The 231,984-nt window shown below is 40.7% G+C and overlaps 3 protein-coding genes across 4 annotated transcripts; 1 reads left to right on the forward strand and 2 right to left on the reverse strand.

The window, feature by feature from the left end:
* Window positions 1–16,352: 16,352 nt before the first annotated feature.
* Window positions 16,353–157,975, reverse strand: cpne9 (copine family member IX). Of its 2 annotated transcripts, XM_074681400.1 has the most exons (21): window positions 157,619–157,975; window positions 154,857–154,897; window positions 111,488–111,534; window positions 103,176–103,279; window positions 99,681–99,720; window positions 99,175–99,177; window positions 93,836–93,912; window positions 64,577–64,640; window positions 61,213–61,316; window positions 56,814–56,918; window positions 53,036–53,077; window positions 52,693–52,768; window positions 50,158–50,211; window positions 49,839–49,900; window positions 49,356–49,402; window positions 45,331–45,512; window positions 41,263–41,390; window positions 35,523–35,625; window positions 34,749–34,806; window positions 29,258–29,331; window positions 16,353–18,354 (listed from the first exon to the last, which is right to left on the reverse strand). In XM_074681400.1, the coding sequence occupies exons 1-21, from the start codon at window positions 157,696–157,698 to the stop codon at window positions 18,172–18,174; spliced, it is 1,674 nt and encodes a 557-aa protein (XP_074537501.1). In that variant the 5' UTR covers window positions 157,699–157,975; the 3' UTR covers window positions 16,353–18,171. The 2 variants fall into 2 exon arrangements, with proteins under 2 accessions (XP_074537501.1, XP_074537500.1); XM_074681399.1 differs by lacking the exons at window positions 99,175–99,177; window positions 99,681–99,720; window positions 103,176–103,279; ... (1 more) ...; window positions 154,857–154,897; window positions 157,619–157,975 and adding an exon at window positions 98,895–98,983.
* Window positions 157,976–172,125: 14,150 nt separating this feature from the next.
* LOC141799722 (LHFPL tetraspan subfamily member 4 protein-like) lies at window positions 172,126–205,847 on the forward strand. The gene is made up of 4 exons (XM_074682047.1): window positions 172,126–173,428; window positions 197,719–197,955; window positions 202,228–202,244; window positions 205,757–205,847. The coding sequence occupies exons 1-4, from the start codon at window positions 173,020–173,022 to the stop codon at window positions 205,808–205,810; spliced, it is 717 nt and encodes a 238-aa protein (XP_074538148.1). The 5' UTR covers window positions 172,126–173,019; the 3' UTR covers window positions 205,811–205,847.
* Window positions 205,848–219,062: 13,215 nt separating this feature from the next.
* On the reverse strand, window positions 219,063–228,279 carry LOC141799908 (SRSF protein kinase 3). The gene is given in 12 exon segments (XM_074682324.1): window positions 219,063–219,549; window positions 219,647–219,739; window positions 219,857–219,926; window positions 221,563–221,670; window positions 222,000–222,071; window positions 222,289–222,456; window positions 223,542–223,648; window positions 223,826–223,913; window positions 224,038–224,125; window positions 224,548–224,656; window positions 227,374–227,472; window positions 228,225–228,279. Coding segments are annotated over 12 exon segments (1,242 nt in total). The 3' UTR covers window positions 219,063–219,364.
* Between the last annotated feature and the right edge of the window lie 3,705 nt (window positions 228,280–231,984).

Below are 231,984 nucleotides of genomic sequence, written 5' to 3' on the forward strand. Positions count from 1 at the left end.
AGCTGAGCTTTTATCGACAAAAACACAGGTAAGGCAAGTTTCTGACATGGTCCTGATAACGGCGTTTTTAAAAATCTATTTAAGGAAAATTATCTTGAAAAAAAAAATTATCTTGGTCGCGAGCTCAAAGCAGAGACACTTCAGGGGAGACAATTTTTAACTTTGAATTTTTAAGAAAAATTCTGCGCAAATCACTGATTAAACCTGCTCCTGCTTGTGATCTTAATTTACTCTGTAGGTCATAATGAGGCAAAGAGACTAAAAACTTTGCACTGCCCCTTTAAAATTGGCACACGTATCGTCCACTTTGGGGCCAGACACTCAGTGAAACTTTGTTGGCAGAATTAAAACAGCTCAAAGAAAAGTTCTCTGTTAAAAACCACGGATCAAAACAGAGTGAATCTCAGCTTTATGGATTATTAAATGGCGCGACCTTTTGCAGATGGATCCACTTTGATGTAAAAAGTAATAATAAAGTCAGCGATCATCACCATTGTTTCCAAAACTCCTCAGGTCCCAGATACGGCTGTTTTTCCAGGACAGAGGCTGCAGTGTTTAGTGCCGCTGTCATGGCTACTGCCATGCTCCACAGAGAATATAATGCCTCCAAGTCCTGGATCTGTAGTCCTAATCCAAACCGTTTACAGACACAGAGAACAAAGCTTCGCCTTCATTCAAACTCCAAAACAGGGGTATTATATATCCCCTTCCTCCTCCATCTGCTCTGATCTAAAAATGGTTTAGAGACATGATGGTGGCCAGCTTATTTAATGGCTTTAAATTCTGTCTGCCTATTCACTGACTCAGAGACGGGAAGCAGGGTTTATGTGATGGGGAAGATACATGTAGTCAAAACCTTCTGTACTGGGCAGCCTGAGATCATAAATCCTCAGTATGTAACTTTAAAATGTGAGTGAGTGAATTTACTGGAATGAGAAAGCAGAATATTTAAGATGAACACGTCCTCCAAGTATTTTGTTAGCAAGATAGTCGCTGCACTGGAGGCACGATGCCCAGCCTGAAGCCAAACTATCACTTCACATTGTGGTAGGAGGATAACCTTTCCATAAGAAGAGCAGAGGGAGCTGAATGTCTGTTATCATATTTATCTCATCCATCTGTGTTGGTGTAAACACACTTTAGGAAATGCACTCGCTGCATGTTTGCCAAGAGCTCAATAAGAAGATTGATATCACTTCAATTCTCTGTTGAAGCTTAACACGAGGAGAAGAGTACATGTGAAAAAAAAATGTTTTTTTTGTGTACATTATGTTCAAAGTAAAGTGGAGACAACTTCTCAAGCTCTGCATTTGAACACAAAGCCACTGTTAAGAAGTTATAATAATAATAATAATAATAATAATAATAATAATAATAATAATAATAACCTTTATTCAACCAGGTAAAAAACTCATTGAGATTTAAAACCTCTTTTTCAAGAGTGACCTGGCCAAGACGGCAGCACAAAACAGAAAATAAAACAAATTGCAGTCACAAATACATAAACGACATAAAAACAACAATAGGAATGTATAATTACACAGTGCAGTCACAAGAACCAATTGAGCTAATTTCTCTGTCTTTTATAATTGTTTTAAATTCCCCTAGAGTCATTCCAGGCAGACGGGGCAGAAAATGTAAAATCTGTTTTGTCCAATTCAGTTCTTTCGCTTGGGACATGCAGCTGTATGATGTCCTGAGAGCGCAGGCCATATTGACTGATGTTTCTACTCATGTGTGAACACAGGTACAGTGGGGAAAATAAGTATAGAATGAGTCAACTTTTTTCTCATTACATTTATTTCTAAAGCTGCAATTCAAACAAAGTTTATACCAGACATTGGTATTAACTCAAATAATCCACACATGAAAAGAAATCACAAAGTTCAGGTCCATAAATAATGATTATGTGGAATTAAGTGCGATAACACAGGAAAAAACTATTTAACACACCATGGAAAGGTTGTATACTTTGGCAAGGAAATGCACCATACCACCTGAAATCTGTCAGTAATTATTACTTTAACTTCTACCTACTTAACTACCAATTAGTGCAAACCAACCTCAGCTGGGCTAGAGCAAATTGATGGTCCTATAAAAAAGGTTGTTTTTTTCACCAAGCAGTTAAATACGACACACCTCATGATGCGTTAAGGCAAAGAGCTCTCTGAAGACATTCACAACCTGATTGTTGCTCAGCATCAGAATGGAACTGGTTCCACACTTATATCAAAGCACCTGAATATTCCAGTCAGCACAGTTGGGGCAGTTATTCGCAAGTGGAAGAAGCACCACCTTACCATCAACAGGCCACGCACAGGAGCTCCTTGCAAGATTTCTGACCAGGGAGTCAGAAAGATAGTCAGAAGAGTACTCAACGAGCCAAGGACCACCCTGAAAGTGCTCCAGAAAGACTTGGAGGCAGCAGGTACAATTGTTACAGAGAAAAAAACAGGCAGTGCACTCCACCACCATGGCCTCTATAGATGCTCAGCCCACAAGACTCCATTCCTCAAGAAAAAGCATGATGAAGCTGGTTTAAAGTTTGCTAAACAGCATCTTGACAAGCCTGTAGAATACTGGGAGAATGTTGTCTGGTCAGATGAGACCAAAGTGGAACTTTTCGGCTGTCACACTACAGACCATGTTTGGAGGAGAAAAGGCACTGCACATCACCCAAAAAACACTACACCAACAGTGAAGTTTGGAGGTGGAAGCATCATGGCATGGGGTTGTTTCTCATCTCATGGTATTGACAAACTTCATATAATTGACGGAGCAATGAATGGAACCATGTATCAGGAAAGTCTTGATATGAATCTGCTGCCATCCACCAGGATGATGAAGATGAGACGTGGCTGGATCTTCCAGCAGGACAACGATCCAAAGCACATGGCAAAGTTGACTCTCAAATGGTTTCAAAAAAGAAAATCAATATGTTCAATGGCCCAGTCAATCACCTGACTTAAATCCAATTGAACATTTGTGGAAAGAACTAAAGAAAAGGGTTCACCAGAGGGCACCAAAGAATATTCCAGATTTAAAGACAATCTGTGCAGAGGAATGGGCCAAAATCACTCCTGAGCAGTGTGGGCGATTAGTTAAAACATACTAGAAGCGTCTGGAAGCTGTCATTGCAAACAAAGGCTTCTCCACATTAGATGGGTTTTAGATGAGTCTCAGTTAGCGTGTTCAATACTTTTTTCCTGTGTTATCGCACTTAATTCAATATAATCATTATTTATGGACCTGAATGTTGTGATTTATTTTCATGTGTGGATTATTTGAGTTAATACCATACCAGATAACTGGTAATACCTGAAAACTGATTGATCACTGGTTGATCTGATGATTCACACATTTCCATTTGTTGGAGAAAGTCAGGATTGACCAAGGAGCAATTTACCAATCCAGATTTAGAAAAAAAAATCTGATGGAATTGTGTGGAAAGATGTTTGACACATTATGATAACTTGTCCAACCTTTTTGCATGTAAAGACTTATGGGATGAACTAATGACTAAATGTTGTGGGGAGTGAGACTATTCAACAGAGATCCATGATAGTCTATTTTGAACAACATGACAAAAGCGGGTGATAATGTAGGAAACAGCAGAGAATTGTTCATAATCATTTGTATGAATGTCCAAAAAGATTTGCATCTTGTTCAAAGAAATGAGGAACTGCTTTTTCGATCAGCCCAAGTGACACAATGATATGAAGATTGAACAAGTAGTTTTGAGAATTTTAATTCTGACCTGAGAAATGAACCAAAGCAACTGAGAAAAACTGTAATGGGTCTGATCCTTTACACTGATTAAAGTGTACACTGAGAAGCATCGAGTCACTAAAGGCAGCATCAAAATGAACTCAGACACAGTTTCTTGCAGGAGGTGGAGAGATCAAGCAAACTGTTTGTGCCCCTGGATGATGTCAGCAGCACTTACAGGATGGCATTTGGTTTGGTCACGACCCAAGATGTGAGTATTTGCCACTTAATGCTAATAAACACATTTGATGCTCTTGGCAAACTCATGTGAGAAGCAGAGGGCAAAAGTTTGCTCTAGGCTGCCGGTCTGAATGCAGGAAAGTTAATGAAACTCATCACTCTTACTGGACGCTGGTGGTAGCTTCATATTTAACTTTATTTTAAATTAAAAAAAAAAAAAAACCTTTATTTTAAAAGTGGTAAACACATTATTGTTTCAATGATACCAAAAAACTAATCCATTCAGCCTCTCTAGAGAGACAGTACATGGATTAACAGCGTGTGATTGTGCTGACTTGGCCATGCCTCTGTTTGGTTTGTAACTCCGTCCGCAGCACCTCTCAGCTGTGACAGCACAACAACAACAGAAAGCTGTTTTATAAAAGCAGTCGGCGGTGAGGTAAGTGGAAAAACAGAAAAGCCACATTGTTGTTATTGGTAATACTACTGCTTCTTTTATTGAGTCTTTAAAAAAGCTGACGTGATTACATCTTTGATTATTTACTCAGCACTAAATTGCAAACGTGCGCAGCGGAAAACGTCACTGTTAATTTAGCACAGTCATTCTGTGCTCTCATAAATCATCTTATAACATTGCTAAGCTTTGTTCAAAGCTGGTTCCAGTTCATGTTTGAGGAAACCACACTGGATCCTGCACAAAACCATCACTGGACTTTGTATAAACCACTAGTTAAAGCAATTTACCCGAACACTGTGAGGAAGAATCCAACAGTAGCCCGTCCAGCTCCGGTAGCTTGTAAGTAGTCTGCTTAAAACTTCAAGTGTGCCTCGCTTTTCTTTTTTCTGTCAAGCTTGAAGGCTTCATTTATATTTGCCCAAAGTTTCCCTGAGCTAAGCCTCTCTGACCTATTACCCAAAGTCCCACAAAACCTGGTTTGTTCAAGTCCCTTTAAAAAACACACGTTTCTGCCAGATGTTGTTCCTCGTTTCTTTCCACACACTCATAAAAAATTATGTTTCGGAAGAAAAAAAAGGAACATAATGATCTCAGGATCTGCTTGTTGTTGAGCAGAGCTGCAGGAGATGGATGAGGATGTGTGAAGTGAACATGAAGTGATCTTTCTGTCATGATGAAACTCTCCACAGTGCAGCCCTCAGTTTCTCTGAATGTATGAATGAATGAATGAATGAATGAACCCTCTTCCTGCCTCTGCCTGCTTCAAACAGCTCCTTCAGCAGCATGTTTACATCGCAGCAGAGCTTCTCCTCTCCCTCTTTAAGTCATTACCTTTAATAGGCTGTCACAGCACGTCCGGAACCGACTGTTCCCCCCGTACAAATGCAACGTTCTGTTGAGTCACTTTTTCTCCCCCCTCGCTAACCTCTACATTACAGCAACCTTAAACAACAAACAGCTTGTTTGTCAATTCCCTGAGGAGAGGCTTGTTCTCTTTTTTAATTACATGCACATGTTACAGCCACAGACTGTTTTAAACATGGATGTACTCCCTGTGACGTCGAGCATCAGTGTCTGAAGCCTGTCGATGATGCATGCTATCGTGGAAATGCTGACTTCAACTAACTTTCAGTCAACCTAGAGACAAAGAGGGTGGAGCTGGGACAAACATCTGTAAAAAAATACTCAGCAGAAACCTGTGTTAAGGAAAGGATGGTTCGGTTTAAATTAAACCTTATGTTGGTTAAAACTCTTATGTGCTGCCTTGTGTATGACTCGGTGGTGGGAAGGAAGAAAAGGACGTCAAAGAGGTGAAGATAAGTGCTTTCGAAAGGGGATGCTCAATAGTTTCAGCACAATATCCATATTTGCTGATAAAACCCTAAAAATTTTACACTTAAATCTGTTGATTAGAAGTTTCAGCCAAAACTTTGGCTGGTGATGCAGGAATAAAGCACAAGTGATAACAGCTTGCATGCACCACCAGAAAACATCACTGTCATTTCTTTGAAGGAGCTATGAGGAACCCATTTTCTGGAAATGCTTGCATAAGTCCTAACAATAAAGACTCTGCTTCCCATGAGCACTTGCTCCCCAATGTCGCCAAGGCCTTATTTTTAATGGATGGGGATCAGATTTTCTTTGTAACACTACTTTTCTTTGATCAAGACAAAAGGTCTGTTGTTTGAAACATGACAATGAGCAAACTTTGTAAACTCAGTGTGTATGTTACAGGTCCCAGGCTGGGGTCCCATAAACAGATAAGATTCCTGTGTAAACAGGAGGAAAGATGAGGCAGGCAACGGTGCTTCTGTTCAGTACAGATTCACTAGACTTTTTTTTTTTTTTTACAAACAAAATTCATAAACGTTTCCTTTTTCTCTGTTTCAGTTTTAGCTCTATCCTAAAGGTACTTCAGCTGAGAAAAATCCACAAAATAACATCATAATCCAAACAAAACTACTTGGACATAGAGTCACAATGCTTAAGACTTCTGAAATGAAACAACAGTTTTCTCTGCTTCTGTTTAAGCCTAGATTAAATTGACAATCTTAATGAGTGTATTCATACTTAAAACAAATGCTACTAGCATGCTGCTATTAAGATGCTAAAGTGTCAGAGCTGAAGACTGAAAACTTACATCTATTAAGACTCATAACACTCAAAACACGCTCTTATCACTTTGATAGTGAAAACATCAGTCTTTAAGAACAAAACATCACATTCTATTTAGTACATATAGACCAAAGGGAATATCCTGGAGCCAAACTAAACACTTAAATTTGTGACGGTCATGAAGACCAGAGTTGGCTATATAACTACAAGTAATGAACGTTACAAGTAGTTAAATTACTTTTGTTGATAGGAACAAGTAGTGTAACGGCACTACTCCTCCTAGATTAGTAGTTAAACTAGAGTTACAAATGAAACGCCACGGTCGTTACTTTTACATTGACTGCAAATAGAGCAACCAAAATATTACTATTTAAGCGGAGTTCTTTTTATTACCACCAGTAGATGGAACAGTGGCCATACGAGCAACTACTCGCTATCTCTTCCGGGTAAGGGCTGATGGAACTGTCACAGTAAAATTGGTTGCCTTATATAAATCTGTGCCCCAGTGACAACACTGCACTCCCTCCCACTGTAAATCCCCTTTTAAAGGATAATTTCGGTTTATACAGCTTTTACATTGTTTATAGAATGAAGTAGAACAACCGCATGCACAGTACTTTCTGGAGAGCTGACTCCTTTCTTTGAGGGGCAAGCGTAAGCAAAGTCTTTGTCAGTTCGGAGGTCAGTACAGCCACACAGCGCTGTCTGGAGTGACACAGACTGCAGCAGAGGACTAACCCAGAGTGGACCATGATGGAATATTTGTGAAAAACACGAGTTTTTGGACGATTAATGCAGTTTTAGGAGCGGCGCTGTCTACGCCCCGATGGATCCCATTATACAGACGTCCGCTGCACGATTTTGGATCTAAATATCTCCTGAAGCACTGCTTGGATCGGGAAAGCCTTCTGGGTGAGTATTTTGTTCTACTCCATTCTATAAACAATGTAAAAGCTGTACAAACCAAACTTATCCTTTAACTGTTTTTGTATTTTGTACGTGCTTTGACAATTTAAACGGACGTTTTCTCGTGTCAATAAAGCTCATTAGAATTGAATTGAAAGAAATGCACACAGACCACGCTACCACAATTAGACACCAATTGGCATGTAACATACACTTCCGGGGCATTTCTGTAGTCAAGTCAAAACAGTAAACAGTCTGGAGGAGGAAGGAGTCGAAGCGGCTAACGCCGAACCCTCTGCTTGAAAGAAAACAAAGTTTGAGGGATGGCGATATGTACATTACTTGGACTTTGTAGAGCAAAAGGAGAAGAGCGTGACCGTAAAATGCAAGTTATGTCCAGGAAATAAGAGGCTGAATACTGCATGGAACACAACCGCGAATCTCTTGAAGCATATAAAGATGTATCAGGGGGATAAAGTAATGTAACGAGTAGTGTAACTTCTTTACTATTTCCATGGAGTAATCAAGTAGTGTAAGGCACTACTTTTTTCAACAGTAACGAGTAACGGGTAACTCTTCACTTTTTTGAGTAATGGACCCCGACTCTGAGGAAGACATTTTACTCGTTTGCGCCACTTTAGCCTCATGGCGGTACATATGGAGAGTAGCCTCTCGTCATTCATTAACTTGTACACTTGAACTGCTACTCATCATGGTGATAACTCACATTTAGTGTTAACATTGTGTTTTATACATAAACACATCTTTGCACAACTTACAAACCTGTGTAAACAGGAGGAAAGATGGGGCAGGCAACGATGCTTCTGTTCAGTACAGCTTCGCTCCATAGACTGAGCTGAGAAAGCGAGTCCGCTATCAAAGATAGTCCCAGAGGAGAAGCACACCGTCACACTGCCTCCTGCTGGCGTGGTGCACAAAACCTATAACAATGGACTTTGAAGTCCTTGTTAAAGGGATAGTTCAGTTTTTTTGAAGTGGGGTTGTATGAGCTCTATGTGACCACTAAGGACATTAGATACAGTAGAAAGTTGTCTCCTCTCCCTCAGTAAGACACAAACTTTAATCGATGGTGACGAGGAAATAGACGCTAACAGGGCGAGACGGTACCAAATTCAAAGGCTATTTTCTCTGCCTACGAGAACTAAAATCAAAAAGTAATACCACAGTTTAAGAGTACGATACATACAATATTTTTTAAGTGCATTAAGTCTTCGGAAATATAAACATTTATCTGGACCTAACTAACTCATGTGTCCTTACGCGCAGCGCTAGTGTGCTCCGTCCCCCCTCCTCCTTTCAGCTGTAGGGAATGTAAACAAGCTATGCTTCGAGCGCTGGTTTTAGCCTTGTGTAAGTTTGATCAAGTATCGTGATTCTTTTGTCTGTACTCTAAGGATTGTGAGGCAGCGTAGGAAATTCAAAATGAGTGACTATGACAGCGACGATGAAGTTTCATTCACTTTGGAACCAAAAGGATACCTGTATGAACCGGAGCACACAGAAGAGGAGCTGCTACAGAAGTCGACTGAAAGGAATACAGAGGAAACATCCGCGGTCACTGGACATCGAGATGCTGAGTGGGAAATACTCAGTGGTGTAAATGTCTGAGCTGTGACTCAATGCCCACGGATGCTGAGTGTTACTGCTGTCACGAGTGGAACTTGGTTACAGACACTCTTCAGGATTTGTCTGAGTTAGAGGACACTGCTGACTCTCAAATGAAAATATATTCAATCATTTATAACTCATCACACAGATTTCCCTGCTCTTCTGAATTCTGGAGTGTCCTGTAACAGCAACAACAACAACAACAACAACAGTCGTGGCAGCAGTAACACTCAGCATCTCGATGTCCAGTGTCCGCGGATGTTTCCTCTGTATTCCTTTCAGTCTCCATCTGTAGCAGCTCTGTGTAGCTAGGTTCATGCAGGTATCCTTTTGGTTCCAAAGTGAATTAAACTTCATCGTCGCTGTCATAGTCACTAATTTTGAATTTCCTATGCTGCCTCACAATCCTTAGAGTACAGACAAAAGAATCACGATACTTGATCAAACTTACATGAGGCTAAAACCAGCGCTCGAAGAATAGCTTGTTTACATTCCCTACAGCTGAAAGGAGGAGGGGGGACGGAGCACACTAGCGCTGCGCGTAAGGACACATGAGTTAGTTAGGTCCAGATAAATGTTTATATTTCCGAAGACTTAATGCACTTAAAAAATATTGTATGTATCGTACTCTTAAACTGTGGTATTACTTTTTGATTTTAGTTCTCGTAGGCAGAGAAAATAGCCTTTGAATTTGGTACCGTCTGTCCCTGATAGCGTCTATTTCCTCGTCACCATCGATTACAGTTTGTGTCTTACTGAGGGAGAGGAGACAACTTTCTACTGTATCTAATGTCCTTAGTGGTCACATAGAGCTCATACAACCCCACTTCAAAAAAACTGAACTATCCCTTTAACAAGGGCATACATCTGCCATTATGGCTTCCATTCAACTGTTTTAATTACAGACATATTTGATCAGAATAAAACATACACAAATGCCACAAAATGTGACAATACATTTTCTGTGTGTCACATTTACAGTAGTTTGGTAACAGGCAATATTTCAAACTACTCAAAGCCTGGTGCTCTAGGACATGTCTGTAACTTGTAATGTTAGCAAATCTTGTCCAGTCAGTCATCATCCACCAAGCAGAGCAAACGTAACCTCACTCTTTATTTGATTCACTAACTGCTGCATGAGGGCTGTAATGAACTTCATCACAAACAGCTTAGCTCCTATTTTTGCCTTTAGCCTGTGTTTTTGCCTTTAGCTTGTGTTTTAGCACTTGCTCTATCACCCATTTGGCTGTCTTCTGCCTTTTTTCTCTCAGACAGTCCAGCTCCAGTGTTGACCCCTATAACAATCCACCATCATTGTTTTAAGATCTCTCTCCATATATAAACTGCTCTGCTCATCTTACTTGTTAAACTCATACATTAAACTTACACTTAAGTTATGGCATTCTCTAACTGCTCAGCCTCTTTACTGCTATTGCACATTTACCACTGTCACATCTGTTCAATGAAAACTCACATCTCTTTCCTCCAGCAATTATTTTTTACATTAAGTAAGGATGCCTGATATGATTTTGTACCTTTTTTTGTTTTTCTTTTAATTTTCAAAACCAGTAAAAAAATAAATAAATAAATAAATAAATTCTTGATACATAGCTATATTTGTCCTGTTCTTATATTGGAAGAACTTTAGACTTATTGTTTAACTTGCTCTGACAGTTGCTATCATAACACCACAATTTCAATTTGGGATTAATAAAATAATTTCATTCTATTCTATTCTATTCTATTCTATTCTATTCTATTCTATTCTATTCTACAAAATAAATCACAAAGAACACAGACCTCTTTTCTCACGGCTAAACTTTGTCAGCTGATGTGATGCTGTCATGGGGACTTCGACGCGCCATAAATTAATCCTGCCCAACCCAAGAAGGAAGCTGAGGAAAAGAATTGGCACTGCATACATCTAGAAGTAAGACTTTTTCGAGATCACTAAGGAAGTCCTCACAGGGACTTTAGTCTCATAAAGAGTTTAAAAAGTCAATGTTTACAATCCTTGTAAAACACAGGTGGTAGGAGGGCGCACCACAACACTCCTTTAAACCAACAATTTAATTGCATCTTAGGAATCACTGTGAACTAAAGATATATTTCCTTCTTTAATATTCAATTTCTCACCGTTAGTTTTAATATTTCATCTCAAACTTCTCTATATAAAAAAACACATTAGTCTATGTTTTCTTCTCCCTGCTGCACTCCTTATTGACTCTTATATTACACCTGATACCAACAACACCTTACAGTGCACCTTATGTATGAGTTTATCTTAAACCTCACAGTACAGACAATATCACCCATGAGTAAATCTTGCAGCGTTCAATCAGAAAAAGTCCTTTAACCCTGCAACAGAGGGCGTTTATACTTTTAAATACAAGCTTTAGGAACTTTTCTTATTGTTTATCTGCTCAAATTTCATTTGATTTTCTTACTTGTTGCTTTTGTGTTGCTGAATTTCCCTTCTGGGCATCATTAAAGTCATATTGGATTGTCTCAACCTATCTTACCTTATTTGAAGTAGCAGTGTACGTGTAATGAATATGTATTGCCCTGGTGAAATACAAGCTTAGGATACAGACAAGAGACAGGGATGAGGCAAAATTATGCATATGTTGAAAATCCATTTGTTCAGTCACACTATTGTGGAAAATGTTTCCTTATTCCTCATAATCCTTAGAATTTTATTTTGTTGTTGCAGTGCAAAAGTGCTCTATCGTAATCATTCCCAAAATCTGGGTCTCGTCCCACAGGTGGGTCGCCAGAGATTTTTAATGGGTCACCAAATTAGTTTTCAAAATGTTAACACAAAATTCATGCTTTCCATTACCAGAAGAAGTCTCTCCTTGCCAATTTGTTCACTGATGATTGGCTCCTCACACTGTCATACCTGGTTATATTTTCATTGTGTAGGGTCATCACCACAATATTTACTGTAACTGCAAACATGTAACTGCTTTTCAAAAGTCTGGAGCCATGAGCTGGCACAACTCAAACAACCAAAGTCACACCAGCGTATGTTTTACAGCACTCAGAGGAAAACACTGTCACTGTGTCACCATCACACATATGAAAGAGCTGACCCATTGATTACTTTGATTGCTAGTTTCCAAAAGAAAGATTTGAAGTCAAATTCAAAACCTCTTTGAGTTTGAAAGTCCAAAGTCACTGCTGGATCTTGGACAGGCACCAGCTGCAGAAATGGGGGTGTTACAGCTTGTTACAGCTGTACAGTGACGTCAGGCTGAAAAAGAGGAATGGCTGGATGCTGTTACATCTATTCTGGATGAACATCACACCTTAATATCTTGTCCTGAATATCACATGACTGGAATATAATTCTGAAAAGCAAGCAGACTAACCCGTCACCGTAAAAAAAATGCCAGCATTTTCTGAACTGTAATGCATTTGTCAAATATGTAAGGCCTGTTGGCTGGTACAAAAGATGTACGGTGATGTTGAAACATGATTAAAGAACCCCTTTTTTATCCTGTCAATTGATTCACAAATGACATATTCTGGATTGGGTCACCATGCTTTGTTTCCCCAAAAATGTGGGTCACCTGAAAAAAACTTTGGGAAACACTGCTCTATTGTGTTAAATTTTGATCTTGTCGTCCCCCTGGATCTCTGCTGTTTCTGTCAGAGCCCTGTAACATTTGTTTTAAAGGTGCTACATATGCTGCATAGAAACATTGTCATTGGTGTCCTTCTGTTTTTTGTTTTTGTTTCTTTTGTTGTTGTTGTTTTTTGTTTTTATGTGTGTAGGTTTAAAGCAGTGGTTCCCAACCTTTTTTGGGCTGTGACCCCATTTTTACATCACAAGTTTCGTTTGTTTTTGTTTTTTTTTGCAAAAAAAAAAAAAAAAATTTTGTTCATTTAATAGTACACACATATATATATATATATATATATATATATATATATATATATATATATATATATATATATATATATATATATATATATATATATATATACTGCATTTCTTAAAACTTGTTTTTTTAAATTATTATTATTATTATAAGGGAAAATGTGTGGTGTTTCGATTTAAATGAAAATATATTCAATCATTTAAAAATATATTAGTATTTTTAATTTTTTTTAAAAAAAATTGTTTTAATCAATTGCTGGAAATTCCAGGCAACCCCATGTGGGGTCGTGACCCCAAGGTTGAAAAAGACTGGTTTAGAGCCAATCAAGGCAAGGTATATGCTGAATAGGTCACCACCTCAATTCAGGGTAAACCATCAACCTGATAGGTATGGTTTAGGACTGTGGGAGGACTTTGGAGACATACACAGGTAGGACACGCAAACTCCACATAGGAAGGCTCCTTCTTAGACAGGGGATCAAACCAGGAACCTTTTTGCTGTGAAGTGCAGCTAACCACTGCACCACCATGCAGCCCCTGTCACACATTTGTCAAATTAAATAAGCCAGTGTTTAATAATTTGGAAGCTTGACACAAGTCTCCTTTCTGCAGATTTTCTTTAAGAATGATCTCTTCATCATCCTGCTCCTCTGTCCATACAAACTTTGTGCTACATTAATAGATTGACTGGGGTCATAACAGCCTCTCAGTAGGACTTTATTTCTTCATCCCATCTTCTTTTATTGGCTTTGCATCTTTTAGGTCCTGGTTATGTCACATACTCTAAATCTGCACAGATTGAGAACATATTCAATAGTTTGTATGTACAATGACTTCTAAACCATTATCCTTTATTTAACACTATGACACACATTTGCACAACAAAGAGACAAACAGGAGAAGACAAAAAGCTTGTGTACAAAAATCTACTACATTCTTTGAGTGTCTTCAGAAGCTTTTTTTTTTGTTTTAAATCACTGATGTCACGTTCCTTTAATTTTGCGAGGCTGGAAACAGGCCTTATCATTGCAGAATATCAAAAATACAAGTCTCTTGGTTGATAAGTTCACAAGTTTTCCCTTATTATTAAATATAACTACGTCTTCAACACGGAGCAAACACAACAGGAAACCTACAAACGACAGGTTCTGTGACATGAGAAGAATGCATATTACTTCAAGATATAATCAGCATCAGAGTGAGTATCAGCTTCTTTTAACAGTTACAGCGACAACAACAACCAGCTGAACAATGCAACACATTATTCCTCAACATGCAAAAACAAGTTTATAAAAAACAACAGGAGCACTTACACAGCACAGGAAACAGCATCAACACCCCTGTGATTAACTACCATTACACTGACTTCAACAAAACATCTTTAAAAAGTCAAACACCACATTAGGACACAGCTGAGTAGCAGATTTTCTTCATAATCAACACATAACTTGACTTCTCTGATGCTTGAGTCCAGTATGGACAGCTGCATCACGTCATGCATCTGTGTTCAGTGAGCTATAGTCTGAATGTACAGTTTTCATGCATAATAAAAGATACCCTGCTGTACACATGATGAACACTAGGTGGCAGAGTTTGCCCACTTTATACACAGCTCTAGTCTGCCTGGGACTGAAATGTCAAGTCATGGCAGGGGACTAGGACAGAGGGAGGAGGGGGGCATGCATAGGGGAGACGTTTCACAGGGACTCAGGTATATTGCTTCAGAAGAATGTGCATGTAGCCTTCTTTGTTTTGCAAGATTAAAACATACATACAAAGACGTATCAGGCATAGAAACTTAAGACAGAGCCGTCGTCTTCCTCTGTGCTGATGTCTCAAACCCTCATCTGCAGCTGTCACTCATCTCTCCTTCCTCCTGACAGTCCTCATCTTCACTGTGTCCTTGTCCGTCTCAGTCACTTGCCTTCACTCTCTTCTGGCCTTGCCTTTGATTGTTTTGTATCCGCCCCTCCCTCTTTTCACCACCTTCACCCCTCTTCCATTTTCTCTGCCCTCTTCCATCCCTCCCCATCTCTTCCTCCCCTCCTTCCTTCCTCCTCCTCCTCCTCCTCCTCTCTGCAGGGCAGCCGGAGAGAGACTGGCATTTCTCTGACAGCAGGAGGGGAATCGGCACCAGGCATCAGCTCACGCTGAGAAAAGAGAAGGTGGGTGTGTCACGGCAGAGAGAGGTGTGTTTCAAGAAGTGTGTATGTGTGTGGGTGTGAATGGTAGTGATGAACGGAAACCCCACACGAGACCTGCAAACACTTGTCTGCTGCTCTCTGTGTGACGTCCACATCAGAAACTCCTAAAGTCTCCCTGAAATTCACCCTCGTTACTAATTCATCTGGTTGCTCAGTTGATTAATGAGACAATCTATATTCATTTATGGTGATGGGAATAATAATGCTCTGAGACACTCAAATCTAAATAATATGTGTTTGTCTTCTGTGTCATGTTGAGATTTGACTGAGTTGTGACTCATAATAGCTGTGATTTTTCAATTCAAGCTGCAGCAGTTGGACATAAGTCTTTGTCCTACTTTAACCTTTCATGCATGAATCATTTAACCACCATGGGATAGCTGTTATGTAGAAACTGTCATTGTCAAGTAATTCAAATCAGGTGAATAATTTGAACTTTACATATTGTGTTTTGAGAATGTTTTGAATCATGCAATGGACGCCATGTTTCAGCAACTTCATGATATGTGTGTTATGCAACATGTTTTGGTGTAACCAAACAATGACTTCTGGCTGAGTCTTCCTTCTTTCATTCTGACTCACTTTGACTCAAAATAACTTGAGCTTTTTTTCAAAAGACCAGGGAGTTAGGTCATAGACTGCATAAAACATGGACGTAATCTCCCCGATGTCACCTGTCTGTTACCAAAACAGTAAATGAAGCACGTCGGCTATCGCGGCCATATTGGTAGGGGCAAGGGGTTCGCGTACAGCAATAGGGCGCCCGATGGTCATGAGACCCTAAGCTGTGCCTCTTATTGGGCGAAAAAAAATTCACCCCCTGTATAGTGTGCTCCAAAAGTAAAATTAGCGACTCATACAGGAGACGTTTTTTGAACCAAGCTGTGAATAGGACTTCCGATACTTCTGGAGCCAGCCTCAAGCGGACACTCGAGAAACAGCAGATTTTAGCACTTCAGCATTGTCTCTTATTCTTAAACCGGAGGTTGCTGCTTGGATTAGTTGGTAGTTGGCCTGGTTGTGAGTCCAACCTGTGAACTCTTTTCCATATGTCACTCCCCACTCTCACCCCTTTTCCTGCTCTATCCACTACTCTGTCCTAACTTGATAAAAGGCATAGAAATCCCAAAATATACCCCACCCCCCAAAGTAAATAAATAAATAAATAAATAAATAAATAAATAAATAAAAAAATAAAATAAAATAAATAAAATAAAATAAAATAAAATAAATAAATAAATAAAAAACAACAAAATAATCCTTGATCATCTTGTAACTGACCAACAACTTACATGTTTAAAGTTTGTTTCAATTTCATCATCTTGATGCAGGTCTGTCAAAAGTAAAACTGCAAATTTTGTCAATTCTGCCCTCAAAAAAGAGGAGATAAAGGAGAATCTGAAATGATTTAAAAAAGCTGTTCCTCATGACAGAGAGTGGAGCAAGACTGCTGCCTGAATTAAGATATTTAAAGAAGAGTCCGTGGGGTACATTTAAATGTGGATATCTGTGAAGTGGATTACTCAATCATTCTCAGTTTAGCACAGATGAAATCTGGGATGCTTTTAAGGCAAACTGTTTTATGCCTGCTTTTGCTCTCCATACAGATGTTGTGGACACATGATTAGTCAATACCGACTGGGTGAGTATTCAGATCTCAGCTCACAGATTCCACTTTTTTGAACTCACGTTATTTTGCATCAAAAGTAGCAACAAGGTTAGTGAGACCCAGAGTTTCTTTTGGATCTTAACCACACGTTTATCAAGAGTAGCAGCTTTAATTAAAATGTATTAGATTATTTGTGGACTTAAAAAAAAAAAAAGTAAACCCCGCTGACTATTATAAATGAAATCAATAAATAAAATATAAAAGATGGAATTGAATCTTAATAAAAACCCAGCTGGGAGAACATCCAGTGATGCAGAACATTCGCTGAACTTGTCAGTCACAGAAAATACAGAATGTATGAATCTGGAATACAGTATTTCCCATGGTGATATGAAAAGTAAATTGCATTCTGGATTTGAATTTTTGAAGGGCCTGGTTATCCATCATCCAGCCTTTTTTTCTGCAAATGTTTTGATTTTGGATGACAAAAAGGTGTAAAAGTAAGACTTGCAGGTCTAGAGGGTTAGTGACCAGGTCTGGACATGGCAAACGATGCATGAAAGAGTTAAAGTACAACTTTTCATCTACCTAATCTGTCTGCATGAGCTCTCACAGTCACTGCTGCAGCTCCAGCTGTTTACTGCATTTAAATCAACGACAAACCACTAACTTTCACTGCTTTAAAATCCCAGAATGCACCTGTCCCTCTCACCTCGGGCATTTCCTCTCCCTCCAATCCTCTAAATCCTCTGGGAGAGACGCTCCTCTCAGTTTGAGAAGGATGGAGCTGAATTTTTGGCAGCTTCTATTTCAGTTCCAGGAGATTTGGCACAGCCTGAGGATAATGACGGTCGTGGAGAATAAATCACAAACACCTGTCCACACAGTGACCAATTACTCTTAAATAGTCAGAACTCGGCCAAAACCAGTCCCAAAGCAGCCGATACAAGCTGCTGTATTCAGCTTATCCCAGGTTTATGGGGACTAAGCTCAGTTTAACCTAATGACTGACACTTTCTGGGGCTCCTGCCAAATGTGACTGGTGTCAACAGAGTGAGGACAAAAAGTACAGAAGGTGTGAGGTGAGAGGGATTCAGAAAGTCTGTGAAAGGTTTCAGAGGGCAGGAGAGGGACAGTCATGGTTCAGTCTGACTCTTCTTCCACACAGTAGATCTGAAGTGTAACAGGGGGAGTTCAAGAGGAAGAGCAGCGGGTGAGTCAGGGACGAGCCCCCACTGTGTCGGTGTGATGCGCCTGTTTAGCTTTTACGACGATAAGAGAGTAGGAGGGCGAGTCACGGGTCGATCCTGCTGCTCCTTTTAAGTGACAAATAACTGTAGGAGAGCTGAGCACGGCTGAGCAGAGAAGGCGAAAGAGACAAGCAGAGATGAGCGGCTGTGAATCGGCGGGTCGGGGGTCAGATATGTCGGTGCAGCTCCGGGAGCGGTGAGGAAGAAAGGGCTGGTCGCGGTTCAATTCCTCTGCTCTTCATAAAAGACAGCAGCTGGTCGGGGATCTCCGCGAGGACATCTTTAGCCAGCCGGGCCATGCTGAGAACCTGGTTTCCAGATCTGTCGATGTAGTCTCTGAATGGAACAAACTAGAGACGAGGGAAAAATGAGGTTAGATTCCAACACGCACTGTTTAACATTCTGTGCACATGTTGCAGAGATCAACCTCTCAGTGAAGCTGATAAAATCTCTCATAAAGCAAATAATAAAAATCTTTGGTACATATGTCAAAGAAAAATTAAACAATTTTAATGTCTGTTTTTCATAAATTAAGCTTGACATTAATAGGTAAACAAAGCTTTGAAATTGCTCCTGTTTAGTCCTCTGTTGCAGCTCCAAAGCTGGTAGTTCTGGTTGAGGCATGTCCATTAGGATAAATGTCCTGATGAAAGAATATCCACATAAAAAGCATGTTTTTCTCTAATAGCAGGTACAAGTCTTGAGTCAGTTAGTGTCTGATATTTCAGAAGTGATCCCGACTGACAATGACCTTTTGGGTGGAAGATTCTTTTGTGCAAAGATAAAAAGAGTACAGAAATATTTTACTCAAATGCAAGTACTTTGATGAAATTTTACATGAGGAAAAGTTAAAGTGCTTTCTGCAAAACCTACTTAGAACACCTCAGGGGTTTGGAGTGAAAATATGTTGGTAAGATACGAGCTCATATGCTAAAAGTTCAAGTCAGGATGTCCCTATCAGATCACAGACCATGTGTATATAAATACATATGTAATTTTTTTTGGATGCATTGGTGTAGATCGGATCAGGACTCGGTATTGGCAGATACTCAAAATCAAATGAATCTGACTCAGGGACAGAAACACCTGATCTGGACATCCCTAAGTTGAAGTCTTGCCAATAGGAGAGCATTCTTGTGAGAACATCAGGTATTTAGGTTGAAGTTCCTCTTTGTTTTTAATTTGCACTTTGAAGACAGCCCCTAAATCAAGGGTTCACTATAGCCGCGTTTCCACCAAGCAGACCGGTTCGGTTTGTCTTGGTATGGCATGCATTTTGTGGCGTTTTCACTGACTTATCCCGCGACAGATCCCCAAGTAACCGAGACGAGCCATCTCACTTTTTGGGACCCTTTCTTATGGGTGCCAGACTGAACTGATCCGCTCTGGAAAGGTGGAGCTACCACACTGCAGACCATTGATTGGTCAAAAGAGTTATCATGTAACAGTGGCTGCATTTCTCCTGGTGGCACGCAGACTTCTCTGAAACAAAGACTGATTGCACTTTGTAGCAAAGAGCTACATGTCAATCACAGAGAGGACAAAATGCTGCATGTCTCCCATCGTTGCTCTTTGTTTACTACTTTACTACTTTCTCTTGCTTTGTTTACTTTGTTTACTATGTCGCGATTTTCTTCTTTATTGGATTTATTAGCTAGCGGGGTAAATTGTGTCGCACTGCACCATTATTTAACAGCTGCTGCTTTCGGCATCTGGCTTAAACTCGGCCTATCACAAGAGGGCACAGTTTTCTGTGGAAGTGCAAACGAAGTCAGGCTTAACTGTACCAGACTGCTTGGTGGAAACACAGCTTATGAAGTGTCAAGATTGCAGGATGGCTTGAAAAATAAAAAATAAAAAAATAAAATAAAATAAAATAAAATAAAAAAACAGGTTATAGCTCACATATGACCCTGACTGTGGTTAGAAAGAGGTATTAGGTCTATCAAATCTCTGTTTCTCTGAGTTACTGATCTGAAGGACCAACCCGTGAAAGTATTTCTGGTGATTTGAGCAGTGTTTTTTTCCAACTCTATGTCATGGACAACTGATGTCAGTAAATCAGCAACAGGCACAGTGTTGATGGAAAGCTCGGATCTTTCCTGGTTTTATTTTGAAATTCTAGATCACTCCATTCCATCAGCTTTGGGAAACCATATTACAAATCATCTTTGGGCAAAAAGTCTGCATTCCTGCATGTCTGAAAGCTTGCTGATTTCAGCGAAACTCTGCAGGCCATTATTTCTTGGACATTTTAGGTTTGTGCTTTTTTTTTAGTTTGATTAAATTTGCAAATTATCTATAAAAAGGTCCTCTTGTTTTGCATTTGTTTCCTTCTTCCTGACAGTCAGGGAGTATGGCTAAAAGTAATGATGTTTGAAAAGTGGAGCTACTAATCTTCAGGCTTCATCTGTAGTGGATTTAAAAACCATTAATCTTTACAAAACTGTCATAGCTCTCCCATCTCCTAACATCGAACCTCTGCATACATCTCTTTTTACCATTTATCCTCATTTCCTGTAGCAGCCTTTATAATCAGTGAGTGCACCAACAGAACAACAGGACTCTGTTGACACTCTCCTCACTTCATGTGCTCACACTTTGTGAAGTGTTCATCCAAACAGAGCTGCTCCAAGGTCTATGCCTCAGTTTGATCTGCTTTGTGTTACAGAGACCATCGACTCAGTGATTTCCTGAATACAGTACTTTTTAAATGGTCTGCTCTTAGATCACTTAAATGAGTCTTTATCATTTCCTGAACACTCACACTGTTTTATACTCTCCATCGTTAACACACACACACACACACACACACACACACACACACTCAGAGTTTGAGGTCCAGTAAGGACAGGTAGACACTGAGAAAATAAACCGGTGACGTTCACATCATTAGTCAAGCAGCAAGACCACACTTAACCTTCTTAAGAAAGCAGAACAAGACCTGAATCTAATATCTGTCTGCTCGTCTTTGACCTTGTCCTTTAGCCTGATGTTAGACTGATGACCGTCTAAATTGGCCATGCTGGATGTGTTGTTAGAATATTAACACGTCTGACCTGATAAAACTGATGTCACGACTCAGAATTGGAATGAAAATCAAGTTTATTTGGCTGAAACATATTTTAAATGAGGGGTTTATGAAACCTCATGCATATATCACATTTGATAACACTGTGATTGCATTGTAAGTCAGAAATGAGGGTTTAATGACAAATTATGTAATTAAATTTAAAGTTAACAGGAAAACAGATATAAATAAAACAGATATATAATGGACCCAGTTAATTATCTAGCTTTGATTGGGCAACAGATAACATAATCCTTGGTTCCTCTAACCTAAAGGTGGGAACTCATCTAAGGCAATTTTTTGCTTAAAAGTTCACTAAAGATGGCAATGAAGTGATGCTGTATACCCTACAGTCAATGGTTGTGTCTGGATTTGTTGTGTCTATAAATTACCTCTTTTTTCAACCCATACACTGCCAAAGGGGGAACATCTGGTTCAGAAAAACTACTGGTACACATTACAGGATTCTCCAAAACGTCACACATTTAGAGAGCACACACTTAATGATAACAAAAGACAGATCGCACAAGATTTCTCTCTCTTGATCTTACAGTGTGTGGTCTGCACTCTGAGGGCACCACACACTAACAGATTCTTCAGCAGAGCTTCAGCTTCTTCACGTTCAATATTCCAAATCTCATGTAGAAAAACGTGACTTCGATGTAAACAAACACGACGGACGTATGGGAAAAAGCAAAGATGTTTGTTTCTGGACTCTAGAATTAAAAAAAAATATTATTAAAAAAAAACACACAAAAGAAAAGGGCTTATGGAAAAGGATGTGGAGACAGTGGGGATATGGGCTGTATGAATAACAATGCGAGTTGGAGGTGAGTAAAGTCGTTTTAAGTATTACAGATAGATTTCTTACTTCCTCTTTAGTCAGTCAGCTGAGTCAGCTCGCGTCTTGATTGGCTTTATACGCTGTAGCTGCTCGGCTCCTCTCAGAGGGCCCCACACACTACAGGAATTTTAGTAGCAAATATGAAACATGCTCATTATCTACGAACTCTAAATTGAAGGCCTTCCAAGTGGCTCCGACCAGAAGACATCACTCTAACACACCCCACACCACAGGAAAATCTCAAATGATGTCATCAGACAATCAGGCCTTTGCTGCTTTGATCATAAAGGGGAGATCAGGACAAAAATCAGCCCGTTTATCCTGTAGTGTGTACCCGCCTTAAGTCTATGCCGGAGTGGTAAAACTTGCTATTCATTGATAATTCTAACCGCTCATGTGACTGACAGGCGCTCTATAGCTGTTAGAAAAGAAGCTCAAAGCCTGCGTCGTATCCAATGTGGCCCCTGTCAACAATTAGCTTCATCAGGGGCGGCGTCATGGGTGGGCCCAATAGTTCCAGGCACACCCACTTTCTGACAGGCCCACCTCTAACTTTTCTTTTTTCTTTATTTTCTTTCTTTTTTAAATTGGTTTGAAAGAGATATATAAAAGTTGTCACTTTGAGCTCACATTGTTTTTGCTGGATGTCCTGTCTTTATAAAATGGGCTGAGTTTGGCAGTCTCTTACCTGGTTGGTAAATGAGTTGACTTGTTCAGCCTCGTGTTATATTGATAGGACTAGAGAATGATTTTGGGAAAGACTGTAGATTTATGTTTTTTATTCAACTGTGATCATTGTTGCTGCTCTTAAAGCCTATAATACATGGGAAGTTGAGACAGCGCAGCCCATTGGTGCGTTAGAGCACTACTCTTTGGCTGATACCATTGAGAGCCATTGCTGTCTGATGCGCTCAAATTTTAACAAATATTTCAGGATCAATAAGAAACCAAATCTGCTCTAAAACATACATAATAACAGTACGATATGTATCTGTATAGGAATATTCATTTACTTACTTTTATAATTTAAGGCCCACCTAAAAAATTCTGGCCCTGTCCTTGGGCTTCATTACTCTGCATGTGGAACAGACGGAGACTACGTCCATATTTTATAGTCTATGCAAAGAACACATCCTGTCTAATGCAGAGGGTGGGCCACTGCGCACATGTTAAAGCAGATGTGACATTTCTGTCAGTCCGTCTTTGAGTCTAATAAGAGCCATATTAGCTGAACTGTAGAGAATCAATCATGCTGCAGAAGGAAGCCATCATATTAAATCAATAACTAAGAATGCATCAAAATGTAAACAGATCGAACTCCTGCATCCCCTGTAAACAACCCGACTCAATCGTTGTCCTAAAGGTAATTAAAGGATTCCTGTGAGCATACACAAGTGATTACTGCTGTCAGTGAAACAGACAGCTGTGCACACATGACTGCAATATTTACACAGCCTCAGAAAGAAAGGCGCCAATTATCCGGTTATTAACCCCTGTAGGAGGTCATCCTGCAGATGTTAACACCTGTTCAAAAACAGAAATTAAACAAACCTTAAGCTATTTAATTCTAATGAATATTATCTTGTAATAAAAAGCCACAGACTTTCTGCTGGAGCTACAGTTTTGCTATCTTCTCCCAACTTCAAGCTCTTTAAATTTATCGTTGTAAACACTCGTTTATCATTGTACCTTCTGCTGACTGGCCCATCCTCGACACTGTACAAACATTGTTATCAGACTCTTTGCTATTTGCTTCCCATTTGTGTTCTCATATCTCTATAAGAGTTCCTAAAATTGCTGTTCGCTGCTGCCAGATCTGTTCTGATCAGTCCCTGACGGGGTTACAGCTCGCTCTGAATAAAACTCGCAGCTAAACTTTTAGAAAGAGCTGCACTCTCGAAAAATGGTAATGAAGAAAATGTCTCTGAGGGTGGAAGAGGTAAATGTGTGTCTGCTTTGTTCAGACAGTTTTACAGTTGCCATTAAAATCTTGCCAGGCAGTAAACCTTATCTTGAAGAGAGGGTGGGTATAAATCTTGACATGAAATATGAGAGCTTGATTTCAGCCTCGACAAAAATACTAACAAGGCGGACCAATAGAGTCGTGAATGAGGCCTCCCATTTCTGATGTTCAAAACTTTTGTATTGGATCAATCTAACTTTCACCCCCAGGATCAGGAAGATCTTGGTTCCAGCAGAGAACTGGATTTGGGCTGGATTTCAGGGAAAACTGTAACATAGTGAATGAAATGACTCCATAAATTAATTCAGCTGATTGCTTGAGAAGTAAATGTACATTTTTTATTAGCTTGTAGAACCACTTTCAGTTAGGGTGGATTTTGTCTGTCCACACATTTTGTGGACAGACAAGACGTGGTATCAGGTCTCCATCTGGTTGATCCAGATCACGGCAAAAAGCGCTGGATTACTCAACTCTAACCAAACAACAAGAACAATAAAAATACTTTCTGTTTAAATCTGCACAACAATACAGAGTTCAGCCTCTGATTAACCACGCCCCAGTGTGAGAAGTAAAGGAAATAAAGTGCCTTTCACCTGCATTGTACCTGTCTGATGAAGAGACAGAGGGTGCTCCACTCATTCCGCTCCAAACAGGAAATGAGATTAATGTAAAAAGTCAGAGAATTACATTTCTTTTTTGTATCAATTGTTTGTGCTTCTATATCTCAGGTTAAGTTTTCCAGTGTGTTTTAAGTTCAATAATAACAATGCATCCTGCTCATTTTCTAACTCATAATCCCCTTTAGAGTTAAATTTGGTCAAAACATCTTGTTTTGGGTGTTTTTCAGTACCCAAAATAAGAGCCTCAGAAGTTATACAAACTGTGATCGGATGGTTGTGTCACTTGATTACTTTTGGCTTCCAAACCCCTTCTTACTTTCCAGGTTTGCTCTTGTCCACATTTTAATTCAGTCTCCAAAACAAAACAAACTTGAGCCAATGGCCACGTTTACATGGGCCCAAATATTTCTTTGCATTCGGTTTATTTGCTCTAACGGAAATAATTTTTCCTTTGTATTCACCTCATTCCGAAAGAAACGTGCCAATCCAAATGGACATTTAATCAGTTTCACAGGGGTGGATTATTCCTTTCCCCAAACCGATTGAGGTATCATGTATCCACTAAAATGTAAAGTCTTTCAGCGCATGTTTAGATATGACGCAACTTTGATAAATCATGTAATGTTTACGTTTTTCTGCACAACCCCCATTGACTATTCTGTTTGATTATAGCGGCGCATGTAGACCAGAGATTGGAATATTCCTTTCCATGTATACTATTGTTTTAAGAAAAGTCATTCAGAAAAATTCCATTCGGAAAGACGAAAAACTACTCATGTAACCGTGGCTGATGAAACTGCAGTCAATCAAGAGTCCACTTGGCTTCGTAAGTACCAGAAACCATAAACACACCATACCAAAAAAAGCTGTTTTCATGGCAGAAATAAACATGTTTACAGCCTGGTATAAAAACATCTCCCATATAAATCACTCATTTTTTAATGGCACAGACTGTATGGGGTGAATTTTTGGGAAACTGCAGTTTAGCAGATCGTCCAATCAGATGCACAGCTCAGCGGGTTGGCAGGTGGATGCCCTATAGCTGTTGGTGTGGGAGCTCAAAGTCTGCCTCAATTCCATGTTGAAGATTTACTTCAAAGCTCCTTTTTAGAAAAAACGGCTGATGTCATAGAGACTGTCCATTTATTATTCAGTCTATAGTCAACTCACAGCAGATCTGCTCTGTTGTGGTCCAGCTGGTCGGGCAACCCTTACGAAAGAAAAATATATTGCAGCATACTGGAAAATATTATGTTATATATTAGGTAATATATTCCTATATATGAGAATAAGTATTTATATTTTGCAATATATTCCCATATATGGAAAGCGGCAATTATTTGTATATTTTGCAATATATTGCAATATATTTCATGAATATATAATATATTGTATATGTGCCCTCAATTTATTATTCCATGTATATCATAATATATCAATAATATATTACAATACATTTTTAAAAAATAGATAGGTAAATATATTTTTCTTCCGTAAGGGAAGTCAAAGCCAGATGCACTGGATACATACGCTCCTAATTTTGCCAAATGCCGAAGCTGTGATGTGTCAATTCACAAAAAGTAGATTGTGTGGGACAGGAAGCCACTCACAGAAACTACCTAATAATGCCCTGTGATCTTCGTTTTTAGCTTAACTGTAATAAAAAAAGAAAGAAAAAAGCTGACAAAGAGCGCAGTCAGGCCAGGAGTCAACAGGTTTGAGATTTTACAGCTCAACACGAATGAGGAGAGGATCATCATTGGGTGAGAAGTCTAGCAACTCCCTGGTCTCTCAACTCCAGCTGTCTGGAGGTCCTGCAAAGTGCTGGACTGAACACACAGCTGGTGTGAGTTGATGGATAAGCGAGCACGCCATCAACACACAACAGAGCAGAGCTGGACCAGCAATGCATCTGGTGAATTCTCGGTGTCATTCAAGAACCCTGAGTTAGGGATGCTAACATGGTAATGGAAGAAGTTCTTCAACCTACCTTAAAGAACTAACCCCTTAATTCATAAACAATGCAATGAAGGTGTTAAGACAAACTTTTGAGCCCTCGGCTAAAGACTCCTTCAACCAGCAAGCAAACTAAACCACCACCGCAGAGCTGCTGAACAGACGACAAACTCTCAGGGAGACTGTGGAGAGACTGTTTTATGGCTCATGGCTTAAAGGCTTGGGTGATTGTAAGCTGAGCTAGAAGCAACCACACCCTTAGAGAAACTGCTTCAGATCTCTGAGAGAAGCTAAACTTCTGATTTCTAGAGACACACAGTGAAACCACAAGATGACACAGAAAGAAGCTCTCACTATGTCTGAAGGTGAAAAGATGAGTCAGCACCAGGCTCTGGACTCCAAGAGTAGATATAAGAGCAACCAGTCACACACCTGACCCTGCTCACAGAACTGAGAGGGAGCTGGAGGTGAGTTCCCTTCATACCTGGGGTTTAACAATTTCATTCTCCACTTACAGACAGAAAGACTGAAGCAGTAAGATGAGTTAACAAAGAGAAACAGAAGTTAAAACATCATGAAAGATTTTTTTTCTCTCTCAGTAGTTTAAGGTGAAGAGTTTAGAGGGCATAGAGGAGTGTTTAATGCTTTTAACTGAGGACATCTGCAGCAGCAGATGGTAGAAAGTGAAAGTGAAGCTGTAAAGGTAGAAAACAATCAGACAGGAAGGATTCTGCTCGCTTTTATATCTGCTGTAAAGATGCTGCAGAGTTTCTTTTTTATGCAGGTTATATAGCTGCAGACATTAACCATCTTACTTCTCTATTCAGCTCTGATGGACTGGAATAAGCTGATAAAAAGACACTGAGGGCATTCTCAATTACAGTCAGATAACAAGCTGGTGACTTTGGGAGATTTAAAAGCTTAATGCAGTTTATTTTACCTCCAAACCCATCGCGTTACCGCTCATCCAAGGTGAGTTTGTGCAAGTCATTCCCTCTTAGAGTTTTATGGAATTTTAACAGGAAAGAGTCAAGAGTGAGTAGTTTTCATTCTGAGAAGATTTCCACCCTAAATGGTCAATTTCCTCTAAAACTAATTTAGATCAAGTATCATTTTCCTGGACATCTGAGGTTTTAATAAATCAGACATTTCAATGTTTACTCCAGATGTTATGAAGACATTCTGTTCATGAGGATAGGATGGGTGTTGGGCAGACATTTCTTGAATTTAGGTACACTGTAAAAAAAAAAAAAAACTGCCGCGGGGCACAGACAGCCAGTCAGCCCCCTGAAGCACAAACAGCTGGTCTGCTCCGTGGAGCACAGATAGCTGGTTCGCACCGTGGAGCACAAACATGCTGTGCCCCCTGTATAGCAGGGTCTCATATCCACAGTGTGTCCTTCTCACTCATGGTTACAAGCACTGTCACAATAAAAACAACGTTGCTGTAAAATAAAAGGAAAATAGTAAAATTTAGGACAAAAACTGATGGAGGACAATATGACCAGTGATGCATGAGAGGAAAGTGTTTTTAGGAAAAGGGCAGAGTGTTCTATTTGGAGTTATTTTTGTTGTTGTTTTGTTTTGTCTTTTTAATTTGTCTCTGATCAAAAAACAATTATATCCTGTATTTTAACAGTTTTTTTTTTTTTTTATGTAGTTCTATGTTACAGCATTTGACTGTAATTTTGTGGTATTTGTCAGGAAACTTTGCTGCCAGTTCTTAAAGCTTTGTTTTTTTTTTTTGTTTGTTTGTTTGTTTTTTTTGTTTTACAGATTTTTACTTTTACTGTTAAGTCCTGTATTTTTACAGTTATTTCATGTAGTTCTATGTTTTTACAGTGTTTAACTGTAATTTTACGGTTTTTGTCTGGAAACTTTGCTGCCAGTGCTTTTGCAGTTTTTTTTACAGTTCTTCATGTTTTCTACTGTGTGGTCCTTTATTTTTACAGTTATTTCATGTAGCTCTATGTTTTTACAGTGTTTGACTGTAATTTTATGGTATGTGTCTAAAAAATTTGCTGCCAGTGCTTTTACCGTTTTTTTTTTTTTTTTTTTTTTCCTTTTTTTTCCCCTTTTTTTTAATCAGTGAATTGCAACCATGAGTGAGGAGGGTACAGGGTTCAGCTGTCATAATACCTAAAAAAAAGTGTTCAGGATGTCATTTTACAGATGAATTCTGTAATTTTACAGTTTTGTACAATGTTTTTGAAGAACAGAAAAAATGCTTTAAAAATAAAGGGTTAATAACCATGAATTCTGATTTTCCTGACTGTGTACAATTACTGAAAATATCTGTAAATCTACTAGCATTTTGATGTTTTATAAGAAAACAGGAAACATCTGTTAAAAATTACAATTTCCTGTAAAATTACATTTTTTTTTAACAATGTAGACTTTGGTTTCTAATCCAAGAATTTTTCCATGATGCAGTCCTGAGATACTGTATTTGCACTCTGGCTTTGACATTAACCATAGATTTAAAATTTTCAGATTATCATTATTATTCTTTGCTTCATTTAAGGATATCCTGAATTGTTTCTGACGCTTTGAATTTATAAGAGTCAGACAGCAACAGACTTCCAGAAACATAACTTTTGTCAGTGCATTTGTGTTTGAAATTTTCTCTTTGACCTCCCTCGGTCTACAGAAGAGTGAGACATCTGAAGTAAAAATAAAATCCTGGTATTGTAGTGTTGGAAACCGTCCTCTTGTGGGAATAACTCCTCAGTTCTGCCTCTCTTCGCAGACACATATAGTCGAGTTTAACCTGAGAGTTGAATAGAATGAAGATGAATACCTGAACAATGTCTCTCTCTGCAAAACGCCCTCTGGAGGACACCCGCACCTCATCTCCATCCAGCTCCTCCATCGCTGAAAAGATGAAGAGACAGCATGAACAAATCAATACCAGGAGTGCAACATTGGAGGGGTGGGTCTCAAACACCAAGGTCTGCCCGTAGTTTAGCTCTCCAGAGAGTTGACCAATCAGAGGGGAGGGGTTTTGTGGAGCGATTCGACCTACAGAGACAGCGTCTTTCAGACAGACTAAATTAAGTTTTCTGAGACACTCTGGTTAGAAAATTATTTCTGTCTTAAAACCTTTAATCATGTGAAGCTACTAAAGAGAGGACAGAATAAAGACTTGAAACACCCTTTCTTTATGTGTTTCTAATGAAAAAGCTCACTCTACCCTCTCCTTGTAATCAAACCTTGTATCTCTCATTCTTCATCTTTCCATTGAAAACATAAACAAAGGCCATTAGGCAGAGAGCTATTACTCACCCTGCTTGACACCTACCTTATGGCAGAGTTTACAAGCATCAAAAATTGCTTTATTGGGATAATCCATCTTATCACTGAGGGTCTAAATTGTTTTCTCACATACAGAGGCATCAGGATCAAACTCTGCCTGTTTCACCTCCAGCTAAAAGTTCCTCACAGGAGCCTAAATATCCAGGGCCCGTATGCCTGTTCAGTTGTTATCAAAGAGGACCATTAGTCCTAACGTTCTGTTAAGGAACGGCCTGTTTGGCTGCAGCGTTAGCTGCATGCATAACTGCAAATAATCGGCAAGTTAACTAATTGCTCCATGAAAGAGATGCAGGTGCAGTTTAAGTCACAATTAAGAGGAATCTCCTGGAAAACCCCATCAAACAAATTTGAACTGCGTATGTCTACCACTCATAAACTGTGATAAACCTGGTAAGAGGTAATGGTGTGACCGAGAGAAGATAAAAAAAATAAGATTTGATTAAAAGAATACACAAACAGCTGTTATCAGTGAGTCAGGCAGGTAAACAAAGAGGAAGAGAAAGTTTGGTGATCTTGAACAGAGTAAATGCATGTGGTGGTTCGAGCACAGAGAAAACCTCAACAATAAAATCAGTAACATGAAAGCTGTTTTGCGAAACAAGCCCCACAGTATTCTTCCAGAACCTTGATGAATAACTCTTAAAGCAGTTTATAAACTCCAACATCTCACAAAACACTTCCTAGAAGGACCCAGACGTAGAAAAGCAAAGAGCGAATCAAACTTGTAAAATTGATGGCAGTGAGCCTCGCTGGTTTTAAGACTTTGTATGTCTCCCTTATCTCATCTGTTCACTGAGAAAATGTTGTGTCTCCTAAATCTGAATTTTCTGTATGGCTACACATCACCACCTTTTCAAAAGATTGTCCACTGTCTTTGTACATTTGCGCGATGTTTGTCTTTAAACAGCTAATCCTGTTGTTAGCGCCTGTGATGGTGGGGTATACCTCCATTAAATGTAGTGCTCTTTTGGCCCATTAACCTGGCTCATGCAAGTCACCTATCATTTTTTTCCCTCTGTCCGTTTTCCTCACTAGTGGCTGGATAGATAATACAAATAAGAAATGTTCAGAGAAAGCGATGCACAATTAGCACTAGCTTTATCCACTCCAAAACTTGTGCATCTTTAAAATGAAGCTATGACTAAACACAGAATTCAACAACATTCACACTCAACTGATGGACTCATTGAGTCACTCTGAACAGCAGCGTGCATCTGCAGTCTCTCTGGCAGAGACACAAAGAGCCTGGGCGTGCAGAGCTGCCATGGAAAGTTGACCGAGCTCGACATGAGACCAAACCATCGACAGGCAAACACAAAACGAGAAAATACTGCAGGACAAACTCCAGAGCTGACAGGAAACAAACTGACGCAGTGACATGTTGGGAACTGGGAACACACAGAAACATGTTCACAGACCCACTCAGACTTAGGATGGAGAAAATAGCAACTGAGGCAATTACAGCCGGCAATAATGTGTCGACACACTCAAAGGAACAGACACACACTGAGGCCAGTTTGACCTTAAGACTTCTACACATGGTTGAGTGCTCTAACGACCAATCCAAAAACTGGATTTCCTGAAAAAGCTCAAATGATGGACCATCCAAGACCATGATGAGTCTTTAAGTCGTCACACCCTGCTGAGCACACTTACAAAAAAACAGTCGCTGCTGACGAGTCATTGATCCGTTGCCTGCAGGACGCCTGCAGATTGTATTTCACTGACTGACTGCAGGAGGACTGTAAAGTGCTCGACTGTTTTCTGTCTTCTCACAAGAGTTGCATCAAGTCGTGCAAACTTAGCTAACATTGAACACCACTTTTCACAAAACGTATTTTCTCTCTTTGAGTGTGAAGGTTGTTGAATAAAATGTTTCAACGTTTCCACAAAGAGCACAAATAAGCCAAACCCTCACAGGAAATAACTCTTCGCTCTTTGTTCACTTTATACCATTCAAAGATGCCTCCTTCATTCCTCCTTGCTCTTGAAGACACTGATCCTTTTAAGGAAGGTAAAGTGAATACAAACAACAAGATGAGAAGAATTAGCAAGGACTGAAGGGGAAACTGAGACACCCTGACTTTCAGGAGCTGAGTCAGAGACAGACCATAAAGTTCAAAATAAACTGAGCCAAACCTCATTTATCGTGTTCATCGTTCAGTTAAAGGGTTATATTATCCAGATGTTTGTTACAAGCAAAACCTGCAGCCATTCACTGTGAGGAGGCAAACAAGGTCAGGAGAAGACATTTGTAAAAAAAAAAAAGCCTTCTCTTCTCACAGCACAAATAAAAGTATAAAAAAAGGAAATCATATTGATAATACACTTTATTTATACTGCACATTTTTATTTCTAGACATCTCAAAGTGCTACAAGAAGATTTTTTTTTTTTTTTTGTAAAGAACTAGTGCAAGTTAAACCATCCATGGTCTGTGGGGCCCTGAGGTAACTGGGCAGGAGGTTCGACAGATGTGGTGCAGCAGCAGGGAAGGCCTGGTCCCCCATAGTCTGGAGTTCTTTTGGCTAAGGCGGGGCATTTCCATAGATGCATTGGTGAGTGATGACAGCAACCTTGTAGTTAATTTGAGCAGAGGTGGGAAGCCAGTGAAGTGGGTGGAGTACTGGGGTGATGTGTTTCACGTTTTCTGACTCAGAGTAGGATCCTGGCGGTGGTGTTCTGAATTAGGTGGAGTTTATGAAGACTTATACCCAAGGTCCCAATAAGGAGGGAATTGCAGTAGTCTAGCTCGGTGGGGATGAAGGCACGGACAAGCTTCTTGGCATCAAGTACAGTTAGGGAGGGGCGAAGTCTGGCAATGTTCTCTAAGTGGTACAAACATAGACTGTATAAAATATGGATGTAGTCACCTGACGTCACCCATATGTTTCTGAAACGCAAAATGAAGCAGATAGGCCATGGCGTCCATATTGGTAGTGGCAAGGGCTTCACGTACAGGTATAGGGCGCCTGTTGGTCACGTGACCCTGAGCTGTGCCTCTGATTGGGCAAGCTTGCAATCTTAATATCCTCTGAAGGGCCAAGTTAGAAAAAAAAGTTGACCCTCCCTACAGTGTGTGAAGACGGTGAAATTACCCAGGAGACGTTTTTTGAACCATGCTGTAAATATGTAATTTCTGCTTTGAAAACTGCTTTTTTTCTTGGTATTTATGTGATTTCCGGTACTTCCGAAGTCAGCCTCAAGCGGACACTAGAGAAACAGCAGATTTTGGCACTTCAGCATTGTCTCATATTCTTAGACCAGAGGCTGCCGCTTGGGTACAAACAGGATTTAGGCCCTGTTTCATTCGCAAATGCTAAAACGCTGTGAAAAAAATCTGCGTTTGCATGGATCTTTGGGGGACTAAAGACGCTGTAGTAAACATACCAGGCCTGTAGTTGGTGCTACAACTGTCTTGTCCAAAGGTGGTTTTTGGTAGATCTCCACTGAGGAAGAGTTGTGCTGATCTTCCAGTGTATTGGGGAATACTAAGTGCAGAAATGGAGCAACAGATGCACATTTTGTTGAAAGACAGTCAGCAGATTCAGCAGATTGAGCAGCACAAGCTCAAGATGGTTGACCGCGACAATCGTAACAACAGTATTTTAACCTGTTGTATGACCTTGTGTGAAGCGGAGTGTGACGTCAGCGTTTCCACAGAAAACGCCGCCTTACTATTTACACAGCAACGGTGGTGGCAGCGTTTCAGAAAAATTCCACTCTGGTGGCCGTTTTCAAAAGTTTGTGTTTTGGATCGGCTAAAACGCTGTTCCCAAGTAAACGCAAGTCTGAAACGAAAACAATATTTTTGCGTTTCACCCTTAAACTGTTGCCGTGTAAATGGCCCCTTGGACAGACGCGGTTTTCAAAGATTGGGTCAGGGTCCAGTCTCACACCAAGGTTGGTGACAGCAGTTGAGATCAGGATAGGTTGTCCAGAGGGTGATGGTGGTTATTGGAGATGATTGGACCTGGTCAGGGGTGCCAATGAGTATGGCTTTAAAAAAAAACTTGTTACAATAATAATATAAACCAGAGGCTCAACCTGCTTTTACCAACATGTGTAAATGTGGTGGAGTCTCGTGCCAGAGTCGGACGTCCACTTGTGTGTTGCGTGGAGCGTGTATCAAGTGTTATATGTGTTGTCTTTTGTGTGTTCAGGTTTCTTTTTTATTAGTGGTTTCACAAAGATTAAAGAAAAAGAGCTGTATTTGTCAACACAAACAAAAGGCAGCAAGTGTTGGCAACTGGAGCCCTGGGATAACCAAAGAGCTGTAATGTTGTTGTTTTTTTTTAGTAATCTTTGGTTTGCAGTTAGTTTTTATGTCTGTTTCACAGTGTTTTATCATGTGCCTTATTTCCCAGAAGTCTAACAAGGAACGAGAAGGGATAAAAATCCTGTATACCCAGCATCAGTTGACTTTAATTAAACATAAAAGAGTCTTCATGTTTTGTCCCTGTCAAATAAACTCACACAGGTTTTACAGCTCAAAAATAAAAACCCATATTTGTCTCTCACTGGTGTTTAGAAAACCTTATTTCAGTCTCTGTCTGAAACACTTTGTTTTGGCTGCTGTCTCTTTAAGGCTCCTTGTTCTCTCTGATTGGCCAGCTTTTTGAGGTTCTCCAGGGGCAAAGTTATGGGTAGACCTTGGTGTTTGAGGTCCGCCAATATGTCATGAACCAGTTAGGAGAACCCTATGTGATGACCTCATTATTTCAGCAAGTCTCTTGGAGATCTTGTAAAAATATCTTGCACTTCAAAGGGCTGGATAAAATCTAACATGCTCTTGATGAAACAGCCTCTGCCACCAGCGTGCAAACAGCTGAATGTGTCAAGAAATGTAAAAATGCCTTGAGGAGCGAGAGCACTAGAGAAAGTGTTCTATGAACCCAGTCCATTTATCAACCATCATATTTGCTCAAGTTGACATAAAGAATACATTAAAGACATATTATCAAAGACTAAAACTCACCATCAAACTCAGCTGGACCAACACCCACAATAATGATGGACAAAGGGAGTGATGCTGCCTGTAACAAAGAGGGAAAAGGAGAGTGTTAGTTTGGGCTTCACTGGTTTCTCATCAGTGTTTTATTGCATCCATTTCTATATGAAACACTTTAAAAATAAATTATCCATTTTTTAAATTAGTCAGTTTTCACTTTTGGGGTGAACAGTTAGTTTGGATCCCCACCCCTTGCCTCATATCTTCAAGGACTGGCTCTGCCCCCTCATGACAGACTAGGACTAAATTTCTCAGGAGGTAAAAGTAATAAATGGCAAGCTTTTATTAGCCCAGACTGCCTGCAATCACTAAAACACGACATAATTGGATCAGAAACCCGTTAAACACTAAGCTGACAGGTTATTAAAACTTCTATTGACCTCTCTTCAAATATGAACTCAGAGTGAAGGAAATGTTTTCCTCTCCTTGTCGTGTTCTTAAAAAGGAAACCCCGAGCTTCCACTTTGTTTCTGATGTATTACTCATCACAGGCTGCTGATTGCTGAGACAATCAAGCTGTTTTCATCCAAACATCAGAGAAATATAATAGAGCTGTGGCCACCCACACAGCAAGAAAACAAGGTGCCGAGGTGAACATCAGCACCTGCAGAAACAGAGGGAAAAGCAGTGTGTGTGTGTGTGTGTGTGTGTGTGTGTGTGTGTGTGTGTGTGTGTGTGTGTGTGTGTGTGTGTGTGTGTGTGTGTGTGTGTGTGTGTGTGTGTGTGTGTGTGTTTACTCACGTTGACCACAGCCTCTTTGGTCTGGACCATGTCAGATATCACTCCATCTGTGATCATCAACAGGACGAAGTACTGAGAGCCGTCTGTAATCTCTGCTGCACAGCTGGGGAACACACACACACACACACACACACACACACACACACACACACACACACACACACACACACACACACACACACACACACACACACACACACACACACACACACACACACACACAGACAAACAAACACAAAAATGAATGCTGGTCAGAGCTACCATTTTCCCTGTGAACCTCTGTGATGGACTACAAAGGAAAACATGACACACACCTGTCAGCTGGAGTTTCCTATCCCGTGGTCAGATTCTTGAGGTGTAACAGTTTTTTTCTATTTGACACTTTGACCTGGAAAGTTTTCTACAACCATGACCTTGTGAAGGCTCATTCCCCCTCACGACTTGCTGAAACATGAAAAACTCTGTGGATGAATGCTAATTAAATAAGCAAATTTGTGTGAACACTCACTAAAATTGATGCATTTATTCACTCTTGGATTATTTATTGCATCATTAATCCCTGGCTCTTTTTTATAAACTGGGTGAAATTGAAAATTTAGAGACCCAAGGTTAATCAAGCAGCTAAACAAGTTAAAAAATCAGCAAATTAAACTCAGTGTGATACAAGCTAACACTGACATTCATGACTTTATCACAGTTTTTCTCCATTGGCTTGGCTCATTTCTTGAGAAATTACATTCCCAAAACTCTAAGATCATTTGGCAAAACAGTCTTACATTTCAGCACAACCCCATGGATCACCTGCAAAAAGTTCATATCTCTACTGAAACTCTTTGCTCATGCGTCAAAGCTAAATTCCTTTCCCATACAAGAAGTCAGAGCCACGAAAAAATGCAAAGATCCTTATCAATTGCTTTGGCTCATTTTTGGAAATGGACCATATGTTCTCAACACTCTTGATGCTTTTGCTCAAAATAACTTGGATTGATCAGGATAATACCATGGATCACCTGCAAGAAGCTCATATCTCTCCCAAAATAGTTCAGTTATGAGTCAAAAACAAATTTCTGTCTTATACAAATAATCAGTGCCTTCAAAGCGCATCGTCCCTTTGGCTTTTTGTGAGCACTGCAAGTCAAAATGTTTGGATGTTTTGTCACTATGGCAGAGGACCATTGAAATATCCCTCATGTCCACCTCTCAGTCTGAGCTCAGTCCTTCATTGACAAATGTTACTGTACAAATACATATAAAGCTGGATAGAAAAAAAGGAAAACAAAAAGATTTTACAGAGGTCTGACATCACACATTGTACTCCAACTGCGAAGGACATTGTAACCTTTATTGTCCATACACATAAAGTAACTTCCCTGTATCACAGTAAAAGAAAATCTATAACACCCAAAATACTGAAATACAAACACATTGACAAAAAAAAAAAAAAAAAAAAAAAAAAAAAAACAGCACAAAGAAAACTATATGTAGCCATCAGTGATGTAAATAAAGCTGGAGTTTCACGACACACACTTCTTCACTGGTCACTGTCCACACCCTCTCTCTCCTGGCCACTTGTCCAATCACACGCTGCCATCTGTCTGGCCACAGATTCTTATTCACAGCCTGATTCTTATGGGTGTCACTCAGTGTAATTTCATAACCATAGACAGAACCTGTCATCTGAACTTCAGAGATGTGTGAAACTCCTCCTCCGAGTTCTAGTTTCACCTGACTTTTGCTTTATCGATTTATCAAATGCTCCTGGGGATTTATACATGGTATTCATGTTTTTATGGTCAATGGTCAGTTCGATGTTAATTATTTCACAATTATCATTATTGAATTACACAACAACGATGGTAGGAAGTAGTCCATTGTGACCAGTGCCGTTATTTGGAACATGTCTCCCGGGCACCTTATGTAGTTGTTGCAGTTGCCCAGGTGCCCACGGGCACTGTGTTGGTGACCCCTGGTTTTGTGCAATGAGATGTATTCACTTGAAAATTGTGCTAAATCTTGGCTAACTGTGCTAACTGTGGGCAACCTGTACTTTGTATTTTGCAAAACAGAACAAAAGCATTTACAATTTGATGAAATTAATGAGAAATTCAATTATGTTGTGAACAATGGCCAAGTAGTTTTGAGGTTTGTCCATGCTATTCTGAGAATGTAATTTCTGTTTCAAGAAATGAGCCAAACCAATGAAGAAAAACTGTAATACTGACTACTAACTGGTGCTGAGCTACATGCTTCTGTACAGATGTACAACCTCCGCGGTACAGATGAGCTCCTTTGCAGAAACTCACCTGGCAGGGACCACGGAGGAAACTTTAAACTCATTTGGCACAAATGCCGCTGAGTTTTAATAAAACACAAACACCTGAAATTGAACTCCTTCCACAAACGTTGCCAACCCTCTTTGTTCTGCCGTGCTGTTTCCATGCCAAAGAGTTGTTTGTTTGTACCTGAAAATACAACCTTGAGCAGCAGAGAGACCATTAAAAAAAGAATTAAGAAGCTCAGAAAAACATCTCATGAAATAAGAGATGTGACCCTGCTTCTTGTTTTTCTCTCCGCTCCTCACATTCCCAGCATTGTTTCCAGCGTGGGTCTGATGAGGAAAACAAATGAAAAAGAAAAAAGTCCACACTGATAAATACCTGCTCTGGTTGATTTAGATGGAGTGTTTCAGTCTGTAGGTGTGTGTTTGTGTGTTTGCTTTACATGCTGGCCGTGGATTTAATGCAAGGACAAAGAACTGAGCTCCAGGGGTTTACATGTTCCACCTGAAACAAATCTCTATGTGTGTGCTGCGTGTTTAAGAGTCATGGTCAGATGCTTGTATGGGTAATCTACATCCCCATAACTGCCTCTTTCAGTGTCTTTCACTCTGAGATAATGAAACAAGTAGTGAGATGTTTTTGCTTGCGCATTGAGGTTGGTTCATTCCTAATGAATTTAGCAGAGATCACACAACCTTGTGCTTGTTTGTCAAGTTTTCTGAATCAAATCAGAAACATTTTCTGCTTAGAATATGACCATAGATACTGTCTGAGTGGCATATCATCTTGGACAGTGTGTCCCACCAGCTCTGTGATGTGCTGGTCAGATGCAGTATGAAACTGATTCGACCTAAATGCACCACTGAGGGGAAATCGCTCTTGTCATTGGCCACCAGACTCTACAACTCCTCACTCTGAGTGTCATTAGGTTTACTCTGGACTCATTGGTTCAAGCAAAAATTTGCAACAATTACTTCAGTGCAATACCTAAAATTAGTGTAAGTGTTTGAGCAGTAACCCATAACTTATGTCATTATTTCTAAAACATATACTCTTAGTGAATGGGCATAATTATATTCAGTTTTCTGAGACACTTTTGCTTATATTTTGTTTTGTTTCATTTCAATTTCCACTGGTTATCCAGGTCCGGGTTGCAGCAGTACCATCAGCAAAGACCAATGCCCCTGTCCCCACCCACTTCCACCAGCTCCTCTGAGGGGATACCAAGGCGTTCTCAAGCCAGTCAAGAGATATAATCTCTCCACCATGTCCTGGGTCTACCCCGGGGTCTCATCCCAGTTGGACGTGCCCGACACACCTCCCAAGGGAGACGTCCATGAGGCATCCTCACCAGATGCCCAAACTACCTCATGTGGCTCCTCTCGATGCAGAGGAACAGCGGCTCTACTCCGAGTCTCTCCGGGATGTCCAAGCTTCTCACCCTATCTGTGGAGGAGGCTCATTTCAGCCGCTTGTATCTGCAATCTTGTTCTTTCGGTCATTACCCACAGCTCTTGGCCATAGGTGAGGGTTGGAGCGTAGATTGACCGGTAAATTGAGAGCCTTTTTCTGGCTCAGCTCTCTCTTCACCACAACAGACCGGTAAAGCGTCCACATCACTGCCGGAACTGCCCCGATCCATCCGTCAATCTCTCCCTCCATTTTCCCCTCACTCGTGAACAAGACCCCAAGATACTTGAACTCCTCCACTTGGGGCAAAGACTCTTTCCCGACCTGGAGTGGGCAGTCCACCCTTTTCTGACTGAGAACCATAGCCTCAGACTTAGAGGGGGGTGATCTTCATCCCGGCTGCTTCACACTCAGTGCGAGCTGGAGCTCAGTGTTTGATGAGGCCAACAGGACCACATCATCCGCATAAAGCAGAGATGGAACCTGACTCCCTCTGCTGCTTGACTGCGCCCAGAAATCTTGTCCATAAAGGTAATGAACAGAATCAGTGACAAAGGGCAGCCCTGGTAGAGTCCAACCCTGACTGGGAACGAGTCTGACTTACTGTTGGCATTACGGACCAAGCTCTTGCTCCAGAAATGCACTGAACTGAACTGGACAGCCCGTAACAGCGGACCATCGACTCCATATTCACAGAGAACACCCCACAAGATACCTCGGGGGACATGGTTCAAAAGCCTTTTCCAAGTCCACAAAGCACATGCGGACTGATTGGGCAAACTCCCATGCCCCCTCTAGCACCCTTGCAATGGTATAGAGCGGGTCCAGCATTCCACCGCCAGGACGAGCTTATGTGTTGTACTTTCTATATTTTAAACACTTAACAAAAGTTTATCCCAAGGGGTCAATAAAGTATTTCTGATTCTGATAAATAATACAAAATCTTTTCCTCATGGGTTTGTGTGGTTTAGATCCAAACATATTTTATTAAAAAATATAGATATGGATAGAATATAAATAAAACTTAAACAAGGAGAAAAAGTTGGGAGAAAATGGTTAAAGATGAAAAAAAAATCATAACTGGTTAAACATTAAATAAGAAAAAATTTGAGAAAAAACCCCAGATAAAACTATTTATTCTGCTCATACAAGCTTGTAAATTCATGTTTTTCCACAACAGCTGTGATTCTTCTTCACCTTGAGTGAAGTGTTTGGAGTTTCCAGTAAGATTATCTGTTTTTGTTCACAGACCTCAGCCGGTAGCTCTTCCAAAAACCCTGCAGACCAAACACTGTCTGCTCATAACAGCAGAGGTTCCTGAAGACCCCATCCCTGAGGCTGACCATGACCCAGTCTGATCGCCTCATGTTCGTATTAACGCCAAGATGTCTCAGTCAGCTGTACTGTTTGCCATCTCTGTTGAAGAAAGTTGAGAAGTGAACTTAAATTACCTGGCTCTGGCTCACCTCAGCAGTATGATGTAAGACTCAGATTGTTTGTTGAGATGCTGTTATAACTTCAAAAATGGCCTAGATTTGCAAAAAGTCAAACTTCCTCTTTTGTCAGCATGTCAGAAAGCACACAACTCTCAGAAAGCTTGTTTCTCTTAATGGAGTGTCATCCTAGCACAGCAATTTAAATGTCAATACATCATCGTCAGGGGTATCTGAATTCTGAGCAAATTAAGTTTTGCAAACGTTGGAGGTTTTGCTTAGAAATAAAAGTCTGTGGAGCTTATCTGGTTTAAGAAGTTAGTAAATAATCTTGCAGAATTCTTAAAAATTTGGTGCCACACCTTCAGGCATAAACAGAAAGGTTATTAGCCATCTGGATGCTGTAACCTCTCTAATCCTGAACACATTTTCTCACCCCCTGCTGTTAAAGTCTCATAAATTAAACAGAATCTGTAATCGGGTTAAGTAAGGGGGCTTCTTAGGAGTCGCACCACCAGTAAGCTTTGGTTCGGGGTTAAAAAATGGAAGGAAAAAAACAAGTTGAGTTTGGTTTAAAGACAGTGTGTTGGGGCTCCTGGTCATAGAGGTCAGACTCACTTTGCCACTTTGTTGATAACAGGAGCGAAGTTGGTTGGTCCATACAGCTGCACCGTTCTCAGACTCTGGAAATAAGCCTCCAGGACTCCTTCGATACCCACACAGTTTGCATTCTCATCATCACTACCCTGCAGCAGACAGAGAGAAACAACCAATCAGATTTACAACAGGTATCAGAAAACAGCATCTCTTTGACACAGAAAGTGATCAGCACCAATATCTGAACTCTGAACTCTTTGGTCTCTTGTGCAGAACTTGATTTACATCATCCAGGAACCATTAAGTGAGTCTACATCTCTGCAGAGACTAAAACCGCTCCCTACAGCATGCATCTGGTAAGTTTATGCAACTACAACAACTCAATAGCTGTTTGGTTTGTGCAGTAGGTGTTAACAGCTGTGGCAGGGATGAAACGCTTTAGAGAGGCTTTAAATTGATACTGAAGTGCTCGGGGATCTCTCTGTGAGAAATAAACAGGCCAAGGTTATCATCTAATTGTCTTTAATGCAAAAGAAATTCAGCAAAAATCCCACAGAGTCATCGCCACTGTAAGAGGGTCAGCCGGGACACAGCACGCACACAGTCTGAACAGCCTCCTACAGAGTGAGCTTTATATTTAGGCCGGAATGTTCCCTGCAGACGGATGCTTCACTTCACCCTAACTGTTCCCTTTACTCACTTTCCTCTCTGATTGTTTTGGGAGCTTCAGGTGCAGATGAACAGAAGCATATTGCATTTACATGAGGGGAAAATAACTGTTTTGTTTTTTTCTGAAGTACTGAGATAATTTTCTCCAAATCACATGAAAAGATCTGCTCAGCTAATCCTGGAGAAATGCTGCTCAGATGTCCAAAAGATCAAAACAGACTGTACAGTCCTTTGGTGTCTGTACAAAATTGACAAACTCACAATACCATATGTATGACTTAAAGACACTTATACCTCCTGATGTCTTAAACTGAAAGCAAGAAGGGCATGTTTGCTATCTTGTGTTGCTTTGAGGTGATGTTGGGATTTTACGATATAGCGGTATTTTGTTCATTTAGAAGATGAGTTATAAAGTCAAATTAACTTTTCTTTTCATTCTGGTAATTGTAGAAAATCACAGTATTTTCTTCATACAAGTTGGCACACACAACACATCATGATGATAATATTTCCCACCACACACAGCATTGTGTAGTATATCTTTGTATCATGAAATTACCACTGCAGTTTGTTTTCCTGCTCCAAGAGACAGAGTCTGTAATGAATTATAGGGTTAAATCTGCAGAAGGCAACATGGACGTCTAATGATAATACACTGTAAACCCCAAAGTTCAAATTACTCAATTGGATTGAGCTGAAAACTCAAAATTTGTTAGTAAGTTCAGTTTACTCAAGTGTCTGAGTTTTCAGTGTTGAAAATGATGATTTCTGAGTAGATTTAACTTTTGTTACTGTTTAAGTAAGCATAACTTAAAATCATTAGTTTGTGACTGCGTTTTGTAACCGTGAGTGAGAAGAAGCAGGCAAGATGAGACCCTGATGAACTTCTAGATGTGCAGTAGTGGCACAGGTTGTCTGTGCTCCACATGACACAGACTGTCTATGCGTCACAGTATGAACCAGCTGTCTTTGCTACTTGTGTCATTGATCAGAAATTTATACTTAAATTCAAAGTGAGCCTAAACAGCATGACATTTGATTTATAGATAAATTAACCATAAGGCACACACTGCAAAGGTCAGTAGGTACAAGACCCCGTGCCACGGAGCACAGACCACCAGTCAGTGCCGTGGGGCTCAGACAACCTGTGCCCCCTGAAGAACAATATTTCAATGTACAGCAGGGTCTAATATCTACTTCCTTCCCTCCTCACTCATGGTTGCCAAAGTTATGAATTTTGAGCTGATTTTTGTTGTGACAGTGTTTGTAACCATGAGTGGGGAGGAAACGCTGTGGATATGAGACCCAGCTGATCTTTAAAATGTTATTCAATTCAGTTGTTCAGATCTGCTTAATTTTTTTTATAATTACCTTTACTTAATTCATAAGGCAAATGTATTGATATCACATTTATCAGTTTTGACTAAGGTCAACTTATTATGTTTTACAGTGATATGCAACATTTTTTTTAACATTACTTAATATTTTAATTTGTAACAAATAAGCATCAGGTTTATTCGATTAAATACATTTAGTAGAATGTTTTCCATAATAATCGTAACTACTTAAGATGTCGAGTTAAATCAACTTATTTCATTACTTAGATTTTTTAAGGTAACAGGTTTACAAGCATTTTTCAAGTAAACTCAACTTACTCGGGTTTACAGTGTAAAAATAAAAAAAGAAAACGTCCGTGCTCCCGTTGTCAAACTAACAAAAAGGGGAAAAAAAAAAAAGAATGTCAAGCAAGGTTTCTGTTTCACTGCAGAGGTCACATCAGATTCAGAGGACATTAGACGTCCCAAACATGTTAATAAGAAGACACTTGTGTCCCCACAGCTGCTGTGCTGTCAGCATCACAAAGAACAGAAGAGAGACCAGGGATGAGAAAGAGAAAGGAAAGGAAGCTGCAGGTACAAATCGTGTAGATGATATACACTGCAGAAAATGAAGTCTAAGAAAGTGTTTATGTCTTATTTTATGCCACATTCATCCAACAAGTCCAGGAAATGTCTTATCAAACGATTAGAATGACAGGTGAATGCTTTGCAGTAAGTAACAAAAAATCTGCCAATGGTAAAGAAAAAAAAATCATTTGTTTAGTTTAGTTAGGAGCAACTGGTTCGATGACCTAAGCGCCCAGGTAGACCATTCAAGCCCTTAAAAACAACCAATGAAACTTTAAAATGAACTCTAAAATAGTCAGGCAGCCAGTGCAAAGATGCAAGGACAGGTGTAATGTGGTCATACTGTTTTTTGCCAGTCAGCAGGCAGATAGTGGCATTTTGGACAACCCGCAGAAGGTGTAAAGCTGACTGGTTGCGATAGTCCTGGTGTGACATAACAAAGCAGTGAATAGTCCTCTCTCAAGTAATCGCCGGTAATCGTGACTAGAAGAAACTTTTTTTAACAGTGGAACGAATCTGTCTGTCGAGTTTAAGTTCGCTATCCAGACTAACACCAAGGTTTTTTGCAAAGCCATGGCAATAGGAATTAAGAGTGCTGATGGCGCTGTCATACCCATCAAGAAGGTTTTGTTGACCAAATTGAATCATCTCAGTTTTATTTTTGTTCATGGACAGAAAATTAATTTCCATCCAGGAATGAATATCACTGAGACAATTTAAGAGAGCCTGTACAGAGGCTTGCTGATCTTTTTTCACTGGCAGAAAAATCTGACTATCATCTGTAAAGCAATGAAATGGAATATTATGCTTTTGAAATATGGATCCCAAGGGCAACATGTAGATTGAAAAAAGGAGAGGGCCTAAAATGGAACCCTGAGACACCCCACAGCTCAGAGGTGAAGTGGCCGAGGAAAACTGGCCAAGCTGGACAGAGAAGCTCCTGACTGTGAGGAAGGACTCAAACCACTCAAGAGCAGCACCCTCCATGCCTATACATGTTTCTTATATTAAGACATTTTTCTTATTCCAAGAAAACTGACAAAGATTAAAAAAAATCTCACGTCATCTTTTCAATAATTGCCATTTTTGTCTTAACATTTTGAAACAAGCTAATTTTTCTTGCATTAAGTCTAAGAAGGTATCTATCTATCTATCTATCTATCTATCTATCTATCTATCTATCTATCTATCTATCTATCTATCTATCTATCTATCTATCTTCGAGCAGAACAGATTTATTTGGATGACCCAAGCAGAGAGCTGGCTTGATTTGAGCTCAGCATCCAGCGGTTTCTGAGTGGCTGCCCTCATCCCTCAGGAGGATGAGAGGCAGGAGAGAAGGATGCTGGGAGCTTCCCGCAGGCAGGCAGATGAGCCAGCTTCTCGACTTTTGGGACCAGCTGTTGTCGCAGCAACTACTCCTGGTCCAAACCACGCCATGCTGCAGGTAGACCATATGTGCGTGTGTGAGTGTGTGTGTGGATTAACATGTTTGTGTGTTTATGCATCTTACCAGTGGGAAGGCATGGGAGATTTTGCCATCAGGGGGCAGCTTAGCTCCGAAACCATAGGCAGGGAAGAGCTTGTCACTGTCATAGTCCTGGATAATCTCTCCCACTGCTTTCAGGGCCATGGCATACGCGTTCATCTGGTAGGGACTCATATAGTGGAGGGAGGTGGGCTGGGAGGGGTTACCTTGGAGGTAGACAAACAGAACAGTGATGAAAATAATTATTCATCTCCCTTATTCTCTCTGTGAGGGTTTCACCTGTTGGGAAAGATGAGGCTCTCTCTTCAAAGTGCGGTGCTTTAAAGAAAATGACAGGAGGGGGCTGATTTGATTAGAGACAGGAGATGCAGGCTCCTCACACACCTCATGATAATTTATTCCCCCTAATCCCATCAGGGTTTCTTTGCACTGTGGGTGTACACTCCTCTGACTGTAAAACATTATAACCATAATATTATAAAGATACAAAACACTCCCTGTGCATCACCTTAAATGGTTGACTACACTCTTTAGCTTTTCAAATTAAAAGCCTGCTGTAACCTTCAGTCTAAAAAAGCTGAGTGTCAGCCATCACAGGCACGAGTTACTGCTAGCAAAGGTCACTGCTTACATGATTTCATTTATTTGGTGAAATTTTAAAGGACATATCTAAGTGCATGTACTCAGGAGAAAAACAGAACGAACCCTGTGTCATTTAATTATTTCAGAGCAATTTATTCCTCTACTGTGAGAAGAATATAGATTTTATACAACTGGGGAAGTTAGAATTAATCATTTTCTGTCTGGCCATCATGTTCAAAGTCTTCATTTCTTCAGCAACAATGGCTGACTCAGAACTTGATGTATGACTTAATTTACTGTTATAATGCTCTAATGCTACTGTCAATCACTTAAAGAGGGGGTAGTGTGCTATTTTATTCTGTCCCTGTGGTACCTTTGTAGGAGCCTAAAATGATTTATTGCTATAAAAAAACAAAACCCTAATCCTCTCACCCTGGTGTTTTAGGGAAACTCTTATTCCAATTTCTGTCTGAAACACTTTGTTCTAACGGCTGTCTCTTTAAGGCTCCCCACTCTTTGAACCCCCTTTCCTCTGATTGGCCAGCTCTGGAGATCTGTCAGAGGTGGAGCCATGGGCAGACCTTGGTGTTTCAGGCCCGCCCCTCCATGGTATCATGAACCAGTTAGGAGACCCTTACGAGATGACCTCATCATTTGAGCAAGTCTCTTGAAGATCTCATCAAGATCTCTTGAGGATCTTTCTATTTTAAGTCTTTTTTCAGGAGATTACAAAGATTCAGGGATTTCGAAAAACAGATAAATATGTGGAGTTGTGAAAATCTGCATGTTTAGTTAGAACATCCAGCATCGTTAGTTTACAGCCAAGTTTCAAATGTGTGGAAGCACAACAACCCCTCTACAAGAAATGTGGTAAGGTTTAATTCACATTATTTTTTCATAAGCTTTAATCTGTAAAACTAGTGAAAACAGGATTAATACAGAAAACAGGATCCTCAGTCACAGAGCAATAACATAATCATGTCAGACATTCATTTTCAGAATAATGAAAACAAGATGTTGTTTGTGATGATAAATGTCTGTTGACATTGAAGGGATGCTCTCAGTCTTCATTAGTGTGAGCCTGTGGAAAGAATCTGATTTTTTATTTCATTTGTTTATTTATTTTTGTCTCATTACCAAAAACTGGAATGAAGCTCCTCTGGCATCACCTACAGCTCAGACTTAAACCCACAAACACATCTAAAGCTTACTAATTAGGATGTTTTATCTTGTTTGTTTAATCCCTCCACAAACTGAAAAAAGAAAAAAAAATGAAGCTCTTTCTTGAATATTGATTAAGTGTTATTCCCAATCCATCCCTGATTCATTGTTTTTTTTTAAAAACCTATTCATCCTCAGTTCTGAATGTTTGATTTGAGTTTGAGTTTTTTGAGAGATCCTATTCAGTATTTCTGTATTTAATGGAGTGAAAGTGAGTCACAGAAATGCATGAATTAAGAAGGAGGAGGAGGTATTCTGCTTTCCCATATCGTACACATGGATATGAAGTGGCAATTCTGGATGTTCGTGCTAAATGTGTGCAGACCTTTACATTTTTTTCTCAGTTGCTTTGGTTTATTTCTCAGATCAGAATTGAAATTCTCGAAGGTGCCTATTCAATTTTCTCATCATTGTGTCACTTGTGCTCATCAGAAAAGCAGTTTCTCATTTCTTTGAACAAGTTGCAAATGCTTTGGGAAATCCATGCGAATGATTATGAACAATTCTCTGCTGTTTCCTACATTATCAGCTGCTTATGTCATGTTGTTTAAAACAGATTATCATGGGTCTCTGTTGAATAGTCTCACCCCCGACAACATTAAGTCATTAATTGATCTCATAAGTCTTTAAATACAAATGTCAAACATCTTTCCACACAAGTCCATGAGACTTTTTTTCTAAATCTGTCTGGATTGGTAATTTCTCCCTGGTCAATCTTGACTTTCTCTAACAAATGGAAATGTGTGAATCATCAGATCAACCAATAGCCAACCAGTTTTCTGAAACAGCTCAAAGGTGCATCTCATGAACCACCAACAACACATTTCCTGTAAAAGGACAACAAAGATCTATCACACCTGTGGACGGTGGTCTCAACCATCAGCTTACAATGGCCCAGGTTGGTTGAAGGATGCAGCCAAAAGTTGGGAGAACAACTGTGTCCTCACATCCGACCGATCAAAACGCTCGCTATTGACAAGTCACGTACCAAAACATTCAATATTGATTGTGATTATGTCCCGGCACCCGGTTCTTTAAGACAAAAGACCTAAAAAACTACAAAGATGAGGATTACAAAGACATCGTTTGGAGGAGAATATCTGTGGAGATTGAAAATTCATTCATTCATTCATTTTCTAAACCACTTGTCCTGTTCAGGGTCGCCGGTGGCTGGAGCTTATCCCAACTGTTATTGCGCAAGAGGCAGGGTACACCCTGGACTGGTCGCCAGCCAATCACAGGGTTGACACATAGACACTAGACAACCTTTCACACACACACATATGGGCAATTTAGAGTGTTCAATTAACCTGATGAGCATGTTTTTGGATTGTGGGAGGAAGCTGGAGGACCTGGAGAGAACCCAAGCATGCATGGGGAGAACATGCAAACTCCACACAGGATTCGAAGCTGGGATTCGAACCAGTGACCTTCTTGTTGTGAGGCTGTAGCACCAACTGTTGCACCACCGTGCAGCCCCTGAGACTCGAAAATGACACCTCCAAAATTTTTGCACGTTAGTGCAGTTTATTCGCGTCACCGTTGGTGTGCAAAGGCTTTTAGTGTGGAAGTTAGAGAAAGATCGCATGAGAGGCCGAGGCTGCGAAAAGGACAGTACAGCGCCATGCTGACCTCTGGGATGTGTCAAGCATAAACCAAGCTTTAAAGAGACAGCAGTTTAAATGGAGAGTTTGGGACAGAGGCTGAAATACCAAGGGTTTTTGAAAACACAATAGAGACAAAAAAAGCACAAAAAGCTCTTTAAACAAGTGAGCCTGGCTTGTGAACCTGACCAAATTGCAACTGTTTCTTAACATCAATCAGAAGATAAATCAAACCTGCTGTTTTTGATACTCGACGATGGAAACTTGACAATAACCACAAGAGACAACCTGAGAGATGCTTTTTAAATCAATCAAATTCTAAATTCAACAGTTTGAGTCAACATTTTATGCCTTTAGTTGGTAACCATGTATACAAGGAATGCCCCATTTCATCATGGTCCTGCTCACCCTGTAGGGACACTAACTTGCAAAACCACCTGATTACTATATATTGTCTCTTACATAAGAGAGACCATCTTCTCCAGCATGCAGCTTTTCATCAGCCAAAACACTGTGCAGGATTTAGAAGTTGTGGTCACAACAAATTAAAAGAGGAGTGAAAATTCACATATGCACACCACCGTACAAAAAGAAATAGTCACAAAACAAGGAGACGCCCTGAAAACAACAGAAGAGTCTTACCGTTGGATGCTGTGAAGTCGATGGCCACGGTGAAGTTCAGCTGTGTTCTGTTGGAAAGAAAAAGCACAGATCACACACTTCAACGCACTGTATCTTAACCCACACACAGTCAGCTTCAGTGGAGTCTGTTAACTGGTTGGATGGTTAATTAGTATGGTGGAATGCCACTTTTTCTACCATCCTCAAAGTCTAATTAGACAAACAAACAAATGTAAGCAGTAATGAAACGTGAACACACTGAATAAATGAGGTGTTTACTAAGATGTGTAAGCAGAGCTAACTTCCTGAAAACTTTACCTCCTCAGAGCTCATATGAATTCTGTTTGGTGCTAAAAAAAAAAAAAAAGCTTTTGGGAGATTCAATCTTGTATCTTACGACTCACAAACACAAACACCCACACACACACACCTTGTGAGACAAACAACCAAAATGGAGGCGACTGACATCGACTCTGAGGGCAGGCTAATTATCATTCCACTCACCCGCCTCGGATGAAATCCACAAAGGTATACTCGGACTCCACTTTGAAGGACAGCAGAGTTACCTGGTGAACACACACGCACCAACACACACACACACACACACAGCCACAGTGACACACAAACAGAGGGATAAACAGAGAGGGAGACAGGAAGGAGAGGAAGGAAAGAGACAAGCAGGTGGCCAGACAGCAAAGGAGTCAGAGAGAAGCAGATGTAAGAGGTGGTGTTACCTCTCCAAGAATAATAGATAAATAAATAAATGAAACAGCAGAAAATACAACAACATGAGAAATGACACAGCAGAGGAAGGTGTACTCACAGTCCCAGAGTTGACATATTTCTTCTTTTTCCCTTTCTTCTTGGGATTTAAAACCTGCCAGTGATTGGGGGAAATAAGTTAGGGACTGAGAGGGCACTTGTAAAACCACTTCATACTCTGAAATGATGTTTAATAATGAACATGAATAATTCAGCGTATTCCTGATGGCACTGGCAGCCCGCGAATTGAGACTGATATTATGTTTAACTGTGTGAATAAAGATGAAGAGAGGATAAAAATGGAATCTGAGAGGTTAAAAGATTAAACGTTTCTTCCATCCATCCATGAATCAACCATCCATCAAACTGATAATTAAACATTCCCCTCTCTTTGAGAAAAGATTGTTGCTAGAGACTTTGGTGTTTTTACAGGAGGTTCATTAATTGGTTTTCCTGCTGCTTCTTATTAACTGTATTCTCAGTGACATTGTGAATGAGACAATTTAACTCAGAATTTGATCTAAGCCCAAAGCACACCAAAGCTGCAAGGGGAAATGGGACCACCCCTTACACTATATAAGGTATGGACAGAACTTTAGTTATCAGGTGTGAAGCTTAAGGCCTTTTTACCACCCACGTCATCTTAAGGTGTGCACATGGAAACTGCATTTTGCTTTTTCTCATTCAGGTTTTATTGTCAGAATTGATTCTTCACCATGAACAGAAGTACCAAGCTCTGACAGGATGATGACTGACACAATGCAAACTGTCTCTGAGTTCAAAATGACTAAGCTAGCTTGTAGTCTTCAACTGAATGTGTCAGTGACTGTCCAGTACTTAGAAATGCATTCCAATGCATTTTTTATGATGATGTAAAATAAACCCATCAGAAATGGGATTACAGTTTTTCTCAGATGCTTTGGTACATTTCTCGAATCATCCTCGCCATTTGCAAAACAGTCACTGCATTTCTCAGAACAGTTTGTACAAACACCATGGATTACCTGCAAAATCCAGTCTCTTTCTCTACATCCTTAGTTCATCTCTCACAAGTAAATTTCTGTGTCAGTGAACGTGTCAGTGCATCAGAATGACGAGTCCTGGTGTCAGTGTGTATGGATAGGACAGTCAAAGTGCTGAGTCATGTTGTCAGTATAACAGTTTACTATAGAGAGAAGTTCTGATGTAAACTATTCCTGAAGTTTTGATCACACTTATTGTAAATTGTAAGTTACATCTTAGTGTGTGAGAGAGATTGATTACAACTACAAGAGACTGGACAAAATTCATATTTTCACTTTCACTGTTTGTGCTGTAATTTGTTGACCTTCCCCATCATTGTGATGGACATAGATCAGTCTCTTTAGGGAAAACTGTTCATACAGTGCTGTGAGAATTACAGGTCAGTGCAGTTTTCCTACACCTCCTTATGTTCCTGTATGCTGGGCCACAAATTCTCATCCACATCACAACAAAGATCTTCTCTGTCCACAAAAAGTCTGAATGATTGAGGACACAGTTGTTCTCCCAGCTTTTGGCTCCATCCTTCAACCAACCTGGGCCATTGTAAGCTGATGGGTGAGAAAATGGTCTATAAGTCTGACAGATCTTTATTGTCCCTTAAAGGAAATTTGTTGCCACTGTCTGTACAGAGGAAAGTACACAGACAGACTTGCCAGTTGATGGGAGAAAAAGTCAAGATAAACCAGGGAGCAATTGACCAATCCAGATGGATATAGAAAAAAAAAAGTCTAGTGGAATTGTGTGAAAAGATGTTTGACATATTGTGATAACTTGTTCAACCTTTTTGCATGTAAATACTTAAGGGATGAACTCATGACTAAATGTTGTGGGGGATGAGACTATTCAACAGAGACCCATGATAATCCATTTTGATCAACATGGTATAAGTAATTGATAACGTAGAGAACAGCAGAGAACTGTAGAAAATCATTTGCACAGATGTCCCAAAGCATCTGCAACTTGTACAAAGAAATGAAAAAACTGCTTTTTGATGAGCACAAGTGACACAATTATGTCAAGATTTAACAAATAGTTTTGATAATTTCAATTCTGATCTGAGAAATGAACCAAAACAACTGAGAAAAACTGTTAAGCCTGGCTTCAACACAATATGAAAACATTTTCACCAAACTTCTTTCTGCTATTACAGTTAGTCCTAATCGTGTCTGAGAAGTTGCATTTGATTAGTTATCCCACGTTAAACAGATGATTGACTCACACTCCATTTTCTACTACATGCTTTAAATCACCTCACCTGACACTTTCACAATTGTAGCCTTTTAAGGACTTTAAATAGCTCTGAAGAAAAAAATCAAACTTCTTGCTGATAGTTTCTTTTATGGTCAGACGTATCGAGATATCAATACTTGTTTTATTTTGATTCATAACCAGCCAAATGTGCCCACCAGGAGTTTCAGGAATCTACTTTAAAATATGAGAGGGTTTTGTCCGCCTCCAGAGAAACACCGAGCTGATGCTAAAATAACCAGAATCACCAAAAACAGTGTTACACAAGCTCCTCGTATGTCAAAAGCAGTGAGAAACAACAAACCACCCCCATGTCATGTCTCACCTCATACACGTTGAACTGGTTCTGCCCCCGAGACAGCTCTCTGTAGCTGGTGGTGAACTCACCAATGAAGTCATGGCTGCAGACAAACAGCACCCACACAGAGGGGAAGATACGAAGACAGGTTTTATAATCCCAGATAAAAAGTCATGTCTCTTTTTTGTTTCTTTCCACATCATTTAGTCTGTCTTTGTCTCCCTGTCAGGCATCAAGTATCTGTCTGATTTCTCTTGTTACGGCTTATTAAGAAGCTTTTTTTTTCAGATTTTCACCCACAAAAGTCCCATTTAGTATTCTTTTTATATTGTGGTGGGTTGAAAAACTCAACTAAAGTGGGAGATTTTACCTTCCATCTCGATCCCAGTCGTAGACGTCCACCTTCACAGTCCTGAAAGAGACAAGGACAGATTTTTTTCGTTTGATTTGCTTTCTACCGGAACGTCTCCTGCCAATATAACGAGACCCTCAAGTAGAAAAAAAAAACCTCCTTTGACTCCATCACTCGGGGAACAAAGCAATTACACATCCAGTGATACAATAGCACACCTCTGAAGAGGATTATATGCTCAGCAGGTACAGGTTGTTATTATGAACTCTGAATTACACGCTCCATCTATGCTCAGACGACTTTCCAGACACTGAATATCATTAACTTCACGAGGAGGAGAGAAATATGAACAAGAGCTTAGTTTCCGATGCAGTCCCATCCATTTCAGTCTGATAAAGTGTACTGTATTTGTTGTTGGGCTGTATGGAATGAATCTTCATTTGCTTTAAATGTCACAGGTTGGCTCATGAGAAGTCATTAGCATAGATAGTGGGGGGATTTGCAAGACCCAAGAGAGTTGCTGGTATTATTTCCTGTCTTTAACAGAAGTTTCCTCTTTTCTGTCTGCAGTGTGCAGAAGTTTGCCTCAACACCAGCAGTTATTTTTCACAAAATCTGGAGGTTTATTTTTTATTCTAGTGAATACTGATACCTGTTGGAGTAAGAGAGGATTGATAGTATCATTTTCTTTCTGTATGACCTTTGTCTGTAAGTGCAGCTTGCTCAAATGGAATTGCCATTTAAACAAACTACCAGCTAGCATGCCCACTTATTAATGCATATACAGACCTGATCAAAATCTCAAGACCAGTTGAAAAATTGCTAGAATTTACCTTTGGCACATTTGGATCTTAATAAAGCTTTAATTAGAGCTACAATAAACAAAAGCATGAAGGGGGAGTGTGACAAAAAGCACTTTGAAAAAGTAATTTATTGAAAAGAACAAGTAAACTGAAATAGGCTGTTTATCAGCTGATCAAAAGTTTAAGACCATTGCTCAAAAATGACAAAAAACTCTCCAAACCAGAACAAGAGTTTTTCTCAGTAGGACTCGGTAATGAGTAGCTCCACCGTTTCTGTTAATCACTTCAAAAATTTGTTTGGGCATGCTTGATGTGAGTGTTTCCAGGAAGCTTTTGGGAACATTGCTCCAGATGGTTTCATGAAGGACATCAACTGTCTGGAACTGACGGACATTTTTATAAACTTCCCTTGGCATTCATCCCCAAATGTTTTCTAATGGATTTAAACATGGGAACATGTGCGATGGTCCAAAGAGAGATGTTATTCTCCCTGAAGAAGTCCTTCATCAAGCCAGCATTGTGACCTGCAGCGTTGTCCTGTTGAAAAACCAGCTGTTACCACACAGACCAGGGCCCTCAGTCATGAAGGAGGCCCGCTGCAACATCTGCACGTAACCAGCCGCTGTTTGACCACCCTGCTCCACCTGAAGCTCCAGAGTTCACTGAATGAAAAAGCCCCAGATCATGATGGACCCCCTCCACTGTGCCGGGTAGAAAACATCTCAGGTGGGATCTCCTCGTCATGCCAGTAACGTTGAACCCATCTAGACGGTCAATGTGACATTTTTCTCATCTGAGAATCAAACTTTTTTCCACTTTTCAATGTCCCATGATGCTCTCTGGCAAAGTCAGGCAGTTTTGTGGCGTTGAAGGAGACAAAGTCTTTGAATTTGTTTTTTGTTTTCAAAACCCTTTTCCTGCAGATGCCGTCTGATGGTTATTGTGCTGCAGTCAGCACCAGTAAGGGCCTTAATTTGGGGCGTGGACCTCCCTGTGCCTCGACCGACAGCCAATCGGGTCCTCCGGCTCAGCGCAGGTGTAATTTTTTGGGTCTACCACTTGACTTTTTTGCACCATAATGCTCAGGATTTTTCAAAAAATGTAGAATGACTGTCTTAGTGCGCCCAACCTCGGCAGCAATGTCACGCTGTGAGAGGCCTTGCTTATGCAGCTCGACAGTCCGACCACGTTCAAGAAGAGACAGCCTCTTAGCTTTAGCCATCAGGAGAGCATGACTGTGTGAATGCCAGAAAATGAACATTTTGAGCAGATTTTGGCTTTAATAGCCTGTGGTCTTAAACGTTTGATCAGGTGATAAACAGCCTATTTATTTATTTATTCATTCATTTATTTATTTATTTATTTATTTTTAATTACAAGTTCCAAATGTTTTTTGTCGTAATCCCCCTTCTTGCTTTTGCACATTGTAGCTCTACTTAAAACCTCATTAATGTCCAAATGTGCAAAATGCATATTCTAGCAATTTTTCAACTGGTCTTAAGATTTTGATCAGGTCTGTATGATTAAACAGAAAGGAGGAAATGAGGTACATGACTCAAGTTCACAAACAAACAAAATATGTTTTTTTGATTTTCTCAAACCATTAAATTCCCAGTTTCATGCTAAAAATACCATTCATTCTAGGGAGTCTACAGGTTCAAGGTCAGGAAAAAAAAAGTAGTCACGTGCACAGATGTACGTGTGCACTGCTTGCAAATTTGTGTCCACACATTGTTATCTATATTCAAGGTCTGGTAAACTGCCTGTGCGTGCGCAGATTTGTATTTGGCTCCCCTTTTCTTGACCTTGCACCCAGGAAGCTCTTTATAACTCCCCAAGGCTCAGTAATCCATGTTGCATAGCTTTAATTTGCAGATTCAATGTATGTGATGATACAAGTCCTGCACTATGAATAACAAAGAGCTGTCCTGGCATTCTTTACTTTATGACCATCACCTTTGATTTAAATCTGTTTAATATTTTCAGTGGCAGTGTTCATACACACATTATATGTTTTTATGCATTTGTAAACGCAGAGAGAGGTTTTTCACTTCGACTTTACCAACACTGTTATCCCGTCTGATGCTGAGTAAAATTTCTGCAAGAACAGATTGATACTTAACTGGGAGTGATTATGCAGATGTGATGATGTTATCATTTATGCATTAAAAACAACTGCTCTATAATCTTATATGCTCACCAGTTTGTCTTTTTACACTCAGTATTGTAAATATATCCAGTTACAAGCATGCAAAAAACACAACCACAGCATCCTTTTATCGACACGTCCTGCTGCCTGAGGCTGCCTCCTCCTCCCTTTTCCCAGTGTGACTGAGGAATTTCACGCTGTGAGGCTGTATTTTCAGTATTAAATGCCTGGAAATGACTGCATTTTCAAACACATTGATTCTTTTATCTATGAAACATACATGTTATCTAGCAGAGAGATTGATGGTTCATGCACTGAATCCTCAAAAGTGCAGAAATGAATCTGTTGCTAAATTTTGTCCCAGAAAAATGCATCACATACTTTTTCTGGCTTTAAGCGCTTTCTAAAGAAAATCATAAAATATTACAAAGGTATTAAAAAGATTAATGGTTCCTATTAGTGCAGAAGCATCACTGTAAGCTGTTTACAAAGTAAATATGCTATAAGCCTCTTGGCTTAAATCCACCCGTGGTAAAAATGTCTCTAAGAGCCGTTTTACACTGAGTCAGTCTCAATAACACCAGTGCTGGTCCCTGGGACACCATGACCGACTGCTGGCATTATTCTGACCGCCCCAGCAACAGGTGATGTCATCCACAGGTCTGCGCTCTAACTGCTCCCCTGCCTCCGTTAATGAGACATTAGACCGTATAAAAGCAGCAGTGTGACTCCGCATAATCCACATCTGTGCACTTTCATACATCGTCCTGTAAATGTCATAATAAGGCTTTATGTGCTCCAGATTCACACAGATCAAAGGGAAGTGCTAAATGTTCTGTCTGACCTGTCATAGTCCCCGTTGCAGAGAGCTCTAACAGGGATGGTGAAGGGCTGCCACACCGGGTTCAGCGTGTTCTTGATCACCTCTGTTTTGTGGCAGATGGTGAACCTGGCGGCAAAAGAAGAACAGACGTGTGGCTAATAGAAGGACAGCACATTTTTATAGCTCACATTGTACCTGTGAATATTATCCCATATCACTTAGCAGCAGCTTCCTCTGCAATGCTACGAAATGCTTCACAGGTTCCGTGTCTTTCATTACATCTAAATGCCTTCATATAACTTGGAGGCACCCCAGAGCAGTACATCAAGTTTTATAGCTGCAAAAATCTCTTCTTGAGGTGGAGCGGTAAACAAGGTAATCATTTTAAAAGTCGAGGCAAGCCTCAGAGGGTGGTTCACACGGTTTGCAAACAAAAGAGTTCATTCTTCTTTACATTAAACATGCTGAAGAAATGAACACAATCCTTCAAACACATCCAGGCAGGCTGTAAAGCAACAATGTCTGCAATCTGTTTGTGATTTTCAGCAGCATCCCACTTCACACTCACAGGACGCCTGGTGAGAGCACAGCTGCTGCAGATATCCACTGAGCAGAGCTGAGGTGTCGACCATGGCTGCAGAACAGGCATATTTTACACTGTCTGAAATGTCTCCTAGCATCAGTTATCCACTGCAATCTGCTCCTTTTATAGTTTACAAAGAGTTAAATCTTGTGTAATCCCAATTCAGTCAGAAATTTTAAATCTTAGTGGTTTGAAACGTTAATTTTGGCAACAGATCACCTGACCCCGTCATTCCTAGGTTTGTGTTATGTGCAGAAATTAATGAGTGATGGGATCACTTTTTGCAGCCATTGTTTGCATGTGGCTGGAAGCTGGGAAAAGTGGTTGGAATGAAAGTTTAGATGCAGAACTTCTGAAAGGCAGCAGACTGGGAGGGTAAATTTGTCATGTGATCGTTAAAACAATGTATTCCATGTTTGAAATCTGTTGTGCCCAAGTTTTCTGCTGATGTTAATCCATTCAAATATCATGCAGAAAAAAACTGTTCCTCTGGCACTTGCGTAGCCATAGTGCCTCTACGGTTGCTTGCTTGCACCCCTGTTTGGTGTGACAGCATTTGCACTTTTCAGAGGTTCTAGTTTGGTGGTCCAGGAGGTTGGAATCATCCATCAGTCAGGGTCCAGGAGGCAGACACTTTCTCCACTTTTTGGGGCAGGCTTCAAACTTTCCTCTTTGATAAAGCTTATAGTTAAAGCTGGATCAGGTCTGGACCAGCTCTTGGCTCTGCTGCTTCAGGCTGAAACTGACAAACTGAACTCCTGTTTCCCTCTCTCCTCTGTCTGTCTGTCACCAACTTTAAATCTTAATGTCCCATTAAAGTTACTGATCACAGACCTGTCTAGGAGTCCCTGAGCTCTCGTCTTGTCTTGTCACCATCACTGCTACAATGTCCAAACTCTCTCTCTCTGTCTCTTTCTGCATCTCCCTCTATCTCCCTGTCTCTAACCCCATCAGGGTCTCAACAGACATCTGTCCAACATGAGTCTGGTTCTGCCCGAGGTTTGTGCATTTAAGTGTTCGATGAACTTTTTAAAATGCTTACATGACAAGCTTAAGATGTTTCTCCACACAGGAACGGGTAATATACAATTAACAATTGACTCTGGCAACACACTTTTTCCTCAATCAATCAATTAATTAATTAGTAGAAAGAAATAGATAAGCAACCAAACATAAAAGCAAACTCAGAAGAGCAGGATTCATAATAATTTCAGCTAATACATACATGTAAAGTATATGTATACATGCTCACTTGTAAAGTACTCATACCGTCATACATGCATACCTGCACACACGCACACATACCTAACCTGCTTCTACATACATCATATAAACATGTTCCTGAGGTATACAGTATTGACAAGAAGAGACAACAAGACAATTAAACCAGAATCCTGGTGGGGGTCATTATCTACCATTACGTAATCCTAAAACCTGTCCCAAGGGACCCCCTCCCCTTTGTCATGACTTAGGCCCTGTTTACACAACAAGATTTCATCATCTGGTGTATTGGTGAATGCTAAGCGCAGAAGTGGAACAACAGACGAACATTTTGTTGAAAGACAGTCAGCAGATTCAGCAGATTGAGCAACACAAGCACAACATGGTAGTCCACGATGATCGTAACAATGTTACTGTTGTACCGTTGAATGCGTTCTGTGAAACCAGTGTTTCCACTGAAAACATTGGCTTACTGTTTACATAACAAAAATGGCGGCAGCATTTCAGAAAAATTACACTCTGGAGGCTGTTATCAGAAGTTTGTGTTTTAGGTTGGCTAAAACACCATTTCTGTGTAAACGCTAGGCCAATAATACTTTTGTGTCTCACCCTAAAACTGTTGTCGTGCAAACAGCCCCTTAAAGTGATACTCCGGTATGGAACAAGTTGGGTCCTATCACAAGGTTTAGGGCAGAAATTACCCCTACAGCGGTGTTTTTGTGCAGCAGAAGCCCAGGGCGCACACACCAAACACCCCCTCCCTGCTCCTCTGCCGGTTTCCTCTGCACTCAGACAGGGCCACATTTTACTTGACCAAAAACACAAATAAACTGCCTCCCACCAAAAAAAATCTGCTATCGGTCTGCATTCACACTTTATTTCGAGAATTTTCAGCGCGTTATTTTCACACAAAAACACCGCTAAATAAGGCTCAAGTTCTCATCGTTTCGTAAAACAGCGCTACCTCCGCTGCAGAGCCACAGCTGGCTACGAAGCGCTCGCCGCTTAGTGTATCAGTCCGTGTTTGCGGCGTGCCAGATATAAACAAACACAGGTAGTCTGCCAGGATGAAGAGACACGATGAGAACTAGAGCCTTATTTAGTGGTGTTTTTGTATGAAAGTAACGCGCTGAAAAGTCTCTAAATAAAGCGTGAATGCAGACTGATATCAGAGTTTTTGGTGGGAGTCCGTTTATTTGTGTTTTGGGTCAAGTAAAAAATGGCCCCGTCTGAGTGCAGAGGAAACCAGCAGACGAGCAGGGAGGGGGTGTTTGGTGCGAGCGCTCTGGGCTTCTGCTGCACAAAATCACTGCTGTAGGGGTAATTTCTGCCCTAAACCTTGTGATAGGACCCAACTTGTTCCATCCCAGAGTATCACTTTAATCTACTTAGTATACATTTATATGATGTAGTTTCAGTCACTGTACGGACCCATTCTTTCACCCCCAGGGTTCTGCCTGAGGTTTCTGTCTGCTCAAGGATGTTTTTTTTTTGAGCACCTTAACTTATCCAGTGCTGCATTGGTACACTCAAGGTAGGTTAAGGTGAGATTAGACTCCTCAACTTGTCCTGATGTTGGGTCACTGTTAATAACACAACATTTGAAGGTCAGGATCTCCTTATAAATTGTTCTTATATAACATTTGTAGTGATTTGGTGCTATATAAATGACAATAAACTAATTTGGTGTCAACCTGAGAAAGTCCACCCAGTTCATATTCTAACAGATACTTCTGCTCCCACACAGAGCTCCAGCATCCTTTTTGTGATGCAGCTGTCTGATATGCTGCACCTGTATGCTTAGCTCATAGGTGGTTTCTCAAACCCAGAGTATTTCATTGATGATTTAACTCCAGATACCAAGCCAGCAAACCACAACTAATTACTGCAACAGTATACGTCAATCTTCAACAACATTCAGTCGTAGTCCTGAGAAATAGGGCTGAATCTTAGACCTACTGACTCATTCTACCCCTGAGGACAAAGAGGAGAAGAGTCAGATTAAAGGCTTAAGTGTTCCCTGAACAGATGAGTTTTCAGACATCTCTTAAAGTAGAAAGGGACTCTGTGGATCTTATAGAGTTAGGTAATTTCTTCCACCATTTGGGAACAACAGAGGAGAAGAGTCTGGCTAGTGATTTGGAGCCACGCTGGGCTGGGAGCTCCAGCCGTCTTCCACAAGCAGAGGGTAGTAGGCCAGAAGGAGTGTAGACCTGGATGAGGGGCCCCAGGTAGGCAGGAGCTGTTCTTATCAATGTTTTGTAAGCCAGATGAAGAGCTTTGAATTTGATTGGATCTGCTACTGGAAGCCAGTGAAGAGAGATCAACAGCTGGGTGACGTGCGAAATTGGGCTGGTTAAAGACCAGACGTGCATCTGAAAGTTATCTAAGGTGAAATGTGACATTGAAAAAGGCAGCACTGTCATCACTGTCCATCACACACACAGAAGTCAGACACTGCAGAAGCTTAAAACTAACATTTGTTGTGATTTGGTGCTAACTGGTGCTGATTTACCTAATACTGATATTCTCTGGTTTGTTTATATTCTGGGTGAACCAGTCAAACTGTCAAACATTAAAGATACATGTGAACATTGAAGTCCAGCTCTGACTCACGTTCCATCTTCATTACTCCGATAGAAAACCAGGAAGGGATCCGATTTGCCGAAAAAGTCCTTCTTGTCCAGCTTGTTGGCACACAGCTGCATGGTGGCAATATCCTGAGAGACAGGATGGAAAGTTTGAGCTGCACATCAACACAAACATCCTGATGCAACCTCATGTCTGTGTCAGTAACTTGTTTTGAGGACTGGAGGCCCATGTTTCTGCAGAGCAGCAATCTTTTCACTGGGACTCCTTTCAACAGTAATTGCTGGAAAATTCTGATGCAAATGTGGATCAGAAACTCCAGTTTGGAATGACTTAATGAGAGATGCATTCATTGATTACACTGATTGCAATCCTGCATTTCATTTGAATTACATACTTTACAAGTGGGGAAAAGTGATCTCATTATGTGTGGGGAGGAAGAGGGAAAGGCCTCATACATATGAATGAACTGTTGCTGCATTTAATGATGTGATTCCTGCTCCTGTGTTGACATGCCTGGATGGATTAATGGACGGATGGATAGATAGACAAATTGCCAGTAATGAGGCGTTTTAGTCATCACCTTTAGGAGGAAGGAATCATGGGAATCCTAATCCCCTTATTGATGGATGGAGGCTGTCAGCCCACACACACACCCACACCCACACACACGTATCAAAATATCTGAAGAGCATTTTGTCGGGAGCAAAACCTCCCAGAGTAACGATGGTAAACACAGCAGCGATAAGCCTGCTCACTTTTTGGTCTCTGGAGCCGACACACTCACACTACACACACGCGTAGGAAGTTCTGTTGTAACCTGACTGCTTTGGTGGTGTTAATATAGCACTGTGGCAGGGGAACGACAATAGTGGAGGGGAAAATAATCTAGATCATGGCAGGAAAACACGTCTTGACAGTTAATTTTAAACACATTTAAAGATCCACCGAGAGGTCTAGGAAATGTCACTCCAAGAGAGGAAGCACAAACTTTCTTTAAATGTTAATCAATATCTAAAAACATCTGAGACAGCTGTTCACACGGTTAGAAGTTTCAGTTTAAATGAAAAAGACACAAAGATAATTTCTTTGACCGTTTTTATCCCAAGTATTGTCGCCGTTGTAGGCAAACTGTGATCTGCAGGGGGACCCACTTCCGCAGCATTAAGTGTTTCATAGATTAAGGCATTAATCAGGAAATTTACAGGCTGCTTCAGACCTGAGTGCAGCCTTTGACACCACAGACCACAGACCATTCTCTTTTAGACAGATTGAGGCACAAGGAAGTAGGTTCATGGTACAGCTCACAGTGGTACAGTTTTCTAATGTGAAGTGTGGTGTACCTCAGGGATTGGTTTAGGGTACACTTTTATTACTGGTAACCCTGCCGCCCATCATAAAGCTACATTTCATTTCTATACAGATGATACACATTTGTATATGCATATATATGTATATATTTGGGACCATGGATGGGTACCTTTCATATTTAAAACAATACAGTACAGATGACCGGTACCTGGCATAGGGATGGGTACTGAATGAAGTACTTTTATAGGTATTGTCCGAATTCAGTGAAAACTACCAGTTACCGATTCACGTAAAATTGAAAGGTACCTGAATGCATCCTTGTGACTGCGAGGAAGTGGAAAAGTAGGTGATTTCCCATGCGAGACATGAACACAGCATTACAAGGTTACATATTAAATACATATGTTGAATTAAAAACCTTTAAGATATATTCTGAAAAAAAGGACTTTTTTAACCACGTCAACACAAAAAAGTATCAAAAGTTGGTACCATTGAGTACCAGTACCGATTGCCAAGTACCGAGCATAGGTACTGTATCGTTTCTAATGTAAAAGGTACCCATCCCTAAGCTGGCAATTTGTATCGGTACTTAACAGTACCAATTTAAGGTACTTTTTTGTGTTTATGTGGTAAAAAAAAAAAAAAAAAAATAGTTTAATTATAAAATCTCATATTTTTTCAATTCAACAGATTTGTTCTTCAGTATATAACCTTGCAATGCTGTGTTCATGTCAAGCATGTAAAATTGCCTACTCTTCTTCTCCCTCACAGTCACAAGGATGTGTTTAGGTGCCTAAACATGGTACCATTTGATTTTACGTGAATTTGTACCAGGTACTTTTGACAGAACTGGGTTGCTACCCATAAAAGTACCTCATTTGGTACCCATCCTTATTGAGGACTGGTTTTAGGGTTTAAAGCTGGTCATAGCCTTTCTCCTAACAACATAACAGACCTGTTTGTGCCGCATGAGCCAACAAGCACTTTGAGATCCTCTGGCTGTTCTGTTCATTAAAATTACTGGAGTAAAATCAAAAGGAAAAACAATGTTTGCAATGAGGGGATCCAAAAATCTGCTCTGCTCGAACAATCCAGGTCCACTGAGTCAGCACTTGGCTTATAAGTCTTATCTCAAGACATACTTTAATTCACAAGCCTTACCTGATTTAAATCAAATTTTAATTTTTAATTAAGTTTAATTTAATTTCCTCTGTTGTGAGGACTTTAGTTTCTTTGAGGGTTCTCTAACAAGTGGGGAAAAAAAGGGAGCTGCAAATTTTAAGACACAGCAAACAAAGTGGCAAAAATCCTGCATGCCATTCAACTTGCATACATTTGCATATAATTAAAAAAACTTTTGCAAGTTGGACAGTTTGCAGGGTTTTGCAAACATTTTACATTGTCTCTCAAAGTGTTTGTTATTTATTCATGACTTAGCTTTTACTTTATAATTTGCATGTTTTATTTTGATTTCCTTATAAGCCCTGCAAACTGCTTACATGTAAAGTTAATCTTTATGTTATTATTTTCAGCAGCAGCTCACAAGGCAACAACAAAACACAACATCTGCACTAAAGCCCCGAAAAATCTAGCAAAATGTGCTAAAAGATGTAATTCTCATGAAGCTAATGTGACTCTGAAAGTTCAGAGTGTCATTAGACATTCACTATAATCAAGTAAATGAAATGTGTGAGTGAAGAAAAGTGAGGCTCATTTCCTGGGGGCAGAATTTCATGAGACCAAAATAATCTCAAAATCAAATGAATAATACTTTTCTTATCTTGTTTCTGAAACTTTGCTCCAAAACTTTGGCTTTTGGGGCATTTTTGTGTTTGGATGTAATTCTTTTCTTTTCTTTTCTTTTTTCTTGTATGAGAATAGTAAATGACTGCAATTTATTACAATATGGTATCAGCAGTGAAATCTGACAAAATAACAATATTCCAGCAAAACTATATATTTGTGCATGTCAGACAGTGTGTGTGTGTGTGTGTGTGTGTGTGTGTGTGTGTGTGTGTGTGTGTGTGTGTGTGTGTGTGTGTGTGTGTGTGTGTGTGTGTGTGTGTGTGTGTGTACTGACCCTGCAGTTGCTGAGCTCCTCTGCAGTAAAGATAATGACTCCACACTTCTTTCCTGGAATCCCACTGAGAGAGAGAGAGAGAGAAAGAGGGACATTGAGAAAATGGATTATATAAATAACACAATTCTGAGGGAGATGTCATTTAAAGCTATACGCTGGTTTCTGTGGGAGCTGACAGCTCATGCTGTATAGAAACTGTCATGTTCAGAGGAATTTTCAGTCCTCCACAAAGTTGAGTAACTCTTTTAATGATTTTGCAGCAAACGCAGTGAGAGTTGGGCCCAGTTTTCATTAGAGAGCTCTTAAAGAGAGGACCAGACAGGACGAGCTCAAACTTTAGCAGATGTCTGCCCAGGATGTATCCAGGAAAGTAGGAGATGCTCAAGTTAGCCACGTGGATTGTTGATAATGTAATTGTTTGCTAACTGCTAGCTAACACAGGTGGTCTGAGGAGTCTGATTAACTTAAACTCTGATTAATATCAGTGGGGTTTCAGGTATTTATGAGTTGATCAGACACCTGCAGTGATCATCCACAGCAGAAACAATGTGCATCGTGATTAATTCTCACATCCTGGGGAAAACTCTTGTGACAGATTCTGGATTTTATGTTCAAATGAAAATGTAAAAAAAAACAGGACACAAAAAGAGACACTCCTACAGCAACTTATCAAAGTTATTTCTAACACACCTGTGATTTTATTATTTAGACCAGTGGTCTGCAATCTTTACTTTCATTGGCTACTCTGTCTCAGCTTGAATTCAAGTCATCCAGGAGCCACAAAATCTGTTTTATTGTCACAGTAACGACTAAAAAGTGTATAAAATTCTATACATAGTAAAAGTCTAGTGAATAATTATCTAAATAAGAAGTTTTTTTTGTGTGAGACTGTCATGTGATGTCTATTTTTTTTTTTCATTTTTAATAAATTTGCAAATATTTTTAAAAAATTAAAAAAAATGGTTATGTCATGAATTTTATGAATTTGCATTATTGATTAGATTTCAATTAGATGCAAAGTTTTTCAAAAAACTTGAAAATTCAAAAATGTGTAAAATTGCGAAAAAAGAAACCAAAAAATGTGCAAAATTCCAAATCTTATGAAATTTGGAGAAAAAAAAATCAAAAATTTGCTCAATGTTCAAAAAATGTAAAATTTTACTATTCTTTTTTAATGGAATTTGAATAATTTGAAAAAAATGCAGAATTGTTAAGAACTCAAAATTTGCAAAATTTTTTGTCTCAATTTAAAAAAAAAAAAAAAAGAAAATTTTCAAAAATCTGAAATTTGAAAGCTTTAATACAAGTTATGATCGGGATCACTCAAAAAATTATTAATAATAATAATAATAATAATAATAATAATAATAATAACACATTATTTTGTTTAGTTTACATGTCTTTAATCATTAATACCCTCTGTAAGAAAAACAAAAATTCTTTATTTCAATTATATTTTTCTGAAGCTACTGGAGCCACTGCAAAGGAGTCAAAGAGCCGCATGAGGCTCCAGAGCCACAGGTTGAGGACCCTTGATTTAGACAAAGTTGGATTTGTGCTGCAAATACTTCTGCAGTACTGTGTCCCCTACATCCCAAAGAGAAGTACAAAGGACGTCCTTTCAGCATTACTTTTTGACATCTAACTTTGGTCTCCTGAAGGTGCAGACTGTTCCTACAGATGACATCTTTTCACAATGTCTAATGAACATCCATTGATGATGTCCACAGTGGCTTGGTATAAGAGCTACCCACTGTGCTGTGCAAAGAGACATCCAAAGGGTGTCCTTTTCATGTCAAATTTAATCTCACTTAGCAGATGCTTTTTGTCCCAAAAAAATCTTTGTCCAGGGCCAGGACTTGAACTGGCATTACTTCAGTGACACAGCCAAGCTCCCATGGACTGAGCTTCTGTCACAACCATTTTAGACATTGCTATTTTTCGATAGTATTTTCTAGTTACTCTTCTAGTTCATTTTCCTATAGCTTCATCTGATTTTCTCAGCAGCAGATGGTAACTGTAGACACAAACAAAGGCGTTAAACATTTCCACTTCAAACTTGCTGCTGAGCCAAACAAAGCTACAGGAAAATGAACTGGTACAAGTTAACAAATCACGGTTTTCAAACAAAATATTGCTCTTATTCAAAACCAGTGTTTAAAATAAGACATCTAAAACTGAAACTGAAAGCATGCCCTTTTAACATCTCTTTAGGCAGTGTGGAGGTACTCTGGATGTCATGAATGGGCTTTGGAAAAAGACGTTGTCTTGAGTAGCAGTCTGCATCTTGAGGAGACTAAAATTAGAAATCCAAAAATTACGCTGAAAAGACATCCTTTGAACGTCTCTTTTGTGTCTTGGACTCACTCACTCCTGCATAGGTGTCCACTTGACATCCAAAAGCCCACGTTCAAAAATTTAACTACTTACTGACGTCCAAGTAGAGAGAGAGGTTACACATCCAAACAGCTGACCTAATTTGAACAATGTGAAGATGTCCAGAATTGGTTTTTGACTGACATACGTGTTATAAATTTGATCTGCATGGCCGTTAGTCATCTAATGTTTAGTGGGATGTTTATGAAAGTGGTCCAGCTCATAAAATCCATACAGTAACCAGTGGCGTGGCGTGGAGATTTTTTTTGAGGAAGCCAAGTGAGACAAAGCCTGTTATCTGTATATTTTTTTATGGAGTGTGGTACATAAAAGGCTATGTTGCAGTTTGTATAGCTATTTCATGTAACGGACCTGTTAGAGTGCCCAGAGAGCGCTCGTTTTACTTACTTTGAACACTGACACACACCCTTTAGCTCTCCCACCCTCACTCACTCAGTCACAGACGTACATTGTCCTCTTGACTTAGCTTAAATATCTCATTAATTTACTCAACCGCCCACTTAAACACACAACCGGCCGCTTCATGCACACTGCTAATGTGCTAACCTCCCTGATTTCATTCAGTGGCTTGATGATGACAATACTGTGATCTGATTGGTTTGAGGCCAAAGACGGGGTGGCTTCCCTTGGCACAGTCTTGGTCAATCACAGATGAGCAGTGTCATGACCACGGCCTCATGTGATTGGTTAATCAGTCTTGTTTTTTTTCACCAAGGGATGCCAACTCTGCTTGGCTTCCTCGCGGACAACAGCGTGCAGTATCGTATTTTCACCACGCATTCGCCACAGAACATTTACGAGGGCGCTGTTTTACACATTGTAAAATGCTCAATAACTAGAGGAGAGGAATAAGGAAGAGATGACAGTGACAAAACACAGAAGAAGTATCAAAACTGTTAAAAAGGAGTATTTTCATTAAATCACAGCTACAGTCTAAAAAAAGAGAGGAAGCATGGCTTCCCTTGGCCTCCGTGAGAAAACGCCACTGATAGTAACAATCATGTACTCCCTAGGACTCTTATAATGGCATTTAACAAGAGGTGAATGACACAATCAAGCATTTAAATCTACTGATTTGCTTTATGGAGTTTGAGTTGCTTGTTTAAAAAGGAAAAAAACCTGTTTTAACAAAATGTGTGAACAGATAAAAGATGATGGTCGTCAAAAGAATCTCAGAGGAAGTACTTGATTCAAACTTTTTAATACTCTGACTTCTTAATGTGGTTGTAAATTCAGTGAACGAGTCCTTCCAACAGACCATCAGTCTTCTTTGTTAAAAATGTTTTCAAGACTGAAGTCTGTACAGGTGCTTTTTTTCCTCCCTGTTTCGTTACTCATTTAAATTTTAATTAAATCCCAAGTTGTGTGGACTAAGCTGACTGTGGTGAATGAAAAGCTCACTGAGCCATCCCAAGAGAAGACACAACTGAACAAAAGCATGTTTTACTTCTAGAGATGAATTCGAGAAAGAGAAAAGAAGAGGAAGCTGGGATTGAGAGGAGGAAAATGAGGTGTAACTTTGTGACTTACAGGGCGACAAAGGGGCGAAGCTTGGCTTTGTAATACTTGACTGAATCAGAGGATGAGGTTAGAAGAGAGGGAGGAAGAGGACGAGGAAGAAATGACTCATGAGAACTGAAAAGGAGTGAGGAAGCATATGTGTGAGGGGAGACAGAAAAATAAGATTCATACAGAAGGTGCTGGGACTTTATAAGTTTCATCTTCTAGGTTCCTATCCAAAAATAAATCCCTTTGCAATGCCTCAATAACTGTAAAACTCTGCAGTCAGTAAAACTATCCTTTCTGTTATTCCCACATCAGTTTAAACTCTATACACAGCCTTAAAACCCCTGAAAGTATCACATTCAAAGCTCTGCATTGTTGAGAAAGTGACCAAACCTTTTGAGCCCTGACTCCAGTAACATGAAAATGACAGCTCCGGTTACCTCAGTGACTCACCGGTTTTGTTACCAGGCATGTTGAAGCACTTGTACCAGCACTGAAGCACAGATCAAAAGCAGTTTAGAGTAACAACACTCCTTTTCATTTTTTAAGAGACACTTTTATATCATCTGCTAATTGTTTGTGCCACTGAACTCGCTGCACATCATCAGCATGAAACATTTCTCTTTGGTGGATCCGCCTGTCATCAGTCTGAAACTAAAGAACAGAGAAAGAAGTGAAACGATTTGTCCTTTTGAAAAGTATATTAAGAAACATTCATTGTTTTCTCGGCTGACAGCTCCACTGACAGCTGAGTCAAATTGTTTGGCACTGTCACAATGAGTCTGGCTCTTGATCTGCAGACTCTTTCTGATTCCTCTTCATAACTCGCAGCACACAAAATGAAATTATTAATCTCAGAGGTACTAAATACAACCATCAATTTATATTAAAAGTTTAGGAGCTCAGTTAAAAAAAATCTTTTGCACCAAAACGGTGGAACCATCTACTCAAGGCAATAAGAAACACTGAGTGATTTCCAGCCTGTCACAGTAGACCTTTGACACATCATAAAGACAGGGCTGTTCCTGTCACAGCTCCTCAAACTTTAGTCCGTCTCAGAGCTCCATAACTCAGCACAAACTCCTCCATACTTCTCTTCAACATTTTGTTTGTCAGGACTTGTGTCTAGTCAGTCTCTCTGACAGAACAAAAGATTAAACAAGCAGGGCTTTTTTTCCACAAGGTTGTGAGGCGATAGTGAAATTATACATACTGAACAGGTACTTTCATAGGTACTGGCCAAACCTCATCTATACCAATTCTCGTTGGATCAAATTGTACTGTGTCTAGGTACCTAAACACATCCTTGTGACTCTGAGGAAGTGGAAGAGTAGGTGATTTTCTATTAACATGAACACAGCATTGAAAGTTTATATATTGAGAATTAAATAAGTTATATTGAAAAACTTTAATATTCTATTGTTATTTGCAGCATCATCAACAATGTTAAGAGCACAGAAATTATGGGATACTATTAAAATTGGGTGATGTTGTTGCTATACCTCAACAGTCATTACGTTTATATGCAACAGATTGTTAACTCATGATTTTGTTTCGTTTCAATCTTCTTAGTCATCAAAACCCTCTGTAAGAAAAATATAAAATAATTCATTTCAATAATATTTTTTCTAAAGCTACAAGGAGCCACTGCAAAGGAGTCAAAGGGCCACATGAGGCTCCAGAGCCACAGGTTGAAGACCCTTGATTTAGACAAAGGATTTGTGCTGTATATAGTCCCACTGTTTGCAGTAATGCGCCACCTACATCCCAAAGAGAACTACAAAGGACGTCCTTTCAGCGTCACCTATAGACGTCTAACTTTGGTCCCCTGAAGGTGCTGACTGTTCCTCCGGAGGACGTCTTTTAACAATGTCTAATGAACATCCATTGATGATGTCCACAGCTGTACAGAGACACATTTAAAGGGCGTCCTTTCTATGTCAAATTAATCTAATTAATCTAATTAAACAATTTCACTTAGCAGATGATTTTTGTCCAAAATAATCTTTGTCTATACCAGGACTTGAACTGGCATCTCTTCAGTTACACAGCCAAGCTCCCATGGACTGAGCTTCTGCCACAACCATTTCAGGCATTACTTTTCGTTCATATTTCTAGTAGATAATAGATAGTTATTACCACATAAACACACCCAAAAGTAGCAAAAACTGGTACTGCTGAGTATGGATAATTTTTACCTGGTACTGGGTATCTGTACCCTTGGTATGTTTGTGGTTTTCAGGTGTTTCTACCTCCTCCCTTCTGCTTGGGCTTCAGATCTTTTAGTGGAGGGTCCTGCTTTGTGTTTGAACTTTTGTATTTGCTCTTGACCTTCCATGTAAGTTTCAAGATGCACCATTTTAACTTTGACTGCTGTTTCCCCTGAAAAAAAAATGGTTTGGGCTGCTGCTTTTCAGCCACCATATGACACCTTATTTCTGTCAGAAAATGCTAGAAGCATTGTAAAAGCATGTACCTGCCTGACCTTAGCATCAGTTTACCCAGAGTAAAGGCTTTTGCACACTGACTCTGTTATTTTTAGATGCATTTGGATGTGTTATTTAAAAAAAAAAGGCACACAAAGACACTTTACACACTGAATCCAATGCACTCATTTTTCCGCCGTGCGCTGCCAATTTTGACAATTTGGTAGACCGTCTGCGCAGAGATGGGTGTGACTGCACACCAGGGGGAGGTGTCGGCAGATTCATGTTGGCGCAGTGACAATTTTGTGACAAAAAAGTGCGCTGAAAGCTCGCCAGCTCCAACCTGGTCTATCCTCGGCGCAAGGCAACATCTGATACTGAGTAAATATCTGGTTCTTTCATTTAATTTAATCCAAAGAAAAGAGGGAGAGAAAAGACGAAGAAAAAATAGACAAAATAAATGTATGTCACTCAGGATTTACCTGTGATTTCCCATATTTCTCTGTTTTAGTCTTTATTTTTAACGTGATCTAAAAAGATGGAGTACATTATTGTAAGGAGGATGAGGTGGAGACACTGGGAGAGTATACAGTAAATCACCAAAGGCTCTGCTATTTGGCGCTGACAAACCAGGAGTGCAGGTGGATCAAAAGTATTCTGAATGGATAAGCCAGCTGTGTAACTGCCTCTCAATTTTTTTACTCCGAACAAAGACAAAGGAACAGATTAAATCTGTCCCGGGAGCTGGCCCACAAGATGACGCGCGTCGTGTCCTCCGATGCGCCCCGCTGTCGATTGACCTGCTGCAGGGACAGCGGCTCTGACCGTCTCCGCTACCAGCACTGTTTCCGCGGTGCTGGAGATCAGTCAGACCAATCAGATGCTGCGCCTCGGCCGCAGGGCATTTAAAGGCGAGGAGAGGCGCTCATTTGATTGGTGAAAACAGCGCTCAGCTGTGTTAAACCCACTCACAGCTTTTCTCCTCCCTCTCTGCCATTTGCGCGGAGGGAGGCGTGGACGCGCAGCTTTGCGCTCATCTGCGCCTGGACTGCGCCTCTCTTGGCAATGCAGGAAACTTGCAAAGTGCTCCGGTCACGCCCTATGCGCACGGCGAAGGCCGGCGCAGGGCAGGTGCGCCTGCGCCTGCGCCTGCACCTGCGCCTGGTCTACAAAATTAGAGCCCTCAGTGTGCAAAGACCTTTAAACTTATTTACTATTTCCAATATAGCCACCTCCAACATTGCGCTTGAAAACATTTGTCCAGAAATCAAAAGTTCATGTCCCATGTTTCAAACACCATCACGTTAGCTACTGTTTTGAAAAAATATTCAGCATAATTAGAGACACACTTCAAAGATAAAGGCTGAGCCGTGCAACCTAAATTCAGGGTTAACAGTCTATTTTGATTGCAACCTGCAGCTTCTCTTTCATGTCATGTCAAATCAAATCAAATCAAGTTTATTTATAAAGCACTTTTCATACAATAAAAGAAATGCAGCACAAAGTGCTATACATGTTAAAAACAGTCCCCGCCACCCATTCAAACTCCAACCCAAAGCACTTGCTGTTCTTTTTCCAGTGAATCCATCACAACCATTTTTCCGTCTTTTCTTGGAGTCATTTTCACCTGCCACCTTGAGCCAGACTTGTGTCCACATCCAGGTTTTAGGAAACAGAAAGCCTGAGGCGAAGCCAGCAGGCAGAGCTGATGTTCACTGACCCTGAATATTTCTGTGTCCCGGTTCAGTGACACAACAAAAGCAGACTGCATAATAACAAGCCTCTCGAAGCACCACTGACTTATTTAGCTTTGATAGTGAAATAAGAGAGAAAGAGTGTGACATCTGACAGAGGGAGAGAGGGAAGAGAAGAAGGAGTGAGCGTGTCAGGAATATTGATTTCACTGCAAAGAGGGAATAAAAATGATGAAAACAAAGTACAATCTAAAGATAGAGTCTGTTAGGCACTCTCGCCTCGTCTCAGAGTTTCACAGCCCTCTTCCATGACGTATTTTCAGAGCCGATGGATTCTCGCTCATGCTGCCCACCAGCTGTAGCCAGCAGCTACAATGAGAGAATTATTTATGACTTTATCCACACACAGCGTCCAGCCCGCCAGAGCAGGAGACCAGGAATCTGGAGAATCTGTCCGAGCCTTTCCCGCTTACTGACTACAGGATGGTAATGAAATACTGCTCCTCAACTTGAAGTATTTAGCCCCCGATGCATTCCACACCACAGGGACTTGTTAGCGCTCGCTTTTCAAAATGTGCTGGCATCTTATAATTGAAGCTTAAAGCAATTTAAAGAAAACTTGCCTGTGTGTATTGACTTTTGAGTTTTTGCAACCACAATACCCTCTCGAAAACACCAACCGAGCCAGGCAGCTGTGAGCTATTTCGTAAGCTGTAAACAGCTCGTGGGAAACACAACAAGGCTAAGCCGCCATCTGCTATAATGAAGTGACGTGACGAGCAGCCTCTCCACAGAACTCTGGTAAACCTCGGGATCATAGCTGTCATTTGGAAAGTTCACGGAGAGCCAGACAAGAGCATTTCTCTGGAAATCTGCCCAATAGTTACTCTGACTCACACGCTATCAAAGACTGGAGCCTAAGCAGGCAGCTTTTAGATTCTGATCAAACAATGGAGGATGTGATCTCACTAATTGGCTCTGTTCTGTCAGGACTGTTTGGACCCTTACCTGAACAAGAGGGACCCAAACAATCATAGACAGGTGCTCTTAATCCTATTGGTTTGGAGTTATGCCATGCTGTCCCTTGAGTCTAAAACTCAGAAACTATAATTTTTATGATGACTTCATATACTTTCCTCTGAGACTTCTGACTTTCATTCAACTGCATTTCTCTGAATGCTCTCCTAACTCCTGATGATCAATTTTCTTTTCCTCTCCAAAGTCCCTAAGAATAGACTGTGTTTCTGTAGTTCTATGTGAGGTTTACTGAACACGCCACGCCTTTTTTTAACAGAACCCACCTCAAGAACACGTCAATCTGAAAAGGAGGGTCGACCTGGACAGGAAGTCAGGTGCACAAACAGTTCAACACAATTTCAAATAAAACACAATACGCAAACTAACCACCATTTGTTAGATCATAAAGATAAGAAATACCAAATGACTGCAGACATGATTGTTAAGGGCTAAAAAAACAACACAAATCCATGATCCATGTTGACCATAGAAAGACAAACAGCTGAGAACTTTGTCAGAAGGTAACAGCACAGAATGGAAGAAGAGATCTGTAAGATTTGAAACACTTTTAAAGAATTTTGCAGCATCATCAACAATGGTTAGGAGCACAGAAATCATGGGATACTGTTAAAGTTGGGTGATGTTGTTGCTCTAACTCAACAGTCAGTATGTTTACATGCAACTTCAGACTGTAAGCTTAGTCAGTTCAAGATCGGACTATTGAAATGCATAGCTGCGTTTCCACCAAGCAGACCGGTTAGGTTCGTCTCAATACGGCGTGCTTTTTGTGGCATTTCCACTGACTTATCCCGGGACAGATCCCCAAATAACCGAGACGAGCCGTCCCACTTTTTGGGACCCTTTCATATGGGTGCCAGACTGAACCGATCCTCTCTCGGAAGGTGGAACTACAACACTGCAGACCGTTGATTGGTAGTAGAATCGTCACCATGTGACAGTGGCTGCATTTCTCCTGGTGGCACACAGTTTTCTGTGAAACAAAGCTTGATTGCACTTTGTATCAAAGAGCTACATGCCAATCACCAAGAGGAGAAAATGCTGCATGTCTTCCATCTATGTTCTTTGTTTACTGTGTCGCGTTTTTCTTCTTTGTTGGATTTTTTAACGGGGTAAACTGTGTCGCGCTGCTATGGCGTCACGCTATTATTTAACACCTGCTGCATCCGACTTACACGCCGCCTACCACGAGAGGGCACAGTTTTGCTGTGGAAACGCAAACGGGATCAGGCTTAACTGTGCCAAACCGTGCCAAACCGTACTGAACCAAATCAGACTGCTTGGTGGAAACATGGCTCATGTGAACAGCTTAGTCAGACCCAGATCAGACTAAGCATAGCTTGATTAATATCAGACTATGGTTGGATTCAGAGGACTTGGAATGCCGTAGGGTTGCTGTGCTCATGCAGTCTATGGCTCCAACACACAAAACAACACCATGGCAAATACATAAAAACATGAAGAGCTACAGCCTCATCCATCGGATTTAGAGTGTTACTTTCTCTTTGTCTGAACCAAAACAAGTTACCAAACTTGATACACACGCAGCTCACTTATCAAAAAGAGACACAGTGCTGCCTGTTGAGGTAAGTGAGACATTCTCAGCCAGAAGTCCAGTTCTTTTTTCTGCACTAATACACAGAAAAGACTAGATCCCTTGCGGTGACTTTACAGTCAAACTATGACCTTAGTCTGACCACTGTGTGCTTTGTTTACACAAATTTAAAGATACCTACAAAAGTTTGTTATTCAATCTGAAAAAGTCATATTAACAAATAACAAAAATAGTGTTTATTATCATTACAAATGATGATTTTAAACCAAGCTATCCATATTTATAATGAAGCACAGCTGGAGAAATCAACCATCTCCTGTGATGGCTGCAGTACTTAAATGTTAGCAAAAAATCTGACAATATATGACCAGGAGGAGCGATCCTTTGACTCTAGTCGTGACAAAGCAAACTTTGCTGTTAACAGAACAAACTTTGTTAAGGGAGTTTTTAACCGTTAAAAGTTGATTACAGGTGGATGATCTCAAAGTAACCACCAGAAACCAGGAGCATCATCTCACCTTGGAGTTTTAATTCCTCTTCTGAGACAGTTACTCCTCATCCTCCCTGTGTGTGTCCCCAAACCACTAAACTCATTTATTCCGCATTTCAGCCAGCCGCAGCAATTCCTTCTATCTCTGTAATTACTCCTAAACCAGTTATCCTTATCGGCTGCTTGTTCCTTTTTTTCAAGGCCACACTTAAACCAATTATAATCTCTGTGTTAGGGAGTATAAATGTGTTATCCTCCTCGCAGCATCACTGTCCTTAAATGTTCTGTAATAATCCCTCTCCAACACACACACACATCAGAGTACACAACCCCCAACTCTCCTTTGGTGCGTTCAAGTGCCTGAGCATGTTTTCCAATCAGCGTTTCTCTGCAACACTCACACTGTTCATTCAACATGGTTCAAGGATCCTTTTGGAAATATTAACCCCCGCAATTTTGGGGTTTGTCCATTCTGACAGTTTTAACTTGATGCTGGATGGACGAAAATTCGTTCTTTCATTTCAAGAAACATCACATCTGATTAAACAAACTAAACAACTTTGAACTAAAAAAGAGGAAACAGTAATTCAGGTCTCTCATGTTTGTCTCTATCACTCCTCTGTTTCGTAAGCCTTGACTTAATATCTTTAAATTGTCTAAGGCTTATTTATCTGTTTTTGGAGTTTGCTCTGCTGGGTTTAAACTGTAATCTGCTGTTTATGGGGGAGGATTGCAAACCAGTATAGGACTGGCCTGAAAGCTGACCTTTAGCTAAGGTAGTGCCATAAATAGACATAAAAGAAGTGGAGACTTGTGGGGGCCTGGGGTTTCCACCAGGCTTCAAAACAGAGAGAGGAGGACTTGGCTTTAAAGAAACAACAGAGCCTCAAATATTGCTATCATTATGATATAAAAAGTGAAAATTGTGTGATAAAAGTTGAAACTATGGGCAATACTAAGTCCCAGTAATAAACATTGGCTGTCAGTATAATGGAAGAAGACTCAGTGCTGTTACCCATTAGTTTTTGAAGTGACACTTTCAAGCTAATTCAACTCAGTGTAACTATCAGTCAACATAGCACAATTATAGAATGTAAAAAACAAAAATGGACATCATCTTGCTCAGCTCAAAGTGAGGTTGCCACAAAAACTGCTCCCCCTGGTGGCTGGCGCTATAGGCAAAGAAAAAAAAAAATCAGCTCCCCAGTCATTCCAGCTGGGCTGTGGTCATACTTTTAAAAAAATAATATACCTCATAGAAAAGTTTCTCATGTCCGATTGTTGTGGTGTTTTGAAGATATTTGCCTCCTTGTATTCAAGTTCTCTTCTTTCTGTAAAGTTTCATTTTCATTAGTTATATGAGGGTAAAAACAAGGTTTTTTGTCACGTTTGACAATGATTGACAGCTGATATTATGATATTAAAAAAAATATGTTTATATTTTTATGCAGCTCCACTCAGATCCTCTCTAAATTCCTCATAGTCTCTACTGCGCAGACTCTGGCTGCACAACAGCTGCCAATAACTGCGCCTGTGACGGAGGTATTTTGGCTTTAAAACTATACAATGATAAATGATGGAGCCACACTGTTAACTCTATATACAGTCAATGAACATGACATAAAGAAGCAGAGTCGAGGTGAACTTTAAGCATCCTTGCAAAGGGTTTTTAATGAGTGTATGTGATTTCTAGTAGTCCTGCATCCATCCTCAAGTGAACACTTCAGGAACAGCAGTTTTTAGCATCATGGCATTGTCCTCCTGTCTTACGACCAAGAGCTGCTGCTTGTTTTTAAACAATTTATCTTTTGAACCAGTCTGCGTTCTTATGTTTTATAGAAATTTCTATAATCTTTGCTTTTGTAGCCATTGTCATTGTTTTGTCACACTGTGAAGGTTCCAAAATGTGCTTCAGAAATGTGTCCATCACAGATTTGGTTGTATTTTCCTGCCTTAAATCCTTTTCCAACAAGTTGTTTTGCTAAACAGATTAGATCGATTTAGTTTCAGATTTGCATTCTCACACTTTTTACAAAGATGCTACAAGCTTACAAGCTCAGAACAAACTGTGAGCTAATCCTAATCACACAAAGCCAACTGCAAACAGGGCTTTGGTGTAAAAGTGAAGTAACGGATATTTGCTGATTGTCTGATCAGTTTTTTTGCTGTGATTTGTGTGGTGCAGATCCAAACCCAAATGTTTTGCTTGTTTCTTTCAATTATCATGTTCACTCAAAGCACTTTGCTGATCCATGAGAAGAGCTCGATGATGTTTGCTTACTCATGTTTCATGTGTTAAAACAGACTCCACAGCAAACACATGTGCAGATGCCTCCTGAACAAGCAGCAGCTCAGAAACAATAACAAACACTCTCAGTGTCTGCAGTCTGACACTGTTTGTTACCTCTCAGAGATAAAATCTGTGATTTTGTGTGGCTGACAAATTATTTGTTCGCTAAAATGTGTCAGCACTATGCGTGCGTGCGTGCGTGTGTGTGTGTGTGTGTGTGTGTGTGTGTGTGTGTGTGTGTGTGTGTGTGTGTGTGTGTGTGTGTGTGTGTGTGTGTGCGTGTGTGTGTGTGTGTGCTGCTCTCTGCCTCTGTGACATCAGCCACAGAGCAGGAGGCCTCCAACCAACTGCCCCCAATTACACCGCCTGCCCTCTGACACGCTGCTCCCACAGACTGACCGATGCCCGGCAGCTGAATTCAGACAGGTATAATTTAATGACCCAGGCCGCTGTGCCGTCATACACCCGGCAAACATAGGCATCCATGCGGATGGCTTGTTTAGTCTGCTCTCCACCTCATCAATCCTCATCAGGGCGACTGGCAGGGTGTAGGATTGTTCACAGATCAGCCTCATTCCTTTACATTAACTGACAAATGAGTGATCCGTCTGCTTTCTGCTGGGCTGCCAACTACAAGTAGTGATGTGGGGAAGTTAAAAAGTTTCAGTTAATGCTCAGAGTCCTGTTGATTTCATTCAGACTAAACACCCATCACTTTGGTAGGTACACCTGCCCAGCTGCTCATAACACAAATATCCAATCAGCCAATCACATGGGCGACACAGTGTTTGTGTAGACATAGTCTAGACAAGCTGCTGAAGTTCAAACTGAGCATCAGAATAGTGAAGAAAGGTTATCTAAGTGACTTTTAATGAGGCATGGTTGTTGGTCTGAGTATTTCAGAAACTGCTGGTCTACTGGGATTTTAACCCACAACCACCTCTAAGGTTTATGGATAATGGTCCCAAAAAGAGAGAATGACAAATGCCTTGTTGATGCCAGAGGTCAGAGGAGAATGGACAGGTTTGAGATGATTAAACAAAGTTTAAGTCATGGCTAAAAATAGTTCTGTTTAGCTTAGCATACAACACCTGAAAGTATTTCATCTTCACTCCTCTCTTTCAATTCAATCAATAACTTTTAATGTTTTGTGGTGTGATTTTATGCAATGATTTTATTTTGCCTATTGTGATTTTTTCCTATTTTTGCTATACAGCACTTTGAATTGCCTTGTGTATTAATTGTGCTCCACAAACAAACTTGCCTTGCCTTGATGTAAAGACAACAGTAACTCAGATAACCACTCGTTACAACCAATGTCTCCAGAAGAGCATTTCTGAACGCACAACACGTCCAACCTTGGAGAAGACATGCTACAGCAGCAGAAGACCACACCAGGTGACCCTCCTAAAGCCACAATTCACACAGGCTCACCCAAACTGGACCACAGAAGATTGAAAAACGTCTCCTGGTCTGATGAGTCTGGATTTCTGCTCCACATTCAGATGGTTGGTTCAGGATTTGGAGTAAACAACATAGAAGCAAGGATCCATCCTGCCTTGGATCAATGCTTCTGGCTGCTGCTGTTGCTGGTGTAGTGGGGTGGGGGAGTTTATCTTGGCTTACTTTGGATCAGTGGCGATTGCTCTAAGGACGCGGTCACACTGGCCAATCGTGCCGTGCCTAAGCACGCTTCAGCCCTAAAGCGCGTTTGGAATGGCCAGTGTGACCGCAACTGTGCCGTGCTCAAGCACGATTCACTTCCCTGCTTTGGCACGCTTCGGAGAGGTGGGCTTCGGCATGGTTTAGACTTCATGCACGAGCACAAGCACGCGAACAGCACGTGTGATCCATTATACATGATTTAAACAAAGCGGGGGTGTTAGAGGGCTGTGTCTGGCGAAAACCACTCACCATAAGTCCAAAAGTCACTGAAGTTGTAGCAGTGCTCTCTCTGTGTCATTGTGCTGACTCTGATGAGATCGCACTTCATGTAAACAGACGCTTCACGATGACGTAGGCGGGCTGTGCGCGTGTGTGATACCTGCTAAAGTCTGGTTCATATTGGGGTAGTGTGACCGCTAGCCATACTCTCCAGCTGGGGAACAGCGCTGCAGGGGTGCATCCTGCTTAAGCACGGCACAGTTTGGATGGCAGGTGTGACCGCGCTCTAAGACTGCAAGGGAAACTCAGCTTCCCTGAAAGTGTTCCCAATAAAAGTGGTGATATGTACTGCTGTGTTTACATTTCATTGACAAAGTATGAGCTAGAATTCCTTCTTTTTTTGTTCAGAATCTAAAACCTATCACAGGTAACTGGCTCCACCTCCTTCTCATTCATCCCAGCAGCGTCTCAGCGCTTCAATTCAGTCAGACGCTGAGCGTCTTCTGACTTCAGCGGAGAAGCGTAGAGTGGGTTGTTCCACTGTGGAAATTGGACAGTCATTGGATAAACGCTGGGCTTTGTCCCGCCCATCGGATGCTCAGCATCTCTGGGGGTCTATGAGGCAGTGGGCTGGCCCTGGGCTTCTGCATGATGATTGGATGATCTGTCTGAGGCCGAATCCCTTTTTGATTGACAGTCAAATGAGCCAGTCAGCGATCTTGAAGTATAACCCTCTACCGGAGCATCTTCTGACTTGTACATTCAGGCTTTATCAATCCCCAGTGAGTTTACCTCTCTTAAAAACAACGAGCATTGTGTTTAAAGATTCTCTCTCTTTTCACCAATAAGCAGCTACAGCTGCAGCTGCGGAGCCTCTCCCCCTGTCACTCACACTTACAGCCTCTCGTAGTCTCACGTAGCAGCTCCAGCTGCTAACAAGCTGACACGGAGGGTAGAATTTACGTTTAAATAAATAAACAAATTTATGATGTCGGAAAAAAATGTGCTTCCCCTCCTTGACTGACCAGCAGCCGCCACTGCTTTGGATCCCTTAGTACCAACTGATGGTGGATCCGTATGTACTCAAAAGTCGGAACAAGTTGCGAGTGGGAAATTTCAACTAGAACACCCCCTGAGGTCAGATTTCGTACTGGGAAGTCAAAAGATCCACTCCACCCCTGAGTTTACAATCATAGATGGCTTCCCTGGTGTGACCAGTAAATAATATTTTAGAATTCCTGACTAGTGTTTGTCGCAATAGATCAGCTGTAGACGAAGTATTATGATGTTTATGAATAGAAATTTTGTATCTATGGCACGTTTTTCTGACTTGGCAACTGGAACATTCTTCCCACTCCCCACTTCCCAGTTCAGATGAAAACGGAAGGTACAGTAAGCCTGGTTTAAAGTCCACAGCTTACCTGGGTATGGTTGCTAACCATGCCCATCCCTTTATGACTGAAGTGTACGCATCTTCTGATGGAGACTTCCACCAGGATAAAACTCAATGTCACAAAGCTCAGATCATCTCAAACTGCTTTCTTCAGCATGACGATGAGTTCACTGGACTTCAGTGGCCTCCTCAGTCACTAGATCTTAATTCAGTAAAGCTCTTTTGGGATTCTATCATGTTATTCTGGAGAAAAAATCTCTGAGGACTGTTTTTTTTAGCACTTTGTTGAATGAAACTTTATATCTGAATAAATGCACCCCAGGTTCCCTGAAAAATCTCCCTCTTCGTTCCTTTAGTGCTGTATAAGCATCCATTAAAGGCACCCAATCGAGCCTCCCATTTATATTTTTCAAAAGGGGAAAATTTTTGGATCATTGTTATACCTTAACTGCCTCGACTAATAGCCCCCCTGGGTAACCATAGCAACACACAGGTAAGTAGAAAGGATTGCTTGGTTTGCCACGCAGCATGAAACCTGTTTCTTAAAGTGTTGACCTATAAAAACATACACCCACCAACATGTGGAGGCTACTAGAGCCATGTATATGTTCTGTTCTGTTCGTGTGTGAGTGTGTATGAGTGCGAGTGCGTTAGAGTGTGACAAAGTGTGTGTGTGTGTGTGTGTGTGTGTGTGTGTGTGTGTGTGTGTGTGTGTGTGTGTGTGTGTGTGTGTGTGATTGTTGGAGTGTGTTATTGATGGCAGGGAACGAAGAAAAAAAATCAATAAAACAAGTTTTATATATATATATATATATTTACAGGGTCTGTGATGTCTCTGTCCAAGCTGTATGCGTTTGTCAGTGTATGTTTGTGTTCAAAAAACTGAACATGAAAAGAAAGTGTGTGTAAGTAAACACAGATCCATCTCTCTCTGGAAACTCATCCTTGTCATTACATCCGTCTTCCTCCTTCTTCTGCACCATCTCCTTCACCCCAGCTCCATCACCCTCTCCTCTTCTCTCTTCCTCTCTGTCACATATTTTCTCTGCCCGGGTGATTTGCTTTCTTTCCCCTCATCTCAATCCCTTTTTTTCTCCTTCTCTTCTTGTTGTCACTCATCACATACCCCCCTTTCACTCTCCATCTCTCCTTTAGCTCTCTTCCTGTCCTATTGTTTCCCCCCTGGGCTCTGCTGTGTCTGATCTAACAGAGGCTCCAGACAGCTGTCTATTCCCTGCAGGCAGCCATCAGAGACACTGACCATATGGGAGGAATAGTGATTGCGCTCTGCTGGTCTTTTATTGTGTAGTTTCTCTTCTCATTTTAGCCTCCTGCCACCACTTTCTGTGTTGCTGTTCTCTTTGCTCTCTGTTATTTTTGTCTTTGAAAGACTGACTGCTCCGAAAGGGGAGGGGAGGGGGGGAATGTGGTATTTTTGTGACAAAGCTGCGGACACGAGGTGTATGGATGGATGGTTGGGGGATAATGTGACAGTTGTGTGTTTCTGTTGTGATGTTTGGCTGTGTTTTAAATTCAAAACGTGTATTTAAAGGGAATTGAGGCCACCAGGTATTTTTGTCTCAGGTATTTTAGGACTTTTTAGGCATGGCAGAGAACAGACCAGATACAAAGAATAAAAAGAGCATTCTGCTGGGATTAGGGGAAATAAAATGTCAACTCCAGTTTGATGTAGTACAACTCCAGCACAGGTTGCTTCCTGGTGTAAACAAGTTTTTTTTCTCTTTGTAGGAAACAGTTTTTAAATTTTCAGAGCTGAAAAAGTTGAATTTTCATTTAATTGTTGTTTTACCAAAGGACCAAAATGCCACCTATGAAATTAAAGAGGTGGCGTTGAGCTTTTTCGTGTTTCCAACCAATTATCATAATAAAATGTTGGATGTCAAAACTTGACTTAAAGAAGTAATCCCAGGATGAGACCACAAGCTACTTTGAACAACCTGTGCAAAAAGTCTGATGAGAACAATGCAGGATGCAAAATGTGCTCAAATTGGGACGTTATGGATTATTTGACCTCCCTAAAGAGGAAAATAAATATAAAGTCTACCAAACAGAAATGCCTTGCTCTGATCTTTCTTGCTATAGTCAGCAAAACTTTAGAGGACAGACTCAGGGTCCATGTCATATATCAAAATATGTCATTTCAAATAGAGAAACACCACTTTGTAGTACTGCAACAGTGGAAGAAGCTTCTTGAGTGCTGGATTTCAGAAAGTTTAGGGCTTAGTTAGGGGTCTGTCAGAGACAGTTGCTGAAATGTGAGATTTTAAAGACACCATTCTGAGTCAAGAGATGCTATCATGTTAAGCTGCAACAACTAGCTTTCAGATCAACAATATAGAGCCTGAAAATAAAAGTGGTTTCAAGGTTTTCCTATCTGTCAGCTCACACGTTTGGTTTTATGTCCATTGATTCAATACACACTTAAGTGCTCTAAAGAGGCCAAAATCTGTGCTACAGGATCCCCCTGGTTTGCAAACACACTCGGCTGGCTAAAACATATAAGCTGCCCTTTCGGGTGGGAAAAAAAATGTTCTTTTTTTTGTCATTGTTTTTAATTTTGGCCCTTTCCCATCAAAAAGTCAGTGCACACCACTGGTGATGTTGACCATTTTTATTTAACCTTAAAATTCCCAAGTCCTTCTGATAGAGTGACAGTGGCAGAATTGTCCTCTGAATCCTTTTTATTGTTGGAAAATTGACAGTCTGGACTATCAATTATGTTGTCCCGTGTCTCCAAAATATTTCCTCTGCAACACCATCACATTTCAAAATTTGTGGTAAAGCTTCTTCAGATGGAAACATACCTGAGCTAATATTTGATGAATATGTCAGAGATGACGTGAGAACAGTGATAAGGACAAGGAAGAGAAAGTTCCTCCTCTACAAACACCTGGGTCACTGGGTCTGAATTTCTATTCATAGGCAGTCAAAATATAAATAACTAGGCCATCAAAATAAAGGACATCAAAGACACATGTTTATTTTGGATCTGAACAGCTAACTTACCTATATCAAAGGTTCCGGGTCAAAATGACCCGCAACATCATCTTTGTATACAAACTGTGCACAGACATTTTACGACACACTGAAGAGTCCAGATTTTACAACAAAGGTCATGACCCTAAATGAGGAATAGTCACAAAATTTCATGAAGAAAAAGGAGGATAATTGGTCATTTAGTCCACATGAAAACGGAAACAGGTCAAATCGACCCTTAATGTAATACAAGGTTAATGTTAGCAAATCCTGGTTTCGTCCTCCCAGTCATCTACCAATCAGAGCTAACGTAACCTCACTCTTCATTTTATTGATAGACTCTCAAGTTTGAACAGACCACTGCAGAATAACTGCTGACTGTAGGCTGGAATGAACATTATCAATAACAGTTTAGCCTCAGTGTTAGCCTTAAGCTCATGCAGTATCACTCTCCTGTTTATCTTTCTTTTGCTCTTCTTCCTTTTTCTGTCCGGCAGTTAGGCTCCAGTGTCCACCATCACTACAAAATCAATCATAGAAATCATTTTTAGCAGAGAAAAACAGATCTCTCTTCTCACTACCAAACTTCATCACGGTGTCTGAAATCAATCACTCATTCCTGACTCACTACTCACTATGTAGTGAATCAGATGTAGTGTACTATATAGTCTAATCAATCAGCTAAATTAAAACAACATTTCGGATACTACTCACTCACTCGCCAGCTGCTGACAGTGACGTATTTACTCTCATGTCGCTCACGGACGGCTAGGGATTTATAGTTGCAACTTTTCTCAAACACTGCAAAACTGTATTTTTTTTAGTGATAATTATGCTTAACGTATTTCCCACAACAGCCAAATATAATAGAAACATTAATTACATGTTATTTAAAAAAATAAATAAACCGTGCATTTGTGCGGCAACTTATGTTGTGTTTAAGAATTACAAGGTCCATTGAACGCATCACCATGAACATTCCGGCTGCTAACGTCCCTGTTGTTGCTGCTCGAAGTTGTGAGACGGGCTCATCCGAAAGTTAAAAAGAGATAAGTGTTATTCTCTGACAGTTTTTAATGTTGTTTCATGTTATCAGTAATCATTAATCATTTAATCAGCCCTTTTTCTGTCTGAACCGTAATGCATGACGGTATATATTGCTCATATGGTGAGCATCGCTAATAAACTCCTTTTCAAAATGCATTGTGGGATACAATGAGTGGAATATATGGTGAATGACCATGCTCACTCAGATTTCGGAGAACACTGCAAAATATTCACTATATAGTGAATAGGGGGTGATTTCGGACACAGCCTGTTTCAACATGACTTAAAAACTCCTCACGGGCTCTTTAAATACTGTCCCGTTAGACTGTTTTAGCACCGCAGCCAGATGTTTTCAGTGTAACAGCTTCGATGCTCGGGGCACCAAGAGGCATCGAGTCTGTGATTAGCTGATGGTCACTGTGGAGCATTCAGCGTGTAATAAGCCATATTTCAAAACCCCTGGGAGGAGTTTTCAGCTGGTTGTGATACAGAGTGATATTGATGCTGGTGTCTTTTTGTGAAAAGTTAATGACAGCATCAGCAATGAAACTGCCAGTTTTGATATTAAAATTATATGGCCTGAAACTGCGGTGAGGGGTACGAGCAGCGCACTAAAAGTTGATGCAGAAACAGCCTTTGTTGTAAAACTTATTTGGCGGTTTAAAGAAAGTAGATGAGACATTTGTCTAAAAACTACCTCGGCTTGACAGCAACAGGATGCAATGTACATCTTTGCCCACTGATCAAAACTGGAAGTTCCCCACAGCCCCTTTAAAAACAGAGTCACTTGAAGACCCTCAAAAGATGCTACACACACTCTGCATGTGGCTCTAAACATTAACCAGGACACTCATGTCACCATCAAACAGCTACATGAAGAGTTTCCACAGGACAAACAGTAACTAGGAGACACTGGGAGCTACCAGCCAGTGAACGGGTGCTGTTAGAGCCAAACACACGGACACTGACCACAAGGACGTCCTGCATTAACATATGTGGATGTCAATGAGAGAGATGCTGGCGTAGGAAGCACAAGCAAGCTGACCAGCCAGAGGGTCGGAAAAACTTTCAAAATCTCTTTTTCTAAAACGAATGAAAAAAATAACTTCAAATTTAGATAAAATTCTACTTCCTAGAAAGTGATGTGGATCTAAAGAGTCCTTTAGGCTTGATTTGGTACAAAGCCTTCAAAATGTATTTTGTAAAATCAGTAAATTATGAAAAAACTTGTGTAAGTTCAGGAACATTTAAAGCCTGAATACAAAAGCCCTGAGGAAGGAGGGTGCTTTTAAAGGTTGGACAAAAACTATTAACTTTATATAGCCTAAAGGTAGTTCTTATACTTAAACAAACTAACTTAATGGTTAAAGTTTAGGCAACAAAATTGGAATGTTTTGGTATAAGGAGGCTTAAATTCTTATTTTATGAGAAATATTTATTTATTTATCAATTAATTAGTTAAATTCATTTTTTTTATTTTATATTAATTGATTTATTTGAAATATACAATACAGAACTTCTCAGTTCCAACTATTTGTTTACACAATGTGATATATATATATATATATATATATATATATATATATATATATATATATATATATATATATATATATATATATATATATATATAATAGGGCTGGGCAACAATTAAAACTTTAATTTGTAATTAATCGCATAATTTCCCTGATTAATCATAATTAATCGCATTGTGAAAGTGCCATAACATCTGTCATGCAAACACTAAATCAGTACTTGTTATACAGTAATCGTTAAATCACCTATTTAGTGCATATCAAATTTACAAAATGTAAATACAAAATTAAAGCTTATTGCCACTGTCAGGGCATTAAAGTGATACTCCGGGATGGAACAAGTTGGGTCCTATCACAAGGTTTAGGGCAGAAATTACCCCTACAGCAGAGTTTTTGTGCAGCAGAAGCCCAGGGCGCACACACACCCTCCCTGCTCCTCTGCCGGTTTCCTCTACACTCAGACGAGGCCATATTTTACTTGACCAAAAACACAAATAAACGGACTCCCACCGAAAAACTCTGAAATCGGTCTGCATTCACACTTTATTTAGAGAATTTTCAGTGCATTGCTTTCACACAAAACACAGCTAAATAAGGCTCTAGTTCTCATCGTGTCTCTTCTTCCTGGCAGACTACCTGCATTTGTTTATATCTGGCACGCCGTGCGCGTGGACTGATACACTAAGCGGCGAGCGCCTTTAAAGGGCAACTCCGTTTTTTTGACACCTGGACCTTATTTATAGGTGTGTGCATGCTCAAATACTCACTCAGACAAACATCGTGCAGCTCGGAGTCCTTCAGAAGTTATTTAGATCCAGCTGATTTTAGCCGCACTTAGCCACGGCAAGGGAGCTACAGCGCGGGACATAATCTCTGCAAAATCGCTCATTTCGGCTATATTTTTTCATCCATCGCTATCCATCGTTATCACAAACACAGTCCTCTTCTGTTGCCATAAGCGAACACTGTCCACAAGGGCACCACCAGTTTGCATTGAGTCGTGGACGCGCTCCTGTTTGTTGTTCTCGAGCCAGCTCTTCGTCTCTCTCCCTCTGCATCCTTCTTTCATGAAGCTCCTCGTCCGTGTACTCAGGCTCAAACCGGTAAGGACAACCATCAAACTGGAAGTCGTAGTCTGAAGACGGCAGACGAGCTGACTTTATGAGAACACTGGCAATGGATGAAAAAATATAGCCGAAATGCCCCTCTTCTCCATGCTTGTTTTGGTTACTCATCGTGTTTTTCCGCCAATTTCACTTCCGGTCAGCGACAGACATTTACAAAATAAAAGCATGTGAGCAACATACACTAATGTGCGATAAAATATTTAACAGCGTTAATAGATTGACGGGTTAACGCGAAAATAATGCGTTAACTTGCCCAGCACTAATATATATATATATATATATATATATATATATATATATATATATATATATATATATATATACAAACACATGCACCTAAATACACCCACATATACACATACCCACATTCAAATTGGCTTCTCTGTCTCTCATCCCCATGCGATATCATTTAACTATTGATAACAGCCATGGATGGTCCTTAGCCAGTGCACCCTCCAAGTAACATATTTATGTACATTATTTTAAACTGGTAAATATTTGGACTTTGCTTGAGTTCCTCCCCCAGATTGTTCAAGAGCTTGATGCCAGCAGTAGGTATACAGAAGGCTTTTAGGGGTTGTTCGTATGTTTTCAATTATCAAGTTATTTTCCCTTCTTAATTGATAGCCTCCCTCCTCATTACTAAACAAATTTAGGATATTTTCAGGTTGTTGCTTTTTATCATTATTATTTTTTGGCCTCATAAATGATGACTGTAGTTTGATATGATACAATGTCAGTAAATTTTTATAACTTTGGTCGTATGAAAAGTGGATTGGTACGTTCCTAGTAGATGACTGTGTGAATAGTCCTTATTGCTCTTTTCTGTAAGATGCTGAGTGCCTGTAATGACGTTTTATAGGTCTTTCCTCGAATCTCAGCACAGTAATGTGAATATGGCAAGTATAAGAGAACAAGCGATTAAGTAGAAAGTATTGGAGAATGATGGGAAACGTTGCTATTATGATGAACTTCTTGCTTTGATCAGGCTTTGATCTGGATCAGATCAAAGCCTGAACTTAGGAGATACAGCATCTTCTTTAGAGACCCAACAGAGCGGAGATGGACGTGAAATAAATCTGGTGGGACTTAGCCAATACTGCCTCCATGTAAAGTTGTTGATTGATATGAATTCATTGACTCAAACTGAACCAAACTGTTTTCAACTCAATGAATACAACCATGTCTTTATTACTATCTTATGAGTTACCATAAGACACAAAACATCTGTAGCTAAGTCTCACAACCCAGACCTCTTTCCTGTCTCCTCGAGACATTTTTATGCATCAGAAACTTATCTCTGCAATCAAACACCAGCTTTGAAAGCAGCAGAGTCTTTATGTCTTTTACATTAGATGTCGAAGTCTTAAAGCTTCAATGTCACACATTAATCACAGTGTAAATCATTAAAGCCTTTCCTCCGACAGAGGTCTTATTGTATGTGACCTTTCACTCATGTTACTCCTCTCATCCCTCTCCTCAAGGTGATTTCCATTTATGGATACAGTGAAGACATGATTAATCACATGCTGCTTATGGCAAGTTTCAGATGAGTGTGAATAATCGTCCCTGTCCTAAAAAGTCTGTCTAATTAAAAAACGGGGCATGAATCGATGAATCCTGTCTGGTTTGCCAACATGTGAGGGTGTCTGCACCATGTTGGTGTCTGCAGGCCAGAAAGAAGACATGCTAAAGATCTGAAAGGGAACATTAGCTTGTTTATAGCCGGGATGTCCCCATATATAACATCTGATTATTAAAACGTCAGATTTAATGACTGTTTTTATGAGTCGACAATCACAGCCCTCACGATGCCACAATGCTGGACATATTTCCACTCTTCCTCTCTGCCTTTCACTCCTCCCTCCCTCTTCCTCTCTGGTTCGTCCAGCCTGGTGGTATTTTAGCTGACAGTGAACCATAACTGGGTGAATGTTTGGTCTGTGTGTGCATGATAAGCTTTCAGAAACATGTCAATAATGTCACAGTGGCAGAGAGCAGCTGCCAAGGGCCCTATACTGGCCCCCAGCCGACTGGACTCGCTTGCAAGACTGGCTGAAGTCAGAGGAAGAGATTTATGCACGACTGCATAAAGCCAGGCAGACTCTTCTGTTGACAGACTGGTTCAGGTTTAGAGGGGTTACTTGTTAAAAGAGGTCTGCACAGACTTTTGCAAGCAAAAAAAAAGAAAAAAAGAGGCACTAACAGCACGTTCCTGCCACTGATGAGGGCACTAAATTCTGCCTTTACCAGGGCACTTTAGCATGCATTTTGGCCCCTAGGAAGACACTTTCATACACATACTGGTCCCCCAAAGAGGGTAATCTAGCATGATTTTTTGCTTCCAAGAGGACACGTGGGCATGTTTTGCCCTCAAGAGTGGGTCTTTGGCTTTCCTCCCAGCCCACAAAATGTGATATTTAATGACAAAACCTGTATGTAGTAGTTCTTGTGAATTTAAAATCCTGACCTAAAATGAGCTGTTTGGATTTTGGGGATTTGCAGATGTCAGCGATTCCCTTTTTTGACCAATCAGGAGCAAGTCTGACCTGACTGGTCCACCGGAGCAGATACCCCCACTTCGCTCCCCTCTGCTGGAGAGAAATCTCTTCAGCAGAGGAGAGGAGAATGCCAAAGTTGAAGAGCCATCACTGCTTTGTTTTTGGCTGTAAACAGCCACATAGTTCCATGCACAAGCTTCCCATTTCGGAAGGAGACAAGACTGAGTGGCTAGAGTTCATTTATCAAGAAAATAGCTACACTCAGTAAAACTGTGCATGTGTGTGCTAGTCACTTCACGGCCGACTACTTTTCCAACTTTGGTCAGTACAACAGAGGGCTAGCGAATAGACTGGTCCAGAATTCAGGTGCATTACCAACCATCCGCCAACAAATCTTGGACCCTGGAAATGTGAGTATTTTAAATGCTGTATGCTGTGGAGCAGATGTAAGAGCTTTTCCTCAATGTCCCTCCTGTCTCTGTGTTAGCTTCAGGATGCTAACTTTAGCTGTGGTTAGCCTGTTGTTTAAGCCTATAATGTTACGGTAAACAAGCTTCGCTGTTTTCTAAACATTGTTCACTCGCAGCTCGTGGTGCCGCTCTCAGTGATGCAGAAGAGTGGGGCGGTATCAGCGGTGGCTCATTTACATATGAAGGCCACGCCCACTAAATCAGAGCGTTCTGAACAGAGAGGCTATGAGAGCCTGGAAACAATGCTGCTGTGCTTGATTTATCGGCTTTTTGGACCAAAACATGTTACTACCATTTCATGAAGACAACAATTATCCATTTTAAACTGCAGAAAAGGAGCATAATATGACACCTTTAAAATCTAGATTTAGATTTTGGTAAGTTTTATGATTTATCAGAGTGTTTTTGTTTGTTTCTTTATTCTTTTGCTGTCACTCTGAGTTAACTCTGGTAAATTAAAATTACTGCAAGAAAAACAATTAAATTTTGGTTTAATTACAGACTGCAAACTTGATTCCGGTTTTCTTTTTCTGTGTTGAGTTGTTCTGGTGGTGAGACAGGAGAGGTCAACTTTATGTTATCCCCAGTGTCCCTAGACTGGGTCATAACAAGCATGCATTTTGGCTCCTAAAAGGGCACTTACAAGCACGTATTGACCCCCAGTGCAGGCAATCTGACATAAGTTTTGGCTTCTAAGAGGGCACTTGAGCTTGCTTTATGGCCCCCCAGGGGGGCGCTTATGTGGGTGTTTTGACTAAAGAGTGAACTCAAGTTTTGGCTTCTAAGAGGACACTTTAACATGTCTTTTTCAACAATTGGGGAGTGTGCACATCAATGTTCATTAAGCATGGACGTTTTTAAGCTTTACATTTAAGACTTAATGCCCTCAGTGAGAGCTAAATCCAACTAAATCACTCGTATAGTAACCTGAAACCAGCTCAAACTGCTCTGTTCTTAAAAAGCACAAGATATTCCTGAGATCTCCTGTTCAGTTCATCACACGTCAGAGAGATGGGACTTCAAGCATGAAGGTCTGCCTATTGCTTCAACTCAGACAGACCTCCAGAGGGCTGACCAATCAGAGGAAAGGGGTTTGTGAAGTGAGGAGCCTTAAAGAGACAGCAGCTTAAACAAAGCATTTTAGACAAATTCTTAAATATTTTCTAAAACAGCAAAAAGAAGGGATTTTTTTGAGCTCTAATTCATGTAAAGCTGTTACGGAGGTACCAGAAGGACAGAATAAAGACTAAAGAAGACACAATATCCCCTCTTTGAAATCTGCCCTTATGCTGTGTCCTGTTCAGTTGTCTGTTGCTGTTTTTTAACTATTTATCATTTTTTACAAGGAGGTAAAATACAACTTGCAAAAAATGATTCAAGAAGCTACTGGGCTGTGTTAACTCATAAACTTCCTGAAAAAAAAAACGTTAAAACTTCTGCTTCTCTGAGGTCTCCAACCTGAGAGTTGCACTTTGAGGCAGATGTTCACACAGCTCGCACTAGAGCTCAATTTACCACAAGAGTTCAGGTCCAGGAGGATGAAATTAACTTAATCCTTTAGATTTTTTGCAAAAGAGAAGGATGAACCAGAGGTCAGCCTCTCAAGTCTTCATATTTTAAAGCACATTATGAGTAGCTTTTCCTCTTCAAGCATAAGAAGCAAGTAACTGAGTAATCCTTTCACAGAGGTCAGTCTTACACCTGTTGGCTGCATCAAGTGAAAACAGCCTCCTGGTTTAACTGCTGTTATTTCTTCAACCAGAAAGTCAGCATATGTCTGGGAAACCTTTCTGTCTGTCCACTTCTTCACAGTCTGATCATCAAGTGTCTTCCTCTTTTGTTGTAATCTTTGAGCCAGGTCGGGAGGAAGCCCATGATAATAGAAGCACCAGGTTGTGTCCTAAAAAAGCAACACATGGCAGGATGGTGCTGAGGTTTGCTGCCTGATTAGAAACACGGTGGGAAGGGAACACTTTGGAGCATGCTGTGCAGTCAGTGATGGAGCTGCTGTGGATGATGCTTGTCGTCTATTTATGTCTCCACGTGGACTGATTTCATGTAGCTGCTGCCTGCTGGAACATGACTCAAATGTCATACTTTGCACTTTTCACGAGTCCTCAAGTTTTGTCATAACTCCTGCTCCTCTTGAGGGTCTCCTCGAAAAAATGTTGTTTTCATTGTTAATTTCACTCAGGTTTGTACTTTTATCTGATTAATTTATTTGTTTTAACCTTGTTCAGCACTTTGACTTTTTACGGCATTCTAGTCTCCACAAAACTGCCCACCATGCAAAAAAGAAAAAGGGAAAAAAAAGGGATTAAATCCATTTCATTACATTTCATAGCACTCTTTTTGTTCCTGTGTGTTATTAAATGCTGCAAAGAGGAACAGGCGATGGGTTTATGGGTTCATTGAATTCACTATATTTCCTTTTTGAGAGAAAAACGTCCAGCATCCATAAAACCAAGCAAACAAATCTGTCAATATCCAAAGATATATTTACTCCTGCAGAAACAAATGAATGTCTGCAGGCTTCAGCTCCTTTAGTATCATCACAAAACTCTTCAGCACACTACTTCAACAAGGAGAGCTCAGTGTGCAGTGATGCAGCCAGCTCATCTGGCCTCTCACTCTCTGATCTAACAGTATAACAGATGAGGCTATTTAAACTTGGTGAGTCTATACACATTACATTAGCGTGATGGATCAGAAAATGATGTTTCCCACAGCAGCCATCAATACATGTGGAACAAGAGACAGAAAGGGATTCATCTCTTTCTCACTTTGCCCGTCTTAAGAATTATTTATGTGCAAAATAAAAAAATAAAAAAAACGACTCAACGTCTCAACAAAAGGAGGGAATCACGTTTTTGTGATTTAATAAAAAGGAAGGTAGGATGCGGGGAACTCACGACAGGGTCTTCTCCAGCCGTCCTCCTGTGGAGCCAATGATTTCTCCCAGGGTGCAGAAGGTCTGGCCCAGAAAGTCCTGAGAGAGGGGAGATAAAAGAGGGAGAATTAATTACATAAAAGGCTGAGAGATAGTCCGGGTTTTAAAGAAGACACTGAAGTAAAGTGAGTACAGCTTGCAGACGGGGAAAATGTCAACATTGACACAGTTGAGGATTTTTGTAATCATTTCCCCCTGTTCATAAAGGACTTTAGGGATCTCTTTTTAATGCTCTGTAATCTCAGGGATGGAGGGCAACTGTGCCGAGTCATACCTAAATGGAAAAATGTAATCCCAGTGTTGATTTGAAGCCAATACTTCACAAAGTTTCAGCAGTCTCTGAGAAGTAAATAACAACGCTCAATCATTTAAGAACCCAGATGACCTTTGTGGAAGATTTTGAAGTTGCAGATGACATTTTTTGACACATGGGGAGACCTGGGGGGGGGGGGGGTTACACCGGTTTCATCACTATCACCGGTATTATGGTGCCATAAAATGATTTTTTTAATACCGTCATTACCGCAGTAAAGCATTGTTACACATAACTTAGTCCAAGTAGTGGTTAATCTATGGGGCGATTCATTACTCCTGACGTGAGAAAACACGTTTCTGCCACAGCCATTCTGAAAATACAGTCAGTGACGTGACGAAGTAAACATATACCGCGTTCAGAAAGCGAAACAGCTGGTGTGCATGATGACCACTACCATGTTTTGGACACAGGTTTTACATCGCGACAGGTTAGTGTCTATGGTCAAACCTCAAAACCTAAAATGTGATACAACCATTTTTCGAGGCAAACTGAAACCGTAGTTTGCGGACTACGAGCAGCTACAATTTTCACAAACTTTGAACCCTGAGGGTTAAACAGTGTGGCTAAATTACAGATTTTTACGGTCTAACAAGCTTCAAAGCCTCGTAGCACTAAAACCAAGAAATTTCTTGATTATTTTCGTTATCAATAAAATACATGCCAACGAGTAATATGAAATTTGCCGAGCTTTGATGGAGTTCAGGCATAAATAGCCACCCTGCTCCGGTGCGTCCAGACAAGTGTCTGTTGTCATGTCAGCAGGTGTTTCTGCTGATGGGAAAGGGAAAACAAGCGTTGTGCTAGTTTGCTATAAGTTTGTTTTGATTTTTTGTGTCCAATAATCATGTATCTACAAAATGCCTTTGATAGACTCTTGTTCTGAGGATGAAGCCTGAGCGCTGTCCAGCATGACTTTACGCTATTCTGTCGCGACAGGTTGTTGTTTTTACTCTTTGTGAGTGGTGATGATAAATATCTTAAAACAGTATTAAAAAATTTAGGAATCCTACCTTGGATTGATAAAGCTGTAGACCGAGCAACTGCCACATAAGGTTTTGGTTTTTTGGTTGTGGTTCAGGCTCTAAGTCTGAACTCTTGCCCTCGGCTCGTCAGTCAAAATCACTGATCTGTCTGTATCTCTGTGTCTGTCTGTCTGTTGTCCGAAAAAAAACACGATAGCGACGGAAAATACACGTCAACGAAACTTCATGTCTCATGCCACAGCCATCTGTTTTACAGTAGCAGTGGAATAAAAGCACAGAAACCTTAAATGCTTCAATAGACAACCTTACAGGCTTCGGAAAACATCAGAACATACATTTAGGAAAACTCATGGAACAAGAAACTAGTAATGTTAATTTTAACAAATTTATTGGCATCCAAAATGTTAGTAGTTAATTGCTCACCATTTTAAATAGAATGCAAAAAAAAGAATAAAAAATCTGTAAGTATTCTTCATTCCTCAGACCCAGTTCAATCACCAGTAGAGTGCGCTTCAAGCTTGAAATTGGATAAATTTCTCTTTCAAAAGCACTTTCAAAAGGCCTTTTTCTAACCCAGTATTAGACATTTTACACCTGCTGGGTAGAATGTGTACACTTTTAACACAGAACAGAGTCAGAATCATGTTTGAAAAGACTCCCCTTTTTTACATGTTGGAAAACTGTGATATACTACCTTTATAGCTATATGAAGGAAAAATACGGTGATATAAATTTTAGGCCATATCGTCCACCCCTCAGGAGATCTTATTTTTCTTTTTAGAAAGAGAGACCTTAACTTTAAAAGATGCTTACTTTGTTTGATCTAGCCATACCTGAAACACTGTTACTCTTTGTACTGGCCCTAGTTGATGAAACTGAACCTCTTTTTATCTTTGGTGATTTTTCATGTACGTGTAAAATGAGAGTTCCCTGATGAAAAATGCCTTCCTGCTCTCTTCAAGCGATCAAACATATCATTCAACCTGAAAATCTGATGTAGAAAGTGTATAAAAAGAAATAAATAAAAGATAGTTCTGGCAGCGTGCTATAAATCGCTTTGTCTGACACAAACCTGTTGGCAGCAGCGGCGGACATTAATAAAAATCTAATATAGAAGTCGTCAATCTTCTCCAGATGGTCTTGTTTGCTCGTTTGCTGGGTCACTCAGAGACATCAGTCTGTTTTATAACCATCAAAAACTCAACAGCAGCTTTAAGCCTGAGATATTTCACAAAAAAACACAGTTTCTTGCTGGTTAAATATCGACTCCAACAGGATTCCTGCTGGGCTTAATCAACATCAGGTTCTTATGAGACTTACTAAAATATATATAAAAGCAAATCAAATAAAGGAGAACAGGCAGAAGCAGCGTTGACCGTGGCTTTCCTGCTGTTTGCAGTAGTTTGCATCATCTGTAGTCATTAAGTCCATTAAGTTAGCAGGATTAGCAGGGTTAGCAGCATGCCACCGAGGCACTTTCTTTATTGCTGCTTTCTGCAAACCTGCAAGCTCATGTTAAAAATACTGCTTCCCACCACAAATTAGCATTTAACTATCACACTGCATTCAGGGGTCTGTTTCACAAAGAGACAATAAGACACAAACGGCACAGTCTCACTGGCCGTACCATGGTTAAGTACGTTTAAACCCCAAAGTTCAGATAGTTTGGCCAGTGTGACTGCAAGCATGAAGTGCTCCAGGAGTGTTCACTTCTTCGCTCTGGCATGCTTTGGAGAGGTGGGCTTCGGCATGGATCACTTCATGCACAAGCACAAGCACATGGATATGAGGTATGACCATGGACTGTATAAAACATAGATGTGGCATCTGTGACGTCACTCGTCTGTTCCTGAAACCGTGTAATGAAGTCATTCCGTGGCCTGAGCTGTGCCTCTGATTAGAAAAATCAAATTATCTTAACTTCTACACCTAGAGAGATAGAAAAAAACTTCACTCTCTGTACAGAGTGTGTCAATAGTGAAATCAGCGTTTTAGACCCAAGCTGTTTTTTGAACCTTGCCATAAAAGTCTGTTTTTATGGCCGGATGTGTACGTGACTTCGGGTCTTTCTGGAGCCAGCCTCAAGCGGATTCTCTACAAACAGCGACTTTTAGCACTTCTGCACAAGCTTCCTTGTTACTAACCGGATGTTGCCCCTTGGGTATGATCCATGACGTATGATTGCTGCAACCGCTCCTCTTGACAATCATTTTAAACAGTAGTGGGACTGTTGGAGGGCTGTGTACGACCAAAATGACCTAACATGAGTTAAAAAGTCTCTAAAGTTGTAGCAGCGCTCTCTGTGTCTCATTGTGCTGACTCTGATGAGATCGCACTTTATGTAAACAGATGCCTCACAATGACGTAGGCCAGCCATGTGGGTACCTAAAGTCTGGTTCATACCATAGACTGTATAAAACATGGACGTAGTCTCCCCAACGTCACCTGTCTGTTTCTAAAACGGTAAATGAAGCATTTTGGCTATAGCAGTAGTGGCAAGGGCTTTGTGTACAGCTATAGAGCGCCTGTCACTCACGTGAGTTTTGTTCAAGTACGGTATGGTTCAGATGGCGAGTGTGACCTCACACAAAGACACCACCTTATCCACCAAGCACACACAGACTGTTAAATGTTCTTTGTGTGAACAGACCTGTATCACGTGTTCATCTACGTTTATGTAAAGGTGGCGGTGTGATATTTACATTGTAGAAAGATCTGCTCTCTAATCATCTCAATCACTTCAGAGCAAATTCACACCGTGGCAAGAGTCATTACAACAAAGGGTGAAGGTGCTCATGGGAAACAGAAACTTTGTACTTGAAAAACACTACCGATTCCGACCACAGGTGTCACTGCAGTCAACACCAAAGACATAGACTTCACATATTTTCAGTCCCTGCTCGCTGCTAAGAGCTATTTATAAGCTTGAATAAAAATGAGACTGACTCTTGGTTAGTCCCAGTGTAAAGCAGAAATGACACACTCTTAATGACAGATACTTTACAGACACCACAGTGATGCTTAGTGGTGACAGATTTTCATTCATTCAACTTTGTCCTAAACTTTTTTTTTTAGAGCTATGAGCACTTGGGATCCTGTCCATTAAATATATGAACACTGTCTAATCACTCCACAGATTTCAGGAGCTCCTGAGCTTTAATAAACAGGGTTAACACTCAGACTCAATGGCAATTACAAAGGACTATAAAACCAATAGGGATAGTAGAAGAGATATTAAGGTTATTAAAATTCTATTAAAGTTCAAACTCTTATTACTGATGTGTCACTTTATATTAAAGTTTTAATTTAGGGTGTAATCCCATGTTTTACCTGAGCATGCATGATTCAACTGGGTTACGCCTCAAAGGATGCTCTATGGGGGACATTATTTATCCCTTTTCAAAGGAACACATTTGCGTAGGACAAGTTTTCCCCTTAAATCAGCGCTTTCATCCAACAAGAGATGAAATTTCCAAGGAGCACACGCTCTGCAGAGAAACATATGGTAACATAAAAAGCCGGGAGATGAAATGACACAATGAGCCTCCTGCACAACAACAAGGGCAGAGCGGTGTGTGTGTTTGTATTTGCGGTGGGTGAATGAGAGCAGGTGTAGGTGTGTGTCCCCATGAACTGAGACTGTGTTAAAAGTCCTGTCATGTTGTAGTACACTGTCTCAGACAACAGCTGCCTGCACTTTGAAGTTCTAAAAATGTCTTTACCTGAGCCAGAGATAAAATGCAGACAGATAAAATGAGCAGCAACATAATGGAGGAAGCTTTCCGGGAGGGAGCTGGTGATGTTTGTCCTTGATGAAATGAGATGAGAGAAGAACGGGAGAAAAAATATGATAAAAATTAAAGTGGGCGAAAAAACACAAAATAATCACAAGTCTCTCCAGGAGGGCCCAGAATATATTGAGGAATAAAACGTAGAATTAATGGAGGACATTACAAAAGCAGGGCTCATGAAGATAATACAATCTGCATACACAGCGCTCACCTTCTGCTCCCCGCATGAGTCGATTGTGTTAAAGAAAGACAGAGAGAAAGAACAGACTTTGTTATAAAATGGTATTTACACAACTCTATTAGACTTAACCAAATTATGTCCTGAATCATGATGAGCTCCATCACTCATTCACTGTAAATGAGTTTCATCAGAGTGAGGAATGCTAGATTTAATGTGCTATTGAAAAATACATTAATTTGCACATTCAATCTCAGTATGAATTGTTTATTCTTGTACTTATTTAGTTCTAGTGTACAGAAAGTAGTTTTCCTATGTTTCTACGTTTTGGTTCTTCCTATCATTTCCAATTCATTATTGCATTTTGCACTTCGTTTCTTGTACCACTGGTATTACACAAAATTCTTTGAATTTCTAGTAAAAAATGTTCTATTCTATTCTATTCTATTCTATTCTATTCTATTCTATTCTATTCTATTCTATTCTATTTGTCAGGACTGAGTCCAACCCATCGTTTTCATTTGCCATACTGTACTTACATGTTTGGAAATGTTGCAGCTTCTGGAGTCCACATTGTACCTGTGAGAAACAAACGTGAACAGATCAGAGGAACTGATGGCATCACTTGACAAGATTTAGGCCCTGTTTACACGACAACGACAGTGAAAAGAATCTGCGTTAACATGGAAACGCTGAGGGCCTAAGAACGCTGTAGTACACATGACAGCCCTGTGGGTGGTGCTATAACTCTTGTCTAGAAGCTGCTATTGGTAGATCTCCACAGAAGTAGAGTTGAGCCGATCATCTGGTGTATTGGCAAACTTTAAGAGCAGAAGTGGAGCAACAGATGCTAATTTTATTGAAAGACCGCCAGCAGCTTCAGCAGATTGAGCAGTGCACGCACATCACAGTAGTTTGCGAGGATCGTAACAACAACTTCAGCATTTCCACTGCAAACGCCGGCTTACTGTTTACACATCAACGATAAATGGTAAAACGCCATCACAGCAGTGTTTTAGAAAAATCCCAGGTCGGCTGAAATACTGTTTCCGTGTAAACACAAGGCTGAAATGCAACTAAACTTTTGCATTTCACCCATTGTCTTGTAAACAGCCCCTTAAGCTAAAGGAACCATAAAGATACAGATCTGATGACTTCCAGAAGCAGCTGCTTTCCTGTTTTATAAACAACCAGCAGTTGGCAGTAACACATCTTGTAACATGTTAGCGTGACATTTTCTAATCAGCCGGCACTGTGAGGCATTCAAATTTTACAATTATTCTGCAGAAATAATAACACAAGAAGGTTGATGCTTTGTTTGCCTGGGGTCACATTCCAAAGCAAATTTTCTCTAAATGCAAACAGATCTTTCACAGCTTTTAACTTCTCAGTGATAACTTTCCAATCAGAAACCCCCTTTGGGCTGATAAATGAAGCCACTGGGAAAGTGGGGGGAAAAAATTGCAGTTACTTAAGTGGCCACTTGAGGCCTGCCCCAAAGTGACTCAATCCTCATTTGCTGCAATATTAAAATGCTCAGATGAATGACATAAATACCCACCATGCCAACACTTTGGGAGCTGTATCTTCATCAAATATCACTCGACCTCAATTGCAAAGAGCACCGAGAATAGATTTGGGAAATCACCGACTTGAATTATTTCAATAAGTGAAAGAAGAATAAAACACAAACTCAAGTTTCTGCATCACAAAGACACCTTGCAGGGACCAGAGGGGGGAGGGAAGCTTTGTAACTTGAATCCAACAAAAATGTACTTGATGTATTTGTGAACAGGATTTGTTTAAGTCCATATAAAAGCAAACAGTGTTGTGTGTTTCGACCATGAGTGTGACTTAATGTTTTCTATAGCAGTAGCGGAAGATGTAACATGTACCTCAAATATGTTGAAGTAAGTTTCTAAACACATATGCTCCCTCCCTTGTGGTGTCAGCATATTTTTGAAATATTTCACATTTTGGTCCGCTATGATCTTTTCTCCTACTTTTACTGACATGTTGCACCATGTGAGTCATAATATGATGCTGACACAGCATCATATTATGACACACATGTATAAAAAATGGGCACCATCTTGCTTTGCTCAAAGTGAGGTTACAACAAAAACTGCTTCCCCTGGTGGCTGGCTGGAGTGTAGGTCAAAAAATCCATCTCCCTAGCCATTCCAGATGGGCTATGGTCAAACTTGAAAAAAGTAATACACCTCATAGAAATGTTTCTCACATCTGATTGTTGTAGTGATTTGGAGATATTTTTGGGCTTCATTGGTTCCAGGTCCCCTTTTCTCTGAAAAAAATGTTTTCATCAGTTATAAGAAGAGGTTAAAAACAAGGCTTTACGTCACGTTTGATGATGATTGACAGCTGCCGTTTTGTATTTTTTTCAGTAATTGCAAAATATGTTGGGAGGGAGAGCTAAAGAGAGATCAGACTCTTGAAAGAAAAAGAAAAATCTTATTTATGTCACTCGGCTCCACTCAGATTCTCTCTGAGTCCCTCATAGCCTCTACTGCACAGACTCTGGCTGCTCCTGTGACGGGGGTACTTTTGCTTCAAAACTGTACAATGGTAAATGACAGAACCACGCCGTCCACTCTGTAAACAGTCAATGATTCTAATAGAATAAACAAACAAATAAATAAATACACAAATAAAAACAAACAAACAAAAAAATCTTTCTGTGAACTGCAGAATTTTTACAGAGGTTAACTCCTGAACATTTTTTTGTCCCTTTTAAGAAGCGACAAGCAGAACTGAAATGCCCGTACCTTATTGACTCCCCTAATCTTTGAAATTCGGAACCAGTTCAAGAATAGAAGCAGTAAACAATACCCAGGCCTGGTTAATTGGCCGCCATTTTTAGACAAGTTAATAAAACCTCTTCTTGTGCAGAGTGCAGCCACACACACATCTTGAATCATGTTATGGATTGCAAGGTTGAAGGGGACGGAGGCGTTTGGGATTGTGGATTGAGAATGTGTATCATGAATCATAGACAAAAATATAAACCATATGTATGTGTGTATATTGAGTTTTGATAAAAAGGTTTAAGGTGGTGAAAATCCCTCGGGTTTCCTGAAAGAAACGATCCTCATCCTCGCCATGCACGGCTTGTTACATCGATTTATGTAGGTTACCCATCTGTGTTACTTAGGATCTTTGTTTTCTTCCCCTACAGAGAAAAAAAGCACCATTACTTATGTCACCAGGTCTTTTTTATTTACCAGCTTGTTATCCCAAGAAATAGATGAGCAAGAGTGTCTGATATTCAACAAACTCACCTTCCTCTCAAGATGGCATCAACAGATTTTGACACCATCCTGAGAAGAACAGAGAACATTTGCCATTGTGAGTTAGAGGACTGTACCTTTAAAACCCACAACACAGGACCTAAGTGTTGCATCTGTGTTACCTACTCCAAAGCTTACACCCAGTGTGTATGTCTGTAGTGAGTTGCTTCACAATGGGCTCACTAACTCAGGGACTGCACGTTGCAAATGACCTTGTAGAGTTGAAGGGACGCTTTGAGGTGAAATTATGCATAACGCCAACATAATTGCATCATCACAAACAATCTTTGTGTTCCATTTCATGTTCACGTTGTGAACAAGCCGCTGTCCTACACACTCCATTGAGTAATAAAAGCACATTTCTGTGCCTTGATTAAAGCCACTGAGGCATGTGAGGGATCTTCCTCTGCATTGATCGAGGATAGCAGCTAGGTGAGCTGAGCTGAATAGCCAAGTGGGTAAACAGACACTAATTCAATCAGCGGGGCTCTCAAGAGGGCTTGGAGAGGGTCCATTTTTAAAATCCCCCTCCGTGATTGGACATTCAATTCTGCTTGTGATTGACCTGTTCATTAATCCTAATCAGGTGAAATAATCTTTTTACCCACAGAGAAAGCAATCTGATAGATTCTATCTTACTCTAAATCTGCACAATGGTGTTGGCTGAGCTTAATATACCCATGTTCTGAAATCAAATTGTTTCAGATTTATACTTCAGATACTTACACGTCAAACCTCAGATTCTGTTTCTCTTCGAAGAAGAAATCCAGGACGAATTTCCGGACAAAGTCTGGGTTCCGAGTGTTGTCGATGACCTCAGTTCTGCCAAACTGCAAACATGAAGGGAGAGAGATGATTTGTGAATGAACACGTCTCAGTAGGCAAGACAAATACATGCAAATGAAATGTGTTTCAGAAGCAGTAGATATAAAGATATTAAGATTTGACAGCAGCATTCAATCCCCTGTATACTCATCGTCTTAGTCTTACTACGACACTACATCACGCTGAGCCCCACTGTGCCACAGCTGTGTCCCCAGAGAAATCACACCGCCACATTAGAGCCAGCCCTTAGCCCTGCAAGCCTGCAGAGTCCTGGTCCCAGCCTCCCACCTGGGCCAGTCGGTCTCTCCATCTCCCTGACAATCACTCCAGTAATCCCCAGACTGGACTGCCAGCCTCGCCTGAGAGCCCGGCCCAACAGCACCGTGTAATGAGCTATTGATCTTGGCACTGCCTAACCTCAGCCTCAATACCTCTACTCGTGTCTTTAGTGCCCAGTGCACATAATCCGTGCTATCAACTGAATCCCCGGCCTATCCATTACCAGGGCCTCACAGGACTGACTGTTGGTCCTCAGAACCTACCTGTCGTATCGATCTGGAGGAAAATCCCAGGATATTTCCAGGTAGTGTTTCTATTTAAAGGATGGGGAGGCTTTGGTTGAAAACCCAAGTTAGGTGTGATTAGTTAATATGTGCTGGAGCATTGTGGGTAAAGGTTGTGGAATTGTTGTTGTTTTTGTTGTCCTAGAGTTGGTTTCATCTTGGAAGGTCTTTGTTAAAGTCTGTCAAAAAGCCACCTCTTACTTTCAACCTTGACCAACTGTTGATTCAAGATGATTGATGAGTCTTAGTGCTGTTTTCCAGAAGTCATGCAAACGATTTTCCATTGTGTTGAGGGAAATAAAACATTTAAATACAGATACCAGCTGGGTTAGGTCAGCCACACACTACACGCCTCAGAGATCTCAACAGTTGTTAAAATCTTGAGAAACCATATAATCAAAGATGGTTCAATCCTCTGAACACACACTAAACTCTTTCATGTGACTGCTACACCACACGCTTCACATTGTGCAGCGATTCCACGGACATGAGAGCTCACAGAATCTTGCATGGTCAAACGTGACTTCAGAAGATAAACAAACGCAGATGGCGATCAATGTCGCCAGCTGGCCGTGACCCTGCAGCTGTCAGTGAGGAGGCTAAATGAAACTTTTGTTGGATAGCGTGTCGCCCACCCCTGGAAAAAATGCTTTTTTGAGTTTTTCTTTTTACCCAATCATTATTTATTGTTCATTTTGTGTTTCATTTTATACATGTGTTTTAAGTAAATAAAGATATATCTTAAAAAAAAAAAAAAAAAAAAAAAAAAAACTCCCAGATAATGTTAGAGGATCCCTGACTTTGACCACCTCTAAATCCAGACTAAACCAGTCCTTTTTTAACTTCTTTTAGCCCACTGATGGATTTAAGCTTATTTCTAAACTTAAGTTTGTTGCCTCTTTGAGACAATTCTAAGGATTTAAATGAAGAGATTTCAGTCACACTCACATTTAATTAAATATTTCAACTGATTTTTCTTTATCTTTCTTTCTGTCATACATTATTCGGTCAATAAACAAACACAGGAACAATAGGAAGTTGAGAAAGATTATAGGCTATGACCAAGCAAATTTTTGAATTTAGGTCTTTGGTATTGGCTGTGTCGATATTGATCCAATCTGTCACCACTTTTAATTTAACATTCTCAGTTTTTTAATATTTGTTGGCAAATCAAGCCTAAGAGCCACCAAACAGCTGAGGATAGTTGCTGCAGTTATCTTCCTTTATGCTATTTTAGCTCCGCTGAACAATGCACCAACCTCTGACTAATGTGTTTGTTGTAAACACAGAAGATCGTACAACTGAGATGAACAGATCTGTCTTGTTACAGAATTATTTAGACTATAAGTTACACTTTTTTTTCATAGTTTGGCTGGTCCTGTGGCTTAGATATCAAATAAATAAGGCACTGTGTTATTGTGTAATTGGATACTTTTATGGAGAAAGAGCATCAAGTTCATGCGTGGGGAATATTGGTTGGAAAATATCTCCATGCCCCCAACGGCACCGCCCGCTGACGGAGGCTGTGCATCTCCAGTTTGAACAGCCTGACAGCTCCCGGTGTTTAGCGCCTGATAATGTGATTCAGAGAAATTCTTCTTCACTCCCAGTTGTTGACAGTTCTCAATATTTGAGTCATAAACTTATGTCAAAACTTGTGTAAATTTTTATTAGTGAGGATGATTATCCGATGGAGCCCATCTAGGCTCACAATCTACCAGTCGAACCAGCAACACACAGTAGAACAGGGCACATGAGCAAAGTTAGTAAGAGGAGCTCAAGCATAGAACAGAAACTGAAACTTAACTATGGTCACAGGTAAGAGGCTCTCATAGAAAAATATTCAAACCTATTTTAAAAACACTTACTTGTCAAAGTTAAATCTAAATAGTTCTCTCTGGAATTATTGTAAACTTGCGTAATGTATACCCCAGAGAGACCTTTTGTCAGGAAATCAGGGTAATTGACTCTTTGTAACCATTATCTAATCTAACTTTATGAGTCTGTAACAAACTAATACTCGATCCCAGGACTGGATTTGTGCTTCCTGAGATATGACAATGAAAAAAGCTTTTTAGATGAGGCAAAGAGGAGACAGAGGGGAAAAGGAATGTAAAGAGAGAGAAACATGACCTCTAATGTTTTAAAGAATCTTGAAACAGCTGCTGAGGGGAGAGAAAAGTTCACAGAGGAGCTAAAGAGAGACTAAAAAACTAACAGTACCCATTAGGATAAAACACTGAGAGCACACCACCACAACTCTGGTAATGGTTGTAAAAAAAAATTTAGTTGTTGTAATTGGAGATGGATTATGAAAGAGGTTGTGTATGGGAATGACAAGAACACCATACAACATGCCTCAAAACTCTGCCATTTAAACAGATGGGTGATGTCATGGAAACTACATCTATGTATCTATGTATGCTAGCAGGGCCAAAATGAACAGATACCCCAATCAGCTGTCCCCTCAGGAGCTGGGCTTTAAACAAACTTCAGGAGTTGTTGCTTTTGCAGAAACAGTAAAGACTACAGAACATGTTATTTTAGTTATCATTATGACATCCATGGGAGTTGTTTGTTTCCATGCTTATATGCCTGCATGTTTTGGTTGTTGCTTGGCCAGCCAAATTGCCCCCTTAAGGACAATAAAGATTCTCTATTCCAGTCCAATCAGAGTTAAACAACATGTGATTTTCTGTATCAAGCTGTGATTGGTCATTTCCACCCACGCTTTTATCCAGAGATCTATTTTAAGTAAAAGGAATAAATTAAGTTCAAAATAAGCTCACAGGAACGACTAAAAAAAGAAACACTTCACAAAGAAAGCAGGTAGAGAGGCGACTCAGAAACATGACGCAAGGTCTTCAGCAGTAGGATGACAAAAAGCATCCTCTACTTGTACTGAATGTAAATGAGCTATTTGTCTTTCAGCGGACAACCTTTGACTTTTTAATGTCACGGTTAAAATGCAAACATGTAGTCACAAGATTGAGAGGATTCCCGGGTTTACAATCAAGCCCCATGTCTGGCCCAGGTGTGGATCTATGTTTGGCTGACAGCAAGATGTTTACTCGGCTGATTGCGGTTGCAGTTCATGCAGCGTTTTTGATTAAGCCCTGCCACATGGAACGAGAAGGTGTGAGGTGTCTCGGAGTGAGGGGATCAGGAATAGCAAAGCCCTCACTGTCACATTAATGTTGACTCTGCATTTGTAAATGAGTAAATACACGGACCAGCGACAGAATGTCATCGGCAAATTAGACGAGGTAAAACGGGCTGCAGAGACACACTGAGAAGTAAAGTGAAGGAGGGGGAGGAATTTAAAGTGACAGTAATGAATGGAGGGTCACATGACCCCACCTTAAAAAAGAGTGACGGGGGCGAGACAGCCGGGAGACGAGGGGAGCAGACTGTGCATATTTGATGAGACCAAAAAAGTCATCTCTCTTCTCTCCCTCTTTGTTTGCAATGATGTGAATTCTGTCTTCTGTCCAGAAACGTAACGTATGGATTCATTTTACCTTTTTTTTTCTATAACCTGTAATATTAAACAATGTCTTTGCAAAAACTTTACCCAAGATTTTATCTTAACTTATTCTGTTTTTAGCTCTGACTGAAAGTTAGCGGAGAGGAACCACTCTGAAGATAACAGACATAACATTAAAGGCTGGTACACATTACAGGATTCTACAAACTTTCACACATTTAGAGATCACAGACTTCATGATGACAAAAAAACGGATCGAACATAATCTCTCTCTTATGATCTTATAGTGTTTTATTCCAGTTTGTCATCATTCAAAAAGGCACGCCAAAAAAGTAAAAACCTATCCTAAAATCACTGAAATTGCACCATCCCGAAAGAGTGAATTTGATTGTAGATGGATAAGATGTATAAATTTGATACCATTCCAACACCCTGTTGGTTTGTACGTTATCCATCACACCTGTACATGACACAAATCACTCCATACTTCAGCAAGGACATAACAGATGTATATAGCTTATGTCCGTGGCAGAGACTCAGGAAGGGGATGAACTATATGAAGCTTTTGACTTTAATGGCATTTTCCCCCCTTAAAGTTACTTTTACTTTTATACTTTAAGTAGTTTTGAAACCAGTGCTTTAACACTTTTACTAAAGTTAAAAGCTGGAGTTGATACTTTAACTTCTTCAAGGCTTCTGTGTAAACAAACTTGACGGATGAACACGAAAAAGCAATGATGGCAATGATGGTTCTAAAATTTCGGGAAAATACACAATTACAATACACAAATACACAAGTAAGAAAAATTATTATGGAAAAAGCTGTGCAGATGGCGGGGATATGGGCTCAATGGGATAAAATTGCTGGCTGTAAATAGGTTAATTTCTGCTTTGAAAACAGCTTTTTTTGGCTTGGTGTCTATGTAACTTTGGGTACTTCTGGGGCCAGCCTCAAGCGAACACTCGAGAAACAGCAGATTTTAGCACTTCAGCATTGTCTCATATTCTTAGATTAGGGGTTGCCGCTTGCTCTTATCACACCCCACACCACAGGAAAATCACACATGAGGTCATTTGAAAACATCAGATAATCCATCCTTTGCTGGTTTTGATCGCAAGGTGAACAAAAATAGGCTCCATTATCCCACTCTAAGAAAGAAATATCTTTACCCTCACTTAAATTTTAAATAACAGACTGTGTTGCTTCCCCCTTTAGCATGAATTCTAGTATGCACATGAACTGTTTTTAATTTTCAATCATAAATATGGAACTTAACTAAAAGTGAAAATTAATTGATTATCTGTGTTCACTTTTTCCTCTCTGAGCAGTAGGGGACTTGAGTCTGTCCCAGCCATCGTCAGGTACAATGCAAGGGAACGCCCGGACAAATCTCCAGCCTAACACGCAGAGATGAAAGACATTGTGTCAGGTGTTATCAGTTGTGTTAATTTTCTACTTTTTAACTTCAGTCTTGTTTTCATGTTTGTCATGTTTGGTTTTATCTTATAGTCCCTTCTCTCCACTTGTTTCAGGTCGCTTCACATCCTGCCTCAGCGTTTCCCTGCCCTTTGTGATTATGATCCCTGTCCCTTGATGTTACCACTTGTACCTGTGCCTTTCTTGTCAACCTTATATACATTTCAAGACTTGTACAGAGTTTATTTTTGCTGGTTTGATTTTGGAGTTCCAGTCAAAAACTGTGATTCTAACTTGTTACTTTTCTAATTTGATTTTTTCTAGCGTAGCTGTGAGAGTTTTTTGTTGTAACTTATTTTTATTTATTTAATTCTTTTTTTTTTCAGGTGTCCAGGCTGTGATTTTATGTTGACACTTTGATTAAATACTCTTGAAAATAAACAATTTATTTTTGGTATACACCCTGAACGTCATAAGTTTGTCTCTTTCTTGATGAACTCTGTTACATTTATGCACACTCACACTTACAGGGAATTTAGAGAGACCATGCATGCATGAACTTGCCATCTCCACACAGAAAGGCACCTGTCCAGCTGGGGATATATCCAGGAACCCAGGAACTGACCACTGCACAGCTGCACAGCCTTACTAAGTAGGCAGGAACTTTAAAAATACAACTTGCAATAAAGTTTTGAAGGTGACTCATCATTACAACATGGTTAGTAGACACAACCTGCATCTCAGCAAACATCAAATCCTGCTTAGGGGGAAAACAAACCACTCGCCACAATGCTGAATACCTTCTGGGTGACCTCCTGCACAACAAATACACTCAAAAATCCAAATCTGAAGCTTTATTTACCAACCACAGCACAGAGCTGAGTATAGAAACACAGCTGCAGGTCATCCAGCAGGAGGACAGGCTTTGGAATCCAAACATGTTTGTGTGGAGTCAGCATTTCAGCAGCTTTAACCTGATATTCACCTCATGCAAACTGTGTAAGAGTTTTTCAGGGGAACCATGGATGTTGGATTAACGCTGGAAAAGAAAGTAAACTTTGTTCCGAGTCTTGCAAACTGCTTGCAAAGGTTTTTTGGGAGGAGCTGAAAGTAAATCCCTGAGTGACAGCACAACTTTAATAATTATAATACTAACCTGCATGCAATTCACTGAAACATGCTCTCGTGAACTTTAAGCCATCATATAACATATCTTTCTTTGACAGTTGTTGGCCTGACAGTCAGGGTCCTGGGCCAGGATGCATGACAGGCCATTAGCGGGGAAAACGGACTGCTTTGTGCTAACAGCGAAAGAAAAATTGATTTGTGGTATGCATGAGCCAGGTTAATAGCCCAAAAGAGCATTAGATTTAAAGAAGGCAGACCCCACCATTACAGGTGCTAACGGCAGGATTACAGCACCTGTTTGGCTGTTTGAAGACATCGCGTGATTGTTTAAGAAGAAATATACAAAGACAGTGGACAATCCGTTGGTAGGGTGGCAATCATAGACTGTATAAAATATGGACGAATCATCCGCAACGTCACCCGTCTGTTCCTGAAACCGTGAAATGAAGCCAATCAGCAGCCACATTCGTTATGACGCCAGCTGTGAGATTTTTCAAGCAGCTACAGGGCGCCCAGCGGTCATGTGACCTGAGCAGTGCCCCGATTGGAAATTTGAACAATCCTAATAACTTCTAAACCGCAGAGATAGAAAAATATTCACTCACCATACAGTGTGTGCTGATAGTAAAATCAGCACTTTAGACCTAAGCCGTCTTTGAACCAGGCTGTATATATGCTTCTTAATGCTGTGAAAGTCTGTTTTTTTGGCTGGGTGTGTACGTGACTTCCGGTCTTTCTGCAGCCAGCCTCAAGAGGATTCTTGACGAACAGCGACTTTTAGCACTTCTGCATAGGCTTCATTTTTACTAACCGGATGTTGCCCTTTGGTGGCAATGTGTAGCCATACAGCAACTTTAGATTTAGGAGACACTTTCTTTCAGTGAACAGATAAGGGAGACAAACCGGCGAGGCTCGCTGCCGTCAGTTTTCAAAGTTTGATCTCTTTTTGATTTAATGCATCTGGGTCCTTTCAAGATAAGTGTAATAACATGTTGGAGTTCATAAACTGCTTTCATAGTTATTCATCGAGGCACTGGGGCATTGCTGCAGCACTTGCAGCTTGCATGTTAATGATTTTATTATTGAGGTTTTCAACTGAGTGCTCAGACACACCACACACATTTAATTTGTTAATGATCGCCAAACTTTCTTTTTCTCTTTGTTTACCTGATTGACTCACGGATAACAGCTGTTCGTCCTTGTGTATTCTTGAAATACAAACTCCATTTCACCGGCTAAAAATGTTTTTTTTTGATCTTCTCTCAGTCGCACTGTTACCGCTTGCCAGGTTTACTGCTGTTAGTGAGTGGAAGGCATGCGCAGTTTGAATGTTTTGATGTGGTTTTCCAGGAGGTTTCCTCGAGTTATGACGTAATCTGCACCTGCGTCTCATTCATGGTGTAATTAGTTAACTGGCCGATTATTTGCAGTCATGCATGCGGCTGAATGCTATAGCCAAACAGGTTGTTCCATAACAAAATGTTAGGACTAATGGTCCTGTTTGTTTAATGACTGAACGTGTATGCAGGCCCTGGACCCCAGTTCTTAAACTGGTTTCTAGATACAGAATTATTTGAGTTTGGGAAATACTAAAAAAAAAAAAAAAAAATCAACTTACCTCTCTCCATTCTTTGGTCCCCACACCCTGCAAATACAACACCACCACTGGATGGACAAGAGGAGAAGAAGACGCCAGGGGAAGCATGAGGAGAGAAGATAAAACAGGATGAGAGGTTATTCAGCTCTGTTGATGAATCTGCAGGTGTTCACTCATTGACACCTGCAGCACAGGTACTAAAACTCTCAGGTTAGAAAATCAATGAGACCTCCATTTATTTCATTAGATCTGGTGAGGCCAGAGGAGAAGTCAATAAATAAAAGCCATTACACCTTATTTAGGCTGATATACTCGGGACGTTTAAACGATTCATGTGTGTTTAATCCATAAAGACGATAATCCTGCTAAACGGAGCAATACAGAGTATCATGGTGCACAAAGGCTGCGCACATCATGAGCAAATGAGATCAATGTCTGCATTTTCTCCTCTTCTTCCTGCAGATAGCGTGTGATCTCAGTCAGGTCTCGCTTTGACAATTAATATCCGTATCAACAAAAGAGAAATTCTGCATAAGAAGACTTATTTTAAGACCCAAATGAAGATTGAATGCAAAAGAGCTCAAACCATAATCATGCAACAAGCAAAGTCACTTTTCCTGAAGTTATAACTGAGTTTCAGGGAAAAGTTTAGTGCACTTCTTTGTTCAGAGAAAAACTTGGACATTCAGCTCTGCTCCTCGTCTTCTGTTTGGTTCAGTTATTTCAGTCTCTCAGAGATAAGAGGAAAGAAAGAGTTACAGGAAGAACACATTGAAACGAATGCAACTTTATTAAGACCCAAGGCTGCATCGTCATCACTTGTCCTCTGATGTTTTGTTGAACGTGCTCGAGCACAGCTCCTTAAAGAGCTCTTAGGAGCTGCTGGCTGTGTGCAGAGACTAAAACCAAACTTGTACCAACACTCAGAGTCTAAACATCCCCAGGGCAGCAGGTGAAGTCTGCAGAAGCATAATGAAAGAATACATTTTCTTATGTAACGCATTATTAAAAAGGTGTTCTGCTCACATAGCAGGTTAATACTCAAGCAAAACCACACTCCAACCTTACGCCCTTTTAAAATGTCAGGCTGGCTTTACTAAAGTGTTTTGTCCATGGTCCAATCACAGAGGGTCAGAGAGTCTCACCTGAAGTCTCAGAATCAAGTTTACAGCAGCTGCTTCTGAGTATAAGGATTATTTTTAGAGTCTGACAGAATTTTTATTTTGTTTTATCTGAGAGCAGATAAATCATCTCCAGAGATGAATCACAGACTGAGATAAAATTTAAGTGTACTTATCCACCTGTAAAGAAGTTAAACAGCCAAACAACAGAGATACCAATGAGACCATAAAGTGTTTAATAAGAGAACAGTGTAAAAGCTATATATGAAGTGTACAGTGCTTAAAAATAAAGAATTACTGTGTGTAAGAACAACAGAGATAATCCGAGTCAACTAAAGTCTTCAACAAAACAGGATTACTTTTTAACGATAAACAACTTCCCGAGTTTATCTATTTGTGACCACTCTTTACTCAAAGTCAGTTTCAGCTTTTAAATCTCTCCTTAAAACCCACTTTTATCATATTGCTTTGTATTGACCCTTTACTTCTCCTATATTATTTTTATAGATTGTTGTATTGTTGTATTTATGTATTCTTAACTGTATTGGGTTTTATTATCAAGCACCTTGTAACTTTGTTTTGAAAGGTGCTATACAAATAAAGCTGGATTGGGTTTTTTTTTTCAAATTCAAAAGATCTGCGTTAAAATAAAATATTTATTACTCAGCTGTCATATTTTGTTTGAAATACTGAAAAAAAGGTTATATTAATTTGACTTCAGAGTTTTTAGGCTGGGAAAACAAAAAAAAAATCAAAAACAAACAAACAAAAAAAAACGAAATAACTGGTAACAGGCAAATATAAGAGAGGCTAAAAAACATTAAAATAAGATAAACTTTAGAAAATTACTGCTGAAATACACCAGATGCGTCACAGCAAACGGATCAAATAGTTTCTATTCAAGTCAACGTGTCAAGTTACACAGGATCTGTTCTGTTGCTGACTGTCTGCATGACTGCAACAGAGTCGCACTGTAGACCTATCTGGTATATTTGAGGAGTTACAGATTAAAACACCAAACATATACTGGTTTAAAGACTCTACCATGACAAAGCAAAAAAAAAAGCAAAAAAAAAAAAACAAGCTGTGCTTTCTCATACAGTCCTGCCCAGGTTCCATTTTTATCGTATCACCAAGGAAATGTTAAGGCCATAAACTGTACAAAACATGGACATAGCCTCCGCAACGACACCCGTCTGCTCCTGAAACCGTGAAATGAAGTCAATCCGTGGACGCAGCCACATTTGCTATGACGCTGGCTTTTAGTTTTTCTTCGAGCAGCTACATCTGGATAATCGAACAATCCTAATAACTTCTAAACCGCAGAGATAGAAAAAAATGTACTGATCACACAGTGTGTGCTGATAGTGAAATCAGCGTTTTGGACCCAAGCTGTTTTCTGAACCAGGCTGTAAATATGCATTTTAATGACATAAAAGTGTTTTGTTTTTTTATGGCTGGGTGTGTATGTAATTTTCGGTCTTTCTGCAGCCAGCCTCAAGGGGATTCTGGATGAACAACTTCTGCATAGACTTTATTTTTCCAAACCAGATGTTGCCCTTTGGTTCAGGCTTATATGAGTGATACCTGATAAACCCAGCACATAGTGATAAGGTTACTAAGTTAACCATTATAGTTCTGTCTGTCAGTCTGTCTGACTGACTGACTGTCTAGCTCAGGGATGTCAACCTCGTGCCATGGAGGGCCAAGAGGCTGCAGGTTTTCTTTCCAACCAAGAACTCCACCAGCAGGTTTCACTGATCCCGACTCCAACACACCTGATTCAAATGGATGGCTCGTCATCAAGCTCTGCTCGAGCCTGATAACAAGCCATTTATTTGAATCAGGTGTGCTGGATTGGGGTAACATCTAAAACGTGCAGGGCAGGGGGTCCTCCAGGACCAGGATTGGGAAACACTGCTTTAAATAACCTCCACTCTGAAAATTATATGTGATGATGACTTAGGATGGTATTTTAGACATGTTAGATCCAGAATCACAGGAACGAGCAAAGGAATGCTTTGAGCTGAATGAATCAAGTGAAGTTACTTGGGGCCTTCATGTCTTTTTGAGAGAGGACAGTTAGAATTTAGACAGCGAGGATGGGGATGACTATCTGAACCAAAGCTGGTTTGCTCTCTTCAGGAGCTATACACCCTCTGCACACAACACAAGGTTTAACCCCTCAGCAGTTCTGGTTTTCTAGGATGATAAATTGGGAAAACTAAAGGAAGCAAAGTTTTGCAGGTACAAAGTTTTTGTTTCTTCACAATGAATTTTGCTGGCGTAACGAGGATTGTAATACTAAAGAACCATCGCTGAGTTTAATCTTGGAGAAAGTTTGTGTCCTCTTGCTACTCTCAGCACTGTTTCCAGACTCATCCTGTGGTTTGTTCTCAAATCTCTGCAGGTTTCATTTGGAGAGGAAGTTTTCTCTGAGTCCTACCACAAAAACATGCACACAGGCAGAAGCAGCCCAATCACAGGACACACATTTATCATACTGTTTAATCTGGTTAGACTGAGTGCATCTCAATGCAGAGGAAAACTAACGCCAGTGCTTTAAGGCTATTATTGGATGTATTCATAATGGGCCAAGCGGTGCTGTTTGTGTCTAGACAAACACAAACAGTCTCTGTGAAGTTTGGACATTAGCTGTAATGAACTTCAGGCTGTCTCGACTGGCAGACAATTAAAACCACATTTTCCTCCTAATGAGCAATTAACAGAGGGCAGATAAGAGGGAGAGGGCAGGCTGCAAACTTATGGGGCATGGCATCTCTGGAATACAACAACGTCCTCTTTGTCAGGTTGTTAAGCAAACAGGGATCATAACTGCTGCTCATTTTCTTTTGTTTGTTTTTATTATGAGTGTGACTTGTTTATAATTTTGTGAATTAGACGTTGGGTTTTAATTAAATAACAAAGAAGAGAGCAAAGACATCAAACTCGCTCCAGGGCTTACATTCTTTTGTATCAAGGTCATATCTCAACGCTCAGTCTGCCCCAAAAACTAAAATAATGATGTTCAAGAAGCACAGAGTACGCCTGCCTCTGTGTCTGAAATACAAGTCATAGGTTTTAATGCCTCCCCACGGTTGCACAGAATCAGCAGCACAGCCCAGACTCGTCTGTGTGGAGGATACATCGGTGTCCGGAGACCCTGGCTGATTGCCTGCTTTATAGAAAGTGACTGAAAAGGGAAGGAGCCCATCTGGGAAGCTGCAGAGCAAATATATCATGAAGCAAGGAGCAATTCTTTTACACTGTGAACCCTGCTCTGGATACAACTCCTGACAGGAGTCTGTCTGCAGGACGGATACCTGAGGTGAGAGTGAGCCTGAATGAATCAGAGCATGAATGTTCTCATTGGGTCCACAGCTTAACAGTGGGAGATAAAGAGAGCGCTGCAGGGGCACAGCAAAGAAGAGACATTACACTGAGCAAACAGGGATGTGCAAAGAATTGCATTGGGGTACTGATCTAAAATTGTTAGTCTAGCAAAGACCCCCTCATGTGAACTGTTTTATTTGTCTTCCCTCATGATGTTAAATATGCATCTGTAATTTGACCTTTTAACGACTTAAAGATAAATATTGGAGCCTGCGTCTGCTGCCTCCAACAGCTGGCTCTGCCTTACACTGCAGCGTGTCCTCACATCAGGCAATGGTCCTGTCCATCATAAAGAAAAAAAAGATTGGATTTTTCTGCCCTTTCCTGTTTGTGTCTGTAATTTTTTTTTTTTTTTTTTTTTTTTGTTAGAGGGGGTGTTTTTTTTCTTTGTTTTTATTGATGTTTCATTAAAAAAAAAAATACACTTACTTATGGTCATGGGTGACCACAATTTAAGAAAAAGTAGTTTAAGCTGCTGTCCCTTTAAGGTCCCACTAAGCCCTTCCCCTTTGATTGGCCAGCTCTCAAGACTTGTCAAAGGTGGAGTTTTTAAAATCTGATTTGTAGCCTCCATTGTTTTTTTAACCTCTCCTGTCATCAGTCTTTTTGTCTCCTTCAATGACTTTCTAACTGTAAAAAAAAAAAGCATCAGATCTACCGGACCTGTGTCCTCCACAGTCTGTGTTCAGAGTGTCTGCCTGTCACTCCGTGGCCCAACTGGCAGAATCAGGCAACCAAATGTGCAGCAGCAGCAGCTCTGTTTTCTAGCAGATGTTCCCCTGGCATCTTCTGGTGGAAAGCACTTGCAAGCCACCAGTTGTATCACAACAAGCTGCTGCTAACAAAATCGAGCCAGCACATACCAAAAACAAAAACAAAAAACAAAAAAAAACCCTCTCCTTTTTTGTTCCTGTCTTCTAGTTATTACCTTTCATTATTTTTAAGTTAAACCGTACTTGAATTTTTACCCATGCATTTTTAACCATAAAAATCAAAACAATTTGAATTTTGATTTTCAATTTTCAATTTTTATAAGAAATAAAATTTATTAGTCAACTTCCAATTTTTTTTAACTTATTTCGGTGTCATGAATCCAGTGACTGAAAGATGAGCTCTGATCCACATCATGGGCAGCAGTCTGCTGTCAAGCAATCTTAGTATATAACCCTTGCTTGAGAGTTTTAATACTAATTATCATATGTTGTCAAAATCAAAATAGCCTCAAATCAGGCCAGTGTAAGATAAAAGAAATACGTTACCTTTGTTGTAGATGTTTCAGAAAGGGAAGCGTTGGAATATTTTCAGAGGCATTGGTTTTTCCACTCAAACTTTGGTTGAAGTGATCATCTTAGATCAGGATCAGGTGTGTGTGTGTGTGTCTGTGTGTGTCTGATTACCTGTGATTTGGAGCAGGTGTGTGAAGCTTATATATGCTCTTGAGCTCCAGTTCTTTGTGCTGGCTCATTATCTCAAAACCAGAGGCTGTGAGAGGCTGCTCGTGTGGTTTTTAGTCCAGAGTGTCTTTCAGAAAGTTGTTGTAGCCTCTGGGTCTCGTTTCAACCCCAGCTCTCTTTTTGTTATTTCTTTACAACAAACCTGGCCACCCCTGTGTTTTTTTAATAAGCAGTGTTGTCTTATGGCAGCAGTGGTCTTATTTCTTGTTTGTTGAGCTTTTTTTTTGTGAAACCAGCTGGGTTTTTTTTTGGTGCTGTATAATTTTTCTTTTTTTCTTCTTCCCTTGTGAGTGTTACTGAGCTCAGTGGGAACTCTGTCAGAAGCTCTTTCCTCTTTGGTCTGCAATTGCGCCTATCTTTTACCACTCTCGACAGGATATCATTACTTAGCTGAGTAGGTTCACATGCACTCACCAACCACTTTATCAGGTACACCTTGCTAGTACCTGGTTGGACCCTCTTTTGACTTCAGAACTGCCTTAATCCTTTGTGGCATGGATTCAACAAGGTACTGGAAACACTCCTCAAAGAGTTTGGTCTATATTGACATGATAGCATCACACAGTTGCTGCAGATTTGTCGGCTGAACATCCATGATGAGAATCTCCTGTTCCACCACATCCCAAAGGTGCTCTGTTGGATTGAGATCTGCGGACTGTGGAGGCCATTTGAGTACAGGGAACTCATTGTCATGTTGAAGAAACCAGTCTGAGATGATTCCAGCTTTATGACATGGAAGGCTCTAATTTCATGGCGCAGCGCAGGGGGCGCAGCGCAGGGGGCGCAAGCCTGGCGCAGCCTGCGCAGTGTTAATATCGTGCGGCGCACCACCGTGCGCTGCCAATTTGACAATTTGGCGGACGGTCTGCGCAGAGATGGGTGTGACGGCGCACCAGGGGAGGTGTCAGCAGATTCATGTTTGCGCAGTGACAATTTCGTGCCAAAAAAGTGCACTGAAAGCTCGCCAGCTCCAACCTGGGCTGTTTCCCAAAGCCCAGGTACCTTGCCTTGCCTTGGTCTGATGTGGGTGTGGTGTGAGCGTGGGCAGTCATCCACATCATCAGTCGCTGCCCAAGTGCTGTTCCAATGTTCATGTCCTCCGGAGGCATATGTCCTCCGTTTGGTTAGCATGTGGCTAAGTGACCAAGGATACACAGGTGTATCCTTCGCTGCCTTGCCATGGCTATAAATACCCAACATGCAACGCGTGAATCTACAAAAAAGGAAAAAAAATGGAAGGAAAAGACGCACCAGCGGAGGCGCGTGGTAAATTCCAAATTAAATGTAAGTAACAAAATACACCTGAAAATAACAACTTATACCATGTCCAACACTTAACTCTTTTGTGTGTCACTCACGTAACTATAATTACTGAGAAGCTGCACCTGCAGAGTGTCAATGATGTGACAATAAAAAAGCAAAAAGTTTAGAAAAGTGGCAAGTTATGGCAATATTTGAAGCTGTCTGAGCTCCTCCCAAAATATGCCTTTGTAGGCTGTTCCATTAGCATCTCCTTTTGAGCAGAGGCAGGACACTTGCCTTGGATTGGAAGGAAGTGGCTTCGAAGGCACTGCCTTCCAAGGCAAGGCAAGGCAAGGTACCTGGGCTTTGGGAAACAGCCCTTGTCTATCCTCGGCGCAAGGCGGAGCGCACCCCACGCAGCTGTAATTTGGTGACAGGCGCACATGTGCGCACATGTCATCAAAGCCTCGAGGCAGGTTTCCAGAGTGTCAGGCACATTTTAATGCAATAAACAATCACAGCAATCACTATTTAATGTAAACGTCTGAACCAGCATAAACATTTATATCTATATTAACTGTCCCGTCGCATCTGATGTCGGATTAAAGCCGTTTGTCATAATGGAAATTTAACCTGATGGCATCTGGAAGTTTGATGCACATCTTACAATTAAACAATAAACAGCCTTAACATCTGATACTGAGTATATATCTGGCTTCTCTCATTTCATTTAATTCAAAGAAAAGAGGAAGAGAAAAGACAAAGTAAAAAGAGACAAAATAAATGTATGTCACTCAGGATTTACCCGTGATTTCCCATATTTCTGTGTTTTGGTCTTTATTTTTAACGTGATCTAAAAAGATGGAGTACATTATTGTAAGGAGGATGAGGTGGAGACACTGGGAGAGTATACAGTATATCACCAAAGGTTCTGCTATTTGGCGATGACAAACCAGGAGTGCAGGTGGATCAAAAGTATTCTGAATGGATAAGCCAGCTGTGTAACTGCCCCTTATTTTTTACTCCTATTAATGACAAAGGAACAGATTAGATCTGTCCTGGAAGCTGGCTCACACGGTGACGCGCTTCGTGTCCTCCGATGTGCCCCGCTGTCTGTTTTCCTGCTGCAGGGACAGCGGCTCTGACCGTCTCTGCTACCAGCACTGTTTCCACGGTGCTGAGGATCACTCAGACCAATCAGACGCTGCGCCTCGGCTGCAGGGCATTTCAAGGCCAGGAGAGGCGCTCATTTGATTGGTGAAAACAGCACTTGGCTGTGTTAAACCCACTCACGGCTTCTCTCCTCCCTCTCTGCCATTTGCGCGAAAGGAGGCGTGGACGCACAGCTTTGCGCTTGACTGCGCCTCTCTTGGCACTGCAGGAAACTTGCAAAGTGCGCCTGCGCCTGCGCCTGCGCCTGCGCCTGCGCCTGCGCCTGCGCCTGCGCCTGCGCCTGCGCCTGCGCCTGCGCCTGGTCAACGAAATTAGAGCCCGGAGCGTTATCCTGCTGGAAGTCTCCATCAGAAGATGGGTACACTGTGCTCATAAAGGGATGGACATGGTCAGCAACAATACTCAGGTAGACTGTGGACTTTAAACCATGCTCAGTTGGTACTAAGGGGCCCAAAGTGAGCCAAGAAAATATCCCCCACACCATTACACCACCAGCAGCAGCCTGAATCGTTGATACAAGGCAGGATGGATCCATGCTTTCATGTTGTTGATGCCAAATTCTGACCCTACAATCGGAAGGTGGCAGGTGGCATCAGAGCAGGCAACGTTTTTCCAATCTTCCACTTTCCTATTTTGTTGAGCCTTTGTGTACAAATCCCGGTAGATCAGCAGTTTCTGAAATACGCAGACCAGCCCATCTGGCACCAACAACCACGCCATGTTCAAAGTCCCTTAAATCACCTTTCTCCCCCATTCTGATGCTCGTTAGAATTGCAGCAGATCGTCTTGCCCATGTTTTCATGCCTAAATACACTGAGTTGCTGCCATGTGATTGGCTGACTAGAAATTTGCATTAATGAACAGTTGGATGTGCCTAATAAAGTGGCCGGTGAGTGTATATCAAATACACACACCATTGGCCTTCACTAAATAAATCTATTGTTTGATTTAATCATTTTTTTAATCAGAGGAACAATGATGACAGTTCCATGTCATACCTCCAAATAACTCCAATAGAGTGTATAAAAAATGTATTTTGTTATTTATCCAACACTCCTTCATCAAAAGCCTCTATAAGTACTCACCCACCGTCATCTCACTTTAATTCATACAGGGGCACAAGTAAACCTTTGTTTAGCTACAAGGTGCCAAAAGCATCTGAACAAAGTGCTTTGAGAACAGGGGTAAACACACAAAAACATGAATGGGAGAATAACCCACCAACAAAAAGGTTTAAAAAACAACTACTACACTCAAAAGTCAAGATAAAAAATAACACAGAGAACCCCTGGACCCCTGCTAAAAGCTTTAAATAGCTTCCTTGGGGTCGCCCTTGCCATACATTGAGTCTGAAAAATATGAAGTGTACATACAGACCTGATCAAAATCCAGTCCAGTTGAAAAATTGCTAGAATTTACCTTTTGCACATTTGGATCTTAATAAGTTTTTAAGTAGAGCTACAATATGTAAAAGCAAGAAGGGGGAGTGAGACAAAAAGTACTTTGAAAAGCAATTGATTGAGAAAAAGTTAATTGAAACAGGTTGTTTATCAGCTGATCAAAAGTTTAAGACCATGACAAAAATGACAAAAAAAACTCTCCAAACCAGAACAAAAGCTTTTCTCAGTAGGACTCAGTAATGAGTAGCTCCACCGTTCTTGTTAATCACTTCAAAAATTAGTTTGGGCATGCTTGATGTGAGTGTTTCCAGGAAGCTTTTGGGAACATTGCTCCAAGTGGTGAAGATGGCTTCACTAAGTTCATCAACTGTCTGGAACTGACGTCCATTTTTATAAATTTCACTCCCCATCCATCCCCAAATGTTCTCTATTGGATTTAAATCAGGGGAACATGTAGGATGATCCAAAGAGAGATGTTATTCTCCCTGAAGAAGTCCTTCATCAAGCCAGCATTGTGACCTGCAGCGTTGTCCTGTTGAAAAACCAGCTGTTACCACACAGACCAGGGCCCTCAGTCATGAAGGATGCCCGCTGCAACATCTGCACGTAACCAGCCGCTGTTTGACCACCCTGCTCCACCTGAAGCTCCAGTGTTCACTGAATGAAAAAGCCCCAGATCATGATGGACCCCCTCCACTGTGCCGGGTAGAAAACATCTCAGGTGGGATCGCCTCGTCATGCCAGTAACGTTGAAGCCATCTGGACCGTTAAGGTAACATTTGTCTCATCAGAGAATCAAACTTTTTTTTCCACCTTTCATTGTCCCATGTTTGATGCTCCCTGGAAAAGTCGGCAGTTTTGTGGCGTTAAAGGAGACGAGGTCTTTGAATTCATTTTTTGTTTTTGAAACCCTTTTCCAGCAGATGCCGTCTGATGGTTTTTGTGCTGCAGTCAGTACCAGTAAGGGCCTTAATTTGGGTGGAGGACCACCCTGTGTCTTGACAGCCAATCAGATCGTACGGCTCAGCGCATGTGTAATTTTTTGGGGTCTACCACTTGACTTTTTTGTTTCATAATGCTCAGGATCCTTCAGAAAATGTAGAATGACTGTCTTACTGCGTCCAACCTCAGCAGCAATGTCACGATGTGAGAGGCCCTGCTTACGCAGCTTGCCGATCCGACCACGTTCAAGAAGAGACCGCTCCTTAGCTTTAGCCATCAGGAGAGCATGACCGTGTGAATGCCTGACAGAAAATGAACAGTTTCGAGCAGATTTTGGCTTTTAATAGCCTGTAGTCGTAAACTTTTGATCAGGTGATGAACAACCTGTTCCACTTTTTATTGTTGTTGTTATTTTTAATTATAAGTTCCAAATGTATTTCGTCGCTCTCCCCTTTCTTGCTTTTGCATATTGTAGTTCTACTTTAAACTTCATTAAGGTTCACATGTGCAAAATGCATATTCTAGCAATTTTTCAACTGGTCTTCAGATTTTGATCAGGTCTGTATGTACATGTATGTAAGGTATATCTGTGAGACAATTGTTCTGTGATGATGTGTGTGAATAAACTAAACTAAACAGGATATTAAAGGTTTTAAATGTTAAAGAACCTGCGCAGAAAAAACTGAGACCAAAGCACCAAGAGATAAAATGGTTAAAGTGAGGAATGTTAAACTGTAAAGACGCTGAGTGCAGAGTAGAAATCATATAAAAAAAGGTGACATTGTCAATTAAGAGCAATAAAGGAAGAACAAATTCTCCCTTCAACTCACATTTTTAGGGATAAAAGCTGTGAAAGACATACACGCAGGTTTAGGCAGAGAGTCTGCTTGATAAATTTTAGGAAACTCACCTTGAATAGAAATAAAAACTGAATTTGCTTTTTGTGTTGCACTCTCAAAGTTCTTTCTGCAAATTCTGCCCTCGCTCCACCATCAATCCTGAAAGCCACTTTATGTGGACTACATCAGCCTTTCCATTACCCAAGACCAGTTTATAGACTACATTCTGGATGATTTTGGTCCTTCTACTTCACCACTACACTCCCTGAGTGCTTGACAATGAAAAAAAACAGTGGCTCTACTTACATTGCATCTCATTTCAGGACTTGGGAATAGGCTTGAATATCTGGTAATAAAAGTGAGCGATGTACCTGAGAAAACTCTGCAGTGCAGAATCTGGTACATCAGCATCTCTGAGCCTCAGGTTACACCTCCAATCTGGTTTGTAACAATGAAGGCAGTACAGAAACTACAGTGGATACACTAAATGTGGGCTGAAGAGTCAGAGAGAGCAGTCTGAGTGTGGTGTGACAGTAGAAATTGTTGGAGCCATCATCTAAGAAAACTCTCTGTATTTTGGCTGATTCATGATTTTAACAGATTGCTCCAGGACACAAGGAACATGTGATCTTCAGTATTCAGGAACAGTAGTAATGCTTCAGTCTTCGGTATTAAAATCTGTCAGTGTGTTGAGGATGATTGAAAATGGCAGAGTGCTCCTTGGATCTCATCCTGCTGACAGCCAGAGTCAGCGGTGTGAAGGATTTTGTGACCGGGGATTTCTTGCTGCCTGCCTCTTGGATTTGCGCTGCAGGGGACTATAATCAGAGAGTGGGCAGACGTAGACAGGATGCAACAGGCTTACTCAGAGGCTGAGGGCACGAGCTGCTCGCTGTGAAGTGAAACAGGGGGCAGGAACGTGGTGCGGTGAAGCGGGGGAATGAATTGGAGAGGGAGGACGGAGCTGAATATTAAAGAAGAGGACTGGAAAGGAAGGTGGGATAAGAAATTCTGCGAGACAAAGCAAAGAGAAATAGATGGCATCAGGGGGAAGGGACAAAGAGGAGATCAAGATGAGAAATCTGAGTCTTACATAGTAAGGCGGTGGCAGATTTCAGCCTGAGAAGATGGGGCAGGCTTTAAAGGTTTTACTGTTGGAAATCCTCACTGATACACCTCCAGCACAGCAATGCAGGTGAGGCAGGGTGGGCACAGATCCCCGCTAATCTCTGGATCTGCTGCCAAGAAAGGGATAACGCAAGAGAGCCCTGATCCTTCAGAGGCCAATTCTTCAACCTCTGGTGCAGCTATGACAAAGCTGCAGGGATAAGAGCCAAAACAGGTAGAATCCCTGCAACAAGATGAGGTCCCTTTGATGGAAATCCAGGTTACTCTAAGCCTAAACCTTAGAGTATGACCACATCTAGTACAAGTGAGAGGACAAGGGTTTCCCTTTATTCTTAAAATCAGTTTTGGTGTAGTGGCGCTGTTTTGTGTTCATGTGTGCATTCAACAGTCATGTGACAAATGAAAACTGCCCACACTGTGGTCAGTTCTGTGAGTGGTTTCAAAGTGATGTTTTGCAGATTAATCATGAAAAAATGAGAAATTTGTAGTTGCATGACTTGTTCAAGGTCAAAGTACGGACGTAAGAGGTCCTGAGATGTGACCGTAGTGCATGCATGAACCACGTCCAAAAATATGAAGCCACTTCCTCATATATCCCTTCAAGGCTGCTACAGAAACCACACTTTAACCAAGTCAAAAAAAACTGCATGTGTCTGAGTACCTCATTTCTCTCACAGCACACTGTACAACAGGGTAAATTTCTTTTCTAACTCAGTATTTTCAGAGTTATCAAACCTACAGGTTTTGCCCATATAAGGGTTGACTTGACTGACAGGCATCACCTTGTAGCTGTTGGCAACGTAATGTAATGCCTACCTCTTTAACCCATTCCTAACACCTCAAATACACCAGATCAGGCAAGCTGTATGACTGACAGACAGCTGGAGTCACAGACCAAGGAATTCCTGCTCTTCCCTCTCCATTGATAACTCTCTCTTCATTCATGTTTGGCTGTATAATCTCAAACCCGTTGACACCTGTGGGGCCTGTACTCCGAAGCTGGATTAGCTCTTATAGAGATAACTCCCAGGATAAGTTTTGGGTTTTCAGCACTACGAATGTGGGTCACGTTGCCCTGGTAACTGATGCTGAACACCAAACCTGGTCCTGGAGCAGGTTAAGTTCCAGGATAAGAGCTCACGGGGTGTGACAGACCACCCGCTGACCAATCGGTTCTCTGGGGCGGACATAAAAGACCGCTCAGTCACCAATTTGCTCAGCCGGAGTGAAGTCCTCTTACTGATCATCACAACTGAGACATTGTCAGGGAAAAGTAGAAACGTGGGCAAATGGAATCTTTCATAGTGAGCACTTTGAAAGATGTTTTTATATATTTTTTATTTGCTCCCACGTCCTTTTTTCCCCACTGTTATTGTATCTGCAATACAAACTGCCTGTAATGAGCGTTTTCCTTGGGATTTGTAGGAAAGTGGACTCTTTTTAATTATGAGGTCGGATATGATGCTGATCACACACACACTGAATGACAACATGAATGAATAAGGACCTAACTGCCCGTGTCGTCACATGATGAGATAACCCTAACCCATTTTGGAAATTTACGCATTCACAGTCGGCGATTATTTGTCAGCAATCCCTCCGGCTTCTCGCGGCCACAGTCATGGCCTGGATAATACTGCGGCACTCCTCGCAATTTTGCTGGATTATTTGCTGCGCCTCCGCTGTAAAGTAGGCTGCTCTCTTCTCCATTGTGGAAAATGCTCCAGGGCTGTAACCACGCCCATTTTATGTGTGCGTGCTCAGATCCCAGCGGGATTCAGTTATGGAGTTGATAACAAGCCTCATAGTACAGCAGATCTGGATGACACAGATCTGGTGAAGTTCGGCCAGTTGTCGCAGAGTTATCCTGGATGCCTTAATCCAGCTTCGTAGTACAGGCCCCTGGTCTTGCTCCACTCATCATGTCAGTTTGTTGTAGTAGTCAAGCTATATACGATCTGGCTTTGACACGGTTTGTTTTATTTTGAAAGTCACTGGCTGTTTTTAGGTAGTTTCCGTGCACTACTCTCTTCTCCACTAGATCTTCTCTATGCTGAATTGATGCGTCACAGGTCTGACAATAATAGGATGTTGGCGCATCAGTTGTGACCAGGGGGGTATTCCACGAAGCTGGCTAAAGAAGGCTGGGCTATCGCCGGTAAGCGTGGCTTGAATAAGCTGCCACTTCAATCTTAGCTGCAACTCGTTCCACTAACGAGGCTCAGCTGATTTTCAGAGACGCTTATTCAAGCCAGGCTGATCCAAGCTGCGGCTAAGCGCGCGTCCGCGGTAGATAAAAAGCCCCGACGTGTCGATTGTCGAAATGACCAAATCATGTCAAAACCGAGAGCGGAGACGTTTCCCTCAGCGGAGAAAAAACTCCTCATGGAGTCGTATGATGACTTCAAGGTGAAAATCACATAAAAGGGTGACACGGTGGCAATAATTAAAGCCAGAGACGCTGCTGGTTCAAGAATATCATGCTTATGTGTCAAATCAACACTGACTGTTTCTGCTGAGTTTGATGACATTTTTCTTCTCACTCTGAAGCTCCTCACACTGCTGTAGCCCAGAGGAGATTGGTCTTGATTAAATTAAAGCTGTTCATATATATAGGCCTATATACTTCATGGGGTGATGTTTCATCAAACATTGACTAAAACAGCAGAAAAAGACATGTAGATGAGATGTCTTTTTTTTTATTAGAGATGATTCAGCTGTCAGATAAGATGTGACAGTGATACAGTGTTTTATATTTAAATAAGGAGGAAGACACAAAGTTATGTCACCATGTGGAATCACCTTTACATTATCATCATGATCAGAACGGACCGCCGGTAAAGGAGGGTATTTCTATGGAAAATTGTGGCTGTTGTCACCTTTTATATCATAAGACAATTTCTGCCTTTATTCTGTTATATGTTGACTGTACTTTGAGGGAGACAGAAGAAAGAAAATCAATTATTTTCAAATAGTTACCACAAGTGGGATCGAACTCACGCCGCAAATAAAACATAGACCACCGTGAATCTGTGCCCTACTCGCTAACCTCTCAGCCACCAACTTTCTTCCAATGTTGACGGACAGTCTAGTATCTGACATGTCTTGACTCACGGTTATTCCAGTCTAGTATAACTGGGGCGGTTCACCTGTCAAAGGATCACGCAGGTGTCCTAAAGCGAGCTCAGGGGGGACGGAAACCTCCCGTGGAGCTGAAGGACAAAAGCTCGCTTGATCTTGATTTTCAGTATGTATACGGACCGTCAAAGCGGAGCCTCACGATCCTCCTGACTTTTTGGGTTTTAAGCAGGTGTCAGAAAAGTTACCAAAAGGTCTCAGTTTATGGTTCTGAACAAAAACATCATCTATTACAGGTATAGATTAATTTAATGTGACACCTGCAGTTCACAAGGCGTCTTTTAGAAGCCGGTCTGACCTTCTCTGAGACGCAGCTAAGGTAAGCCTGACGTTTAGCCTGACCGGGACCAGGCTAGTCGCACTGGCTAATTTACCATGGTTACCAAGCCACGCTAGCCCTAAGCCTCGTTTGTGGAACCCAACTCTCGCTAAAGTTAGCGCGGCTAACCCAAATAAGCCAGGCTTTGAGCTAAGCCAGCTTCGTGGAATACCCCCCTGCTGGACCAGCCATGCAGCCAGACCACAACAGAGCAGACCCATTATAAGTTGACACATTGTCTTGAATGGAAACCAGTCTAATCTGGTGTCTGTAACTTGGACTGAACTAGGTTGTGTTCAACATTTCCAATATTGCTGCTGTCGATAATTGGCTTTGATACTCTAGAAACAAATGGGTGACGATGTAGAATCGACAAAATATAAACAAACAACATTTAAAAAAAAAAAAGGGCAAGGAAACTAAATTTAGCTGATTGACAGGAAAATATGACAATTATGTGAACATATTGATGCCTTTGCTAAACTGATATGCATTCACTGATTGTCTGTTGCTGTCTTGTGGTATCAAAAAGTGGAAAACAGATCAAACATTTTCTCTTTGCTTGATTTTTTATGTTGATCTTATTAATTTATTTTACAAAAATTGATGAAATGAAAAATATAACTACTTTTTTTTTTTTTTTTTTTTAATTTTGGAAAGCATTTGGCTCCCCCCATCCATGTTTAGCAGCCCTGCACTATGTGAACCATGCTTTAAAGGGTGCACCCTGCAGCCCTACTTTATAAAGTTGACATAGTCACCTCTGTTCCAAGATGAATTTATGTTTTTCACAATTTCTTTTCTGAATACACATATCCATTAAATGTAATGGGATGGACGGCCATGAGCCTCTGAAGCAGCGGGGTTTCTCAGTCTCCTTTCAGATCTCATCAGGAGACCATGGGGATAATTAGAGACCAGTGACCTTTATTTTGATGGTTTGACTCAGGCCTTTACCTCCATGCTCTTCCACTCAGCCTTTGTTCACTTTGAGCTGACCTGGAACATGCCAACATAACCAGTACATATGAATAGGAAGAATATAATAATGGTGAATTTTGTGCCTTTCACCGTTTCTCAGATCTGTCGTTTCCAGCGGCCTTAAAAGCAGCCCTGCCTGCTGCTAAGAGCAATTTTCACTAAGTGTTAGAAGAGGTGATAAAAAAAAAAAAAACAGCTTCGACATCATGCAGAAACAGCCTTAAATTGTATACTTCATATACCGGGGCCTAATCTCTCAGATGAGTCATTTTCAGATGAGGCACTAAAACAGATTTTTAGAACAAACTCTCAACACTAAAACCGCACCTGCAGAGCTATAACAAAACATTCACTCCTACCTGCTGGTGACTCACAGTCCTACAAGCGCATACAACAAAAGAAATGCACAGGAAGCACCATGTCGTCTGTAATAAATTAACAAACATGACTCACGAACTTGGCAATGAGGAAATTAATCTGATACACATAATTGTATTTAATCTGTAATCCTCGTGGAGCAGTGGGAGGCCAGCTCTCCTCCTGATGTGAACACCCATGCTTGTGGATGAAAACTGTCAGCACTCACAGGGAAATGGCGTTACGTAAGAGAAGTGGGATGTTTCATATGCGAGTCTGATAGATGGATGTTTAGATAACGGGGGATGGAAATAAAGTGCCACATAAATAATGTAAATCAAGTGTAACTTCTGGAGCTTCACAGGAAAAATTTCCTGAAGTTTGCTCTTTCAACAAAAGTAAAACTCTCAGATCGATTCTGTGAGACAGGTGCGTAGGAGAGGAAAGAAGGGACCCACAGCTGAAAGAAGAATCCTGCAGCATGCATTCAAATATTTATTTACACAGTTCAGCACTAGACATTTATTAGGCAAAATGGTTTCTGACTAAAGATTCCAGCTTTATATGGAGTTGCTAAAATCCTTTTTATGACACAGCTTCTAACAACAGATCAGATGAGACTGACATGTCAGACTGCTGCTGTGTTTGTCCGTTTGATATGTTGTTTTATGGGTGGGCTGCAAAACTGAATCAGAGATGAATGAAGTAGCTTGAATCTTGAATCTTAAATAAGAAGCAGAGAGTATAACAAAACATAGTCAAGTTATTATTCTGCACCTTTAGTTTGTGCTCTGATGGAGACCTAGGCTGGAGGTTGTCATATAAAGCCACGCCAGCAGCCCTGAGAAGTTTGCATCCTTTTTTTAAAAGATCATCTCATTATTTCACCTTTCAATTCACTGGCACTTGTTTCATTAGTTCAGCTACAACCCTGCAGTTAGATGCACTTATCCAAACTGTGATTAGTTGTGCATAATTATCATGCACAGGCAAAAGCACTCACATGCAATGAGTACATGATGGACATACTTGATCAAAATTCTAAGACCAATTAAAGAATTGCATAAATTTAAATTTTGCACTTATTATCCTGATAGGGTTCTAAAGTAGAGTTTCAAAATACACAAAAAGGAGAAATTTAGGTAATTTATTGAAAACAACAATTTAAGTGAAATCGTCTCTTCATCATCTGCACAAAATGTGGATCTAATGTCATTTTCTGTCAGGTATTCACTCTGTCATGACCTCCTGATGGCAAAGGCTAAAGGCTAAGGCAGCCATCTCTGCTCAGGTTGGACGCAGTAAGACAGTCATTTGGAATTTCTCCAAAGATCCTGAGGGTTATGGAACAAAACATGAAGTGGTGGACCCAAAAAATTCAACCAGTGTTGAGCCAGCCCAATAATCATCAAATGGCAGCTGTGAGAGAAGGGGTTAGGGGGGCCTCCTTCATGACTGGGGGCCCTGGTCTGTGTGGTAATGACTGAGTCTTTCGACGGGACAATGCTGCAGGTCACAATGGCCGCCTGACAAACTCCTTCTAGAGGAATCAGCTCACTCGTTGGACCATCCTTACCTGACACACCAGACAGACAATTACATATATCTGCCATGTAATTATTTCACTGGTCCATCTGGGTAGCAGCTCTTCAGATTTGTTTTCAGAGGCGGGACCTTCGAAAAAATCAGCAGCTGGTGATTTGACAACCCTAATAATGGCGTTAGTTGACTGCTGCTGTTTTTGTAAAGTTAACTTAAGAATCAAAGGAACACTGACAAGTACAAAAGTTTGCTGACGTCACGTCTCCCTGATTGGGCTGGTCAGACTTTAGCCGAGTGAATTTGTTGGTCAAATGGATCTGCAGGATTTCAGAAACTGAATCAGGCAGGTCCATCTGCTCTGCAAGGGTAGGACCATCCTGCCTGTTCCCCTGATCTACATCACACTGAGAACATTCAGGGATGGATAGAGAGGGACGTTTACAGAAATGGACATCAGGTCCAGACAGTGAATGATCTTCTATGAAGCCATCTTCACCATTTGGCGCAACGTTCCCACAGCCTCCTGGAAACACTTGCATCAAGCGTCTCCCAACAAATAACAAGCAAACTTTGTCATTTTGTACCATAGTTTAGTAGCCAGCTATAATTAGCACTATTCACAGTCTGGTGCTGTGAGACATTTCAATAACGTGCAACGTCAGTGAATCCAGGTTAGCTATGTCCTGCCAGTCATCTACCAAGCAGAGCAAACGTAACCTCACTCTTCATTTCATTGATAGACTCTCAAGTTTGAACAGACCACTGCAGAATAACTGCTGACTGTGAGTTGGAATGAACATTAGCACAAACAGTTTAGCTCCTATGTTAGTTTTTAGTCCATGCTCTTTCACTCTCCCGTTCAGCTTTCTTCTGCTCTTCTGTCCTTTTCTGTCTGACAGTTAGGCTCCTGTGTCCACCATCACTACAAAATTAATCCCAGAAATCATTTTCAGTAGAGAAAAACACAGATCTCTCTTCTTAATGCTAAACACCATCAGCCAGAGTGGTGTTGTCATAGAGATTTAGATGTGCTTTAAATCAATCCAGTCCTGCCCAACCCAATCAAGGATCTGAGGAATGGCATTTCAAAATAACTTATAGTGGCACTGTTAATCCCATTATAAAGTGTGGATTACAATCAGGCATAGATCTAGAAGGGAGACTTTTTTCAAGATCACTTAGGAACTCCCTACAGCCCCTAGAGAAAATGGAGAGTTGTTGTAAAATTTTTCTAATCTTTAAAATACAATCCTCATTACTTGGCCTGGTTGTAATATGAAGATGAAGAAAATGGTTGCTGTCATGAATAGCCAAAGATGAAGAAAAAAAGTTGTTCAGGAACAAAAAAGGAAGAGCTGCAAGATTCAGAAGTGGAGAAAATTGTGAAGACTGAGCATGGTAGTAAAATCTTGATATGCACCCTATGCTGCTGCTTCACAAATGTGGGCATAAAGATTGACTCCCTGAGTCCCTGTTGTCTCTACTTCACTTCCTGCAACGGGCTGTTGGAGGAAGTGAAGGAACCAAAAAGAAGAATCACAGAACAGATGTTTCATGTGCAGATATCTACTTAGATACAGAGAGCGATAATTTGTCACCAGCTCACTTCGAATCAAACATTTTTGACTCAATAAATTCAGTTTTCGATAGATTCAGAATAAATAGCACCAGAAACCGACCAATAGAAAGTTAGTGATGAGTTGCCTGGGTGACTTACAACTGCTCCGTGTCTGAGTTGGTTTTAAATGTCACCCAATGATGAACCAGTGAAGGTCTAATGTTCAGTGTTTGCAGAGAAACACATGTGCACGGCTGTTCTACAAGTTTTCTCTTTTTAACCTTTAATGTTCTGATGAGCCAATGTCATCTGGGATTTTCCTATTACCACCGATCTGAAATGATATCAACATAAAGCTGAAAATTACACTTTTTGAAGTGCGCCAGGGTCACATCTGTGACAGAAAAGCTTTGCCAAACACAAAGCAGTCTACTCATAGCTACTGGAATGGAAAGAAGAATCTCATGAATCCCATTATTTCCATCTGGGTCCAAAGAAATGTATCATACAGATGCATTTGTCCCTGACCAAATGACAGAAGTTCCTTTTTTCATTCCAGCCCATAATTTGGTCACAGATTTCACTTCTTCTTATTACCGCAGTTCAAATAGAGGAATTTCACACACCCGGGGAATTGCATGAGGGCTTTGCATCCCACCAAGGGCAACGTCGATGTGTTTGAGGTCACACATGCCTGGAATATGTTAAAGCTCAGTGGAGACCGGACTGCATGAGATGGTGCAGAGGGTCGTCATGAGCATCCGCCTCAGACACAACAAAGCAGAGCATCATCTATGCCAAGAGCTTTGTGTTATAAAGAAAACATCCCTCATTAGAAAAACTGACACCTTCTCCAAAGCCCTGATTGACAGCGCAAATGAATACACAGTGTGTCTGAATACTTGCCAGTCTGGTTACATAACTTCAAGAAAATCAGATTGTTATATCAACCAGAGATGGTCTGATATGATCATTACAGGACATGTTGTTAGTGAAGGCTATTGTTGAGACAAGGAGTGCAAAAAAGGCTTTAAGGAAAGAAAGCATCACACAGACAGTCCCACTGGAGAACAGTTTTCATGCTGTTGTTTGTCTGTTTACTTGTTTATTTTTGACACAAAATTTATTTTTGAAATACCAAATACTACTGTTGAAATAAGACAAAAACATATCCTAACTATATTTAAAGACTTTTGTGTAAAAGCACCTGTCCATAATATAGAAAACGTGCACGTTGTTTTAAATGAAGGCTTTGTAAAATTGAGAGGCATAAGGGGCTGTGAAGAGTTTCAAAGTGATCTTGAAGAAGTCTCCCTTCTAGATGTATGCCTGATTGTAATCCACACTTTAAAACGAGATTATCACCATCAATAAAGGTCATTTCTAAATGCTACTAAGTCTCTATGACAACAGCACGTTGGCTGACAAACTTAAGAAGTAGAAGTAGAAATCTGTGTTTTTCTCTGCTGAAAATAATTTCTGAGATCAATTTTGTAGTGATGGTGGACACTGGAGTGTAACAGTCAGACAGAAAAAGGAAAGAAGAGCAGAAGAAAGATAAACTGGAGAGAGATACAGCCCAAGCTAAAGGCTAGCACAGGAGCTAAACTGTTTGTGCTAATGTTCATTTCAACCCACAGTCAGCAGTTATTCTGCAGTGGTCTGTTCAAACTTGAGAGTCTATCAATAAAATGAAGAGTGAGGTTACGTTAGCTCTGACTGGTAGATGACTGGCAGAACATAGCTAACCAGGATTTAGGGCACTGGCCATCCAACCTGTGCGGTGCTACGTCATTGTGAAGCATCTGATTACATGAAGTGCAATCTCATTAGAGTCAGCACAATGAGAGACAGAGAGCACTGCTACAACTCTAGAGACTTTTTGACATATAGTCAGTTGTTTTGGCCTGACACAGCCCTTTAACACCCCTCTACTGTTGAAAATAATTGTCGAGAGATGCACTCGCAGTGACCATGCGTCATGGATCACATGCAATGTCCGCATGCTTGTGCTCATGCATGAAGTAAACCGTGCCAAAGCAGAGAAGCGAATTGAGCTTAAGCACGGCAAAGTTTGCCAGTGTGACCGCGTCCTAGCTGACATTACACCAGTGGCGAACCGTGAGTACTACAGCTGGGCCTTCACCTCAGCCATCACAGCCCAGAAAAGACATCATCGCGGAAAAAAGTAGTTAACAAAAAAAACATTTTCATTGGATAAATAAACTTAAAATAAAAAATAGGCTTTAAATAAAACAATGACTAACATTATTAAGTGAGTTTACAAAAGTTACTAAAATAACCTAAAATGAAGACGAAAATGTCTTGAGTTTTTATCTTTGTCAATCTGTGTCATATATAAACTCGTTACTTTTACCAATCGACAGTACTGGCAGGCTGCTAACACTCCTGAATATGGAGAGAATCTCCCATTTTTTAAACCCCTTCTCTGGCTGTTCTCCTGGCTTGTGATTTCTCCTGATTGTCCCCCCACTGTAAGTATGCTCCCGTGATCGCTAATACTTTTTGAAAGTGAATCAAGTCCCGTACTTGGGCGTTACATCGAAAACTCAAAAACCATCCACCCCCCCTCTCTCTTAGTTGGTTTGATCCAGAGACGCTGCAGGAGACCTCAGAGACGGAGACAGATAACGGTGCTGCACTTGTTGATGAAGAGTTTATCAGAGCCTTAGCTGTTTTCTGTTATCTTTCTTTATTGGTGTTGACATGACGTGAGTTAAACTAACGTAGCTCTGCTCTAACGCAGCATCCTCTTCAATCAGGAGAGTCTAGAGCAGCGTGAATCATAAAGTTAGAAGGCTGACTCTGAAATAGTAAAACGTGTGTCGTTGTGAAGATCTGTCTGTCTTCGGTGTGTGATGCGCATACATGTACGCGACAGCGCTCTCTCTTCAGAACAGGGAGAGTTCAGGTGGAGGAGACTGACTGAGCCAGTGAAAGAGAGGGAGCATTCAATCCACAATGTCTTACACAGTGCCCGTGATAGATGAAGTATTAAGACGTATCCACTCGCACGAGAGCGACCAGATGTCATTTTAACTCGCACACACTGAAAAAAGGCTAACAAGCTAGCCACAACTTCGTTCTCGTCTTCTGCCATTCCTCTCACCGCTCTGCCCACTGTTCGGACTTCACGAAGGCCTATGCTCTTCTGTTTTTGGCCCGCCCCCCCAAACATCAAATCGTGATTGGTCAATTTTCCTGTCTCTCTCTAAACCAAAACACACAGCCTGGCCTTCGTGAAGTCCTAACCACTTAACGAGCCAGCAAACTGGGCTCTGATAGAGATAACGTGTTTCAAGACAGTAACTATTTCATTACTGAAGTGAACTTTGCAGTACACTTAATTTTAAAACTTACATGATGCATTAAATGTATTTTATTCAACTAAATGAGAACTTATATATATATATATAGATATATGATACGTATATTTTTGGCCAGATTTTTTAAGGCCTTCTCTGAAGGCCTAGAAGTCCCTGAAGGTTCCCCACTGCATTACACATTACAGACATCTCTTAGCACCGGGCTGTAAAAAGTACTTCATTAGAACAGCTACTAAACCACTGTACGAACGAACAGTTTGCTTGTTGTCACAAACAGCATCACCACATAACTGTAATGATAAATACCTTATCGTGTCGCGTTGTATCCAGCAAAAAGTTGTCTCGAACAAAGAAAGTTAGTTCCAAAACAAACACACACCTGATTGAAAGTGACAACTTTATGCCAGTGTGGGTGAGACTCCAGACCAGGAGGTGGCAAAGCAGTACAATTAAAATGATTTCTTCTCACAGCATCTTTAAAAACATCTCTTTGAATCAATAATCATACTGTTTTTAAGCAACAAGCCAATAACTACCTGCTGTGTAATTTCCATATTTAGGAATATGTGCAATAATTCTACCTTATGCTGCTTTCTTAAGTATCATATTCTCAGCAATGACCATACTTATATTATATAGCTATTTACAATTTCAATCGCACTTACACTTTTATTTCTTTCTTCTTATGCTTTTAATTTCTTACATCTTTAATTTCATAGCTTCTTATATTAGTAAGTTTTGTAAATATTTCTCAAATCTTGCAATTCCTTTTTTGTAATTTCTATTTTCAACTTTTTGAAGGAGTAGCTGTGACTAAAGAGCGATTTCCCCTCAATGATTTATAAAGTACGTCTAATTCTGATTCTGACTTGGTAAAAGTCATTAAGTAGATTCATAGTTGAAAAGACCCAATCCTTGACTGAGTTCATCTTGCCACCAGTGCCCCAACAGGTAAGCATTCTATACATTTTATTAAAGAGTGACGTACTTGCTTTCGTATATTTAAAATACAGATTTAAAGTAACAATGCTGGATGTTCTGACTAAACCTGTGCTGATTTTCAAACCTTTTACGAGGTCCAGACTTGCTGGAATGATGAGGTCATTGTGTAAGGATCTCACTGATGTGGCCCCAAACATCAAGGTCTACCCATAACTCTGCTCCTGACAAGCCCCCGGGAGGCTGGCCAATCAGAGGGAGGGGGTTTGTGGGGCAGTGAGCCTTAAAGAGACAGCAGTTAAAATTAAGCCTCTAACCAGCTTGGGGAAAATTAGGACTCTAGTGTGGACAGCCAAAACTAGAATTGCAAAGATAGTGGCATGACATCAATTTGCAAGGCAGAATTTTGTGCCAAACTTTTGAACAGTACTTTAAATTTATCATCATGAAATAAATGAAATCGGCTCATTAATGATAGTAATGCCAAATAGTGCTGGCTGAATGATGGTAATAAATTCCCTTTCCCTCCAAACCAAAAACTTAGAATCAAAACATACTTCTTGCAGTCCTTTAAACAGTCTGCCATCTTTCTTTCAGGTCTCAACAGCCTCAGTGGATCAGGCAGCCTCTGTTTGCCTGAGAGGCAAAGCTCAGGGCAAATAAGTTTTTTAATTACTTCTGCTGCCCATAAAACATAATGGTTTGGAGAATAAAGTAATGATTGAAGCCAGCATTGGCACATGTACTCACTGGTTTATCAACTGGAGGTTCATGGTCTGAAAAATATAATACACAAAATATAACAAACATGAAAAAGAGAGCTGCCCGTATCACACGAGAGAAAACAGCATGAATGTAAGCGAGCACAGTGAAAGAGCCTGAAGCTTCCTCTGTTCAAAGAGGCAGGGCTCAGAAATGGAAATATGTAGTCCTTCACATGTAACCCACTGTTTTATTGGTTTCATCTGATACATCAATAAGAAATCACTCTTTCAAGCTGGCTTTCAAGTTCTCGACTTCAGAAAGACACAGAGGATGATTGCAGAGGTATAACTCTCCACGTGTGGGCGGACACTAAAAGGCTTCAGGTAATTTGATGGCTGAGTAAAAGAAACTCAAATTGAATTTACACAATGACCGGGCATCGTGGTACAATATCTCCAAGGACAAGCTCTGAGTCATCAATATATTAGATAAGAAGATGTGCTTTAAGGTCTTGCTTTGATAGCTTGACACTGTCTTGTTTGAAGCCACAGCAGAGCTACACATTTACAAACTTTCCTCTCAAGAGCTGAAAACTAAAAGTCTGAAGACTGAAGCAGAACAGGAAATTACTCCACATCCTGTCCTCATGTTTTTAAGGTAATTTGACTTCCATCTCTGGTTTAAGAAGCAAACATTTCAGCAAAGATTTCTGACTGCTCTGAAATGAGAGGGAATAACGCTAACAGGACCTCTGGGTTTCATAAAGTATCATCTGATATCAAGTACTTTCAAAGTGTTGAAGCCTTTGGTGCTCTCTTTCTATTTTCTACATCCCAAAAGGCTCTGCACATGCTGCCATGCTTCATGCCTGTGATTATTAACTTTAATCCCTGAAGACCTCACATGATGATACACACTTTTATCATCATAGCCACACAGGCTTTTTGATTCAGCTTTTTCATTTTTCTTTTTTTTACTTGAAGCATTCTCCTCAGGGGCTCGGTTCACCCTATGAATCTAATTCTTAGAGTGAAAGTTAGAATGTTAGATATGCAAAGAAAGCTGAGAAATTCTGTGGCAGAGTCAAAAAAGAAAATGGGCGTTATTCAAAGCTCAGTTTTTCAGGAACATGGGATTCTTAATCTGCATGTGATGTGAAAGGAGTATTAGCCTCACCTAAGATGAACCTGTCATCAGCTCAGGAAGGAAGAACACGACAGTTACATGAATTATAAGAGCATGAGGCAAAGATTTCTCTGATACAGCTGTCTGTTTTCTTTTCTCAAACCTGACCCTTCTCACAGCTAAATGAAGCATATTAATTCATTATTCTGCCTGGCTATATTGTGAAACGTGGATTTCAAGTAGCAATGTTTGATGTTCAGACCAAACCTGTGCAGATTCACAAACCTCTAGATTTTCATAGGCTACAGAAATCCATAAATCCTTTTGTAAACAGCTCAAAGTGTGAGGCACTCTTAAAATAGCACGAGACCTCCATGAGACTTGCTGAAATGTTGAGGTCATTACATAAGGATCTCCTCAAGGCCTGTTTGTGCTCAACATTAAATACCAATCCAGATACAGACAGAACTTTCTGTTCCTGCTCTGCCTTCATTTCATTGGTATTTCTGCATGTTTCCGTATAAATTAAGGATATGAGTAGGGCTGCTACTAACGATTATTTTTAAAGTCGACTAATCTATTGATTATTTTTTCAATTAGTCGATTAATCACGGTTATTTTGTGTTTCAACCTAATTTGGCCTTTAAAATGTGCAGACCTTCATAACTCAACCTGTGTGTTGCATTTTGACTGCATTTATCCAGAGTTAGGTTCTCACCTCTGATTGGTCAGCCCTGTATCATTTTTGTTTGTTTGTTTGTCTTTATTTCATTTATGATGACATAAAAAAAATAAGTAGGTACAACGACAAAAAAAAATCTCAAAATGAATGAAGCAGGTAACAGAGAAATGAAGTTGTACGCAGTGTTGGACAGACCGCTTATTAGTGACTTTGGGCTTGTTTTTTAATGTTTATTTGCTAATTGGGGCTTTGCTCTCTGTATGATCCCGCCTGACTCTCTCCCAGCTCTCCATGACAATGCGTTTAGTTTCATTCCTCTACATGGGCTATTTTGCTCATGCGCACTCTGCCCCTCCTCCTCCTTCCTTCCTGCTGAGTGTTACCAGTGCAGTGTGAGCTTAAGAGTGAGAGCCCAATCAAATAAATGTCCTTTCTTTTCAAAAATTAGGTGAGTTTTGGCACTAGTTTGTGACTCAGATCCTGAAAAACTGTCTGTAACAGAGAGTGAAGGAGACTCTCTAAATCACGTTATCAGACGCTAAACTCCGGGAGCTGTCAGGCTCCGTCAGAGCCTCCGTCAGCGCATAGCGCTCTCTGGGAGTGGAGATTTTTCCTCATCAATATTCCTCACGTATGAACTTAGTGATCTCTTCCCATAAAAGTATCCAATAACACAGCACCTCATGCTGTGAACTGAAGTTACAAATGAGTATTACCCCTTGGTATTTGATTTCACTATGTGACAACGACAATGAAAACAATAATACGGCGTGTCGACTATTAAAATTTGTGTCGATTAATTTTTATTGTTGATGTAGTCAATTGTGTCGACTAATCATGGCAGCCCTAGATATGAGTCAAACCAGAATCAGAATCAGAATCAGAATACTTTATTGATCCCCCAAGGAGTAAATATCATTTCAGTTACATCCCTTTCAAGACATATAAAAAAACAAACATGGGGGAAAATACAGAAATGAGATGTACCGAGGAGCTGCCAGGTACCCAGTGCCCCTTTGCAATAGGCAAGAAAGGACAACATTGGGAGAGGGAAAAAAAAGGTCAATTTCAGGCTATGTCTCAGAGGAGGCGTATTTTGAGATCAAGAAAAAAAACACCTCAGCATGAAGCACAAGATAACAACAGACAAAAAAACTCGAAGACTTGCACAAGTGTCACTGCTCAGCCACAGGGGGGCGCGCGCACAGCCTCCTGAGGCGGTCACGCACCGCCCTCTATAACTGAACTGTGACAGAGCCAAAGAAGATGTTGAGTCCAAGGTTGTGTGTGCCATGTGAGTTCATGTGTGTGTATGTGTAAGCCCATGGACTTCATCCCCTCAAGACTCAACACTGTCTGCCGTCTGATGGTGTCCGTGGAGACGACGTCGAAGAGTTCTGAACCAGAGACAAGTTCACAGGAGAAAGGTGGGGGATGGGAGGGGATGAGCATTTGTTTACATTCCATCCAGGAGAGTAGAAGCTTATCAGCCTACCAAGGCCAATGCAGAGGGGCCACAAGAGAGATAAAAAAATTGTTTTGGAACAGGCAGAATGTAAAATTTTTCATCTGCTTTAGAGTTTTCTGGTCATCTCTGTGGTGATCCAAATGACCTAATTTGGTGGCCCATTACAGCCGAGCCGAGCTGACAACTTCTCTAAGTTGTTATCCATCTCATCCAGCCTGCGATTAAGTTCACATGTCACTTGAGTCTGAGTGTTGACAGCCCTGCCCAGTCCCTCAAAGACGGGCTGCTTGTGGATAGCAGAAATAGTAGCCTGCAGCTTCTGAAGTTTGTGATACATCAGGAAGAAAGCCTGTTATCATAAATCCAAATAAATAGATGTCTTCAACATCCTCGACGGAAAGGATGGACAGGCATACTGTCCTCCAAGTACTCCAGGAGATCGATTTGCCCAGTTTCCTCATTGAGAAAATTTGATCAATTGCGTTGAGAGACCAGCCGATCAAATCCATGATTTTAGATTTTGGATAGAATACAAAGAGAGTCTCTGATAGTTCAGACAGAGACAGACCAAGAGCAAGCAGGACAGACAGGGAGGAGAGAGCTAGAAAAAACGCGTCCGCCTTCTTGAGAGCAGATTGGTCTTGTGCCTGAAGCTCTTGTGTCTTGTGGATATTCAGGTTGTTGTCTGAGCACCAGAGTGATTTTCTTCACCTTGGCCCTGTACGCTGTCTCATCCTCATCATGGATGAGTCCAACTACAGTGGTGTCAAAGAGTGCAGGCAAGATCAAAAAATTATAACAACAGTAAAGCTTAAAGCTCGGCCCCCGACAGGCCTCCAGAGAAGTGACCAATGAGAGTGAAGGAGGTTTTTCAAGCAAGAAGTCTTAAAGAAACAGCAACTAATATACGGTGTCGGAGGCTAAATACACCAGCTAGAGAACCATTTGGAGTCTTTTTGAGCCACAACTTATTTAAAGTTACTACAGGAGCTGCAGAAAGAAAGAATTAACCGTAAAAAAAATGAAGAAAAAAAAAAAACAATGCCTCTTCTTAAATTGTAGACTTCTTGAAAGTCATGGAATTTGGAATACTAGAGAAACCCCTTGTCTTCTCTGCAGCGTCTAACTGTTTGGAAAAAGTGATACCTCTCATCTTTTCTCTGATATTGTCCTTTTCAAATGATGGCAGTGTTTTTTTGATTAAAATTCTGATCCTGCCTCCATTCAACAGTCAAATAAGTGACTCACTGTGAATATTTGCAGGTGTAGAAGCAAAAGACAGTTTCATCTTCAGCTGGCTGTCAATCATCTGATCTGACACCTACCCCCTCACCGTGGTATCAGACATTAGAAACTGTAAAATGAGATTATTCAGTCTTCTTTCAGATCATCTTGTTTGTGTTGTTAGATCGGAAAGAGGCATTAGTATTCATTTTAGTCTGCGTGACTAAAAAACTCCTCACTGCAGCTTTAAATTTTCATCAGATCATCACAAAAAGGACTTAGGTAGTCCACTATTTTATGTTTCTCACTTCCTCTTTTTGTATTTAATCAAAAAATTTGGTTCATTAAGAGTTTGTGTGCTTATTATGTCATTAGAGATAATCTAAAACTACACCTGAGGTGTTTTTAGGTGACCTCCCCTAATACGTCGTATTGATCAGAGTCTGAAAACATGTCATCCATCACGACTTGACTTATGCTGAGCAATTTTTGGCGCTGTAATGGGCCCTGACAGCGTGTTCTGATGTGTGTGTTGATGGATGGCCTTCTGTTCTTCAATGTTTATAAATAGTTCTACCTGCCACCTTCTATAATCTGACTCTCATAAGAACAGACACGTCCTCTGAGTCTGTCAGAAACTGGTTTTCACGATGGACTGACAACCATCCACTCCTCACATGTGTCTGTGGAACATGTTTAACTCAGGAGAACGTGATGAAACATGATAATATGTGAGATGTGTTTCGGGTTTTCTCCTCTCTTGTGGATTGGATGAGATATTTGAGGAGCTTTAGCCAATCACAGTCCATTTGGGTTATAACTGTGCTGAGAGCAGCACTTCAGGCCTCTTTACCACTTTCACAACCCACTTACAAGCAGAGTATGATCCATTAGTCAGGACTTTTATTTTTAAACTAATTCTTTCGATGTGAAGGTTGGTGTCACAAAGGTTCTGCTGTTAAGTTTTAGTTATCCAGAGTTTATTTTCAGTTATTTGATATCATTAGACAGTTAACTACCATGCTTTATGTATTTTGTCATCAACAGAGCATAAGGGTTCATTCTGACGATGGTTGTTGTTTTTTTTTGTAGTCATTATAATCTCTACATCCATCCGTCAATCCATTTTCCACCACTTAACCGGGTTTGGGTCGCAGGAGCAGCAGTGCCATCAGTGAAGACCAATGGCTCCTGTCCCCAGCCACGTCCACCAGCTCCTCTGAGGGGATACCAAGGCGTTCCCAGGCCAGTCAAGAGATATCATCTCTCCACCGTGTCCTGGGTCTACCCCGGGGTCTCCCAGCTGAACATGCCCAGAACACCCCCCCAGGGAGGCGTCCTGGAGGCATCACCAAATGTCTGAACTACCTCATCTGGCTCCTCTCAATACGGAGGAGCAGTGGCTCTACTCCGAGCCTCCATGAATGTCCGATCTCCAAACCCTATCTCTCAGGCTGAGCCCAGACACCCTATAGAGGAAACCCATTTCAGCCGCTTGTATACGTGATCTTGTTCTTTTCGGCCTCTACCCACAGCTCGTGGCCATAGGTGAGGGTTGGAGCGTATATTGACTGGTAAATTGAGAGCCTTGCCTTCTGGCTCAGCTCTCTCTTCACCACAACAGACCGGTATAGTGTCCGCATCACTGCCAATGCCGCCCAGATTTGTCTGTTATTCTCTGGCTCCATTTGCCCCTCACTCGACAATAAGACCCCAAGATACTTGAACTCCTCCACTTGGGGCAAAGACTCTCTCCCGACCTGGGTCGGGCAGTCCACCCTTTTCCGACTGAGAACCATAGCCTCAGATTTAGAGGTGCTGATCTTCACACTCGGCTGCAAACCGCCCCAGTACGAGCTGGAGGTCAGTGTTTGATGAGGCCAACAGGACCACATCATCCGCAAAAAGAAGAGATGGGATCCTGGGCCCCTGAAACCTGACTCCCTTCACCATTTGACTGCACCTAGAAATCCTGTCCATAAAAGTAATGAACAGAATCTCTACATGTAAAACCTAAACGAACTAGTTATTGATCACCGTAATTTTCTTTCTCTCTCTCAGTTCCCTGATGAATTTCTTAATTGCTCAGTTTCATATAACATTAAAACATGCACATCAGGAGTAGGAAATGAGGACTGATAAAGTGGCTCAATCTCTCTCCTGAACACCTCCCACGCTGTGGGCAACTTCCTATAAATAATCTGCAGTCATATCACTGTCATGATATTGCTCCTGTGCTCCAACAGCTGAGACTGTAAACATATAAACTGACGTATGATTTTTCAATGTCAGGCATCCAAATAATGCCCAGGGAGTTTTCCTTTGAGGGCTCGAGTTGACTAGCCTGCTTTTTTCTTCTTGACAGGTGCTTGTTGGGACATCTGGTGACACCTGAGGGCCCAGAGTGTGGCCACGCAGGGATAAACTCCAAGCATCAGCTGCCACAGATTTTCTGCATCATAAAAACTAAAGTTTTAGGCATGGAAACTGTAATTTTAAAGTTTCTTGAACAAAACACAATGTCTAAACCCTTTAACTTGCTCCTCAACCATTAGAGCATTGTTAGAGTTGCTATGTTGAGCTGAGTAAAACCTGATTGAGTCATTTCTACACCTTGAAATGCTCTTTCTGAATTTTTTGGTTTCTGATCTTAGTGCACCAACACAAAAAACACATAAAGTATTTCTTACTCTTTTTTTTTTTTTTGTTATTTTTTCTTCGATGGAATGTTAAAAGGTTGAAATTTTATTTAAAAAGGACAATTTAAAGGGGGAGGAAGTAAAGCGGTTAATGGAAGTAACTTGACAAATAAATTCAATTACCCCGTTAACACTTTTTTCCTTTTCTTTTAGCAATTCAGGTGTATTTTTTAAATACCTTGAAATAAGACAGGTATGAATGGACAACACATTTTTTTACTAGATCTACGAGAAACACTTGCTGCAATTTCAGTTTTTGCAGCTAAACAGCTGCTGCTACATCTTACAAATTCCCCCCTCCCCTGTTTTACATATGTTGGTTTAGCTTTCCTTGTATTCTTATCTAGCCTGCCTTATATGGAGGACCAAAAATGCCGAAATTAAAAATTACTAAAGTGAAAACAAAAACTAAAAAAAAACATATGTACATAAGTAAGTAAGATAATGCTTACTCTGGCTGTTGAAAGTCACATCTAGTCCATTTCAGCACTCACTTGGGGATCAACCAATAAAAAAAAAAATAAATAAATAAAAAAAAAACATACACACTTAGGACCGCCCCCTCTTTTAATTAACTTTTCCTTATGCATTGCATGCTGGCAGTGTCTGCCCCAAAAATAAATACATTGATATAAAAATAAAAAAATAAAAGGGCAGAGTACTTTTATTTCCTAATTAATTGATATGTAATTTTTTTTTTTACTTTTATATATATATATATATATATATATATATATATATATATATATATATATATATATATATATATATATATATATATATATATATATATACATTGTGTTTTTATTTTCACTTTAATTCATTTTTAATTTTGGCATATTTCAGCCTCCATACCTTACCAGCTCACTACTGTTAGATTTGCTTGCACCATGATTTTGATTTTTTTAAGACACAATTTTTACCAAGTTTTCTTTGAAGGCAATCCCAAACTCCACAGCTACCATTTGAACACATTTCAACATCTGGGAGTGGCTGACAATTTATCAAAGGACGAACATGTCAGGACTCAAGTTTTCATGGATTTCCAATGTTGATATCCAATAAGAAGTCAAGATGAGCTAAACCTTCACAGACACAGAAAAAAATTGTGGTACAACTTACAATTTTAAAATTTTGGGTTGACTTTAATGTCAGATCCAGTAGGAGAGACACTTTGGCCTCATCTCTGCCAAGCAGTTCAGTTTGGTTCAGTTCAGTTTGGTTCAGTACAGCACGCATTTTGTGGCATTTCCCTTGACAGCCAGGCCCCTAAATCACCAACCCATATTGTCACACTTTTTGGTACCTTTCTGTTGGGGTGCCAGACATACCAATCTGGCCCGAGAAGGTGGAGCTGGAAACACTGCAGTCTGTTGACTGGTTGAAAGAATTGTCACACCCTGTGCAACAGTGGTAATGAAGAACAAGACATAACCCTGTCATGTTTAAATCTCCAGTTCACTTCACAAATAAAAAAAAAATATATTTTTTTTTTTTTGGAAAATGGCATCATGAAACAGCATGTGCTTTGTTTACTGTGTTGCGTTTATCTTTGTTGGATTTATTAGCGGGGTACATTGTGTTGAGCTGCTGTGTCGTCATGCTATTACATAGTTGATGTGGCTACTGGCACAAGCCTACCCAAGAGGACATGGTTGGCTGTGGGAATGCAAACAGGATCAAACTTTACCGATCAGACCTAAACCAAACTTTACTGATCCATATTGGACCACTTGGAGGAAACGGGGTGTATGGTACACTAGGATTGACTAAATTTGTAGGGTGCACTCAAGTTTCATGTTGTAATTCACTTAAAGAAAACAGTGTTACCATGATAAACTCAATGATGAAAGACAGCATCGTCCCAAACTGGCAAATCTGAATAGAGCCACAAAACTATTGGTCTGTTGTTGAAGCACAGCTGATGTCTGAACACAATTTGTGTTTTTATGGGGGTTCATATCAGGACTGGTTTATTTTGGTTGCACATATGTCCTTCAGTTGCAGTTGGATGCAATCCTACAAAAATGACTTTCTCCCAATGATATGCTCTGAGGATGGCTGCAAATGTTTCACCAACTGCTGCTGAATAAAACAATAGAGTTGTCTTTGTAAGTGTGCACATGAATAACCGTCCATTTCTCATTACAGCTCATTTTGAACTTTTAAGCGAGGTAAAGTTAGATGAATTGTTTTACATTTTAAAAAATATTGTGTTCTCTCTTCTTCCCTGTGCATAATCCACTTCACTTAAAATAATTCACATCCAAACTTCTGTATCTGCTGCACACTGATTATACTCCACATGTACTGGATTGTTGCACTCCTGAGCAGCAAGTGTATGCAAATCCTCTATCTCCATCTTTGCAAATTGCATTATGTATGGTATAATTTTGTCATTCTGATTCATTTTTGTCGTTCTACTTGTTAATCTTTTTTGTGCATCTTTACACCAGGCTGGAAAGACATAAAGTCAGAGTCGTGCATAAGCAGCAAACAAAACTCTGCTTATGCTGCCACTGTCTGCTAATCTCATCCGACTGTCCCACCCTCACTGATGGAACACTTCTCGGATCATTTCTCCCAGTATACACTGGTTTGAGCCCATCATGTGTGCTGGTCTCAGACTTTGTCCATCGAGCCCAGAGAGCAGCCAGCTGACTCACGGGACAGCTGTGCTCTCCAGCTGTGATTTGTGTTTGTCATTTAAAGCCAGAGTGTCTGGCTGATTTGAGGTGACTTTGTCTGAGGAAGCTGTGCCCTGTGGGCTCTCTAAAGGTACTACACTGTGTTTCTCTTTGGAGGCTGCTCCACTACTTTCAGTCAGTCAGAGATGGAAAGCGTTGGTGTCAGGAGGGTAAAAGTATAAACACCTAAAACTTTTAACAGAGCAGTTTGGATGCCAGGTGCAGACAAGATGAACACCCAGTAAATTTCTTTTTTACAGCTCCTTGACTTTTTGAAGTCATCTCAGAGCAACAAATGGACTCGGGCTGGTTGTCATAACACTTATTAAAAAAGAGTCTATTGCCCTGTCAGCCACACTATTTGGTATGGTGATTCAGAGGCAGCACTTCTTCACTGCTGAAAGGCAAAAAAGGTTATTTTATTAAAGACATAAACATCTACTGGAAGTGAAGGACATTTTTTTTTCCTTACAGATGCCTTAAATGAAATATTCATACCATCTACTTTGGAGTTCGAAGGGGCAATGTGGAATTTTTAAAGCTGGGCTTTTTTCTTTTTTTTTTCTGAGAAAGATTTTTTGTCTTTACCTTGGAAGAAAAGCAACATATCAAAAGTAGGGTCTGCAGGAGTTTTTGTTACTTGTTAGTAAGACGTTCAAAGTGAGCTCCTCCTCCTTGGCTCAGTGCCAGCGGCAGCACACCCACAGCCTATGACCAAAGCTACATAAACACACTCACTAGCTGAGCAACCACCTGTAGCATTGCGTTTCTACATCGGAGAGACTCAAGAGCACCTGACTTGGCATGTTAGCACAAGCTAATCACTGGGTTATCTGACACAACCTGGTTAGCAGTAGGAAGAACTTGAGTTGCTCTTCGTCCCAAGCTGCTCTCCAAGTGCTGAAACAAGTGAAAGTTAAGCCAAGCTTTACTATTGTTTAGGGAAAAGCTTTATCTGTTTGGTGTTTTGTTTCACTTTGGTTGTGTTTTTCTTTTCCCATGCTACATCCACTATCGTAGCTACTTGGGATAGCTTCTTCCGCTCGCTAATCAATACATGAAGTCACTTGCACACTGGGTGTGCACTGATTGGCGGAGCCACGTCTGCTCTCTGCCCAGAAACGTCCTGATACAACAGCAGCATTAACATAAAGGCTGAGGAGGGATTCGAGGCAGACACAGACACTGACACACATTTAAAGAGGCCTGTAGGAGACAATAATACAGGGTTACTCCTGTAAAAGCTGACATTCCATTTCATACGGAAAATCCTGCAGACTCTACCTTTAACAAGAGGAAGATCAAGCTCTGAAATATTGTTTTCTTAAATCTGACAGTTATTTAAAAGTAGCTTGGTATGCCAACAACAATAAGTGGACTCCAAGAGAGGACAGATCACACAGAGGCATTTACTGCTCATCACAGGGCTGTAGCTGGAAAGAATATACAGAGTGATTTTTGTTGTAAAATCCCAAAATTTGCCAAAAAATCAAAAAACAGAACTCCATTTCAGTAACTTCATGGTTCCTTTGCTGTCAGTTTTTTTTTTTCACAGAGGCCTGAAGTCCAGCAAAAAATTGTGGAGAAAAAAAGAAATTGCACTACACCACGTGACCAATAGAGGGCAGTGAAAAAGAGCTTGACAGCATTAAAAGCAAATATTTTACAAAAAGCTCATGTCGGGCTTTTTAGGATAAATCCATACGGCAGATGGAATAGGGCTGGAAACTCCCTGAAAACAGCCAGTGACTTTCAAAATAAAACAAACCGTGTCAAAATCAGTTCATATTTGGCCGGACTACAACAACAAACGGACAAAACAAGTGGAGCCAGACCCAGAGTCAATAAGTTTGAGGTTTTACGGCCCAACATGAATGAAGAGAGACTTATCAATGGAGTGGGAAGTGTAGTAACTTCTTGGTCTTGTGACTCCAGCTTACAGCTTGTCAGACAGAACATGCAGCTGCTGTGAGTTGACAAAAGCAGTCAACACACAATGAAGTGGAGCTGGACTGCAGACGTATCTGGTGGATTTGAAGTGTCAGGCTTAAAGAAGACCACTGTTTAGGAGTGATTAAACCAAGTCAATCACAGCTGAGTGTCATCTTATTGAGGACAGAAGGAGGAGGAAATAAAACACTGGGGCTGCTCCACTTATCAGAAACGTTCAGCTGGCAAGCCCTGCCCCCCAAAGCTCCTGGACCTCCAGGCCTTCTTAAGGGGGAGCTCAATTACCCCAGAACAAAATTTAGGCCCCAGCTGTTAAAAAACACAGTTCTTCAAAAAAAAGTCCTGAGTTCCTGTGGAAAGTTCCTGTGGTTGAAAAGCACCTTTAGATAACACCTCTCCATCACCGCCCACTCTTCGCAGATTCTCTAGCTACACCGACCTTAAATGACACCATCAGGTATCTCCCCATAACCACTCAGTCTGTGCAGCTTCACCAGTTTCATCATCCTCAGATAACCGCATCGATCAACACCTCCACCACCAGTTTGCTGCAGACGTCCTTTTTGCTTTTTCTGCTCTGCTCTTTGCACATTTTATTTCATCATTTCTTTACACGGGGTAGGATTTGATTCTTTGGATGTAAATTAAATATTAAAAGCTTTTTTGTGGTATCTATTTCAGTTATCTGTAGGATGATGAAAGCAGACTGTTTCCTGTATTGAAGACAATTAGCAGTGGAGTATCCTCAGCATCAGTTTAAGACACACGTCATGTTGTCGAGATTTAAAACAGGTAAAAATATTTCCACCATCTGTGGATAGGGGGGAGTTTAAATTCAGGAAGTGCACTCAGCAGGAGAGCAAATAACCATGTCACTGCAATTACCCAGAGATTATAAACCAAAGAACTGCTTAATGAAACCATTATATTTAAATTCCACAGTTTCATAACAATATCCCAATAATATCATCCAGATATCACATCACTACGGACAAAGCCTGCTCCAGAAATACACAAAAGGTGCAGAAACAGGATAAAGAATGAGTGTTATTTATCAGCAGAAACAGAGTCCTGCAGACAGTCACACCTTTTTGATTTGTTTTTCTCTGGAAAATGATAACGTGATGCATTCTCCATCCCAAACATCAGTCTGAAAGTCTATCAGCCTCCACCGGCTCCCACCGGCACATCAGGCTGTTTACCTGAGCTCACACTGTTAAACAAACCCTGTGACTTTGTTTAACAGTCAGAGCTGTCTCCCCTCCAAACTTTATTTCTTTGACGCCTCCGTGCATAACTTCCTACAACACTCTGCTACTTCTCAGGTGACATTTAGGCCTGGAAAAGTCTCTGCAGGTAGTAACTAGTTCTACACTTTGAAAGAATCAGACTGAGACATTTCCAGCCTGTATGCTCTGGTTCATACAGGTGAGAGAAATGCGCAAAAACAACAAAATAAATAGCTACCATCAGAACAAAATGCATCATTTGAATTACCAGTCAGAACCCAGAGGAGGTTTGTGGTGTTTGTACCTGCAGAGAGTGTCCTGTCTGTCTATGCTTCCTTTTCTCTCACATGTAGTCATTTCTTAGCCGTCAGTCTTTGTGCAGAGCTGTGAAGCTCTCTGTCTACAGTCTGCAGGTTGAATCAACTAGAAACAGCCAACGGGGACTAGGTGACATCTCTGTCTCACTCACCTCTGCAGTTTTTCTGCAATGGTTTAAAATAAGTAACTCTGGCATCTTATACAAGATGCCAAAGTGACTTCACAGAATGTTGGTTTGAAAACATTATTGTTTGCAAACCAGTGAATGAGGAGAGTTAAGCCTGGTTTAACGAATCAACGCTGCAGCCTCCACTGGGTCTCCATCCAATGCTGAAGTCTACATGTGTAGCATGATGTGCACCTCCTCCCAAATGTAACAATGTGTTGATAATAAACTGTACAAAATATGGACAGTCTCCACATCATCACGTGTCTGTAGCTTGAACAGTGAAAGGAAGCAAATCCGCTGGTGCAGCCACAGTTGATATGATGCAGGTTTTGAGCTTCAGTCATGTGACCTGAGCTGTGTCTCTGATTGGACAATGAGACAATCCAAATATCTTTTGAACCTTGAAGTTAGAAAAAAAAATCACCCCCGTACAGTGTGTGCTGATAGCAAAATTAGCGTTGTAGACCCAAGCCATTTTTTGAAAAGGGCTGTTAATATGCTTTTTCATGCCATAAAAGTCAGGTTTCTTTTGGCTGGATGTGTATGTGGTTTCCATTTTTTTCTGCAGCTAGCCTCATGAGCAGGGATCTGCAACCTTCACTTCCAAAGGAGCCGTTATGCCTCAGCTCAACTGGATTCAAGTCATTCTGGAGTCACAAAATTGACTTTATCCTCACAATAAAGACAATGTAGTGTTTCATATTCTACACATACAGTAGCTCATATCAAGTGAATAATCATCTATACGAGTTTTGATATTTTTTTAAGAATATACAATAAAATTGTACATGCCTAGTTTTTTTATATTTTTTAATAAATTTGATTTTTTTTTTTTTTTTAGAAAAAAAAAGAAATTTTACGGAGCCCCTTATATAAATTGTGTAGATACTAAAACGTGCGCACGATATATTATAATGTGCGCACTTAATACTTATTCGTGCTCACGTTTCAGTATCTCGTGCGCACAAAATAATGTTATTTACCACGTTTTGACTTGTCCTTGTCATTGTCCACTACGGCTTTACGTAGTGACATCGGATGTTTACAAACACACATAATGAAGAGAAGAAGTGAGATCGTTAACTTGTACTTCCACCTCGGACTGTCATATAATGACATTCTTGCTGCTCTTCAGCCGAGCACGGCTGTCTTCTTCTTCTTTGTTTGTAACGGCAGCTGACAACAATATACAACAATATATTATGGGGCATTACCGCCATCTACTGATGAGCCCGGCTGTCTGTTGTCGCTTGCCTGTTTAATTAAAGCGTGTGCACATTTTAAGTATCTCGTGCGCACGTTTTAGTATCTCGTGCGCACGATTTATATTTTTCTCTTCTCTGTGGCACCTTAGGGGCTCTGTAAAATTTCCAAAATTTGAAAAAAATAAAAAGATGATAAAAAAATGTAAAAACATGCAAAAAAAAAAAAATTCAAACAATTTTTCTATTTAAAAATATTGCAAATATTAAAAAGAAAAAATTATGTTTGTGACTTGTCTTACCACATATTGAGCATGTATATTAAGCCTACATGTTGACAGTTAATTGAATCCACCCACAAAACTTAAGGTTAGCCACAGGTGCAAGTAAAGTTGGACAGGAAAAACAAAAGCCGCGTTTCCACCAAGCAGTCCAGGTCAGTTCAGTACGGTTTGGGACGGTTTGGTACAGTTAAGCCTGATCCTGTTTGCGTTTCCACAGCAAACTGTGCCCTCTCATGGTAGGTGGCATGTACTTCTGATGCCTAAAGCTGCAGCTGTTAAACAATGGCGTGACGCTGTAGCAGTTTACCCCGCTATCAAATCCGACAAAGAAGAAAAAAGGACACAGTAAACAAAGAGCATAAAGCAGAGGTAACATCCTCTTACAAGTTCTCCAGAGTATAAAATCTGTAAGACAATCAGAAAATAACACCTTGATTCTTTGGAGGTAAATTGAATACTTGGCTGTTTGTTTTCTTCCCTTTCTTTCTATTTCATCTCTGCTGTTTGACGGCAGCTGCAACAGAGATCATGCAGTTTTGAAGGCAGAGAACATTTTCAGACAGTTTCCAGACTTATATGTGCCACTGGTTTTGTTTTACATTTAAGAATCTTACATCAGACTTGTAGCATAATCCAGCTGGTTGTGGTGAAGCAGTGCCTGCCTGAAACATGACTGCAGCTCTTCATTTTTACATATAAGTTAAACTCTTCTTTAAACTAAAAACAACACAACCATCCTCATGTAGACCACAGGTTGTTTTCCAGCTCTCTGACACGATCTGCAGTACCAACACAGGCTTCATCTTTCAGCTCTTACTTTCCTCTTCCTCTGTCACTTTTCTGCTCGACATGCTGAGGCTCCTCCAACCTCTCAACCTGACCTTTCTCTAACACTGACTTTTCCCTCCACAGTCCGTCCTTGTTTTTTAGTTTACCTCCTCATTCCTCTATTTTATTACCACCCAATGAGAGCTCTGACCTTCAGAGTTACTTAACAGCGCGGGAGACTGAGGAGAGCACATTTCATTCAGACTGTTCTGTTCTATCAGAAAGAAGACTGGGGCTCAAACATCACGCAGGGACATGCGACATTTATTCATCTGTTTAAATGTTGCAAAAAAGAAGGATTGACAAGAACCTACAAACCAGCATCAAAGAGGTTTGGACAAAAAAAAAATTCTTTAAGTTCTTAAAGTGTTTTTTTTTTTGATGTTTTACAAAAAACATGCCACTTTTTAATTTAATGCTAGCAGTTAATTCAAAAAAATAAAGAATAAAAATAATAATAATAATAATAATAATAATAATAATAATAATAATAATAATAATAATAATATATGAATAAACACTTTTAGTTTGAGAGTTTTGAAAGTGAAATATTGTCCCATCAATCCTAATAGGATTTATCAGTCCTAGGTTTTTTTTGCTGTTTTTTCTTTTCCATGATCAAATCTTTTCAATGGGTAACAGGTCAGGACCGTGGGTTGGCTAATTAGTACCAGCACTCTTTTACCACAGAGCCAGTCTGTTGTAGTTCATGCAGAATATGGTTTGGCATTTACTTGCTCTAAAAATATAAACAGCGACCCATAGGGATGCAAACAATTAATTGATTATTGATTAATTGTCGATTAGAAATTACTTGACTAAAATAAATTAAATGCAATTAATTGCGTTTTTAACCCGTAATTCCCCGCCAGCCCACATGAGGGCGCTTTGCACCAGACGTCCTTGACGCACAGGTGGGAACACAAGAGAAGAAGACCTCTGACAACAACAACAAGACAAACGAAAAGAAGTGAACAACTTTCTTAGAGATCCACCACCACTCCCTGACTGAAGTCCTGCAGCATGGTTTGAAGGTAAATGAAGGCAGGTCCCTGCTGAGCGAGTGTTCTCAGCAGCTGGCCTAACTGTGAACAGGCTGCGCACAAGGCTCACTCCTGACCCGTGTTTCCTCTACCAATGTATAGGGGGGCAGCCCGTCCTCCCAACTGAGCGCCACCCCCCCCACCCCCAAAAAAGTCAAGTTAATTTTACTTTCCATATAGCCGCAGATCACAGCAGAAGTGATTCAGAGTTACCTTTTCTCATGAATCAGGTCTATATAATGTTTTTTTTTAGTTTGACAAACTAAATAGCCATATCCATCTAATTTACATGACATGATGTCATTTGTACATAGTCACGTTCACATTTCTCCCCGCGCTGTTTCGTGCCTTCAACGCGTTGACAGACACACATACATATGGGCATTTACACACACAGACAGGGTAATTCTGTATAGTAAAACCATCACAAGAAACATCTGCCAGCACCTTTCAGTGAAGATGCAACACTCGCTCTCTTGCCCCCAGCTGTACAATACTCTCCCGCCAAGGCCGTACATTGTGGCGTTCACATTTCTCCTTGTTCTGTTTCGTGCATGGCAAAGTTCCGCCCCTTTGTGTTTACAGACACACACAAACACGTGTGCATTTACACAGACAAGTAAAGATGAAACACTCGCTCTCCTAAGTTTGCAAATTTGTTTTGCTTCTAACAGACAGTGCACTTATTTATTTTCATGCTTCAAGTAGTCTTAAAGAAGCCTTGTTATTGCATTGTTCCATTTGTGAAAGTGTTGACATCTAATTGATCATCGATACGATGAAACAATTATCAATTAATGAATTAATCAATAACTTACATCCCTAGTCCCAACTTTGGGAACTGGGGTTGTAGTGTAACATCAAAACTGGCAAAAAAAAAAAAGTATGGTAATATTCAACGTACCAGGATCGGACTTGGAGAACGTATCCACATCCAGTAGACTCCTGTGGAAACAACAGAAGTGAAGGTTTGAATAGTTTCCAGGGTTAAAATCTGGTTTCAAATCAGAGGTAGTTCAGCCAAGAGAGACAAGTTAATGAGCTGATCACAGGTAGATATGACCTGGTGATATGAACAGCTGATGATAGCTGAAGATAGAAGATACACTTAAGCAACAACACACTGACAAGACATCAGCATTCAGGATACAATCTGGATTCAACTTTTGCAACAGAGCTTTTTTTGTGCATGCATGAAGCCACAGTTTTCAAATCAATGAAAGAGTTTCTTATGAAATGGCATCACTTGGGCACAAGGATGTGTTCAGAATTTGGAAAACGTTGAAAATTCTCTGTGCCGAGACAGAAAAAGAAAAGACAACACAAGATCCAAAAGACTAAAAGAGAACATTTTGTTTCCAAAGCAACAAGTTACAAAACTCCCTGACCATCCAGTCCTGAAATTGTCTGCACACTGTTTTACGTCCTTGTCTGGGTAAATGTGTGCAGGAAGGGTCTGCAGGATTTGGACTCTGGGTGAAAATGTCTGAGGATGTTTCAGCAAGATATAACTTCACTTGCATTCACGCATTGCACCAACAAGAAAATGTTTGAGAAAATATTTAAAAAAAAAAAAAAAAAAAAAAAAATCAGAACTACAGTCAAACAGTGGAAGAGGCTTAGGTTTTAGTTGCTTCTGGGCATTGCAGCCAAACTGGGCAGCAAATCTGGTGACAGAGAGCAGCCAGAGGAAGGCAGCAGGTATAAACATTCAATTCAAATCACAAATCAGGTAAGTTGAGGTGTTCTCTTTTTATGCATGAACATAAATACTTACTGAACATCTGTTTTGAAGTTTGTTTCTTACTTTGATCATGGATTCAACATTTGTAGATTTTCTGAAACAACCTTCACTGCTGCTTAAAACATCATATCACCAAATCTATCAAATGCCTACAGCCGAAAGTATTTAAACTGTCATACATCCTATTTAAGCACACTTTTACTGACTTCCTGTGAATTTCAGGATTGATTTTAAGATCCCACTGAGTGCTTTTAAGACACGAGAGAAAGGGAGAAGTTGGACCCAGTTTTGTTTTCTGGGCTTTTAACTTAGAAAAAGCTGTCGAGCTTCACATCCTCTGGTAAAGCTTTAAGTTGTTTCCTAGGCTTAAGACAAAATGTGTCAGTATCATCTGTATCTCTGTTAGAACACTTGAAGCTACCAAAAGACATGAAGTGAAAAGATTTGAGCCCAAGGAATTTTTCCAACTATGTCCGTGGATATTGCGGTAATTTCTGGTTTTGACGTTTCAAATCTTTTTCAGCAGAAACAGAAACATTTTATGCTCTGCGTTGAACACTTGCTAATAAACAGCTGTTGCAGTTGACTGCTGAAACCAGAGAGCTCATATTAGAGGTTATCCAGGTGTTAGGTAGCATGTGCAACAAGTGTGGAGGTGAGTCTAGTCTAATTATACAACTAAGAAATGCTTTTTTTTTTTGTCCTTCAGAATAACCCCCATTCTCATTTTTTTGTTTTGCGGTTGGACATTTCTGTTTTTGGTTGGACCCAGCTGCTGTGGGAGGGGCTGGAGGTGCTGAAAGCAGGTTGGTTTGTGCAGAGCTGCCACAGCCATATCAATATGTTGACTCAAGGGTGTCCACTGTTTTCTATTGTCTGCATTCTATTTATAATTATTTTTCGTTCCCATATTAGTGAATTTTCTTTCTTTTTCCAGGTCTGCACAGCAAGTTTAGCTGGCCAGCATCTTAACTTTTCAGTGTGAATTAAATTCATCTGCAGGGCTGCAGTTTGGAGAGCTGCCTCATTTTAGTGCATTGGCTAATCCATCAGAGGCCTTCACTTTAATCCCTGCCAAATAATTAGATTATTTAAACTGCACAATTATGATGACTCTTTCAGTCCTGTGCGTTATCAAGATAACAGTTCAAAGTAACACAAGATGTCTCAAAACTGTTATTTGAAAGCAAACAAAAACAAAAAGACCTCCCCACCTTTCTCCTCCCTCACTCCATCCCTCCATCCCTCCCCAGGTGTTGGGCTGTCTAACTCAGGTGTCTGGACACTTCCAGTCTGGCTCATCTCAGGAGGGACTACGCAGTGGCACCAGACATTTATTATTCAGGAGCGGACCGCGAAGGCAGTCAGCACACCTCTAGGCAGGCTGACAGTCTGCAAGACCCTGACTGAGTTTCACTGCTCCGTCAGTTAGTCAGTCAGCCAGGCAGCCAGGCAGTCGGTTAGACAGACAGCAAGGCATTCAGCTATGAGGCAACCTGCCACCACTCAGTGAATGCAGCTCTATACACACCATGTTTATTTTAGGGCTGTAAAATCAATACATTTTATTTTATTATTATATATTTTATATACAATTTTCTGATATAAAACTGCTTTAATCATCATAAAACTCCATTATCTCGATGCCTCTTAAGCAGTTTTAAATTATCAGTCATTAAATATGAGTAATAGGATTTTTTTATTTCTTTGATTCATGAGAGGCAGACAGTGAGACTGGTTCAGATAGACAGATATTTGTATGTTTTACATGGTTACAGAATAACTCCACAGATTTCTATCTAATGAACTTGCACCACTTTGGTACTATCTGCTGAAAAATGTCTAAACCCACGCATGCAGACTTTTAACCTGGTTTAAAAGAGAATATTTCCACAGGCACACGTAGGTGACTTTGCTCTTACCTGCAGGACACCGTAACTTCTATTTTAGTTGCAGGGACTCTGGTGTTGAGAGGGTCGAATTCCCCTATTGATGCCATCATCTCGACTGCCGCTGCAAACGAGCATCCACAATAAGAGCGAAGATCTGATCATTGACCACGGGATCCAGATCGCAGTAAATCCATTGTCAAGATCTCCTTCAGCGTGTGGGGCAGAGAGGAGCAGAGGAGGGGGAGCCGAGCTGAGAGGACGGAGGCAGAGAGAGGGACAGAGAGGCAGAGAGAGACGGTGAAAGTTGGGAGGCAGATTTAAAGTTCATTCATTCTTCACGCGTTCGTCTCGGTGCGCTCCAGGAGTGTGTCCGGTGCTGAGGAGGAGGAGGAGGAGGAGAAGAGCGCAGCCAACCGGAGGCACCGGAAATAACACGGTGCCCCCCACCACTCATCCACCCCCTCCTCTGTGTAAGAGTCATTATTTTACTCACCTCAAGTCACCTGTTACCGATGCTGTCATTGTTTATCCATTAGCCTGCGTTTCCACGTGTGGGATGACGAAAGTAGTCATTACGCAGTAAATTCACAGCTTTATCGACCCTCTCTTCCTCTGCCATGTTTGTCTCTTCTTTCCTGGCCAATATTTCTCCTCATTCTGCAAAAATGTTACAACATGCCATGCTCCGGCAAACATCTTAAGCTAGGTAACCCAGGTGACTGAAATTGTTAGTGTAATTTCAAATTTTGTGCACCAAGAAGCACATCTAGAGTTTAGAAAATGCAGATATACAGGTATGCATCATCAGCAATACAGAGGATTAACCTCAGTAATGTTAAATGTGATTATCAGAGTCTAAAATGACACTGTTGAAAGCTGGATAGAGCTGATGGAAGGGATTTTCATTGGAATTTTATTCTTTGCTTGATACTTTTCTTTTTATTATCTTTTTTTAGCTGATTTTATTGTGCACCTGATGTTACACTTTCTCATTTTACCACATTATTTATCAAATCTTTATTTTAAATTTTCATAAAATTTCATCTATGTATTTACACATTTACTTGACTTACTCTCTAGTATTTTCGAGTATTTTTTATTTTATTTTTTTATTTATTAATTCATTAATTTATTTTTTAATTAATGAATTACTATTTTAGTTTTAGCTCCTGTGTTTCCTCATTTTAATTCAAGATGGCGTTTCCTCAGTCCTCTAACTCTGTTTTTTTTGTCAGATGTCCTTTTTAAGTCTTTGTGTGTTTGAATAAGTGAGTGTGTATATTGAATGTGGTTTGGGGGGAGGGGGATTGCATGGGTCTTATGTTTTCATTCAATTCAATCGTGCAATTTTCTGCTGTTTATTCCACTTTTTGTTATTCCATTTTATTTTATTTTTTTTTCCATGTAGAGCAATTTGTATTACAAAGTCCTGTATGAAAAGTGCTATACAAATAAAGTTTGATTGATTGATTGATTGATTGATTGATTGATTGATTGATTGATTGATTGATTGATTGATTAAAAATAGTAAATAAGATTTACTGGGGTTTTCCTGAATGATTAGCTTTTAAGATGTGTTTTAAAACCAGGACTTATAATTTACCCAAAGTATGTTTCTGAAGGAAGTTTTGTAGCACTGAAGTCTGTACATTGCATCAGTTACTGAGTAAAGAATTAAGAAAAGGAAAAAAAAACAACAAAAAAAAAAACACAGCTTTAACTACCTACAAGGTTAATAAGTCAACAGCTCAATATTACTTTTACAAGAGTTAGTGAATATTCTCCCTGGCCATGCTGTAAACATTGATAATTAAAGTAACCTTGCCAGATGTTCAGACTAAATGTGTGCAGATTTTATAACCTCTCTGAATATGTCTGTAAACTGATCAAAATGCTCTTAAGGCTGAAATACACCAGATGTATCTCCAGTCTCTCTCCAGTTCGTCATGGCAACAGATGAGATTGGTTTCCATTCAAGTCAATCTGTCAACTCACACTGGATCCACTCCGTTGCACAGCCGTCCTATTTTTGCTGGATGTCTGAGCTAAAGTTGTGCACAGAAACTACCTAAAAAACACTCAGTGACTTCCAAACCAGAGTTATAACTATGAGTATTTAGTTTGGCTACAAAAAGAAACTGACATGATAAGAGGAGCCAAACCAGGAGTCAACAGGTTAGAGGGTTTAAAGCCCAGCATGAAAGAAGACAGGCTCATCAATGAAGTTTGAAGCTTGGGGACTCCTTGGTCTGTGACTCCAACTGTCTGTCAGTCACTCAGCTTACCTGACTTAAAGCGTAGCTGGTGCGAGTTGACAAATGACACGTAACAAAGAGGTGCAAAAAAGTACGAGATCTTCATGAGATGATGAGGTCATTGCATAGGGACCTCCTCACTGGTTCATGTAGTTGAAGGAACGGGCCTCAAACACCAAGGTTTGCACATGACTCCACCTCTTGACCAGAATCTTGTTAACAAATTTCCTCTTAGGGTTAGTGAAGTATTTCTGATTTCTAATTCTGACATGCCTCTAGAGGGCTGACCAATCAGAGGGAAGGGGGTTTGTGGAGCTGAAACCTTAAAGAGACAGCGTTTTTAGACTGCCATGCAGGTAGGTTACGTTCGTCGGTAGAGTTGTCTGCAAGATCTTACCCTAAGATGAGTTTAGCTGCATAATTATGTTGCGTGACTGTCCACTTGTGTTTTCTCAGTAAACAAAGTCAGCCACAGAGTAATATGTTACTTTTAGGCATCTGGATGTTTCCCTTCACTGATGGCTTGTGAAACATGCTTTACTACTTTCAAAACATTCAATTTATGCATTTTCAAAAACACATGAGGCAAAGATTTACTGTAATGCTAACAGCTCCTGTTAGAGTCAACCCATTACTTTGTGTTTGTCATGTCTTAGTGATCCTTCAGCTGAAGATGCTCCTGCTGTAAAATCTGCTTAAGGGCTGAAATCAGATGGCCAGCTATAAACCCTCTCAGATAAAGTGGCCTGTCCCTGCACCTCGGCTGTGTGCTCTGTATTTCATGAACACTTTATGGTGTCTGAGTACATCGGCAGTAAATATAAAGCGGCGTGTGGAAGACGAGGATGACTTGAAGTTAAACAGCTATTTTTTACGCCCCGGGTCCCTGACAGTTTAATCTGGCCACAGTAATGAAGCGGGGGATCCTGCGTCTGCAGAGAAAGTTATAGATTGGAAAGAACAAGCTGACATTTTGCATCTGTGGAAACAGAAGAAAACTCTCACCTGTGGGAACCCTGAACAGGAAACACCCTCCTGTCTATATTTAACCCTCCTCCTCTTCCTCCTCCTCTCTCCACTCAAGCAGCGACCGCTCACCTTGTAATAACACAGAGGTTTGTTACATCAGATTCTTGCATATATTCACTGGAGCAGGTAATCAAACAGTCGGTTTGCAAACCCATGCTCAATTAGCTGAACAGAGGAAACAAGCTGTCATCTTCTAATGAGATGTCTGTGCTGCTAAATATGGAAGGGATACTCTGTAATTTTCCATTAATCAGCCCTCCTGGAAGCACCGTGACACACTCCTCAAAGCCTCCCACTGCGGTCTCATCACCTGAGTTACATATCCAAGCCTCTGCACGAAACAGCTCTGATTTCTCTTTCTGTTTCAGGAGCCAGAAGGTGCCTTGAGAAGCAGACAAAGAGTGTGTCAACATGCAGAAACAACAAAAGGAGAAGGGTTAGAAGTGGATGCTAACATGTGGTGTGAGAACAAGGAAACTGAGACAGGAAATGCACCTAAAACATCCAAGTTCAATCATTTTGGGCCAGAAATAGACTCATTTGTGGACTGCTTCAGAGGTAATAAACAGTGAGTGTCTGCTTTTCCACGCGCCAGTTATGACAAATAATCGTTACCCCCAACTATGTGTGTGTGTGAGTGCGTGTGTGTGTGTCTCAGTCTGAGTTGTGTTTGCCAGCAGATTCACTCAATTTTGCAGCTGATCAGGCAGAAATTGGAATTTTTCATGGACTGAGGAACAAATGGAGGGAGGAAAAACGGAGGATGGACTGCAGATGAAGAGGAAAAAATGATGAAACCAAAGAAAAGTGATGACAACAAGCACTTCTGCTCTGGTTTCTGGGCGATCTATAAATAAAGTGAATGGGTGTCAAAGTGGACAGAGGCTTGTCATGTGTGTGTTTCTGTGTGAGTGTGTGTGTGTGTGGAGTGCCAGCTAATTACTCAAGGAGGAGAAATCCTGTTTAGTTTCCATTTCAGTGCAGAGCCAAGCAGGAGCCTGACAAATAGCGGAGCCTGCAGTGGTTATGTAAACTGAAAAAAAAGAAAAAACACCTCATTTGTTGACTTTCTTCAGGTGTTTTCGCCTGTTTTCTCTCCTCTTCTCCTCCATTCTTTTATTACATTTTACATCAGCACTGAGGTCAGAGCGAGGTGGTCATAAATACTGATACAGGGTTGTATAAACAAAGTTTGGGAGCTTTCTATTAGCCCGGAAAGAGCTGTGAATTTCGTTCAATGAGACAAACAACTTTGTTTTTTGTCCTCGCTCTGCTCCGTGAGTTGGCTTCAAAAGGAAACCAGTGAAGAAACGACTCCAGGTGAACTCTAAAACATTCCACTTTGGGAGATAAATATAAAAAGAGAGACGCAGGAGTCTGACTTACAGTTTTGTGTAATCAACAACTTAAAGGAAAGTTAAGCCAAGAGTACAAGTTAGTTGGCAAGACTCCTAGTTCAGGTCTGCAGCCTTTGTACCCTCTAACTTTTGTCAGAGCAGTGCAGGAATTTATAATCTACAATCTGACTTCTGTAATCTATTCATTTTGTCTGTTCCAAAGGTCAGAGCTGACCCAGAGAAAGCAGTGCTGAAGTTTGCTGTTAGCTCACATTTAATCTGGTTTTAAGGTAGTCTCATACTTTCAAGGTTGCACCAGTTATGATAGTTCTGTAAACACTTACATTACAACTTAAACCCTACACTTGGCTGAGTTCTTTTTCCAGACTTATACACCCGAAAGAGTTATGAACAGATTTAATGAATAAATACAAAGAAAGTTTGGTGGTTAGACCCCATCAAGTGTTGAGCAAAATAATTCATGTAGGGGACGTGCAATGGTGTTATGAATTATGAATATCCCCCGATGGAGTCTAGACACGAGTGGTGGTGGTGAGAGTCTTGAGAAGGCTGGATCCGGAAGATTCGGTAAAGACTGCAGGGCTGAGGAGCAGAACTGAGCGATGGAGACCGGAGGTGCCCAGGGAGGAGGAGGGTCGTGACGAGAGCCTGAAAGACGGCTGATAGCAGAAGAGACGGCATTTAAACTTTGACAGCTATGAAATGATTGGCTTATGATTGAAGCAGGGTCACTGTGATTGGATAGAGAGAAAAGTTGACACACCCCTTGGTCAACTGACAGAGAGAAGCAGGAAAGAGTGAGTGAAGGAACAGAAGAGTGTGAGCGCACCCAGTCCTACTGACTGAACTTTCACTAAGCTTCATTTGGTGAAAAGTCCTCTGAAAAAAAACACAAATTCAGTGTCATCTTTGGTCCTGGAGTTGGGTTTTGAAGGCCAAGGTGAAAATGTGCTTTTAACCTGCTCAGCTCCTCAGACCAGAACCCAGCTGAACATCTGAAGGACAAGGGATACTCATCTGAAGACAGCAAGGTTCAGATTTTGGACAGACAAGACAGCTAGTTTTAAGGAAAAAGACATTTAAGCTTTGACAACCTTCTCTGGACGGAGGCATAGCCTAAGACACTGCTTAAGGGCTGGGTTATGCTACACTTTTTAACACTGCACGCAATGTCCCTTCCCCACCTGCTGGGGTCAGTGTATCCCAACTGCACGTCTACCAAAGTACTAAACTCAAGTAGAAGAAGTTGTTTGCACTGTTGGCATTTCTTTTGCTATTTCCTCTTCTCTACCAAGTGTGGCTGGCAGCGATTTCACGCCAATTATTGTTGATCACACAGTTATCATGGTGATCTCTGAGCGATAAATCGTGTAAATGCCAGTACTTTTTGTACTTCGGACTCCGGAAGCTCCTGTTTTTCCAGGCGTCTCCACACCCAAGTTTTTGGAGGTGCGCGACACGGTAATTTTCAGCTCGAAAAGGACCGCCTGAGGGGGCGACACTTCTGTGACATCATATGTCTGTACGAAACCACGCAGACCACACGCACACCTCAAGCATAGACCAAGCTTTTTATCCCCATATAACACAGTTTTCATTCTTTATCCAAAAAAATTAAAGATACACCAACATTGGAGATCACATGACATGTTTTTTTTTAAACAAAGTCAGCTTCTGTGCTTATGACGGCCACAGAGGACCTTTAGGACTCTCAGGAACCAGAACAGTGACTCTGGCTTATATCCTTTATCCATTTGTCTGTTAAGAACTAACAGAGACTTTCAGAGGAGAGGTGACGTTGAAAAATTCAACCAAACTGAATGAGTTGAAACCTTTTTGTACCAGACTGTAAACAGGTTGCTATTGGGATGAAATTTTAATACAAGTGTAGAAGGGGTTTGCTGGGCTTTTGAAGCCAGCCTCGAGTGGACACTTAAGGAACTGCGGGTTTTAGCACTTCAGCTTCATTTAAAAAGAAGGAGGTTAAATATATATATATATATTTTTAAAAACAGCACAGGTTTCACCAAATGTGATACATGAATCATTTGTCATGGTGCATCAGTTTGAAAGATGGGACAACCTGGAGGATGAGGGGGAGCAGTGGGTTTAACCGTCTGCTCCTCTGTAATATGTTCACCATGATAAATCACATCCAATGAACATGTACCTCTCACTGGGAATCACTTCTGTGGCAGTTTATCACCTTGTTTTACACCTACAGTGTGTCTGAAATCAGAGCATTAATATCATCCACCGTTCTGCTGCTGTCATAGAGATGTTTTAACCCTTTCCTGTTTGATGAATGTGAAGTAAATGAATGAAAGGAATAAATGAAAAAGCAGATTTTTATTTTGTAGGTGGTTTTATTATTTCAGCATGAGCTATTTATAGTTAAGCAAATAGTGAACCGGGAGACTTTAACTTACAGTTAATGATGATGAGGAGCAGAGAATGAGAGACACATGTTTACAGATGTACAGAGGATAAACACCAGCAATGAAACCAAACATAAGTTTCAGGGCAAATAGAATCAGGAGAATGTATGTGATTATATTTGCAATTTGTTGAGATATTGATCACAAGTTGAGTTATTACAGAAAACTGGGTGGGAATCTCTGGTACTGCTTTAAACTGGTTCAAGTCCTGTCCTGAGGGCAGGACTTTCTTTGTTGAAATTGGTAACTGTGTCTCAGACCAAATGGCCCTGACATGTGGGGTTCCCCAGAGTTCAATCCTTGGACCCCTATTGTTTAATTTGTACATGCTCCCATTGGGTCAGCTAATACGCAGCTCTAATGTGTCCTACCACAGCTATGCTGATGACACTCAGATCTACGTGTCCATGACGGCAGGCGAACATGGGCCTGTAGATTCACTCTGTCGCTGCGTTGAACAGATCAGTGTGTAGATGCAGAATAATTTCCTCCAGCTGAACTCAGACAAAACGGAAACCATTGTCTGTGGCCCACAGAAACACAGAGAAAGGGTTATCAGTCACCTTCAGACTCTCTCTCTAAATGTGAGTAACCAGGTTAGAAATCTAGGGGTGATACTGGACTCAGACCTGAACTTTAACAGCCACATCAAATCAATAACATCAGTTGCTTTTTACCATCTTAAAAACATCACCAAGATTAAAGGAATAGTGTCTAAACCTGACTTAAAGAGACTGATCCATGCGTTTGTCTCCAGCAGGTTAGATTACTGTAACGGCCTGCTCACTGGACTCTCAAAACGAGCTGTAAGACAGCTGCAGTACATCCAGAACGCTGCTGCTCAGATCCTGACCAGAACCAGGAAATACGACCATATTAGTCCAGAGCTCAGGTCTCTGCACTGGCTTCCTGTGGCTCAGAGAATAGACTTTAAAACAGCTCTGCTTGTTTACAAGTCTCGTCATGATTTAGCGCCAAAGTACATCTCTGACAAGCGAGAACCATATGAACCAACTCGGTCTCTGTAAACCTCAGGGAGAGGTCTCCTGCTGGTGCCCAGAGTCAGGGCTAAACACGGTGAGGCTTCATTCCAGTTTTATGCCCCTAAAATCTGGAACAGTCTGCCAGAAGATGTGAGACAGGCCTCAACTCTGACAATGTTCAAAGCCTGGCTGAAAACAGCTCTGTTTAGCTTATCATACAACAACTGAAAGTATTTTATCTGCACTCTCCTCTTTTAATTTAATTAACCATTTTAATGTTTTAAGGTATGATTTTATGCTATGATTTTATTTTGCCTATTGTGATTTTATTTTATTTTAGCTGTAAATCACTTTGAATTGCCTTGTGTATGAATTGTGCTCTAAGAATAAACTTGCCTTGCCTTATTTCTTGAATAAGTGTGTCAAAGTTGACTCCTCCTTTTAACTTGTGACATCTCCGCGTAGACATATGTTGAGCTTCATTCGCATCACTTTGACGCTGCTCTTGTAAAAGGCCAATTCCTTCCTTCCCCTGGCTTTAAGACTTCTCTGTAGATTATTGCTCATGTATCATAAGGTCTTTTATTCAGCTACTTTTGATGCATGAACAGAAACATCTCTCCTCAATAAAAAAAGAAGCTTTTTCAGACCTTCGTCGGTCGTTCGTGGCAGACTGTAAAGAGCTGATGATGAGACTCCTGTAAAGAGCCGCGTGTCTCGTTTCTGCAACGCTCACAAGTCTCTCTGATTGGGAAGTGATGAGTCAGTCTAAGCTAAATGAGATGCAAATATACAAACAAGCACATGCTGATTGTAGCAAGGCAAGCAGTTACATACGATGTATGAGAGAGAGCCTGAAAGGAGAGGAGGAAATGGTGTAGTAAGAAACGACTGTAAAGGAAAGGATTTCTAGCTGACTGAGCCGGTCTCTGCTCTGGTTCAGGGTTCCCAGTCCCACAAGATGTTTCCAATTCCAATACCGCTGTCCATCTCCAGTCACAGTTTGAGAAGCCTTTCATGATGGGACAGCTGTTTTGAGTTTCCAGATTTGTGTCCAGAAACTCAGTACAAACCAGAACCACCATGCAGCCTGTGATCAGCTGGACGTCTCTGAGCAGAGGAGGCGAGGAGAATAACAGAGAGCACCACACACTGGGGTAAATAAACCATGTGAAACGGAGCGTGGAGAGAGGAATATTGGAGATCCAGGCACAAAGAAGGCAATATACACTTGATTGCCCACTCTGGGCTGTTTCAGGGTCAAAGGTCAGAGGGTCGTGTCTATTTCTGGTGCTGTTATTGCTTGGTTTCTTTGAGAAAAAGAAGCAGAAATAAAATCCACCGCATAACAAACATCTAACAGTGGCTGGAAATCATGATCAAAGTGTCCAGATGTCAGATTTTTCTTTTTTAAAAGTCTGAGTCTTTAAAATGACAATAGCACTATTTTAACGAGGAAAAACAGCTGTGCATTGACAAAGTATTTATCTGTTTAAAGGAAATAAGTCCTTAAAAAACAAATCAGTGCTCTGACTGCATCAGATGTGATGAAATGCTTCCTCCCAGTGTTCAAGATACAGTACTGCAACTCAGCACTGCAAATCAGCTCAGGCACTGAAATTTTTTGTCATCACATCCTGGGCATCTCCCCACAGAGTCAAATGACTATATATAAATTCTTTAATCTATGACTATTTCAACTTTAATCTCAACAATCCCTAAAGCACACATAAAGTAAAAAAAAGTAGCTTTATGTAGCAGCTATGTGTAGATTGAAACAAACATGTTTGACACTGGGGTGAACGGATATGCAACTACAAGCAAAGGGGAAGTTATCAAGATCCCATACACTCCAGAAAGCAATTTGCTTTTTAACGCGCTGTTGCGTGTCTTTGCGTTGTTGACCTGTTTTCTTTATCCCTCCTGCTCCTGTTCATCTGAAGGTACTTGCTCATGGAGACCTGCTACATAAAGAGCAGGGGAGGAGCAGCAGAAGTGATCTTGTTTGTAGAGTAGTGCTGTGTTTTCTCTGTTCAAAAGAGTTTTTTCCATCATATTGGTGGGAAATAATTGGGGATCTTGTTGGGTCTTTTTGAAATTTGTCTTTCTTTTGCATGCCATGATTTATGAACAAACACTGTCTCTTAAATATTTTTTTTCTAGGTGCAAACTACACAAAAAAACACCCTGTTAGAGGGATTAGTGGTGGGGAAATAAACTTCTGTAAATATGGTGTTCACTATGTGTCCAGCAGATGGCAGCCTTAGACAGGCTCAAAGCAACATCAGTGTAGTGCAGGGACAAACTGTTGCAGAGATGACATGAATTATTATAAATTAATAATAAATGGGTTTATGCATAAAATGGCATTAATACAGACAGGAATTTGCAGCATTTTATAGTATATTTCAGCATCAAGAAACCAGAGCTGATGCTCACTATGCAATTTTAAATATATGTATATATATATATATATATATATATATATATATATATATATATATATATATATATATATATATATATATATATATATATATATATATATATATAAAACACTTTTTTTATTATTATTCAAAACAGGTAAGAACCTGTACGTTCATAAACCCAGAAAAGCTTTACCCTATCATCAACCCTCTCAGATCAACAAGCTGACCTCTTAGTATAAAAAAAAATCAAAGTGCAAGAGCAGAATACTCACAAAGATAAAATACATTAACTGAATAAAAAATAATTAGATACTATGAAAGAAAAACAAACAAAGTGCATTTAAAAGTTATGTATATATATCTTTATCTATATTAACAACAATAAAAAAAAAAAAGACTCTGTCATGTCTCAGTGTCCTCAAGTACTGTGGTGTTGGAAAGCTTATGCAATGACGTTACACATATATGAGGCTAACAGTTTATGTTTTTATACTTTCTGAATGTTAAATATAAAATATTTTTCATAATTTATTTATATTTGGTTTATGCATTTTTTTTTATTAATTTGTTCTGTTCTTGTAAATTAACATACATCCAACATTTATTTAATGCATGATTTAGATTTCTTTCTGTCAATTCAGGCATAAATTTATAACTTGTTTTCCTTCTTTCTTTCCTAATGTTAGTATCAAAGGACACAAAATCATGTGTATTGACAAACACCAGAAGGCTGTATTTCAAATGACATGAAGCAAACATTGTGCTGTACACAAAGCAGGTGGCAACTTTTTTTTTTTTTTTTTTTTTTCCCACCGGCCTATAAAAAGATAGACATGACAACAGGTCCTTAAAAGGGAAGCCAAATCATTTAGAGCTGCTCCAGCTGACTGGCTACAGTACCATTTGTTAACCCTCAATGAGTCCTCTGCAGTCATGAGTGGCTGCTTCAAGTCAGCAGAAGATCCTCTCAGATCTACTCTGATGTTGGTTTTAACAACCTAATTGGTCTTTTCAGATTTATCTGTGAGGCAAATGTTTCAGTTGCTATAAAGGTCAGAATGTATACTCTGTTGCGAACTTCAAATTCCTACAATACAGCTTCAGAATCCTCACCAGCATTAGATGTCAGGACCTATCACAGGACTATTTTGACTTCATTTTTGTACAGCAGGAGGCGGTGGAGCCCCAGCATCCATCTTCATAAACAATCAATGGTTTTTACACACACACATTCACACACTGACACACAAACTCTTCTCTTCTCTCCTCTCTTTGGAAACACCTCTCATTTGTCACGAGGGCTCCCCTGGCTGTGTGTACGGCTCTACTTTCTCCCTCTGACATGTCCTCACTTCTGCAGCAGCACTATACCTTCGGCGTCCACCCCTGACAATTTTAGTGCACACAAACACACAGAAATCCCCACATGCTCATGAGTGTGAAGACATGAAAACACACATACACACACACACACAGCCTGTCAACTCTCCTGCTGCGGCTAACAGATGACAGGAGGCCTCAGGATGAAGAAAGAGAGTCTGAGTGCTGTGGAAGTAGACGGCAGTAATACATGCTTGTTTAGACAGCAGCCAGATGTGCTGTGTGTGTGTGTGTGTGTGTCTGTGTGAATGTACACAGCAGCTAGAAGATATGACAGAAAAAAGAAGCTGCTGCATTATTAATCATACATTTACCGTAAGTGTAAAGCATGTGGAGAGGTTGCTCCGTTTCTTGTATTTTTTGTCAAACACAACCTGCTCAAACACCAGATTTTGGCTCTAAGACAAATCATCTTACACAACACACACACTTTGTATGTTCCCCCTCAAAAACATACACTCCTCACACATCACTGTCTTGGCCTACTTTTCCTTGAATATGCTAGCTTGGGGGCAGATGCATTTCTCCCCAGAGTGAGTAAAAGAGCCTTTAATGGACAGAGAATGACAGCTTCAATAGTGAACCTTACATCTGGGCTTACTGAATGGAGAACACATGCATACGTGAGAAGTGTGATACACTCAGCTGTGGAGCCCTTTGATGGTTTTTATGTGCAGATATTCTTGTTCATCATCCAAGGATCACTGTGTTCTGCTTGATCAGCAAAGTGAGAGGGAGAGTTCTGTAGTAGAAATTTATGACAGAGTTGGTTGTCAAAAGAGACAGCTTACAACCGTTTGTGTTAGTGTTCAGTCGATGTAATGACACAAGAAGCCGTGAACATTTCAGACTAGGGTTGGAGGTCAGATGATGGAGTATGCAGAAGAAAAATTAAGTCTGTGTTAACATGTAAACCTGGATGTGGTTAGGTTAAAAATTAAGATGTTATTGTATTATTTTTTGACTGAATGCCTTTTTTGATCCTATCGGTGCACCATAATTGCAAACTACTGAGATGGAGAATTACAAGATGACTACACTTTGAAATGCCATATTTCGCAGATTTTCAAATCTCTTCATTCTCATGCTGCAGAAATCTCTCAATCTGTCTCAAAACTGCTGAAAAAAAAGTCTTAAAATAGCACCAGATCTTCACAAGAAATGTTGAAATGATGAGGTCATCAGAGTGGAGGGGCCGGCCTCAAACACCAAGGTCTGCCCATAGCCCCGCCCCCAGACAGGCCTCCAGAGGGCTGGCCAATCAGAGGGAAGATGGTTTATAAAGGGGGAGCCTTAAAGAGACAGCAGCCATAAGGAAGACTTTTGGACAGATGTTGGAATGAGGGTTTTCTAAACACCAGTGTGAGAAAACTAGGAACCTAAATTCAAACCCTTTTAAAATAGTTTGGATCTGTAAAAAATGTCCTCAGCTTGGCATGTTGTGACCAGTCATGTTGTACTGTCGCTGTGAACCCCAGGATCCCATTGATAATGGTTGAGAGAAGCAGGGGTACCTCAAGGAAACCTAAAAATGCATGAGGAGATTATTTCAATTCCATACGAAAAGGTACCTACCTGACCAGGTAAGGAACCAGGAACCTGTAAGGAAATAGTATTAAACTTTATACCCCATGGAGCTCCACTTGTTTTCCTGACTGAATGTGTTGAACACTGCCGTGAAGTTGGACAGTTCAATCACTGGTCTGCAGTGACTTAAAAACTCAAAAACTACTTGCCATTAAATAAATAGATTACACTGGGGATAAATGAGACCTGAATTATTTTAGTCCTTCTCCAAGCAGCCCTAAAATGATACCCTGAGAGCAAAAGCTCAAAGTGATCACAACTTTTGTTTGTAGTGTACTGATATGGATCTAAACAATGATCCAATGTTCACATGTGCAAACGACAAACAGGCTTATTTGGGACTCACACATAATGTGAAACAGATACTTAACACATGGGTTAAATGTGTGTGTTTTTTTAAATGAAATGTGGTTTTCAGTCACAGTCATCAGCTCTCCCCTCACATTTATTCATGTTATCTACATAGAGAAACAGTACCTTTTTAAAAGCAACCATGCAATCTAGTTTGAGTGGCCATATGTAGATTGGATTTAAAGAAAGAAAGAAAGAAAGAAAGAAAGAAAGAAAGAAAGAAAGAAAGAAAGAAAGTGGAATTGAAGGTATGTTTATTTAAAAATTATGCTGGTTAAGATTAATTCATCAACTGTCAAATCGTGTTTTTGAGTTTTTGGCCACCATTGACGGACGTGTGATTTTCCTTTGGAAATGTCAAGTTGTATCTCTAGAATTGTAGCATTTGGGGTCCAGACTTGACTCCATCCTCTTACTCCAACTCTGATCATGGGGGAAAAAAAAAGACACAAATAAATCACACCTGGATCCTGGGGCCAAAGTTTTCCAGGAAATAGGAATCTATGGATTGACATGTGATGGTCCGATTTTCCTGAAAGACTCATTTTTTCAACAAAACGTGACGGGCACGCGTTGCTTTAATTTCCAATTCAAGGTGAACACAGGCGGGCACGCGCTCGGATGCAAATTCGCGCCTGCTGTCGTGCTGCGTCCGCGCACGTGAACGCGCTCCATCCCTGTCATCAGTACAACATCAGCATCTTCCGGGGCGCGCGCGCAGAGAAACGGGAGGAGGAGGACGGGGAGAGAGAGAGGGTGAGGAGACACTCTGGATAAAGGCTACGACAAAAACCGTGATGATAATGGAGGCGAGGCGGCGGAGGATGTCGGCTTCACGAGAGAGGACTGTTGAAATCTGACAGAGGGCTCGCGCTCAGACATCATCCGCGGTTTTCCTTTTTTTTACTCTTTCATTCTGATCCCACATGCTGTGTGGACTCTGAAGGCGAGTAGTGGGGAGTAGGGGAGCACCCCACGGATGCCTCGGAAGGTAAAAACGGGGTCCACCGCTGGCGCTACAGGCAACAAGACGCATCTCATCTCACGGATGCTAATAAAGGACATCCTGAAGACGGACTGTGGACTGATGGATGAGGATGAAAATCAGCTTTAACCCACCTCCACCCGAGCACTGTGACATAAATGAAACCTTATTTTGATGGATTTTTTTTTACATCATTCATGGTGTAGCCCCAAGGAAACGCGCCTTAGACAGCAATGTTGAATCACTGGTCTTGGTAAATTATTCATTAGTGGTGTAGGTAGGCTATGATTTTTTTGTATTGCTTCAATGTAGCATTTTCTCTCATTCATTTTTACAATGTGTAGTCTTGTGATACCACATACATATTTCCAGGTGACATTCTTTTTACCGTGTGGTTATGTAGGCCCATTTATTAGCCTTTAATGAGAAACATCCAAAGCTGGAGAAGAGGAAGCTTTGATACAGAAACAGACCTGTGTGTAGTGAGATTATTTTATAGATTTGTTCTTGTAACAGCCTGGAAAGAGAAAAGAACGTGGGTGGAAAAAAGAGATCAGAGAAGTGTACATTTAAACGACAAGGAAGAAACAAACAAATAATAATAATTAAAAAAAACAAAAAAAAAAAACACCAAACATGTTGCCTTCCCAAGAAGCCTCCAAGATCTACCATGACAATTACATGCGCAACTCCCGGGCCATCGGGGTGCTTTGGGCCATCTTCACCATCTGCTTCGCCATCGTCAACGTGGTGGTGTTCATCCAGCCCTACTGGATCGGCGACAGCGTCAACACGCCGCAGGCCGGCTACTTCGGCCTCTTCCACTACTGCGTGGGTTCCGGGCCGTCGTCCAGCCGGGAGCTCACCTGCGTGGGCAGCTTCTCCGACTTCAGCTCCATCCCGTCCGGAGCCTTCAAGGCGGCCTCGGTGTTCGTGCTGCTGTCCATGGTGCTGATCCTCAGCTGCATCGCCTGCATGGCGCTCTTCTTCTTCTGCAACACCTCCACCGTTTACAAGACCTGCGCCTGGATGCAGCTGCTGTGCGGTAGGCTCTCTCTGAATCCCTGAGCGTGGGATTTTTCCCTTTCTATTTCCAGCCACACACACAGAAATAAGGAGGAAGCATGACACAAACAAACCTAATGAACCACCAGGTTGCATTTTCACGATTATCGACTTTACACTGTTTGTGCACATTTACTGTGAAGACATTCTTGATCTGTCTCCACCACATCCAACACCTTTATTTATCTCCTTCTAATAATCAGACCTCTTTCTTTTCTCTTAAACTCGATGGCTGATTGTAAAACTGGACTAAATGAATGATAAAGAGGAGGTTTTGCTGTATATGTTTGCATCAAACCAGGAAATCCCCACGTCAGGGCTGTTAGTGCAACACCAAAGATCATTACAGACTCCTAAGGCAGTTTATTGAATATCCCTTTCTCACGCTCCTATAGAAACATCATAAGGAGCCCCACGTGACTCCACGCTTGGCTAGAAATAAGGTGAAAGGTGTTTGTGCAGCATTCTGCCATTGTCTGTTCCCTCTCTAAAATCAATAGTCTAAAGAGAAGAGGCCATGTCTTGTTGCAGTTAATTAGGAGTGTTGCACAGATTTTCCTTCCCTGCAAACAAACAGCACGGAGACAGTAGGAGCACATTCTGCTGATTATTCACGCACACAAAGCGATACGAGGCAGGAGCATCCCTCCTATCATTGATATTCTGAGGATACACCAGAGCATCTGTACGGAGAGCAGCAGCAGCAGCAGCAGGATCACAGCGTTATGCTGATGAAATGCAAATATCAGCCATTCATCCATTTCAGCTCATGGTATGGGCTACGAGGCAGTGTGGTGTGGTGGGGTGTGATGGAGTTGTGAATTCACTCTCCTGAGACTCGGGGCTTACATCGGGCTATTTTGAGGGATGATTCCAGGTCGATTGGATTACTGTTTCCAGGATGCTGTTGTTTGCCTCCTGCTGCTGTAGATGGATCACAATTTGCAGGCGTGATGTGGGATAAATGGAAGCTCCCCAACACATCCAGGACAGACCAGAATTACGCTCACTTCAGGGACTGCTGAATTGCCTTGGTAGAGCCAAGACAAAGAGATCTGCTGCCTGTATAAACAGTTGGGTTTTTGCAGAGAAAGATTGAGTCTTGTAAGCACTTTGAGACACCGTTTATAGCACTGAGGCAGATAACTAAAAGCTCCAGAAATCTAACGTCAAGCCAAGATTTCCACACAGTCCTTTTTGAACATTTTACTGCTCTGCGAGGCACATTAACTACACCCTTTACTTTCTTCCTTTCAAGACAAAACTTGGCAAATACTGACATTTAAGAAACTCCACAAGAAACTTAAGGTCCTCGTTGATCGTCGTGATCAGGGATTACGAGCTCTTCCCAACATATCCAGGACAAACAGGAATCGTGCTGCTGAGTGCACAATAAGGTGTGTGTGGAAGTGGTTTCTTTCGGAGGGATCCTGGGGAAACACCTTTAATATGTGCAGTTTATTTATGATTTTTACAGCACATGGTCCGAGAAAAAAAACACATAGACCATTAGACTGTTAGTTTTATGGTCTTTTTAGGTATTTCCAAATGCCAGTAATGAAAACCCTTCAGGGAGATTCTTGATTGAACCGAATACCCAGTTAAAAAGCAAGATTATGGCACTGCACTACAAAAAACCTGAAATCTTATGAAGTGTTTTGTCTTTTTTTAAGTAAGAATTGTTTAATTATACTTGATATGAGCCACATCCAACTGGTCAGTCTAGAAAATCTCTTGTTTTAAGTTAATTAAAGTCAAAAATGAGGTCTGAATTGCTTGTAACAAGTAAAAAATAATCTGCCAATGGAAAAAGAGGAAAGTTACTTGTATTAATATGTTTTTCTAGTTTTAAGTAAATTTCAAGCAAACAAGACTTGATAAGGTATCTGATTTTTCCATTGTGAGCATAACACAGGACTCTTGACACCAGACACCAAAGAAGCTTGAAATTCAGCTTTTATATGATTTCTATTAGTCTAGCATTAATGCTCAACAAAAAGCAGTTGTCTTCGGAGTAGAGGCATTTTTGTGCATTTTTTAGTCTTTATTCTGATGCCTCTGTTGTAGAAAACCCCTCTTTCAGCCTCTGTCTGAGATGCATCTTTTTAGCTGCTGTCTCTTTAAGGCCCCCCACTCCATAAACCCCCTTCCCTCTGATTGGCCAGCTCCCCGGGGGTCTGTTGCAGGCAGAACCACGGGAAGAGCCCCTCCAATGTGACATGAACCAGTACCAGTAAACCAATATGTGATGACCTCATCTTTTTAGCAAGTCTTGTGAAAATCTCATGAGCTCTTGGGGAGATCACATGAAGACTTTGTGCAATTTCAAAGGATTCTAATTAGGGATGGGTACGAGTAATCAAGTACTGGAATACTCGCCTTTAACCCCATTATTCGAGCAACATTTTGTTGTTTGCGGACCTGTGCAAGTGCTGTTACTGGTGACATAACTTGAACACACACAGCTTGACATGTGTGACCCAGCGTTTTGTCTTCGCCTAACTGGATATACTAGGTAGGAAATTATTAACAGCATGGAAACTTACGTCTTCTACGGCCACAGCTTCAGCCAGTTTTCAGCAAAAACAACTGTTTTGCAGCAGGTGCGGCAACTCTCTAGGAACATGTTATTACACCAAAAGCAAATGCACAAAAAATGCAGAATCGTTTGCTACACTTGAGACACATTTCAGTCAAGAAAAGTGATGTCTGGAAGTACTTCGACAAAAACGATGAAGTGAATGTCCAGTGCAAGACATAAGCGTTAAATTTGCATGCAATGGAATAACAAGTTTGATGCTAAACCACGTGTGCAAAATAATATAACAGCTGATGCAGGCTGTCTCACATCACGTCATTTGCTAGCCCTGTTAGAACATCGTTGTGACAAAACCAGAATGGAAACGATTGGCTTGCTAAAAACTTGAGTACAGGTACAAGTCACTGCCCCTGGGGAACAACATTTATGAGAGCGGAAAAGATGTACTTAATGACTTTAATTACCGGGAGGTCCGTGTCCAATGGACCCTATTTTCGTTAATGGTTAAAATAAAAAATATACATAATCTGTGAGTATTCCTAAATTTTAATACACATGAAGTAAAATATAAAGCAAAAGGTTTACAAGTCTGCACCATCTCTTTAGGACAAAGGTCCTGCATTGTGAGTGTATATCCATGTTTAAAATTTAAAAAGCATGATACCCTCCTTTAAGGATCAGGTTATAGTCTACAGTTTCTTCAAATGAAAAAAAAAGGAACTTAATGTATCAAAACATTGACAAACATGCTAAATAGGAGTAGTCAGAGCCTATGATGATAGTTTAAAATGCTAGTTATGTCAGGTGTCAAAAGCTGAACAGTACTTCAGGTTTGCAGTATGAGAAAAAAAAATATTGACATATTTAGGATGGAATTGGACATTTTCATTTTAATCTGTGTCACGCAAAAATGAGGAAAAGGAAAATTCAAACTTGTAAATAGATGCACATTGTTGTCGAAAAAGTCCATAACTCACATATACACTTTCACACTTTCAGCTTCTATTCCAAAAGTTGTATCAGTTTTAAGATTGATTCATTTTTACTTGGAATGAAACAAAGTAAAGCAGATTTGTTGCTGCTAACTTTGCAGATTTGAGCATCAGTGTATTTTTATCTGCAACAAGACACAGGATTGATGTGTGAGAGAGAAAAAAAAAGACAAAGTGACCCCTCTGTTAATCTATGATGATTTGATGTCATGAGGCTAAGTGAATAAATTTCCATGTCAGCAGAAACTTAACCTTTGAGCAACGAGAGCACCACGGCTTTCTCTCTGAAGACACAACAGAATCATGATCTCTTTCATACGCACATTACTAGCATGCCTCCTGTGTGCATCCCACTTCTTTATAAGCTGATCAATGTGATAAATAGGCCAGGCAAGAATGGCGTGGGAGTGGAGAAACAGTCAGCATACTGACTGAGAGCGAGGAAAAGAGGGAGAGATCAGCACTTTTTCTCCCTTCTGTATTGTTCTTTCCTTCATCCTCATCTACCCACTCTGTCCTCTGTTCTGCCGAGTGTGTTGAAAAGGTTCGGTGCTCTGCAATCAGCACGAATCGGACAGAATAGCAGAGGTACAGATTTTAGAAATCCTCATGACTAAACAGGATCTGAACCCCGGTTTCTGCATGAACCATTAATCAAGTGAAACATTGCTGAGACGCAGCGGTGGAAGGAGTTTCAGGCTGCTCATGTAATGTTCTGAATCTCTGTTACTGAGGGAAGATTGTCTTACACACAGAAATAAACTCAGAGAGGAAGAGTTCTGGTGAACATTGGCATTTTTGATCCTGCTTTTTATACCTTGAGTGGTTGTTTGGCGTCAGGCTTCCTGCAGACGGCCACGAGATCAACCTTTGGACACTCCCAGTGCTGAAACCAAGAACTTGGCCAAGCATAGAGATATAAAATGTTAAGTCCTCTGAAAAGAAGAAACCGTTTTCCAAACTGTCCTACGCCAAAAAGAACTCAATTTTTGAGATTTTGTATTGTGTACACACAGTTGATGGTGTAAATGTTGGTTTTAGAATTGAAGCTAATATTTCAAGTTTGCTTTCTCTTCTTTGACCATTAGGGGTAACTCCGGTGGCAGGAAGTGGTTCAGCAGTTAGGTTCACCTCTGACGTCCTTTGCTTTATAATTTGTTTGTTGCTTTGTTGTTGTTTTGCTGCGTCAAATAGCCCTCTAACTTTTTATCCTTGTCTGTTTGTATCTGCGTCCCCTCTAAATTTGGAGTACTTGCCAGAGTTTGTGAAACTTCACAAGGTTCTGCCGTCCTTCCCGTGGTTGTGTGTGATGTGTTGTGGAGGGTGGTTGTCTAATAGGCTTGGCGGACAGCCTAATGCTCTTCACCACCTTGGAGATGATCATTTAATCATCCACTCTGCCCTGCTGGGTGCAGCTCTCCTGGCATCGCTCAGTGACAGTGAGTGTACCACAGCAAATACAGCTCGGGCCAACATGAACCACTGGAGGTCTCGATCCAGGCCAAACAGACCAAATGTGTCAATTATAGAGTGGTTTGGAGGCTGGGTGTGACGGTTTGTTAGCATGTTGCTGTAACGGGAAGGTCAAAGCTGTGTTTATGACTGCTAAGAGTATAATAAGAAAAAATACTTCCATACGGCCATCACAAATCACTCATAGAATACAGCAGGACTGTCAAATGACTCTACATAGTCACGGCTCCCTCTTTAATCATTATTTTGAATTTAAATTTAAATAATGTGACATGATATTACCAAAGAAGAAGCCTGACAGCCTACAGTGGAGGTTAAATGTATTGTATCGATCAGACAGACGGCAAGTTTTTATTGTGGATTTGATTCTTTTGTAAAGCCAAAGTCAGAGTTGTTAGAGAATCTAACCAGAGGATTACTGATGGAGCTTTTTGTTTTCAGCATCAGAAATTAAAGAAATTATGAAAAGAAGTCTAAAGCAAGCAGATGCTGGACTCTTGGCAGAGCTCAGTGACACAACGTGTCTATGAGCTGAAAATGAGCCAAATTGGCCTCAAAGTTTACTGAACTCAGTCACAGTGACTGAGGTTAATGCACTTCAAAATGTGCCTCTAATAACTTTGGCAAAGAGGAGTCGCTATGCTTTCCAAAAGGGGACAATAAAGCAATACTAACTTTAATAAATGTAAACTACAGCCAAAGAAACAAATCCTAAAAGAAATGTAAGTGCCAATGTTTCCACGCACAGGCTGCACTTCTCTTATTTTTCTGGTGGATATCCAAAAACTAACCAGGTTGGTCGCCTTGTTCTGAGGCAGAATAGGCTCACTCCTATTTAACATTGAGGTATTGCACCATTCAAACTTGTATGATCTCAATACAAAAAAGAAGGTTATTTAATGTGTCCAATGTAAGAGGACACATTAAATAACCTTAATTTAACAGTGAATTGCAACCATGAGTGAGGAGGGTACAGGGTTCAGCTGGCATAATACCTTCAAGAAAAAAAGCCAAACATCCAGGATATCATTTTACAGATAATTTCAGTAATTTTACAGTATTGTATAATGTTTTTGAAAAACAGGAAAAAAAATACCCTGAAAATTTGGCCCTAATGATTGTAAAATTTAGAATTTTTTTTTTTTTGACTGTGTACTATAACTGAAATTATCTATAAATCTACTAGGATTTCGTTGTTTTATAAGAAAACAGGAAAAACCTGTTAAAAATTAGAGACCATTTCCTGTAAAACTACTCTTTTTTAACTGTGTAGTCCAGAAGCTGATAAAACCAAACTCTCTCCTTCTATGAAAGGACAGTATTAATTGGTGTCCCATGCCCCAAAATTTCCACACATTTTTGTTTTGTTGAAGGACAAAAACACTTGGTCAGCTTGAGGAAATAATTAAAGTAAAAGTATGTGACTTATAATAGAGACATTTGAACAGTTTGACGTTTAATTGGCTTCTTAATGAGGTCAGTGTTGTCATTTGTCTTTTCTCTTTTTAAAGGTGCCAGCCAGGTCTTTCTTCTGACACCCAAAATTAATAATTTGTCAAAACAGGAATTTCTATCAGGCAAAGAAGTCACACAAGGCTATACACGCTGAAATGTGGATACTTGCACTGAGGCCCCGTTTACACGACAATGTTCCACCCAAAAATGCTAAAACACAGTGACAAATCTGTGTTGACACAGCGCTGAGGGACTCAAAACGCTGTAATAAGCATGCCAGGCCTGTAGTTGGCGCTATAACTGTCTTGTCCAGAAGCCGCTTTTGGTAGATCTCCAACAAAGTAGAGTTGAGCTGATCATCTGGTATATTGGTGAATGCTAAGTGCAAAAGTGGAACAAATGCACATTTTGTTAAAGACGGTCAGCAGATTTAGCAGATTGAGCAACACAAGCACTACATGGTAGTTTGCGACAATCATAACGATGGTACTGTTGGACTGTTGTATGCATTGTTTACTTAGTTTACTGAGTATGTTTAAAAGCAGTCAAAATTATTATCTGTTTTTAGAAGATTTAAAATAATAATGAGGTCTGGAACAAGCCACAACGTGACCCAGCGTAGGTTTAATCAACAGGTTTTCTCCCTGTAATCCCCCATTACATCACACCCAGATGAATAATGGGATCATTTTTCAGTCAGATCTCTGACAAAGAATCATTTTTCCTCATGTGAAAAGTGGGAGAGGTGGGCTAGATTTCCCAAAAGCCTCGGAGGTGTGTGAGGATCTCACTGCTCACACCTTAGCTCGGAATTAAATTAATCCAGCAGAAAATGCTCCTGGGAAAACCAAGTGTTTTACTTTTTATTCACCTTTTTTCAGCTCAAATAAATGTAGTGCTCCGAGCTCAGAGGAAATTCAGGAAAGATTGAAGTTATTCCAGTCTGATGACTGTCATTTCTGTATCTTACTGTCTGTTTCCAGTCCGTGTTATCTCTTCCAGCCCTGCAGCGACATGTAGGTAATGTTACTCCAGCTTGATGACTTCTTTTATCCCTCCTCTCCTACATCAGCTCATGTCTCCATCCCTCCTTCATGTCCTCTCTGTCTGCTGCAATATTAAACAGAACTAAGCAGGACATGGGCTGTGGCTCAAGGGAGGAGCTGTCCTGGGAGAAACGACCTGTCAGTGACTGCTCGGTGTGTGTGTGTGTGTGTGTGTGTGTGTGTGTGTGTGTGTGTGTGTGTGTGTGTGTGTGTGTGTGTGTGGTAAATGGACTGCACTTGGATAGCTTCTCACTGGTCTCAAAGCACTTAACTCCACATGTCAACATTCACCCTCTCACCTACATTTACACACAGCTGGAAAAGATGTCTAAACAAGCTTCTTTCTTATTAGAATTGACTTGAAATCAAATTGCATCACATTTACACTCATATACGTGTGCTTTTGGATGAATCTGAGGCTCAGTATTTGGCTCATGACCCTAGCATATGCAGATTGAAGAAGTCTAGAATCTCCTGATTTGCAGACCACCTTCTGTGTAAATCTCCGTCCACGCTTTAGTAAAGTTATTAACAGTAGTGACGTCTGTTTGTAGAGAAAGCCGTGTTTGTTGTATCCTCTCTGCCTCATACTGAGTTGCTGCTGTTTGGCAGATATCTGTGGGGACCGTTGGCCTTATTACACTCCAGTTTCTCTGCGGTGAACTGGTTGTAATGGTGAGTAACACTGGGAGTGGGATGATCCTGGTGTGGGTGTTTTATAAAAATACTCTGCTCAGCTTCAGCTGCTGTAAAAACACCTGTGAATTGCAGACCTGTAATGTGTTTGCAGACTAAATCTGTTTGGTTTTTTGTGAAATATTAACTTAAAGATTATTATAAAAGACTGAGGGCCTCATCTACTGAGATCCCAAGTAACAAGCGCTAAATTATGTGTGCAAAAGAAACAAAGTGCACACGCTATTTATGGTTGTGTTGTGGTTGATCTTCAACTATTATGTGTGAAATTGATAACAGGTGTAAAAGTGGTGTGATTAGCCTTTTTTAAAGTGTGGGGTCTGCAGAAATTTCGTTACTTGTTTGTAAACACAACATTCAAATTTGGCTCCTCCTCCTCAGGTCAGTGCCAGCAGCAGCACACACCCACCGCCTCTGGCCTTGACTATGTGAACACACTCACTAGCCCAGCAACCACCTGTCGCATCACATTTCTTTCTGGGAGAGACTCCAGAGCAGTGCACTTGACTTTACATGATCAGGAAATACCAGGACTGGCTCCTGACCAGCCCTAGGGCCATCCTGCAGCTCAAAAATGGCATCAGTGGAAAGACCATATGTCTTAAAAAAAAAATATTTCTGACAATCCAAATGTGTGGACTCAAGCACAGAAGATTCTCTCTTTCTGTTGTCTATCATTGGACTTATACCTCCATCTTGCCACAATGACCTTTGCCATGTGTGTGTAACACTGTGCCAGTTTGCACCTGCCTTTCAAACATGCTAGATATAGATGGAAAAACACCACATGCAAGTTTCAAGTTCAAGAAATCAGATTGCAGGTGCCAAATGGTTACATTTGCATCCCCTCCCCCAATATTTTGCGAGTTATGATAATCTGCATACATTCTGCTTATCCATGGAGGTGAACATGCTAAATGAATGGTATATGCTTATTTGCTCATCGGCCAGATACAATCCTCGGTGCACCAAGTTTGTACATCAGATCGCACCCACTATCAAGTTTGCACATGTTTTCACAGCTGGGAACCAGATCCAGCTTAATCTGTTCTTTGTTCACAAAGGTGTCATCAGGGAAGTTGAGAGCCCAAACAGCTCAGTTGTGGCTAAACGTAAACATCTCTGGCTGTTTTCTGGTACTATTTTGTGCAGCCGAGAGTTAGACAGTGCAACATCATCAAATAGTGTTTAAAACTGCATTGTTCCCTCTTCCTCTCACACCTAAGTTTCCTTTTTTTTTTTGTTTCCTCAGGTGCATCATTGCCATCCCTCAAGAGAAAATACACATTTTGTTCATAAATGGTACAAACTAGAGACAGCAGGAAGTGTGGTAAAGGCACCCCTTCTATTTAGAGCACATTGTCATTAATATTCACATCCATATGTTCCACTATTAGCTAACGCAGCCAGACTCGATGCCCTCAGAGCAGATCTGTCTCCAAAAAGTGTTGCAGGATCAAGAATCTTCAATTCATTTTATTGCACCCTGGATATTTGCTTTTTGTATTTGTCGCTCATTTACAATTGAACATTTCTGCAGTGCATCAGTGCTGGTATTTTCTGCAACAGGGTATAAAGCGTGTGAGTGTGTGTGCGTGCGTGTGTGTGTGCGTGTGAGAGGAGAAACAGAATGAACGTGAAACACAGCAGTGAATGAATTTGTGCACTCATCCTCCATGCTCCTCCCCCTCCTGTGTGTGTTTTCGAGTGTGTGTGATGTCGGTGTCTGCGTGACCACACACGCGTCTGTTCACGTGAGCGTGTATAACAGCGGGTAAATGTGTGTGTGATGGTGTGAGAGTTGAATTATTAATGAGAGCGTTTTCTTCCTCTGCTCGGGAGCTGCTGTGCGTGTGTATTTATTTATTAATTATTTTATTGCTGCACTGGTGAGTGTGTGCACGCTGTTACTGTGTGTGTGTAAGCAGCTTCACATCTGTGGTGACGCACTGTGCACATATGTAGATGAACGCTCCCACATGCATGTGTTTCCCTGCAGAGATAAATAGATGCTGCAGTGGCGAGTTAAATATAGCCGAACAGAGAAAGAAGAAGGAGGGGAGAAGAGATTCCCGGGGGATATCCCTGCCTCGCTCCCCCCACCCCCTGAATCCCCCTCTCTGAGATTTTCTGGCCGGCGTTTCCCGACCAAACGTACATGTTTTAATTATCAGGCACTTAATAAATAATTACCAAGTCACAGGGGTGTTTCTAAAAATATCCTGACAGCTGAATAATGGATTCCTCTGACCCTTCTCAGCATTGTCACTCTGCCTTGTGCGTTTGAGTTTGTGTGCATGTAAGTGTGTATGAGTGCACAAGAGTGAGAAATAAAGCGTCAGAAAGAGGAAGGCCCTGGAGCTTGTTGATAAGATGAGGACGTGGGAGGAAAAATGGAAATTCCCATCGTATACATCATTGATGCTTCTCATCAATGACTAATCTTTACTGAACATTTAACCGTCAGTTTAAAAGGATGGAAATGTTCGTTCCTTTACTGTAGTGGTGGTTTACATCTAAAGACTTCTTCATGATATCTTGATTTCTCTCATGTTTACACAGCTGCTTACTCATCTTTTCACTCTTGTCAGTGTCAGGGATGACAGATGATAAAAGAATTTCTCCTATTGTTTCTTTTTCCACATTTCTATTTCTGTCCTCTTTATAATAGCTACCTTTTGGACTGCTTTCATAACTGGATTGAGTGATGGGATAACTTGTGTGGAAGAGTCTCAAAACTACTGGTTCAATCTTCACATCACTGTGTCACTTGTCTACATTAAAAAAAAAGTAGTTTCTAATTTTTTTTTAACAAGTTGCAAATGCTTTGGGACATCCATGCAGATGATTATGTTCAATTCTCTGCTGTTTCCTACATTATCAGCTGTTGATGTCATGTTGATCAAAATGGATCATCATGGGTCTCTGTTGAATAGTCTCACCCCCCACAACATTTAGTCATTAGTTCACAAGTCTTTACATGCAAAAAGGTTGAACAAGTTATTATAGTATAACAAAAATCTTTTCACACAATTCCAGTGGAATTTTTTTCTAAATCTGTCTGGATTGGTTAATTTCTCCCTGGTCAATTTTGACTTTCTCCAACAATCAGAAATCTGTGAAGCATCAAATGAACTAATGATCAATCAGTTTTCTGAAATAGCTCAAAGGGTGCATCTCATGAACCATCAACTGGCAAGTATGTATGTGTACGTTCCTCCGGCAACAAATTTCCTGTAAAAGCACAATAAAGATTTATCAGACCTGTGAACCATGTTCTTAATCATAAGCTTACAAAAGCCAAGGTTGGTTGAAGGATGCAGCCAAAAGCTGGGAGAACAACTGTGTCCTCAATCATTCAGACTTTTTGTGGACAGAGAAGATCTTTGTTGTGATGTGGATGAGAATTTGTGGCCCAGCAAACAGGAACATAAGGAGGTGTAGGAAGACTGCACTGACCTGTAATTCCCACAGCACTGCATGAAGAGTTTTCCCTAAAGAGACTGATCTATGTTCATCACAATGATGGGGTCAGTCAACAAGTTACAGCACAAACAGTGAAAGTGAAAATATGAATTTTGTCCAATCTATTGTACTCAATCTTCCACACACACAAAGATGTTACTTAAAGTTTATGATAACCATCATCAAAACTTAAGCCATAGTTTACATCAGAGCATCCCTCCAGAGTAAACTGTTATACTGACAACATGAGTCACCACTTTGAATGTCCTATCCATACACACTGATACGTTTACTGACACAGAAATTTGCTTTTAAGGGATAAATTGAGGATTTTGAGAAGGAGACTGGATTTTGCAGGTAATCCATGGTGTTTTGCCATTTGTACGAACTGTTCTGAGAAATGCACTTACTGTTTTGCAAATGGCGAGGATGATTTGAGAAATGTACCAAAGCAACTGAGAAAAACTGTAAGACATTATTGTAATCTAGAAAAGTGGCTTTAGCGGAGAAGGAAGAGGAGATTGATGCACTGGACATGCTAGAAATCAAAAACTTCAGATGACACACACACCTTGGACTACTGATGTGAAACCATTCAGTGTTCTCCTGTTGACTCAACTTTTAGAAAAAAAGAAAAAAAAAAGAAAAAAAATTTACAACAGCCACTTTTCAAGCCACTTTTCTCAACGCTGCTACCTGGCCTGTGACTGGTCTCTGGGTCCCCGGGCCTACCCCCCGCTGGATTTCTTGTCCTTAGTTCTATTCTTTCCTGTACATGTTAGGGTCAGCCTTGAGACCTGACCTGTAACATCAGCTAGTTGGACCAGGTCACATTTGAAAGGCCTGCAATCCAAACTAAATGGAAGAAAAGCGACTTTTGATGTCGTAGATTTTGAATATGTAGCAAAAGTCTTGGAAATAAGCAATGGTGGTTTAAAATAAGGATATTAAGTAACAACGCTGGATGTTTAAACTAAACATGCAGATTTTTCTCTCCTCATAACTCCGAGCTGGCTCATGACATATTGTGGGGAGGGGCCTCAACCACCAAGGTCTGCCCATAGCTCTGCCCCTGACAGGCCTCCAGAGGGCTGGCCAATCAGAGGGAAGGGGGTTCGTAGAGTAGGGAACCTTAAAGAGACAGAAGAAAAATGAAGACGAAGGCTGAAAAAAGAGTTTTCTTGTAAAAAATAGTGCTAGGAAAAAAAATAGATTTAAATCATATGAAGATACTGTGGGTGTACCAGAAGGACAAAAGAAAGATTACAAAAAGGACAATACATCATCTGATGAAAATAGATGATGATAGATGGAAATGTCAACCAAATGGTCATCACACGTGGTTTATTTACTGACTAGTGCTCCACTGTGGTCTTGCTTTCTGTTCAGGTGTGGCACAGCTACGCTGGTCTGGGTCTCCATGTTTGTTAGTGTGGTTTGTTTGGTTCTTTGATTGATGTCTCCTGGGTGGAAACCTGACAAAATGAATGATCTTTGAGGCTACCTTCAAATCTTTAAATTCTACAATGTGCCTTAAAAATGATCAAAAGTTGTGGGGGACAAAAACACCAAATCTTGTGTTAAGTTTGGTAAATTGTAAATCAGTATTAGTGCTCTTTTGGAGCGATGCTCTTTCGCTACAATTATGAACCAGGCGGATCAGAGTGGCACAAAAACTGCTTGGGGAGGCTCAAAGAAAAATGATGCTTGTGTTTGTGTGATGACACATTATATGGTTATGTGCGAACCTCTGTTCGCCTGCCAAGCCTCTCTCCAGATTCAGGACCAGTGCCAGTAACTTACTCCGCAGCCAGCGAAGGGCACAGAGATGAGTGAGGGAAGAGTGAAGGATGAGAAAAAGACAGAGGTCAAGGAAAGGTTGCCTTTTGAACACTTCAGGTAATGACAATAAGTCAACTCTTCATTTACATTACCATGAATAAAAAGCAAGATTCTATTGAGGTTACCAGGGGAAAAAATCATGCTTCAATTTTTTTTTTTCTGGTGAGATTGATACAAAAAAAAAGAAAGAAAAGAAAGAAAAACAACCAAAAAAAAGAAGTGTTACATTTACGATGTGTAGATTGAAAAGAAAAGGGATGAAAAAGAGGGAAAGCTATACGCCAAGTGTGCCAGTAAACCACGTCTGCAGCTACATCCTCTAAAATGCACCCTCAGCAATAAACACACTCCACTGATCCACACACACGCATAACCGACGTGATCCGAAGTCCAATAAAAGTGCTGTACATCAGCGAGAACGCCGTCCATTAGATAGATGGAGGACAGCAGGCCAAGGTCTAGACCCAGTAGCAGAGGGGAGGGCAGAGCTCAGACAGCTTTATTAAATTATAGACTCGACAGAGTGGTCTCTTAAAGCAGCCGTGTTCACACCTTTACACCTCATGTTGGACTTCAAAGTGCATGAGCCGGCTTACACGAGGAGGTCAGGGGTTCTCTGGGAGGTTAAAAATGTATGAAAGATGTTAGAGAGGGAGGAGAAGATACAATGAGACAGAGAGTATGTCTTTGTAACAGGTTGGTGATTTGATGTTTGATTTATTTGTGCATTTGTAAAGATTTAAGGTCTACAGTTTCATGGAAAAATACACAGCATGGAGTTTATCAGGCTGCAGCTATCAAATGCAACAGCTTCAAACATATTGGTGCAAATCAAGAGTACACCACTTTGACTCCTGAAGAAAATACTGACAGCTGAAATACATCGAACGCATCTCCAGTCTGTCTCCATCATGGCGAGGGATCAGATAGGTTTCCCTTTGAAGTTAGAGTGTCAACTCATACTGGATCTGCTTTGTTGCGGTCCGGATGTGTGGCTCTTCCAGCAAGTCTCAGCTAATCTGCAGCCATCGTATTTCTGCCAGATGCCGGAGCTGTGACGCATGAATACAGCAAAATAAAACTAACACTTGTAAAAATAAATTTTTATTTGGCTTGACTACAACAAAAAGCAGAGCTGTGGTCCACCTTTAAAAAATAAATACAGCTCAAAGAAATGTTTCTCACACCGATATGCCATGGTGACACAAGGATATTATTTGGCCGCTTTGTATTCTAGTTCTCTTTATTCTGATAAGTTTCATTTTCATTTCTTAAAATCATTGACTGTATGTAGAGTGGACAGCGAGATTCTGCCATTTACCATTGTACAGTTTTGAAGCCAAAATACCCCTGTCACAGGCGCAGCCATTGTAGCAGTTGTGCAGCCAGAGTCTGCGCAGTAGAGACGATGAGGGATTATGGGAGAATCTTAGTGGAGCCGGGTGACAAAAATGATTTTTTTTTTTTCTTTTGAGAGTCTAATCACTTCTTGACTCTACCTCTCGACATATTTTACACTCCCCCCAAGAAATACACGATAACGGCAGCCGTCAATCATTGTTAAACGTTATGTAAAGCCTTGTTTTTAACCTTGTTTAACTAATGAAAGCGAAACTTTTCAGAAAAAAAGGACGAAGAAAGCCAAATGATATCTTCAAATCACTACAACAGTCGGATGTGAGAAACATTTCTACTAGGTGTATCAATTTTTTAAAGTTTGACCACAGCCCATCTGGAATGACTGGAATGCTGGATTTTTTGACCTGTACTGTAGCCAGCCACCAGGGGGAGCAGTTTTTTTTTACAGTCTATGGTTATAAGAGGTTCAAAAACAAGGTTTTACTTCATGTTTAACACTGATTGACAGCTGCTGTTCTTTTGTAATTTCTTCAGGGTTTGCAAAATATGTCTGGAGGGAGAGGCAAGAAGAGATTAGACTCTCGCAAGAAAAAAAAAAATGTAATTATTGTTTTACTCAGGCTCCTCTCAGATTCTCTCTGAGTCCCTCATAGCCTCTACTGCACAGACTCTGGCTGCACAATAGCTGCCAATGGCTGCGCCTGTGACGGGGGTATTTTGGCTTCAAAACTGTACAATTGTAAATGGCGCAGCCACACTGTCCACTCTATAAACAGTCTATGATTGACCCTAACCCTAAATAAATAAAAGACCCCTCCTCTATTGTATGACAAGTGACCAGTGAATTGGGGGTGGCACAAGCCTTGGTGAACTTGCCTCAGCAGTGGGTCTGTTTAGACCTTGTACACCCATCAGCTAATGTACTGATAGTTGGCTGGGTGGCAATATTAAATGTTCTGAGAGAGAACTACACATCTGCAAGGAAATAGCACATTGCTTTGCGCAGCAGACATCTTCATGCAGGAAAACAATTCCAACCTTTTTCTTCAAGAAAGCACCAAAAACAGGTTTTATCCAATCTAGATGAACCTGGGTGAAAACCCTGCACAGCTCAACTCTTCAATGAAATTCAGAGGTTAAAGACAAAAACAGGTTACTTTTCAAAAACATTTCTATAATTGATAAACCTAAGCAAGTATAGGCATGTAGAGTGTAAGGAACCATTTACACGGCAACAGTTGTACACTGAAACGCAAAAGTTTTGTTGCGTTTCACCCTCGCGTTAACACGAAAACAGCATTTCAGACGACCTAAAACGCAAACTTTTGACCTCCAGAGTGAAATTTTTCTAAAACGCTGCCAACACCATTGCCATGTAAACAGTAAGCTTGCATTTTTAGAGGAAATACAGACGTCACACTCTGCTTCGCTCAAGCGCAAACAACAGTCCAACAGTACGGTTGTTACGACTGTCGCAGACAACCGTGTTGTGCTTCTGAACCTGCTGACTGTCTTTCAACAAAATGTGCATCTGCTGCTCCACTTCTGCACTTAGTTTTTTTCCCAATACACCAGATGATCAGCCCAACTCTACTTGGTTGAGATCTCCCAAAAGCTGCTTCTGGACATGATAGTTACTGTACCACCTACAGGCCTTGCATGTATACTACAGCGTTTTCAGTCTGGTGTAAACGCAGATTTTTTTCACTGCATTCTAGCGTTTTCAGATGTAATTGTGTCATGTAAACGAGGCCTAGATACAGTGATATTGATTTATCAGTCCCTGTTTTTGCTATATTATTTGTGTTCATGAGTATATTAACACCACTTTGTTTGCACTTGTTAAAATATATGAAGCAGAGACTGAATGTGTTTCCAAAAAGTCATCAGTCACTGCACATGACTCTGTGCAGGATGACAGCTGCTCAGGAGGAAGACTGGAGCCCTGAGCTACTCCCATCTAAAATACTTCTCAAACACACACTCGCGTATATATAGCTCAGTGATGGTATTTTTGGAGCTGTTATGTAATCATTTTCTGGCTGTTTGTCTAGATTGAGAAAAAAGAGAATCTGTGTGGACATGTAGATAAAACAGTCTGACAAAATTCTTACATAATACATCTATAAATATCCTCAGGGTGCTATAAATAAAGTGGTTCACATTAATTTGAACTAGTTGGATCAGGAACGTGTCCTGGCAGCATGTGAGTGAATGTTTTCATGGCTTTGATCTGCTTATTTCAAACAGCTGATTGGCTGCGAACGCTGCAATGAAAGAAATGACAGAAAGTGATGAACTGAGATGAGAAAAACAACATAATGGAGCAGAGAGGCAGCAGGCACCATCCTGCTCTTTCTTCTTGTTTTTCTCTCATTCTTCAGCTCTCCCCTCCTCCTCCCCTCTCTGTTCCATCCTTCTGCTCGCCTTCTTTGAAGTTCCTCCCCTCCATGTTCAGAACGTGGTGTCTCGAGAGCGAGGAGGGGAGGAAGGAAGAGGAAACACCCCCAACAACTTCAAAGGGCTTTTCCTGGGTTGTGGGGAGGTGGGGGCTATTTTTAGCTCTCTGGTGTCCACTTAAACGCTCGAGTAGAGGCTGGAGGAGGAAGAGACGAGAGGGCACAGAGGGATCAAGTCCAACAGCCTTTACTGTCACACTTCAGTGGACAAAGGAAAGGTTTTCAGCGATTTGCCTCAGATGCTTTTTGGAAACAATGTTTCTCCCAAAGCAGATCAACATCCTGCAGAGCAGTGGACTATGAAAACCCAAAACATGCCTGTTGTCAATGTGTTTTTAAAGGTAGTTATATTTTATGGATGATGAAAACCCTTTAATTTAACTATTCTGTAATCAGATAAGAACCATAATTCTGGAGGTTGTATTGCAGGAAAAAGCTTTTTTTGGGGGGAAGTTTTCACAGCACTTCAACCCTTAGAGCATGCTTTGTTAATGAGCAGGTCTTCTGGGATGTTGGTACAGGTCTAAGGGTTTAAAAGCTGTGTAAACCATTAATGAGTCAGGTACTCGAAACCAAAAAATATGCAAGGAAATACGTGAGAGCGACAGACTCGTCAAGGTGGGACAGAGGCTCTTTTTTCTTCATTCGGGAATTACGCACTCGATCTGGATTCTAGGTCATAATATACCCAAAACAACCCTCTCAACCCCCTCAGATTGTCCCACACATTTAAGACCCTTGGTCTCTTTAAGTTAACTATTAAAATAGCAATTTTAAAGATGATATGAAATAATCTGGTATCAATAATGTTTCCTCTTTATGATCTAAAATAAATGAATACCTCAGTTTTAATTTTTTTTCTTTTAAATTTCTTCAACAGTTATTTTATCTAAAGGGACTGTGAAGAGTTACTAAGTGACCTTGAAAAATATCACTTCTAGATGTCTGCCTGATCCAAAATTCACACTTTAAAATGAGATTATCAGCACCAATACAGGCTATTTATAAATGCTATTTCTCAGCTTCCTTCCCAACGCCACGCCCCCTGATGAAGTTTAGTAGTGAGAAGTGTTTTTTTTGTAGAGATGGTGGACACGAAAGATGGACTGTCAAAGAGAAAAGGAACGTCAGAGCAGAAAAAAGCTAAACAGGAGAGTGAAAGAGCACGAGCTAGAGGGCTAAGCTGTTGGTGATAATGTCCAACCCACAGTCAGCAGTTATTCTGCAGTGGTCTGTTCAAACTTGAGAGTCTATCAATAAAATGAAGAGTGAGCATACGTTAGCTCTGCTTGGTAGATGACTGGCAGGACATAACCAGGATCCTCTAAGGTTACACATTATGGACATGTCTCAAAGCACCAGGCTGTGAGTAGCCCTAAATGAAGCTGGCTTCTTAACAAACTTACAGTTTGCTTTGTTGTCACGTTTTAAACTATAGTGTTACGTCACTCTTGATAAATACATAATCTCATCTCGTCACCTTGTATCCAGTAAAAAGATGTCTTGAACAAATAAAAGTATAGTTAAAAAGAAGATCCAATCTTCATTCTTTCTTCAAATTCCTTGTTAGGAGTCATGTTATCACAAGAGTGTTTGCGTGACTCCATGCCAAAGGTGTCGCTGCAGCCCTCCTCAGACGGATAGTCTTCTCCCACTCTTTGAATTGCTTTTTTATAAGGTTTAATTTAACAGGTCCACCAGCTGCATGTATTTCAAAATCCACACTGTACCAATATGGATAAAAATAATTTTAGATCATAAATTTATTATACAGAAAAAAGGTCAAACAGTCACGTTGCATTCAGCAATGTGCAGTTCCTTTGCAGATGTGTAGCTCTTTCTTGGCACTTTATGTGTACATTTTCCTCTTGAGTGACTGTTGTCTTAAATCCACAACCACAATACAAAGAGGGAGTGTTAAAAGCACAGACTGTATAAAACATGGACGAAGCATCCACAACGTCACCCGTCTGTTCCTGAAACAATGAAATGAAGCCTATCCACGTACACACATCCACATTCCCTATGACGCCAGCTGTGAGTTTTTCTTCGAGCAGCTACAGGACGCCTGGCGGTCACCTGAGCTGTGTCTCTGATTGGAAAATCAAACAATCCTGATAACTTCTAAACCACGGAGAAAGAAAAAAATTCACTCACCATACAGTGTGTGTTGACAGTGAAATCAGCATTTCAGACCCAAGCTGATTTTGAACCAGGCTGATTTTGAACCAGGCTGTAAAAATGTCTTTTAATGTCGTAAGGTTTTATCTGATCTTGATGTATCTGAGTGAAAAAAGCTACACAGCTCTAGTCTTCAATGAAATTTAGAGGTTAAAGACAGAAACAGGTTTCTTTTCAAAAACACTCCTATTATTGACAGACCTAGGCAAGTATAGGCATGTAGAGTGTGAGGGGCCATTCACATAAGACGGTTTTAGGGTGAAACGCAAAAGTTTTGTTGCATTTCAGCCTTGCATTTACAAGGAAACAACATTTCAGTTGACCTAAAATGCAAAATTTTGACAAAAAATTCTCCAGAGTGGATTTTTTTCTGAAACGCTACCGACACCAAAATAAAAAATATGCTTTTTAATGCCGTAAAAGTCGATTGTTATGGCTGGGTGTCTACGTGACTTCCTGTCTTTCTGCAGCCAGCCTCAAGTGGATTCTCAATGAACAGCGACTTTTAGCACTTCCGCATAGGCTTCATTTTTACTAACTAGATGTTGTCCCTTGGTCAAAAGCGGCACGGTTGGACTGTTTCCCTTACTCTGCTCCCAGCATGCTTTACACATGACGAGTAGTTCAAGCAACACAGAGTCGTACTAAAAAAGGTTGCAATAACTTTTTTAGATGACAAAAAAATTTACTGAAAATGTCTCTTTCAGGACAGAATCAGCAGATATAAAACCGAACCACTGAGTCATCTTCCTCATGTTATGACATGTTACTAATTGATGGTAAAGATGGATTTCTATGTGTGCCTCTGCATGCTCATTCTAGTACAACATTATTGCTTACAATCCGTTAAAGGGTTTCATTTGCTGTCCAATTTGCTCCATCCCCAGCCTGCTGTTTATATAAGTCAAACTAATGGTGAGGAAATAAGAGCTGAGTTGTAATCAACATTTGATTTGATTCAGGAAATGGGATTTCTTAGCTCACGGCACAAACAAATTTTAGGTCGTTATGGACTGGAAAAAAATAAAAAATAAATGATGCGATGTTATTTACTTAACTAAAAATATGTTAAAGAGGTGTAATATTACTGTCTTGGGGTTGCCATAGCCTCACATCTAAAAGCTCAGACCCAATAAACAGCCTCACAGCTGACGGGGAAACAACAATCTATAAAACATGTTACCTGACGCTCATTTCTCTTTTAATGATTTCACTGTCTCTCATCCGTGTTAATATCTCATACCGGTCATAAAAGAAGCTAATAACACCATGATTTCCCCTGATGATTGCCTCCCTTGCTCTTCTATTCTCTCATTAGTTACTGTATGAGCGTCATTAGACCCTCTCTCATTACAGGCGCTCATTATGCTCTCATCATTTTGTTAGAGGAGGGGTCACATTTTAAGCTGTGAAATAAGACTCCTCATGTGTGCGTGCTGCTCTGCTTTACGCTGAGAGGCGGTGACTAATCTGATATCCTGCCTCCTCTGCTGCCATGAGTTCACCACCCACCGTCTCCTCATGATGGATGGCTGATAGGTGAAACCAGGAGTCCTCCGAGGGAATCGCTGATGTGACAGGGTTCAACCAAATGACTAATGGGCCTCACTTTAATCCAATACAGATTTCCAAAGTGTTTTATTTTCTACTTATTTGTCTTTTAAAGTCTCACTTTTTTTAAATATAAGCACAAAGAGCTCAACTCAAGCTCAGAGATGTCAAATTCATGGGGCACACAGATGACATATATGACGACAGCTCGCAACTTGCAAACAAACTGCCCCCGAACAATCAACTTCCATACAAATGACTTGCAAACAGCTTGTGCCAACCAGTTTTCACCATTCATGACATCTCAGTCATGACATAAACTGTGTGAAACATGGACTTCACCTTTCTGTTCCTGATACTATGAAAAGAAGCCAATCCGCGGACGCAGCCACATTTGATATGACGCAAGCTTTGAACTTCTTTTCTAACAGCTTAAGGACGCTCATCAGTCATGTGAGCTGAGCTGTGTCTTTGATTGGACAATCAAACGATCCTAATAACTTCTAAACTGCCAAGTTAGAAAAAAAATTCAAGAAATTAGCGTACCAAGCGGCAACCTCCAGTCTAAGAATATGAAACAGTGCTGAAGTGCTAAAATCTGCTGTTTCTTGAGGCTGGCTACAGAAGTGCTGGAAGTCACACACACACCAAGCCAAAAAAAGACATTTTTTAAATCAGAAATTAACATATTTACAGCCTAGTTAAAAAAAAATCTCCTGTCTGAGACGCTAATTTCTCTAACCGCACACACTGTGCGAGGGTGAATTTTTTTCTAACTCGGCTGTTCAAAGGATATTAAGATCGTGAGCTCACCCAATCAGAGGCACACGTGACTGACAGGCGCCCTATAGCTGTAAGCCCTTGCCACTACCAATATGGCCGCTATAGCCGGTGCTTCATTTAGTGTTTCAAAAAAAAAGCAGACGGATGACGTCGGGGAGATCAAACTAAAAGCATACATGAGAGCAAAGCGCCAGTATCAAAATGCTGTAAAACTAAATGTAATGCTATCATGCAGTATGCACCAGTGATATGTGAAATGGTGTGTATTAGCTTTACTGTTATTTTCTGTGAACACTGAATCAGAATCAGAATACTTTATTGAGCCCTGAGGGAAAATCACATTTTAGTTAAGTCCCTTTCAAGACAAATAAAAAAACAAACATGGGGAAACACAGAAATGGGATGAACCTGGAGCTGCCAGCTACCCAGTGCCCCTTTGCAATAGATACGAAAAAACAACATAAGGAGAAGAGAGGAATTCCAGACTATTCCCAACAGGGGGCATAGTTTGAGATGGTGAAAAAAACACCTCAGCATATAAGCATATGACAACAACAGAAAAAACTCAAAGACTTGCACAAATGTCACTGCTCATCCACAGAGGGGCGTGCACGCAGCCTTACCCGGGTACGTGCCCATCAACCCTGCAGCTGAACTGCAACGGAGCCAAAGAAGGCGTTGAGTCCAAGGTTGTGTGTTTGCCATGTGACTACATGTGTGTGTATGTGTAAGCCCATGGACTTCATCCCCACCTAGACTCAACAATGTTTGCCGTCTGATGATGACAAGGCCACAGATATTGCTGTGAGACGACCTCGAAGAGTCCTGATCCAGAGACAAGTTCACAGGAGGAAGGCGTGGGATGGGAGGGGTAGAGCATCTGTCTGCATTCCATCCAGGAGAGTAGAGCGCTTATCAGCCTACCAAGGCAGGTGTGGAGGAGCCTGAAAGAGAGATAAGGATTGTTTGGGTCAGGCAGACACACTGAAGAAGATTTTTCTGTCTGTCTTTAAGTCCCAACTGGTCAACTCTGGGACGTGACCCATTATGATCACTCTAGTTGGTTAACAACTGAGAAAACAATCAGGAGGAAGAATCTTGAGAGATGTAAAGTCATGAAAATAACAAAACAAACATTTAAGATCATCCGTCAGCTACAGTTAGAGCAGACTTGGAGAAAGAGTTTTTACCTCCTGGACCCCTCAAGGTTGATCTCCACAGTTGTCTGTGTTGAACTACCAAACCAACATTTGTAACAAAAGTCTGTGTCGAGCTAAATGCTGTTTGTCAATAGCAATAATCAGTTTAAATACAGTCTCCATGTGTCTGCAGGCTTGGCTCTTGCTCAAACGCACACACCCTCCTACTCACAGGCACAGAGGCCAAAAGATCACTGCTGATGTTTCTCTGAAGATTTTTTTTTTAAATCATCTGGACTTTTATGAATGCTTCAGCTGATCTGTCTTTACCTCTCAGAGAGCTCCGTGATGGAGGACTCTGGAGAGACAGATTTGTTGTGTTGTTTCAGCCTGTTGTTGACCTTTGAGGCTTTGATGCTTACAGGGAAGTGAAGCTTTGTACACTTAGCATCAGAGCTGCAGAATTGATCGAATTTACTAGCTTCTGTTTTACATTCCTGCAGCTGATCTGTCCGTGTTACTGTACGCCTCAGTCCAAGCAGCAGTTACTCGAACATGCTTGTGCATTGACGAGCAGTGTTCACACAATGCCAGTGTCTACATTTCTGCACCAGTTGGTTTCCAGAGGTTAAATCTTTTGGACAGACTGAAGCTCAGCAACCACCAGCTCAGGGAAATCTGTCCGACTTCTCGTGAGTATCACACATGCTGTTGCCTGTAGAAAAGACACGTCTGGTGCAGGATGAAGATTCAGTGTGATGTCTGCCATGTATGTTCCACTTCTCCCCGTGGAGCCCACTTCTTTACTTGCAGCCCCTCAGGCAGGGACGGCTGCTGCTTAAACAGAGCTGCTGAGCAGGAATACGGCACAATCAGCTCGTCGCTGCTGCTCACTTTGATGAATGAGCAGAGGTGTGGAGTATAGATTACCATTTCTGTTGTTGGGCTGAATTTGAATGTTTGTGTTTTCCTGCTGAGCTTTGTGCTGCATGTGTTTGCACCGTGTGGTCGTGAGAGTATGCAGGTTTGTTTGATCAATATGTTTTATATTCCATAACGTACAGTACATATCGTCTCCAGAGGGGATCAATCCAAGGTGCACATGATCCTTCATTGCTCTTTCTCAGTGTTTGCCATGCAGGTATTTGACCTGTTTGGGTGCTGAGTCGTCAAATTGCATCAGTATTTTTGCAGATTCAAGCAACATCCTGCAGAATTTGGGGGTGCTGAAGTTGAAATTGTGAGCTATTATTGAACCCTTCTCCTTTCCTCTCCCGTGTCATCCTGCAGGAGTGTGCCTGGTGCTGGGTTGCATGATATTCCCCGACGGATGGGACGCCGAGGTGATCCGGGACATGTGCGGGGAGCAGACGGGGAAGTACTCCCTGGGCGATTGTTCGGTCCGCTGGGCCTACATGCTGGCCATCATGGGCATCCTGGACGCCCTCATACTCTCCTTTCTGGCCTTCGTCCTGGGCAACCGTCAGACGGACTTCTACCTAGATGATCTGCAGACCGACAACAAAGGTCAGTGAAAGAAGAACAAAACATGAATTCTTTGTTTCGTAGCTGGAGCACTACATTTGTTCAAGGGCCAAAAATTTCTTCAGCAAACCCTGTGAAGGCCATGACCTTGTGAAATTTATATACTTTTATTTGACATTTTCACTTTATTTCCAAATTGTTGCACTGTTTAGCATTTGTCATTGTTAACATACTTATATTATCTGTACAATAGCAAGCCACGAGGGGTAACCATTGTAACCATTCTGGTTTCATATTTGTGAGGCTGTCAAATGCAGTCTGGTAGGTTGTGGAGGGCAGCGGAAGGAGAAAAGCCTCCTGAGTGTATATAGCAATAGAGAGCTATGTGATTACTTTTGGCATTGGTTACGGCCCCGAGTAACTTGTGCACAGTTCTTAATAAAGCAGCTACATCACACTGAGCATGAAGGCCAATCCCCACTGTCACTCTTTCCCCTTCCCTTCATCTACCCCTTCTCCTTTTCCTTTGCAGCTAAAGGCGGGTCCCCACCACAGGATAATTGTGCTGATTTTTGTCCGGGCTTTTTTTCTTTTGTGTGTTTTTTTTTAATTCTAGAGTCTAAAAACAAACATCTTTCCTTTTTCCCGTATGTCAGTACATGTTTGTTTAAACCAAAGTCATGTTTTACGCGGAATATTTGGAATATTGGGCGTGAAGAAGCAGAAGCTCAGCTGAAGAATCTGTTAGCATGTGGTGTCCTCAGAGTGCAGACCACACACTGTAAGATCGGGACAGAGAAATCTTGCGCGATCTGTCTTTTGTTATCATCAAGTGTGTGCTCTCTAAATGTGTGAATTTTTGGAGAATCCTGTAATGTGTACCAGCCTTTAGCTGTCATTCATGAAATGCAGTTTATTACCGTGGCGATCAGGTGGTGGAGGTGTCAGTTGATTTGCAAAAGCAGCAACATGAGTGCAAATGCAACGACACAAATACAAACACTACAATGCGAATGCAACAGCCATAACACAACAGGAGTACAGCCGTAATAAGAGTGAAGAGGACAGTTTTCCTAGCTGACGCTACAGAGGTGTGAAATTAAGTAAAGGATTGCTTCTTTTATAACTTTAGCTATGATAAATATAGCTCTAAGGCAGTGGTTCTTAACCTTGTTGAAGGTACTGAACCCCACCAGTTTCATATGCGCATTCACCGAACCCTTCATTAGTGAAAAATTTAATATGAATTTATTCAAATTCAAGACAAAGGTATATGTTTTTTCTACTGGAGCACATTTTTTTTTTTTTGCTCCAAGCACAAAACCAACACTGCATAAACTCACAACAAATTACATAACGTGTGACTTCTGCTGTTGCCTTTGAGAGACCAGTTCAGATAAGTGTAGCTTCACCTTGGCAAGTGCCACGTCCTTTAGTTTTGCTGGTGTGAGACTAGAGTTGCTCAACTTGGCATTGCAAATCATGCAGATAGGAGGCCAGTTCATGTGAATCCATGTTGTACTTATTTGTCCAACCACTTTCTTTTTTTGTTGGACATAGTTAGTATGGATTAAAATATGGCCTAGCAGGGCGTTTCATCACAGATTGACACAATGTATCAGGTGTGTCTTGCAGCGGAGGCTCTGCCAAACCCCTGAGACCGACTCACCGAACCCCTAGGGTTCGATCGAACCCAGGTTAAGAACAACTGCTCTAATGCTAATGTTATGACATGACTGAGTCCCAAAGCTAAATATAAGATGACATATTTTTTCAGTAAATAAAGAAATATAAGTTCTATTAAGGATGTAACAAGGTGAGACCCCAACAGCTACGGTTGTAGCTTACAAAGCTGTATTCACCATAGATGAAGTTAAAAAAGATAATCCGTTACTTACTTCTACAATTTTGCTGTGTCTGTTGGGATCACTAACCTCTTAAAACTTCTGTTGTGGCCGTATGGCTGTACTTCCGTTGTGTTGTGTTGTTTGCATAGGTGTTGTAGCTCTTGTATTGATGTTTTAGCGCTTGCATTCCTGTTGTCCGACACCCACTGACCACCATAGTTCATTGTAGTGAAGTGTGTTTGCTGTGAATTTGTCACCCCAGGTTGACATCGGTGTAGCTATTATTAGCTGTAGCTGTCACTGTAGCAGCATTAGGTAGTTATAATGAATGATTTTAAATTAAAAACTACTGTTCAGAGCATGACTAATATTAACATGAAGTAGCAAAGGACTGGATATTGATTCTGACTTAAAAGTATCAGTTTCATGTAGGGACATAGGGACGTATCACATTTGATACGATACGGTATAGATGCCTGGTACCTGGCAATTGGTACTGGTACTCAAAGGTACCAATTTTCTGTACTTTTTTGTGTTTTTGTGGTAAAAAATATAAATTTTTTGAACATTAAAATATTACATTTTTTCAATTTAACATATTTATTTCTCAGTGTATGAACTTATAATGCTGTGTTCATGTCCAGCATGAAAAATTGCCTACTCTTCCACTCCCTAACAGCCACAAGGATGCATTGAGGTACCTAAACATGTTACCTTTTGGTTTTACGTGAATCGGTACCCGGTACTTTTGACAGGAATAGGTCTGTACCTATAGAAGTACCTAATTCGGTACTAATCCCTAGTTTCATGTGAAAATTGTCATACTCCTTGGTTTCAAGTGAGGTCCTGGTTTGGCTTCATTCCAAGGGCTGTGTGGCTGTGTAGCCCTTCCCCTTAAACCCACAGAGATTTGGGACACCACTTCCTAAGGGCTATGGGGTAGAATTGGAATCGGCCTGAAGTTGCTTTTGCGGGATGTTACAGTATATTTTCATAGTGGCAACTTTTAGAAATGCTGTTCCCGTGTGTTTCATTTGCTACAAAACCTGTTGTTGCGAGAGAAGATTATCTGAGGCTTCAAAACAACACAAAGCAAGCAAGTTTCAAGGAATTATGTCCTGAACGATCAGAGGCCCTTCAATCGGAAAAAGATGTTAACTTTGAAAGCAAGTATTTCTGAGTAAAGGCGGGCTATGGCACAAGCTAGTTTTCAGAGGCTGATTTAAAAAATAAAGCTTTGGTGGGTGAGTCCTGGCCCATGGGACGCCTGTTGTGGTTCATTGATTCAAAGTGTGGCAGACATTAAGACAAACATGCTAAAGATCAATAAAGGAGAGTGATTTGCATAAAGCCAATATACCTGGAAAATAAGCGCGTCCCTTTCGCACGGTTTCAAGAGAAGGGTTCAGTTGTCTGTTGGTTATTTTTAAGCAGTCATGTTTTTTGGGGCAAAGATGAATAAAGTTAGATCAAACATGAATAAAGGCTTATAGTGGCTTTATCTTCATCCATGCTCCCCCCTCTGAACATTGTGTTTAAAACAACAACTTCTCCTCCATCCCTTATATACAGAGGCCCCAGCTGTGAGCCTAATAACACCAAGAGTTGAGAAATGACTCCACTGCAGCCTGACCTCGGTAACTCCAGCCAAATTGCTTTCAGTGCTGTTTTCAGGAGTGGGAGAGCGTCCTCAGAGGGTTCCTGCCTGTTTGCATGATGTTGCATCAGGACACTTGAACTGCATTGTTTCAGCTGCATAAAAGGAGAGGAAGAGGTGGAGAGGGATGGAAGAGGAGGAGAGGATACAGTGCAAGAAGGATTACACGTTCAGTTTGACTCCATGAAGCAAACGTACGAGCAGAAAAACAAAAGAGAGCAGAGAAAGAGAGATCTGTGACAGGAGATAATAATAGACTGAGGGATAAACAGAGAGAGCCGTGGAGTAAAGCATGGAGGAGGAGTGAGAGATAAAGACAGAGAATAGTGACATAAGATGTCTCGCTTCTCCGACGGTCTATCTCCATGATGGTTTCTATGGTAACTGGAGATATTCCAGAGCGTGGGCGTGTCTTTCTGTTCTGATCTGATTAACCTCGCCGACAGTCTCCGTGATTTTACACATTTCATGGATCTGATGCTTCATCAGCCGGGGGAAGTTTCTGCTTTCTTTTTTGGCTCACGATTCTCTCGCAGAGATGAAGTTTCCTCTAGTTTCTACATTACATCCAGCGTTAAAGGTTTGTTTTAATAAAACCACAAATATAGTACAAGAAATGGGTAAGAAAGATACACAATGAACTTGTGAGTTGTATGAATAATGATGACAACTTTGTCAAAAAAGCATTTTAAGTTTGAGGGGATAACATCGACGTCGGCAGAATCCAGCATTCTGCACAAACAGGCACTTTTCCTGCTGTTGTCTCATTCTGTAAATGTTAACACTCCTTTTTTTCTTTTGTCCTTGCAGATTTTGCTGTGTCGAGGGTAAGTTGACTTTTGCTTCATAAATTTCCTGTGCTTTATATCTGAGCAGTAAATCAACACATGCATCTGTGATGCCTTATTAACTCCAGCACAGCACAGCAGTCCCTGCTTCACTGGTTGATTTTTTCCAATGCTCACATCCATAAACGACAGATTGTCATCCTGATGGACAACATTACCTCTTCTCTCCCTCTTCATGTATATACAGTATAAAGTTGTGTTTTTTTGTTTTTTGTTTTGTCTTCCACCATTAATACAGAGGAAACGGGCTTGGCCTAGTGGTTAAGTTATGCATACATTAAGCGGGCAGCCCTGGTTTGCTTTCACCCTTAGCTTCTCTCCTGCATGTCAGTCCCACACTCAAAGTTTACAGCTCTTATCACCATCCCACCATCTCTCCAGCTATACAGTGCATCTGCTAAGTAGTCACAGCGCTTCACCTTTTTCTACATTGTCTTATGTTACAGCTCATACCAAAATGGAAGAAATTATTTGTTTTCTCTCAAAATTCTACACATAACACCCCATAATGACAACATGGAAAGGCTTTTTGTATTTATTAATTCTGTTTTTGTAATGCATTGAAAATAAATCACAAGACATAATGCACATAAGCATTTCTGTCATGAGAACACCAGAAAAACAAAGGAGGAGGACCCAATCGCGGATCGAACACAAAAAGGTTTTATTTAAATTAAAAATCCAAAAACTCAAAACCAAAACTCTACCAAAGAAACAAAATCCAAAGTACTTGAAACTCACAAAACAAAACTAAGAGGCACAGGAAACTCGGAGACAAGAGGCACGGCATACAGAGACAGCAAACACACAGCAGCATACAATGGGTGCGTCTCAAAGCTCCAAAGTTCCATCCTTCCTTCCTCCACTTGCGTCGTTCTCTTGCGTCTTAGTCCCTCCCACCAGAGATGCATGGGAGAGACGCGAGGAAATAAAGAGAGGAGAGAGGATGGAGGAGATTCGTTTTTAGAGCAATGGGACATCCTCTCCTTCGGAGCGTCACATGAAGCGACGAGTTTCAGTGATGACGGCATCAGCTGATCACCTCTGGATCATCTGTCAGTCAGCTCTAACAGCTGTTTGCGGGTCTGGGCACGTGCGCTGTAATAACTCTGATCAAACAGAAACAGTAACAGAGATTTGTCTGTTCCTTTAACCAGTTAAACACACACGTTACCATGAAGAAAACCTGCTCTCTGTTTATTCTGTGTGCTGTTTAGAAGCTCACGGATCACTTTTCCGGTATAATGCGTAATTGTGAGATTATTTATGAATTATTTATCCTTTAACTTGAGCCCATCTGATCGTGAACTCTGAAGCTTCAGAGTTCACGATCAGATAAAGTGGGTTATATCACTATCAATATGACCCACCTTATTGTGTCCCAGGAAGATATTATTGATCAGTCAGTTTTCTGTATTAATCCGCTGATTATATTGATTTGATGATGGTTGTGTTCAGTGTTTTGTGCTCTAAACTCACAGCGAACCCTTTAATACCAGATTTATGATCAGTTTCTGAACGATCCTCCGTGCCCGTCCTCAGCTCGTCTTTTCTCTCATTAAACTCCGTTGTGTTTGTGAAGTTTCATGTGAAGTCTGAGCTGCTGCAGCGTCCAATCAGAGAGTGATATTCCTTATGGGGGCGTGTCGGTCAGTGAAAAGACTTCCGCAAAGCCGGCTCTCGTGTCTCCTCGATCATAGCTCCTCCGATCAGTCTCCTCTCTCCTCTCTCCTCTGAGCGCAATTATCGCTTTGGGACAGTCTTCAAAATGGCGACTGGGAAAGTACTTCCGGTGTCGTGGAGGAGATAGGACGGAGGAAGCACGAAGTTAACGCATTGAGACGCACCCAATGAACCGACAGAGAACAAAGGAAATACAGAGACTATGGCCACGTCCACACGTAGCCGGGTATTTTCAAAAACGAATATCCCCCCTCTTTCGTTTTTAAAAATACTTCCGCCCACACGCAGCAGGTAAATCCGCCGGTGAGTGCAGCTGGAGGCATGCCAAACCCATGATAGGCAGTGTTTTCCAGACATAAAACCCGTGTCAGCCAACCAGAATGAGCCCCTATTATTCAGCTGTGACGTTTAAGAACTGAAAACTCTGTTTACCGGCGTCTACACAAAATCATGAAACTGGAGTTTTCCAAAATCTTCATTGTGGCCGGAGTTTTTAGAAAACATTGGTGATGTAAAACTGTGGTTTTGTGTGGATGACAGGCGTAAACATAGAAAAATATATGTGGTTTCCTAAATAACCGGCTACGTGTGGACATGGCCCAAACAGACAGGGGAGTGAGCAACACAGGTGTGAAACAAGACACAGGTGAAACACATGAGGAGCAATCAACAAGGAGGGAAACACAAGGAGAACCAAACCAAACACAGGGAAACTCAAGACCGATACTAAATACATTGAAGACACCAAAACACTAGAAATAATCATAAAAAGACATACACATCATAAGAAACAAATCCAAACCACAAGAAACACAGACTAAAAACAAAAACAAAGAACACAGAACACTCAAAAATAACTAAGATTAACTCAAGACAAGAATCACTAATATAAACTCAGAACCTCAAATACACAAACCAAAAAAAAAACAATCCATGACAATTCCCAGCCTTTGCCACAAAGCTCGGACCATAAGATAGAAAACCCTTTGGTCTAATGAGACAAAGATTGAACTCTTTGAATGCCAGGCATCATGTTTGGAGGAAACCAGGCACCGCTCATCACCTGGACAATACCATCCCTACAGTGAAGCATGGTGGTGTCAGCATCATGCTGTGGGGATGTTTTTCAGCAGCAGGAACTGGGAGACCAGTCAGGATTGAGGAAAAGATGAATGCAGCATTGTAAAGACACATCCTGGATGAAGATCTGCTCTGGAGTGGTTTGACCTCGAGCTGGGGTTCATACTTCAGGAGGACAACGACCCTTAGCACACCGCCAAGGTATCAAAGGAGTGGCTTCAGGACTACTCTGTGAATTTCCTTGAGTGGCTCAGCCAGAGCCCAGACTTGAATCTGATCTAATATCTCTGTAGAGATCTGAAAATGTCTGTGCACCAATGCTCCCGGTTCAACCTGATGAAGCTTGAGAGGAGCTGTAAAGAAGAATGAACCAAACTGCCCATAGATTGGTGTGCCAAGCTTGTGACATCATATTCCAAAAAACAACCTCAAGGCTTTAATTTAAAAAAAAAAAAAAAAAAAAAAAAAACGTTTTTAACATTGTCATTAGGGGTGTTGTGTGTAGAATTTTTAGGGGAAAAAAAGTTTTTTTTGTTTCATTTTGGTACGAGGCTGTAACATAACATAATGTGGAAAAAAGTGCGCAGTGAACACTTTCCCAATGCACTTTGTTATTCACATTATATCATGTGCATAATTTTAAATTCCTCTTTAAAACTCACAAACATCTTGTAAATTGATCATATATAGTGCTCAGTTTTTGTTTTTCTCTGTGTTGTTTTCTTCAGATCGAGGTGCGGGACAGGCGAGAGCCGCGGTACGGCGTGCAGCGTCTTCACTGAGGGCACCGACGGCCCCGGACAAATCCTCTCTTTCTCTGTCTTCTCTCTCTTTCATGCATACTTCTCTCTTCTTCTCTTCTCTCCAATGATCAGGATATCACCCAAACTTAATGCAGACACCAAGTGTACAGGAATCTGTAAGATAAAAAAAAAAAAAAAAAAACACAGACCACACTGGGATAAACTATATTTTGAGAGACAAAAAGGGTTGTACAGTGCATTTAAAGGTTGACTTTCTCAACAAAAACCTTTATGAAGGAGAAAAAAAAGTTTTGCTGTATTAAAGTCTTGATTGTGTGAGAAATTTAATCCTCGAGATGAAGAACCATAACGTCCATCTTTGATTTCGATGCTTTCTTTATGACTGTGCCGTTTAATGAGTTTGTGTAATGTGTTCATTCAAAGCGTCAGAGGAAGAAACTCCCTGAATCGTGTTAGAGTCGAGACCGGCAACATGGCAGAGAGTGCATTATTAAACATTTAACACACTCCAACACGGACTGGTATGGCTCTTCATCTAAGGACGAGGGATTTAAAGGAGTATCCCATCGCAGCTTTACAGAACCTAACATCTCTGGGAGATTCTCTACTGTACATATTTAACCATGTAAATAACATAACTGCTGACAGAAACAGCCGACAACAAAACCTCATCTGACTCTAATGCATTCGAGTATTTTTTACCCTTGGTTCCTTGTGCCAGAAGAGCATCAGAGTATAAGCAGATCCAACGCGTTTCTACGAATCCTTACCACTGATTTTAAGTGAAAGGAAAGATGAGAGGAATGGGATATCTAAGCTGGATATTCCACAGAAAAGCTGAGACTTTTAAAACAAAATAAAAGTGTTTCTTCACAATGTTTTAAGTACAGAATGAAGACACTTTCCCTTCAACAACACAGCCTCAGAACAAGTTCCTTATTGTAGTATTTCACCCGACAATGGATCGTAAAACTTTAAAATGCTTTGCTGCAATGTTGCAGTCCAAGTCCAACTTTCATCTCCAAGTGTGCAGTTTACTCCAGATTATGGTTCCAGCATACAGTGATCTGTTTACTCTACAGATGTCTTAAGACGGTGTGAACCTGGCTGTTTGAGTCTCTCAGAGGTTAGCCCCAAGTGCTGCATCGTCTTAAGGTGATGTCACATAAATGCCTCTTTCAATAAGCAGTTCTGCTTTAAAAGTCCTTATAAGTGGAAAAATAAGAGGGACAAAACCACAGCAGATTATCAACCCTCCCCCCAAAAAAGAGAGAAGAGTCCAGAAAAAGAGCCGGGGCAGCAGAAAGGTTACCTCTGTGACATGAGTCTTAAGCCGCGTTTCCATCAAGCAGTCCAGTTCAGTTCAGTACGGTTTGGCACTGTTTGGTACAGTTAAGCCTGATCCCGTAAGTGACGATTCTTTTGACCAATCAACGGTCTGCAGTGATGTTGCATCACCTTCTGAGAGCGGATTGGTTCAGTCTGGCACCCATGTGAAAGGGTTCCAAAAAGCGGGACGGTTAGTCTCAGTTATTTGGGGATGTGTCGCGGGATAAGTCAGTGGAAAATGCCACAAAATGTGTGCCGTACTGAGACGAACCAAACCGGTCTGCTTGGTGGAAACATGGCTATAGTTAGCAAACTGAACTGTGACTGCAGAGCCTGATGCAAGAATATAAATCTTGACTGGACGGTCATGTTACGTGCTCCATGTTTGATTCTTGGCATTACTTTGAAAACCTGGTGTTGGTTAGTGTGATCACATTGTGGACATCATCGCATAGTCTCAATTACACATAGCTTATGATACAAGCTTGTCCAGTTTCTAACTTGAAGCAATAGAAAGAGTAAAACAAAGACTTTTACTTTCTCTTTGTAACAGTAAACAGGCCATGTTTGAAGCCTTGTTTGAAGAGTTACCTTCTACGGTTCTGCTGACAAAGCACTGCAAACTGCATTTTGCTTGCAGGAAGGGAGACCACATGTGGCACCAAAATACGATGTGCTCTGCCCCCATTCCCATATCAAAATTGGGCATTATTGTAGTGCTTTATCTGCATGTTCTAAAGCAGTGATTACATTTCTAAATATGGTTTTAAAAGCTACAGCCAGAGCCTTGGTTTGGTTCAATTTAAGAAGCAGGTGCCCTATGTACAGAGGCTTGTGTCCTCACAGGTCCTTGTGGACCTGGCATGATTTGATGCATGTCATTCCCCCTTTTTCTATTAAAATGTTCTGTCTTTCTAAATTCTTTCAAATTAAGGCATAAGGTTCCCCGAAACACTCTCCAAAAAAAAGCTAAACGGTGGCCACAGTCTGATCTGTTGGTTTGACACCCAGCCTTGACCCACCCTCCTTGTCATCCCCTACTCTCTACTCCAACATTTCTTGTCTCTCTTCAGGAGTCCTTTTGAACAAAGACAAAAAATAAAATGAGTCCACAAGCTGATTGGATGCCAAGCTGTCCTGACACGCAAGACCTCAGGAAAACTCTACGAAGTTTACCACAGAGAAGTGTGTTCTCTGACAGGCCTATGAAGCTTTTATTTCCCCTTTATTACTTCTAAAGTCGCCCTCTGCTGGCCGATAAAGACATGCAACAATAAAAAAATGTACACACATTAGCCTGATGCTAACACAAACAAATTCCTAGAACGGCTAATAACGACTGGCTAATGTCACCAACACCACCCATTGTTGTTCCAGAAACAAAGTCCCTTGTGGTAGCACTCCAAAACACTAATACATGTAGTTTCCCTTTGACATGAATTAACCTGACACAGTTTATAATAGCAGCCATCGCTACACCAGCAAGGAAAATGTTTCAAACAGAGCGACTTCAAACTGATTGGCTCGACACACCTGACAGGTTGACTGTGACTCACCAATGTACCCATAAACACATTTATGGCCTTCAAAGTTACACGTCAGCATCGATGGCACTGATCACGATGAGATCAGAAACATCACTGAAGTCTGACTCCAACATGTGACGAGCTGTGTTCGCATTGCGGGGCTCGTATCCCTCTCAGAGCAGCGCTTCAGGCTGACATACTGTAACTGAACCTCCCAGAGGCACCAAAGCTCGGTGGGTCTGTCACGGGGAGTCAAATGATAAAAATAGCACACAGTAATTGTTTATGGCATGTCTGTTTGAGGGGAGGCAGACTGTAAGAAACAAAAGTGACTGGATCCTTTCTACATCAGAAGGCCTCTGTTAGACAGATTTAGATGCATGGTACTTTGTTAGGGTGCAGTATTCACTCGCCCTCTGGGAACATCTTCAAGCTTTCATCTGTAAATTTTCAGAGAGCAGTTTTTTAATACATATCAAACAAAATTCCAAGATAAAATTAAAAATAAAAAAAACAAGACAACGTGTTCAACATCAGTAATGGGTTAATGTCATAGACTGTATATCAAAAAAGGACTGTGATAGCGTTTATTGGTTTGTGGACGACTGTTTTGGCTTTTTCTATGCTGTTTGTTTTGAGGGTAAAGCTAGGGAGAAGTTAAGTTAAAACTAAATAATTAGCTTATCCTAGCACTAGCTTTATCAGCAATGTGCATCCACAATTGTTAATTGCTACTTTTTGCTAACCAGGCTGTAAAGGAAGGCTGAAAAATACACATTGTTTATCTTTTATTTACTTTTAATAACATTCAATTTAGGAGCTGTTAACTTCATTATTTTAAGAAAACTTGTTACAAAGGCTCTGCATTGGGGATAGTTTTATCTTGTTTGCAGGACTTTTTATCTTATAAACAGTCATTGGGACACATTAATCAATCTGTCAATCCATAAAACAAGCCCTAATTTGATGATTATTTTCGACATGGACCTTAATTCAAAAAATGATCAAGCATTTAAACCCTATTAAATTTGCCTGTTTATGGGATTTTCATTTTGTGTTGACTGGCTTCACTGAAAGAACAGAGCACTGTGGTTGCAGGTGTTAAGAGTGTCAGCAGGTTTAAGATTACATCATTGTAGACTCAGAGTTACTGGATTACCTGTTTGCAAAGTTAACATCTTGGTTTACCAGTTTACAGCTATCAGCGATGCATCTTTTTAATCAAACCTCCACCTATCTCTGAGGAGGACAATTTCTGTGGAAAAGATAAAAAGGATCAACTTATGGGACTTTAGAGACTACGATAAATTAAGACCCAAACTCAACTGTATTTGGAAAATTGCTCATTAGTAATAAATTTACAGAGAATTTGGATAAATTTTTGGTCATATACATCCAGCTAAATTGCAATTGACCTGGTCTTTTGATGTCTGGGTGCTAAAAAAGTTGCGGTGTCTTCACTTAGACAAAGAGGCTACGTCCATTTTTCATATACAGTCTATGAGGACTCATCATGGATTTGGTTTTCAGTTTCAGCCGGGGCTCAGTAGAGGATTTTGTGTTGGTTGTGCTGCATCCCTTTGATACTAACATCTTATGAGCAGATAGCTAGATGTGCTGCGTGTTTTTCAGAATGGTAGCTAGCTAACTCTCAGGAAGCTGTGTACACAGTACTGTATTAAAGGCTCATTATGGAAATGATCTGCAAACACAAACTCAACGGACGTTCCTGTGTTGTGGTCACGACATCTCCTGTGTGTATCAGTTTGACTCCTTTTGGGTTGAAGAGCGAGACTCTGGTTTTCCAAGCTGGGCCTTAAAGACACTAAAAACAGCCCTCATGCTGTATCAGACGATGCTGTCCATGCAGGCTCTGCACGAATCTCGGCCTACATCTATTCACCATCCTAGGGTAGGAGTGCTGGGCCCTCATTGAAGTAACTGTGCAAGCATCTAAAAATATGTTCGACAAAACGCGATCTACAGACCTCATCCATTTGGTACTGCAAGACTCTTTTGCTTTTGATATGTACATGGTAATGGGAATTGGCGCACTTGCTGGGACGTCAGCATGGTGATTTTTTATCTGATGGTATAAATGGCGTTTCTGTCTCTCATATGGTATATATTGTGATTTCAACATCTATAGCTTGCATCTCTCATTTTGGGATACACTCCCGGGCCCAGGACATGTCATGTCAAACCAACTGTACTGAGAAAAAAAAAAAAAGCCCTAAGACCCTCAGAAGTGGTCACACCAGACCTCCGAGGACCTGTGTGATCACCGGTCTGGTCTCCTCTCCGGGTTCCTGAGGACTTGACGATGAACTGAACAATACCTTAACAAGGAACTGACGATACCTTAACCCTGATGAGCACATATTTGTACCACTCCAGGTGCCTCTAAGAACTCTCGATTTCTTTCAGATGTGGTGCAGAACCAGCAAAACAAGTAGTGACACGTAGTTTTTTCTACCGAAGACTACATACTCTGACTGAGCTCTAAAGCTAGGAGGGTTTTTTTCTGCGGATATGAGGTCAATTCAGTTTGGAGTCAAAATACATGTTACGTTCAATCCCTTTTAGAAATTTTGATATGTAGATGTAAAATTTGATTTCTGTTTATTTCAAGTTTGTGCTCAGACTCCAAAACTGAATTCACCTCTGTCCTTGATTAAAGGTTCATAAAAAGAAAAGACTGAAAAATGAATAAAAAGGACGCAGAGACGATGAGAAGTCATTTCCGATCTCTTGCAGCAAACATGCTGGCTGTGTAAATGCCATTGATCTGTCATCATAGTTTTTATCATGCAATATCATGTACAAAGACATAACGTTGGGGGTGGGAGGGGTCGGGGTGAAGAGAATTAATGTCAGTGAGTTATGTTATATTAATATTTGACTTTCTGTTATTTCCTGAAATGCAGATGTTGCCAAATTACCATCGACTCTCATGTATCACCATGAAAAAAAAAAATCAGTTTTGTTTTGTATAACAAAAGAATGATATACTGATTTGTTGAGTACTTCTGATGAGATCCTTGTTTTTATGTGTTCAATACAAAAATCTTTCCTTTCTGTTCTGCTTTACTTTCTGTGTATCTTTTAGTATGATGTATGATGATTGTTGTTCTGTCACATCAGATGAAACATCTCAGATCAAACTTGGACTCACCAACAGATGAAATCTCAACACCCAAAAGAGTGTATTAAAGTCTATTTATAAAGTTGCTTGATTTGTTGAAAAGTGGGTCTGAAAGAGGCTTTTCATGAATTCTGATGACATGCTGAGTTTTGATTTGAAAATTACGTCTAATTAATTCTATTTGTGAATAGTACTCCAACTCACCATAATGAAAATTTCTGTTATTGACACACATTTTGAGAAGGTCGAATAAAGATATTTTACATTCAAAACGTGACCCTGCCTGAATCCATGAATCACTCACAGCATCTATTCTGGTACAGCTCAGCCTCTTCTGCTATTAATGTCATTACAGCTGAGTGTTCTGTCCTGTTGAACAGTTAATGGTGAGTCAGTAACTTAAGAATAACACACAGGATCACGACACACATGCACACACGCACACCCCTGTGCCATGAGAATCCCAGAAGGACATAGGAAGTTCCCGAAACTCTCACTGGGTTCATATTCTGTGTGGTCCTCTTTTAGTGACCACTGGTCCCTCAGCGGTGTAATTTATTGGAGCCTGTATCCGTTATGAGCTGTGAGGCAGGATGCCACAAGGCTGGCTCCTCTTCAATACAAAACCACAACTGTAAACCTGCAAAGCTTCATTTCATTTCACTTTTCAAATTGAAATTTCAGCCATAAAAACCTTACCTGGGAGCAATAGCATGTATAATCAAAGAACCACAAATTGTTTTGGCACTGATGATGTGAACCTATATTTGGAGAAAAGCAGGTACCATGAGAGTGTATATTAACTCCTCTCCAGCAAATCTTAGAGAAACTTAAAAACATTCCACTTTGATTTATAAAATACTTGTTTTCCAGTAGTGGGCTCACTAACACAGAGCTCAAACCTCTATTGGGCATCATGTAGGTCACAATGTGCCCTGAGATAAATGACACACTACTACCTATACCTTTGTCCATGATCATGATCACTAGTGGTTTATTGTCTGTGTGGTCCTCTGAGTTTCATTCTACCTACCACACTGTTACACTCTCCACACTCAGGCCTCTTTCTCTTTTGTTTGATGCCAACCTACCACAGTCAGCCTCTTAGACCTACCACGCTTTGTGCTGGTCATTCATCAAGATATTTGACTTATGATTCCCAGAAAAAAATAACACAGGAAGTTGATCATAGAGTAAAAGTAATAGAGCCAGAATACAAAAGCAGAGAAAAGAGACATCTGAGGTGATGGGCCTGTCTCTCCACCAAACCAGGAAGATTATTCATTAAATTATTCCCTAATCACATTAAAATTCTAGTTAATGAGCTGTGGATGTATCTGCTAAGCGAATGTTGAACAAAAATCTTAAAGTTTCCTTAAGGGTCAGTTGATGACATGGTACGTACATACTGCATCATGTCATGTCAGTCTGTATTAAATCAGACTACATTTTACAGTACTGTTCTGTATCCTACCATACCTTACAATACTGAATCATATTGTATCGTATCGTATCGTATCGTATCGTATCGTATCATAATTTATGTTACCTTGTCGGTCAGTTTGGTATTGTACCTTATTGTACCACATGGTATGTACCTAAACATATCACAGTTAACAGTATCCAAGTGTACCTTACCTTACAGTGTTTTACCTTAATGTATCATACCTTATCATTGTGCTGTACATACTATCTCTTTCATACGCATAGTACTTTACCATATTGTACTGTACCCTGTTGTCTTTACCGTACTGTACCATAACCTATCATAGTGTATCTTATTTTAGCTCATCTCAATGTTGCGTATAATAACGTATCGCATAACATATCGCATAGCATGCTGTAGAGTGTAGCAAGGTATGGTACCTTACTGTAGCATACTGTAGTATATCATACTGTACAATATCATACCATAATGTTTCACTGTGTACTGTAGCTAAATGTATCTTATCATACCATATTGCATCATACCATATCTTACCTTACTGTCTTGTATTTTACCATGTCAGATCATACCTAATCACATCATGTCTTACCAAATTGTACCTTGACACGCTGTACCGTACTGTGTTGTACCATACTGAATTGTACCACACCCTATTTTACCATAATGTACTGTACTGTAACATATCATAGTGTACTCTATCCTAGTTGATCTTTTTGCACTGTATTTTTTTATACAGTATCATATCTAGTCATCCCTTATCTTAGGACTTTTGCCCATTTTAGCATCACATGAGAGAATTAGGAGGTAAATTTAAACAAAATTTACTCAATCATGACAAAAAAAACCCTCACTTTAGTTTTTTCATTCAAACCTTTAAAACAACCAACCTTATTTCACTGTAAAAACTACCTGAAATAAGTCAATGGTGACACGCTCACTTATTTAAAGCTATAATACAACAGTGGATAGAGGCAATTTTCCCTGTAGACAAGCAGATGCACACTCATACTCCTATGATAGTGCTAGTAACATTGAGTAGTTTTGTAGGGCATTGTTTTTTATAATAAAGTTGATCTTTTTAACATTAATTATGCAAACACATGTAAATGAATTTGCATTTGTTGTGACTGACCACAGAGAAGATAAAGGAAGGACAGTAAACAGAGGATCTTCTTGTGGTGTGTGCTTCCTCTAACCACCTTCTTTGAGGCTGAAGTGTTGACACAAAGACAGTGTCCTGCCAGTGAACACCACTGTTACTCAAGTCCCTTGAAGTCTTATTTGTTTTCTCTTCAGTTGGGGCATAGTGTGTGGATGTGGCTGGCTGAGAGGAAGGAAGATACTGACCACTAAATGTCCAGTGGTCAGTTTTACTCCCTGCCATTAGCGATTAAACAATCTTCATCTCCGACTTTTACGTAACATTAGCCCGGCATGTTTGCACTCACAGCTGCTCCCACTGAACTTGACCTGAGGTATCAGAGTTTACTTCCAGATTTCAAACAACATCTAAGAACTATAGGGCTAAAAATATCTGGCACACTTTTCAGGCAAAACTGTGGTTTTATGCTATATGTAATGCAGTGTATATAAACTATGCACGGAATGTCCTTGCCAAACCACCAAGCCTTTTCATTTCCTCACAGGATATGAGACGCAGTTAGGTTTCTCATTTTGCACACTTTGTTCTGACAATATTTTTAAATCGTGAAATTACTCAGAATAAGAAAAAGAACTAGTATATTTTCATCCATATCTGATATTTTTCAATGCAGTTTTTATTCGTAGCTTTAACCAATCGCCATCGCACAGGACCAGTGTCAGCACAAAGGGATGTAATTTTGACAAAGTCAGCAGTCATGAAAGATGGCTTTAAAGTCAGCAGATGGGAGGTTGAGTGAGGTGGTGATAGAATGGGGGGAGGGTAACGTGTTAAATGTGAAAGAGAGGGATGAATTGAGGTTAGATTGAAGACAAAGACGCCTAAAGGAGGGAAACTGCACTGAGGCCACCACAGCTCATCGACTGTCCCAGCAATCCTCTCACCCATGGAGCTCTTGTAGCCAGCCAGGCCTAAAGGTAATACTTAGAGACGCATGGACACACGACTTAACTGTCTCTGAAACAAATGTGGGAATCTGGGAAGAAACCAGGAAACCAAAATGTGGATTATTTATTTTTTCTCTGTCTTTGCCCAGTGAAGATGGTATACTATAAATACTGGCCTGTGTCTCCTGAGCACTCACAACCAATGGATTTCACTGGACGGTTGCATAAAATTTAGAGGAGGGAGATACAGTTTTAATATCAGACAAGTTTTACAGTGATAGGACAAGAGTTTGGGGATTAAACCCTTTTTATTTTTATATTTTTCATAATGAAACACATTCATGGATGCTCCGTCTCGATGGTCTTTGCCTGCTGCTTGTCCCTCATTCTTCTGCTGAGCCAGGGATACTCAGAAGCATCTGTGTATCACATAAAAGGTAAGATTTATTTCATCTCCCTGATGAATATTAAGTAATGTGCATCTTTCTTTGTGACTTCAGAGACCTTTAGCCAAGCCTCGACCGGCTGACCATAGACTGTGTCCTCTAAACCCTGACCTTGCAATAAACCCCACGGGGCTCCTCACTGCAGATCAGAGTGTTCCTATTGATCTCACCCACAAGGTTACTGGAAATCCCCATGAGAACAGCCTGCAGGAAAGAGAATAAATCATTGTGGATGCTGGATGTAGCCTGACCTCTCACAGGCCTCTATGTACTGTCTCATATGGATATACATTTATAGAGGTACGCAAGCTTGTGACGCAGGCTTTAGTAACAGATGTTAGACATAGAAGTGCGAAGACAAAAGACAGGGGAAAAAAGACAAACTTCATAAAATCTTGGTTCAGGAAGGGCATCATGTGGAGCATGCTCAGTCTATGGAAGAAAATAGTCTCAGCACTATCTGTCTCTTTATACCTGTAATCTACTCTTCTAATAGTTGATCAAAGTGTTATTGTTGTGTTCTTGTCTTCTACAGGCATCTGCTCACACAAAGACAAGTTTTACAAACCAGGAGAGTCTTTCCGCAGAGGCTGTGACAAGTGTTTCTGTCATGACTTTGGTGCTTACTGCCTCACGTGAGTAGATACCTTTCTTTCTTTTTGATTAAAGAGGGTGTACTGTGCTTTTTTAAAAAGTCTTTATTCTATTCCTGCGGTCCCCCATCGAAGCTTTAGATGATTTAGAGCAAAACAAAATCCATATTTTCCTCATCCTGGTGTTTTAGAGAATCTGTAATTTAGCCTCTATCTGAAATGCTTTTGTATAAGCCATGTTTCCACCAAGCAGTCCTCGGTTATTTGGGAATCTGTCCTGGGATAAGTCAGTGGAAACGCCACAAAATGCACGCCGTACCGAGACGAACCGAAGTGGTCTGCTTGGTGGACACGCGACTTTAGTTGCTGCTTCCTCAAAGCACCCCAACTCCTCAAATCTCCTTCCCTCTGTTTGGCCAGCCCTGGGATGGAGCTATGGGCAGACCTCAGTGTTTGAAGCCCTGGCCCCCCTAACTTGTTATAAACCAGTTAGAAGATCCTAATGTGAGACTTAAATATTTCAGCAAGATCTCATGAAGATTTGTGCTATTTTCTAAAAAAGGTTTTGATCAGTCTTCAGATTCAGATTTCTGCAATATATGAATACATGGAGGTTTGAAAATCTGTGCATGTTTAGCCTAAACATCCAGCATTGTTACTTTGTAGGAACCCTTTACCATAAGATAACCCCTCTGTAAGGATAATTTTGAATACCGGCTGCTCATTGGATACCTGGGGCCATGTCTAAACATAGCTGGGTATCTGGGAAACCGCATATAATTTCAAATATTCAGGACCATTATCCACACAAAACCACAGTTTTATGTCACTTAAAACATGTTTTTTTTTTTTTTTTTTTTTTTTGAAAACTCTGGTTTCATGGTTTCATGAAATACAGGCTGTTTTCCAAACCACCTACGACACTAGCAGTGCCTACTATTTTGGCTGAAACTTAGTACGCAGAAGTGAGTATGCGAAAACTTGCCAAAATTAGCAGTATTTCAAAACTCTGGATGTCCTACTGATCCAGGAAAATTTCTCAGTATGCAACAGACCAGTCTACCTGGCATACTGTTTCCCACAATACACGGTGCCAACGCTGTCTGTCAATGCGGGGGGCAGGTTTCAGTCAATTACCTCCATCTAGTGGAATGAGTCGGCGTTACAACTACAATACAACAACACTAACGCTATACGGTCCATGAGATAGAAGTGAAGTGATAAGATAAAAGCATGACTAAATCTTGTCAAGTCTTGTTTGCTTCTACAAATTCATTAAAGCCCATATAAAACACTAAATTCCCCTTTTTAACAATATGTAGGTTATATGGAGGTGTTTTTTTCATCAGCTGTGAAAATTAAAAAAAAACAAAACAGATTTATTTTCAGTCAATGATATGACTTTTGGTGTAAGTTTAGAAATTAAGAATGAGGATTCTGTTTGATATTATTAACAAAATAACTAAATGCAGAGATCTGCCCATAGCACATTTTGTATATTTATACTAAAGGCAAAAAAAACCCATCATCAGCTGTAGCTCCGCCTTCTGAGACTGGAAACCAAAGTAGTGTACTACAAAACAGACCCAACAGAACAGTCATGCTATATACTACATGCAAAAGCAGTAGGTAGTATGTAGTAGGCACTACATACTACATTCACATGTAGTATGTAGTAGGCGGTTTGGAAAACAGCCAGCTTTGGTTCTCTTGGCATGGGTTTAACACCTGAAAAACACTGCCACCTATGGGTTTGGCATGCTTCAAGTCACACTTATCAGCAGATTAAATGCCAAAATATGTGGAAGAAAGTATATCTTAAAAGAAATGAGGAAGAATATTCATTTTTGAAAATACTCAGTTATGTATACAAGGCCTAGTTCTCCAACAGTCGTACCTCTTCATCTTTTGTAATGACCTGTGTCTCCACCCCTCTCCTTTTAGGCCAATGAAGCCCACCTCCTGGCCCAGGAAGTGTCGTCGGGTCAGAACAGAGTGTGGATACTCGATTGTTTATAAAGAGGATCCTCTGAAGCAGTGCCAAGCGTACAGCTGGATTGGATGAGACGCTCAATTAAATATGAACAGTTTTGAATTATGTAGATAACATGTGTCCACTTATACCTGTGTTTTATCCATGACAGACTTTGCTCCTGGACTTGGAAGGGCTCTAAAGGGAGCTTTCTGAAAATTTGCACTGTAACATATCTTGTTTTCATTTCTTAGAAGCTGCTTATTAAACTGAATAATAATACACGAAGAGAAAGAGTTTTATTTATTTATTTTTAATTTACATGTGAATTAGACCATGGGGATATATATTTATTCTGTCACTGATATCTAATCATCAAAGCTAGTGAGACAAGTTTCTAGCTGCTTCTAGCTTCTTCATCCATATGATCAACTCAGATGGATCATTTCTGCAGAGTTATTTTTAAAGCCTGAAACCTGCTGCAGGATAGACACCAGACGGGGTGATCAACAGCACGCTGCCAAGACTCTTTATTCACATTTTTCAACAGAAAAGATTCACAGTGAGAGACTTTGTTTTTTTGGTGAGAAGACATTTTCTTCACATGTACGGGACAGTTTTAGCAAAGAGGTAAAGGGACACGCTTGTCCAGAAGAGTCATCAAAACTAACACAAATAAAAGTTCTTTACAAAAGCTTTTAACATAAACCTTCACTGAGGTGTAGCTGCTCTAAAAGTTTGCATTAAACTGACTTCACACTGGATAAAAACTTCAGTGCAGCAAGAAACATTGTCAATGGACTCAAAGGTCTGGTAGGAACAATCTCATCAACTTCAGAAGCAGAGATCTGCTTTAAAAAAAAAAAAAAAAAAAAAAAAAAGCCGAAGCAGTGCAAATAAAGTGCAATAGAGAGCTCTAAGGATGCAGACAGAGGGGTCAGGTGTTAAATTCAGAAATCAAAGTAGCACCTCAATGTTTGTCATCAGATTGATGTATCGAGAGAATCTGGCTGAAGTGGAAGGGCGATGTAAGGGGACTGGGCCTGCAATGCTTTGAGGAGGCTTTCATGAAGTCAGCCATGGGTGTTGGAGGCACTGTGCAGCCGTCGCCCTCCTTTCTGGATAGTAATTCAACATTTGAAGGAGAAAGTCAGAGAAAGTAGCAGCCTCTTCCAACAGGAAGTGATATTTCTCCACCAGGACGTCATAGAGGCTCCAGAGCCTCAGTGGACCAACACGACGCAGGTCACCTGGGTGAAAACAAATATTTTTGTACGGATACACACATTACATTCAAATATGACACACCAGCAAACACCTTGAACACACAGAGAGTCACAGACTTACCCCTGCGGCTGAAGTACTCTGCAGAGTACCTCCCTGAGAAGGCCAGAGCCGGTGGGATTTTACCAAGCAGCATCATGATCTGGGCGATATGGTCTGTGATAGATGCACAGATTAAAACACACATTAGCATACATCTACTCAGCATTACATTGAAGCCACAGTGTAATTCCCTTATTCTTTGCCTGTGTCAGCACTCTGCACTAAACATACCTTCCTCCAGGGAAACAGAGTCGCTGGCTTTGGGTTCAAACAGAGAGTCTCCAGTGACCAGCTCAAAGGCCTGAGGGAATATGAATAAACATAAGAATGAATAAATAAAAACAAAAGATGTATGGTCAAGAAAATAAAGGTTTGGCTAGAGTTGTGACCCTAGCAAAAGAAACCCTAAAACTATGAGTCTTTTCATTTATTGTCAGGATTCAATTCACAAATCATCTTTATTGGCTTTTTCTTTTAATCTAGAAATTGAGAGTAGCAATTCCAGCTCCTGCAGTCACATGTCAAAGTGTCCTCGAGCAAGACACTGAACCCTGAATTGCTCCCACTGTTGGTTTGTGATGTGTGGATGGGTGTGGATGTTAAAAACTGATGGTTTCCAATAGGAAAACCTCTACCATCAGTGTGTGGATGGGTGAAGTAGACTAGCAGTGTAAAGCGCTTTGAATGGTCTGAGAGACTAGGACAGCGCTACATAAGTACTAGTCCATTCACCATTACCATTATACCATCTCCTCAGTCCGGACACGCTCTTGCAAGAGAGTATCAAAACATTAGACCAAACCCCGGCTACACTGATAAATTCAAACCAGTACACCTGCCATAAACACCAAAAAGCTAAAAAAAAAAAAAAAGAAAAGAAAAGAAAAAAGAAAAAACGAGCGCAGTCTAACAGCTGAGTTTTTTTTTTTTTAATGTGACAGAGCTTTCTGGGGTTCCTCAGAGCTCAATAGTGGGCCCAGTAAAGTTTATCTTAGAGAAGATAATCCGCTGTTTGTAAGGTCCCCTCAAAGTAAAGTGTATGTTATATGATTATGTTACGGTGAAAGATGAACAATGATGCCTTGTTATAACCAACAGAAGCCAGAAAGATGTCAGGTGAGAAGGTTAACAAGGTCTTCATAAGGAATGATATACTCCACTGTTGAAAGACAACAGGATAACACCTCTAAATATAAAGGAAAAATCTGTAATGATGAAGAGATGCCATGCTGGCCATTACAAAGCACCTTTCAAACTAAAAATGTGGCCTAAAATCTTTTCTGTGGGAGTAACTTCAGAAAGAAAAGAAAAATAATCATTTTTTTCACAACCTTTACAAGTTTAAATAGATTCATTTTCCTTTTTTAGATAACTTAACATTTGTTAAGAAACAAATAGCCATTTCTTAGATTGTCGGAAGCTTTAAGTCAGCTTTTGGTAGAGTTTTTTTTAATATTTCTGCACAAACCAGAGTTTCAGTGGAAAGAGGTAACAGATGCATCCAACGCCTCCCTTCCAACAGTGTGGGATGTAGGAGAACCTACGCTGGCTACAAAACTTGTAAAAACCCACTGTGGAGCTGTGTGGATGGACTGCTTATTTTAGGATCTTAGCGAAACATGATGATGCAACATTTGTGCACACTCAAGAGAAATACGCACATAGGGAAAAACTTCCAATTCTACTAAAACACAATCACTTTTACACTCTTTCACTTCTTTGGCTCATTGTTTTTGCACAGCTTTGATGTGCTGATATATTCCTGGAAGAGAATCTGATCCTGTTTCCCAAAAACATGCTCAGGTTTTACTGTGGGTTAGAAAATTCACAAGCATCTTATTGCGATTTTAATAAAATGAAGCAGCCAAACGCGTGGGTTTCTTGGTCTCAGTACTTCACACAGAAGGAAGATCATATAGTGTATTTTTATCCCTCACCATGCAGGCGACGCTCCAGATGTCAGCAGGCGGGCCGTACTCAGATCCCAGTAAAACCTCCAGTGAGCAGTACTGACGGGTCTGAATCTCCTCACAGAAGTGTTTGTACTGCTCCAAGAAAAGAGACAAAAATAGCAGAAGGTTATCGTATGAAACAACCAGAGTTATGTCAAAAGAATAATCAGGATTAAGCCAAATCATAACAACATGGGTGATACATTTTCTACTTTTTAAGATGCAAACTCAATCCCTGAAATTTAGACTACAGAGACATGCTTTAACATCAAGTTTCCTGGAGCTTTAACACCTTAAACAACAAGGTGTATCACAGGAATGGATCTGAATTATAGGACTACAAATTGAAAACAAATTCAACAACAGATTTTTACACAATGAAAACTTTGGTGTTGATGGTAAAGAACAAAAGAAGAACTGACCACCCAGCAGGAGCTTCCCAGGTCAGCAATCTTTACTTTAACTTCCTCTGAGATTAATGGGTTAAACTGCTCCTTATCTGGAAGAAACAACATAAAAATCACACATCAGTAAATATTTTACATCAGCCTGATGAATGTCTTGCCCCTATAAACCCTGGAGCGTTTACAGTTTTGGCCTGAAGTCAAAGCAGAGTTCTAGTGCATCAACATTAACACACACATTAGCTCCGCTGCATCTTCTTCATGCACACACATGATGAACCTCAGCTGCATGTTAATAAAATTTAACTGTGCCTGTTGAGTTGGACTCTTTCCCGGTGATTACAGAGGAGGAGCTGCTGCCCCCTGCTGGAGGAACGTGGGAGAGTTCTTCAGAGAACAGCAGGATGTTCTCAGGCTTGATATCCGTGTGGATGATTTTACACTGAGTGTGGAGATAGTTCAGACCCTGCAGGACCTGGAGGAGACACAGAGCACAGGACATGATGTGTGCTTTTATACACCAGGCACCATTCCCAAAAACAAAGTTTTATGTTAATGTAATAGAGGAACCAGTAAGAATGTTCTTTTTCCTGACGGCCAGAGAGCTTGAATAGTTTTACCCGGGTTTGATCTGCCACATAATTTGATGATCAGACAAGTACACCGCAAAACTCAAATCAAATGTTTACATTATTGGTATAAAAGTGTCTCATCGAGCTCAAAATGAGCCACATTCTCATGTTTACAGTCTAGAAATAAATCATGTTTATTGTAAATAAAAGTCAAAAATGACTCACATTTCTTGTTAAGAGTTAAAAAAAGAAGAAGAAAAAAGAAAAAAAAAAGTATTTGTCAAGTTTTTAAAATAAGAATAATGTCTTAATATGACAAATTTTTCGAGGAACATTTTTCTTACCTTATTGGAAGATATTGTATTATAAACAAATTTTTAAGTTTTTAAAACCTTGAGATAAAAAACTTTTGGGGACCTAGATTGCCTACAGGATTTTCCTAAAAAAAATAGAACTTTTACAGGAATAATTGTGCTCTATTGTCTCCTATGGGCCTCTACACATGTGTGTCTGTGTCTGCTTGTATGTTGATGTTTTGGTTATGCAGGAACATATCTGAGCAGAGAGCAGGTGTGGTTACATTAGCCAATCACAGAGAGCCCAGTGCACAAGTGACTTTTTTCTTTGATGATAGCAAGTGGCAAAAGCTAATCAGAGCAGCTGGGATAGTGGACGTAGCACAGAGGAAGAAAAACACAACCAAAGTGAAACGAAACACTAACAAAACTTCGACTCTCTCCCACGCAGAAAAGCAACACTAGAGGTGGTTGCTGGGCTAGTGAGTGTGTTTACATAGCTATCGTCGGAGGTTGTGGGTGTGCGCTAGTGCTGGCACTGCGCCAAGGAGGAGGGGCCCAGTTTGAATGTTGTGTTTACGAACAAGTAACGAAAATTCCTGCAGACCCTACCTTTAAAATTACAGTTTTTACTAAAAATAAGACAAAATCACTTAGATTTCAGTTTCTTTGTAATCATTACAGATGTTTACCTGAGTGAGTATTTGTTTGACCAGTCGCTTAGACAGTCCTGGATTCCCAAAACAAATCTGCAAGCTTCTCAGATCAGGTCCCAGCAGCTCCAGGACTAGACAAATATCTGACCACAAGGTATCAGGTTTTCACACGTCTTTGATTGGATGCTTACTTTCCATTGCATGGTACATTTTTGCAATCATTATCTACTGTGGCCTACTGATGTTTCACATTAATATATTTTTATCTCACAGTCTTTTGAACAGTCTGGTTCAAACGACCTCTGTGTGTAAAAGGATACGGATCCCGTTGACCCCCGCCAGCTTGAACTCATCTAACAGCCGAACAATTCCTCGACTGGAGGGATGACGGGTCGTAGGACCGCTGGCCTGATTGAGGAAGGAAGAGGCAGGAGAGTCAGAAGAGGTAAAGGCCTGATATTTATAAAGAACTGATGGAGTAAAAAGCAGGGAATGGGGATTTTAACACATATAGAAGCAGTGAGTGACTGACACATCGTAGGAGAGTGAGCTCATCCTGTCCTGCTTGAGTGAAGCCAGCTCCACTCTTCAGCACCTTCACAGCGACACGCCGCCCGAGCCTGAAACAATGAAGACTTTAGATCCAAACTGCACGGTCTCAATCCACCCTCTGGGACATTTTTTAAACTGTGCTAAAGTTTGTAACAAAAATGCACTTTATATCTTTAATTTTCAACTTAGTCTGCTTTTTTGCGACATGGATAAAAACTTTTTAGATACTGAGCTGTAGAAACAAACTGTTCAGGGGTCACATTTACAAATGCAAAAGAAAACTTAGCATGGGGCGGTGATGCTTGGGGACATGTGGACTCACAATTTAACACACACAAAGAGCAAATGTTCCACGAACAATGTCTGAGTAGCATCTAGTTGGATCAAAAGGTCAGTTTGAAAAGGGTCTCATTTTCTTGGAAACTGAAACATAAGACTCTACCCCGCCTCCCATCCTGATCATTTTTGTATCTTCTTTAATTAAACCTACGTGAGGTCCAGACACAGCCAGACGGTGGAGAAATAGCCCCAGCCCAGCTTAGAAACCACCTGGTATCGTCTGTTCAGGGTGTCGCCAATCTGGACAGGGTGGTAACCTCCTGAGGAGATAACGAAAAAAAGGGAAAATGTGACGAAAGCAACGCTTTAAAATCCTGTTTTTCTGATACTGTATGAAATAAATTTAGATTTCAAAGTGCTCCTCCTGAGTGGAGAGCGTGTGACACACTATGAATGCATTCTGCTGTTCTGAGAGCTTCACAGAGCGAGGACTAAAATGTGGCACTAAAGCTATTTCTGGCATTACAACTTCCTCTAAGCTGAAACATGTCTGAAGTGAGTAATACATTTAAATCTGCCAGCGGGACTCGGTGATGCATAAGCCTGTATCAGCTCTCTTTCAGCCGGCGTGACACACGCTTCTTGGACATTGTCAGAGATCTCCAAATTGAATCTCTTCCTCTGTTAAAAGTGAACATGATATAAGCTGCTTTATGATTTATTACTGTGTCAGGTATCTGTGGTATCACACACTCAGCAGCTTATCTGCCCTCCAGAGATACACGATGAAACCTGCACAGCTGGCAGGAAGAGAGGAGGAAGCAAGGGAGCAAGGTCAGAGTGGGCGAAAAGATAGGCTACAGCAGGTTGGAGTGATTTAGGAGAAGGAGAGGGATGAGGGAGTGAGGACGCTATGACAGAAGTCAAACAGCCAAGGAGACCAAACAAAGATGTTATTCAAGTGAAAGAGGAGACTGAGGGACTCAGGGGCCGTTTACTCGACAAAGGTTTTAGGGGAAACAAAAGTTTTGTTGCATTTCAGCCTCGCGTTAACACGGAATCGGTGTTTCAGCTGACCTAAAAGGCAAACTTTTGAAAACGGCCTCCAGAGTGGGATCTTTCTGAAACGCGGCCAACACCGTTGCTGTGTAAACAGTTAACCAGCGTTTTCAGTGGAAACGCTGACGTCTCACTCCACTTTGTGCTTCACACATACAACAGGACAACAGTACCATTGGTATGATCGTTGCAAATTTCTGTGTTGTGCTTGTGCTGCTCAATCTGCTGTATCTGCTGACTGTCTTTCACCAAAATGTGCATCTGTTGCTCCACTTCTGCTCTTAGCATTTACCAATACACCAGGGGCCAGTTATTCAAAGAATTAAATCCGGTTAAAAATAATCCGGATTTGGAAATCCCATTTCTTGCTATCCAGAATCAGGTAATCCGTCTCAGTTTTATGCTAGTTTTTCAAAGCAGCATTGGATTGGATCACCCTGATCAGGATACACGGTTTTCAAGATTACCAAATCCGGATTATCAGTGCTCCAAAAGGAACAATATATCATAATGTGGACTACCAGTGCTGTAAAGAACAACAGGTAGGAGAGCCAACATGGTTTCATGGTAGGTGTTTTTTTTATTTTGGGAAAAAACAAAAATAACATAAAAAGCTACTTTTTAATTTATTTCATGACCCCTCATTTTAACTACAACAAATGAATCACAAATATACATAAAAAAAATACAAGGTGGATATTTCAAAAATAAATATCCAGGCTAAATGTCCAGTAGTGAGCAAAATTAAAAAGTGTTCAGGGTTCTTCTTCATCTGTGATGGAGTGTCCAGCATTTTTAAGCTCTGCTTTTAGAAAGCAGATCTGAAGTTTTTCTCTGGTTTTGCTACAGTCTGCTCAGGTTGATTCGTTCGTCTGCCCGCAGTATCTGTGCTTCTGCTTTTTAACTTTCTCTTATTTTTTACTTTACTGTACTGAAAGGCTTTATGGGTAGCCTAAGGTAACTTTATTTACTCTATCACTGTAATTGTTAAACAACTCAAGTGCAAAATACAAATAAAAGTATCAACTCTAAATTCTACAAATGTTTTATTACTAGACCAATTTTAAAGTTTAACCACATTTTCTTACTGAAGTCCACCTTGAAATCCGGTTCCCTGTTGTGATCAGGATAACCATATTTTTTGGGTATAGCTGATGTGCTTCATTTTCCGTTTCAGAAACAGATGGACCAATGATACACAGGTGTATCCTTCGCTGCCTTGCCATGGCTATAAATACCCAACACGCAAAGCGCAAATCTACAAAGGAAAAAAATGGAAGGAAAAGACACACCAGGGAAAGACGCTCCAGCGGAGGCGCGTGGTAAATTCCAATTTCAATGTAAGCAACAAAATACACCTCTGAAAATAACAACTTATACCATGTCCAACACTTAACTCTTTTGTGTGTCACTCATGTTACTGTAATTACTGAGAAGCCACACCCGCAGAGTGTCACTGATGTGACAATAAAAAAGCAAAGAGCGTACAAAAGTGGCAAGCCATGACAATATTTGTAGCCGCTTGAGCTCCTTCCACGTTTTTATAAACTTTCCAAGCACTGTCCACAGTGCAACACGTTATGTGAGACAAAGTAACTCCAATTACATTTGTGACAGGAATCTGATGGTAATAAATATACCTTTGTAGGCTGTTCCATTAGCATCTCCTTTTGAGCAGAGGCAGGACACTTCCCTTGGATTGGAAGGAAGTGGCTTCGGAGGCACTGCCTTCAAAGGCAAGGCAAGGTACCTGGGCTTTGGGAAACAGCCTATGCCTTGAACAACTGACCACAGATGATCAACTTAACTCTACTTCGGTTGAAATCTCCCAAAAGCGGCTTCTGGGCAAGACAGTTATAGCGCCAACTACAGGCCTGGCATGCTTACTATAGTGTTTTCAGTCCCTCTGCACAGGTTTTTGTCACTGTGTTTTAGCGTTTTCAGGTGAAACGTCGTGTAAACGGGGCCTCATTCGTACCATAACAGTATTCCCTGGGGTCCTCAGAGTCCCGGGTGTCCTTTGGATGTATCTGCTCGTGACTCCCCAGGGCCTTGAAACTAAACGAGGACACATCACACACAAACATACATGTCAAATGTGCATCCTCTACATACATCATGTGCATGTCTGAGGTGTCATCTATCTAAAGTCCACCTGAGATTCTGGCTCCACTTTTGGATTTTCCCACACACTCCCCCCTGTGCCCAGTGGAAACTTGTCCCACTGCCCGGCTAAGATTGAACCAGCAGCATCGGAAGTGGCACTATTTCTGACTCAGCTGTAAATCAATTTGCGGTATGTTCACGCAACCCGATAACTCTGCGTCTAAGCTGCTTTGGAGCAGCGTGTGAGAGAGTTTTGGTCTCGTCACGTCTGAAAATACCGATCACAGGTTTGCTTTCTGTGCAGCTGGACTGATTTACACCAGACTTTGATGTGACAGTGACATATGACACCTCTTACCCGTTATTTAATTAAAACTTGTGATGATGACTGATGAAGGGTTTTCCTGTTTTTTTCTTGCAGAATTTGTTGAATCAGATTTTGATGTTGAAACTCTAAACGTCTGTTTAAGTCATCTCCCAGATGTCCTTCATGATCTTGTCACATTTAATTGGGGCTGCTAAACTTAACCGCTGAACGCTGCTTTGCTGTGTACAAAAAGTTGAAGGGATGAGTTTGGGATTGAGTACAGGAAGCCAGAATCCAAGGTTGTATCAACCAATTAGCAAAAATGCATAACAATTGTAAAGTCTGAAGAAATTCAGCGGCTTTAAATGTGTTAATTCCAATAAAAAATGGAACTCTTAAGGAGAAGTAAGGATATACTTACAGATGATCCTGCTGAGTGTCTTTGCATGCTGTACCGGGACTCCTCTGCATGTTGTATTTCTGCAGACACAGCAGCCAGGAGAGCAATCAGAGACTTAAAATAAAAATAAAAAAAAGTGGAGGAAACCTTAAGTCTGCAAAGGTCAACCCTCCAGCATAAAACCAGGTTACAGTAGTAAAGCAAGTGAAAGTGCAGCACCTTCAGTGTTGCAGACCGTAAAGGAGCAAAGAGGACATAAAAGGGGAGCCCAGGCTCTTGTGGATCTCTCAGGAGGCTGCGAATGCCAGCAGCAGTCAGCAGGGTCCAAAGATGGAAATCCCAGCAATCTGTCTGCCTGTCAGGACTCTACCTGCTCCCCTCAGTCATTTATAGCCATCACTCACTCCTGGTCTGAGTGATCCTGAAGCTGTCTCTCTGTCTCTTACTGTATCTATAACTCTGGATGGTCTGCTCCTGTGGGAAAGCCACAACAGAGATAAGAGTGTGTCGCGTGAGTCCAGGCACACTGAGCGGGGGGGAAGAGTGACAGCTGCTGATGTTTTCCGCTCCTGTCTCAGAGGCTCTTTGACCTTTGGGCTGCTGGGATCACAGAGAGCTAAACCTGGCTTCAGAATGAGATCCTCGGCCTCCAGCACAATATTGAGTATCACAATAAGAAATTTGTTTGTTTCGAACTGTGCACCTGTTGACCGAATGCACTGGATGACCGGTTTCCTTCAACCTCTTAGTGTGAGAGTCCTCGGTGTAAGTGCTTTTTAGTTGCAAGTCTAAAAAAATGAAGGAAATCTGAGAAATTATCAAAATACCATTCCCTCTGTGTCATCAAGTCACTGAGGAGACACTAGGCGTCAAACATCCGGAGGTTTATCATGTTTCATAATGAATGATATATTTGTCAACAAAGAACCTCCGTATGACAACCTCTAACCTCGGTACTGAACAGCATCTCAGCCAACATGAGCATCTGTTGGACCAAAAGGGGTTAAATCAAGGTCGATAAGGAGATCAGCAATACCAGTTATAAGAGTAGGGAACCATTTACACAACAATGGTTTTGGGATGAAACGCAAATGTATTGTTGTGTTTCAGCCTCTCTTTACTGGGTACAATTTTTCATAAATGCCACGGCCACCATTGCCATGTAAAGAGCAAGCTGGAGTTTTCAGTGGAAACGCTGATGTCACGCTCTACTTTGCACGAGTGTTATTTAAGTTGCCACAATGAAAACTGTGGCAACTTAAATTGCCATCCCTGAACCAGACAACGACAACAGTAACAATGGCAGACTACCATGTTGCACTGTAAAAGAGGAATCTTGAATCAGTTGAAGTGATTAAATTTTTTTAATCAATCCAACTCAAAACCCAAAAGGACAAACCGTCGGTGAGGAGAGAACGCTGCGGATATGACACCCAGGCTGTTTCCCAAAGCCCAGGTGCTTTGCCTTGCCTTGGTCTGAGGTGGGCGTTGGCAGGCATCCACATCATCAGTCGCTGCCCAAGTGCTGTTCCAATGTTCATGTCCTCCGGAAGCATATGTCCTACGTTTGGTTAGCATGTGGCTAATTGACCAAGGATACACAGGTGTATCCTTCACCGCCTTGCCATGGCTATAAATACCCAACATGCTACGCGTGAATCTACAAAAAAAGAAAAAAATGGAAGGAAAAGATGAACCAGCGGACGTGCGTGGTAAATCCCAATTTAAATGTATGTAACAAAATACACCTCTGAAAATAACAACTTATACCATGTCCACCACTTAACTCTTTTGTGTGTCACACACGTAACTGTAAGTACTGAGAAGCTGCACCTTCAGAGTGTTAGTGATGTAATAATAAAAAAGCAAAGAGCGTAGAAAAGTGGCAAGCCATGACAATATTTGAAGCCATCTAAGCTCCTCCCAAAATATGCCTTTGTAGGCTGTTCCATTAGCATCTCCTTTAGAGCAGAGGCAGGACACTTGCCTTGGATTGGAAGGAAGTGGCTTCGGAGGCACTGCCTTCCAAGGCAAGGCAAGGCAAGGTACCTGGGCTTTGGGAAACAGCCCCTGATTTACACTAAGATACCAGGTGGCAAAATGGACGTGTTAAATTCTTAATTTTATATATATTAATATTTATTTGAAAAGACACAATTATTATTCAGTTATTTAAAAAAATAAGTATTGTGTTCCTTTTTCCCCAAATAACTCTGCTGGTAACGTAGACTGTGCCCACTTCCTCTGACAGAGCCGAGACTTCATGGATACTTAAGAGCCACAAAGGCTGCTGGGAAATAAAGCAATGAACAGAAAGAGATGGAAGGAGAGAAGTGATTGTGTTGAAAGTGTGGACAAGAGGTGACATTAAACGTGTGTGTTTAATATAGGGCGTGGTTTTCATGTTGAGTCCTCTGTCAGCACGAGGTTGTTCATCGTCTCTTAACACATTATCACATTTCCTTTTTAGGCCTTCTGCACTTTCCTAAATATAGATCACACTATAGCTGAAGTGTCGGTGCATCGTGTGTAACTGTACAGTGGGGAAATAAGTATTGAACACATCAACTTTTTTCTTATCACATTTATTTCCAAAGATGCAATTCAAACTAAATTTCTACCAGACATTGATATTAACTCAAATAATCCACACATGAGAAGAAATCACAACGTTCAGGTCCATAAATGATTATGTGGAATTAAGTATGATAACACAGGAAAAAAGTCTTGAACATACAAACTGAGACTCATCTAATACTTAGTGGAGAAGCCTTTGTTTGCAATGACAGCTTCCAGACGCTTCTTGTATGATTTAACTAATCACCCACACTACCCAGGTGTGATTTTGGCCCATTCCTCTGAACAGATTGTCTTTAAATCTTGAATATTCTTTGGTGCCCTCCGGTGAACTCTTTCCTTTAGTTCTTTCCACAAATGTTAAGTTGGATCTAAGTCAGGTGATTGACTAGGCCATTCTAACAGATTGATTTTCTTTTTTTGAAACCATTTGAGAGTCAACTTTGCCGTGTGCTTTGGATCGTTGTCCTGCTGGAAGGTCCAGCCACGTCTAATCTTCATCATCCTGGTGGATGGCAGCAGATTTATATCAAGAATTTCCCCATACATGGCTCCATTCATTGCTGTGTCAAGTATGTGAAGTTTGCCGATACCATGAAATGAGAAACAACTCCATGCCACGATGCTTCCACCTCCAAACTTCACTGTTAGTGAAGTTTTTTTGGGGGTGATGTGCTGTGTCATTTCTCCTCCAAACATGGTATATAGTATGAAAGCCAAAAACTTCAATTTTGGTCTCATCTGACCAGACAACATTCTCCCAGTATTCTACAGGCTTGTCAAAATGCTGTTTAGCAAACTTTAAACGAGCTTCGACATGCCTTTTCTTGAGGAATGGAGTCTTGCGGGCTGAGCGTCCAAAGAGGCCATGGCGGTGGACTGCATTGCCTATTGTTTTCTCTGTAACAATTGTACCTGCTGCCTCCAAGTCTTTCAGGAGCACTTTCAGGGTGGTCCTTGGCTCGTTGAGTACTCTTCTGACTATCTTTCTGACTCCCTAGTCAGAAATCTTGCAAGGAGCTCCTGTGCGTGGCCTGTTGATGGTAAGGTGGTGTTTCTTCCACTTGCGAATAATGGCTCCAACAGCGCTGACTGGAATTCTCAGGTGCTTTGATATAAGTCTGTAACCAGTTCCATTCTGATGCTGAGCAACAATCAGGTTGCGAGCTCTTTGCCTTTACCCATCATAAGGTGTGTCG

This window comes from Halichoeres trimaculatus, unplaced genomic scaffold (assembly GCF_033239565.1).
Source record: "Halichoeres trimaculatus isolate MK-OKI-2021-1 unplaced genomic scaffold, fHalTri1.1 fHalTri1_scaffold_11, whole genome shotgun sequence".
NCBI lineage: Eukaryota > Metazoa > Chordata > Actinopteri > Labriformes > Labridae > Halichoeres > Halichoeres trimaculatus.

Bases quoted from the DNA above. Each gene is read 5' to 3' on its own strand.
- cpne9 (XM_074681400.1), bottom strand. From the start codon at position 157,698: ATGATGGCATCAATAGGGGAATTCGACCCTCTCAACACCAGAGTCCCT. The intron at 29,332-34,748 runs GTGAGTTTTAGT...TCATCTTTTCAG, and splicing joins TGGTCCAGCTGAGTTTGATG to CGATGGAGGAGCTGGATGGA. The intron at 18,355-29,257 runs GTATTCATCTTC...CCTCGTCTCTAG, and splicing joins CAGAGAGAGACATTGTTCAG to TTTGTTCCATTCAGAGACTA.
- LOC141799722 (XM_074682047.1), top strand. From the start codon at position 173,020: ATGTTGCCTTCCCAAGAAGCCTCCAAGATCTACCATGACAATTACATG. The intron at 173,429-197,718 runs GTAGGCTCTCTC...GTCATCCTGCAG, and splicing joins CTGGATGCAGCTGCTGTGCG to GAGTGTGCCTGGTGCTGGGT.